The sequence below is a fragment of the Cornus florida genome, unplaced genomic scaffold (assembly GCF_030987335.1).
Source record: "Cornus florida cultivar Cherokee Brave unplaced genomic scaffold, ASM3098733v1 CherokeeBrave_3.0.0_Hap2_Chr05, whole genome shotgun sequence".
Lineage (NCBI taxonomy): Eukaryota > Viridiplantae > Streptophyta > Magnoliopsida > Cornales > Cornaceae > Cornus > Cornus florida.
Window position 1 is genome coordinate 89,988,962 of NW_026775575.1, and position 288,358 is coordinate 90,277,319.

General features: G+C 35.4%; 25 protein-coding genes and 2 long non-coding RNA genes across 31 annotated transcripts; 13 read left to right on the forward strand and 14 right to left on the reverse strand.

Annotated features, from left to right (window-relative positions):
- Positions 1-11,513: 11,513 nt before the first annotated feature.
- On the reverse strand, positions 11,514-11,897 carry LOC132309683 (secreted RxLR effector protein 161-like). Its single transcript, XM_059807969.1, has one exon. It carries the CDS (start codon positions 11,895-11,897, stop codon positions 11,514-11,516), a length of 384 nt encoding a protein of 127 aa, XP_059663952.1.
- A 7,095-nt stretch (positions 11,898-18,992) lies between these two features.
- Positions 18,993-23,154, forward strand: LOC132307528 (ras-related protein RABB1c-like). Of its 2 annotated transcripts, none has more exons than XM_059805325.1 (6): positions 18,993-19,139; positions 20,721-20,860; positions 20,950-21,032; positions 21,928-22,132; positions 22,289-22,357; positions 22,897-23,151. In XM_059805325.1, the coding sequence occupies exons 2-6, from the start codon at positions 20,813-20,815 to the stop codon at positions 22,996-22,998; spliced, it is 507 nt and encodes a 168-aa protein (XP_059661308.1). In that variant the 5' UTR covers positions 18,993-19,139; positions 20,721-20,812; the 3' UTR covers positions 22,999-23,151. The 2 variants fall into 2 exon arrangements, with proteins under 2 accessions (XP_059661308.1, XP_059661307.1); XM_059805324.1 differs by having other exon boundaries at positions 19,003-19,367; positions 22,897-23,154.
- Positions 23,155-26,515: 3,361 nt separating this feature from the next.
- Positions 26,516-32,689, forward strand: LOC132307530 (glucose-1-phosphate adenylyltransferase small subunit, chloroplastic/amyloplastic). Its single transcript, XM_059805326.1, has 9 exons — positions 26,516-26,841; positions 27,938-28,234; positions 29,440-29,709; positions 29,861-30,040; positions 30,723-30,826; positions 30,936-31,047; positions 31,181-31,279; positions 31,860-31,979; positions 32,353-32,689. Exons 1-9 carry the CDS (start codon positions 26,590-26,592, stop codon positions 32,467-32,469), a joined length of 1,551 nt encoding a protein of 516 aa, XP_059661309.1. The 5' UTR covers positions 26,516-26,589; the 3' UTR covers positions 32,470-32,689.
- An 11,030-nt stretch (positions 32,690-43,719) lies between these two features.
- Positions 43,720-61,240, forward strand: LOC132307531 (flowering time control protein FPA). The gene is made up of 4 exons (XM_059805327.1): positions 43,720-44,144; positions 44,767-45,078; positions 57,135-58,381; positions 59,750-61,240. Exons 1-4 carry the CDS (start codon positions 44,142-44,144, stop codon positions 60,951-60,953), a joined length of 2,766 nt encoding a protein of 921 aa, XP_059661310.1. The 5' UTR covers positions 43,720-44,141; the 3' UTR covers positions 60,954-61,240.
- A 634-nt stretch (positions 61,241-61,874) lies between these two features.
- On the reverse strand, positions 61,875-74,683 carry LOC132307532 (uncharacterized). Its single transcript, XM_059805328.1, has 22 exons — positions 74,091-74,683; positions 73,335-73,895; positions 72,963-73,225; positions 72,784-72,858; positions 72,194-72,328; positions 71,955-72,076; positions 71,367-71,531; positions 69,602-69,707; positions 69,319-69,424; positions 69,104-69,214; positions 67,741-67,904; positions 67,507-67,624; positions 66,399-66,623; positions 65,510-65,700; positions 65,079-65,246; positions 64,794-64,899; positions 64,228-64,365; positions 63,886-64,044; positions 63,195-63,401; positions 62,507-62,701; positions 62,356-62,427; positions 61,875-62,265 (listed from the first exon to the last, which is right to left on the reverse strand). Exons 1-22 carry the CDS (start codon positions 74,136-74,138, stop codon positions 62,107-62,109), a joined length of 3,594 nt encoding a protein of 1,197 aa, XP_059661311.1. The 5' UTR covers positions 74,139-74,683; the 3' UTR covers positions 61,875-62,106.
- An 858-nt stretch (positions 74,684-75,541) lies between these two features.
- On the reverse strand, positions 75,542-78,831 carry LOC132307533 (transmembrane 9 superfamily member 12). Its single transcript, XM_059805330.1, has 2 exons — positions 78,635-78,831; positions 75,542-77,945 (listed from the first exon to the last, which is right to left on the reverse strand). Exon 2 carries the CDS (start codon positions 77,891-77,893, stop codon positions 75,923-75,925), a length of 1,971 nt encoding a protein of 656 aa, XP_059661313.1. The 5' UTR covers positions 77,894-77,945; positions 78,635-78,831; the 3' UTR covers positions 75,542-75,922.
- Positions 78,832-90,333: 11,502 nt separating this feature from the next.
- LOC132309684 (uncharacterized) lies at positions 90,334-91,158 on the forward strand. The gene has a single exon (XM_059807971.1). The coding sequence runs from the start codon at positions 90,334-90,336 to the stop codon at positions 91,156-91,158; it is 825 nt and encodes a 274-aa protein (XP_059663954.1).
- Positions 91,159-97,360: 6,202 nt separating this feature from the next.
- Positions 97,361-98,697, forward strand: LOC132309685 (uncharacterized). Its single transcript, XM_059807972.1, has 3 exons — positions 97,361-97,606; positions 97,730-98,211; positions 98,286-98,697. Exons 1-3 carry the CDS (start codon positions 97,361-97,363, stop codon positions 98,695-98,697), a joined length of 1,140 nt encoding a protein of 379 aa, XP_059663955.1.
- A 7,673-nt stretch (positions 98,698-106,370) lies between these two features.
- Positions 106,371-106,928, reverse strand: LOC132309686 (uncharacterized mitochondrial protein AtMg00310-like). The gene is made up of 2 exons (XM_059807973.1): positions 106,914-106,928; positions 106,371-106,826 (listed from the first exon to the last, which is right to left on the reverse strand). Exons 1-2 carry the CDS (start codon positions 106,926-106,928, stop codon positions 106,371-106,373), a joined length of 471 nt encoding a protein of 156 aa, XP_059663956.1.
- Positions 106,929-107,723: 795 nt separating this feature from the next.
- LOC132309687 (uncharacterized) lies at positions 107,724-108,853 on the forward strand. The gene is made up of 2 exons (XM_059807974.1): positions 107,724-107,935; positions 108,058-108,853. The coding sequence occupies exons 1-2, from the start codon at positions 107,724-107,726 to the stop codon at positions 108,851-108,853; spliced, it is 1,008 nt and encodes a 335-aa protein (XP_059663957.1).
- Positions 108,854-115,603: 6,750 nt separating this feature from the next.
- Positions 115,604-119,669, forward strand: LOC132307534 (ultraviolet-B receptor UVR8). Its single transcript, XM_059805331.1, has 4 exons — positions 115,604-115,975; positions 118,259-118,475; positions 118,651-118,960; positions 119,043-119,669. Exons 1-4 carry the CDS (start codon positions 115,677-115,679, stop codon positions 119,528-119,530), a joined length of 1,314 nt encoding a protein of 437 aa, XP_059661314.1. The 5' UTR covers positions 115,604-115,676; the 3' UTR covers positions 119,531-119,669.
- Positions 119,670-120,229: 560 nt separating this feature from the next.
- LOC132307535 (uncharacterized) lies at positions 120,230-122,429 on the reverse strand. 2 transcript variants are annotated; one of them, XM_059805332.1, is made up of 5 exons: positions 122,087-122,420; positions 121,640-121,679; positions 121,433-121,554; positions 121,257-121,320; positions 120,230-120,576 (listed from the first exon to the last, which is right to left on the reverse strand). In XM_059805332.1, exons 1-4 carry the CDS (start codon positions 122,360-122,362, stop codon positions 121,258-121,260), a joined length of 501 nt encoding a protein of 166 aa, XP_059661315.1. In that variant the 5' UTR covers positions 122,363-122,420; the 3' UTR covers positions 120,230-120,576; position 121,257. The 2 variants fall into 2 exon arrangements, with proteins under 2 accessions (XP_059661315.1, XP_059661316.1); XM_059805333.1 differs by lacking the exon at positions 121,257-121,320 and having other exon boundaries at positions 122,087-122,429.
- Positions 122,430-125,068: 2,639 nt separating this feature from the next.
- LOC132307536 (CASP-like protein 2A1) lies at positions 125,069-127,368 on the forward strand. The gene is made up of 3 exons (XM_059805334.1): positions 125,069-125,437; positions 126,628-126,745; positions 126,835-127,368. The coding sequence occupies exons 1-3, from the start codon at positions 125,205-125,207 to the stop codon at positions 127,105-127,107; spliced, it is 624 nt and encodes a 207-aa protein (XP_059661317.1). The 5' UTR covers positions 125,069-125,204; the 3' UTR covers positions 127,108-127,368.
- A 3,287-nt stretch (positions 127,369-130,655) lies between these two features.
- LOC132307537 (DNA-directed RNA polymerases II, IV and V subunit 12) lies at positions 130,656-135,423 on the reverse strand. Its single transcript, XM_059805335.1, has 4 exons — positions 135,295-135,423; positions 134,820-134,871; positions 134,543-134,635; positions 130,656-131,091 (listed from the first exon to the last, which is right to left on the reverse strand). Exons 2-4 carry the CDS (start codon positions 134,857-134,859, stop codon positions 131,069-131,071), a joined length of 156 nt encoding a protein of 51 aa, XP_059661318.1. The 5' UTR covers positions 134,860-134,871; positions 135,295-135,423; the 3' UTR covers positions 130,656-131,068.
- A 2,644-nt stretch (positions 135,424-138,067) lies between these two features.
- On the reverse strand, positions 138,068-149,709 carry LOC132307538 (uncharacterized). Of its 3 annotated transcripts, none has more exons than XM_059805336.1 (8): positions 149,537-149,708; positions 147,398-147,656; positions 145,661-145,784; positions 142,752-143,098; positions 140,940-142,647; positions 139,881-140,137; positions 139,299-139,402; positions 138,068-138,409 (listed from the first exon to the last, which is right to left on the reverse strand). In XM_059805336.1, exons 1-7 carry the CDS (start codon positions 149,611-149,613, stop codon positions 139,331-139,333), a joined length of 2,844 nt encoding a protein of 947 aa, XP_059661319.1. In that variant the 5' UTR covers positions 149,614-149,708; the 3' UTR covers positions 138,068-138,409; positions 139,299-139,330. The 3 variants fall into 3 exon arrangements, with proteins under 3 accessions (XP_059661319.1, XP_059661320.1, XP_059661321.1); XM_059805337.1 differs by having other exon boundaries at positions 138,068-138,416; XM_059805338.1 differs by lacking the exon at positions 139,299-139,402 and having other exon boundaries at positions 149,537-149,709.
- Positions 149,710-214,616: 64,907 nt separating this feature from the next.
- On the forward strand, positions 214,617-226,009 carry LOC132307539 (translation initiation factor IF-2, chloroplastic-like). Its single transcript, XM_059805339.1, has 12 exons — positions 214,617-216,616; positions 216,774-216,806; positions 217,023-217,136; positions 217,410-217,559; positions 217,653-217,751; positions 217,850-217,912; positions 218,591-218,746; positions 218,902-218,967; positions 219,930-220,166; positions 223,414-223,689; positions 224,395-224,583; positions 225,334-226,009. Exons 1-12 carry the CDS (start codon positions 215,129-215,131, stop codon positions 225,487-225,489), a joined length of 3,027 nt encoding a protein of 1,008 aa, XP_059661322.1. The 5' UTR covers positions 214,617-215,128; the 3' UTR covers positions 225,490-226,009.
- A 6,551-nt stretch (positions 226,010-232,560) lies between these two features.
- LOC132307540 (kinesin-like protein KIN-14Q) lies at positions 232,561-239,202 on the forward strand. Its single transcript, XM_059805340.1, has 18 exons — positions 232,561-232,752; positions 232,847-232,924; positions 233,230-233,307; positions 233,572-234,158; positions 234,271-234,439; positions 234,576-234,643; positions 234,746-234,956; positions 235,037-235,113; positions 235,211-235,310; positions 235,398-235,496; positions 235,579-235,755; positions 235,862-236,147; positions 236,790-236,951; positions 237,047-237,262; positions 237,366-237,403; positions 237,510-237,673; positions 237,801-237,926; positions 238,097-239,202. The coding sequence occupies exons 1-18, from the start codon at positions 232,671-232,673 to the stop codon at positions 238,922-238,924; spliced, it is 3,546 nt and encodes a 1,181-aa protein (XP_059661323.1). The 5' UTR covers positions 232,561-232,670; the 3' UTR covers positions 238,925-239,202.
- Positions 239,203-244,375: 5,173 nt separating this feature from the next.
- Positions 244,376-246,007, forward strand: LOC132307542 (serine/threonine-protein kinase WAG1). The gene has a single exon (XM_059805342.1). It carries the CDS (start codon positions 244,400-244,402, stop codon positions 245,822-245,824), a length of 1,425 nt encoding a protein of 474 aa, XP_059661325.1. The 5' UTR covers positions 244,376-244,399; the 3' UTR covers positions 245,825-246,007.
- A 3,508-nt stretch (positions 246,008-249,515) lies between these two features.
- LOC132307541 (leucine-rich repeat receptor-like serine/threonine-protein kinase At1g17230) lies at positions 249,516-254,873 on the reverse strand. The gene is made up of 3 exons (XM_059805341.1): positions 251,299-254,873; positions 250,615-250,998; positions 249,516-249,793 (listed from the first exon to the last, which is right to left on the reverse strand). The coding sequence occupies exons 1-3, from the start codon at positions 254,231-254,233 to the stop codon at positions 249,777-249,779; spliced, it is 3,336 nt and encodes a 1,111-aa protein (XP_059661324.1). The 5' UTR covers positions 254,234-254,873; the 3' UTR covers positions 249,516-249,776.
- Positions 254,874-258,224: 3,351 nt separating this feature from the next.
- Positions 258,225-259,613, reverse strand: LOC132310340 (uncharacterized). Its single transcript, XR_009482591.1, has 2 exons — positions 259,364-259,613; positions 258,225-258,433 (listed from the first exon to the last, which is right to left on the reverse strand). It is a non-coding gene; the product is annotated as an uncharacterized LOC132310340 (long non-coding RNA).
- Positions 259,614-262,700: 3,087 nt separating this feature from the next.
- Positions 262,701-263,642, forward strand: LOC132309688 (uncharacterized). Its single transcript, XM_059807975.1, has one exon. It carries the CDS (start codon positions 262,701-262,703, stop codon positions 263,640-263,642), a length of 942 nt encoding a protein of 313 aa, XP_059663958.1.
- A 700-nt stretch (positions 263,643-264,342) lies between these two features.
- LOC132307544 (probable glutathione S-transferase) lies at positions 264,343-265,977 on the reverse strand. Its single transcript, XM_059805344.1, has 2 exons — positions 265,473-265,977; positions 264,343-264,894 (listed from the first exon to the last, which is right to left on the reverse strand). Exons 1-2 carry the CDS (start codon positions 265,785-265,787, stop codon positions 264,550-264,552), a joined length of 660 nt encoding a protein of 219 aa, XP_059661327.1. The 5' UTR covers positions 265,788-265,977; the 3' UTR covers positions 264,343-264,549.
- Positions 265,978-269,781: 3,804 nt separating this feature from the next.
- Positions 269,782-271,410, reverse strand: LOC132307545 (probable glutathione S-transferase). The gene is made up of 2 exons (XM_059805345.1): positions 270,988-271,410; positions 269,782-270,377 (listed from the first exon to the last, which is right to left on the reverse strand). Exons 1-2 carry the CDS (start codon positions 271,300-271,302, stop codon positions 270,033-270,035), a joined length of 660 nt encoding a protein of 219 aa, XP_059661328.1. The 5' UTR covers positions 271,303-271,410; the 3' UTR covers positions 269,782-270,032.
- A 3,175-nt stretch (positions 271,411-274,585) lies between these two features.
- Positions 274,586-276,006, reverse strand: LOC132307543 (probable glutathione S-transferase). The gene is made up of 2 exons (XM_059805343.1): positions 275,576-276,006; positions 274,586-275,324 (listed from the first exon to the last, which is right to left on the reverse strand). The coding sequence occupies exons 1-2, from the start codon at positions 275,894-275,896 to the stop codon at positions 274,980-274,982; spliced, it is 666 nt and encodes a 221-aa protein (XP_059661326.1). The 5' UTR covers positions 275,897-276,006; the 3' UTR covers positions 274,586-274,979.
- A 1,791-nt stretch (positions 276,007-277,797) lies between these two features.
- LOC132307547 (probable glutathione S-transferase) lies at positions 277,798-278,854 on the reverse strand. Its single transcript, XM_059805347.1, has 2 exons — positions 278,413-278,854; positions 277,798-278,306 (listed from the first exon to the last, which is right to left on the reverse strand). Exons 1-2 carry the CDS (start codon positions 278,725-278,727, stop codon positions 277,965-277,967), a joined length of 657 nt encoding a protein of 218 aa, XP_059661330.1. The 5' UTR covers positions 278,728-278,854; the 3' UTR covers positions 277,798-277,964.
- A 5,264-nt stretch (positions 278,855-284,118) lies between these two features.
- On the forward strand, positions 284,119-286,408 carry LOC132307548 (uncharacterized). The gene is made up of 2 exons (XR_009482256.1): positions 284,119-284,732; positions 284,968-286,408. It is a non-coding gene; the product is annotated as an uncharacterized LOC132307548 (long non-coding RNA).
- On the reverse strand, positions 286,300-287,330 carry LOC132307546 (probable glutathione S-transferase). The gene is made up of 2 exons (XM_059805346.1): positions 286,914-287,330; positions 286,300-286,811 (listed from the first exon to the last, which is right to left on the reverse strand). The coding sequence occupies exons 1-2, from the start codon at positions 287,226-287,228 to the stop codon at positions 286,470-286,472; spliced, it is 657 nt and encodes a 218-aa protein (XP_059661329.1). The 5' UTR covers positions 287,229-287,330; the 3' UTR covers positions 286,300-286,469.
- Between the last annotated feature and the right edge of the window lie 1,028 nt (positions 287,331-288,358).

A 288,358-nucleotide genomic window follows, 5' to 3' on the forward strand; every position in this document is an offset into this window, starting at 1 on the left:
TTTTCAGGTCATAGAAAGGAGGTGGCCGATGATAATCCTTCACAAGTTTGAGGAGGACTTGGAGTTCATTTCTTTTGCTATCTTTTGTAATTTGGTCATTTTTTTGTAAAAGCCTTATTGTGGAAGTGCAATTAAGTTAGCTGCCTTGGCCTTGTAATTTACCTATGAACTTGACTCTAATTTGTCAGATATTTGAACAAGAATGTAAAAACAATGTATTATATATATCTATATATTTGAATGGTTGATGGAGTTGCCTTGTATATAAAATGTTGAGGATCATGACCATGATATGTAGTTTACCACTTGGGATATTTTTAGAACAAATTTGAAACAAATTTGCGAAGTTTTCCATAAAACATTTTTCATCTTCAGGATTTTCAGCATTTCCAGTAGCTGGGGTAGCACGCAGAGCCATTTCGGTCGACCGAAATGCCTGCTTCGGTCAACCGGTTCGTCCAGAGACTTCAGTGGCTGTTAAGGTTTCATTTTGGTTGACCGAAATGCCTGTTTCGGTCGACCGGTTCAAGGGAGTTGCTTCGGCCGACCGAAGTGCACCTATTTTGCTCATTTTGTCCTTCTTTTTAATGTAATTAATCCTAAGCGTTGGAAATTTGTTTTTGATGAACCAAGAGGGGGGCTGAATTGGTTATTCTCTTCCCAACAGAATCAATAAGATAATTCAGCAAGCAAACAATAAGTACTTAAAACAGGATTTACAAGGAAACCCTTTCAACTAGGGAAAACCTTGGTTCTTGGCCATGGCCAATGAAGATCACTACTAGCTATATGTACGTTGTTACACACTCAGCTGTCTTACCCTCTGCACACACCCAAGCACAAGAATGGACACTAGTTTTCACAACCAATACACACACTAGCTGATTTCAGTGCACACACACACTCCCGCTGTCCTAAGCACCCTTGCTTGGACCAACAAAGCTCATATAGCTCACCATATACATCATTACAAATGATAAACAAGATAATCAAATTCCTTCTACAATTGAAATAGCTTGAACAACACAAAATACCAAGTTACTGCCTCAAAATCACTAAACTGCTGCAGCTAGAATATGAGGGGTAAAATTGGAATTTATCATCGAGAATAGTTCATCAGTAGCTTCCACAGTCTTAATTCACTGCAGTACTTATGTTAACGTCCTTAAGCAATTCAGTATAGCATGAGTATATATCAATGTACTACCACAGTTCTTAAATAAGCTCAAAAACACAATTTGAGAGGTTTTGCAAGGTCACTATCACAATCTGTCAATGTTTTGCACCACAGCCAATTTCTACAGCTTTGATTCATCAAAATAGACTTGCTCGCACATAGATAATCCATAGAATAGCTAGACTTAATCATTTTGCACTTGAATCACAATATATGTAAAAAAACAAGCTTATCTACTGATCTAAGAGCTCAAAATCCATTTCAGCGTGTTTCAGTTCAAAGAAAACTACTGAGCAAGTGTAAATAGCATAGTTATACCTATGACAACCCTCAGAAATAACCACAGCAGCTTGGAACTCAGATTTACTACTCAATCCAGCCCTTTCTTCATCAATTTGGACAGCAGCAGCATCTTTGCACAGTGATCACACATAAGGCTTGAGTGAGTGGGTTTTTCTAGCATAAATCATCATTACAAATCATAGAAAGACTTTGGTCAATGAAAAAGAGCTCGAGAGTTATCTTCTGCAACTTGTTTTTAGTCTCTATGAAAGGCCATTAACCCTAGAAGATACTTATAACAGCATATATATATTTCAGTGTAAATGCTTGACTGCACCTCTCTTCATTCAATGCTATCACCTTTCAACCAATGATTGCATAAGAACAATTCTGACATTCCCTTAATGAAAAAACAATGTTACCCTTGATATCTCACCAAATAGTGACACCTCATACATCAGTAAGAACAGTTCATACAAGTGAGGACACATTGATATTTGTTTTTGCTTAGCCACTAAGATCTGCAACACCATTGGAGGACAATATATATACTTGGACCACAGCCACGTGTCACACTCCTGAAAATACTTGAAAAGTTGTACAAACAAGCCTTATACTATCTGTAAATTACATTCAGCAAAATCCTATTGCTGAGGCTGTATTAAACACAATGTAGGCTCACCACAGCAGTTCAGTGCAATGTAGCTATCCAGCCATACGAGCATCCATAGAATACATCAGGGAAAATACAAAAGTACCCCTGAAAGCACCTGTGACAAGTTCCTTATATACTGATCCTGACTGAAACCATTCAATTTAACTGAATCAAGTGTACCAGCTGTGATGAATTAAATCATGCCAATGTAAAAAGACTGTCAATGCAATATAAATGTCAATGCTGCCCAAGTGATATATGTTAAACCACAATACAGATAGAATATGCACTGAAGCACATAAAACCAAAGCTTTGACATGAAACAGGCAAATAGGACTTAGAGAATCTTAGGACCAACAGTTTTAAGCCGCTGTGAAGTCCAATGATGACCTTAAAAGTAATGTTTTGACATTAGAAATGACGGGAACGACTTAGGTGACCTCGGGTTCGGGCAAGGACCTGGTTAACGGTTCGGACCAACGGGTTCAGGTTGTTACAGATTTGGTATCAGAGCGTCGGTTCGAAAATCATTAGGACGACGGGTAGAGGCCTATATAGAGTTGCATGGGAAGTTGTTTACATTGCATATGTGATTATTTGCTACATGTTTTATTATTTGAAGAAACATGTTTAACTGTTTATTTGTTTATGTGCTTACATGTTTATGTTAAGGTGTTTCTTGCATAGTTTTGCATGCTAAGTGTTGGTATGGCATCATTTCATGTTGAGTCGTCCACGGTGGACCTCAGTGTCATGTCATTGAACCGTTTTCTCGTTTTATAGCACGATGCCACTGCGTAAGGAACCGAGGGAAGTTGGCCCTAAGCCGACAAGGGGTGATGTTGGTGAGAGCTCTAGCTCAAATCCAACGGAGTATGTTGAGGAGGATACACATCTTAGGGACTTGGTTCTCCCTAGAGGTGACTCCACTAGGAGGGGTAATGTTGAAGCACCCATTGAGGAGGGTGAAGGTTCGGCGGAACTAACATCGAACCGCTTGTTGCAGAGTGCCTTGAAGGCTACAATTGTTATTTTTCTACAACCGGTACCACAACCGGTAGTTCAGGTAGAGGAGATGCCAGCACAGAAACATCTCAAGTTGATTTCAGGATTTTTTTAATTGATGCCAGTGATGTTTGAGGGTGGTGCAAATCCAATACTAACGGATGACTACATGGATCAAGTGGAAACTCATTTGACTTCTATGGATGTGACGGATGATTATGTGAAAATCATCCTAGTCACTTACAAGTTTTCTAAAAATGCCAAGCTTTGGTGGAAGTCAGTCACCAACCAGCATAAAGTGGAAGAGATGAGTTGGGAGAAGTTTAAAAAGTTGTTTTATGAAAAGTCTTTTCCAGTTACCAAGAGATGGGAGCTAAGGGAGCAGTTTAATGGCCTTATTCAAAGAAATATGTCAGTGACAGAGTACGAGAACAAGTTCACCTCACTCTTTCGTTTTGCCTCAGAGATGGTGAGCAATGAAGTTAACAAGACTCGAAAGTTTGTTTCCGGTCTCGATTACAAAATGAGGCCGTTGATAACGGCACAGTACATCAAGGTTTATGCAGAGGTAGTGGAAAGGGCATTGATGTTAGAGGCTGAAGCAAAAGATAGGAATGTAGGAAAATAACAGTAGAGACAGAAGAGAAATGCAGGACCATCTTCAGAGGGACAGTCATAGAAGAGGAACATGGGTGGTTCGTCTCAGTTTTAAGGGCAACAGTCTGCACGATCCGCTCCTACCACTCCTATGCCAATTGGGTCTGATAAGAGTGAAGTTGTTTGTTTTCAATGTCAGCAGCCTGGACATTACAAGTCCAATTGTCCTATGAGATCGTCTTCAGTTTCTTCAGCTCCGAGAGCTTGTTATGGGTGTGGCCAGCAAGGCTAATTGATTCGAGACTATCCGAATAGGGAAGCAAGCACCGATAGTGGCAGAGGGTCACAGCAGAGGCCGTCACAGTTGGCTACAGCTCAGTCAGGTTTCAGACCCTCGCCACCACCACAACCTGCCATGTCTTCACAGGGATTACAACCAATTAAGAGGGATACTCCTGCTACGTCAATGCAGCAGTCAGGTGTTCAGGTTGGCAGTTCTCAGGCACAGGCACTGCAGAGACGTGTCTTTGCACTTGCACTAACAGATGCATCTTCTAGTCCATCAGTTCTCCGAGGTATCTTCTTGTGTTTGGTTCTTGGGCTTATGTTCTCTTTGACTCTAGTGCGTCTCACTTCTTCATTGCATCATCATTTGCATTTGCATCGGGGTTAGATATCAGTTTCATGGATCGGGCGTTGAGTATTGATACGCCAGTTGGGGTTTCAGTGTCCTTGAGCCGAATTGTGAGAGATTGTTCCATCGTGATAGCCGGGTAAACTTTCGTGTTTGATCTCATCCTCCTTGAGATGACCGGCTTTGATGTCATTCTCGGGATGGATTGGTTAGTTTCGTTTCGTGCTATGATCGATTGCTTTAGAGGAAGAGTCACGGTTTGCACTCCCGAAGGGGATTGTTTCTTTTTCGTGGGAGATCGAAGTGATTTTGCACTTCATCGTTTTATGGAATTTGTGGAAGAAGTCGTAGTGATTACTTCTTTACTAGTATTTTAGCTGAAGAAGATGATGTTGCAGGAGCGGTTTACCCAGCAGTTGTTTGTGATTTCTTGGATGTTTTTCCGGAAGACTTACCAGAGTTGCCTCCGCACTGAGAAGTGGAGTTCATTATTGATTTTACGCTCGGTACTGCACCTATTTCTATGGCACCGTATCGTATGGCACCATTTGAATTGGAAGAATTGAAGAAGCAGCTTGATGATTTGAGGATGAAAGGTTTCATCCGACCGAGCGTGTCACCGTGGGGCGTATCGGTCTTATATGCTAAGAAGAAAGATGGATCTTTAAGGGTGTGCATTGATTACCGGAAGTTGAATCATGCCACCATCAAGAACAAATATCCTTTACCAAGGATAGACGATTTATTTGATCAGTTGAGAGGAGCCAGCTGTTTCTCGAAGATTGACTTGAGGTCGGGCTACTATCAATTACGGGTCAGGGATGAGGATATCTCGAAGACAGTGTTCCGTACACGGTATGGACAGAGTTCCTGGTTATGCCTTTTTGGCTTGACGAATGCGCCACCGGCATTCATAGACTTGATGAATCACGTCTTTCACGATTACTTAGACCAATTTATGGTAATTTTCGTGGATGACATTTTTGTGTATTCACAGACTCATGAGGAGTACGAGATCCATTTGAGCATTGTATTGCAGATTTTGCCGGAACACCGATTGTATGCCAAATATAAAAAGTGTGAGTTTTAGCTACAAGAGGTAAAATTTTTGGGGCATGTTGTCTCGGAAGGTGAAGTGACAGTGGATCCATCGAAGATAGAAATGGTTTTGACTTGGGAGCAACCCAAGAATGTTTTTGAGATTTAGAGTTTTCTTGGCCTAGCGGGTTACTAACGGAGATTTATGAAAGATTTTTCCGTTTTGCAATGCCTATGACTCGCTTAACCCGGAAGGGGATCAAGTTTACATAGAATGAAGCATGTGAGTCATCCTTTCAAGAGTTGAAGATAAGGTTGACTACGGCTCCAGTGCTGGTGATACCTGAGAGTGGCTTGGGTTACATAATTTATTGTGATGCTTCGCGTGACGGTTTGGGTTGTGTCCTGATGCAGGGTAGTAAAGTAATCGTTTATAGGTCTCGGCAGCTGAAGACTCATGAGTGCAACTACCCTACCATGATTTGGAGTTGGCAGTCGTTATTTTTGCCATGAAGAGTTGAAGACACTATTTGTATGGCGAAAGATTCGAGGTGTTCTCGGATCACAAGAGTCTCAAGTACCTTTTCTCCCAAAAGGACTTGAACAACAGACAGAGGCGATGAGTTGAGTTCTTGGAAGATTATAATTTTGATTTGCAGTATCATCCGGGCAAGGCAAATGTGGTAGCTGATGCCTTAAGCCGAAAATCTCGTGGAACTTTGGCCCATTTGGCTATTCGAAAATGGAAGATGCTAGAGGATCTGACAGAGATGGGATTGCAGTGTTTTGATGATGATATTTGCAGTGAATCGGCATTCTTGTTCAGTCTTGTGGCTCAGCCTATTCTTTGTATACGAGTGATTCAGTCATAGAGACAGGATCCCGATTTGGATGCCATTCACACTTTGATCTTGAGTGGTGAGACCGTGAAGGATTGGACCTTGCATGCAAATAGAGGTCTATGGTTCAGGGGTTTGTTGGTTGTTCCCACAGTTTATCGTGAGGACGTTCTACGGGAGTTTCACACTTCCCGTTTTGCGGTTCATCCAGGTGGTACCTAAATGTATCACAATTTGAGACGCCAGTATTAGTGGAATGGAATGAAGAAGGACGTTACACAGTTTATAGCTAGATGCCTTACCTATCAATAAGTGAAGGCCGAGCATCAGAGACTAATAAGTTTATTGCAACTATTGTCTGTAGCGCAATGGAAATGGGAGCAGATTGCTATGGATTTTGTGACAGGTCATCCTAAGTCCCGGAGGGGTAATGAAGTCGTATGGGTCATTATTGATAAACTGATCAAGACGGCTCACTTTTTGCCTATTAAGGCAACAGATGACGCAGAGGCACTTGGTGTGCTATATGTGAAGGAAATTATAAGGTTGCATAGAGTTTTAGTAACCATTGTTTCAAATAGGGATGCCAAGTTCACTTCGAAGTTCTGGGAAGGACTTCAAGCAGCGTTTAGTTCATCATTGCACCTTAGTACGGCATTCCATTCATAGACGAATGGCTAGTCGGAGCGAATGGGAAGATCATCTACCGCTTATTGAGTTTGCCTACAACAACAGTTATCAGGCGAGCATTGAGATGGCTCCATTTGAGGCTTTGCATGGCAGACCGCGTAGGTCTCCAGTTTGAGATTTTGGACCGCATTGGAGAAGTTGCCTACAGACTTGTATTGCCACCCCAGTTGGACAAAGTCCATAATATTTTTCATGTGTCGATGCTACGGAAATATAAGCCGGACCCATCTTACATTTTGAATTGGGTTGATGTGGACATTATTGAAGATGTTTCTTATGAAGAGAGACCAGTTCAGATCCTTGACACACGACAGAAGGTGTTAAGGGATAAGACGATACCGCTAGTGAAAGTTCTTTGGAGGCACCACGGAGTTTTAGAGGCACCACGGAGTTGAGGAGGCTACTTGAGAGCTTGAGCAAGAGGTTCGCTCCAAGTATCCAACGTTGTTTTCTTCCCCAGGTATGACTTGATTTCGAGGACGAAATCCTTTAAGTTGGGGAGATTGTAATGTTTCCAATTTTCTCCATTTTTCTTTTTTCCTGGGAATTTTGTTGATGCAAGGGCATTTTCGTCCTTTCACGTTTTGCGTACCGGACACCGTGGGGCGTACCGGGTGTGTCGGTGAGTTGTTTGGAGCATTCTATTGAGTTCAAGGCTCTTGAAAATGTAAGGTTGGTTATTTTTGCATTTTTCCAAATTTTGGACCGGACGGACCCGTGTGAAACCCGCTACCAGTATTGTTGTGTATGGGGATTTTAGTTAGGTTCAATTGCATCTCATGTATTTTATCTTATGTGTTTTATGTGGTATTTTATATGGTTGTGTACATATTTATTTGTGTGGTGCAAAATAAGAATTTAAAATAAAGTTAAAAAGGAAAAGAATTTGGAAAGTGGTGGGACCCACCACTAGCCTATTTGGGTGCCCAAGAGACCACAATATGATCTCATTCTCTCTCCTTTCCCGCAGGTTCTCTCCCTCTCTCATTTTCACTTCATTTTCTTTTTCTTTTTGCATCAAAACTTCAAGTTTTGATTTCTTCCTCAATACTTGGAATTTTTGGAAGCCGTTTGCAGCAATTCGAGGAGCACGGCGAGATCTTCACTTCCATATAAGCAATTTTAGTTTTAGTGCACTTTAGGGATTCCGGTTTTGAGACCCATTTTGAGGGTTTTTCATCCTCCTTGAGGTAGGAGTCTCTAATTCATATTTTTCTTGTGCCTTTGTGAATTAATTTATTGCTAATTGTTGTTAACATGTTAATTGGTGTTACTTTCCCCTATAATGATTTAATTGTGGTGTACAAAGTTCATGATTATATGTATTACTTGATTTGTATGAAAAACATGCATAAGTGTTGATTTTCTATGCCTATTGTGTTGTTAACTTGTTAGAAATGATGTATGGGAACATGTGTAATTTTCTTAGAATTTCTTATAAAGCATGCTTAATTGTGTTGTATTAAAATCCCTTATTATCATAGCATTGAAAGTATGAGACATGTATGCATTTCATTGGGTTTGAATGAAGGGAAATGATTTGAAATAAAAGAAAAATGATTTTTGGGAAGAATTTTGATGAAATGGTTTTGAGAAAACTCGGTCGCCGCGGAGTTGCCAAAGGGCCGTGGTGTTAATATAACCTAGAGGGAAGTAGGGAAATTACCCTAGCGTGGTTGAGCTAGCTGGGCCCCAAATGACGCCGCGTGGGTACTAAGGGTCAGGGACAGTAGCCAATCATTCTCTCGTGTCGCTGCGGAATCACCAAAAGACGAGTTATATTAACAGTTTGAAAAGTGATGGATTTGGATTTTGAAAATAAGGAACGACATACATGGCATTGCATTTCATGGCACGACATTATTTACTTTGAATTTAGAATTGATGTTATATTCCTTCCCGGCATAGCATGACCCTTATCCTCTATTCCTATTCATTATTTGGATTCACGGAGTTACAAGAAGTGTGTCTTAGGCACCACCTACTGAGCAAATTGCTCACCCCTTTATATTTAACATTTTTCAGTTCATGGAAAGGAGGTGGCCGATGATAATCCTTCACAAGTTTGAGGAGGACTTGGAGTTCATTTCTTTTGCTATCTTTTGTAATTAGGTCATTCTTTTGTAAATGCCTTATTGTGGAAGTGCAATTAAGTTAACTGCCTTGGCCTTGTAATTTACCTATGAACTTGACTCTATTTTGTTGGATATTTGAACAAGAATGTAAAAACAATGTATTATATATATATATATATATATATATATTTGAATGGTTGATGGAGTTGCCTTGTATATAAGATGTTGAGGATCATGACCATGATATGTAGTTTACCACTTGGGAAGTTTGTAGAACAAGTTTGAAACAAATTTGCGAAGTTTTCCATAGACCATTTTTCATTTTCAGGATTTTCAGCATTTCCAGTAGCTGGGGTAGCACGCAGAGCCATTTTGGTCGACCGAAATGCCTGTTTCGGTCGACCGGTTCGTCCAAAGACTTCAGTGGCTATTAAGGTTTCATTTCGGTCGACCGGTTCATGGGAGTTGCTTCGGCCGACCGAAGTGCACCTGCTTTTCTTATTTTGTCCTTCTCTTCAATGTAATTAATCCTAAGCGTTGGAAATTTGTTTTAAGCCGCTGTGAAGTCCAATGATGACCTTAAAAGTGATCTTATGACATTAGAAATGACGGGAACGACTTAGGTGACCTCGTGTTCGGGTAAGGACCCAGTTAACGGTTTGGACCCATGAGTTCGAGTCGTTACAAAACAGTTGATTTTTACCCAATTAAAAATTTATTAAATGGCCTTCTGAGTTTGTGTTATTTCCTTCTTTTTTATTTTCTTTAATGGTATTGCTTTTTATATGGATTAACAATAATGTCAGAGAAAATCTGAAAGGAATAATGATTTTTTGCAAACCATTCAACCCTTGTTTCATTTGTTCACTGTGTATAAGCAGTGACAAAAGTAGTGACAAACCTAAAGAATTGTATAAGAAGGGCGACGTAGAGAATTGTATGAGAGGGGCGGCCTGAACAACAATAATATAGTCAGATATTATCAAAAAAAATTGGATGGGAGCATTTTAAAGATTTTTACAAAAAATATAGATAATTTTGTAAATAAAAAAATCTGTGCCTATATATAAAGTCCCCGTAGATGGATTAACATATTCAGATTATGGAAACTAGCCAATAAAATAAATTAAGACCATACTCCTTTATATTTTCATGTAAAACATTGTAATATATATACACACTAGTAAAGGTGAGATGAATATACAACATTGAGAATAACACCAACCAGAAATATTTTTAACACACTGTGATCTATTGTCATGATAAGAGTAGTTGTCATTAATTCAAATTTCAAATCTTATCTTGCATTACCAATTTCATGACAATAATGTAATTTATCATCCCTATTCCCTTATGCTTGTCCTTGTTAAGGATTTGGTAGGGCATTCATCATTGAGTTCAATTTGAGTTCCGAAAGTTTTCTTACAAAGTAATAATACAAAAATTGATAAATTAATAATACAAAAATTGATGAATCCCATATATGATTATTTAAAAACCCTAATTAATTTTGTGTTAGACTTTAATCACAAATTATCATAAAACCCTAGATCTTAGAATTTCAATTAATTTCACATCCTTATAACGCATAAATAAATATAGTTAGATATACATACCTCTATTCATGATATCAAACCTTGTTGCAATTAAATCCAATGTCCAGATCCTTTAACCACGAATCAATCTGCAACTCTGATCAACAGACAAAGGTGGAAACTGGTTTCTCTCTCTTGGCCTTTTGCACACAATAACCTTTTATGTGTTGTATCAATAATCGTACATAATTGATGGAGCATATGCACTTTTATAAAGGCAGAGAGAGGACCAGTTTTCCTTTTAGTATTACAATTTTACTTTCCATCAAAGTAAGGAATTAAAAGGAAAACACTTCTCCATAAATAATTACCAAAAAAGTAATTATAAATTGACCAAGAATAATTAATTGATATCTATTTACTTAGCCACCAACTAATATGTCACATGTCCAAATCATGTGGGCCACAATTAAATAAATAATCTTACATTCTCCCACTTGGCACATATGATAACTTTTGTAGTGGTTTAGTAAAATAGTCATTAGTGTGCACCATAAATTAAATTAAGATATTAATATGGTCATCATAAATACTATGGTAAACAAACTACCAATTTAACATAGTCCCTTCTATGTACCACAACACTAGTAACCCATTTAACATAGTCTATAAGTGAGAAGCATCAATAAAGGTCTTACAATAATGTCTTTTCTAAGACTATTCATGTTTTCATCATTTAAAGTAATACATACATGTACATACACAAATTAACAGGAAATATCAGAAACATATTTTAATGAGCTCAAAATGTCAAATATATATAAGCATTGTTAAGCAATCCACAACAAAAATAATAATTAACTTTGATTACATTCAAGACCCATTCTTTCAATATGCCCTATGAATGTCTTGAGTGGTAATCTTTTTGTCAATGGATCTGCAACCATAAGTTGTGTGCTTATATTTTCAAAAGACACTCATTGTTTCTAAACTTCTTCTTTAACGGTAAGATATTTCAGCTCCATATGCTTAACGCTATTGGAATACTTATCGTTTTTAGTAAAGAGGACAGCTGCAGTGTTATCACAATAAATTTTCAGTGGTCTAGAAATTGAATCCATAACACCAAATCCCAAAATAAAGTTCCGCAACCACAAACCATGATTTGTAGCCTCAAAGCATACTACAAATTCAGCCTTCATAGTTGATGAAGCAATAATAGACTGTTTTGCGCTTTTCCATGATATTGCCCCTCCAGCTAAAAGGAACAAATAACCAAAAGTGGATCTTCTACTATCCACACATCCAGCAAAACCTGAGTCTGAGTAACCAATAACCTCTAACTCACCAGTCTTTCTAAATGTGAGCATATAATTCTTTGTTCCTTATAAGTATCTCATAACTTTCTTTGCAGCTTTCAAGTGATGCATTCCTGGATTGCTTTGGTATCTGCTTAGCATTCCAACTGCAAAACCAATATCTGGACGAGTGCAAACATGTGCATATATCAAACTTCCCACAATAGATGCATAAGGAATATTTTGCATTTCTTTATGTTTTAATTCATTCTTTAGGCATTGCATCAAACTAAATTTATCCCCTTTCTGTATTGGAACAATACTAGCTGAACAATGTTCCATACCAAATCTCTCTAGAATTCTCTCAATATATGTTTTCTGAGACAATCCTAACAATCCACGTGACCTATCACAGAATATTTCTATTCCTATCACGTAGGATGCCTCACCCATATCTTTCATCTCAAAATTCTTAGAGAGATAATTTTTAGTTTCATGCAATAAACCAAGATCACTACTAGCAAGCAAAATATCATCAACATATAGAATCAGAAATATAAACTTGCTCCCACTAATCTTCTGGTATATACACCGATCAACAGTATTTTCTTTAAAACCAATAGAAGTAATAGTATCATTAAACTTAATATACCATTGTCGGGAAGCTTGTTTAAGTCCATATATTGACTTCTTAAGTTTACAGACCATGCGTTCTTTACCCTCTAATCTGAAGCCTTCAGGTTGATCCATATAGACTTCTTCCTCTAAATTCCCATTTAGAAAAGCTGTTTTCGCATCCATTTGATGTAACTCTAAATCATAGTGAGATACAAACGCCATGATAATTCTTAAGGAATCCTTCTTAGATACAGGAGAGAATGTTTCTTTATAATCAATGCCTCCAATCTGAGTGAAGCCCTTGGCTACAAGTCTGGCTTTATATCGTTCAATATTGCAATTAGAGTCGCGTTTGGTCTTAAAGACCCATTTACACCCGACTTGTTTAAATCTTTCAGGCAATTCAACGAGTTCCCAAACTTTATTTTGTTCCATTGACTTCAACTCCTCATTCATGGCATTAATCCAATTAATAGAATTATTACTATTAATGGCTTATGAATATGTAACCGGATCCTTACATATCCTTATATCAAAATCAGATTCATGTAGATATACCACATAATCATCTGGAATAGCAAGTCTCTTTTCTCTTTAAGACCGTCTTAATGTTATTCCTTGTGGTTCTTCTATAACTTCATTGGTGATAGTTTCATTATGGAATTGTTGATCATTTAATTGTTCTTCGTTGTTATGCAGTTCAACAACTGGAGAAACAATTATTTCTTTAGAAGTTGTGGGTAAAGGGATTTGTACCCTAACTTCTTGAATGATCACATTCTCATTTTTATTACTCCCACTGATTTCACCATCCTCAATGAATTTGGCATTACCGGTTTCAACAATTCTTGTACTATGTGTAGAACAGTAAAACCTATACCCTTTGGATTTTTCTGGGTAACCAATAAAGTACCCACTAACTGTTCTAAAATTCAATTTCTTTTCATGTGGATTATAAATCCTAGCTTCCACTGGGCAACCCCAAACATGTAGGTGCCTTAAACTAGGTTTCCTTCCTGTCCACAGTTCAAATGGAGTTTTTGGAACTACCTTACTAGGAACCCTGTTTAATACATACATAGCAATTCTAAGAGCATACATCCACAATGATATGGGTAACGAGGAATTACTTAACATACTCCTAACCATTTCCATAAGAGTACGATTACGCCTTTCAGTTACACCATTCTGCTGTGGCGTGCCTGGCATAGTATATTGAGCACAAATGCCATGCTTTTCAAGGAGTTTAGCAAACGGTCTAGGGCATTGACCCATTTCATCATACTTGCCATAATATTCACTACCTCTATCCGACCTTACTATTTTTACTTTTTTATCTAGTTGCCTTTCAACCTCATTTAAGTATACTTCAAGAGCATTCACTGCTTGAGATTTATCATGCAACAAATAGATATATCCATAACGTGAAAAATCATCTATAAAGGTGATAAAATATTTTTCTCCATCAAAAGATGGAACATTAAAAGGTCCACAAATGTCTGTATGAATAATTTCAAGAAACTCTATACTCCTTGTGGCTCCTTTCTTTGTGCGTTTGGTTTGTTTACCTTTAATACAATCCACAGACACAATAAAATGAGTAAAATCTAGATTCCAAAGAATTCCATCTTTTTCTAATCTTTTTAACCTTTCACTGGATATATGACCCAATCTTTTATGCCACAAGAAAGATGAATTTTCATTAATTGAGCTACATTTGGTTCCAACATTATGATGCAAGGTCAAAAGGGTTTCAGAAAATAAATTATCAAGCTTTATCTTGTATAAACCATCAACAAGAATACCAGAACCTACAAATTGGGATTTTTTGAACAAACTGAAACATCCATTACCAAATTTAAATGAAAAACCATCAACATCAAGTTTGGACAAAGAAATCAAATTACGGAAAATTGAAGGAACATAAAGAGTTTTAAACAAATCTAAATGAAATCCACTATCTAAAACTAAACGAAATGTCCCAATGGCTTCAACTGGAATTTTCTCCCAATTCCCTATGAACAAGAAATCATCATTTGGATTTGTGGTTTGGGTTGAAAGGAATCCCTGCATCGTATTGGAAATATGAACATTAGAGCCTGAATCAACCCACCAAGTATTAGAAGGAACTTCAATTAAGTTTGATTCAAAACATACAAAAGTCAAAGGCTTACCCTTCTTTTCGAACCATTCTTTACGTTTCATGCAATCTTTCTGAAAGTGTCCAGATTTGTTACAAAAATGACACTTATCATTCTTGCGTTCCTTCTTTTGAGTAGCTTGATCAGAATCCTTTATTTGGGGTGTTGCTCGCTTAATGCCTTTTCCAGGCCTTTTCCCAAATTTCTTTCTAGCTTTTTGAGTCATGAGACGAACATTATGATTATCTTGTTGCTTAAGCCTTCCTTCCTCCTGAACTAACATACTGGCTAATTCATTCACATTCCACTTATCCTTAATAGTGTTATAGTGAATTTGAAATGGCCCATACTGAGTAGGTAAGGAATTGATAATAAATTGAACGAGAAAAGTCTCATCCACATTCATCCCTAAAGTTTTCAATTTCGCAACAAGATTAGTCATGTCAAGAACATGCTCATGCATACTACGAGTACCATCAAAACGCATAGTAGTGAGGTCAGCCATTAATTTCCCTACAAGAGACTTATCTGCAGTACGGAAACATTCTTCAATATTTTTCAAATATTCCTTAGCATTGTCAGTTTGGGGAAGAGTTGTTTTGATATTATTTGCAATAGTCATTCGCATAAACATAATACTCAATCTGTTTGATTTCTCCCAAACTTTATTGAGAGACTTTTCTTCCTCATTGCTTTCACCAGTAATAGCAATAGGTTTCTCAATTTGAAATGTTAAATCAAGATCTAATACTCCTAAATTGAACTGAACTTGCTCATTCCACTCTGAGAAGTTAGCCCCATTGAGAATTGGAACAGATGAAGCATGCGAATTCACAGAAACAGGAAAAGATACTGCAATAAAATAATCATAATAAGGTAATTGCTCATAACATTAATATTTTGAGATAACAACACATATAAAAATAAATAAATACATTGTACAACTATGGTACCCCTTTGGGTAGTAACCATAAAATACAAAAAAAAAATGATGCTTAGATGTATTTATTGATATATATATTTTCATTGGTGATGCACTAATTAATTAAATAGACAAGTTACATTTGGATATCCTATAGCTACCCAATTAAAAATTACATACAACCCCTTAATATTTATTTAATCACTTGAAAATTAATTCCCTTTGAGGAATTATTTCTAATAATTGAATAAACCCAATATTCATGAATATTATAAAAAATTATAAGCATCATTATTCATGAAATATTGTAATTATGTCTACCACTAAAATTAATATCCATTAACCTTTATGGTTAGGCCACTTTGGTAGCTACCAACCTTTCTATAATATGAATATTAAATTACCTAGTGATAAATTTAATATTAAATTACCCACCATATTATGCACACATAATTTATCAAAATAATTAATTAAACTGCTAGTGAGTGTCTTAAAATTTCATGGATAAATGTACTGTAATGTATATTAATAAACATATATTTAATTATGTACAAAACAAAAACGACATCATTATTTTTGAGAATCTCGATTTGCGCAGCGGAATAACAATCAAAATTTTCATCCTGTAAAGAGATTGTGCACGAAATAAGAATACAACCTAAAAAACAATCTCTTTTTGACTTGTTTTTTGTCTCGTTATGCTTATATATATTTAAGTTATATATTTATATAAATATATAGCCATCAACATCAACAAACACCAAGTTTCGTTTTTTTTTTTTTTTTTTAAAAAAAAAAACTTTAACTCCACCCAGATTCCTTTGTCAAACTTTAAGTTGTTTTTGTCTCTTTTCAAACTTTCAACAAATACATATAATATATATATCAAATATACAACTTTAACTTCTGTCATCATATGCACGAAATCATAGCAGCTTTGTCACACCATTCTCATTATATTCATATAACCATCAACAAAACAATAAGGTTCAGAAATCGAGGCATATTATAATAAGTCAACAAATCTAAGTAAGAGATATTGATTACTTTATGAAACAATAGTCAAGAGACAAACTGCATTAAACAGATTAGTCTATAATAAATTAAAATTTTAATTTAAACTTAAACATATTATTTATGCAAGTATAATGGAAAAATAATGAGTTCCAAAACTACGGGCTCTGATACCATATGTAAAAACCCTAATTAATTTTGTGTTAGACTTTAATCACAAATTATCATAAAACCTAGATCTTAGAACTTCAATTAATTTCATATCGTTATAACGCATAAATAAATATAGTTAGATATACATACCTCTATTCATGATATCAAATCTTGTTGAAATTAAATCCAATGTCCAGATCCTTTAACCACGAATCAATCTGCAACTCTGATCAACAGACAAATGTGGAAACTGGTTTATCTCTCTTGGCCTTTTACACACAATAACCTTTTTATGTGTTGTATCAATAATCGTACATAATTGATGGAGCATATGCACTTTTATAAAGGCAGAGAGAGGACCAATTTTCCTTTTAGTATTACAATTTTACTTTCTATTAAAGTAAGGAATTAGAAGGAAAACACTTCTCCATAAGTAATTACCAAAAAAGTAATTATAAATTGACCAAGAATAATTAATTGATATCTATTTACTTAGCCACCAAGTAATATGTCACATGTCCAAATCATGTGGGCCGTAATTAAATAAATAATCTTACAATGATAACCAACCATGAGACATGGTTGATATGAATATTCATCACAACAAATTTCCAGTGGATTGTTACATTTTGGTGATTTTAAAGAGTTTAAAATGATCAATATTTTTTTTTTATTTAAGTGTATTCAATGAATACATTGAATAGATTCCAACAAAAACTCTTTCTCAATAATGAATAAAATGCTCTCACTTCTTAAAAGTATTATAATCAATGTGCAACAAAAATTGACCGTGTCAACACTAAATATCTATATAATTTTTTAAATTCTTTTTGAGCCCTACATGTAAAATGGCAAATACATATATATATATATATATATATATATATATATATATATATATATATATTAGTAAATATGTACGTGCGTTGCACGTGTGTAAAATCTAATTTAAAATTAAAATTTAATAAAGTAATTAAATAACTATAAATTCTAAAATATCCATGAATATAAAATTGACACAAAATAAAGAGATATAATTTTTTTTTATTAAAATTTATAATAGGAATTCAATTATTGATAGGTGTATTTTTAAACTCCTAAAATAATATCAAAATCAAAACTATTTTTTATTACAATCTTTTAATATTTTATTTAATTTATATATTAGAAAATTATTTATATATTATTTATAAAATTAGAAAAGAGGTGGAGACTAAATAGACTAAATTATTTATATTTTTATATATATTTCCTTGTCTAATTAGAAAGACTAAATTATTTATATTCTTTATATATTTCCTTATCTAAATTAGATTTCCTTTTATTAAAAAAATTCATAATAAATAGGTAATTTCAGTTTTATATAAACTCTTCTAAATAGGTAATTTGAGTTTTATATAAATTCTTCTAACACCTTATATTAATTTTAAAATCAAAACTCATAATAAATATGTAATTTGTGTTATTCTAATAGGAAACATACATACTGAACATATAAATTTATTATTAAAAAATAATGTACTATTGCTCGTGATTAAAATATGATTTAAAATCAATATTTAACAAAATAGTTAAATAATTCTAAATTCTAAAATATCCATTAACATAAATTGACACAAGGTAAAAGAGATAAAAATATAATTTTTAGTTGAACTTTACAATAGGAATTCAATTATTGATAAGTGTATTTTCAAACTCCTAAAACAATATCAAAATCAAGCCCTATTTTTTATACAATTTACTGATATTTTATTTATTTATATATTAAAATATTATTTATAAAATTAGAAAATATGTGGAGACTAAATAGACTAAATTATTTATATTTTTTTTATATATTTCATTGTCTAATTAGAAAGACTAAATTATTTATTTTCTTTATATATTTCTTTATTTAATTAGATTTTTTTATTAAAAAAACTCATAATAAATAAGAAATTTGAGTTTTATTGAAACTATTCTAATCACTATATAATAATTTTAAAATAAAAATGAAAAATAAATAGGTAATTTGTGTTACTCTAAAAGAAAATATACGTATGGAGCATATAAATTAAAAATAATGTACTGAAATACTTTAATGTACTAAAACACATTTTGTACTTTTAATAATAGTAATAAATATAGATATAGATATAGTATTTCTCAAACCGAAAAATAATTATTTTATTTTACATTTATCATTGTTGAAAGAGAGTAGTTTCTTGAGCTTGTGATTGGGCTCGGACCACTGGACTGATAGGCTGGCATGACGATGCCTTCAACGACACGAAACGCGGTTTTAGATAACGCAATGGACTGTACCGTCGAAGTTGGGTAAGGCACTGGACTGATAGGCTGGCATGACGTTGTTTCTGAAAATTCTTTCTTTCGGCGGCTCTCTATAAAAGAAGGAAGAGAGGCGGTTAACTCCGCTTGAAATTCCAAAGCTTTCCTGAAACCTCTCTACCTTCTCCTTTTCCTTCTGTAAGTCTCATAATATAGAGAATCCTTATTCTCTCATAGTTTCTTATATATTCCTTTAATTTTGTTCAAATTCATTCATCGCTGTCTAATCAGATCTCGTTCAAAAGCACAATTGTATAGTTTGATCAGTGAATTTCTCAATTTCGGAGTTATTTCGAAGCAAATCAAAGATCTGAGCGACCATGTCCTACGCTTACCTCTTCAAGTACATTATCATAGGAGATACCTGTAATCATTATCTCAATTCCTTTACTTTCGATTTTATTGTGTAATACCGATTTTAGAGTTTATATATTCGTATTCACACTGTATATGTGTGTTTCTCTGGATCTTAAGGAGTTTTGTGGCAACTTTGATTTACCTAAACTGTGATGATTCAGGAGACATACTCGCACAAGATAGATAATGCGTGTATTGATCTTTTCATACATTGAACAAGTGAAATTTAATGTTATGGTGTACTTCGTTATCCCAATATATTAGTGTGTTGTATTGTGTGCAAGTTTTGTTATATTGAGTCAAGTTGGTAACCTTTTTTCATTGCTTTTCTTGCAATGATAACTATATATTATATATTATGTTTCTGCATAGTGTGTGCAAAGAACAAAATTGTGCCATTATTGCATAGGAAAGAAGGTTGGTAAAAGGATAAGATAAGTTTCCCAAAGGAAGCATTTAAGATACTAAGTTTTGCTTATCTTTTAGCTATGTTCATAAAGTTGTTACCTAAAGATGTCGTGTACACACTAGGATCCTCTCCCGTGTACATTGCGATAACTTTAAATTGTGATTGCGACAACTTTGAATTGAAAATCAAACAACTGCATAAATGTGTTGAATTCTCGATTTAATGGTATTATAACATTGCAACATGATGTAATATGTTGCACAGGTGTTATATATTTAATATAAATGTGTTTCATAACTTTATTTAAAGTTGATGCATGGGTGTTGCATTTTGTGATATAACTTTGTTGCATTGTAAGAGATGAATCTTACATATGTATCGCCCATATCCCAATCAGGACTTGACCCTTTAGGGTGGTCGGAGATACCACTCAAGCTACTAAATGGGTTAGCTACACTCCTCTTCTATTGTCTTTCCAAGATTTAACTTCACAAGGTATAGGAAAAGGTTTGTAAAGAGTAGGAAGTAACTTTACTTTGTAAGATAACTTCATGGTATTACTTAGTTTGGACTATATACAATCAAAAGATTCAATTTTTTTTCTAACTTTCGCCCCTGGCCAAGGAAATTCATTACTCTCTTAATCGGGAGGGTTCCAGTGGACATGTGTTGTACATAAATAATTTTAGAAGGCAATAGGTAAAGGTGAAACATTTTGTTTTTCCCAATATTAGGTGAAGTTTCACTTCTTAAATGTCCTCCAGTGGTATAAATTTCGCTTTATAAGGAATAATGATCATGATGGTAGTGGACTAGTGGCCATTATCTCATATTAGATCTTTACAAATTATGACTCCCACTTATATTAAACTACGAGATGAATATTTTTGTTGAAGTAATGAATGATGGAAGAATTTTTGAAACTCATGTGAGTTTGATCCTTTGTTACACAGCGGTAGGAAAATCATGTATTCTTCTGCAGTTCACTGACAAACGGTTTCAGTCCGTGCACGACTTAACCATCGGTGTTGAATATGGGGCCAGAATGATCACAATTGATAACAAACCAATAAAGCTGCAAATAGGGGACACGGTTGGTTTATTCTATTCTTTTTTTGTTTCCTTACTTGACTTATATTACATTCATGCCATTTATATTTCATTATTTCATTGCTATGTCAGGCGGGTCAAGAATCATTCAGGTCTATTACGAGGTCCTACTACAGAGGGGCTGCTGGTGCACTGTTAGTTTATGATATCACTAGGTATTATTCTTATTTGAATCTTTAACAGTTAATGAAGCCATTTTCTTTTATAAACTAAAGAAGTCATTCTTTTTTCTCATTTAATGCATGTAAACTAGGAAAAAGTCTTGCATATATAGTTGTGAGTATGTTCTTCTGCATCTTTAGTTGTCATTAGTCATGCTACTGAAAGAAGGAAATTGATCATTTGCTGTTCACAATATTCTAAAATATTTCTTGGATTATTTGTTTTCAGTGAGTTCTATGCTATATTTTTATATTTGTCCGACCTAACTGCCTTCCACAAAAGAGGTTGTATCAGTACATTGTCTTATGATGCGTCTCTTTCTTAGTAACATTATCATCATTATATCTTTAAAACGTTTTGAAGAATATGCATTATGAGGAGACTCAATTGCCAATGTGTTTACAGGGAATGAGCATTTTTAAACAATAATGAATGAGCTGGGAGTTATGTTGAGCCATATAGTTGATATATTCTTCATGGAAAGTACAGCCAAAACAAGATAATAATTTCATAAGAAAAACTCACACAATGATACAAGTCAGAACAAATAATAGGCACTTCATTATGCTGAGTTTTTTTAACTGAAATGACAAACTGATTTACAAATTTACAGAAGCCATTCTGGTCGTCAACTATTTACTTGTCTAGAGAGAGGATGAATTAGCATACCACTGTGCAGAATTATCTAATATATTCTGGCTGTGTGTGTGTGTTTTCATTTATTATTGCATGGCCAATTTTTAATTATATACACACTTCAATTGAAGATATAGATAACTATGGATTGGGTTGACTGTTTGGGCTGGTCTCACTGGCTTGGTGTAGTTGGGATTTGGCTCTGCCTCTCTGGTTGTAATAAAGTACATTTTTAATGGTTCCAATTCTTAGGAGGGAAAGTTTTAATCACCTTTTTAGCTGGTTGGAGGATGTAAGGCAACAAGCAAATGCCAACATGACTATTATGCTTATTGGCAACAAGTGCGATCTTGCTCACAGAAGGGCCGTAAGCACAGAGGAAGGAGAGCAGTTTGCCAAGGAACACGGTTTAATATTCATGGAGGCATCTGCAAAAACTGCTCAGAATGTTGAGGAGGTGATGAATTTGCTAACAGATGTTTTAAAATGTTATCAACTGAAGCTTCTTTACTATTATATTTCTTTGTTTTCCACTTATCAAAAAGAAAAATTATATTTCTTTTTTTCTTTCTGACACTCTTCCCCCTCTCTCCTTTTTCTTTTGCTTTTGCAGGCATTTATAAACACAGCTTCAACAATCTATAAGAAAATTCAGGATGGAGTTTTAGACGTATCAAACGAGGTATGCCTTGGATTTATTTTCTCTCTTTTTCTGCTGGTATTTGGATAGTTCAATGTGAGGTGGGCCAAAAAAGGTTTAATTGATTAAGGTGTTTCAGTGGTAATTCAATCTTGAAGTCTTGAACATATATATTCATGAGGCCTTGGAATGTATGATCATAGCATAAATTAGCAACTGCCTAAGATGAATCACATTGAGGTTCACCTATTAAAACCATAACTTCTGGTTACCCTTTTCTCCTTATCTAGTTTTAGTGAGACAAATATTTCAGTTGTTAAGTGGCATCCACTGTAATGCTAAGAGAGGACATGGGTGAAACCATTGTCTCATAAACTGTCCTGTTTTTGAACACGAAAAGTTCAGTTTCGGATTACTAGTCTAGTTGCATGGGAGATGTGAGTAATTTTGGCAACATAAAGTGAAACTTTTGTCCTGTTAGTTACTTAGTGAAAAGCTATTTTGATTGGTTGTGATAGGTAGGATTTGCAGTGCTTGTGCTTAAAAATTATGCCTTTTTTTTTTTTTTTTTTTTGTTTTAGATTTTGCAGTCTGACGGGATAAAAGTTGGATATGGGGGCATCCCAGGGCCAGCAGGAGGTAGATATGGGTCTGCTTCTCAAGCAGGGGGTTGTTGCAGTTGAAAGTGGAACTCATTTTCTAAATCAATCACCTTTTTAAGCTTTCTTTACTTGTGCTACTTCAGGCTTTTATGATATTCTCTGTCCTTTGAAGCGAATCATCAGTTTATTTTTTGATTGTTGAAATTTATCAAATATGTGGGAAAAAAAAAAAAAAAAAAAACCATATTAATTAATAGAAATTACTAATTGTTCAATCTGTGTGTTTCTTCCACGGGGATTCTTGATGACTTATTGTATAATTCAATGGTTAAATGTTGCATTTGTGTGGGAAGTTTTTTAAGTTGGAATCTGTAGTCCTACCCACCCACCCTTGCGGCCTTTCAGATGTCTCCCACTGGCTGGCACTGAGGTTTAAATGTATTTTAATTTTATGATATGAAAGGATGGGTAGAAAGGCAAGCTAGAAAGTATGGGAATAGGAGTATCGCGAGAGAAAGGTGTACTTGCCTTCTTTTTGAAATGGAGGATTTTTCGTTGCTTTATTTCTCGTAGGAAGTACCATACCCCGATGGATCATCCGTTAGATGGATTTTTTCGCTACTTTATTTCCCTCCACAAATCAAATCTCAACCCCTTGGACTCCGCTAACCTTATTCAGTGAGTGAGTGAATCAATGCACTTGCAAATTAGGGATGGACTTTTTTTCGGCTTTCTTTTCGACAGTGTTGAACTTTTTAAAAAACTATTCCACCAGCAAACATATGCAAACTCTCTATTGCATTAATTTTATATTAGATTAAGTGTAAAAAAAAAAAAAAAAAAAGAGGAGGAGCTTGAACTTTTTTTTATTGTATTGGGTGTGGGGGTAGGGGTGGTGGTCGCGGCGGCTATGGTGGTGGAGCCGTCACCAACAGTTGTTGTGGCACTGATGTGGCGACCGGGAGCCCTCAGAAAAAGGGCATAATAGGAAGGAATTGTAAATTAGGATTTTAAAATTTATTTTATTTTAATTTTGACTAAAAAGTGGTCAAAGAATTTTTGAATTTTATAAACTAAAATGTACATTTTAAAAAAAGAAGAATTATTTGTGCACAAAAGCTATATTTTAGAAGAAAAAAAATTTGTACTTAACCTTTTTATATTTTATTGCATTCAAATTAAATCCTGTACATAGGATTTATATTCAACCCATATAATTTTTAAAAGATAAAATATACTCCTATATGAATGAATCAGGGTTGAATTTTGGATATCTTTCAAAGAATATCCATCCAATTCTTTATTTTGATTTTGAATTCAAAATTAAAATCCAAACTTTTTTTAAAAGTGAATTACAAATTAAATTTAGTGTTGAGTTAAACCTGCTCTATCTTATAGCGATATTATTTAGAGTGATTTTAAAGATATTTAAACTCTCATCCCGCAAGATGTGAAAGTACAAAATTACTATAACATTATTTCAATAAGTGTTTTTTTTTTTTTTTTTTTGTGTAAAATTGGACAAAATTGTTGTTAATTTCCATGATAATGAGTCTACACACTTAACACACTCCAAGTCCAAGCTAATGAATGGATATAAAAATTAAGAATTGAAATTTTACAAAAATAAGGGAATATTTAATTGTATTTCTTTCCAACGTCAATAAAATAAATAAAAGTTAGAGCCATAGGCCTCCAAAATATTGCAGAAGCACGACAAATTAGGACTATGACCCAAAATATATAAAAAAATTGTAACATATATTATTATATAGACCTATAGATAATAAGAGCATTAAGAAGTAATGATTATATATAAATCGTTAATAAATGATCTACCAAATTGTGATTTCTCACTCATTACTAATAATAATAATTTAATGTTGGAACCCCTCTCTATGATTATTCCTTTTTGGGATATTCTTTAGCAGTGATTTCAAATATATTCAAGCTCCCATCCCGATTACAAATTTACTACAATGTTATTTTAATAAAAATAAAAAAAGATTTGTAAAATTGTTATTAATTTCCATGATTATGAGTCTACTAACACTTGACACTCCAAGCTAATGAATGGATATAAAAATTAAGAATTGAAATTTTACAAAAATAAGTGAGTATTCAATTGTATTTCTTTCCAACGTCAATAAATAAATAAAAGTTACAGCCATAGGCCTCCAAACTTTTGTGAAACCACAATGCCCCTCAAGGTCTGTGGACCGTCCAAAGTCCAAACCAATGGTGGACCTACTTGGACCAATGGTCCTCCAAAATTTTGCAGAACCACGACAAATTAGGCCTCTGACCGAAAATATATATGAAAAAAAAAAAAAAACTGTAACATATATTATACTATATAATAGACCTATAGCTTAATCAGAGCATTAAGAAGTAATGATAGCATGACATTGTGCTCACTTTTTCCACACATTATTTAAGTGATTTATTGACATTTATTGTTTAATAGTCTAGGTTGTACTATAATTTATATTTAAGCGGTTATCAATGGTCTATGAGATTGTGATTACTCATTACTAGTAATAATAATTTAATGTTGGACCCCACCTCTCTATGATTACTCCTTCTTGGGATACTGTTAATTATTATGCATTTCTCTTTCATTCTTTATACTATTTTTTTAATCAATATTAAATTGAAATCTGATAGGTCTTCTCAGACACCCATATCACATCATTTCACCTCTTCTTCACTTATTTGTCACTTAATGGCCTCTTCACAATTATTGTTGTTGTTAATTCTTCAGAGAAATGTTACTCTGTGTGTGGATCTCACAGCAATTATCATAAGCTCTCCTTTAAATTAATAATACCAGTATATTTTACATAACAATAATATTTCGTAATAATAATGGACAATATTAAAGTGATTTTCCTATTATTTTCAAATATCATAAAATAAACTTATAAAACAATCAAGATAGTAGTTTAGTTTGAATAAATGAATAAGAATGTAAAAACTTCCTTAGTTTGTAATTAAGAGAGAATATAATTTTATGATTTTTAGTTCTTTGAAAATAATTTATTTTTATAATAATAACAAACCAAGCAAACCTTAAAAGCTTGACAAATTTTTTTAATTTAATATAATTGATTTTTAGTACTAAATTTTTTCAGTATAATCCTCATGAAATTTTCTATTAAATAGTTACACGATGGTCTTAGTATTTTTTCATGATTATTATGAAAAAACAAAGCTCATGACAACTATTATAATGTCTACCTCACAATAGTATTACTCTTTTAATTTATATACTTATATTTATAAAAAGTAAAAAAAATACAAATAAAATACGGAGTAACGGTCTCAAAGTTGTCTGTCACAAAAGATTTCACGAGTAGCATGTGAGTATAGTACTATGACCGCGAAATGAGATCCACTAATTAACGTCCAAGTGGACCCCAATTTTCAAGTAAACAAATCTATTCACGGTCCTACCCCCAAAATACCCCATCCTCACATGAACTGTTTCAGTCAGGTTCGTCCCGTAATTTTCTCGGAAGCTCGGGGTCGATCAATTGCCTCACGTGAATAGTATCTGGATCTCTGCACATTCACGTACTTTATAAAGTCACAAAATAAATAAACTTGGTCAGTCACTCTGTCTCTCTCCCCCGAAAGAGAAGATCTCTCTGAAGAGTGAAGGCGGCAACAATGGCAGCGATCGGAGCTTTGAAGGTCACTCACAATTCTGTCACTCTCTCCGGCGAGACTACCGGCCGTCATGCGACTCCGTTTCGGAGCCTCTCCTTTGCGTCATCCCATCTATCCGGCGACAAGATCTCGTCGAATGAGGCGTTCGTGGTACGACCTCGTTCCGGAGGTAGAACTCCGGCGATCGTTTCTCCGAAGGCCGTTTCTGATTCAAGGAATTCGCAGACGTGTCTAGATCCCGACGCCAGCCGAGTAAGCTTCTTCTTCTTTTAGTGGCATATATATACACAAAAACAGAAATGATTATTGCAGGCTCGTCCGTATATACATATATATGGAAACATAATCTTATAGTAGTTTTTAGTTTACATTCAGAGCGAAATTGAAATCAGAATTTGATTCTAATTGATCTGAGTAGACTAAACAGGATTGTAACAGAGTTTAAAACTGTTACTTCAATTGAAATTGAATTGATTGTGCAGTTCCAGATCCAGGATTTTCTCTTTCACTCTGATGAAGCGATTTACATTGCCTTTGGGTTGGGCATTTCCACTGTTTTCTTTATAGTTTATGGATTTTAAGAACCAAACCAGCCGAGAAAAAAATAAGATTTTGCGATTAAAATTTGTTGTTAGTACATGGGAATAAGTGTGCCATTGGTTGATTATGGAGCAGTATATTATGTGTTTTGAATATAAACTTCGTTAGCCCATCTCGGTGATTAAACCTTTTGTATGTGCATTGTAGTCATGCTCCATATGATTGCCAAGAAGACATGGGAAAAGATAAGATGTTAAAATGGAACCCTTTTTAGTAAGATTCTAACATTTGTGTTTGTTTTCCTTTGAATTTGAATTTTGGACATAAAACTTGATGCTCTGTTTGATTTTGCACAGAAGTCATAAGAGAAGTCATAGACCACTTGGTATCTTATTGGAAATAGCTTTCCATAAAAAAATCCCATCTTATTTTGGTAATTGTTAATCTAAGAGCCAATGGGTATGGTTTAGTTTTCACTAAAATAATAATAGTAAAAATTTAAAAAGATAATCTGTGGCTAAATCTTCTTGTAGGGGGTCCTGCTCTCCATGGTTTTAATAATTATCAATAACTAATTATTATGTCATAATTTAATAGGCTTTTTAGATGCTTACATTTAATTAAAATCAAATATGTCGGCTAGAGGATCCATGACTTTATATTTTCTCAAGTTTTATTAGGAAAGCTCAGAAAATATACACATACGCACATGCATGGACACAGATCACTTTCTTTGAAGTGTAATATGCTCGCATTTTACTCTTGTTGGATTTCAAGAACTTGACTAGATATTTGTGTAATTTTTTAGAGTGTTTTGGGAATTATACTTGGAGGTGGAGCTGGGACCCGCCTTTACCCTCTTACCAAGAAAAGGGCAAAACCAGCTGTCCCTTTAGGAGCAAATTATCGACTGATTGATATTCCTGTTAGCAATTGCTTGAATAGCAACATATCAAAGATCTATGTTCTTACTCAGTTCAATTCTGCATCTCTTAATCGCCACCTTTCTCGGGCATATGCAAGTAACATGGGTGGTTACAAGAATGAAGGGTTTGTTGAAGTTCTAGCTGCTCAGCAAAGTCCAGAGAACCCCAATTGGTTCCAGGTAGTTACATAATTAAACCTTGCATTCTTATTCTGTCAATTATTTATTTTTATTTTTTAATTCTTTCTAGCCCATATAAAGTTGACAATCATTGCTATATTATTAATGATGTGATGATGACATTTCTATGAGAAATTCCTTCTTTTGTGTGTTAAGATTGACATAATGCATTTTGTTTATCTTTGTTACATTTTAAACACCTGTCATTTATTTGGATTTGGCAACATCAATCATGCTTCGCCATTTAACTTTTTGAAAGAAAACATTTTAGGAATTAGATTTGAGATCCTTTTTACTTCTTAATCTTTTTCAACTCCTTGGACTTATTTTACCCCTTTCATTATTATAGTGCTTACTATATATGTAACACATGTAATAAATAGCTCTTTATTGCTTTTGTTTGTGGAAGATTTCCCAAAATTAGACCTAAATTATTTTAACCTAAAACCAAATTGTTGGTTATATAGATCCCCACTAAACTGAACTAATTTAAATCACAATGCATCAACACCTATTTAATGGGTATATCAATGGGTATATCGAAGATATTGCATGAAAAAAAAATGACAGTACATCTCCAGGGTAGCCATCAGCTCTTGGCTATGAGCAACATCTGCCCCCAATTTCTTTTCATTAATAGGTGATTTTGTTAGGTTACCTTAAATGGGCACTAAAAAGTGAATAGTGGTCATAACTCCAGCCATTATTCTGTCTTAATTGATGATTCAATAAAAAATTACATCTTCATAAATATTTTTCTGGTCAAAACCTTTCACAGCCTGTGGTCCTGATGTATTCATCTTAGTTTTGGTTTCAGATTCACCCTTCCATTTAATGTCAATCATAGTTTTGGTTTTAAATTCACTCTTGTTTTGTTGCCAATTATTTCAACAAAGCGTTAGATTTCAACTACACGGCCCTGTTCCCTATTTGGAGAATGTTATAGGTTATTACTGAAACCAGAAGCTTCATGTGTAAAGATATATATTTGAGATGACATTCTTTGTATTTCCAGCTGTTAAGATTTAGATGAGCGAGAATTATATCAATTCAATTACAACAAATTTTCACTTCTGAAATGGGAATAGTTTGATAGAAGCAGGATCTCTCTCACTAGCACAAAAAACTTTGTTTAATACCTTACTGATCGTATTTATCTGGCTTGCTTGGAGTCTGTTATGAAGTTCAGTTTAATTGGTTTTTAGGGTACCGCGGATGCTGTGCGGCAGTATTTGTGGTTGTTTGAGGAGCACAACATTCTAGAATTCTTAGTTCTTGCTGGGGATCATTTGTACCGTATGGATTATGAAAGATTCATTCAGGCCCATAGAGAAACTGATGCTGATATCACTGTAGCTGCACTGCCAATGGATGAGAAACGTGCCACTGCATTTGGTCTGATGAAGATTGATGACGAAGGGCGCATAATTGAATTTGCAGAGAAACCAAAAGGAGAGCAATTGAAAGCTATGAAGGTAAATATAAAATATTGGGTGACTTTTTTGTCTTTGTTCTATAAGTTTTGTGAAGCTGTTTTTTTCGTGGCAAGTTTGAGATGCTATGATTTCTATTTCGAAAATTTTGAGATTAGATTATGGCTTGATTTCTTGCTTTGTCATATTCTAGGTTGATACTACGGTTTTAGGTCTTGATGATGAGAGAGCAAAGGAGATGCCATATATCGCAAGTATGGGTATATACGTTGTCAGCAAAGATGTGATGTTAAATCTGCTTCGAGATAAGTTTCCTGGAGCCAACGATTTTGGAAGTGAAGTTATTCCAGGGGCAACTTCCATTGGAATGAGAGTATGTATTTCTCTAATTTGTTTTTCTCCATAAATACTTGTGAAGCATTTGCATTATGTATGACCTGTATGAAGGGGCAGTGACATGAATTCCTGGGCTTATGCAACACACATTTAGAGGACGTATCATCGGTGGTGTAGTCCTATAGTATTGTGTAACTGCAAACCTGTAAGGTTGCATTGGATTGATGGGTTTGGAAGGGTCAGTTTTGGATTTGATTACTCGAGTTCAAAATATATTACAGAAGGCTTTTATAGGTGCTTTGGATTTCAATGAGATCCATTTGCAGATTTAGAGCCTTATATCAATGAATTTTGAAATTACAATATGAAGATTTTCTTTTGTAACCTCTCCCACAAAGGATTTCAATTGGATTTATCTCTCTAACTACTCTATTTTCTCTCAAAGTTCTTTCAATCTAATTCTAGCATTTATTTTTCCAGATTTCAGAATTACTTCTGGAGTTAGGTTGGATATTTTAATATCTTGAAATTTGTGACTTTAGCTAATCATAGTTTTATAGCTCCAAGATGCCAAACTCTGGTGACATAAATAGATCTATTGGACTGAAGTCTATAAGTCTAATAAAGTGGTAGTTTCTGGAAGTCATGAAAATAGTTCGTCTGCATACTTCTCCAGAACCTCAATTCCCAAAAGTTTAATTGATCTCACATTTCTATAGGTGCAAGCTTACTTGTATGATGGCTACTGGGAAGACATTGGTACGATTGAGGCTTTCTATAATGCAAATTTGGGAATCACAAAAAAGCCAGTGCCAGATTTCAGGTAGTTATCCATGTCCTTTTTCATCCTTTATAACTCTATTGTGTTATAATATTCGTGCCAGCAGCTTTTTTAGTATTAAATTGTTCACATTTTTATACTTCTGTTGTAGCTTCTATGATCGTTCATCCCCAATTTACACCCAGCCTCGATATTTGCCCCCTTCCAAGATGCTTGATGCTGACGTAACAGATAGTGTTATCGGTGAGGGTTGTGTAATTAAGGTAAGTAACTTCTGGTTGTGAATACGGTTAACTTGGTTAGGTTCTCTAGTTATTTGTTACGTGCTCAAGCTGAATAATATGTACTAGTCTTTTTGCCATTCGTCAAGATCCTTCACTCTTTTTTATTGTACAGAACTGTAAAATTCACCATTCCGTGGTTGGGTTACGATCTTGCATATCAGAGGGTGCAATTATAGAAGATTCGTTGTTGATGGGAGCAGATTATTACGAGGTAATATTCACACTGATAATTACGTAGTTCTTTCTATTGAAGTTCGAATGAATTGTTATACTTGGCATATTTGCATAGACTCTTCTAAATTTGGTGAGTATTTAAGTCGAATACGTATCACATGTTTGGCATGGGTTGTATGATACGCACGTATAAATATGTAAACTTATTTGATTAGATATGCAACCAACATGTCTACTAATTCAAATTTACTATATGGTTGTGCATAAAACTTTCTTGTTTTCTTTGTTGCACATTTGCCTCAAAATGAGTGAAGTACTCTGGCAGAACATTGCATGTTACATGAAAACACATTTTCACCAAGTAAATAACAGAAGAATGTTAAATGTTTTGAATATTTAGCCTTTTTACCATAATATTGGAATTGGGTCAGATAAGTCTGATGTGTAGAGACATATACATGCCCAACATATGCATCAACTATCAAGTCATTGAAACATATTTGGCCTGAAAATGGTGTGCTATAAATGTTTTGGATTGAGTCTGCTGAATTGATGAATTTTTTTTTTTGTCTGTTTGTAATTCTCATAATTTCTATATGCCATTTTCTTTGTCCCAGACGGATGCTGACAGGAGGTTTTTAGCTGCAAAGGGTAGCGTTCCCATTGGTATTGGCATGAACTCTCACATCAAGAGAGCAATAATTGACAAGAATGCTCGCATAGGGGAAAATGTGAAGGTTGTGTATCACAATTTCTCTTCTCCTCTTCATGGATTTCATTTTCTGGGATTACAAAGTAGTTATGATTGCCAATTATTATTTTGGATGAAATCCTTTAAGGTCAAGTTTATCATTTTGATCATGAAATTTGGAGTTGTCATTTCTTGAATTTCCTAAATAGATCTGTACGTGCAAAGATGCCTTGAAGAATGAAAAAACAAATGGAAAGAGGAAAAAAAGACCTATTTCTATTCCTATGTTTCTTTACATGCATATAGGCTCATAGCATGCAATTTCATGTTACTGACTGATGTCGAATTGATTTCTTGATCCCTGAAACGCCATACATTTTGAAAGATTGAGCCTTTAACGTGTGATTTTGTCATTTCAGATCATTAATGGTGACAATGTTCAAGAAGCAGCAAGAGAAACAGATGGATACTTCATAAAGAGTGGGATTGTCACAGTGATCAAGGACGCCTTGATTCCCAGTGGAACTGTCATCTAGAACTTCCTTACGTTAGCTTATGCCATATCATGGTATTCCACGGCTTCTTTGCTCGGTAGGTGATCGAACAAAAGCCTACCTTCTGTCTGCCAATCAATATATATGGTCGATCATGTATATTTTCAGGTAATAAATTGCACTTAGTTGAAGATAGGGGACTTTTAGCATTTTACGTTGTAGAGACCTGTTTCTGAGCAAATAAAAAGTTCAACTATATGGATGTCCCCGTGTTTCTCCCATCAATTTTAGCATATTTCAAGCTTTGTTAAAAGCAAATCTGATGTTTGTTGGTTGGGCTTTGTGATGATAAGCAGATTAAAGACCCGACACTGAATTGAATGAGAGCAATTTTTTTTTTTTTTTGTCCCTAAGAATGAGAGCAACTGCTTAGCTACTCACTTAAATCTTTGCCTCATAAATTAAAGGATTCTTTCTTGAAAAATTTGGAAGGTTCGATGACCTAATTGACTCATCCATCCAAGGTCAACGGGACCGAACAAAACACATAGATACAACAATAAACAATTACACAAATAAAAAAATTTACGTACTCGGGTTAACGGAAGCTAACAAAACACGTATATCCAACAATAAACAATCACACAAATACAAAGATTTAAGTACTTCGTCTAAAATTTGGGCTATATTCCTAAAATTTGGGCTATATCAACGAAAGAGAATATCAAATACCCTACAAACTCCGGTTTTACTGCTCTCTCTATCAAATTCGTGAACTCTTTATATCCATCAATTCTTTAAATTCCACAATGCGAAATAGTGTTGGGCACAGTGGAAGCAAAATAAGAAATAAAATAATCACACAACAAACGCAAGATATACATTGTTTGACCAAAACCGGTTTACGTAGGGATATTACAACGATAGAGAATATAAGAAGATATTCATTATATATGTAGAAGTATTACAACGATAGAGAATATAAGAAGATATTCATTATATATGTAGAGGTATTCATTATAGAGAATTTCTAACACTAAACCATGCACACAAATTCTTGACCGAGTTCTCTGTATACTCCCACGAGACTCTCTCTCGCCATCAGTGGTCACTCTACCCTGTGGTAATTCACCTCTACTTATCAACTCCATCCCTTACGAGGTTACATGTCTCTTATTCTCACAAGTCTCAACTCATAACCTAAATATTTATTTATAGAGTTCCAAACTCAATTCCTTGTTAGACAATGATTACTTGCTTAACAAGAAATTTCCTTACAAAATAATATAACTCTAAAATATAAATCTAATTAGAATAAAAATTTGACACAAAATTTCCAACAATCCTCACCTTTACTCAAATTCCATCCAGCCAATTATCGTTTTCCATGGCATTGATCAGGACAATTCTATTGTGCCTTCAATCTCGACGATACTCCTGCAAAACTCTCATTGTTCCCATAATACGTTGCTCGATCATTCAAACCTTCAAGGCTCCACCTTGACCATTCGAGCTCCATGCTATGTAAGCAAGCCGATTGACACCACCCGTAACTAAAACCCGTTGCAGCAACTGTTGAAACTCCTTGTGTTTTTTTGGATCTTCTGAAATCTGGCTCCATAATGTTTGGTTGGTGTATTTGGAAAGAATAAATGGAAGGTAATAAGATGATCATAAATTTATGAATAAAAAAATGATCTTAAAGCACACTAACCTTTCAGTTCCAGCTTAAAGAAGATTTTTCGATCGAGTCCATTCTGCTTTTGTGGAGAACACCTTATTTGTCTGTAGCTACTTTTCTTTTTGGAGATTCTATAGTCTTGTTCAACCTCACAGTTTCTGACCCTGCCTGACTATTTTTGAAAAAATAAAGGACTAGAAAATTTAACAAAGGAAAAAGTCAGCTTTTATTGTTACAGACTTCTTCATTTTCCTAATTATTTTTTTTTTTCTTTCCATATTTTAAAATATTCACAAACTAAATATCATATGGAGGAACTTTCTCTTCCTTCATAAGGAATTCTTCTAATAATTTCGGCGTCTGATCTTTTCAAAAGAACATGTACAGTACTTTTGTGTTTACGATCTAAAGTTCTAGCACAAGAAAGCTGAATATATACTTCATTCAATACAATCCCTTATTTATGATAATGAGAAATATTTATACATTTACACCAAATCAGGAAATAGTATAAATTTGGGAATTAAATACATAGTTTATTGTATTAAATAAAAATGGGAAACTAAATATATATTTAACAATAGGCATATATGTAGGTTACAAAACCCTCTCTCGCCACTGCCCCAAGTACCACCTCATCAACCACTGGTGCCACCATCTCCTTCCACCACCCTCTCCTCTCTCTCTTTCCATGGTCACCGCGGTCACCACAGCCATTGCTGCCTTAGCAAAATCCCCAATAATCTCTCTCGTTCTACCACCATGGCCACTATCTCAATGTATAACTAAATAAAAACTTTTGGATGCTTAGAATATCATAAATAACAACCTCCCCGAATCCAATGTTGAATGACAAGTCTAATTCAACCCTTTGAACTCCCCTTACTATAATAACCTTAATCCATCATTGAAATCATGAGGATAATGCCCAAAGAAATTAAAACAAATTCTAAACCATAGAATACCCCCTAACCAAGTCTTGAACTTAAGACCCCTTGTGAAATGGGTTACGTATTGGACCATCTCCTACAATGCGTTCGATACTCTTCTTCCGCTATAAATAATTCTCATCATTTCTACAGCTTGCTTCTTTCTTTTCATTCTGGAATTTATATCTATTAAACATAATAACTGTTGAAAAATAAACTTGATTTTAGCATTTAGTATTTTCAAGTATTTTTATATCCATGATGCATATGTGAATTTAGCACATATGTTAGTGGGTAGTAAATTGTCATAGTGGGAGTTAAAGTTATGTAAAATCAAAAGTCATGAGAGTTACAACTAGTAATGGTCATTTTAGTGGATTAGTGGAAGTTATGCCTATTGAAGAATATGTTAGTGGGAGAAATGCGAGTTATGAACATTTAAATGTAATGGTTATACATACATATGTAAGGCCTATATAATCACGTATTCTAGTCATTTTAGAATAAGAATAAGTTAGATATAAGTGAAATAATATATTTCTTCTTCTATTTCTCTTTCAAATTATATAGATCGTTGCATTTGTTTGTATAACCCACTATTTTCAATAAAGTGGTATCAGAGCAAAGTCAGAAAGTGATATTAGAGAAAAAGCCAACAAATAACTATATTTAATCATACTTAAATAATATAAAATCGAATTTTGAAATTTTTGTTTGGTGAATTACATGCTTTATGTGCCTATGAAGTATTGGATTGCATGCTTATATGGACTATGTGATGGTTACCCCTTTTTACATAATCTTCATGTTTAAAATGCCATGATTGATAAGTTTGTTGCATGAGAATTGTTGTGTTAATTTATTTCCTAAAGCATGCAATTATGGTTATGGTTTGATATTGGAAATTTCATATTGACATGTATTGTAATGCATGTATCATTCATGCATTGACATTGGGTAAGAAAAGGGAAATTGATTTTTGAAAAGAAAAGAAATTGCTTTGGGAAAAAGCTTTGGAAAGATGTTTGCGAAAACCGGACGATAAGGAATTGCCTTGTATCTGTGGCGTTAATAGGACTTAGAGGGAACTAAGGAGACTGCTCTAACGTGGTTGAGCTACCTAGGCCCCCAAATGACGCTAAGGAAATGCCTTAGGTTAGGAATAGTTAGTCAATCCTCCTTAGGTCAGGGATAGTTAGTCAACCCTTCTTTCGTACGGTTTGATAGTTGTTGTGATTGAAAACGGTTTTGGAAATGGGAAACGACATTAATATCGCATTGGCATTGTATTTTGAATATTGTTGGATTTGTATGATTATGTCACCTTTCCCAAATAAGCATGATCCCCTTCACTATTTTCTATTATTTGTTTAGATTCACGGGATCATTAAGGAGTGCGTTTTGGGCACTTCCTACTGAGTCGTTCTACACCCCTTTATTATCATTTTCAGATCATGGCAAAAAAGTAATTGATGATGGACCCCTACAAGCCTAGTTAGGGTTAATTAGTGCATTTTGTAAACTTTTGTAATTCAATACTTAAGCTCTAGTATTTTTTTGTAAAGCATTATAATTGTGGCATTATGAGCCCTAACTTATAACCATATTCTTTTGTAAAGCATTGTAATTGTGGCATTATGAGCCCTAACTTGTAACCATATTCTTTTGGTATTATTTTGATGTAAATTTAAGTGTTATAATGGCCATTAAAGCAAACATGAACCATGTTACTACTTTGGAATGAATTAAATGGAAATGAACCATTTTAATGCTTATGTTGATGTTTATGGCTATGGGGATGGTTATTCTATAATTGTTGTGAGTTGGGACAGATTTGGCATTGTAACGACCCTAAAATGATACATGTTATAAAATTTTAAAAAAAAATCGACATGACCTCTGCTAAAAAGGGTTCTACAACAACCTGCTTAAATACATACAAATACAATGGCCTCTCTTGGACCTTCAAAACTTATCTAACATGTCCCAACACACTGCAAATAATACATTTCAACATTCCTTTCATCCATTCATTATGCATCAACATAGTTCATCTCATGGTGAAACGACCACATACCATTTAATCCAAATATTATAATTACAGTCCAATATATATATATATATATATATATGGTTAAAATCAAAAGTCCATATCTTACAACGTTTAGATAACTTTTATTAAAGTTACAGCCTATGAATATAATTACAATAACAAGAGTCCATAAGTCTCAGTACATAATACAATATGCTAAGGTTTTTTTTTTTTTTAAAGACTTAGGTACAAAAACAACAAAATGATTTTCTAATCCGTACTAGGCCTGTGGTGGAAAGTCATCTGCCACTTCTTTTCCGTGACCTGAAAAATGTTAAATATAAGGGGTGAGCATATTGCTCAGTAGATGGTGTCTAAGACACACATTTTGTGATCCCGTGAATCCAAATAATGAATAGAAATATAGAAAACGGGATCGTGCTATGCCGGGAGAAAATACAACAAATTATAAGGCCAAAATGGACAATGTGATGCTATGTAATGCTATGCTATGCTATGTCGCTTCACATTTTCAAAATCACTTCCTGTAATGACCCTAAAATGATATCAAATAAAAAAAAAAAAAAAAAAAAAAAGGCATTACCTCTGCTAAAAAGGGTCCTACGACAACCTGCTTTAAATGTATAAAAATACAATGGCCTTTCTTGGACCTTCAAAATTTATCTAACATGTCCCAACACACAATGCAAATAATATAAAACATTCCCACAATAACCACATCAACAACATCCTCAAAATAGCCCATCATTATCATCCCATTCATTCAGAACAAAGGAGTTCATGTCTGATACATAGTCCCATGCTCACATACTAGAATTTTACTCCAATTACATCAACTTACAGTCCATGAAGCAAAATTACAATAACAAGAGTTCATAAGTCTCTATACCAAATATAACAACTAAGGTTTTACAAAACATTACGGGACTTAGATACAAAAATAACAAAATAATCTTCTAATCCAAATTAGGCCTGTGGTGGAACGTCATCCACCATTTCTTTCCGGTGTCCTGAAAAAATATTAATATAAGGGATGAGCAAATTACTCAGTAGGTAGTGCTTAAGGCACACCTCTTGAAACCCTATGAATCCATACTATGAATAGCAAAAAAAGAATCGGAATCATGCAATGCAGGGAAAAAAACCACACAATCACACCAATAACCCAAGTTATGAAAGAATATGCCATGAAATGAAATGTCATGTCGCGTTATGTCTCTCCCCATTTTCCAAAAACCATATCCGTCATCATTTCCAAACCGTTAGCGAAACTCTTCCCACGGTGACCCCCTGGCGACACGAGAGGAGGATTGGCTACTGTCCCTGACCCATAGTAATCCTGTGGCGTCATTTGGGGCCCAGATAGCTCAACCACACTAAGGAGAATTTTCCTAGTCCCCTCTAGGCTTCACTAATACCACGGCCCTTCGGTAACCCCTAGGCACCGGGTTTTTCATAAAACCGTATTCGAAAACTTTTTCCCGAAAACCCCGTTTCTTTTTTTTCTTTTCTCAAAACATCATTCCCCATTTCTTCCCAGTGAAGTGCATGAATGCATCATGCCAACATTCATCATTATACAAGTTCAAAATTTAACCACATAGCATGCTTTACAAAAAATTCCAATAAAATATAACATGCCTTCATTCAACCATAATTTAACATGGTAAGCATATACAACATAGAATTCATTTCATGAAAGCATACATCAGCATAATTTATCAATTAATACATACCTATCCAACCTCACATATAACATTTAAACAACTTTACAAGATTTTATACAAGATAGGTATGCCAAATAACAATTCATACAAGGAAAATTCACAAAAATGCAAGATTGTGTAAATTAAGAACCCCTATCTCAAAGGAGGAGAAAACCCCCCAATTCCCAAGCCCTATATTAGAAAATTCAATGAGGCACTAAAGCTAAAATTGCTTATATCTATGTGAAGATCTCGCTACGCTCTTTGTTTTGCCGCAAACGACACCCAAAATTTCCTACAAATGAGAGAGTAATTGTAGTTTGAAGTATAAGAAAGAAAAAAGAAAAAAGAGAGAAAGAGAGAAATATGTGTACTGCCAGGGAGAGAAGAAAGTTTTGAAGTCAAACTAATGGCCTCTTGGTCTTTAGAAGAGTGAGTGGGGAGTGGGCCCCACCACTAAGCATTAAATCCATTATATATATATATATATATATATATATATAAATTCATAAACATTACACTTCCATTCTCCACTTTTCAAACTGTTAACATAACCCGTTCCTTGGTGACTCCTCGGCGACACGAAAAAATGATTGGCTACTGTCGCTAACCCTTGGTAACCTCATGGTGTCATATGAGCCCAGATAGCTCAACCACCCTAGGGTGATTTCCCTACTTCCTCTAAATTACATTAGCGCCACGGACCCTCGTACCTCCTCGACTTCCGGGTTTTCTCAAAACCCCTTATCAAAAATCTTTCCCAAAATCCCTTTCTTTCATTTTAAAACAATTTTTTACCATTTTTTTTTTCTCTTTGCCCAATGTTATGCATGAATGTCTCATATATCTCAATGTTATGTAAATAAAGAAATTCATGCCCATCAAGTTAGTATTCAACAATATACATACTTTGCAACAAAAAAAATTCTAAAATTTATATTTCATGTTTTCTAATAACAAACTTAGCGCTAAAGGCACAAAGGGCTTGAATAAATTAATAATTAAACATGTTTCATCATCATGTATATCAAGCAACACATAGTCACAACTTTGGCACAACATATACTTATAACATAGCATGAAATTTCTACAAATCAAGCATGCTAATCACCAATTAAGAAGAGTAATTCACAAAAAAGCTTAAGAACATGTGAATTAGAACCCCTACCTTACTTATATGCAAAAATCCCCAAAGTGAGTCAAAAATTCGAAATCCCTAGAGTGCACAAAAATTGAAATTGCTTACGCCCACTTGAAGATCTCGCCAAGCTCTTCGATTTGCCGTAAACAGCACTCAAAAATTTCAAATGGTGTGGCTTTAATCTAAGCTTTTATGAAAGAAAAATAAAAAGAAAATGGAGGCTGAAAGAGAGAGAGAGAGAGACGTAGCGGAGAGTGTTCTGTAATGACCCATTGGTCATTTGTGATGGCAAAAAGGTGGTGGTGGGTGCCAGGCCAATTAAAATTATTATAACATTTAACATTAATATATGTGTGTGTGTATATATATATATATATATATATATATATATATAAAATATAATATAATATAAACCAAACCAATTTCTCTCCACTTTGGCATGGCAACCCACCACTCATTCTTTCCATCATATATATATATATATTACATTATATAGTTCCAACCAAACAATTCAATCCATGGGACTCGCCAAAGTTATATAACAATCACATTTCCATTTCTCTTTTTTTCCTTCAAATTCGGCACCACCTGCTCACTTCCATTTCTTTCTTATCTTTTCATCATCAGCATTACATATATATATATATATATATACACACACTTATTATATGTAACAAACCAATTTAACTCCACCAAATATCTTCTTAAGGAACTCGTACTATCACAACAATTTCTTTCCATCTCATCACCTAATAATATACACAAAATACATTTATATAATATCAAACCTAAATATCTCCTTGTGGGTAAATCACCAAGTCACCAATCACAATTAAATATTTAATTATGATGACTAAAAATCTTGAAATGGATATTCAAAATCTTAAAAATCCGGGTTGTCACAGGCATGGCCTAAATGGCCAATTCATGATTTAAGATGGATGACAAACAATAAGAGGCCAAATTAACCATTTTCTGGGTCACTTGATTAATCAATGCCTTCCACACTAAATTTTTTTTGAGAAAATCTCAAATTTCATGCTCTCACCCCCACCGTTTGAGCTTAGACTCAATCGATCGAGCACTCTTACTTGCCTATTGGTTGTTAACCCAACTTTCGAACGACCATAACTATCTCATTTCAGACCCAAATTAGGTCATTCTTGAACCTAAATTGACCGGCTTGAAGTCAGCTTTCCAATGATATTAGTTCCATCCTCAAATTCCAACTACACTGAGAGTAATAATAGTTTTAGTGAAATAGTGTCGAGAAATCCTTTAAACCGACAATGGGTAAAAATGGGAAACTATACCTGTGGCCATAAAAAACTTGCGGAATTGAGCTTATTTGGTTAATGTGAGGTTAGAGGGACCCATATGACTACTCATACTCAACTCATCCCCTTCATATCTGCCTTGAAATGACTCTTTTCCCCCTGTGTGTCCTCCGATTCGGGTAATGACCCGTTTAGCATTTTAGACCTCGAGTTTGGGTTGTTACATCAACAACCTTGATTCATCAAATAAATTTGTTAGCAGGTAAATAGAAAATAATATAGCAAGATATAACCAATCTCTACATGAATCACAAGACTAAGCCAGAAAATAGGTCTGGCCTATTTTGTCATTATGATTATTTATGCATTAAATTAAAAGGGATTGCCATTTTACATTTATACACAAGAAGAAAAGAACACATTCCTTTGGACAATAAAAGATTTAAAAATATTTTAGGAAATAATTTTTTTCCGGACACCTTGAACTAAAGATTAAGACTTCAAGAATTATTAAGGACAAACTTTCATCAAACATGATACCAAGCCCCCAACCTTACCTCACTTTTGAAGTAACAAATAGATTCCAAATTAAAACAAATTTCAAGGTTGTTTCAACGGTCCTATTGGCGTGGGTAAAGTTTATCAAAATAGCAATGACAAATTTCATTAATATAATGATGTAAAATGTAATTTATTTGAATTTTGTTACTATTTGTATCTATGTGAAATTTATACCATTATATTAACTAAATTCACCATTACCAGTGATGAACTTCACCCACGAAAAAAAAAAAAAACAGGCCTAAGAAAAAAAACTGTTTACACATGAATTTGAGGGGTGGCAATTTATGTTCGCGGGTCGTAATCGTGTTGTGTCGATTTAATGGTATTTTACTAAACAGCTTAACCTAAACATGACCCGTTTAATAATTGTGTCAGGAATCCTTAACACTAACTCGACTTGTCTATTAAACGAGTTACATGTGTAACCCATTTAATGACTTATTTAATAAAATTAAATATTTTATTATTTAAATTATTAATAATAATCGATTAAACATTAAATACTAGAAAAATATAAATTCCAATTCAACCAAATTACTAAATAATCTCCAATTTACAAAAGAATAAATTATAATATACAAGTTTAGATACTTATTTTGGAACTTAAATAAAAATTTGTTTATGACGCATATAGTTAAACGGGTATAAACGGATTACACGGGTTGAACCCCTCAATCCAAACACAACACGATTAACTAAACGGGTTAACCGTGTCAATCCGTTTACGACCCGAATCAGTTTAAGGTTAACACAAACCCGTTTAACTCATGTCATGTTCGAGTTGTGTAGACGGGTCGTGTCAAACTTTGCCACTCCTATAATTTAATACCATTGTTTATTTATTTTTAGAGACTGAACATTATGAGATAACAAAATGTTCAACAAAAAAAAAAATAATAATAATAATACTCCATTTTAAAAAAAAAAATATTTGAAAAAGCAACTCAAGAAAGCCAACTATTACCAGCCCATCCATAATTGATAGTTTTTAGATTATGCTTCTCATGGAATTAATGTTGATCATGACATTATCTTCTCCCTCATAATTTATGTTCCACCACCTTCACCAGAATGAAATTTTCTGTACCTCTTTCTCTTTTCACATTTCATGTGTGTTTACTTTTCTCCTTAAAAAAAAAAAAAAAATGAGGAGAAGAAATTGTGATATTCTATTAGGTCGAAGTTTTACTTTTGGATGTTGTTGAAGATATCATATTCTGTTATATACATCACTGGTTGATGTTGTTGATGATATCATATTCTATTATATACATCACTGTTGATGGAACCTCAATTTTTAATGAGATTTTTTTTGGTTAAAAGATATTAAAATTCAGACACACATAACAGTGTAGATCATCAATTGTATTGCATGTTTTCCCATGCCCAACCCAATAATTACGGGGTACACTGAGTTGAAATTATAAACTCTTTATTATTATTATTATTATTATTTTTTTATATAAAACACGAGATATTATTAAAGTTCTAAATATGATCCCTCAATGATGAAGACTAGAGTTTTGAACTGAGGTTACCCATGGAGATTTGCAGAGAGAGAGAGAGAGAGAAGAGATCGTGATTCTTTTGGAAAGAAAAAAGAAAAAAAGATAGAACATTATGAGTTTCGATTTAATTCGTAAAAAAATAAATAATGCCTATCTTTTTCTATATTTAATTTTAGACACGTATCAAAATTGCATTGGACCGCGTCAACAAAGGAGATGAACTTAATCTCGTAAGAAAATCCAAGTATTGCCCTTGAAATAAAAATATTTGATGAAATTTATTTAAAAAATTTAAAATTCAAAATGGACGCATATGATTAGTGACGTGGAGGAAATTCCTCCTCACTGCATGAACACAAATATTGTTGTGTCTATAATTTTTCTGCTCGTATATCTTTTTTAAATTTAAAATATACACACACACACACCATGACACACTCTCACGACAAATTCATCTATTTACTCAAGAAAAACATAAAATAATCAGTCTTTTAATCCAACAAAACCATAGTTGGAAATAAAGAAAAATTTGAGAGTTGCTCACTTGAAAAGCCTATATAAAGTTGCCACGTCACCGTACACATCCATCAGCCATCTTCGGATGCTTGTTCTGTTCTGATAGCCGGTAAGTTGAGCACAGCTCAAGCCCAAACCCTAATTTCGCAAGCTTCTCGCCTCTCTCTCTCTAACCCTAAACAATTTATCTGTTTCATACTGTTTCTGTCTGCAATGCTATAAATACGGTACTATATATATATATATATATATATATATATATATATATATAGCATCTCGTGATATTGATTCTCTTAGCCAAGTTCGAGTCTTTGATCGGCTGAATTCCACACACAAACGATGGTTAGTTCTCTTCCACTTCAATCGCCCTCAATTTCTTACAGTATAGCAATTTACTTGTACGTTTTCTTTGATGTTCTTACTTCAATTTTCTTTTGTCTGTTGGGGTTTTGATTTCAAGGGCTAATTGCGAGACTTTGGTAGTTCTTTACCATTTTACAGAGGAATCTTTTGATGGTATTTAGGTGGTTGTGGTTGTGATTTGTTGTATCTATTTAGTTGGTTTTGTGGGTAAGCACATACTGGACTAATTTTGATCCAATTTACAATACATACGTATGCTTAAACGTGTAACAGGACTCTCTACTATTCAAATCCCAATTCACTATTCTTCATTGTTTTGAATTTTAAAATGAGGGCTCTATTTGCTTCAATCCCAACCCCAAAGACACGCACAGACACCTTTTAAGCACCAAAGTCCAAACCCGCCAGTTGGAAGAAGTGACAATGAGTGCCCCCATGGGCTTCAAGTCCCTCCCTTCCTGCCCGGCTTGCCTTAGCATGGTTGTGTACACGTGTGTGTGTGTGTGTGTGTGTGAATTTTTTTTTTTTTGATAAGTCGCGTGTGTGAAATTTGAGATTGTTTTTTGTTTGATTGTGACTGCTATCGTTGCTATTTCTATAGGCTGGCAGAGGCGGAAGGGACAGATTTCGCAGGGACTACCCTCTGCGATCTGAAGAAAAGGGCCATAGTGGGCGTAACAATGCGCCCCCATCAAGGCACCTCTGGGTTGGAAATCTGTCTCACAGCTTATCCGAGAATACTGTAACCAATTGCTTTTTACAGTTCGGTGAACTTGATAGCATCGCATTTCAACCAGGACGTAGCTATGCTTTCGTTAATTTTAAAAATGAAGAAGACGCTTTTTCTGCAATTAGAGCACTTCAAGGTGCTACTCTTGCGGGCAATCCACTTAAACTTGAGTTTGCAAAGGCGGTTAGTTTTGTACACCTTTGTCTGTTTTTCTTACAGTGCAATGTTGATATCATTTTGTATATGTAGATTTCATATCAATTATCAGTTCATTATATGAAAGCAATAACAGCTTAAATTAACACACACCGAGAAAGAACAGCAGAAAGAGAAACATCACATAGGTTAACCACCAAGCAGCTATGGTGAATATTCTTTGCCAATGTGGCAGTGGAATATTCAAACTTTTACTTATAATAAAAAAAAATATAAATCTTTGCCAATGTATTAGGTTCACCCTGTCATGCTCACATTATTGGCTTGTGGTGAAGGGAACTGTTCATCTTACAAATAAAATTAATTGTCAGATATAAAGGGTAGATATTGTAGTGTAAGAAATAGGCATCCTTCCATTTCCATTTCTATTTCGTGCTCCGCATTCTAATCTTCTCAGCAACCTAGTTACAATCGTTTCTTGGTCAAAATTTTGGAATGTAACTGAACCAATGGTCCTACAAAATGAGTAGTCTCCACTGCAGTAGTCTCCCCTGCAATCCATCTCTTATGCCTACCAAAACTGCTAAAGAAGGGGATTGATGAGTTATCATAACATATAAGGGATGACAATGTACTATGATGGCATTCCTTCTCCCATTTTCCATTGATTACTCTATATTCTATAAAATTGGTAAAAAGGATGACAAACCTCTTAAACAGAAAGTTGCAATTTAATCGATTTAAGGTCCAACACTTGAGCTTCATCACTCATCCCTGCCACTTTTGAATGGGCTGATTTGTTGTGTTTACAATCGTGATTAGCAAAAGGGAATGATAATTTACCACATATAAGGGTATGTTTGTACTTTAAGGAATAGAAAGATTCTCTTCGTTTCCCACAAAAAGATTCTTGATACTGTCCTCTCTTGCAATTATCTATGAACGGGCCCATTTATAATGCTTATCGCCCCCAATAAAAGACGGGAACAATGTAATTTAAGCAATAGGTCATTTCATATTCCATTTGACGCTTCACATGATATTCAGTCAACAAAATGATTACTCCCTTTTCTTGGAGAAAAACAGGCAACTCCATTCCATTGCATTTCCTTGGGTGCATGAAACCAGCATGCTTACGCCACAACTAGAAGAAGGGGTAAGTCACCATGTTTAGGACTGAATTGTTGGACACAGGTGTAAAATGCTGGAAATAGAGTGAACTGTAGATGTGTTTGGTTGTTTGTTGATGGAACAGGATGATATTTCTTTTCAGTTTTAAATATTTTACATTTCAATGTCAGAATTAGCATGCTGTTTAGCAAGACTTCACATCTTGCAGACATGCCGTCTCAAAAGGGCTTACTTATTTATTTTTGAATTTGATATTGATTTATCAATTACCAAGTTCAAACTGTGGCAAAAATCATTAATATGGTCAATGTTAATATGGTCAATGTGTTGTTGAGAGATATCACTGTGTTGTTGACTGCTCTGCCATAGTTGAGACCTCAGCAACATCATTGAAAAGGGAAAGAGAGAGAGAGAGGGAGAAGGTTTCCATCTTTGTCATCATCTCCTTCTTCCCCTTATGTTCATTTGCCTTGTAGTATTCTCTACTGAGCCTTTCCCTTTTACCTTTTCCTTTTTCTCTTTTTCTCTTTTTCTTTAATAGTCACTAATGTAGAAAAACTTAGAAGATTCCAATAAGACCTTTTTTTTTTTTGGTCTTTTCTATAGATTTATCTTTCTCCGCTAACTTAACATTCTAACTTCATGATTTCACATATTTATTTGGTAAACAATCATTTTTCATGTTTTTTTTTTTTAAAAGTAAATGATTTCACTTGTAGCATATTAAAAATTCAAATTTCATTCAAAAGAATAAAGACACATGGAAACATAGGTTCTAACTCTTAGTTGATTTTTTTGTTCCATTTCTTGATTTTTTTTAACAATTCACACTGACATCCATCATTGAATGAAATTGGCATCTTTATGAATCATCAGAATAAAGGTATTGTTTTCAAAGGTAACCAATATACAATTTAACAGACTTTTTAGCTTAGTCAATAATTTATTATTTATTGTTTTTATAGCTAATATAATACTGCCTTCATCGCACAAAAAGTGTCCACCTTTCCATTTTTGGCTGTCCCAATTCAAAATTCAATGCACTCTCTTTTTAATATTCCTAATTTACCCTCCTTGCCTTGAAGTTTTAAAAGCAATTGAAGTTTGCAATAAACCTCATGTGGACCCATCATAAAAGGGTATATTTGGAAACATATAAAACGATAAATAAAATAAAGCAGAGACACAATGTTTTTTACATGGAAAATTGTAAAAAGTCATGTGACCCAGTCCAGGCAGATCAAAATTTTCTGCGTGAGAAAGAGGTTAGAGACTAAGTTGATGAAATTATAGCCCAAGAATCAACTAGTCCCTCCGAACTCATACTTATGCAAGATCTACTAGAGCCTCCTGCCGCTAATCTATCAACAGACTCACTCCTCACGCAATGCGCTCCGACTCTCTGTGACTAGTGAAGTTCGATCAATTTGTTTTTTGTGAGCCATTTAGTTGATGCTCTGATGGATAGTTTCAATTATGCTCCTTGTTTGGATTCTCTCAATCACATGTAGTATGATAATCTATGAAGAACCCTAGATTGATTGTCTCTCTAAAAACATATAAATTCTTTTAATAATATGTAAAGAATTGAAAGCTCCTCTAAAAAAAGCTACCTTAGACTGGCTATAACCCTAAACTTATAGCCAATATAGGTGACTCATGTAGTATGGTAAAGTAAAATTCTTTTCGGGATTCTGATTTGAGAGAGTTTTCATACAAGTATGTTCAGAGGGTTCGATTGATTGACACTCTCAGGAATTGTTTCAATCAATTGACCATTCAATTGACGATCTAAGTAATTCAACCATGCAATTTAGATTCTATACAAGTATGTCTGCATGGTTCGATCAATCAGCCATGCAATTGACACCTTCAGGAGTTGCTTCGATCGATATTCGATCAATGATCTCAGTAATTCAACCCTGTAATTCAAACAGTCCCTCGATTGATTGAACATTCGGTTGATGTTTGATCGATACAATTATAGATCAATGCATTTTGCCGTGAGTTCAAAATATGGTTTTGAAAAATTTCTAGCTTGAAGTTGAACCTCAAGAGAATTATTGTTATTTTCATGATATACACAAATCAAAACTTTTTTTCCTAAAATTTATTACACATCAATAGTAATCAAATTTTTGCATTTGTTTATATCAAATTTGTGGTAATTTCAGATGATAAAATTCACATTTAAATTTTAAAAGAATACCAGTACTCTTTCTTATGATAAGTTTTAAAATAATTAGTGCCAACTACCAAGTGGAATTATATATCAGATTTCCATGAACTTTGGTATATCATATACATGGAAATTTTACGTATTCTCTCTCAACAATCTTTCATTGTTCTCAAAAATATCGTAGCATAAAACACAACCTTTCAACGTTTGCAATGCTCACAATTTACTAAAAGAGATCAAGAAAACTTATTGTGAACTTAATGTAAATAAAATTCTAGAACCATCTCAGTTAAGCATGTTACAATCCCCAAACAACTTGATAACAGTCAAATTTCAATCAAGTATGTTGTGCAGGAATATTTAGAAATGAGATTAAGCCTTAAAACTTTAACAAAATATAACAGTTCATTACATTCAAAAAGAGCTTGTGTAATCAACCAAGCTCTCCAAGCAATCACTTCAATCAAACGGCTTCCATGCATTACAATAGCACGGGTATGTGGTTTAAAGAGATTGGCTTATAAGGATCTCCATGGGTATTGATGGTATTGATTTGCAATTCAATTGATGCTTCCATGTTGTTCATGATGTAGAACTTGAATTGCAATCCAAGTGATGTATTATTACATTGTTGAGGTTCCATAACTTCCATTCATCATTGGTTGGCATAATAATCTCACAGTCATCACCGTTTCATATCATATTCTATTATTCTTCCTCTTCGGTTTCCAAGTGATCTTTAATTGGCTACCCCTATGCATCCAATGCAGAATAATATAAGCAGTGGAGCTCGCAAAATATCATAAGGCTGTTGACCACAATAAATCATTTATATTGTCGTAACATCATTGGTATCATACTGAATTATCTGGGTTGTATCCCATGTCCAATGGACGTTATTGCTTGCCATAAATGCAAAATTGCAGCTGCAGCCACCAGTACATGCCAAGAAAAGTAAGATTGATCAAAACAGCCTCCATATATCTTCATTACATGTTCCAATCAGCTTGTAGAAATTCCATCATATTATTTCACTTTGCCAATGGGGACAAGGATAGTGTTACCATATAAAACCAGCATACTGGGAGTACTGTTGAAACATATCAGTGAACATGATCTATCGAATTTACCAACTTTGTAAGAGTTAATATTCACTAAAATGCATATGTTTGAATGATTTAGTCATGTGATGAATTTTATTGTTAAAGTAATGATAAATGTCTAAGTGAGTGCATTCTTATTATATGTGCTCAACTTTGAACAGAAAAAGAGATAAATACCATACTATCGGTTGATATATGATGTCATTTAATTCTCACCTAATATAGAAGGTCCTTGTGCAACACATGTAAATAATTACTAGTCATAAGCATACATTGCAATGTGTGTTGATTATAGGAAATGGTGTGATAATTTAGTTCTTCTTCCTACCTGAATGCTGCACAAGTTGAGAAATATTTATCTTCTCTGGTGTAAGGTAACTTACTTTTGTTGTTATCTGAAAAAGCCAGTGATACAATGCATCTATTTTGTTTCCCAATACAGGCTGCTGTTGGTTTATACAGAGCACTTGCATTATCCCATGGAAATATAATAATGAATCTTGAGTAGACATTGTAGTTACCATGGTTTTATGTGATAAAACATAAATTAGGTACTTTTTGGAACTTCTGATGAATTCAAGCGATAAACTGAAAATTTGTAAATTCAGAATAAATTCAAAAAATCATCGTTTCACTTGACACATTCGATATTTAGTGATAAGTTAGGTCTTTCTAGTATAAAATTCAGATCCTTTTTTAAAGTGAATGACAGATGTTGCATTTTCTTGTTAAGTAGCAGTGCTCCACAAGATACATATTGTGAAACCTTCACTGTAACTGTTATCCGAAATAATAAAAAAAGTGAACAACAAAAATAGTTCCTAGTAACCCCAAAAATGTGCATCAGTGGCAACATAGTAGTTCCTAGTAACCCCAAGAATGTGCATCAGTGGAACACTGTACTCATGATAAAAATAGTGTTCTTTGGTTTTTAAAGCCATGACCAAGCAATCATCCTTGTTATGTGGTATCCATATGAAAAGTATTTCCTGCACTGAAATGTCAAGATGATAATGAAGCTGATTCAATCTCCTATGATTATTTTTATTTTTATTTTCCCTTTGTCAAGGGTGAGTTGGTCAAATGTGAATTAAACAGGAATGTTATTGCCCCCCTTTTGAGTGTAGGCTCAAACATATTCTTTGTACCGGCTGGTGGCGCAAATGCTTTATCTGGACATAGCGTTTTAGGAGGAGATTTTTCCCTTTTCCCTTTCATGGATGAATAATCCGCCAAGAGCATCCGCTTTCACAATTTAAGTACATCAACTTATGCACTGAGCATTTGGGGAGAGCAGAACTTTTATATTTTCATCTCTCCTGAAATGCTTCCTGAAAGGGATAAAATATAGGGGGAGCTAATGGAAAATCTTTTTCATGACTTCATAAGTAAACTGCTTTTCCAATCTTTCATAAGTACATTGAATCTGCTCCTTCGAAATACTCCACCAAAGGCTCAACTGTGCTGCATCAAACAAGTTTGGCGTTTTTCAATTATTGGAAAGTTGAAACCACACCCCCCCCCCCCCCCCCCCCCCCCCACCACCCCTATTTCCCAGATCCAGGACAAAACCTTGGTACCACCCAATCAATCCCGAATAATGGGGAAAAGAGCGGACCAGAGTCCCCTGGCATCAAATGCTGTATCACCAACTGATTACTGTTCTGTGGCTCTTACATGGACTTGGCTATGTGCGTTGGTGTGCTTGTGTATCCAATAATAAGGACACATGGACACCATTTAGTGTTCATGTTATGTAATATTCTTCTTTTATTTTCTGGAATAAAATGGTGGTTTATATAACAGAAGTGTTCAACATGTGCATATATTTGTTCCGAAACTATAGTGTAACAAAATAAACATAATAATAGATTTTAGGTGCAATTATATTTTGAACTTAAATTGGCTCTTATGTTTGCTAGGTGCATGTTTGATCAGAATGTTGGGCACATATCTGTACCTGTAGTTAAGCGTTGTGTGTTCCACACAGGTCCTTCGTTCATTTACGAGTGTTCATGTCATATAGCCATATGTTTCCACATGGTGGTCATTCCTGAGAAAGCCAACTTTGAATCTAGTTCACCTTATTGTCTCTCAGGGAAAGCTAGAGGGGACTAGAGGTCTCAACTCTCTGTAGAGGAATTGATACCAAAGCTCCCATTATTTGAGGCAATTCGCTTCCAAGGATCCTCGCCATTCCTTGCAGAATAGCCATGTCCTGCTCCAAAGAAATTCCAACCTCGAAGTTCCCTACCAACATGGAAATCACAAACTATACTTCTCTGACAATCCAACATTCCGTCAAAGAATAAAGCCTCCTTATCAACCTCTCTCCGGGGTACGGGGACTGAACCATTTGCTCCTAATTTCACAGTCCACCCTATTGATATGTAAAGCAAAAAATTCTGTTCACATGATCATAAACCTTTTCAATATCATTTTCAAATAGCACAGGGCATCAGAGATTTCACACTCTCATTACTTGGAGTGGTTAGAATTCAGATGTATAACATGGGACACAATTCTCTCTACCGTTACAATCTAGGTATATATAGAATATCAAGCTACCAGCTTCAGGAGACAATTTTGCACATTGTTCACATTGCCACATATAGCTCAAAAACATATATGATGAAGGTGTTTGGATCATCCTTTTTGAGCAGATGTTACAACTAGCACAAAGATAGAAACATATGATTAACATTAGAAAATAGTAAAAAAAATCAGTTGAAGTATGGAGTCTTTCTGCATGATCACTTTAATGATGCCTGATTGAACTTGTCCAGAAAAACTGGAAAATTCTATCTGCTACGAAGGATCCTTTATTCTATTAGCAGCTCATTAAATTACATCACTACTAACTAGGGAAAAAAAAATTACATCACTACTATTTTCTTCCATGTTGATATGAGAATAATTGTGAGAGTCGCACTTCTTGTGATCCTCTAAGGCATCTCAGCATGTTTAATACTTGTCCTCGGTTACTTTGCTGAGAAGGCATACCTGTTTACCATCATAATCTCTGCTATACTCGGAGATCTAGAGGTGGAGGGAATTTTGATCTGTTCCAAATTGCCAAATAGGATATATTTTCAATTTATTTATTTATTGCATTATTTCTAGACCCAAGTTTGGGGGTCATCTTGAGCAATGTAAAACGAACTTTATTATCCAAAAGGTTATTTAGATTTTTAGTAGTGTGACTTTCTTTGTCACCATGTTGCCAAGAGTATGGTAATTGAATTTGTGAGATGCCAATTGGGGATCTTCCCCTTGCTCTTTCTTTCCCTCAGCTTTATAGGATTGCTTCTGACAGGCAGGCCTTGGTGGTTGACTGTTATCACCTTGATAACGGAAGACTAACTTGGGACGTTCAGTTTAGGAGGCATTTTCAGGATTGGGAAATTGAGGAGGTCACTCGTTTTTCGGAGTTACTGTATCTTCAGGTGATCTCTCATGAGGAGGCTGATTGTTGGCTTTGGAGTCCACATTCTCAGGGTCGTTTTGAGGTGAGATCCTTTTTCAGGTGCCTTTCTGATGGGGAGGGTGGCACTTTCCCTTGGAAGGCTATTTGGCATTCCAAGGCTCCCCTTAAGGTGGCCTTTTTTGCTTGGACGTCTGTCTTGGGTAGGATTTTAACCCAGGATAATTTGAGGAGAAGAATGCAAGTGGTCATCAATCGCTGTTTCTTGTGTCGTTGCGATGAGGAGACAGTGGATCACCTTCTGTTGCATTGCAGTATGGCCAGAGATTGTTGGGATTTGATGATTGGGTTGTTTGGGATTCCCTGGGTTATGCCCTGTTCCTCTAGAGGGTTGATTGAGGCTTAAAGAGGTGTCTCTGTTGGGGCGCTCATCCGGGATGCTTGGAGGGCTACCCCTCTCTGTGTTTGGTGGTGCATTTGGCTCGAGAGGAATCGAAGATACTTTGATGGCAAGGAGAAACCCATTTCTATGCTTAAGTTTTCTATTATTTCTACTCTCTTTTGTTGGGTCTCAGGGAGAGATTATCGTTCTGTTGAAGAGATTGTTATGTTTTTGGCCTCTTTGAAGGCTTGAGGCTCTTTTTGGTTTTTTCTTCTTGTTTCCTTGGGTTTCGCTCCCCTTTGAGCGCTTTTTTATAAAATTCTTACTTATCAAAAAAAAAAAAAAAAGAGAGAATCACAATTGATTATGGAAAGCCATTGATTGTGTATATTCTAGGTTTACTATCTTGTTAGATTCAATGCTAGAGATGAAAACGGAATAGGTTCACAAAAGGCTTACTATTGGGAGATATCTTTGATAAAGCTGTTTCCCTTACCTTTTCAGTTTATATATATTTATATATTATTTTTTCTTTGAGGAGTCTTGCAGAGGAACCAAGCTTTACAATGCGAACGGTTTGTGGAGGTTACATGAAGTGTTGCTTTGGCATCATGTTGTCAAGAATATAGTTATTAGGTCATGTAGGATACCAATTGGGAAAATTGTTGTTGCTTGCAGTAACCTTTGATGTAGGGTATTCTAGGGTTTTGTCATGTTAGATTGAATGATAGAGATGGATATAGAATTTGTTCTAGGAGGACTATGTGGTTGGAAGACAGCCTTTACAAAAAGGTTTCCTTTGTCTACTCTGACTTTCTAGATTTAAAGGGTCTTCCAAGTCTCTCCTGTCTCTCTTACTTAGGATTGCCTTTGGGAGTTTCTTCTACACGAGTTGGGAATTGGGATCCAATGATTAGTAGATATGAGAAAAGATTAGCAGGATGGAAAAAGTGGTATCTATCTGGGGGGGGAGTCACACTTATTAAGAGTACTCTCTCATCCCTTCCTACCTACTTTTTATCTTTGTTTCAAATTCCATGCTCTGTTGCTGAAAGGATTGAAAAAATTCAGAGGGATTTTCTTTGGGGTGGAAGGGGTGAGGAGTTTAAGTATCATTTTGTTAATTGGGATCATGTCTGCCAACCGTTGAGGTTAGGCGGGTTAGGCATTCGAAAAATCGTTCCTTTTAATCGTGCTCTCTTGGGAAAGTGGTTATGGAGATTTGGAAAGGAACGCCATCGTCAGTGGAGAAGAGTTGTCTCGTGTCGTTTTGGTGAGGAGAGTGGGGGCTGGTCATCTCTTCCAGTTACTATAACGGGAGGCGTTGGTGTGTGGAAATTCATTCGGAAGGGCTGGGATGTTTTCTCCACACACATTAGATTTAAAGTTCGTGATGGCAGACATGTTCGTTTTTGGGAGGACCTTTGGTGCGGAGATCAGTTGTTGTCTCACTCCTTTCCTATACTTTACAGTGTTGCAGCCAATAAGCATGTCTACGTGATTGATTGTTATCAACTTGATAATAATGGAGTTACGTGGGATGTGCGGTTTAGGGGCCCCTTTCACGATTGGGAAATGGAGGAAGCTTGTGTTTTTTTGGATACGTTGTATAGGCAGAAGGATATTGGCAGAGGGTGTGATGATATTTTATGGGTTCCTTTAGCTCATGGTAGGTATGGTGTCCGATCCATGTTCTTGTGTTTGTCCAATTTCGTTGGTCACGAGTTTCTTTGGAAGTCTGTTTGGCGTTCTAAAGCTCCTCTTCGAATTGCATTCTTCGTTTGGACTGCCACATTGGGAAAGATTTTGACATTGGACAATTTGAGAAAGAGAGGCAACATCATTGTTAATTGGTGCTGTTTATGTAAAGCTGATAGTGAATCCGTGGATCATATTCTTATGCATTGTCCTGTGGCGTATGATTGTTGGAGCTTTATTTTTTGCATGTTTGGCGTTTTTTGGGTAATGCCTAAGCACTCCTCACAATTGATTAACGCTTGGAGAAGGTGTCCTATTAAAGAACAAGCTCGTGATTATTGGAGGATTGTTCCACATTGTGTCTGGTGGTGTTTGTGGCGTGAGAGAAATAACAGATCCTTTGAAGGAAAAGAATCGTCTTTAGCTAATTTAAAAATTCATATTCTTCGTTCTTTGTTCTGTTATGTAAGAGGAAATGTATGCTCCTCGATTGATGATTTCTTTGGTCTCTTGGATTCTATTGGTCCTTGGATCTTTTTTCTTCTTGTATTAGGGACGCGTTCCCCTTTTGAACGTTTTTCTAATATATTTTTACTTATCAAAAAAAAAAATAAGTCTCTCCTGTCTTTCCTAAATTTCATGTCACTTCAGGGTTTTAAAGATTTGCTTGTTAATGTCAAAGTTGTTGGGTTTGCATCTTTGCATGTGTTATTAAATTACGTATATCATCTCATTTTGTCTATATGAGAGATGTTGGTACCTTGGGAACATTAGTAGCTTTGAACAATTTCAGTTCTTTATTCTATTCCTTTTTAGAGTGTGATGACGTTGCTGCTTTCAAATTATCAAAAATTTTTGACTGATGTTGTGGCCCGGAATTTGTTTTACCCGAGAAGTGAGCTTTTTGATCCATGTTTTCACTTGTAGGTTGTGGACTTTAGTACTCCCTTGTAGCCCGGATATAAGGGCACTTAGGGTTTGGAGTGGGATAACGAGAACACTGAAAATCACAGGAAAGAGAGTGAGAGCTAGGGTTTGGGGGGGGCTAGATCTTGCATTCTCCTGTTTTTCACATAGTGAAATGTTTCGTTGGATTTTCACCGTGGACGCATGCACAACTTGTGTCGAACCACGTAAATCCATGTTCTTTTTTTCATTATTAAATGTGTTCTTTGTGTGTGGTGTGTTTACTTTTCTGTCATGATTTGTGATTTGTTCTTGGTTCGCTGCGTTTGTCATAACAGTTTGGAAGACCAAGCTTCCCCTAAAGGTGAAGGCTTTGGCATGAACAAGTACCCAAGTAGAGTGCAAACTGATGAGAAATTTTAAGCTTGATTTTCAATAGTTGTGAGATTGTTGACTCTTCGATCATTCATTGCATTTTTCATATGCTTTTGGCAAAGACTTTTTGCTTTGGTAGCTCCAATAGATAGTTCGCTTAATGCTAAAGTTAACTTTAGAATTTGGCATGTATTTTGATGTTGCAGTTCTGTTGGCTGCATGCCTTCTGCAGACCCACATGTAAGATAGTGGTTGCATTTTGGGAATCTAGGGTAGCTTGGTGTTGGGGCCATATTTCAAAGATCATATTGGTAACATTTTTCTTTCCGGGGCAAATGAGATAAGTTATTAGCAGAGATTGTTGCAACTTTATAATGTTTAAGGAAATAGTTGGGTCATATATCTTGGTGGAAGGTTATTTAGTAGCGATTAGTTGGTTTAGGTCGACAAGCTTAGGTACCTTTTTGTGGTTGCAAGTTTACTGTGGAATTTCATTTTCATGTTTTTTTTGGTTTTTTACCTTTACTAATATTCTTTATACTTCAATGTTATCTCTAATTATTCTAAAAATGTTTGGAAAATGTCTGAACATAAATTGATAAACACACACACATTGTTTTTGTGATGAAACTATGACAGGGATGTATTACGCTTCAGTTGTGTCTTTATTCTGCATGTTACTGTGACTTAGTACCTTTTGTATTTTGCAATAACTAGATCATGCACAAGTATGATTTGCTGCTTTGACTCGATTCATCTCTTCCTTGATCGTGTATCAATTATTGAATAAAAAGTCATATCACCTCTTTAAAAGAAATTTTGTTTTTTTCATCTGTCAAAATTGACAAGAACTAGTTTTACACTTGATATGGTTTTATATCACAGGATAAGTCTTCAACAGCATCACATGATGAAGACTACTTGCCACGCCGAGATGAACAACGCTCCACAGTAAGAGGGTCTACATTCTCGCAGAGGGACTCCAGAACACGCCGTTCTAGTCCTGATCCATCTTATCCTGACAAATCCAAAATGACTGATAGAAATGCAGAACCCAGTGAGGTATTATGGATTGGGTTTCCAGCGTTATTGAAGGTGGATGAAGTGATTTTAAGGAAGGCCTTTTCACCATTTGGTGAAATTGAGAAGATTACCGCATTTCCAGGTCGCAGTTATGCTTTCGTTCAGTTCAGAAATGTAATGGCAGCCTGCAGGGCTAAAGAAACTCTTCAGGGAAAATTATTTGGCAATCCCCGTGTACATATTTGTTTTGCAAAGAGTGAATCTGGCGCATCCAACAGCGGAAGGAACTCAATGAATGCCCCTCCCTCCCCACATTTCCAGTCATATGGACGCTCAGAACCTTCTGAGGACTTTCGACAGGATAGGAATTTTGGGAAACTATCTGGAGATCCTACCATGAGATCTCCTCATTTTATCTCCAATTTGGAGTCTGGGGATCCTGATGCCATGAGTTTTGGCAGAAAGGGTAATTTATGGATGGATGGGAATGGTACATTTGAACAGAGGAGGTTCCATGAACCGGGGCCTGAACTAGGACTAGCAGAAAATATGTATGATCGTCGTAGTAGTCCTTCAAGAGACCGAGGTGCTCACTTCCGTGATTTTTCTCCTCAGCCATTCCCTCGGAAAGGTGCATTCTATGATGATCCTTGGGACTTGCCAGATGATGCCTTGCTTTTTCATGGAAATAAGAAACTAAAGACTGGCGCCTTTCCTCCTGAGAACGAGCTTCCAGAGTATCCTTTCTCTGATTTAGACCAAGCAAAACATGTTCTTCCTAGGGTATTCCCTGATTTTTCCCAGCCTGAGGCCCTAGATAAAAATTCAGAATCTGGACCGTATGGTTATAAACATGTCCCAGATCACTCAATGAATCTAACACAACCTTATGGGGAAAGGTCCAATCACTGGAATGCATCTTATGATAGTTTCCAGATAGGTTCTGCTGCGATGCCTTCAAACCCTGTTGAGTGGAAAAGACCTACTCCTGAATTGAATCAGTCTTCTTCGACTGAAGAGTGGAAATGGGAAGGAACCATAGCAAAGGGAGGAACTCCCATCTGTCGTGCTCGCTGCTTTCCTGTGGGAAAAGTACTGGACATGATCTTGTAAGTCGTGATTTTTTTAGTTGCCGATGGTTTCAAACAGGTTCAAATGTCTAAAAGGCTTCCCATTGTGTGTGTGTGTGTGTGTGTGTGTCTGTTTGTTCCAGCTTTAATATATGCTAACTATTTGATTCTCTCTTGCCCACTTTTATCTTTGTCCTTGGAAAGTAAGACACCATTTCTAGGCATGCAAGGCTGGCCAACCTCATTTGTAGTTGGCCTGTGAAGCATTTGTTAAGATTGGATTGGGACTGGGCTGGAAAATCCAACCAAATTCCCCAAATTAAATACGGGTTGGGCTTAGGTTGAGGTATCGGGCAACCCGAACTCATTCCTTATTAATATATATACACTTATATATTAGCATGCAAATTTATTAGGGTAAGAAGCTATGCTACATGGACTTCGAAACTATGTGAATTACCCGTGTCAGACACACAATACTCAGGATCTGTGCCCAGCAATTTTTGGTTGGAGATGCACCTAAAAAAGATATCCAGTAATTCAATGCTATTATATTATTGCTTCAAAAGGAGTAAAATGCCTATAGAATAAAATAAAACTATTAAATAATATGAATTTGTAGCTTTGTCCTGTTTGGGAATTTTACACATTCGACTGGCAGATACATACCTGCACTGACCCATGTACTTGGGTCCATGTAACATAGGTAGTTCATGATAATTTTTGTCTGTTTTTATGGTAGAGTTATTACTTTAAAAGACATTTATATTTTTTTTGGCCTTTGAGATGGAATAGTCCTTGGGTTGCTGTTAACCCGACCTCAGCCCCCGGACTTCCGAACCAGTGCTCAAGCGGAGTTTAAAGTTTGAATGCTGGTTAGAGGCTCAAGTTGGGAGCTCAGGTGAGCATCAAGTTGTATGGAGCTTGGGTCAAAGGTCTCTAACTTTGGACGGAAAGGTGGCCAAGCCTCAATTAACCTAGCCTGTCCGAGTTGTAACCTTAATTTAATCTTTGAATAGTATTCTCATCACTGCATTCTTTTTGTTGTTAAATTACTCTTCCAGTTGTGATTAATTATTTTCCATTTCTGAAGTGAGTACTTGCTATCCATTTTAGTCATCTAAATAAACGGAACCCATTTATAATAATAGTGCCATGGTGTATGAGGACACAATTCTATCCTTCTGGATGAATGTCATAACAATTCACTTTATGCCATTAAAATGGATTAATTTTCAAATTGTATGAGAAAGACTGGATTCGTTTCAGGTGTTCTGTAGAATAAAAGGTCAGTTCCACCGGACATCCAAATGCTCTCCAACATTAAAAACTTGTACAATTTTTTCTTGTTTACCTGTTGAACTTGCATAATGGAAGTGCTCTTATAAAACCATTTCAATTCTGCAGGCCTGAATTCTTGGATTGCACCGCAAGAACTGGTCTAGACATGCTTGCAAAACATTACTATCAAGCAGCTAGTGCTTGGGTGGTGTTCTTTGTTCCTGAAAGTGATTCAGATATTGGATTTTATAATGAATTCATGCATTATTTGGGGGAGAAACAACGAGCTGCAGTTGCTAAATTGGATGAAAAGACTACTTTATTTCTTGTACCCCCTTCAGAATTCTCGGAGAAAGTACTGAAAGTACCAGGGAAATTGAGCATATCTGGAGTCATATTAAGGTTAGAGAACCCAGGTTCCAATTTTGGGTCTCTTCATCATCCTCATGAGAGAAAAGATACATTGCCTTCAGAACCTGTTCCCTCAGTGCCTTCTTTCCCAAATAATCTAGGGAAATCTGGAGTTAATGATATACCTTTTTCGGGGAATTTGTCTATGGCAGTTCCTCCCACAACATTTGCAGGTTCCCCCCATCTTATTGGAGGTTTATCTGAATCCATTAATGAGAACCGGCATGAATATATGCTCCATCATCGGAACCCTACATTGGGACCAAACTGGTCTACTCATCATCCACAAAACTTCAATTCTAGTACTAAAATTATAGCATCAAATGCATCCAACAGTGTTGTTGATCCCATCATTAAGGGATATAACCCGGCCATGCCTAGGGCTCTGCAGGAATCAAGTTTGAGTAGTTATACAACTGGAACTTCAGGTATCCCATTAGCTGGAAGTAGCAAGTTGTCCTTTCAGGAAACCAAACCTCCAGTTTCTTCATCTATGGGTTATTCAAACCTTCAACCAGACCAACTTGCACAGTTGGCATCATCTCTTCTTGGGCAACAAAGGCAACCAGGGGGTGGTCCATCTTTACCTATCGGGGAAGATATTAGGCAGCCAAGCACCATGTATCAGTCTGAAAATTTATATGGAACTTCCCAGAGATATGCTTTACAAAATAATCAGGAATCCTCTGAGCGATTATTATCTCAGTTTGGCCAAGTGCGACAATTGCAGCAGCAGCAGACATCAAGCATGCCTGCAGCGCCTCAAATAGAGCTTCAGGTAGGCAGTCAGGGGAACGAACAGCTGCATAGTACTGGTACACAAGAGGAAGTGGAGACAGATCCACAGAAACGTCTGCAAGCGACATTACAATTAGCAGCAGCTCTTCTTCAGCAGATCCAACAAGGAAAAGGGACCTAACTGGCGAAAAGTATGAAAGATGGCAAAAATGAAATTCTATAGTGTTTCTCAGAAGCACCATGGTTACTTGGTTCTTACATCTTTGCTTTGTGGAAGGCAGTGGACCAATCAGTTTAGATGGCTACTTTAATGTTATAAAATAGTCGAACCTTTTCTTAGTCCTTTTGTTGTTATGTTGCATGGACTTCATGATGTTGGATAATAGACCTTGTCTTTGTCTGTCAGTGATGAAAGGTCTCAATTTGTTTTATATTTGTTATGCAGATACCGTGTCAATCATTTGCTTATAGGCATAGTATCTTATTTCATCCAACCTCTTTCTTACAGCTTTTTGGCGATATGATGTACAAAGGCAGCATGCATTTTCAGTTTTTTAGGTGGCTGGCCATAAGATGTCAGTAGCAAAAGAAATACTTAAACAACTAGCATTTTCAGCCTAGTTGAAATCTGGAGAGTATGCATTGATTTAATCCTGTTCTTGTTAATCTTTAGCCCATATAAAAGTGTGAAAATAGCATAAAAACAGGACATGTTCTCATTCATGAAGGGGATAGAGGAAGTGCTTTTATGGATGCAGAAAATAATCTTGGGATTTAAAAAAGGTGGAAGTGCTAGGGGAAAAGTGCCATAGTCCACATTGACGGTAGTACTGGAGGAAGAGGAAGACCAAAATTAACATAGGTAGAGTTAGTAAACAAAGATATGGTAGCCTGTGGATTGACCGAGTCTATAGCCTTAAATAGGACGGAATGGAAAAATGAGATTCATATAACCAACCCCAAGTAATTGGGAAAAGGCTTGGTTGTTGTTGTGGAAGTGCAAGGTAGGACAGCAGTGTACCTGTGTTTTTTTGCGGAAAATCTAGGTTTTGGTTAGGTTGTTTCGCCTTATTTATTGTGTTCCAACTTCAGATATAGTACCACTTTTAATCAAGTGTTCAGCTTCAGTGCAGTTTTAGGATAAAAAAAACCTTTCTCCTGGGAACTCTTAGAGATTTTATTGAGGGTGAGGGAAAAAAATGTTACCATACAAAAGAATTGGCACTACGTACATATATTTACTAGAGATCAAAAAAAAAAAACTCCCAACTGAAACTATTTAATAGATTCCTATGCTCACGTGCTTGATTCTCGACAATGATGTAGATGCATCCCTAGAAATACAAATAAGTTGATGTATCTGTGGCATTTGTTGTGTCTCTGCAAAGAATAGACCGTGCTTCAATTATTGAACGAGGGGGCTCAATATCTTTCTCCTGCAGTGCATTTCCTAACAATCGCTGCATCTGGGAAGCAAAAGTGTCATCCAGAATCTACAAGGCAAAGGAGAAACAATTCAGCCATAGGTAAACACAAGTGTCTAAACAAAATTTGACGTAGATTTGGGTTTCTAACACACTTACCCCAAGAGCATAATATGATCCATTGTACCATACACGATTTTCCTTTCTGCCCTCTAGAAATTTCAGTACAATCTAGTAAAATAATATGAGTAAAACACATCAGAATCAAACATCATTGGAAATGAAAAGGAGGGTATATTTCTCTCTTTACCTGTCCCATTCTGTCCCAGAATCCACGACAGATTGCAACAAATATTCGACTTGTAAACACTTCATGCAAGTTGGATATGGAATCAACGAGTTGTGAACTCAGCATTTGCATCCTTTCGCGGACTTCCGTTTCTCTGTCTGCTTCCTTTGTTTCCTCCAGGATCCTTTTTAGCCGTGTGCTCCGACTTGCTTGCATCTGGAACGTCATTTGTAAAGTATAACTGAAATAGACAATAATAGAGGACCAAAAAATGTACAAATACACAAAGACATGCACTATGCTGTCTTGAAGAACATATTTCCTATTCTATCTTTTGTCCAGCTATAAATTTATGCTGTTCCAGTTCTCCCCACTAGTTTAATGAATTTAGACGTGCTTTGTTGAGCTTGATTATTATTGCTCCCTTGAGTTAATTCGACTTGTTTTTAACTAGTAGATTTTCATCATTAGTATGTATATTAGATAATATATACTTGTAAATTCCTATCAATAGGTATATTATTTCACTAGTAAAATGGCAAAAAATAAAAATATTACAATAGGTATATTACTCTTCACTAGTAATAGGAATTAGACTTGTAATAGGAATTTTTAAACATGGCAATTTCTAATTTATAATGGACCTCAGGGACGTGCTGCTAAAAGAATGATCCATATAAAGTAAAATCAGATTGTGGGCAGAGCATACATTGTTAACAAGCTTCACCACTGTTGCCTGCATGTAGTTTTTGTATTTAGTTCTCAACAGAACAGTAATTCCATTCATCTGCTCCCCGAAAAGTGACTTCTTGTCTCCAACTACGGGAAGATAGGATGCCCAAGCCTTTAAGATGTCCTCAACTCTACAGTGTAGAACATCGAGGATTCTCTTGATGGTGTTCAAGAAAGTTCCCAACTGCCAAAGAGAAGCAAAAAGGAAAAGTAAGAGAATAACTTCTTCTTTTTTCATGTGACTAAAGGAGAATGCTTTGATCATGATTTCGTTGAAACTACCTAACTCTGGCAAGCCCAAAATTTGACCTTTCTGATCAATTGGTCAAATCTACTCGAAGTTTCAGAATTTTTAGTCTAGATTTCAAGCTAGATTAGTAATAAATAAAATTCACCAATTTTTTTGCTCCCTGGTCAACAACATCCACATTTTGCTGACTATGGTGATGTGTATTTCACCAAATATATGTGTTCAGGAATCTGTTTTTGCATCCTAATTCAAGTAACTAAAATTTCCAGAATGTTACAACCATACTCTGAATTTTGATCTAGTATCCATGTATATTGGGGAATCTTATAACCTCTCAGCATCTCATTTTGGCCGACTCAGATAACTATTTGCAGAATCTATACAATGATCCTAAACAGTATGCATGTGTAGCACTCACTTGATTAGGAAAGGTATGAATTGCATTTGATTGCCTTCTTGTCAGCTTCTGAACTTGCATACCAAGCCTTTTTGGAATGCTAGCTTTCAAGGGAGTCAAGTTATCACTGTACTGCCTTTCCAGAGCTTTTATGATTGCTCTTTCCACATTTGCAACAGCCTTCCAAATTATCAATGATGCATAAGGAAAAGCATTAGCAACTGAAAGAATTACATGGCAACAATACAATAATTGAATCATGTATACAAAAGCATGCATGTAGACATATAAACATGAAATATATACATATATGCATGTACATACAGTTTTCATGAAAAATCAGGTCTTTTTTCAGGAACTTACATTTTCCAAAATCAACGAGTATTGAGGCCAACGGTTGATCACAACATCATAATTAGTTAGCATTTCTTTGATTTTCTCATACATTTCCTCTGCAAATGGTGAGGTAGAATGATTTGTGATTACTCCAGACCATGGCACCTGCAAAAAGTAGTTCCTTATTAGAATACATTTCATTGCCGATTTGGACCAAGTTGTTTCTAGCCCTTGAATTAAACAACGGCGTCTAATTGAACCTTGTGGGAAAGAGAATTGTTAAATGTTAACAACCGTCTACTCTAAAAGCTTTTAGAGTAGATGGTAGTTAACATGGTATTAGAGCAGGCAAGGTCCTGTGTTCAAACCTCACTGTCACCTGATAATTAAATTGAAACACGTGTAGGACCAAAAGAAGGCTACATGTGAGGGGCGTGTTGAAGGATTTAAACATTAAAGTTACACCCTCTCTAGCAGCATAAGCTTTTAGAGTATATGGTAGTTAACATTATATGTATATACATCCGTAGTATTTCAACGAGTGGAGAAGACTAAAATGGCATCAGTGCATCATAATGCTTGAAAGAGAATACCTTCTCTCCCTTGCAAAGTTCAAGTAAGTTAAGTTGCATATCCTGTACCCACACCATTATGTAATTGTGGTACAAGTTCCTCGAGTCCACGCCACCTTGCACTGGACTGCAGCATAGAAAAACATCATAATGTCAAAAAGAAAGCTTCAACTTTTTCATAGCCAACAGTATTTCTAGCATATTCTGGCCAAGATGAATTGCCAACATATTCTTTCCCTCCAAATATATGGAAGTTTGAACAACTGTGTAATAAGGAGGATTTGAGTGAAGTTCTTTTTCATAAACCTGATACTCCATGACTCGAGCTTCCTTTCAAAATCAGCAGTTGCTATCAGAAGTTCATTCACATGTGGCAGGGGGCTAGATGGTGGCCATGCAGTGAGAAAACCTCTAAGCCTCTTGCACAACTGACTGCTATAAACCGTTGCAGTGATACTTGACAGGTCAATTGAACTGAAATAAGGGGAACACATCAAAAGATTTAGCATCATCATCTTAAAATGTTCATAGCACAGTTAATCAACTTTTATTGGTGCTTATTTATAATAGAAAAGTCTGGTAAGCATTTCAGAATTTAACACAGTTTCCATGATGATCACCCAATTTGCCAGTGTGATATCTCATGAATTCAACTAGGAAGAATTGATTATTTAAAAGTCAAATGTGAGAGTTTGAGCCTGTATAGTTGATAAATATGTTAATAGAGACTCCAGTACCTGGGGAGTATGTGCTGATTATGGATCTTAATATCTGCTTGAATTTCATTGCTTATGTTTATACACAGGTTCTTCATCTTCAAATATGCTGTGGATATCGTTATGGAGTCCATAAGAAAACCATCAGAGTTGCTTGAAACAAACTCATCAGTCTCTACCAGGAGCTGCCGGCACCTCTTTGTTGCTGCTGTCTACGCATGTGAACGAAAACAGAGACAACCAATATTAAAATCATATATCAAGAAAGTAAATGATGGACCTTCTGTCTTCACGTCTGGATCCTTCCCCTTCCATCTCCTATATAAAATTGTTCACACTTCACACTGTTCTATTTGTTGAACAACATGTTAGGTGTGCACAAATCCATTCTACAAACCACTAACTACCTTTGCAGCAATGTCGTTATGCACACAGTTTGTTCACACAATCACACTACTGTATTTGTTAGGAACTTAGAATGCTGCTAAGCTCAAAAAACAAAAAAAAAAAAAAAAAAAAGATACAGCAATTATACTGACATGGGATTTCTGTCCACCTGGCATTTCTCTTTCTTTGATCCATTAAGATTATCTTTTCAGCGATTTAAATCTCAATAGAGTTTGTGCGGATCCAGGGGCTGAATAGCGCATGGTGTAAAATATTATGAATTGGATGGCTGGATGAGGGATAGCGGTCCTTATGATAATCATATATGTCCATATAATTTGCATGCAAAATATTTAAGATTATCTTTTCAGCGATTTAAATCTCAATAGCGCATAGTGTAAAATACTATGAATTGGATGGCTGGATGAGGGATAGCGGTCCTTATGATAATCATATATGTCCATATAATTTGCATGCAAAATATTTATGCACTTAAAACTGGTAACCGGTAAATATCGTTTACCTGTAAATAGTTTTTCAACATTGTCTGTGCATCTTGAGCAAGTATATCATGAAGAAGCGTGTATACTTGCACGGCAGCAGCCAGAGCTGGTGCAGCAGCCTCTGGTATTGGACCAAAGATGTTCGCTAAACCTGTAGGAGAGTTCTCGTCTAGTGACTTGTAGTTCTCAAAAACACTTGCTAAGATTCTCTCAACCAGTGTTTCGCAATCTAATAATATACTTTTCTGCAAGAGAACAAGTACAAAAAAATGTAAGGAGCAGCAGAAAACATGAAGCAACACATTATTTGTGAGGGGAACCTTATGCTAGAATTAGAACTCAGGGTTGACAAATTTAGTAACAAAAGCCAGACTCTAACTTTTGTCTTAATTTCGTAATAAGCTCTACCTTTTTCCTAATCAATATGGACGCTTCTATAGAGAAGTCCTGTCCTTGTTGGATGACAACACTAGTGGAGCACTCAGAATTGCAAGAAGCAACACCATGTCATCACATATCCAATCCACCTTGAACGTGTGTCACTTCCATATTTGAGTTGCTCAGAATTGCATCAATAATTTCTCTCCCTAGAGAAAAAGTAACTAACAAGACAGTTTGGAGACTAACCAACACATATACAAAGACTTCAAATATGGATATCTATATAAATCCCAAAAATAGAAGGCCTAACTCGTCTCCTTTTCATGACTTGGTGATGGTCCCTTCTACACTAGATACAGCATAAAACCAAAGGAGCAACCAACCAAATTTTCAAAGATTAACTGCTTTATTATATTAAGAAAACAAAATTCACACTATGTTAGTTTAATTTTGGCTATCAAGTTCGTATATGGTGTGCCTACTTATTTGCGGATGCGTGATTTCCTACATCATTTTACCATGTTTAGTGAATTTTAACTACCTTATAACCTTCTGGAAAAAAAATAACTATCTAATATGCACAGAAGTCATATTTAGGTGATTTAGAAGATAATAAATAAATAAAAGGGCTCACTTTATGGGGCTTGACTCATCTTTATAAAATTTTCTCAATCCTGGGCTACTGTTGTTTAATAGGCAGAGGGAAGCTTGAAAGTGATTACAAAGATCGTGGATGTAACAGCATACCTCTTGTCGTGTTAAACTTTTCTCAATCCTGGCCTTTATGATGGGTACAAGCAACTCGTGCACAAGCTCTAAGCAGTCTTTTGTGGGAGTGGCCACATTCATCACACATGAAAGATATCTATACAAAATAATAATAATAAAAAAAGGCAAATAAAAATTTTGTCGGGGGAACAAAAGGGAAGAGTATACTAACGAAAATTAGATCGACTTAAAAAAAAAATGATCTTCAAGTACCTCAGCTTAGTATATGAATCTGAAACTCCATAATAGTCAGCAAATTCGGTCAACAGCCATTTCCAAGGTCCATTTAGCCGTAAATTGCGTGAATGAAATTGTTGTGCACGCATAGCAGCCTCCAACAGTAGATCATATGCAAGTGTCTCCACAACAGGTCCACTCTGTCATATGTTAGAAGAAAAATCAGTATGACTCTGAATCTGATTTGCAGTACAACTAAGCAGGGACCTATCTTATTTGGGTGTAGGTACAGGTCTGAGCATCAGATGTATCAAATCCTCAGATATCGACATTGCTAAATATTCATATAATTTGTTTATTTATTTGGAATAACATAACATTTGTATGTGACATAGGGTTCAAAAAAGGCGTTTGACTCGTTTTGAAGCAATAATATAATATAATAGAACAATTGGATATCTTTTTTAGGTACATATCCAACCAAATGTGAAGGACGCGTGTCTTGTACCCTTGTCCAACTGTCGTATGTCCAACATGGGTATTTCATGTACTTTTGAAGAGTCCATGTAACATAGACATGGAGTATTTCACACCGTGCTAATGAAGAATTAAGGATTATAACTCCGGATCCAATTCATCCATACATAAGCCAACATATAGATCACTATATGAAATGTCCCTGAATCCCCTTACCACAAGTACAGGTATAGCCATTTGGAATGATATATACTCACATATATAATAATATATAGAAATTGTCAAGGACGGAGGTCTCACCTTTTGATGCTGACTCACTACCAGAGAAGGAATTTTAGTTGTCGATGATTTCTTTATATAATTAAATATAAACATAGATTTATTCAAAGAGGGTTCACGCCATGTAGATACCAGACTTTCATATATATAAGGGTAACCAATTAACTTGAGAGGTTACCAGAAATCTACCCCATTGGCTTTAAAAATACTATAGGAGGGCAAGCATGAAGCTTCAAGGTGTTCTCTACAATTACATATCGGTATTAACTTGAATATTACTCACCTATATGATTGAGCTAGACATCAAAAGGTAATATTCTTACACTCTAATCTTTTTATTTTTTCTTGAACCATAGTACAATCATGTGAAACAGTGATAGTAGATTTTTCAAATTAATCAATTAGAAAAATAACAAGATAAATTTTATATAAAAAAAAATAGTAGATCTTAAAAATTAATCCATTAGAAAATTAACAAAATAAATTTGATAAAACATGAGCATATGCATATATTTTCAAATCAACTAAGTTATATATGCCCACCTTATCTGATTAAGTTAGATCTTCAGCAGAAGAAAAGAATTCACACACCAAGTATTTGGGATATAATAATGCTTTCTTGAGTTAGGTGGTGGAATTAAACCTTTATGTGGGTAGTTTCATTGCACGTAATTGTACTACCAATGGAAAGCTGGACCTTCCCGACGCATTCTTGGTCATCATGATATATAGGCCACCACCGAATTCTGTCATTCTGCATAGTTTGGATAATTGCATCATATAACATGTCATTAGTAACGAGAAATAACAAAATTATTAGTGATCTATCATTAAAATATATAGGATGCTACTACGTACAGGATTTTCCATCAAGGATGAGATTAAAATTGTAGCTCGTCCTTGGACAGTTTTCTTAATATCCTGGACTTCTAGTAAAAGAGCATCTCCATGGTTCTCTGGAAAACTGATATTACACACATGATATTGTAAGATCTTCCTTAATATTAACAGTCTAGACTTATAGATTAGATAACAGAATACCAAGTATCATTTATAAATATAGAGTATACAAAGGAATCACAAATTAGTATTTAGTAGGTACACCTTGGACATCATTGGTCAAAGTGAATTAGCAACTTACAAGACATGGTAATCACCAGTTCCAGGTCGCAGGGAAATAGCAGAACCTGGTTCGACTTGAATATCTTCTGTAGCACTCTTTAGGTGAACTAAGCATGATAGTGGTTCTGCAAACATGAAAAGATATTTTCAGTATCCAATGAAGAAATGTAGTGGGATGCCTACAGTTCATATACATGGTCTCAGAAACTGAAGTTTTATTTTGCTTGAAACAGAAGCATTGGAAACGCAATGGAGACGGGAAAAAAATGGAAACATAAAGTCACTATGATGGAATTGAGGAGCATATGTGGATGTGAATAAGTTATCGAACAATATTGATTAATTTGTTATGAACTCGAAACAATTATAAAATATTCTAAAATTAAATTCCTTCTGAAATAAATAATTATAATAACTAAATATACAATCCTGACACAATAAGCTCATTGCTATATTATAAACACAAGGTAGACATTTTGACATTAGATGCACGTAAATAATCTAAGTAAAATGATTACTCCTAGTAAATTAGATCTAAGTAAAATGATTACTCCTAGTAAATTAGCCTATTATAATTAGCAACTAAGTAAGAAACTAAGTAATTTTTTTTGTAAGTATAATTAGCAACTAATGCTGTGTTTGGTAGGAATGAAAGAAGATGTGTGGAGAGAAAATAGGAAGGAATGAATGAACTTCCTTTGTTCGATAGAGATGATACAAGGAAAGAAAGGAGAATGGGAAGGATGACACATCCTTCCTCCTTTACAAATTTTCATCCACCCAAAAATGAATGGAAGAAAGGAGGGAAGACAAGTGGACTATTATAGAAGTTTTAAATTAAATACTATCCTAAATTATACAAGTTTTAAATTGCAGTACTATCCTTTATAAATTACAATAGTATAAAGGTTATTGAATATAATGGTAAAAACAATTAAAACTTTCTCATTCCTTCTCTCTTAGCAAACATAGTAAATTATGAGCTTATTCTCTTCTCTTCTATCCAACCAAACAAAGAGAAAGAAATACACAATCTCTTCTCTAAGGGTGTCTCATCCCTTCTTCTCTTCCTTCCATCTAATTTTTTTCTTTCCTAACGAACAGATAAGTATTACAAACTCTTCTCATACCTCCTCTTTTTTTCTACTTGTTCTTGTCCTTTCAACCATTTCTTCTAAGGAAGAAAAGATAGAGATATCCCCTATATGTTTGATGTTTTAATCCTTCAATTGTTCCCATCTTTCGAAAAGGATGGATTGCTACATTTATCAATCCTTGGAATTGCTGTCAGTATTGAGAAACTTTTTTGACCGTTTCAGTTTGTTTTGACCATTTTTAAACGACTTCAAAGAACCAGGTGAATTTCAGTACTACACCTATATTTCTTTCCTCTTGATTGAAAACAAAAATTTCTCAGCCGTTTTAATGGGGGGAAAAAAAAGGAAAGCAAATTTTGACCTTGCATGGCTCGAACTTTTTGTATTATAAGCAAAAGTAAGTGGACAGGATGCATATGCATGGTTATCAAAGATGAAAGTGCGGATTTGACTATGAGGGCAGCCACTTTATGCAAATAATGTCAGAAGTTAGGTAGGGTGGTCCATCCCTCCCAACACCTTATGTTAACAGAATCAACATTAAATAATGGCCTTTTTCTATACACTAAGTGACCACAGTAATGTACAATTGTTTAAACCTTTTAAGTGGGTGTGATTAATGCTTTAGGTTTACGTGGATGATTGATTAAGAAATGATTCTAAATTTTTATGTCAATGACCACAAACCTTCAGATGTCATTGCAAATGAGGCTACTTTAAGAGAATTGATGCCACTTTTCACAAGTGATGAAACATGCCGGACATATTCTGCTCCCACTTGGATATAGATTGCCCCCCGCTGCGAGAATGTGCTCTTAAGTTTCCGCCTTGGTATTATACGAAGCTTTTTCACTGCCAACAACCAACAATTATATTTCACAATTTATAATCACAGATACAGTTAAACTAACGTCGAAATGAAAATCAGATCAGTTCATTGTGTCGAGCAAGATATAGAATGATATTTTCCACGTTATGATTGTAAAACATTCCCTTGAATGCCACAACACTTTAATTGAACCACATTAAAAACTGAAGTCCTCACTGCTACCAAATAAATATGAATAACTGTAATATAAAAATGCTCCAGTTAAAAGAATTCAAAGAAACATACTTAAAAAAATGGGTAATTGTAATTTAGACAAAATGAAATTCATTAACAGTGCCCATAAATCTTGAATAAAAAAGTAAATTTAAGCTCATACTTACGAATAAGTGTGAAATACAGAATAAGGTAATTTCTAAATGCAGTTAGATTACAAATTAAGACCATACCTTCCACCCGAATTTTTCCAACTACCTTCTCTGGTTTCAGAGGGCATGCTTGTTCTGTACTCCTGGCAGTGCTCCTTTCTGGTAGTTGTGTACCTCGAGGTTGCAACAAAAATTTGTGCAGTCTAAGAATGAAAGAGAAATGGTTTCCAATTAGACTTTAAAACTAGCATTAAATCAGGACTGCTTACAAACCATAAATGAGATATTAAATATACAGGAACAAGAAGAAGGTAGCATACCCAAATGCACTTCGAAGAACCAAGCACTCGTCATGTAAAAACTCAGGCGCCTCTGTGCAGCCTCTCGCCCATGCATTTAAGCATAGGCGAATGCATGCATCATAAGCTATAAGCGTCTGCCATGCATATTGTCCACTGCAAGAAGAGAACTCTTTTCTTATTGATATTTCAGATCAGAAAATTATCGTGTGTATATGACTTAAAAGTGAAGTACAGCATCAAGACAACCATTTTCGAATGGTATTCCCATTTCAATGACCCTGACCATTCAATAAAAGACTGCCATTCAGATAGATAATATCCCTAAACCACATTTAGTGAACTTTTCTGAGGTTCACAAAACTCTAGATCAATAGAGGTTGCCTAACAACTGTTGAGTCTGGTTGATGCATAAAAACTCAACTCACTAAAATGTTAATCTTAACTACAGTCTACGCCATTCGAGCCTATTCATCGAGTCCTTGAGAGTCATATTCTTAAATTCTGATTAAGCATTATTAGGTGGAAAAGAGGACCTCTTGCCTAGTTAACATGAGGTCAACCCCTTGTAAGTTAAGGAGTTATAAAAATGGATTCCACACAGTTCATACCCGGTGCTATAATGGGGTGATTGATCCAGTAAGTTGGCTTGCCAATAAGGTGCTGGTGCTTCCATTTTATTTTCCCTGCACAATAGACGCTGTCAATATATTTTGGAAAAATGAACAAAGAAAAACTCAAGGCACTGCTTTCACACACCAAAATTGAATAAACCTACAAGGTATTCTACCTTTCACCTAGTTCACTTTTTGGAGATTGAGCTCTGCAATCTGAAAAGTCATCTTTACTAATATGAAAACCCTCTACTGATTCTTTTGACATGCGAAATCCATTGCCAGTTTGCTCAATTTCGGCCCAACTGCCAGAATCCTTTCCTGCCACTCTTTCGACTTCAGACTTATTTCCTTCTCCTTCAACATCCATAATGGGAGGTGCGCTTGGAGTTCCCATGTCTGCTACATCATTGGGCATAAAGTTACTAGTAGGAGTTCCCTGCAGTCATCATTCAAAACAAATCATATACAATCAAGAAACAAACTGACAGATATTCCTAATCTCTCTAAATTTCATTATTTTAATATATAATGCAGTCAATTCTTACATATGCATTGTGTAGTAGAACCTTTTCACGCACACGACAGCTGCCACCTGGAACTGCATTTCTCTGTGCACATCCCCTAAAACCCGATTCACCATCCGTAAATCTTCTTACATTTTCCGGTACTTCAATCCGAAGACTCTCCTTTGAATCCCCTCTATTCAACACATATCGGCCCTCTGATCTAGCAACTTTACTTTGATTCAATTTTGTATTCGATCTTGCCCCAAATATTTCTTCTTCATAGTACTGTTCAACAGGCTTTTCCAAAAAATCAGTATCACTATCCCTCAATCCTTCTTCCTCAGAGTAATTCTCGTCTAGATCATCCGGACCCGAAGCCACACTCTCATCATCCTTGTCATCTTCATCACTATCCACACCAAGAGTGGCTGTGTTATGGGGACCCAGAAGGCTAGAATGGAATTTCAGGGGAGGCAAAACATGGGTAGACATGTAAGAATTACTACTATGGTACGCAAGAGGAGATTTTGGAAGTGGGTATTCATGATCGAACTTCTCGGTTAACGGAGATCGAGCATGGTGTTGCTCTACATCCGATCCCTGCAAGAAAAAAATTCGAATCGCATTCAAGATTGAAACCCTTAAAAAAGAAAACAGAAATATATGTATATGCCCGTATATGTGTGTGTATATATGTGGGTATATCGAGATATATCAGGAACAACAAGAAATTGAATCTGGAGAAAGAAATCCTTTACAAGTAAAACAGAGCTTGATAGAATATTCAGGAGTTACCTGTTTGATCCAGTTGATTGCACTTTCATCCAATCCTTCAGTGAACATTTTAAAGTTTATACTTCAGAGAGAGAGAAAGATTGAAAAGAGAAGATCGGAAAAGCGAATGTGTTTGAGAATGGAAAGGGTTCTTGAAGACGACACAAGAAAGTGTGCGGAGCTGGTTGGGGTCACCGACTGATAACGGCTAGTTTGACATTTGATTGTTACGTATTTTAGACAGCCCGAATTCGAATAGAACAAGACACGTGGAGTGTCCGCAAAAATGGTTTTTCTATGGGAGTCGCTTTTTACTGTATATTATAGAGAGAACTTCAATACTCTCTCTTTATTTATTTAATTTTTTTTTTTTTAGAATTATAGTTTAATCCTAATTTTCAATCATAAGAACCATTAAGTCCGATAAAAATTCTATTAAGACAACAAAGTCGTATTTTTTATAAAATATTTCCAAGTGTTTTTAACTCCACTAGAACAATTTTTTTCCATTTTTGTCCTTTTTTTATTGAATACATTTTAATGTCTTTTCTTATTAAAACAAATTAGGCATATTCTCCATCAAACTTATATAAATTTACCTTTAATTTTATAAATTGTTGTTTAAGAAAAAATCTTAAAGTAGAAAATTTTAAAACAATTTAAATAATTTTTAAATATATATATATATATATATATATATATATATATATATTTATGATTAACCACCCAATATAATGTACGTACACTTAGATATATATATATATATATTTATGATTAACCACCCAATATAATGTACGTACACTTAGACGACAACTATGATGACTTACACGTATCGATGACACTCAAATGTTGAGTAATTAGCGATAGCAGTCGACACGATGACATGTATTTGAGTAGTTAGCAATAGCAGTCGACACGATGACATGTAAACATCAATGCATTGCGGGTACAGCACCATATGTTATTACTGCACTAGATCCCAACTCCATTAGAGTATAAGAAAATTTATCCGTTCATTCTTCTTATAAACCAGAGCCTGCTGTTCTTGTAAATGCTAATGGGCGTTTTCAACAACACACATTGTTTAGACGATCATGTTATGTTGATGAACCTCGTGACTTGATACTTTTCACTGCTGTTATCCCAGGCCAGTGCAATGATTTGAATCAAGGTAAGCAGTATTTTGCTCTGCAGAAATCAACAACTAGGTTCTCAAATGAATAAGATTGATTTACACCATTTCTAATCATGCGGGGTTAATGTGGTATCAGAGCAGGCAGTTGAACTTCATCGTACCCTCCGGCCAGAGTCCGGGTAATACAGTTTGATAACTGGCTGGACCAGTGGGAGTCATACCTTTTGAATCTTGAGTCGATGCCATACCAAGTCTATGCCAATAATTTTGAAGTGTATTAACATTTTCAAAGCAAATACAAGGACAGCACAAACAGTCAAGAATAAAAACCCCAATGGACATTTAATCTACCTTTCTTTTCAATTATAAATGGAAAGAAATACAAAGATAGAAAGTTCAATCAGTTACAACTATTTTTCAGGTCCATGAACAGGCAGGACAGGAAAAAGGACAAGGAAAATGCAGAACACAATGAGAATGAGGTAGCTAAATCACAACTTCAATACTATCAAAATCTCTAATCTCAGCAGGAACCAGAAAATATAATGGGGCTTCAATGCAATTAGCAAATAACCTCGAGGCATCTCAGTGCCGATGCAACACGATCGTGTACAGAATGAAATTTAGCCATAGAAAAAAGTTGGGACTCAGATAACTTTTGCTCAACATACACATCATTAGTCTGCAATCCACCAATGATATTCGCCTAAGGTATATTTCAATCAATCTTCACTGATGAGAAAAGGTAGTGTACGAAGTAGAAGGATGTAAGGAAGCCAATGGTGCCAGTGGACAACATGATCGCGACTGCCATGATCAATGAATAACCAAGATAAAGTATGGCAGACACAGGCCCACTCAAACTCTGAAGGTCAAAAACCAAGTAATTGATGGAGTATAGGAACACATAAAGAGCAACGGAACCTGAGGCAAAGAATGCTTTCCACCACCACTGCCAGTCCTCCACACACAGATGCATGTAGGTGAGGACCACAGACACTTCGGCACAAACAGTAACCAACAATATAAGAACAACAAGCAGGAACCCAAACACATAATAGAACCTTCCGAGCCAGATGCTAGAGAGAATGAAAAAGAGTTCAATGAATAGGGTCCCAAATGGAAGTGTTCCAGCACCAAGAACAAGAAACCATGATGGATATTTGCGTGCAGGGATCTCCCTAGGGATTTGGTTAGTTCGCACGGGGTATTGAATAGGCTCAGCTCTTGTCCCTAGGTATCCTCCCAAAAGGGTCAGAGGCACGGAGACACAAAACCAGAGTGATAAGAGTATGAAATACAAGGAAATGGGAATGGCACCAGTACTCTTGCTGCCCCAAAGAATGAAATTCAATACAGTAAGAACAACGAAAACGATTCCAGGGAAGAAGCATGCAACTGACCAAGAAACTGATCTCCATCCTTCTGAACTCCCCTTAATAGTTGCCCATAGACGAACACCAGCATAACCAGCAGCTGTCCCCAGGAAAAGGTAAAGAATAATCATACCAGTCAACAGCATTCCTCGTGAAGCTGGTGACATAAAACCAAAGGCAGCAAATACAATAGTAACAACTGCCATCCCTGTAATCTGAACACCATCTCCAACCATCACACAAAGTAGCTTTGTGCAATTTGGTTCCCTAAACACGTCACCCACAACAAGCTTCCACCCCGAAAGCTCTTCATTCATCTGTGCTTGAGTTTCTTTGTCCAAATCCTCATACCTCGTCAGATCCCTTCTCACCGTCCTTAAAAATATAACAAAAACAATACCAGCTAAGAAAAAGATCACCATCAACGAGTTCATGATTGAAAACCAGTGGACACGGGCACCTTCCATCTTCAGATAAGCATCCCATCGGGACGGCCATCTAATATTGCTTTTCACAAATTCAACCTCATAAGTGAATGATACTCGCTCTTGCTCCCTTATGATTTGAGACTTATCAAGCTCCACTGGACAGCTTACAGCTGTAAAATTGTCATAGATATGGAGCTTCTTCATTACTTCAGGGTCATATTTCACACTGCAAGGGAAAACCTCAAAACCAACAATCTCATACCCATTTGCCTTTTTCTTATCAGCTTCTGAAATTACACCCATACCTTCTTCCCCAGTACCAATTATCTCCACGCCAGTCCCTTCATACTCATGCACCAAAACCTTGAATTTGAGGTGATTGAAAATGTAATCTTTGTCACTATTGGGCAGTGCATACCCAACAGGAAACCCTGTCCAGTGAATGTTAATCCCGTTTTGCTTGGCATACCTCATTGCAGGCAAATTATCCAGAATCATATTTACTTGATAGAGATCGCGAGTTCTCTGCTTCAACAGCTTTACCTCATGCTCACTTAACGAATTCGTAGTGCAGAGGAAGACAGTCTCATTCTTGTTCATGCGAAAACGGTAGGGAGAATTGTCAATCTGATCTCCCATAAGGAGTTCACCTAGATTCTCAGCGCTTTTCTTCACTCCCCCAAGGGGTTTGCAGTAAGGTAGACTGTAATAGCTAAAGGGAAGCTCAGTTTCAATAGATGTCAATGAATTAACTTTGGCAAGTATTTCTTCACCCGTTGAGTAAGTGTGCATATAGCTTCCTGGCAGATAAAACCCATTACAAGCATGCAAAAAAAGAGCCATATATATGAAAGCCACCCAGTATGTCCCCTTTCGGATCGCCATTGGTTAACAAAAAAAACACAGAACAGATCCCAGAGACTGTGTTTGATCTATGCTGCAATAAAGACACACTCAATGTTAAATCCAAATAAGATAAATATTAAGTGTCAAATCCATAATTGATCACTCCCAACTTCAATTAATATTTATGAGAAAGAAACCCGATCCCTTCCCCAATAAACACACACACACACAATGGGAGAGTGAAAAAATTTATTGAAAAGGAAACTGTTTCTAGTCACAAAGTATAGATCTATGGTCAATGATCTATTGATTGACCATTAGATATAAGACTGATAAAGAAATAGTCTGATCTCTTAATTCAATTCTTCATTCCTGAAATTAATAAAAATCAGGTAGTAGCCTACCCCTAAAATGTGTACATCTATACATATCTATGCACATATATTTATACATCATATACCCAAAAAATGAGAAACTTAAGTACCGGTAACAGAAAAAAGACACTTAAATTGGAGATCTATTGATTAATGAAGAAATTCAACTGCCAAGAATCTAAATCCAGAGAACAGAAAAACAAAAGGCAGATCAGAGTAATCACACACAATAGCAAACAGATGAGTAGGAAACAACGAATCTTGTACAAGTCCATAAGTTGAAAAGAAAAGAATCAATGAAATTCCATTCCAACAGTAACGGATTGGTGATCGTGTTGTCGATACAGATCTACGAATATAGATACATGTATAGATACAGAAATAGAGTGAAATACTGAAGACGTACCTACGGCAGATCTCCAAACTGAGCACAAGTGTTGGTTGATTGTGGTTTGTCGTTTGATCGGTCAATTAGGGTTAACGGTGGTGAGGACGATGGTGAGCGTTTGGAGAGAGGACTGGTTTGGGTTTGATATTTGTGAGATCGAATATGGAGTAACCCTAGTTAGATTTAGATCCTCTGGTTTATTGATTTCTAGTTAGCATTAAAGTATAGTAATAATAGTGTATAAAATTATAGTGCGTTATGAGCCCATCGGAGCCCAATTACCTTTTTTTACTACCCAGTCCTTGGGCCCAATCCATTTGATTTACCTCCTTAGTTTGAGTCGAGCCCTAAATTTTTGTTTTAGTTTGCTGTCCCACTAATATTCCATTTTTTTTTTTTTTTTTTCTTCATATATAGTTATATTACATCTATAATTAGTGATATTGTAATTTGTAAGTAGTCTTATAATTATTATATAATTTCTATAAAAACTGTATACTTTTCGCAAAAGAAAAAAATAAAAATAAAAATAAAAATAAAAAACTGTAATACTATAAGTAATATAGAAGTATTGTACTAGTGTTCAATTACTTGTACTAATATTGGGCTTTTGAGGTACATAATTACATAGTTAAAGGATATATTTATAACAATATAATTAATTAAATAGGTATAATTGGGCTTTGAAGCTAATGAGAGCCGACAAAATCGTAAAAAATAAAAATAAACAGCCTAGCCCACCCTCAAGGTCCGCGAAAAGATATGTGGTGATGAGAAAAGATATGTGGTGATGAAAAAAGGACTAAAGTAAAAAAAAAAAAAAAAAAGAAGGAGAAGAAGAAGAAGAAGAAGACTAGGAAGTAGAGACACACTTATTTTTTTCTATATATAGGGCTAATATGAGATAGTATAAGATACAGAGTTTTTTTTTTTTTTTTTTTTTTTTTTTTTTTTTTTTTTGGGGGGGGGTGTGTTACCAACTCATGAACGTAGTTTGTATATTTACTATATAATGAACCAAAAGTGAAGACTTTTTATTTGAACCCCTTTTATAAGCTAAAATTATATATTCGTTCCTAAAGTTTATTTTATGCACAATTTAACCAAAGAAGAATTTATATAAATTCTAGAATTCTTGCAAACAGCACTTAGAAACTGTTACACTTCATTAGAATCCGGTAATATAACACCCAGCCTTCAACGAAGAATAGAAGAACTGAGATCTAGAATTATTCTAATACAGAATATTCTAGAAGTTAGACGACAAAGATTTTAATAAAGCTTATGAGTAGAATATAATTTAATAATTTAGATAACTCTATAAAACGACTAGGAGAAAATCTAGATTATATTAAAACCCAAATAGACCAGAATTCTAGTCCAAATAATCTAGACAACAAAATAATATTAGTCGCTACTAAAGACATAAACAGTGACATTAAAAATATTATAGAAAATCAAAAAATAACTATAGAATATTTAAAATCTTTGAAAACAGATATTCAAATACTATTACAATAGTTTTATGAGCACTAGTAATCCTTATTATCTAGCAGTTCTAGCCGAACTTTATAAAATTTGACAAAGACCATGTAGGATTTACAAGTTTTAAGACAAACGTACAATCAACTGATATAAATATTAGACAAAATAACTTTTTAATCCAGTTATTTAAAAAAGTTAATAAACTTGAAGAAAAATTAGAAGTAATACAAGAAAGTATTCCTAGAGAATCTTCTAAAGAATTATCTGAACTATCTGATAAAATAAAATATTTAAAGTTATCAACTAATCCCTTCTCGACTAAAATCACCAAGTGTGTAAATCTTTTACAACCACATAGAGAATGGTCATTATCCTTAGAAAAGCCAAAGAAATAATGAGGGTAGAAGATCTATATGATAATGAGCACGATGCTCAAAATTATATAGAAAAATTAATGAAGAAAGTATCTAATAAAGTTAATCTTTATTCTAATAATTTATTAAATTTCTAGAGCAAGATATACAATCATCTTAGCCAACGAAAGATAAGTGTAGTAAATAACCAGGAAATTTTAAATCTCATAACACCAGAGGCATGTCAATAGCTGGAAAAAAGTAAATTAGAACTTGCATTTAGGCGTAATAATGATTGGAATAGTAGGATTAAATAGATCAGAAGTAGGAACTAGAGCACTCACATATATTTATGATAATCGATAGAATAATCTTCAACAAGCACAAATAGCTAGCGTTGAAATAGATCTAGCAGCCAATGCAGCCATTATAGGATGTATTCCTAATTTCACAATGACCGCTAGAGAATTTAGTAAACATATAAAAATAGCCATATCCACAACAGGATATAATATAACCGGAAAATATGAAAACTTATTAATTAATATTTTATTCATGGGAAAAACAGTTAATCAATATAATTTAAAGCTCAAAGCTCAATTCAGTGAAATAGTTAAACCTTTTAGTAGTAAATACGTCCATATGATAGAGGCTAAAAAAGTAAACAGTATAACACATGAAGGAACAGAATGGGAATTACCAAATCTCAAGCAACCAAAAAGATTCTCAAAAACAATATGATATATTTAAAACATAGTGGAGAAGCAAGTATAAGGTTTAGTAATTATAAAAGACAAGATAATTTAACAGATGATATCGAAGAAGAATTTTTAACTACTTTAGTAGAAATAGAATCTCCCGAAGAAATAAATGTCCTTTATGATAGATTAGAAGATGAAATACTAGATAAAATAATGTGCGATTTTGACAATTTAGAAGTCGAAGACTTACAAAATAAGTATCCAAAACCTAGATACAAACGTATAGAAAGTATTTACCTAGGATAAAGAAATAACGATGATATTAAAAGAAATATTCTAAGCGTAGGATTTGAATCATTTTATACAACATATGAGTTAAATGCATTAAAAGAAGAATTAAATGTAGTTGAACATAAAGAAGGAAAAGAACCAGAAGGATTAGCCTCCCAGTCAGTTGACCAAGAAATACCTAATGTCACAAGTAGTACTAATACCATAAACGATGACTATATCACTGGACAACGGTTAAATCCAACACAAGAAACCTATGTAGAAAATATAAATGTACCAAACATGTATACATGGATACAAAATCGTAGACGTTACGATAATATACTAGCACAGCAAGCAGGAACAATATTAGACATATCACGACACGATCCCAAAGATTGGGCAAAAGTAATCGAAAATTGGGAGCAAGATTGTATTAGGCAATCTATTCTAACCAATTTTGATAATAAAACACAAGCCCTAACTTATTGTGAAAATTTATTAAGGGGAACAATCCATAATTGGTGGCAATCGTATAAAGTGACTTCTCTCAATGATTATACCCTTTTACGTGATAATTTTACATTTCAGAGTTTTGCTAGCCTAATAAAAAAGGTTTTAGTTGGCGAAGATAGATTATTAGACGAAACCCAAATAAAGCAAACAGAAGCTCTACGTAATTTAGAATTATTACAGATTTGTGATTTTAGATATATAAGAGATTACACTAATAAGTTTTTCGAATATTACGCAGCTACAGGTAAAACAAATGATATGACATTAATCGATAGGTATCTTCAGAAATTACCAAGAAGTGTAGGAACTAAGATATGGGGAAAATGGTTAGAAAATCCCAGAAGAGATAGGTTAACCATAGGAGACAGAGTAAATCATGTTTATAATATGTTAAAAGTAGGATGTAGACAACGTAAGGAATCTAAACAAATCAAAAAATAATTTTATTGTACGTGTAAACAAATAGACCTTCCACCACAGGATGATTGTATGCCTCAGAAAATTTTTAATTACAAGCGTAATAAACCTAAAAAGTATAATCTATGCAAAAGCAAAACCTACGAGAATTATCATAATAAAAAATCTTATTTCAAAAATAACCCCGGCCAATTTAGAAAGCGGCCTTGGTATAAAAGACAAAAAATAAATAAAGATAATAATAAAAAGGATAGTAAATATAACAAGGATAATAAAGTAAATACATTACCCACTAAAGAACGAAATTGCAAATGCTTTATTTATGGAGATCCAGGACACATAAGACCAAATTGTCTTTATAGATACATACAGAATCCTATCAAAAAGATACAAGAAAAGATCAATATACTTAAAGATATTGAAGAACAGATAGAAGAATTATATGAACTAGAAAGTATTTATGATTCCGAAGATGACAATGAAACTATATATAGTATCGAAAACATAGATAGCGATTTCGATAATGAGGAAAACTTTGAGCAAGGTCTTCATTCAATAGAAGATTTCGTCTACACTATAAGCAATCCATCATGTCAATATAATTTAGTTAATTTTTATTTTTCATCTTATAATTGTAAACAATGTAATACATCTATTAAAGAAGGTTATTACTGTGAAGACCATTGTAAAACTTTATTATGCCAAGACTGTTATATAAAATATAAAGATAAGCAAGAAGATATTATAGTCGAATCTATAAATTCAATATATAAACTATCTAGTCTAATCCAATTTCCGGTAACATTAAAATTTAAAGAAAAATTAGTTCAAACCTCAGTTATGTTAGATACTGGAGTATCTAAAAGCATAATTCAAAAACACTCGGTATTAGAAGAATCATTAATAAAATTAAACTATAATGTTAATATGAGTCAATATAATAATCAAAAACTCCCAATAACTCATTGCATTCAAAATATTCCTATATTAATTAACAACAAAAAGTTTATTTTACCACAGACTTGTGTAGTTAATAATATTTCTAGTACTTATGATTTTATTTTAGGATTAAATTTTATAAATTCACTCACTGGAGGATTCATGTATACCCACACGGGTTTACAGTTTTTTAAAAAAGAAACATTTATTCCATCCAACCCTCCTTATATTCCTCAGAAAGAAAAAGGAGCTATTACATATGTCAATACTTTACTTATGACAGAAGAAAATACAGAAAACTTATTCGATGTAACCGAATTTTTAGAAGATGTTTCTGAAGTCTTAATGTTTCTGAGTTATCTAGATGAACCAAAGATTTTTCTTAATAATAAAGCTATATTAAAAAAACCCCAAATTAAACATAAATAGTCTTTTAAGATTAGCTGAAACCACTGAGATTTTAGAAGAAGATCCCCAGAAACACTAATACGAAAATAAAATCGAAGCAAAATTAAATATAATAAATCATTTCATAACTGTAAAAACACAAGATAATTTTCATACCCTATATGATCAAGAAGAGTTCCAAAAATAAATTAAAGAACTTTTATTACTAAAGGTAATAAGAAAAAGTAATAGTAGACATAAAAGTCCGACTTTTATGGTTAGAAATCATGCCGAAATAAAAAGAGAAAAAGGTATAAAAGATTAAACGATAATACTTATGATGACAGTTATAAAATTCCTAATAAAGATGTCTCAATAAATCGAATACAATATAGAAAATGGTTTTCTAAATTTGACTGCAAATCAGGATTTTGGCAAATCCATATATCTGACGAATCCATCGAATGGGCTGCATTCACATGTCCTGAAGGACATTATGAATGGTTTGTTATGCCTTTTGGATTAAAAAATGCGCCACATGAGTTCCAACGAAAAATGGATACCATATTCAATAAACATTCAAAATTCTGTTGTGTTTACGTAGACGATATTCTAGTTTTCAGTTAAACTAAGGAGGAATATAGAAAACATCTTGAAATTATATTAAACGAATTTATAACACAAGGACTCATTAGAAGTAGTAAAAAGATGATATTAGAAAAATATGACATTGAATTCTTAGGATTATACATAAAAGACGGAAAAGTAGAATTACAACCACATATTGTTTAAAAGATTTTAAATTTTCCTGATAAATTAGAATAAACCAAGTTACTATAAGTATTTTTAGGATTATTAAATTATGGTCGCAATTTTATTCCAAAACTAGGACAATTAGTAGGACCATTGTACTCTAAATTAGGAAAAAATGGTCAAAAATATTTTAATATTCAAGACGTAGAATTAGTTAAGAAAATTAAATCTTTAGTTACTCAGTTAGAACCCTTACAACTCCCACTTGAAAATAGTTACAAAATAATTCAAACAGATGCATCAGCTCAAAAATGGGCAGGTTTACTTCTTCAAAAACCGACAAAAGAATCATCTCGAGAAGAAGAACAAATTTGTCGCTATGCTAGTGAAACCTTTAATAAATTACAATCTACTTTACCATCAACAAATTTAGAAATTTTAAGAGTGTAAACACTAAAAATTTAATGGAATTTTGTTTTGACAAATTAACCCATTAAATATGGGCCTAATGTTTAATTAAGTTATTTAATTGGCTCAAGTTTGGTCCACTTAAATTGTTTAACTAGCCCAGCCCAGATGATTAAATAAAAAGATAATTATTCCTAATAAAATATATTTGGAATAATTATTTTTAAGGATAATTATCATGATATAACTGGCCCGGTTCAGTTATGATTTTTTCCTTATCAGGAGAGGACATGTGTCCCAATCTTGATATATTCTCGTCAGATACGAGCAAATGGCTCACATACCCCCTACAACTCCACCATGCAGTTTGTGGTGAGTGGAAGAAGCTTGGTGTTTACTTCAATGGACTATTATACATGTTTTCTTGTGCGAGCTACCTCGTATTGTTCAACATCGAAACGGCGGGTAATGTGGGTGTTCATGCTATTGGGCTCCCACAGAAGGATAGATTTGATTATAAAGGAGGTTGCATTGGGGTCTGCAATGGTTGTTTTTACTACTCTAATCAAGATGAATCCGAATTGTGTATTTGGTCACTTCATGATGATGGTAAAAAAAAAATTGGATTTTGAGGCATAAAATCAGCTTCAACCTTTTTGTTGTTCCGTTCACCAAACCTTATGGTTTTCATCCAACTTGTGAAATGATTTTTCTCGGCGATCGCGAGATGGTATTCAGCTATCATCTCAAAACTAGACGATTGGAATTGCTTATTGACACAAGGGATGCCAAAAATATATTTTTGCATAGTGATCTTATCTTTACTTACTCTCATTGCCTGGTTGTTCTGAATAAATTTTGAATTCATAAGTAGCTTGTTTTCCCACATTATCTGAAACATATTTTTCTCCTTTGTTTTTCACTTGGAAAATGATTTTTATTGACCTACTACAACTAGGTTATTGTTGGAATATGTTTCAAAATATTCTTATAATATTTTGAAAATAAATAAATATATAATTTAATTTTAATTATTTTGATTCATAACCTTTGGGTAATTAATTTTATCAATGTGTTTTTGCATTTGTGTCTTTTTAATTTATTTCTATTATTATTAGTTTCTACTTTAGAGTTATTTAATTATGGTAATTTCTTGTAGAGACATGTCTTAAGTTCTAAGAAATTATAATCTTTGTCCATTAAAGAATTGGGTATGAGACTATATAAATAGACACTAGGTTATGGTAATTTCTTGTAGAGACATGTCTTGAGTTCTAAGAAATTATAATCTTTGTCTATCAAAGAATTGGGTATGAGACTATATAAATAGACACCGAGGTTATTATTGAGATATATAAGTTGAGAGAGACCATGAGGGTTGAGTTGATGGGTAGAAATGAGTGGTTGTGAGGTGTGAGGTAGAATGAACATGGATGGTGAAGTACACAAAGAACTCGATCAAGAGTTTGTGTAACATGATTTGGTGTTGGAAATTCTCTACTGTCGGACATAACCTTGATTTTGTGTGAACTACATGAATATTGTGTTTGTTGTGTGATTGCTTTATTTCTTCCATATTGTAGTGTGTTGGTAGATATACTTGATGAAAAGTTTCCTCAATAGCTAAATCTTCTAAGATTGCACTAAAGTGAATTTTGAATTCAATAATTAAATTGTATTTTTATCCTAAAAAAAAAAAAGTAATGATTTAAGTACTATTGAATATAATTTATGTGAGATGAATAATGTGTCCTATCACATGATGTCATGATGACATCATGTGATGGGGCCACCACCACACTCACATAAAACAAATTTATTTATTTATTTATTTATTTATTTATTTTTTTATCACATAAAACAAATTCAATAACTATAGAATTCGATCCTTACATCATTATTATAATAAAAAAAAGTGGAGTTATTGTGCGGAATAACTAGGGTCTAAGCTAATTATTGGATTGAATTATAAAAAATTTAATAACTGTAAAACCGAACTGAGTCGTTCTCTCACGATTCGGTTTGGTTTGATTCGGTTGGTTACACAATTCGGTTTGATTCTAATTTTTGTGAAATCACTAGAACTAGTTTGATTTCAAAACATCCCTAAATCAGTCAAATCGATTTATATTGTTCATGATGGAATATATATTATAATAAATATATCAATATATATATATATATATATATATATATATATATTATATTGTTCACAATGGAATAAAAATATCAAAATATATTATGATAAATATATCAAAATCAAAGTTTGAAATTTGATTTCCAAAATGATTTTAGATAGAGGGTGGGACATAGAGGGGTTAGGATGGCCAATTAAGGGGATAGACCACGCCAAACTCAACTCAAAGTTTTAATATTTTTAACTTGCGCCAAATTCAAGTTTTGATAAACTCAAAAGGAGTTTAAATCCATAACCAAAGTACCTCCTCGAGTGTCAATCTATAAACCAAATTGGCTAATTGCTTTTTGGACTAAGGGTTAAAAAAAATTTAGGGTGTAAAACTTTCTGTCTTACAAAAATTATCTAATAAAATACAACTCTCAAATATAAACATAATTAAAATAGAATTTGGAGAAACAATTCAACTCTCAGATATAAACATAATTAAAATATAATTTAGAGAGACAATTCACAAAACAAAATTCACAGTACAACTTATAAAAAGTATAACATAATTAGAAAAGAATTTGGAGAGACAGTTCGCAGTGGGATTGGTTTCTCTTAATAAAATACAACTCTCAAATATAAACATAATTAGAATAGAATTTGGAGGTACAATTCACAAAACAAAATTCACAATGGTATTGGTTTCTTGGAGGGAAATATTTTTGATTTATTCAATCAACTTCCTCAAGGACCACAATTTGGGTAACTGATTCGTTCTCTCACAATTTGGTTTGATTTGATTGGTTACACAGTCCGATTTGATTCCAATTTTTGTGAAACCCAATAGAACTAGTTTAGTTTCAAAATATCCCTAAATTGATCAAATCCAGCTTATGAGCACTCTACATAATTTATATATATATATATATATATATCAATCAGAAAGGCTCTCACGCGGTCCAAAATAACGGACTTTTCAACTGACCAAAACTCAATTAGTCAATTACACTTTATTACTTTATCAAACTTAACCATAGTTAAAACTCTATCAGATTTAACCATAATTAATAATGTTAACTTTAGTAGTCAATTTAACATAATTAGCCAATGCCTTTATTCAATCTCTCTCCTCCTTAATTTCTTCCATCTTCCTTGTAATCTCAATCATTACTGTCATATCCACACCATCACAGCCACCATCTTCACCACTACAGCCACAACACAACTACCATATTCATTCTCCAAAATCATATTCCAAGGCTACCAGGTCACTCTCTCTTTTTTAATTAGCACTTTGATTTATTTATTTATTTATTTTTATTTTTTTGCTCTCTTAATTTTTTTCACTTGATGGCTTGACTGTTGCTCTCTTATTGATTAGATTCAAGTGCGTATCTAAAGCTTGGCGCATTCTGATTTCTAACGTTTGTGTTCTAAAAATCTCTACGTCCATGCCTCTATCTGCCTTTCTTTTCGGAGGAACCAACGTTCTCGGTTCCAATTCCGATTGTTTTATGTATTATTCTCCATACAAACCATACCCTCCTCGTCACAACAATGATGTTGTTGGATTTGTGGAGTCGCATTCAACTCTATTGCCGTTCTAACATTCTCCGTTTGTGGAGTAGTATTCAGCTTTATTGCCCACTCATGAAAAATATACCTTACATAATTCAAAAGTCAATCTTTTACCAACAGGCCGGTGCCTTAACGGTATCAAGCTCCTACTATTCAAAGGAATGTCAGAGGTTCAAGTTTCAATGGAGACATGTGTGTATGAGCTATATCACATAAAGTGGGAGCGAGAGAGGCAAAATTATGCCATAAATAGTGAATTTGAGTGAGAATGTGCGCGGAGCGTAAGAGCGACACCAATTGAAAAGAATTGTGTGACTTAGTGTATGAGTACCAACTACGAAAAAAAAATAAAAAAAATTCAACCTTCTTCTTCTTTTTCATTATTCAAAATTCAGCCTATGATATCATTAATACAATTTATTATTATTATTATTATTGAGTTTAGAAAATAATTTGAAAAATATTACTTGCCAGCAAGCATAGTTTTTATTGTCTTTCTACAAGACTTCTAGACCAAAGGCGAATTAGATTTCTCCATTGGGTAAAAGAAATTTTATTCCAAATGGAAAGAGTTGCCGGCATGAAGAAATATGTTATTACTTGAAGAAAACTAAAACTGGGAGAGAAGAAGAGAAGATTGAGAAAACTCTTGGGAAGATATTTCTCTCTTTTTGTTTAGCTTAATAGAAAAGATTATTAGGGTGCGTTTGGATACATAGGAGAGAAAAAAAATGAAATGATAATATTAGTTAGAAGATATAATAGAGGGAAGACAAAGAATAATAATTAAATTACTATCATGTCCTTTAAAATAGATAGGATATGATTGAAATAATAATTTTCTTTTTTTAATTGTTAAGAGCAATTTCAAAATTATGAAAATACCATTAAACACTATTCTCTCTCTTCCTATCCTTTCAAAAGAGAGAATAAGATAATATTTTATTTTATTTATTAGAAAAGAAGAGAATACAAGTACTAATTATAAGGAGAGTTTTGTAATTTAAAATATTTTACAATTTTATTTGTTTCTCTTTCCCCATATTTAGAGGGATAAAAATTTGTGAAAAATAACTTTTTCATTCTCTTTTTACTTCACTTCTTGCCTCCCAGAAAGTTTATGCATTATAAATCTATAGGATATTGCATTTTATCCATCATTTTTATTGATGAAAGAAACATATCTAAATATAGTATAATTTTTTTTTGGGTTGTATTTCAAAAAAAAAAAAAAAAAAAAAAAATTCCAAAAATGTCAAAATTACCTTGACACCCAAAATCGAATTCCTGAAAGAATTAAATTTCCAGAAACAAAAAATGTCTACTAGTTTGGTTTTCTTTTTCCAGGTGGCTAGCCGGTCCTGTCCCTTTCTCAGTTTCTCTCAACTCAGTGCCTGTGAGAGATACAATTCATTCCGCTTCCGGTAATAATTATGTATGTGCATATGGCAGATCAATATTTATGTGAAGGCTCTCAGATCTATCTATGTCTAATAGTGGTAGCCGTTGTGATGAAGAAAAAGTAGAAGAAGAGGCAGAGAGAGCCTGTTCGTTCAATACTGCCCCAATCTACCCAACGATGTTATAGTGGAGATCCTTGGTCGATTGCCGGAGAAACTTCTAATCAGATTCAAGGGCGTCTCTAAGGATTGGTACTTTTTGATTTCTAAAGTTTGTATTCCTAAAATCTCTCCGTAGATGCCTCTCTCTGGCTTAATCTTCAAAGGATCCGACGTTTTGGAATCCGATTCCGATTTTATGCAATCTTTTGATTAGAAATGTTTTATGCATTATTCTGATTGGAATCGTTTTACGCCTCCATACCCTCATACTCATGATGGTGTTGGGTTTGTGGAGTCATATTCAGCTCTATTGCCGCTCAAGCCTACTCCGTTAGATCTTCACGATTGCTGTAACGGGCTGTTACTATTTGGCCCGAGTCCCTCTGTTCGTCCTGCAGAGTACTACGTCTGTAATCCGGCGACGAAACAGTGTGTGGCGATTCCGACAAACCCGACCCACCTAGAACCCATGTTTGCTGCTCTGGCTTTTAATCCAACGGAGTCCTTGAACTATAAGATCGTTCGGTTTGCTCAAACGGCTCTCTCTGCATCCATCTCTAACCCCCTAAAGCTGGATATTTTCTCGTCGGATACAGGCAAATGGGTCACCCACGTCGTGCCACTTGACCCTGCAGTTTATGGTTTAAAGTGGATTAAGCATTGTGTTTATTTCAATGGAGTGTTATACATGTTGTCTTGGGCGAGCTATCTTATAGCTTTCGACATCAACATCAAAACAGGAGGGAATATAAGTGGGCGGGCTATTGAGCTACCAGAGAAGGGTAGGTTTGATTATAGAGGTTCCATTGGGATATCCAAGGATTGTTTTTACTACTCTAACCATGATGGATCCGAATGGTGTATTTGGTCACTTGATCATGGTGAAAAATGGAATTTGAGGCATAAAATTCCCTTCCAACACTTTGCTGTTGCTCGGCATCCAGTTGGTAAATTACTGTACCAGAATCGTCTAGGTACCAGACCCTGTGGTTTTCATCCCACTTCTGAAATCATTTTTATTGCCACACCCAAATTTGGTGCTTTTTGATCCCCAGTTGCTATGGGGAACAAAGGACGAAATACAATCGATTCCTCTATTTAAGTGGTTCTCGCTTCTCCTTGAACTTGATATTCGGCTATCATCTCAAAACCAAACAATTGGATTTGCTTGTAGCCACACCCAAAATAGTTTTGACTCGAGTTGCTATCCTTACTTGCTCTCGTTGCCGGGTTGTTCTGAATGATTTTCTTCTGGAGACGACATCAATCAATCAAATTTGTAAGTAGCTTATTATATGTTCACATGTATTCTTTTCTAGAGACTTCCTACCTTATCCTTGTCAATGTGGTCTAGCCACAAGGGCCAAGTCAAACAGTTAACACTTTGACAAAGTCCACCTCAGCAAGGCATGTGATAGTCGATCATTGGGCCTCAATCTTAGTCTACATTCGGCCGATGGGCCTTGAATCTGATAGTCACAAATCACATCATAACCTCGATCCAAGTTGTTGTCAATCGACAGGGCCTTGAACCTCAATCTGACCTTTTGACAATCTGTCGGTCGATGGTCCTTGAACCTCGATCTGTTAATCACAAATCATCGATCAACGGGCCTTGAACCTTGATCCGTCACAAATTGTCGATCGACGGGCCTTGAACCTCGATTTGACCCTTGACGATCTGTCGATCGACGGGCCTTGAACCTCAATTCGACCTTCATAATTTGTCGATCCACGGGTCTTGAACCTCGATCTGACCTTCACAATCTGTCGATCGACGGGCCTCGAACCTCGATCTGACCTTCACAATCTGTCGATCGACGGGCCTCGAACCTCGATCCGACTTTCACAATTTGTCAATCGACGGGCCTTGAACCTCGATTTGACACTGCCATGAATCATCGATCGGTGGGCGTCGAACCTCGATCCAAGCAATGAAGAGTTATGGTAGGGCTCTTCAAGCAACATTGGGACGCAGAAGGGATTTTGGAATGGAAGATGGAAAATTAGTAATGTCTTGTCTACTAAGGCAAGACCCAGTCTAAAAATAAAAGCAAAAGACAGCTGGAATAGTACAATTGCCTTTACAGCCTGCCATTTCTTGGATTATTCACCAGGAAAGTTACACTTGGCAGTGGATCCAAAAATGTAGGGATTAGGGCAACATGACCCAAAAAGAGAATGACCCTGACCCATTCCCAACATGGAGGCCTAACGATGTACCACCTGGTTGACCTAAGGCTATAAAAAGAAGGCAATGACGAAAAAAGGAGGTAGGAACTGACGGCAGCTTCTTCCCTACCATTGCTCCAATTCTCTGACTGGACTGGTTTTCTCTCCCTTCTTCCACCTTTCTGCATTCCTCATATTGCTTTGTGATATATTCCCAGACCTCTTTTCTTTGACTATTCAACCGACGAGAACCAGGTATCTACAATCCTTTTCATAGAAGGGGAGAGAGAGTCTTCTAAGCATGGAACTTTCGCCATTTGGTTTATGTATAGAGCAATTTAATTTGTAGATGGTAAGGGGCTTTTTTTTTCATGTTACGCTGATTGGGTATCCCTCCTGACCATTCAGAACTTGCAGAGCAGCAATGGAGCTCTCTAATCAATACAGGGAGTATTTAGACTGTATTAGGGAAATGAAGTAGTTTTAACTTTTAACAATACAAAGATGACTTTTTTCCCTTGTTAATTTTGGGCCACACTTCAATGGAGTATTATACATCTTTGTTCTGAATAAATTTTCAATTCATAAAGGTTATTTCCCTATATTGTCTGAAACATTTTTCCCCTTTTGTTTTTCACTTTTTCTCCATTCTGAAAATTTTGAATGTAGATGTAGAGAAGTTTGTGATACTTGGACAATAGGTGTTATAGTTTGACAACTCACTCAAATTTAGCAATGTTTTATATGTATGTCCATGTCAATTTACTTCCATGTTGTATATGTCATAATTTTTTGGTCTCTATGAAAATAGTTTTTATTGTCTTGGGTTGCATAAGGTTTTGCAACTGGATACATGAAATAGAGAAGCGTTTTTGGAGTATTTTCTCCCTAACTGTAAATTACTTTGATTTCTCCTGAGTTTCTCTAGCTTATCACCCTCAAAAGAAACTTTTACTAAATAACTATCATACCAGAGTTAGTAACCTTAATCCTCTAAAACATCAATTGGCTTTTAACTACTTTACTCTAAATGTTATATGCTTAGATTGAATTAATAAAGCAAATATCGATTGCCTTCTTTTCCTCTCCTCCTCCTCACTTTTACCCCCAAAAACCTGAACTAGGTTTTAGTTCACAATATATGGACCATCACTTTGGATAACAGTGAGAATTTAAATCATCTCAAACCTGATAGCCGGAGGACAATGTCATCGCCATTCTGTCCCAGTTGATTGATACTTAAGGAAGCAACAAGTGCTGGTGTCATGTCATGCAGTTGGCGATATACAATTGGTAGTCTCAATTTTTATTCAAGATATTATGAGCTCTTGTCGATGGTAATGTATCACTTAAATTTGAAGAGTATACCTGTGTAAATTACGTGAATGAATCCTTGAAATTGCATTAGGGGTCCTCTATGGACAAATTTAGAACATGTTTTCATATACTTAAGCATTATCCTCGTGATATTGATGACTGAATTAAGTTTACTACGGGGAAGGGGAGTTCAAAGGGTTGAATTAGACTTGTCATTCGCCGTTGGATTGGGGGAGATTGTAATTTTTGATCTTTCAAGCATGGAAAAGTTCTCATTGAGTTATACATCGAGAGAGAGGTTATGGTGGAAAAGTTGATATCGAGTTAGAAGCTGAAGCATTTGTCAAGCTTATTGGATCTCTGGTTGTTAACTGATTCCTTCCAAGTATCTTTAGGTTTTCTGTACAGTTTTGGGGGGATAATTATTTATATTCTTGATTTGTTGGCTCACTCTTGTATACTTTGCTCTGAGATGTTTCAGCTCTCCTTTGATACCATTCTAGAAATTTATAGTGGAAAATGAACAATTTGACTTGTGGACTCTCTCTCACTCATTCCCTACAACAAAAAGAAATTCAGAAGAATATCACTGAAGCGATGGATCAACTTAAAGCAAAAATTTTGTGTTCTTTAATCCATACTTTATAATATATTAAGAAATCCTCCATTTAATATTTAGTTTGTGTAAATATGGAAAACATAATTAGGAAATGAAGAGGTACGTTCTAAGAATATAAAGCTGACTTTTTCCTTTGTTAAATTTTTTGTGAGGTATACACTGGTCTATTAAGCCAGAACACAAGGAACAAGGCTGAAACATTTGTCAATTGAAAAGCCTTCTTTTAGCTGGAACTCAAAGGTTAGTGGTTTAAGAAGATCCTTTTGTTATCTTCTATTCATTCTTTCCACGTAGTGGATTGTTTAGCATGGTTAGCATATTGCTCTCGCCCAATTCAATTCTAGTATGGGCAAGACTTGAAGAGATGAATGCTTGTGGAATTGCAGTGTCTTGGTGGTCATTTGGGTTGGTTGGACAAAGAAAAAGTTTGGAACCAGTGTTAGACTGAAGTTATGGGGCTTGGTTTGTTTGTAGGAGCTTGATTCTTGGCATTGATTTGGGTGTCAATGTTAACATTGAAAGGAAATGCCCTCGTTTTTTATTTATAGATTATGCCACCTCAACCTTTGGAACACCCCTAAATAAAACTCAATCATTTACTACTTAAAATCCTCTGCAGAATTTTGTGAAGTTATATGTTAATAGTTGCTCGCTTGGTAACCTGAGAGGCATATTTTGGGGATCTTGGCGATTAGAATATTCTTTGTTTTTTGAAGCCTGTTGAGCAGGGCAACATGGTGAAAATAGAGGTTTGAGAAAGCTTATTATTATCTTGGGTGTAGGCATATTTTAGTGTAGAGTGATGCCAAATATATTATTCTTTGGGCTAGGATTAAGAAAAAGTGTCAAAATCTGATTGTCTTTTGACTAAAATTTGTGAATTGTAGCTTATAACAAAAAAGAAAATGGTAACTATATTTTATTTCTTCTGAAATCATACATCGGGGAGAGAGAGCTGATATTTTGACTATGATCAACTATGAGGATCATTTTTTAAAAATGAGATGAGGTTTTTCTTCTTCTAATATATCTTCTAATGTTGCTTCCTCTAAGAAAATAACAAAAAGTAAAATCATATGAAAGGCCAATACAAGTATTTTATGTTGGCAATGCTTGCTGGGAATATGTAATTTACATGAACAAGGTCCTGTGTTTCGTCCTTCTACAGAGTTAGAGAAGGTAGTATTTTTCGGTTGTTACCCTTGATGTATAGGTGAGAGGTAGTTTGAAGAATCCTCAGACAGAAAAGTGTATGTGCATTTTGTGGAGAAATAAAATGATCGACTAGGACAAGGTAAGTACGATTAGCAAACTCTCATGGCAGAAGTTTTTTGCTCTTCAAATGACGTAAAGAGTCTGGTTTTATTTTTATTTTTATTTTTTTATTTTTTTATTTTTATTTTTTTACTCTCAATGGGGAAGAGAAAGTGGTCTTATTGGTTACTTCCAAAATTTTGGTGATTTAGAGAAGAAGAGTGGGTCTCATTGCTGTTACCAAGACTAATGATGTGGTGGAGGATTTAGTTATTGCTAAAATTAGTGCAAAAGCAATTTGCTTTAGGAGAATTAGCCAAGGAATGCGCATGAAGCAGTAAGGGATGCAGGAGAGAAAGCTGCCTCACAGTGGATATTTGTGGGTGTAACCAAAGAATATATATATATATATATATATTTGTTGCAAAACTCAATAGCTACAAATACATCAAATGGGATGCAAACAACCAAGCTACAATACAGGATTTTGTCCGCTGTTCAGTGAGTTTTCTCACTCTCTGTTCAAGCTCCATCTTCTTTTCATGCTTGGATTTTTATGAGCTCTGTATTTATTATCCACCAAATTGATAACGTTACTCATGTACTAATACAAAGAAAATGCTATTTCTTTTACCCAAAAAAAATGAAGAACATGCAATTTCAATTAACATATCTCTATCACTTTGATTATCCCATCATAATTTTACATATTCAAACTCTATTTCGTCCAAATGCCATCTTAAATATATACGTTTTGTTTCACTAATCCATTAAATTATACAGTAAAAGAATTTCCGTTTTGACATCCAGAAAACCGATTGCATAATACTTGTTCTCACACATATAAGGGCTAAAAAAAAAAAAAAAAAAACATCTTTCAATTCTTTTTACCCAATAAAACTTTTTAAAATATTATAGGAAATCAACTATTATTCATTTTGCCTCTCCACTAGAGTACTAGAACAAAAGGACTTAGATTTCAAAGTTCACTATTTATTATTCTTGGCCAAGCAAAGTTCACTATTCAAAGAGTTGAAAAAGTATGAAGAGATTCCAGACCTAAACAAACTTAAAGGTTCACTATGTTTTGCACTACGTGGACCGGACTTCATTCACTTTTCATACAGAGTAGCTTCAGTCCCCGGACTCCCACTTGACGTTTGTAGTAGTGCAGGCCGTTATCATTCCTTGATTTTGGGTTAGGAACAGATCTATGGAAATGTGTTGATAACATAAGGAATATGGTTCCGTCAAAATCTACGAGATTCCCTCAATGTCGACAGGGGTAAGATCAGCACGAGGCACCCATTTTCCAAAGTCATTCCATCAATGAAAATCTTTTTCCGAACTCAATTCAGGGTGGCCGATATATATATATAAGAAAAGCAAATTCAATCTTGAATAAATTTAAGATAAATTTTGTAAATTTTTTGTGGTATAGTCAAATTATTTGAGGGGACTTTGAGAGTTTTAAACCAAACTGATTGAGATGATCCCCAACCTGTCGCAATTAAAATATATAAAACGTATTTTTAATCAATTTCTTATCATATTAAGAATCTAAATACCATCATTTTGTTATACAACACATCAAAAAACAATCTCTTATTATCACTCAATAAATTTGGAAATTTCTTTTAATAATTATATTATGTTATTTTTGTTGAAAAAGTTACCATGTTAATGTTAATATAATTTTTGGTAATATAACTTCCAAATATAAATCTACTATAATTATATTTCTCAAATTGAAACCCTAGGATAGAAATTTGAGACACAACTCTAAACCCCCAAAAGAAAATTTCGGAGTGCGATTGGTTTCTTCTCCTGCGGCTAGGCTCTCTCCTGTCTTCCCAGTTTCAGTAATAGTATTTGTTAGTGTTTGCACATGGGAAATCAATTGTCAGAGTGTCGTCGAGACCTCTCAGAGATATTTAGATCATTATTAAGCAGCGTTAATGGTGGTAGCAGTTGCTCTTGTGACAGAGAAGAAGAGACAGAGAGTCCCTGTTCCTTCAAACCTTGGCCCTATCTACCCAGAGATCTGATAATAGAGATCCTTTGTCGATTGCCGGAGAAACCTCTAATTAGATTCAAGTGCGTGTCTAAAGATTGGAATTTTTTTATTTCTAATGTTTGTGTTCCCAAAATCTCCCAGTCGATGCCTCTTTCCGGCATTTTCTTCCACAAAGCAACGTCGTTTACTATTTTGGATACGATTATGCTCCATATCCTCCTAATTTGAGGTCTTGTTCAGCTCAATTTCACTTCCATCGCACTCTGTATGATCTTTCAACTCTATTTCACTTTTGATCACACTCTGTATGATCTCGAGGATATCTGTAATGGGCTGTCACTGTTACTCCTGAGGTCCTCTCTTCCTTTTGAAGAGTACTACGTGTGTAATCCGGTGACGAAACAGCGTGTGGCGATTCCGAAGAACCCGACCCACCTGAAACTGGACCCCTGGTCTATTTCGCTGGCTTTTAACCCAAGTGAGTCCTTCAACTATAACATCGTTGGGGTTGCTCAATCGGCTCTCTATGCATCCATCTCCGAACCTCCAAAGCTGGATGTTTTCTTGTCGGACACGGGCGAATGGGTCACCCACGCCGTGCCACTCGACCCTGCGGTTTATGGTTTCAAGTGGATCAAGCGTGGTGTTTACTTCAATGGAGTGTTACACGTTTTGTCTTCTGCGGGTACCTTGTATTCTTCGACATCAAAATGGGGAATAATGTGAGTGGTCGGGTTATTGAGCTCCCTGACAAGGATAGATTTAGTGATTATAATGGTTGCATTGGCGAATCCAGAGGTTGTTTTTACTACTCTAATCATGATGGAACAGAATTGTGTATTTGGTCACTCGGTGGTGGTGGTGGTGGTGGTGGTGGTGGGGAATGGATTTTGAGGCATAAGATCAGCCTCGATAATATACTGTACGAGGAGCGTCGTCTAGTGCCGCATGCCAAACTCTCTGGTTTTCACCCTACTTGTGAAATGGTTTTTTTTATGGAGCCCAAGATGATATTTAGCTATCATCTCCAAACCAAACGAATGGAATTGCTATTGGACATGAGGAATGCTGAAGATGTATTTTTGACTCTGGGTGTTATCTTTACTTACTCTCATTGCTTGGTGGGTCTGAATAAGTTTTCAAATCGTAGGTACCGTACTTCGCCACTGAAACATGTTTTAGAAAATTCCTTCTTTAGATTTCAATGACAATCAAGTCCGATAAATAAGTCCAATTTTTACCAATTTTTTCCATCAAAATTATTTTCAAATGCCTTATTTGCCCTTTCATTACCCTTCATCTTCAACCACGCCCATACACCACCATTCACCCTAACCCAGTTAAAAAAACCATCATTGAAGATTGTGGTGAAGAAATGAGAACTGCGGTAAATCATCATTGAAGATTGCGGTGAAGAAATGAGCAAGGGGAACTGCGGTAAATGGGTTTGGATTTTTTTTCAAAAAAACTGGGTTTGGGTGAATGGTGGAGTTTGAGTATGGTTGAAGATGAAGGGAAATAAAAAGGGCAAATAAGGTATTCTATTTTGTAAAGAACTTTGATGGAAATAATTTGAAACAGTTGTCATTGAAACCTAAAAGTAGGACTATCAAAGAATTTTCTAACATTTTTCTCTTTTGTTTTCCACTTTTTCTCCTTATGAACATTTTTATGATCCTTGGACAACATGCGCTACAAATTGATAAATCACTCAAATCTAGCAATGTTTTATAACTATGTCAATTGCCCATGTCAATTTACTTCCATGGTATTATATATGTATTAATTTTTAGGGTAAATAGCAATAAACACCCCTATACTACTCTCTCTATATCAAGAAACCCCCCTGAACTAATTAGTACCCCCTAAACTATTTAAAAAATACAATTTAAGGACAAAATTCAAATTCATGGGCACCGGAGCTCGTCGGAAATATTAGATTACAAAATTGCCCTTATTATTTCAGGGCCAAACACCACCTTACGGTCCACATTTTATTTTAGTGCCAAATACCAACCAGACCACTACCCAATTAACTAAAAATCTATCCAAGAAACCACAGCTCCTTCAGCCATTGAGTTCATCCATATTGATGATAAGAAAAACCAAAATTAAAACATATTTATTATCTTATTTTTCAACTTACCACATCTTAATCATATTTTATCTCACCATTATTGGACACTTTTGCAATATTGCAATATTTGCAATATTTTATCTCATATTTTATCTCACATGTGATCAAGAGAGAGATGCGTTGATAAATTTATTTGTCTGCTTAATTGGAATCGGAATCTTCGGTATCTATCTATTATCTTTGTAAATATATATATAAATATAGTGCTTATCTTCATTTTATTAAAAGGAACAAATGTATGTGTTTGGATGAAATTAGAAAAACAGAGTTCTTGGCACACTAACATTTGAAGTCATTTTTTTTGGCAACGGCTGTTAGCCCAAATCAATCACCAAAAATGGTTGGGTGTTATTTATTCCGTCTGATCTTAATATCTTAGAGGACTTGGACTGAAAATGAAAGGCGCAGGATACAAGGACACTCCTGCACTTGCCTTTTTGCATTGGCTGAACATCTATTATCTGCCAAATTGTCACCAATGTTTTTTACAAAGGTTACTATATTGTTAATCACCAACATCCCCATCTTCATCCTTATCAATAACATTCATGCAAGCCTATCCACATACGTATACCGACCCACCAACACCCACCATCCGACGACCACCACCACCCACCGATAACCAGCTGCAAACCCATCTCCTATGGTGATCCATACACAGACAACCACAGCAGGCGGTGGCGTCGCCACCACCCCCATCACCGCCGACCACCAACCAGCACTGTATGGATTATTTACCTTGGTCCCTAAGAACCCAAAACCAAATCAAATACAAATGTAATTGAAATTCATGTATTTTGCATACTGTATGTAATCTCTTCTAGATATATTCATAGCTTACCTGGGTTTCGGGATTACTTACTCTATCTAAAAATCAGTAGCAGAAACAGAGATTCAAATACTTATTTGGCTTTGATATTTTGATGTTTGGCTTATGAGGTACTATTTGGAAATTAAGTTGATTAAATATAAGGAAAGTGAGTAGAGAGAGAGAGAGAGAGTGGTGAGTTTCGTCTGTGATTGTTGAAAAGTTGCAGAGCATAGAAAGAGATTGCAATTTGAAGAGCATGGAGAGAGAGTGGAGTTGGGGGTTGATGGTTCGATTTGGGCCAATTAGAAAGGGTAGGTTTGTCATTTTCAATTTATAGCATAGGTCAGGTGACTACTTTACGGTAAAAAACTAACGGAATAGTGTCATCTGGTTTTTTTTGGAAAAATTTGGATAGTATAGGGAGTTTTCTGTTAAAAAAATAGTTTGAGGGGATTTTTTGGAAGAGAGAGTAAAGTATAAGGGGGTTTATTGCACTTTACCCTAATTTTTATAAACATGAAATAGAGGTGTGTTTTTGCCTTTTTGGAGTTTTTTTTCTCTACCGTAAATTAGTTTGACTTCTCGCGAGTTTTTAGCTTATAACCATCAAAAGAAACTTTTGCTAATTAAACTATCACACCAGAGTTAGTATAAACCTAATTTTCCTGGAATTGATTATCATTATAAAGAGAATATCATTCATATTTTAGATTTCATAATAAATAAATAGATGGTTAGAATGGAAATTCTTTTAATAAAGTATAATTAGGAATGTGTCTATCTATCATTACTATGAGAGAATAATGACTCTACGTTAATGGACACTGCATGATTGGACTTGCACAAAAAAAAAATTTAGATTACAACATGAGTGAGTAGGTGGCTCAACTGGAGCTATAAAATTCTTAACCATAATCTAAACCAATCCAATCCAACTTGACAATTAACTCGAGGTAATAGAACCGAGCCTAATTATTCTTAAGTTTTTAAGTCCCTGATGAATTTTGGACATTCAATTGAGGCTGACATTTCGAGTTTCGAGTTGACGCACTTGATCCGAACCGGACCTGAAAAGAAACCAGCTTGTTAATTTTCAATCTAGGCTAGATCAAATTGCAATGTAAACCGCTCAAGTCCGAAATTTATTTGATTGGCATCGGGTTGAGTCTGGAAATGGAGCCCTTAAAAAAAAAAAAAATGTGTGTCAATTATACTAATTATACTCTTTTTTTTTTTTTCTTTATTTCTTTTTTTTTTTCTTTATGGCAAACAAAGAGCAAGAAACACAACTAACAATCTTTCGCTGCTGGTTCCAAGATATCAGCTGGGATATGAATGAGATCAATATGACTTGAAATATGAGGCCGAGAAAGCTTAGCAAGCGCATGGGTGACTCCATTGCTATGCCGACGGACATGACTAAGACAAGAACAAGAGAACCGCTCCGAAAGCACTTACACATCAAAAGAAACTGAATGAATCTCCACTGGACCGGCATTCATGCCATGAATTGTCTGAACCACCACCAGCGAGTCACAGTCAAACCATACCTGGTCATAACACAGAGACATGGCCCAAAGAGTAGCGTTGCGAAGAGTCATAGCTTCAGCTTGACGAGCAATAGATGAAATGAAAGGGGAAAAAACCACTTCCTTCCCCCCCCCCCCCCCAGTCGATAAAGAAAACAATGTATCCACGTTACATTTGACCATATCCATAGTCGGGGGGACCACTTGACAGGGGAAGGAGAAACAGAGAAGGAAGGCACATCTCCTTTGGACAGAGGCAGCGAAGAATGACCCTTAAAAGCATCGGAATCCTTGAACTCCCAAAACTGAGTCGAAACCCATGAAACAATACTCAACGGAGTTATCATTTCTTTTTCAAAAATCAACCTATTCTGTGCTTTCTAAATTCCCCAACAACAAAAAGCGATCCATGAAATACCCCGATATTTTAAAGGAATTATTAATGAAAATTAATTACTTTTATTTTATTTTAAATGATTTATTTGATTTAATTTGAATTAATTGTATTTATTTTATTTTTATTTTTTTTATTTGTTTTAATTGAGTGCTTAGATTAATTGATTTAGTTTAATTAGATTATATTTTGTGATTTCAGTTATTGAATTTATATGGTGTTTTGTTTTGTGAAATGATGTGATTGAATTATTTGTTTGAATTGTGTGTATTTATGCTTGTGTGAATTGTTTGTTAATTATTTGTAATTATTAGATTTAATTTAATTAAGTTAATTATTTTATTTTAATTGAATTGGGTTTAAGGGAAGTTGGACTAAAGGATGTGGTCTTGGGCTTGAAGAAAATCTTATTGGGTTAAATAATAAAGGCCCATAGTTATTTGATTACTAGAATGATCATTTTTGTATCCTTATAAATATATGTATTTAATTATATATAAATATACTTAATTAATAAATGTTATGGAAGGATGTATATATAGATATATATTTATGGATATATATATATAATATATGATTTAATTAACCATTGTTAATTATGGAAGATATATATATATATATATATAGATATATATATATATATATAATATAATATATGTTTATATATATTATACTATTTAAAGATAATAATTATTATTTTATTTGGTAATCCTAGTAAGAATAGGATTAAAGGAATTAATGTGTATAAATATACACATAAGGTTTAGGGTTAAAAAGTTTACACGTTAGAAAATAAGGGAGGCAGAGAGAGAAAGAGAAGAAGGGCTGACAAGGAGGAGACCGGATCTGAGAAGGAAGACGTTTGGATTGGAAGACTTAAAGCGTCGGTTTCGTTTCGAAACCTTCAGGCAAGTTTTTCTAACTCTCCTCTTAGAACTCATAAGTTTATCACCTTGAGTATGAATGTTAAGATTAAATTTATTTATTTAAAAATCATTGTTGGATTGGATTAATTAAAAGTATAAAATATTATATTTGCTTTTTTGGATTATTAGATTTTAATTAATAAATATAGGTGTTGTATATATATTTTAAAATCAATCTATAGGTGAATTTATGATCCAAGAGGGTTTATTAGGGTTTCTTTATTTTCTGGGATTTATCTGGAATATTCTGGAATTTTTCTAGATTTTTAGAATTATTTTAGAATGTGTTTTGTATTTTTCCGGAATATTCTGGAATTTATTTTAATTTTTTTATATATATTTTTTTTATGCATTGTTACGTAACTGCTAATGGCGCATCAACTGGGGTGTTATCCGGTGTCCTCACGTACATAGAAAGTTAGAACAACCGCAGATCTAGGCCATACAATTAGTTTGATATAATTGAAATAATCCAGTGTGGTAGAGATACATGGAGATTCAATGCACCATTAATCTAGGCCCTTGGATCGATCTCATCAACAAAGAAGAGTTCCGGTGCATCGCGGCGCATGGAGCTCTATGTGTGTGTGAATCTGGACCGTTGACTTGGTCCAGTCAACATACAAATAATCCAGTGTGACGCAGCTCACTAAAGCCCAGAGTTCTAGCCAACCAAAAGCAGCCACGTCATCCAGAATGAAGAACAGGCGCGTGTACCGCGCGTGGAAGCGCGTGAAGATACCTGCCAGCTTGTGGTGGCGCGTGGATGCACGTGTAATGTGTTTAGGCGCGTGTGGTGGCGCGTGGGGGCGGGTGGAGAGGCGTGTGGGGTCTTGGAAAGTTCCAATGGGGTCCAGTGATGCCTAAGAATTGACTTTAAACTCATTAGGGTCGAAAGCGAACACTATAAGAGAGATTACTAGGGCTTTGAGAGTTGGGGAGTGTTACTACTATATTTAGTAGCATATATTGGAGTAATATAATTAATTAATAATTTATTACGGAAGGAAGTATATATATATATATTGATATATGTGTGTGTGTATATATATATATATATATTTATTGATATATATGTATGTATGTGATTTAAATAATCAAATATTGTTGTGGATGGTGTTACATATGTATATTATACAATATATATATATATGTATATGTATCATGTAAGATTATTATTCTTATTTGGTATAATGTTACAGTTGATTAAATCATATTAGGTTGGTTATTAAATTAATATTATGCGTATGATATGCGTGGGATGTCTATCATCGTTAAGTTTAAAATCGGTACATGATTAAATTGTAGGCATGGATAAGTTGCCATAGGCGTAAATATTTTGCCTAAGTATTTGTATGAATGAAATACATACACAAAAGGCATGGTTGAATTGTTAATTTAAAAGTATAAATATATATACTTAAAGGAGGCATGGTTGAGTTGCCAAGGTATAAATAAATATATTTATAATGGCATGGTTGATTTGCCAAATGTGTAAATAAATATACTTATGGAGGCATGGTTGATTTGCCAATATATAAATAAACATACTTAAGGAGGCATGGATGAATTGCCAATATATAAACAAATATATTTATAATGGCATGGTTGATTTGTCAAAGTTTAATTATATTGTTGTGTGTTAGATGATTAAAATATATCATCTATAATTACTGTTTGTGTAAGTTGGATTAGGATTAGATATTCTTAAAGTAGAATAATCTAATACTTACAGGTTAGTGTATTATTTTATACAAATTAAAAAAATAATACTGGTAGTGACATGGATGATTTGTCAAAGTCTAGATATTGACCATGTGATTTAAATACTTATGATCATTATTGGTTTTGGAATTGGATATAATGTTCTTTTAATTATACTTTATGGTTTAAATTATTAAATTGCTGTCTAGGATGGAGTTAAGGTTAGAGGAGTTTCTTTAAAAGAAATTGTGGATGGGACCAGGTATGATTATTAATTAATCATTGATAATGGTTTTGGAATTAATGAACTTGGTAATAGTTGTGATAGTTATATTGTATATAATTATGTACATTGAAGATAAAGACTGTATTAGGTTTGTTTTGATCAGAGATGATCTATTTATTGGTTTTCAGAGGTCTGGTAGAAAGAACTTGCTCGTAGGGTTTAACCCGCGATTTATTTTTCAGGTTATTAGAAGTTCAAGTCTCAAGGTTGAGGATCCGCAGCTGGAGGACTTATCTATTCTTTCTATTTTATTTCAAAGTAGGATAGTATTACTTTAGTAATTATGAATGAATTTATGGATAGTGGATTTTGGTTAAGGGGTCCTTGAGTTACGGATTCCCGAGTTGTAACCATTGACAAGTTATTAATGGAAGTTTTATTTATTAGTTTTCTTCAGTGTATTATTTATTCTTTTTATTTCTTTTTGTACTCTGTGCTTGTTTAAATACTTTAATTGTTTTGATATCCACTGATTTTGTGCGCGGACTTGATCAACCCGTGTTCCGAAATTAGGGGGTATCACAATCCACCCCAAAGAATCCTGATTAACATGCCCTGGTCCTCCAACCATCAACAATGTGAACCACCATTCCTTAAAGGAGCGTGGAGGATTAGACATAAAATCCAACCTCAGGGGCGAACTCTTCCACACAAAAGCCGATTGAGGATACTGAAAAAACAAGTGCTCAATGGTTTCCTCCCTTAGACCACACCGAGGACACCTAATTTCCACCTCCATACCATGCATTTTAAGGAGAGCACGCACTGGCAGGGCCGATTGACAACATTTCCACAGAAAATGCTAAATTTTAGTAGGGACGTGCACTTTCCATAAACGAGTCCAACCATTCAGATGGGGAAGATCAACATGCCCAGATTACATAGAACAAGGATCTTGCATGCTGGATAGGCGGTTAGCCAGACGATATGCAGAGTTAACAGAAAACCTACCCGAAGCTTCCTCCCCCCAAACCAATAAATCATCCTTAGAGCAAAAAATGAAACTACAAGCCCGAATTTGTGCTACAACAACCGGTGGGAATAAACCATGAAGCAAATCAACGTTCCAACCAGTCCCTGAGGAATTAAGAAGTTCATGCACCATAGTGGGAAAGTCCCCCAACCTCTGGACGAGGCAGAAGGCCAGAAATACCCGGTACCCACCGGTCCTGCCAAATATTAATAGAACGACCATTACCCACCACCCACCGGGCTCCAGAGCCCAAGAGAGACCGTGAAGACCAAATACCTCTCCAAGCCCATGATGGATTTGATCCCAAAGGCACATCCAAAAAGGAACAATTTCTAAAGTATTTGGCTTTGAGAGTCTTAAAAGCTAACCTCTGTTGAGTAGTTTGAAACTGCCATCCCTGCTTAGCCACTAAAGCCATATTAAATGTATCAAAATTCCGAAACCCTAAATCCCCTTCCTGCTTTGCCTTGCTCAAAACATCCCATTTAACCCAACTAATTTTTGCAGATTCCCCATCTGATCCCCACCTAAACTTCCTAATAAATTTTTGCATAGACTCACAAAGCTTCCGGGGAAGCTGAAAACAGGACATTACATATGTGGGAAGGGCATTTAAAATAGCTTTAATTAATGTTGCCTTACCCACAGGAGATAAAAGTAATACCTTCCAGTTTGCCATACGATCAGCCACACGTTCTGTGATATAGTGGAAAACATCTCATTTTGATATACCAATAAGAGCTGGCATTCCCAGATATTTAGCACCCAATCCTTCTTCTTGAATTCCTAACATCTGAGAAATACTAAGGCGATCCTCAGCAGTGGTGTTTGTGGAAAAGAAAATCGAGGACTTAAAGAAATTAATCTGTTGACCCGAGGCTGTTTCATACTGCTGCAGTAACTTTATCAGAAATGCAATCTCAGACCTAGATGCCTGGGTGAAAACGATATAATTATCTGTAAAAAATAAATGTGAAACAGTCGGTGCCTGGGGACAAATACGGATCCCTGACAGAACACGATGCTGTAAAGCAATCTGTAAAGACATAGATAAAGCCTCAGTACACAAAATGAATAAATACGGCGATAAAGGATCCCTTTATCTGAGCCCCCTTGACGGCCGAAACATACCAACCGGTTTACTATTAATCGTAATCAAATACGATACCGTCGAGATGCACGCATGAATAAGTTGAATCCAGTGCGGATGAAAACCCAATTTCACGAGCATTGCCAACAAAAAGGGCCATTCAATTCTATCATAAGCCTTACTCATGTCCAGTTTCAAGGCCATAAAAACCTTTTTCCCTTTAGGTTTATTTTTAAGATAACGCAAAATTTCATATGTGATAAGAATACTAATTATACTAATGTATAAATATAGAGAGGAAGTTTGGTTTTCTCCTGCGGCGGCTAGGCTCTCTTTCCGCTTCTCAGTTTCTCTTAGTTCAGTCATCGGTATTAGTCTGTGCATATGGAAGACCAAAGCTTAGATTGTCGTCAAGACCTCTCAGATCGATCTATGTCATTATTAAGCAGTAATGGTGGTAACAGTTCTTGTCCTTGTGCCGAAGTTGAAGCAGAGGCAGAGAGAACCTGTGCCTTCAATTCTATCCCCGATCTACCCAAAGAATTGATAGTGGAGATCCTTTGTCGATTGCCGAAGAATTATCTAATTAGATCCAAGTGCGTCTCTAAAACTTGGTACTTCTTGATCTCTAACGTCTGTGTTCCGAAACTCTTGATTTCTAATGTTTGTGTACCGAAAATCTCTCCGTCGATGCCTCCTCCGGCTTTCTCTTACACAGATCCATTATTTGCGGTTCCGATTCTGACAAATTTACGGGATATGCTCCATACCCTCTTCCTGCTGATGGTGTTGGATGTGTGGAGTCGTATTTGGCACTATTGTCGTTCGATCACATTGGGTATGATCTTCAGGAATGCTGCAACGGGCTGTTACTATTCGCCCGAAGGTCACGCTCTATTCCTGGTCCTGTAGAGTACTACGTCTGTAATCCGGCGACGAAACAGTGTGTGGCGATTCCGATAAACCCGACCCACCTGGAACCCAAGTTTGCTGTGTTGGCTTTTGATCCAAGCGAGTCCTTGCACTATAAGATCGTTTACGTTTCTCAATCGGATCTTTTTACATGCACCTATAACCTCGCTGACCTGGATATGTTCTCGTCCGATACGGGCAAATGGGTCACCCATGCCGTGCCACTGGACCCTGCAGATGGAGGTTTCATGCGGATCAAACGTGGTGTTTACTTCAGTGGAGTGTTATACTTGTTGGCTTGGGCGGCCTACCTTGTGTCTTTCGACATCAAAATGGGGATGGAGATGGAGATGGGTAATGTGAGTAATCGGGCTATTGACCTACGTGGGAACATTAGACTTGGTCATAGAGCTTCCATTGGCGTATCTGAGGGTTGTTTTTACTACTCTAATCATGACTATAATCATGGAAAAACTTTGTGTATTTGGTCACTCAATGGTGGTGAATGGACTTTGAGGCATAGTATTGGCTTCCCACACTTTTCACCGCATGCTTTTCACCCTACGAATTCTGAAATGATTTTCCTTGGGACACCCTTTTAGATATTCAGCTGTCATCTCAAAACCAGACGATTGGAGGGATTGATTCTTACACTGAAGGATGACAAAATAATGCATTGGGATCGAAAGTGTATTACCTATTCTCGTTGCCTTGTTATTCTGAATGATTTTTTTCCGGCGATGAAATCAATCAATCCAATTTGTAAGTAGCTTATTTCGTTGTTAGAACATTTTTAACCCCACCATTATTATTATTATTATTTTGAACTTTTTCTCCATTCTGAACATTTTTAGTTTAATGGGTGGAGTAGTTTTATGATACTTGTAGAATGGACTTTTATAGTTTGAGGACTCACTTAAATTTAGCAATGTTTTATGGGTATGTCATTGTCAATTTACTTCAATAATTGCATATATGTCATAGTTTTTTGGTCTCTGTTTACCCAGATTGATAGTTTTAATGCCTTGGATTGAGCATAAGGTTTTGCTAGTGGATGCATCAAATAGAGAAGTTCTTTGGGGTGTTTTTTTTCTTTACTGTAAATTACTGACTTCTGAGTTTACAACTTATAACCCTCAAGAGGAACTTTGCTAAATAACCATCACACCAGAGTTAATGACACTAACTAATTCTCTAAAATGTCAATTTCTTACTACTTTGCCATTAAATTTATTATAATTAGGGTAAATTGCTTCCTTGTTCTCTCCTCTCTTTTCACTTTTACCCCGTAAAACCTGAACTGGGTTTTTGCTCACAATATTCGTCGGTGATGGTGACAATTAAGCCTTCTGAAACCTGATTGCTGGAGGTCCCTGTTGATACTTAAGGAAGCAACAAGTACTACTGTTGTGTCATGCAGTTGGAGATATATAATTGGTAGTCTGAATTTTTATTCATGATATTATGAGCTCTTGTCAATGGTAGTGCATCATATAAAATTTAGAATTTGTTTTCGTTTCCTTGGGCATTATCTCCATGAAATCGATGACTGGATCGATTACCTTTACTATGGAAAGGGAGTTCAAAGGGTTGTATTAGACTTTTCATTTGACATCGGATTGGAGGAGATGGTAATTTATGATTTTCCCAGCATGGAAAATTTCTTATTGGGTTATACACCGAGAAATAGCTCATGGTCGTATGAGCGTGAGAGATTATTGGGGATTTGGCAAAGCTGGCAATGATTTTGGTGACGGTGGGGTTGTATAGGAGGTGCATGGTTGTCATAGGTTAAATGGCTATTTCATAAGGATGGCCAACGGTATGGTGTGGACTTAACAATTTCGGAGAGCTTTTTCAGGAGTTGAGAAATAGACAATGTTATGGGGGAAGTTTTTTTCTTTTTCTTTTTCTTTTCTTTTTTATTTTTTATTTTTTTATTGCATTTTACACCCCTAAATTTGAACTTTTTTGTATTTATGCCCATAAAATTTTGAAATTACCTCTCCGCGAAAATTATAAATTCTATATAAATCCCCCCCCCCCATATGAATTTCTAGATCCGTCCCTGGTTGAAAATCAAAACCAACTTATTATTCATGGAGTTCTTAGTGTTTGAAAGTAAAAACACCTAAGCAAGAAAAGTAACATATGGCACATATACATTGACACGTGAAAAAGTAGGACATGAGTACGACTTAGACACGGCTAAATATAAATATAAAATTTTATTTATATACATGCATGGATTAATAGTATGCAGACAATTGCAGAATTCTTGTTTATGATAGGAATATACCAAATATTAACTCTGAAGCCAAAACTTTTTGCATTGGTGCTGAACTTATTACTTACAAGAATTGTGTCATTGACTACTAACTACTTAACTGGTATAATTTTAGCAAGCTAAGGTAAGGGATTCGTTTTTGCCTTGTGTTCTACTGTACAATTTATAAAATCGTCACAAAAATTTTAGCCAACAGGTTAAGTCCTTTGCTAAATGACTTGATAGGGCCAGAGAATAATGCGTAATTTCACCAAAGGAAGGTGCATTCAGGACACATATAATTACAGTATAGGAGCTTATTAGAGGCTTCAAGTCTAGCAGAATTCATCCATCTATGGCATTAAAATTGATCTGAAAAAAGCATGACTCAGTGTCTTGGCCTTTCTTGTTCAAAATGTTGCAGTCCTATGGCTTTGGAAAAAGAAAAAAAAAAGGGGTTAAATTTGATGACTATTCATCTATTTATTATTTTTGAATGAAAGTATGTAAAATTTAACAAAATTATTTAGGTCATTTGTTAGCAATTAAGTTTTAAATTTGATGACTATTCATCTATTGTGAATTTTGAGATTATTTTAAAATAATTTTGTTAAAATTTAATCACTAAAATCTAATTTTCTCTTTTATTTATCAAAAAAAAAAAAAATCTAATTTTCTCTTTTAATTTCCTCCTGTTCAGTTAAGATATAAATTGAAATAGTAGAATTAATTAAAGAAACATAAAAAATTAATTAGACATTTATCAACATTTTTTTTTTTTTTTTTTTTTTTTTTAAAGTTCATCTATCAACATCTTGATGTTGCCACTAATATGTCCAAAATTTAATCTACTGATAAATATAAAAATTATTTTTAACGTATATCAAATTATTAAGAATATATCATCAATGTCCACTCCACTTTCACAAACTAAAGATGCAATAAGCCCACCTAATATATATTAAGCTCCTAATTACACATGGATATAACTTTTAAAAAATTTGCACTCACCTAGTCTATCAAGTTCATTTGGTAAAACGAAATTTTGTGATGAGAAGTGAAAATAAAACAAAGTGGAGTAAAGGAAACGAAAATCTATCGTGCATTTGGTTAGCATTAAATTTTTTGAAGAAAGTTGTGAGAAAATATTATTTTGTTAATTTGGATAAGTTGACAAGAAAAAAATAAAAATAAAAAATAATTCTACTTACCAAAATATCCTTATAATTTTAAATACTAAATAAATAAATAAATTGTGTTAGACGAATATTCTTTATACTCAATTGTTTATTTTAACAATAAAATAGTAAAATATGAATTATTAAAAATAATTTGTTTTCTTGGCAAAGATTATTAAAAATAATAATATAATTATTTAATTTATATTAAATTATTTATATCTAAGACTATATGATCTACATCCAGTTTGTGAAAAGAAGAGAGATGATAGAGAAACCCGTCTTTGAGTTTCCTTTCCAAATTAAATCTCCTAAAATCTTAAGCTTCCATGCCGCATTCATATATTCTTTGGGAGCATATTTAGAGCGTATTGAGTGCATTTTAGCAATTTCCTGAAGAGTTTTGGTTTATTTCATATTCATTGTTCAGATACAGCCAAATGGGTCACCCACGTGGAGCCATTTGACTCTGCAGTTTATGGTCTCAAGTTGATCATGCGTCCGTAATATTTAATAATTGTAGAGACAGTTTTTATTAATTGAATCAACGAACTCGACGATACGGTTTTTATGTGAGAAAATTAACCTTTTAATTTGTTGTGATAAATTTATATAATTGGTTTATTTTTTATAATTTTATTGAATCATCTTCAAAAATTTGAAATATAAAAATATTAAAAATAAATAAATGAATTGTAATTTTAATGAGATATTTTCATAAATTTTTAAAAAATTAAATTACAAAATGCAAATATAAAAAATCGGATTGAAGCACCCAATCCCAATGTTGGTCCGTGTGTCTTACCCGAGTACCGAACTCTTACACATTCGAGCTGGTAGCTTGTTTTCTACTGAGACAGCCTCCCCTATTTATAGCCTTCCTATCTAATCTCTATAATTTTTACATTTTTACATAAATATCGCAGATATTTCCTAATCTTTTAACGATCTCTATACTTTATAAATATTTACTAGTTATGTGTGGAATACTCTATTCCTCTCTACACAAATATGAAATAGTCTAGAATTAATTATAATAAACTCAGTATATAGAGAGTATATTACTTATGTTGCGCAATCTCCTTGCAAATAAATAAATAGTAATAAACTCTTTATTTATAATCAACTAAATTGATGACATTAGTTACAAAGAAGATGCGATTTCAACTAACATATCACAATATTTTAGTTTTTTCAAATTGCTATCGTAGATATATTTTCATATTTTATTTATACATCTGTAACACGTTTGTATAATACATTTTCTCACACATCTAAGAAAAAAAATAAGTAACATCTTTCAATTCTTTTGGCTAATAAATTTTTTAAACTGAAGTATATATTTGTTACGATGAATATAAAATGAATCTTATGAATAGTCAAAATAAAATTGACGTTAATTATAGAAACAATGTAAGATGGGTTAAATGAACACATCTAAATATATTGTGTAATAAGCTTTATACTCTTTAGATTGAGAGGGACGTTCAATAAAATAGTTCTATAAAATAGTTATTAGGCCAGTCACACTATATCGTTCCGAATGTTAGATAGATAGGAAACATTTGCATAAAGTGTAGCATAAGTAAATGTTAAGATGGATGTGTAGTTGGACTAGAAATGATAGAATTAGAATTGATTACATTCGAGAGATGGTTGGAATAGCACCAATTAGAGATAAAATGAGATAAATATGTTAAAATAGTTTAGACATCCTCAAAGAAAACTTTTAATTGCGTCAATTAAAAAAATTGACATAGTTCACATTCACAGTACTAGTAAAAGAAAAGAGGAAGACCAAAATTTATGAGTGATTACCTTCAAAGAATTGAAAATGACTTGGTTATTGTTGTTATATTTAAGTTGCATTCTACACAAGACAGCTTGAACAAAGGACTTAGACTTCAAGGTTTAATACCAAGCCTCAAAGTCTGCCCAAAAGAATTGAAGCATGGGTTAACTTCAAACTTCAAGGTTGACTATGTTCTGCACTATTTACTTTCATCGTGAAGGATAATACTTAAATCCTCACTAATAAAAATTTACAACATACTGATTATTGATTTGAATCAATAATAAATGGATATGTCATCTTAATTACCAAATAAAGATGATGGGTAGATACTTACTTACCAAATCAGAGATCGTGATTTGATTACCATTTATGATTTGGTAATTAAAATAGGATGTGTCAATTTATTATTAGTCAATGGTCATCATGTTGTAGATCCTCATTAGTGAGGACCTAAGTATTGTCGCATTATGAATACAAAGTAGCTTCAACCAATATCTATAAAGTTATTCCGCATTTATGCAACACCTTCTAAATGTTCACCATGAATCCGATTACCAAGGGCTGCATTTGGTTTTTGTTTTAATCCGAAATAAAATAAATATTTTGTTGTATAATAAATTGAATAGTAATCAAAAGTGTGCTTATTGATGTCTATTTGTTGTAAAAAAATTTAAAGCAAAAACATAAAAATATCTTTGGTAACAAAATGTTACAAGTTTAAAAAATATAATAGTTAATTTAAAAATATCATACTAGAGTTTTTCATTTTTTTTTGGTGTTGTTCATTGTTACAGTACCGTTGTTACAATGCAAAAATATGTAAAAATACTAAATTGGGATTTCAACTTTTAATCACAATTTACTAAACATGTTGGCAATGTATAAAACAAAACATTTCTTTTTATTAAACGTGTTTTTTAATACGTTGAAACTCATGTGTAGTTACAATCAGAATTAAAACTTCCAAAATTAAGAGGGAGGTGTTACCCATAAATTACATTTTTATCAAATAGTAGTGTTCCTCTTGACTACACAGTTAAAATATCTACATCAAAAGTAATATATTATGGTGTTACACTATTGATTAAACACTTATAACGTGAACTTGTACTGGAGCATTCTAATCATATACTTGCTCTAAATATCCTACTTGTCATGATAAAAATTGCAAATAAATATCTCTATCACTAGGAGCATGCAAATTCTACAAACTTCTATTATTTATTGTGAGTTCTTCCACCGCGATCGAAATCATATCTTGTCATGCTTTCTTGCAATTCCATCATATGCCTGAAGTCATCACTATTCATGTTGATTGCAAAATTTACTTGTTTGAATTTGTTATTATTTGTTTAGTGGTAAATTTCATACCATTATATTAACCAAATTTGAGGCTTGCAAAAAAGTAAAAGAGGTTTAGAAAGGACCAAATCAAATATAATAAAATAGTTCCCATTTAAAAATAAAAGAAGAAGAAAGGTAGAGAAGAACAAATCAAAGTATAATTTTTAACAAAATCAAATCAAAGAAGGATATAAAAATAAAAATAAAAAGGAAAATAAAGGGTTTGAAATCCAATAAAGATTAAAAAATAAAATTGTGCTTTGTTTGGAACCAAATACTTTTGGGATTTGAAATTAGAATTGAAAAATGAATTAGATTGTAATTAATATAGAATTATATTTTATGTTTGAAATAAAACAGAATTTGTAAAAAAAAAATAATAATAAAATAAAAAATAAAAATTGTATAATTTTAAGATGAGACACGTGAAAATAGTTTATAAGATGAGAGACGTAAAAACGGCTTGTAAAAAGGATAAATACTAGTTAGTTATCAAATTCTAAAAATTTGCAATTTTTTTAAAATCTCACACATTTCAAACACCTGAAATTTTATTTTAAATTCAATTTCCATGAAATCTTCCCATTCCAAATAGTGTAGTGTGAAATTCTATTTTAAATTCAATTTGATGAAATCCTACCATTCCAAACAGTGTCGGGCAGATTTATTTTGTTTGGCCAACATATCTTGTATTTGCGTAATTTTTTATTTTATTTATATATATATATATATAAAGAATCAATTATTAACCTAGAAAAATGTTGTTAAATTGATTGAACAAATTATTAGACGTTTTGCCACATTCATGTGAGTTAAGTTGATTGACCAAATTGATTTAGGTAATGCTGCGATTGCTGGAGAGAGCTGTGTATGGTGCCCTCACCGGAATCAACCGCCGATGGCTGAGCACCACCGTCATGAGCTTCGGGGACGGAATCCATGGCGCGCTGGGCCTACCTACCTCCCTCACGGGCGTCGGCGGCGACGCCTACGAGCCCACACCGATCTCCGGACTCCCACCTGAGGTCTGCAGTGTCAGTGCAGGCCATTATCATTCCCTCGCCGTCACTTCTCAAGGAGAGGTCTGGGCTTGGGGCCGAAACAATGAAGCTCAGCTCGGCCGTGGTCTTCTCGCTCCAAGGTTCTTCCTCCCTCTCTCTCTCCAACATATATATATATATGTGTGCGCGCGCGCGCGTATGGTTGATAATTGATGAACTTGGAGCTAAATTCTGGTTTTGATTGTGCACTTGCGTATTTTTTTTCCTGTATTAATTTAAATTATGGGGTTCAAATTTAATAATGTTGGTAAAATGGTAAGAAAAATTGTTTGTGTAGGATAATCCATCTGGTGATTTCACTATAACTAAGCAAAAGTCCTCCGATTTGATACAAGGAATTTTGGGTTGATATTTTTTTTGCGAGTATTGCATAAAAATGAAAAATATAAACAATTAAGCCTATTTATGCCCAATAAAAGCCAATTTGTTACATATAAGGTTCATTAGTTTTCGTAGGATGACAAAATTTAGTCTATTTTAACAGTATTTTCTGATCATATAGTTTTTAGTATATTTTGTAATTACAATAAATTTGATCAGCAGACATCTCTTATAGATTTATTTGTTCTGTTTCTTACTATCATGAAACTTAGTTCATTTTACATTGAAACTGCCAAATTTTCTAGTTTAGGCAAATCTTTAGAATTGCACGCAACTTGAAGAAAAACATATTGATGAGTTTGGAGGTGATTCAAAAGCCTGTGTATTTTGAGAGACGTCGATTTGTGTTTGAGATGTTCCATTCAAGAATCAAAACTGAGTTATTGAACCATTTTAGCTTTGACCTGTCATGTCAAAACCGAATAACCATTTTAGCTTTGACCTGACATGTCAAAACTGAATTTTCTAGTTGTTCCGGTGGAAATGTTCAAAAACTTCAAACTACCAAAAGGTAGATGTTTCTTTTTCCTAAATTTGTTTCAGAACTTCAACCATCCTTGTTCTCATCTCTTCCATAGTTTCATAGCATGGCTTTGGAGCTTGATGTATAACGGAAAATGTTACTTTGATAAGAAAAGCTTTCATTATGTACGGGCACTCCAGTACTTCCTCTTCAGTTATCCAGCATTTACTTAGTCTTGATGTTCTTGCTGAATAGCTCCGTAATCTAGTGTAATCCATCAAAGTTTGGATACTTCAAACTTGGGAAACCATTCAATCCGAAAGCATTTTTCATCCATAATTTCATGATCTTAAATATTTGGAAGTATGTGTGATATTTGATTCCCTAAACGCTTGTGTTCTCTTTGTCAAAGTCTATAAGTTGAACCAATCATTAATGGCTTAAATTGAAGACTTATCCGTAAAAGTTGATACCTCCCTGATAAAATATAATACAGTGCTTGGCCCATCAATTAGGGGGATTCTTGCTAGAGTTGAGGGGTGTTGAAATAAGTAAGTTACACCATTCTCTAATGGCTTAGCTTTTAGAGTAAGCAGTTGTTAATAATCTTCATAAATAGTTACTTAACAATCCTTCTAACTTTTGATGAGTTCTCCTCCACCGGTTAGGCAATCTGGTTGTCATTATTGATGTGTTGAACTTTATCCAGGTCTTATTATTTCCTTTTTTCTTATTCTAGCCACTTCATTTACTTCTCTTACCATTTCTGCACCTTACATACAATCAAAGTCACTGAATGTATTATATTCAACCTATTGCTATCTCAGTGTCCCTTCCGGCCAATTGACCTTCGAAAATTTGTTTGTTCCAAATCTTCAATTGATCTTTCTAACCAAATCTGTTAATGATAATGATTGAGCTCCATGATCTAACCACCCAGTTTCAAACCTTTATATGCATAAGGACCTTTTTTTTTTGTTTTTTTTTTAGTCAGTCCTAAAGGGATGTAACTTTTTACTTGCCCATAAAAGTACTTACGAGACTATAAACCTTATAATGCCTTCTTGTAAAAAAATGACCCCTTGTTTTCCTAATCAACCCAATTAAAAATCCAATCTAAGTTATACATAACATCGCAGTTTAAAAAATTTATATGCTTTACTGACAAACTTAAATTGTCATAATGAACTAATACCAAATCCAAAAATAATTCTTCTCTTGACCCCATGTGTTGTAACTTATAGAATTAATATACTCCATTATGTTGAGAATTCACTGGTTGATTAAGTGTTATTTGCAACAAAAATAAAGAAAAATGTTGTTTCCGTTCTCACTCTTGAGTGGAGAGTTGAAATTTGTTCCATCTGTATGGATGTAGTGATGGGTACCAGAATGCTCTAAAATATAAAAATAATAAGTATAGATGCTCTGGAGTTCTCATTGAAATATAGCGGATCTATTTTTTACGTGAAAACTAAATTATTATTTTTTATTTTTTCCTTTGTGATGGTTTATTCAGAGAATCGTGGAATGAACCGAAGAGAGTAGAAGGATTGAATCAAGTAAAAGTTCGAGCTGCATTTGCATCTGGTGTCATCTCTACGGCCATTGGAGATGATGGCTCTTTGTGGGTCTGGGGAAAATCGAAGCGTGGACAGCTTGGTCTTGGAAATGGAATTATTGAATCAATATTTCCTTCCAAAGTTGAAGCTCTTTCTGGGGAAGAGATAGTTAAGGTGGTCTTCATGTCATGCTTAAGGTAGAAAAATATAATACATACCACTCACTGATGTTGCAGTTCACCCATGATTAGCCGAGTTGAAGAAAAACTGAGTGGGCTCTTTCTAATATGTCCAAAGTCATATTTTCTGATATGATGGGTGATTTCTTATATTCATCTTTGTTTGGCAGGTCTCACTTGGTTGGGGCCATGCTCTGGCTCAAACGAAGGATGGAAAATTGTTTGGATGGGGTTATTCAGCAGATGGTAGATTGGGACAGATTGGAAAAGAGATCTCTCCGCTTGACTCAAGCGCTGATATTTTAGAAACAACAGAACTTTCAAGTTCAATGCTGGAAGCTGCTGAAAAGTTGGTCCTGGAAGGAATGGAGAAGGAGAAAGACATGCCAATTACCTGGGAGCCTTGTTTAATCGAGGAACTACAGGGTGTTGAAGTTGTAGATGTTGCATGTGGGCTCGATCATTCCTTAGTTCTTTGCCGTAAGTATTAATTATCAACATGCAAGTGCAAATATGAAGAGGGTGACTATGTATTCATGTTAGTTCTATTGTTATATTTCAGGTGATGGCACCCTATTAAGTAGTGGGAGCAATATCTACGGCCAATTGGGCAGAGTAATACAAGACCTGGGAATGCTACCGGTTGACATAAGCTTCCAACCTCTGTCTATAGCATCAGGCTTGGGCCATTGTTTAGCAATATGCCAGATTGCATCACCAGAGGTCACAGGAGATGCCACAAGCATCATTTCATGGGGATGGAACCATAGTTCGCAGCTCGGGAGAGAAGGCCCAGAGAACCTCCCATCATTGGTGATTACGGGGCTCGCAGAGGAAACGCCTATTTCAGTGTCAGGAGGGCGTGCACATTCAATTGCTCTTACATCTAAGAGAGAGGTGTGGGTTTGGGGCTGTGGTAAAAATGGCAGGCTAGGGTTAGGCAGCTCATTTGATATACCTGAACCAACGTTGATTGAATGTTTGGAAGGTTCTGAGGTTCTGCAAGCCGTGACAGGCTTCGATCATAATCTTGTTCTGATTGCTGAATGATGTAGCTTGAAACAATCTCTAGATCTGGTTGCTAAATGATGTAACAGAATTATCTGTAGCTTTACAATTTCTAGAAATAATAGAAGTCAGTCGGTTACAATTTATAGATCTAAATGAAACTGGGGTTCTATTTTGTTTTCCTGGTTTGCATTCCATGGCGCACTCAATCTTCATTGCAATATGGATGAATGTAATTGTATTTGAAGCAATCTGGTGATGCTGCTTTTGATTATGGATCAACTGGCATGAAAATCAGGTTTTCTTAGGTTGATGAGTCACTTTAAAGGGCAGCTACTTTTCAGGATAGCACAGTATATACACCTGGCTGATTGTTCAAACGGGAGACCAGGAGCCGGGATCATCCCGGCGACTTCAGATTGAGATAAATTTGATATAATTTGAGTTTTATATTCCACCATTTCACATCAGTGAGGCTTAGTTTCGATTCTTCATTGCTTGATTAATTGACAGAGTTCTTTTCTGGTTTTCGTGGGTAAATTGTTGGTGGGACAGAATGTCCAGATGTTGTCAATGAGCAGAGCTTGTGAACTCATCTAAAAACTAGATTGTCTACCAAACTGAAGTGAAGAAATTGTCCAATTTGTATCAGCATGGACAAAAAGAAGCTCAATTTCTTGCAAGGACTGAATGCATCACATGAAGTGCTTCATCAACATCAAATATAGCTGCAAGATCTAATGCTTTGCAAGGTTATTTAGATATGATTCAAATGAGCCAAGTTCAGACAGTGTGAGTCCTATCGCCTACCTATTACATTTCAAAGAGGTGCAACAAACATCGAACAGAAGAACCAATTACATTTCAAAGAGGTGGAACAAACATCGAACAGAAGAACCAGACATTCACTTTGGAAACACAATCCCCCGACCAAGCTCTCCTCCTTACTGCGTCGTCACTGTCACAAAACCACCAATCTGGTGCTGGCCCAGATCATGGACTATCAAAATTGGTCCATGCTAATATGAAACTGTCAAATTGATTATGGTGAGAGCCAGACACTTTTGATCAGCCCCTCAAAAGATTAACTGCAGTAGAGCAAGATTTAGAAAATAGTGAGTGTATGAATTCCGGGCTAGCAAAGTAGTATACTTAGGTGTATGGAAGCCTTTTTATGACTATCTTGAGAACATGAACCTCCAAAAGTGGTGCAACAAAGACCATAAAAAACAAGACTTGGTTCTGTAAAACCATGTCAAAGGATAAAAACACAACTAAGAAGCTTGATTTGGAACTCAAAAAACCTTGTGGAAACCATTAAATTCCAGCCAAATTTACAGCCAGGCTTTCAAGGAATGACATTATGCTGTGCCCATGTGGAAAAAAAAGGGTCCAAACTACATCATTTTTTATTGTTTTACAATGGGAAATATAGAAAACTAAGAATGAAGATCAAAGAGTCTCCTATCTTCGGAACAGACCCTTTGCAATGTAACTATATAGAACCTGAAGCAGTGCCTCACAACAAAAATTATGTACTTGGGGTCTAAAAATGCATATAACCGATATATCAACTATATCTATTCCAACAGTCACACAATGCATGTACCCTGTTCAAACATTCTTTAGGTGTTCTCTTTTATATATTGTTTATCATATAGATTGACACCTAAATTAATATTGCATATATTTAATGAAACGGTAAAATAATCAACCACCCAAAACAACACGGCCTTAAATCCCAACTTCCATTAAACATTTTTAGTACCTCAGAAGTTTTCTGGGCTATCATCCAATTGTTTCTCATCTTCGATATCTACCTCCAAGATTTCCTACATAAAAGGTACAACATTTCGACCAAGAAAGCAAGAAACAGTGAATTAAAGCTACCATTTTTCATCATGATGTAGAGATATATACATAGAAGTTTAAAAACTGACTTACAGGAATCCTTTGCTTCAAGTAATTGGCAAGCCTAGCTAAAACAGTGGAACGTTCGTGCCAAAACCGACCTTTAAGACTAATCTTCACAAAGGGTCCATCCAATTCAGCAAGTTTTGCTTCTCCTATAATTTTTTCATCACCTTCATAACTCATTGAGCATATAAAAACAGAAAGAGTACTAGAGTCATATGTACCTTGGAGAATCACCTGTTATGCCAACGTCTGAGCTGTCAAAGATTTGTGGAAACTGCAAAAACACACAATGAATTCATGCATTCATGTTGGCTATTAAGGTATATAGCTTTAATATTTAAATCCTCTAACACGTCTGTGACCTTTTTTTTTGTCCAACATATGTTTCAATTTTAATTATCATGGCATCTTGAGGGTGAGGTTTAAACTCAGATTTTGCCATGTTACTTTAAAAACTAAAGCTATTATAAATTGTACATAACTTTAATAAATCCTCTAACACAATTAGGTCTAGCTGCAGAAGATCTAAACTGGTGCTTTGCATTTATTTATTTTTCACAAATTTAACATACACATTATACAAAACACGAATTGGGTGTTCCTAGTATAAAACACACATATACATGTGTGTGTGTGTGTGTATATATATAATTAAAATATAGAAAATATGATGGAACTTACTTTAAGTCTAGCATCCTCTAAGACCTGTTTAACATTGTCCTCTGTCAAATCTAGTGGTTGAAGTGAGGCTGAAATTAGCCGTTTGGAGACAGCTGTAGATGATGACCTCCTTTTTGTGAATCTGAGCAGAATTGTATGGTGTTGCAAATTTCCATGCTTTATGCCCACCATCTTCATGCTAGTGATCAGAGTGGAATTGATATAAGGGGAAGAGAGGACTGGTGGTGGTATTGATAGATGATGGTGGTGACCACCATAGACAAGCTTTACTGGCATTTTTTTTTTTTTTCCCTCTCTCAGCTTGTGTGAATGCCACTGGAGTCCTGGTATTCTTATCCTCTATCTCTGGGAGAGAGAGAGAGAGAGCACTGGTCCACTGTATTGCCAAGTTTGAGTCAGACTGGTTAAACTAGCCCAACATGGGTTGGGCTTTTGATTGGGTTGGCACTGGAATGCTGAGTCCAATACTGTCGTCTTAAACCCATAGCGAAGCCAAATCCATTTAGACACTGAATGACCCAGTATGGGTAAAGAGTGGGGTAGTCCCAGCAAGAGTTTTTGGCGTAGGAGAAATTTTTAGGATCAGAGATATTAGGTGCACCGTGAGTATGCCCGATGAATGAAAATGACCATAGCAATTAGTTGAAAGTAATTTTTAAAAATAAGTGAGGTTAATTTCATAAAATGAAATATTTACATTGATCGGACAAATTAATGACTTGGTATGCCCGGCACATTGAATATCTTTTCAATTTTTAAATTATTTCAGCCAATTACCATTGAACAAGTTAAAAAATCTTATGTATGTTGGTCACAAGACGATATAATAACTTCTCCTCCTATTTTGATTTTTTTTTTTTTTTTTTTTTTTGTGTGTGAAAAACTGTTCACGGAATAGAGAAAATAGTATATAATAATAATTTTTTGAAAATTTTTTATAATTTAAAAAATAATCGACAACTGTTTCCTAAAAATTCTGTCAAAATGTACCCTTATTTATGGTGCCTTTTTTTTTTTTTTTTTTCTTTTCCTCCTACTATGTTAGACTTCCCTCTCTCTCATCAGAAATTTGTATTTCAAACGAGGGAGCACGAGATATTAAATTAGTGATACACGAAAATTGATTTATTGGATGGATTTGGTCCTTTACTCATCATTAATTTAGTGGAAATTTTTTTTAATATTAATATTGTATTTTACTTTTTATTTATTTATTGGTTTTCACTTGTTGATGAAAAAAATTTCAATCAAGTGGATAGCTAGTATGTACCATGTGTATTAGTAATGCAAGCATGACATTTTTATATTTGTTTAGTATTGAAGGTTGTAACTTGATGATATCTCTTTTATTTTTTATTTTTCACTTTTTAAAAGAGACAATAAGAGTTTGAGTATTAGTAAAGACAAATAGATGCATAAGTTTTTTTTGCCAATAAAATAAAATATAATATGAGCTGGAGAATAGTGGAACAAAAAAGAGAAAAAAGCTAGTGAGCTGACAAGAACGGCTAGGGGAAAAAAGAAAAATAAAAGGGAAATAGGAAAAAGAAGAAAGAGGGAAAGCTTACTTTTATTTGTTATATTCTTGTCCTATTTACTTGTTCATGTATAATTATTATCTATTTTTTGTTTTATGTTAATATTGAGTTATTATATTATATAAATTTATATTGTACTTGATATTGTTAACCAATTTGAATGCATGATTATGAAAATTATTATCTTATTGAAATTATTGCGGGTTCTATATGTTATTGATGTAAATTAATCTATAATTGTAATGAAATATTGATTTGTATATTATTGGGTTAACTGAAAATGAAATTGAGAAGAGTATTTTAAGTTGTGGTATTGGAAATTGGTATTGATTATTATACGAGGGGCACAATCTTCATGTTAACTAAAAAGGTTCCTAAAAGAAAATGAAGACTTATACGAGGAGTGTGGTCGTTCTAAATATGTTGATTATGGAATTTTAAAATTTCTTATAGGTTCTTCTTGCTTGTGGAAGTTCAAAATTATGTAGGCATATTGCGAAAATTTGCAACTAATATATCTTTGCAAGGAAAATATGTTTTTATATAATATAAATACGAATTCATTGAAACAGTTTGATTATTTTAACAAATAAAATAATCTTAGTGTGTGGTGCAATGAATTTGTAGCGTCATTACATCCACATCGGCTCCATAAATGTGGTTCACGCGGTCCAACCAGTCTCACAACTTCCATTACATTCAATCACATTATCTTCAGACTCGTCGTACGCGGATTCATTCGAGAGACACCCCCCACACAAACAATTACATATACCTTACCCTTATATATATATATATATATATATATATATATATATATAAGAAATTAATATATATATATATATATAACAAATTAATGTTTTAAAAAAAAGAAACGAAACTGAATGAAAAAAATAAAAAAGGGGGACCAGCAAACATTTATGGGGCGAGATTAAACAAAATTCACACTAATTAATGTTGATCTTTCAAATTACTAGTAAATTGCAATTTTTTTTTCAAAGAAAAGAGGAAATTATATACCATTAATTAGCAAAATCACTGGCAATGAGATGGTGAACCCAAAAACTTCCCATTCAACACCAAAAACTTTACATTTGATGGTCCATTGCCCTAATTCAGGTGCTTACAAGTTTTAGACAAGAAGTTGAAATATTACTCAGTAAACAATGAAACTATGAGTGCTTGAATCTTATTTAGAGACAATGGCATAATTCATATGCCACCACCCTATTATAACTCATGAACGGGATGTCGAGTGTTCAAATCTTGATAAAAACAATATTGTACAAAAATATAAAAAGGGAGGATGGTATATATATATATATGATAATATAATCGTATTTAAAGCCTCTTACAAGTTACAATAAACTGGATAGAAAGAGAGAGTGTTATCCATGCACTTAGGAAAGCGTGGCCTGCCTTGACGGGCCTTGAATGCTTCACCACCTACCTCACCAAAATCCCATTATTAAGTACTGAAAGGAGCGCTGCTCCACCAGTACATCACACATTTTTCCTCTACCGAAGCAACACCCAAAAGAGAGAAAGTTTAGAGAGAGAGAGTGTGTGTGTCAAACAAGATGGAGAAAGTTGGAGCAGTAGCTGCAGCAGGAAGCTCACCAATGGATACGTTTCCGGCAAGGGATGGAGAGGTTGCTGGTGAAGGAGGAAACACCTGCTTGCGCACCGCCGAGACGTTGCTGCGTCTTTTGCCAATGGCTCTTTGCGTTGGAGCACTTGTGGTCATGCTCAAGAATTCCCAGACTACTACTGACTTTGGTTCTATCTCCTACTCCAACCTTGGAGCTTTCAGGTAATATATATATATATACATATATATGTATGTATGTATATATAATTATCATGTCACTCTCTCTCTCTCTCTCTCTCTCTCTCTCTCTCTCTCTGTATGTAATATATGTACACACACAAACATACACAAGTGCCAAATCCAAATCATTTTTTTGTCTTCATATAGAACATTCATGCCCAGAAACAATTATGACCTATATATGTATATGAGGTCACACAAAACATTTCTTTCAAGTGTGTCAAAAATCATCGTAACGTCACTGTATTTGGCCTGCTATTTTGAAACAAATATTTGGATAGTAATAGTCTATAATTAGTGAAGGCTTGGGATCATGACGACCGCGTCGTAAAATTTCTGTTGAGTGCTAAAAAACACAGTTTAATGCCCTTTTTATTAAGATTCATAAAACAGTGAAAATGTTCTAAAATGTTTCAAGACAGAACTGACTTGGACTAATTAATTGATGCTTCTTAGCCAGTAATTTATACTCACTTAATAATCCATCCATATCCAATGAATCTAAATAAATAATTGATCAAAATAATTTTTGATACACTTGTTCCATCCAATGGATCATCCACCTAACATAATAACTAAAGTAGTAGCTAGACTTCATTTTCACACACTCAAATGAATACTCACACTCCTTTTCATTTTGAGCATTTATTTTTATTTTTATTTTTAAATTTTTTTTCTCAAAAAGTTAATATTAATCACTTTAAACTATAAGATGATTTGCAAACTTCGGATGAACGGGCACGTAACAGCCCGAAAATCACTTTGATTCAAACCAGATACCTAAAGAAGGTACTAGCAAAGGCCTTATTAGTCCAAGCGCCGTCCAGACTCGAGCTTTGAGTAGTTTGTTTATTAATTATGCATAATTCAAGTGCAGTGTGGTCCTACCCCCATGGACCTACACAAAGTACATAAATAGATAAATAAATAAAGTAATGGTTAGAAGCTCCAACAACACGAGAGGAGAAAAGTCCTATTAGTGGACTCCACTGCAGGTGGGGACACTAAATACTATCCACTCGTATGATGCTCATAAATGGGATGTGGAATACATGAAAGAGTACTAAATTAAATTAACCCCATTATTATTTTTTATTATTATTATTTTCATATCAGTTTAAGCTTTTAGAACATGCAACAACTATGATCAAGTCTGATTTCTCATTACTCAGGTATTTGGTACATGCCAATGGCATTTGTGCTGGATATTCTCTTCTTTCGGCCATCGTTGTAGCCATGCCTCGCCCCTCCACCATGTCCCGAGCCTGGACTTTCTTCCTCCTCGACCAGGTTAGCTGATTTGCATCCCATGTTCTGTTTTTACATTATATATACATATATGCAGTTGTAAACATATCGTAATACTCGTGTATATGCAGTTGTTAACATACGTAATACTCGCGGCTGGTGCTGTGTCGACCGAGGTAGTGTTCTTGGCCTACAAGGGAGACCAAGCCACCACATGGAGTGAAGCCTGCGACACCTTTGGTGGTTTCTGTCGGAAGGCAACGGCATCCGTAGCCATCACATTTGTAGTAATACTTTGCTATGCAGTGCTTTCGCTCATCTCTTCCTACAGACTTTTCAGCAAATATGATGCACCCGTTGGCCACAACAGCAAGGGCATTGAGATCGCTGTCTTCCATGGCTGATCATCTTCTACCCTTCAAATCAACAATTAAGTTTCTAGTAGTTTTTATGTAACAATATAGAAAAAATATATAAATAACGTGTAAGCATAAGATGTGTGTGTTTTACGGTATGTTTTTCTGGTCATGAAGGTGCTTGTTTGAGCCTGTTTTGTAGCCTGATCTCATGACCACTTGATGTCTGGAGAAGAAGATAACATCATATATTATGTAAACATAAGTCGTTTGCTTCTCGTAATGCCTAACTTGAACTTGTTCTTCAAATGATTTTAGACTTGCATGATCAACGCAATCATTTTAAGATGGAGATTTAACCATGCTTGGTCATGGATCAGAATCCATATTTAACAAATGAAATGATTAAACAATGAATAATGCATGATAAATAGTTCCACAATTTTTCTACGTCATTTATATAAGAAATATATGCAAACAATCATGTGTTTGTTGCTCTCCCGGGAAAGTTATGTAAAGGGCAATAAGACGTCTGTTCCAAACACATCCCATTTACCACAATGCCATCATATTATATATGCAAACGCATGTCGTACCAGACACGGCGCATGAGACACAAAAACTTGAATTATATTACTTGATCCTATCAATGGAAGACGAGTAGTACGTAGCTGTGACCATTCATGTAATCCAATGATACAGAAAATCGATCACCTATATATACTAGTCTACTATATATATATATATATATGTTTAATAGCTAATCCGTGTCAACTTGTATGGAGACCTAGCTAATCCGTATTGACTTGTATGGAACGAGGAGACTTGCCCTCTTATCTTCAGCGTGCTTCTTCATACAAAACAACTGCAGCAAACAAAAGCAATTAGTGTTAAAATGGCACAACTGCTACAAAGAAAAGCAATTAATGTTAAATGGCAATGCTTAAGGGATATAAATTAAAAATATTACTAATCCTCCAGCCTACCAAAACAAAAACAACCACAAGGACCCACCAATTAAATTCAATGATACGGGAGACTTCCAATACTGTTGAACTTTTTCTACGGAATTCACATATAATATTATTGATGTGAATAATGGAGAGGAAAAATGATTTGAAGGCCAATTAGTTGCACCTATTTGTCAAATTGATAAATTAAGGCTATTAATGACCTAAAATGGGGGAAGAAGAGGTCGGGTTCTCACTTTAAGTCATCAATGATCTTAATTAATTCACTTTGACAAATAGACCATACAGCCTGCCTAAATATATGGAGATAGATGAACCAATACTATATACTTAACATAATCATGTTTGCAAGGTCCCGATCCTTTATTCAAGTTGCCAAATCAATCAAACACACTAATAAAAAATTAAAACCTTTTTGGGTAAGGATTATGATAGGATGGGAAGGATCACCTTTAGGATCATAAATGCATGTTTCTCATCATTATAATAAATGTTAGAAGTTAGATTAGTAGATGAAGAGAATCGAAACCTGACACTCCAAAATTCACGGGAGGCATTAACCCATTAGGCATATCTTCTAAGTGCATGTTTCTTATGTTTGAAATAATTATGTATACTTTTGTGTTTCAGGCTTATTCTTCAAGGGATTTTTTCTCTTGAAAATTAGTTTTAGTTCTTTTTCTACGCATAACCATGATCCTAAAAACCTTGAACATAACTATAAAAAATTAGAATAATATATAACTAAAGAATATTTTAAAAAAGAGCAGCATAATGTCAAGATGCACGAACAAGTACAGGAGGACGAAGAGAAAAGGAGGCCAAATATAGTAAGGATGAAATATTATGAGTAGAGGAGGCGGAAATTTAGTATATCACTGATATACTTAATTTGCAAGGTTTCTGCAAGATACTAAAGCCATCTAGTGCAAGTGGGAGGAACTTGTTGCTTCAACTGGAGGAGGCACTAAAAAGAGGGAAACATGAGGATGCAAAATTATCTCGAAAAAAAAAAAAAAAAAAAAAAAAAAAAAAAAAAAAACCCATGAGGATACAAGCTCCTCCAGGCTGCAAGGATAATCCAAGGAAGAGTCACTAGCAGATGAGAAAGAAATTTTATGAAAGAATAATGATATAATGTCCGACTAAAATGTCCGAATTTACTTCCGACCTTGATGTGCGTCAACAACATTATTTCCTTTCCGCCCTAAAATACAAAAAACGTTTCTCTCTCTTCTATTGGATCCGATTTGATTCTTGCCTTCAAAGAATTTCCATGATGCATCAAAACAATCATTTATATAGGATTTATGATATTTCAAGAAGAAATGGAAAACATGCGCAAGATCGAATAGTTAACCCAGTCCATAGGGTCAGTTTAATGGCAGCCACTTTGTTCAAATAGTGTGAAAAGTAATATATATATATGTATACAAGAACAAGAAATTATCTTTTAACAAAAAAAAAAAAAAAAAAAAATTATACAACTGTTCAAGATTGTATGAGAAATCAATCAATCATCAACTAATGGAGCTAAAAACGAAAATCATGAATATATATACAAGTTCTAAAATCAAAGAATAAGCGAACAATCACTTGGAAAGAAAAATAACTACTTCTAGACAATTTCAGAAGCTTGGAACTAGGGTTTTAGGAAACCATTTATGGCATATACATTGAATGAAACAAAATGACTGACAGTATGAATCAAATAGTTAATTCCCAAAAACTGAACTTCAATGTGAAGCTTGGCATACTTACAGACTCCTCACCGCATTTGTCATGGAACCATTCGAAAACCAATTTGTTCTTTTTCCTTTTCTTTTTTTAGTGTTTTCGTTGTCATTTTGAAATGAAGCTCAGTTAATGGGTCGGACATAAATATTGAGGCAATGCGATAACTTTTTAAAGTGTAGGAGATTTTTTTAAACAAATTAAAAGTTTGTGATCAAAATTTGAAAGTAACAAGAGTTTTATAAAAATAGCCCTAATTCAGATACTCACTCTGTTTGCAATGAAAATTAAACAATCACTTTTTTACTCTAAAAAAACAGAGGAGATCTACTAAATTACAGCTCTTTTGTTGATAGTATATCAGGACGAGTAAAATCCAACAATAATATATATATTCTCAAATTCGGTCCATGATGAGTCTAAAGAGGAGGTAAGATTTTGAAAACCTTAACTTGTAAATTTATAATGGTGCAATCTCATCTTTAGTGAAGTACATGACCCTATGCAAGAAAGAATTCTTACTCTAGAAAAACACACATATATAGGGAACAAGGATACCAATTAAAAATTCTTGATACGGTAGCATTTACATATTATTTATTTCTATATTTTTATTATTATTATATTTTGTTTTTTTTTAATCATATCCCAATATTGAAATAAATTAATGGTTTTAAAAACATTAAATACACTAATTTTTAGGCTTTAACTGCATAACTGGTGAACAAATCATCTGTTGTATGCTATTATGTTTAGGAACACAAAAACAACAGTAGAACAAACAATCTAAGGTATTTCAAGTACAAATGACATTTGGATAAATAAAAAAATTAAAAAAAATAAAAAAAAGGTAACACGATGAGTATAAGACCTAAAATAGTCATACAAATATAATCAAAACAAGATAGTTTCTTTTAAGTCCCTTGGAAGTTAACAATATGAATCAGCTTTCCTGTGAGTATTAACACGTTTCCAAACCATGAATGTAGTGAAGAAAGGTCGAGAACAATAAGTCCATACCAAACACACATCCCATTTACCACAATAGAGAAGACATCATCATATTATCTGCAAACACGACTAGTACCAGACTGGTTTTTTTAGAGGTTCTTTTGGTGTCCTAGCATAACTCGTAACGCAACCACACCCGAGATACTCGTAACACAAAGTCATATTACTTGATCGATTAGCAATTGTGACCATACATGTAATCCAACGGAAAATTAATCACCACACACTGGTAGTAATAGACATGTTTAATAGCTAATCCATATCAACTTCTATGGAGACCTTCCCTCCTTTCTTCAGCGTGCTTCATACTGAACAACTGCAGCAAACAAAGCAATTAATGTTAAAATGGCACATGTATGGTCACAATTAATGTTAAAATGGCGATGCTTAAGGAATAGATATTAAAATAGAACTAATCCTGGAGCCTACCAAAACAAAAACAAGCACAAGGGGCCAACAAGTTTCAATTCACGAAGTTGGTTATTGGGCAAGAAAATCAATGATACTGGAGACTTCCAATACTGTTGGAACTTTTTCCATGGAAATCACATTCGATATTATTGAGGCCAAAATAATGGAGATAGATGGACTAATACTGAATCTTTAACATAATCATGCCCTTTGATCCAAGTTGCCAAATCAATCCAATTCACTATAAAATAAAAAATAAAAAAACCTTTCTGGGTCAGGATTGTTATAGGATAGGTAGACCACCGGTAAAATCATAAGATCCTACCGATCAGATTTAAATGGACACTTCATTTATTTCAATTGATCATTTGGATTCTTTGGGCTAGCAACCTGTTTTGTATTAAAAGACCCAAGTTCGTTCTAAGATTTTAAGCATAAAAGCAAACTAGGAGGGGCAAAAAAGAAAAGAAAAGAAAAATAGAAAGGCTTACGACTCGTAGGGGTGCACAAAAAACCAGTTAAACCGATATACCGAACTGGACCAAACAGGGCAGGTAGGTTTGGTCTAGTTTTTTCACGGTTTAGTTTGGTTTGGTTCGGTTCGGTTCGGTTCGGTTAAAAAAATGGAACTGTTTACAAACGGTTTGGTTACGATTTTAGATTCTACAAGACCGAGCCGAACCTTATTATAAATTGCATATATATTTATATATTATGATTAAAATAATAAGATTAACATTTTAACCACTCAACTATAAATCATAATATATAATAAAAAATTATATTATATATAATATATATTTTTAATTATATATATATTGGATTGAATTATAAAAAAGCCTAGAACCGTGGAACTGAGCCAAACCAATCCATTTTATCACGGTTTGGTTTGGCTCGGTTTCATTGATTTCACGGTTCGGTTCCAATTTTTATGGAACCGTTAAAAACAGTTTGGTTCCAAAATATTCCCATACCAGTCCACAATCCAAATTGTGTGCACCCCTAACGGCTCGTTAATAGTCCCATTTTCAACTTCTTGCTATCACAAGACGGCAACAGAGTTGTGGTAGAGTTAGGGACTTGGTTGCCTGATCTCCGATGAACTTCACGACCTTCGATATTTGAGGTTTTACTCCACAGCAAAGTTCTAATCTAATCCTCCTTCAAGCTTTAACTCAAATCCTCCAAGGTAGGCCTCAAAACTTTAGCTTCTTCACTTTTCCTTCTTGCTTTCGTCGTCTTCATTTATAAGGCTTAAAAGTTCCAATTTATTCGACTTTTTACTCTGAATATCTGCTTTGTTTTGCTCTTAATCCTTCTTCCTTTTTTTGCTTCAAAACTTTGGTTTTTTTTATTTTGCTCTGTTCTTCACTCTTCTTCATTTGGTTCGTTTTCTTTCTTTCCGGAAATAAGAAAACGAACTCTGTTCTTTTTTTCTCTCCCTCTAATTTTATTTTTAAAGAACATATGCAAAGTTGCAAATAGAGCATGTTGAAGAATTTAAATATTTAAGTTACACCCACTCTAACAGCTTAAGCTTTTGGAGTAGATGGTTGTCAACATGGTATCAGAGCTCTGATACCATGTTGAGAGAAAGAACTACAGAGAGACACAGACATAATATTTGGGGAGTATACTCTCGATACAGAGAATCCTAAAGAATTTTGTTTATATATGTATGTATATATATATATATATATATATATATATATATATATTTAAAAGTATTTGAGTATTTACAAGTAGACCCCAAACTCTATGGCTAATTATACTATTACCCAACAGAGCAGATTGCAGCTCTGTTTCTTCTCCTTTTGTTTTCTGAGTTTCTTTTTACAAGCTAAAATGTTCACAAAAAAATGGAATTGGTGCTCTGTTGGTTTGAGGGATCTAACTTTTATGGTATATTCTTAAGGGGTAAACTCGTCCCTAAATGCATGTTTGTTATATTTGGAATATATTTCTGTATGCTTTTGTGTTTAAAGCTTATTCTCTTTATATTTTCAAGGTTTTTTTTAATCTTAAAATTTAGTTTTATTTCTTTTTCTACGTAGGATCCTGATCCGTAGAACCTTGAATATAACTATAAAAATTAGAATAATATAATTATAGAAAGTTAAAAAGAAAGCAACATAGTGTCAAGATGCATGAACAAGTATAGGAGGACAAAGAAAAAACAAGGTGACATATAATAAGGATGAAATATTATGAGTAGAGGAGCGAAAACGGTATTTCACTTCAACAATATTGGCTATACTCCGTAATCACTGATATACTTTACAAGGTTTCTGCAAGATACTAAAGCATCATTGCAAGTGGGACTGCAAGTGGGACTGCAAGTGGGAGAACTCATAGCTGCAACTGGAGGAGGCGCTAAAAAGAGGGGAAATGAGGATACAAGGTCTCTCCAGACTGCAAGGATAATCCTAAGGAAGAGTCTCTAGCAGATGAGGAAGAAATTCTATGAAAAGTTCACACTAATTATCCTAATATGGCGATAATATTGGGATTTCCAATGTCACAACCTTTTCAAGTGTAAGTAATTTTTCCAATAATAATAAGGTAAAAGAAAAGAAAGAAACAAAGAAAGAAAAAAAGTGGAGAAAGGAAACCATTTACTAATACCCAACCCCATAACTAAAACAAAATAAAGTACCAGAACAACAACCAGCCTCAATTCCCGGGCCCCCCAAAAAATATATAATATAAAAGGTAGTACCAGAAACTTAACCCGTGTTACACCCAACTGTTTATGGGCCTAACTTCATGGACCATATTATGATTCATCATGATTTGATATTATTCTAAACCAGCTTTCAGCCTGACATCCGTCCTCCATTATTTGATACCAAAATCCATATATCAAAAAATACCAGTTGGTGGGAGGGGAGGGCTTTAAAATGCTAACATTAGGTGACATAAGAATAAATTAACCACCTATTAATTAAGCAGTTTAAAATTATGTAACCTAGAAGTTGACCATAAGGCACTTTAAAATGGAAGCAAAATATCATACAAGGTGCAATTTAGAAAGGATAAAAATTAAAAGTTTAACCATTGATGATGACATACCATTATGATAAAGAAAGACGCTAATTCTACTTAACTACCTACCAACACATTTACCCTATCATTAAGATGGACACTTTAAAATAAAAAGAAGTGATTGCCAGTGATAGATGAATAATGATCAAAAAAATTCGTAGCATAGAGGTCATTTCCCAGCCAATGATTTCAGCAATAAGTCAAAACCATTGCAGACTAAATGTAGCACAGATAAAAGACAAGAATGGCAAAAATGAGACTCTTAACAAGAGAATAAAGAATGGACGAGAAGTTATTGGGATATAGCTTACTTCTACGGGTTCGCTTCTTGTACAAGATGCGATAACCGCACTCTCGGCATTGAATCACATCACCAGGCTTCAGCGTGTTTTCCTGTCCACAATCTACATAATGAAATTTATCTTGAGGATTTCAGGCTATACTTAGCAGTGGCAAAATACGAACATGTTGATACGCATGTATCACACGTGTGTGTGAAGTAGATACTACATACAAATATAAAAAATAAAAACATATGTATATAGATGCATATATAGAGAAAAATTAGGGAGATAGTTAAATGCACACCTCCACAGATGTAGCTAACTGGTTCTGGTGGAGGATCCATTGACGATGGAATCTTCAAATTCGGACAATAACCAAAAAAAAAAAAATTAACCTTACATCAAATTTTGAAATTCAGGTGGACAACTATCAAGCATTATTCAGTATATATATTATGATAAAAGTGTTGTCTTCCCACATGGACCTATAACTTCATAATTTTACAGCATATTTACCCATAACAGTGTTTTCTTCCCACATGAACCTCTCTCATATTTTTAGAGCATAATTACACATACCTTCAAAGGAAATAAAAAACCCATACCAATATTTTCGAAGGAGAAATTTCCATAACAAATCTTGTACCAATCCATAAGTTGAAATAATTAAATATCCATTCAAACAGCAACGGATTGGTGATCGGGTTGTCGATATAGATCTATAAATATATATACACAATGTATAGATACAGAGAGAGAGTGAGATACAGAAGACGTACCTGCGACAGATTTCCGAATTGAGCAGGAGCGTAGTTTGATATGTCAATGAGGGTGGTTAGGGTTTGATATTTATATAGTGAATATGGAGGAACTATTCTTACAATGCTTACTGAGCGGTCAGCCCAATTATCTTCTTTACCGCTTCCACAACTTGAAACATGTTTTTTTGGTAAGTGAACTGTAACTGGGCCTAAGAAGCCAGGAGGAACAAAAGCCCACGATAGGCAAAAGAAATTAAAAGACCACGCCTGGCCCACTTCCTCAAGGCCCACAGTCCGGGTTTGGATTTTTGGCTCGATCCATTGAACAGTCGAAACCCACAACTTAGGCATTGTTGTAATATGTGTAGTCATGAACTGAGTAAATTTTAGTAGTCCAAATTTAGTTCAATTTTTCATTACCATAAGTTTCACTCGCATTTTATTTTGTTTGCCATGAAATTCAACAATCAACAGAGAAGATGTACTAAATTACAGCTCTTGGTCGTATATCAGGACCAGTAAAATCCAACAATAGTATAAAAAATATGTTAACACATGTTCAAACTCGGTCTCTGATGAGTTTAAATATATATTAACATATGTTCAAATTCGATGAGTCTAAGGAGGGGTGCAAGATTTTGAAAATCATTACTGGCATCTAGGGCTGCAACTCGGGCCGGCCCAACCCGAAATAACTCGAGCCCAGTTTAAAATTTTGTGGGCTTGGGCAATGTGTTTTTAGTTTTGGTTTGGGCCTGGGTTATATATTTTGAGCCTGAATTCAATTCGGTATGGGCTTATGTTGATATTGATGAAGCCCGAAACCCAACCCGAGCCCGAAAATATTATATATATTTATTACTATAGTTAGATCACAAGATTTTGGTAGCCAAGTTAGTAGTGTTCTTAAGATTTATATTAAAATTTTCATGTTCGTGGGTGTAGCATAAATTGATTTATTTTTTACACATAAATTCTTCCGAGGCGGGCTTGGTGCGGGCTCGAGCTGAACTAATTAAGTATGGCTTGGGCTTGGGCATCTCAGCTCAGGCTTAAGGCGGGCTGGGCTTGGACAGAAGATTTTTTATATGCGCCAAGTCCGTCCAACTCGCCCGAGTTGCAACTCTACTGCCGTCCAATACTCCACTTGGCCAACGATGACTTTAGATTTCTCCTAAAGAAACTTAATGGAAAAGTTGCCAATTGCAGGATGTTAAAAAAAATGAGTAACAATCCTTTCCCCCGTGCTGGAGAGAGTCATGTATTATATTAAGAATGGAGAATGAACTGCAAAACCACCTATAATGGTTCATCTTTATCACATTCTGGTGGTACAATCTCCATCTTTGGTGGAATACCACTTCCCTAAGTTAAAAATACACATGAGAATACCAATAAAAAATTCTTGATATTGTGGCATTTACATTTGATTTGTTTATATATTATAATTATTATTAAACTAATTTTTCATTATTCTTTTAATAATATCTCATTATTATAATTTTTTTTTTCATTAACAAAAGATACACTCACACGCCCTTATTCTTGAATTTAGTGAATTTAGTGACTCCCACCTGCTCCTATCTATTCTATTTACGGATAGAGAATCATATGGATATATTCTATTTTATTTTTATAATATTTTATGTGCTCCTGTCTCTTCTCTCCGTATCAATGTTTTTTTTTTCTCTTTACACAACAGCTATACCCTTTGCCTACACAATTCTCTCTATCTCATTTTTCAATTTTTCGGTGATTTGTTTTCATTCCTCAACAACTATTTTATCTCAATAATGGGCACTCATAAAAACTCTTAATTTGTGTTTTTTTGGTCAAAAAAAAAAAATGGAAATTTTACTGACCACGGTTGGACTTGAGAAAATGACCCAATATGACCATCAACACAAAGGAACAGAACAGAAACAGAGCACCCAACCGCAGACAGGAACCGCAGACAGGGCAACACAAACATTCAAGACTGAAGAGCCACCTCTTAATGCACAAATCTAGCCCAATCCTGGGTTTTAATTCTGTAGAGCCTTGGTGCTAATATTGAAACAAATTAAATTAGTGAAGAAATAATTTCATGGATTTAAAAGCATTAAATATTTGTAAATTTTTCGGCAAATTTCACGGTAAATAATGTACTCTTTACACTTTTTTTTTTGGGAGTAAATTTATGGTAAATATATATTTTTTAAAATTTATGTAGAGCAAACATCGCATCCCTGTAAAATGGTTCTAGCACATTTTGAAAAAAAGGTCGGAAAGGTAAATAACAAATATTCTACAAAAATAAATAAATAAATTTAAAATTAATGCTTCCCTCTGTTAAATACAATATATATATATATAGTTACACAATTTGGGCATCAATAAATTGCATGCCAGTAATCGTAAAAATGCCTAGCAAACATAAAAAGAGACAAGCTACAGAAAGAAGAGCTCTCCAAAGGAAATGATGACGAGCTCGGTAAGAGCATATTCACTATAAACTTGATAATTCAAAAATGCCTTGGATGATCAAGAACAAAACGGAAAGGCAAACTTTATTTAGTGAGCGGTTTCAATAAACATACAATGAAAAGTTTAACCAAAAAAATGGAAATAGTAAGTGAATATCATGGCATCCGGGGATTGATTCACCAAACTGTCAAAGGTTACCCGATGGCACTTTACAGAGCTCATGCCCAATCGACAAAGGCACAAGCTCAGTATCTCCCTCTACACACACATAGATGTATATATATCACACAAATTTCAACTGTAAACTGTAAGATAACAAGCACAATAGCTACAAAAGAGATGAGGAATTTAGCATAAAATCATGAAAACCAAGAACCGATCATATATTTCAGTTTCACGATGTCTAAAAACATAAGTAACCTATACGATAAAACATTAGCATCTGTCCAACAGCTGAACTAATGTCATGACCAAATCAACCTCATTGAGTGCCAAATCGCATTTCTATTACTCTTTAAAAAGAAAAAAGAAAAAAGAAAAAACCCAAGTAAAAAAAAGGAAACTTTCTAGCTCCATTCTAGATCATATCTTAGAATTTCTCAAATCCCAAATGTGGCAGCCACAATGACCAGTTGGCTTCTCATTGATTGCTTCACCGCTGCATAACCTGCAAACTACTGATATTAAGCATGGCAAAATGCAAACACGACTGCAAGAAAATTTTGAGCACATAATAAGAAAGAGGACCATTCATTAGTAATGATGATGCACAGTAACAGAATGCAGAATTTTTATACCACTGTTTGCCTAGCATCTCTAAAGTCGTACTACTGCTCGAGTGATAGTTCAAGGTTCTGCCTCAAAAGCAACAAAAGTACTAGAACATACTAACCAAGAGTCTGTGAGATGCAGGTTTAATATACATACACAATACGAACTCGGGAAAAAAAGAAGGGAAAAAATATGTTAATGACAAAGATTACATCCTCACCTAGCAAGGTTGGTAACCATCATATTATACACTCATATTTTAAGTTGTAACTGCATAATTGGTGAACAAACCATCTGTTGTATGCTATTATGTTTAGGAACATATAACATCACACAACAGCAGTAGAACAACAATCTAAGGTACTTCAAGCACAAATGACGCAATGAGTATACGACCAAGAAACTTATAGTCATCCAAATATAATCAAAACCACATTGTTTTTTTTAAGTCTATTAATCACCTTTCCTTCGAGTATTAACACCTTATTTGGGCAAGTTGTAATTTTATTACTGAACTAAATGTGGAAAAATAATGCGAGCAAGTAGTTTTGACATCCCACAAAATGGAAGTCGGTCAGTGTATTCCAAATAGCTTCTATCACGACTCCACTTCCTAAATATGGCATCAATTATAAGATTATTGAAAAATATTCCGATTTATACAATCACAGAATCGTCAGAAAATAGTTTGTTAGGATGGTAATATTATTATATAGACAGTAAGAAAAAATTATGGTCACAAAAGACTTGTCACAGGAAGTTCAATTACAGATGAAAGCAGATACCATTTCATAATACTCTGAATTGAGCTTCAAATTCAGTTTTGTCCACGGCTTTTGCTAAAAGAGTGGCGGGACAAGAGCTTGCGACTGGGAGTTAGATGATCATCCTGCCAGAAGTCGTGTCAGGTGATGTCACCCAGAATTTTCAAACATCAGAGTGCGTGGTTAGTGAGTGAGAAAGACAGGAAGATATATAAGGCACATTACATGATCAGAAATATGTGAATGGGCTGCATGAGATCATTTATGTTCAACAAAAGGATGTACGTTTAAGAACAGCAGTATCAGTTATGCATGGTTGAGTGGACAATTCAAAATATCATTTTGGACACCCACTTAATTCTTCCTTTTTAACTGAGAAAGGGTCCATGCTATCCATGTAAAGAAAATTAACTTCGAATGAGAGAAAAATAAATAAAATTTGCCTGTATCCTCCAAATGCATGAAACTAGAAAAATTGCAAGTCAAAAAAAAAAAAAAAACACACACACACACAAAAGATGTGAGATGCTAATTAGAGGATAATGCAAGACACTGCTCAGAAGAAACCCTTAAAGAGATACAACTGGGTAGAAGCCAAGAAACCTTGTACAGAGATGCAGCTGAGTCAGATTCCAGAGTCTGGATTGGAACATGTCCAAGGGACTGGAAGGCATCCAAGGCATCTAATGTCAGCTGCCAACCGCAAAGAGCTATTGCACTAGCACCAGTATCAGAGCCACTGCTACCACTACAGCCTGCTGCAGCAACATTCCCATTCACCCAAGGACAGAAATAATTGTGATGCTTGATTGGATCAAACTCAACGGCTTCTTCATAGTTGCTTTCTCCGTTTGGAGGATCTGAAAATTTTTCATGTCCAACAACAGCCATAACATGGTAAGAAAATAAAAGCAAAAAGGCTTGACCTTAAGCATGCACCCTTTCCCTAATATGTGTCTAAACAAGAATATTGATATTATTTTTTTTTCAGTGATGATACTCCATATGCAGATACACATCAGAATAGCAAAATGCCCTTAAAATTCAAAATAATAAGTGATGATATCAGTGGTAGATTTCACAGATTTTTTTAAAGTTATTTTAAAAATAAATGATCCACTCAAGAGTCAAGAAAAGGTGTCAGAACACAAATAACATACAATTTAGATAAGAACCACACCTATAACTCAATTATACAACTCCAAAGTATCCACAACTCTAGTTGGTCAAGTATTTGTTGCTTCTTTAATACAAGGAACTTGAAAAACATTTTTGGTAGTTCTGAGTTCATCTTAACCAGGTATTTTCAATGAATGATTTAGAGAAGAGCATGATGCCCACTGATGGTTATGAAATGGTACAGCCAGCTTCAAATCGTCTAAGTAAACAAAATACCATTCAAGAGCATCCCGAAATATCTAGATTTTACATCCCTAATTGATGATAGATATCACATTCGACTTTCTCTGAGAATGTCATTTCATCAACATGGGGAGATATCCAATTCTGTATAAAACTGGCATCTTTTACTAACTATTACGTTATATTCAAGCCTTTAATGTTCTTTGTACATACATATTATTGAATGAGAGAGAGAGAGAGAGAGAGAGAGAGAAACCTTGACACCATAGAAAAAGAAAGAAGAAGATGCAATATAATTACCTATCCGAGTCATATATTCCTTGGATGCTACATAACCAGAACAGACAATAGCATTGCAAGAGAGGGAAGGATGGACACTGTTCTCATGGGGTGATATGCGCATATTACTGGTCTTCTCACCGCTTTCAACAGATTCAGCCTTGGCTGAACCAACAATTTTCGAGCCACTATCTGCCTTACCTACAGACTGAGACATAAGATCTTGAGTATCACCGCGACGATCCACTCTATCCATTTCTTCGGGGACAAAGTCACCCATTTGCCCAGGATCTGGAGCATATTCACCAGTTTGACCTTGATTTTCAGTGACTTCAGCAATTGGTTCCACATCGCCAACAATGCTATCCGCTCTATGGACGGAAACATCAGTCCCATGGATCTCAGCTTCGTGACTAGCACCCATTCCGATGCTCCCTCCACTAATGCCAAAGCTAGGCCCGTCCCTCACATGGGCACTTCCAGTATCTGTATTCAATACCTCGTCACAATCATTTGTGCTGCTAACACCCATCTCACCAGCAATTCTTATTGCACCTGGACAAGTACTTTGCTCTGCTTGGTTACTGTAGTTCAACTCTGATGCGTCATTCACATCTGAATTTTTAAACAGCAATACAGAAGGGAATTGGACATCATCAAGACCTCCGGGATAATTTTCAACACTTTCCATTGAATCATTGTCTTCACTGTGACCAACTGTATCCATTGCAATAACAGAAGATACACGTGTTAGACCTCTAGTTGATGGAACACCAAAAGCTTGTTCATTTCGCAGGGAGTAAGGGTCAGTTATGTGAGCATCTGTTTCTATCTCGAAACCAAAAGAATGACTTGGACCAGCACCAGATGAATCTCTCCCATATGATGAATGGTAGGCTTCAAAAACATTAGAGTCACAGGCACGTTTTGAAGGGCCAGCTGAGTATAGTTTATAATCATCTACTTCATCACCATCCCGGTCAATGACAGTCCCTTCAATGCTATCTGCCGGTTGCATCACCAAATGTGGCCTGTCAACTGTGCTTCCAGCTTCATCTAAATTTCGCTTACGACTACTGGGACCTCTTGATTCATATGAAGCTGCACGGTCACCGATCCCACTGCTTGAAGGCTGACCAATAAATAGATCCCTTCCCATATTAGTGCCTTGGTATTGTTCAGTCATCGCTGTCATATGCAACTGCGTAGAGGATAATCCAACAGCCATCGTTAGATTTAAATCCACCCCAACATTTGACCTCTTCCCCTTATCTGTTGTTGCAGCTTCATCATTGTACTCAGTCTGTTCTTTTTCCATACCATCAGTAGCAACCCATCCGCCGATTCCACTTGCTGCGCTCACTCCACGTGTCAATGCCATTTTCTTGCTTGTTTCAGGAATATCAATGTTATTGGGAGCAAAACGAGCAGGACGAGCAACAGTCAGGAAGTCCCAGATTCTGACTGTGGCTCCACATAAGCTACAATCTAACAAAGGTGACCTAGATTTGGATTTAGACTCTGGACCTAGTACATTCTTCGCAGAACCCTTTTTTGTTGACGCGGAGAATGCCTTTTTGCTGGGGCCAGGATCTTGCAGATGACCAGAGTCCTTGGTAGGACCAATTGAGCATCCATCTCTAGCTGATTGAGCAGAATGTTCCTCGTAGTCCTGGACATTTGGAAGCCATCTTGGCTCCCATCCACACAGGCTTATCAGCTTCTGAGCCTAAAATGGAGAAAACAAAATGTGACGAAATCAGAATACTAATACAACATATTAATTAAAGCAATTCCTGCTTACAAGCATAAATGAGTACTCTAATATCTTACACAAGAGTATATATAGAAGGCTCCTTCTCTGGAATTTTCCGTTCCAGAGATATTCTCGGCCTTAAAGCCAGACTCCCCAATTGTGAATGAATGTGACTGAACCAGAAAGCGATCAATTTCGGGGCCTCTTGAAACCCGCATCTGCTCAATTGCAGACGTAGCCACAACCGGGAGAAAGAGAAACTGCAAGAGTCCATCACAGCGATCCTTATAACCCCCAATCAGGGCCGATGGTGGAGTAGGAGGAAACTGCACCAAGCTTTCAGCACAGCTGTTTCCTCGCCAAGGACAAGTGACTCTGTGCCCTCCATCTAGCTGTTTGGCAAAGTCTTTCCCAGCACTATCAGCTTCACCAAAGATAATTGAGAGATGGAAATATCAGCCATCAGTAAGCATGCAGTTCAATCTTAATGCTGCGGACAAGGCAAAGGGAAATACCAGTGTGATTGTTGCTACAGAATTGGTATTGCTAATGGTAATGTTTAAGTGCCAGAAACAATCATGCAAAGAATTATTCAAGCATGTCTTTCATTTAAGCTTGTTTTGGTGTGACAACTGACAAGTCATATCATGTCATTAGCCTATAGAAGCAAGTGACCTCACAAGAATTAAATCTTTCAAATAGCAAGATGTGGTAATTCAGAAAAAATATTATTGTTTTTGTTTTTTTTTTACAAGTATGATTGCTTTGAGCGAAGTGGCTATGAGTGCCACCATGAAGGTGCACATCTAGGGGTTGGATTCATCCGTCCCTCAAATTATAAAATATGGACTCAGCTAAAAATGAATCCAAAATTGGGTACAGGTACTTGCAGACAGTACACAAAACATTGCAACAATGCACTCTCCAACTTAATCAACAATTTAAGCAAAAAAATACTAATTACTCTAAATGAATACTCAAACTTATAGTAGCAATTGATGAAGAATTGAATTACATATTATAGTTATGAGGTTCTAATTGAAACAAGAGTTCTATATTACCTTTTTTTTTTTCTTTTTGTTAGGCATTATATTACTTCCCTACATGTATAGATACATGATATCCCATTTAAGATACTGCCACTCCTTAATTTCTTATTTACATAAATGTTTCCTTCAACATATGACCATTATTGATTTTATTAAATATGTGTGTGTTTGTGGTTTATTAAATATGGAGAAATAACTATATTCAGGTTTAAAATTACAACATAGGACTAGTAAGCCTGCTGACGGACTACTGCAGACTTTTGAAGCTTTATGCCATGGTGGCATCTAGTTGTATACTGTCCTCTGCTGGCATATAGATATATCTGTCATTTAAGGGTCTCTTCGGGTCAAAACGGTGAAGCCCTAAAGTGACAGATGAGTATTATATATTTTCATATGGAGGACGCTTCCAACTATCCTATAATGGAAGATTTTACAAAATTTAAGGAAGATGCTTTGGCAAGTCTTACAGTTGTAAGCCTTGTAGTTTTCTACCTTAAATACCAATGAAATTTCAACATCTGGGGATCTCTCATAATAGTTGTTCAATCAGATTTTTAAGGTAAGCTTACAAACTCATCAACAAATGATCAAGTAACCCCCCATTATATAAGTACACAAACCACCAGACATCTTTATTCTATAGTAAAATGGATGGAGACTTTCAAGTTCATGTGTGTAGGTGATACACATCCATCCTCCAACTGTATCCGTTCTCTCCCACCTAAAAGTCAGACATATCCAAGAAATCTCGTTGTGTCAGAACAAATCGCATATCAGTGTCGACACAGGAACTTTAGGCGCCATTGCTAAGCCCATATACGTAACATATCAGACGACCAGATTCACCGTTTTTGTAGCAGGAACGAAGTACCAAGATGGCAAGATCAAACAGTTAAACTGTCAAGTTATGAGAGCAATGAAAAAAATTCAAAAGAGTTATGAGGACTAGTTTCGAAAGGTTGGCCGGATATCCAAGGAAATATCGATGGCTCTGAAGAGATAACCAAGTTCCTATTTATCATTGAATTATTCAATAAAGATAGAGATATTGAATATGGGTGACATTTGACATGGTGGAGTAAAGCATATTTTCTGAATTTTTTTCTAATGAACAAATAGTCTAATAGTAATTCTATGTCAAAATAGTAAATTATGCATACTGAAACTAGAGTTAATATCATACCTAGTATTCAACTCGTATATAATTCAAGCAATGGCATTTTCTCTTGTAAGTAGTATCCAGTTCACATAATACAAATAGGCTATAATTAATGCAAGTACATGGTAATTGATGATGTTACACAGAACTATGTTCTTATTCCTTGGTATTCCAACCCAGTTTGGGTGGAACCGGTGGTCACTAATCCCATGCACAAAATGGCAAATCACGTTTATCAAGTAATTTGGGGGAGAGTCAAAGTGTCAAACCTATTTAAATTGATGTTGAGGCATTGCGAAATATACTAAAAAATTTATGTGCTATATATACTCATTATCACATACATTTTGCTCCCAAAAAACCATTATAAGGATTGACGTTTCTCATATACTCATCGTAGCATAAGTTTTGCTCCTTATAAACCGCATGGCTGTCATGCATGCATTTTGCTTGCAAAATTTCAATATAGATAGCTCTGAATACTATCCCATAGTTCCATTGAAAATTGCATCTACAATTACCTATATCTTTATTGATATCCCCATGCTAAGGTAGCCTCAAAGTACTATGCCAAGATGGCAATTGATTTTAAATGCCCTGAAATTTCCATAACATAAATTGTAACCCTGCAAATAACATTTCAGGATTGCATGATTATTAAACATGAAACCTCAATAACCAGAACAAAAAAGTGCTAAAAGGGTATTTCTTGATCTCCAATTATCCATGCATGGTTAGAAATCACTTAATAGACTGGATTAACAGCAAATTTCACCTTTCTCAGACAACCAGGAAGCTGATGAAATAAAATTCAGGTTTGCACCACATGACTCGCATTCAATTTTATCAACACCAACATTTATCCAGCCTCTTCTGGCACAAGCCAGTGAACTGGCAACCTGTGAGTAACATCACAGCAAATGAATTGAGGTTTAAATGCACAAATAGTTAGCTGATGAAATGATAAATACCTAAATATAGAATGTAGGAAAATATTTGGAGCAATAATAAATAAAAAGAAACAAAAGAACATATGGTGAAATCAAGCACTTATGATAAATGGCACCGGAATCCATTATGGGCTCTATAAACTGATTTTTAATTGAACATCTTAACTAACCAGAAAACGAGTAGTGTAACCATGTAGAACTCATGATTCAAAAGAGCATGGAATTTTCTCTCTCACGATTTCCATCAGACTCGGCAAATTACACAAATTTCATGGCCAAAAAATGAAGCCCAGTTTCTTCTCCTGTCGCTCTTGTATGATTGCTATTGATGTAAGCTACGTTTTCCCCAGGGGTATTTGGACTTCGTCTTGTTATTATAAGAGTTAAAGCTTTTTACCTCTATCTTCTTCGGACATTATTTTCATTTGTGTAATGAACCAACAAGAGTTTGAAAACCGGTAGATTGATATCTATAATCACTTAATCAGAAGACATGCATGTCATGGACATAAAATGCAAACAATTAACCAAAAACAAAGATTGCTTTCGAAGCTGAAGCACAAGAGCTTAAATGAGCAGTTCAATCCCATATGCAAAACACGAGGTGACAAAAATGATTCAACAGTCAACATATACCATTTAGCAAGTGTGTGAATGAGAAAAATTTTGGTGTGAGTGAACATGCTCAAGTAAACATGGTTGTGCTATTTTCATCCAAAAAATCATGAACCAGCAAGAGTCTATAAGCTGGTAGATTAACCAAATACAAAGATTGCTTCCGAAACTGAAGCACAAGGGCTTAAATGAGCAGTTCAATTCCATGTGCAAAACATGCGGTGACAAAAATGACTCAATAGTCGACATGTACCATTTAGCAAGTGTGTGGATAACTAAAATTTTGGTGTGAGTGAACATGCTCAGTAAACATGGTAGTGCTATTTTCATCCAAAAAATCATAAACTTCAAAAGATCAAGAATTCAGAGCCAAAGTCCCTGGTAGAGCACATTGAAGGAAACCGATAAAAGATGTTTTGGGAAAATAAAATTTCGATTGAACATCCATATGGACCATACAGGGAGAACCATGTAAGAACTGCAACATTAACTGGGTCATTCTCCCAGTGTACAGAGGTGGGATTCTTGGGGGATATGAACCCATATTTCGTGAAACTACGTGAATTTGCTGGGGGACGTGAAGCAAAACAGGCTGGGCAGATTTTCTGGCTACCAAAATGCAGTATGCAAATCAGTTGTCTTGGAATCTGGTAGACCCCTGGAGTAAAGACAGCTAGCCTAATTTGTGGCTCCACAAACAACAGGAGTTGGATCTAATTGTCCAACTGTGCAATATCCAACTGTATCAACCCGCCCGTTTGCCTTTTGGCGATCCAAACGGGTCATATAGGCTTCAGCAATCAGTTCTACATCAGAAAGACTGAAAAATAACTACATACATAGGTTTCAGTCCATTTATTTGTGCAAATACAAGTTATGGATTAAAGTTCAGCAATTAAATCCCATGCATGATCCGTCCATTAATGGAAATTAATTCAGGTGCAAACCTTGGGCTTTCCAACCCAATTTGCAGGCTTAAATGTAGAAAGACGCCTCAGTAAATCCCCCCTTTCCCATGGTCTACAAGAAGGACCAGAAGGTTGTGAGGAACCAAGAGCAGAACCACCAGCACTTGTGCTCAATGAAGTCCAGAGGTGCTGTGAACCAATGTGGGATAGAGAACCTGCTTTGGAACCCTGTCCATGACCCAACCAGTCTATACTGCCAACATTTGCCGGACCAGCAGGAGATGATGCCCCTGCGGAACTGATAGAAAGAAAGGTTATCAAGAAATAGTTAACACATGCAAAATTATTTGTACAACTTAAAAATGAAGAAATTTTCACAACTATGCTCCATCTTGCTCACGTGATAGCTAGAGCTCTTCCTTTCAACATAAATAGTCAAATTAAAAATTTGAACCTCCAATCTCCATTACGCTCGCAGTTTATGATGTTTCTACATGTTAACTACCATCTACTCCAAAAGCTTAAGCTGTTAGAGAATGTGTAACTTATATATATAAATCTGTCAGCATGCAACAGGGCAACACGTCCACAAACTCACAGAGAGATGTCCACCTTTAAACAAATATAGAGAAGCTACATGTGTAAACCTCATTTCTGCTGACAATTCAGCATGCCCGTAAACCTATTTCCCTGCTCTCAACAACTGTATTTTACTTATTTTTTATTTGACAAGTACAATAATTTTCTAGCATTTGACTCCATACCATTGACGGGAGATTCTAAATCCTGAGATGGGAATTCCTAGACATTCTTCCAAAATACTTCACCACATACGTGTAGAAAAGCTGGTTGGAAGATATCTAATGAAACCGTGGCTGGAATTGAGATCTTATTCAAAGAGAAAGATATAAAATATCTGAAGCTTTGTCCAATGCACATAACTATGACATAATCTTCATTCTTGCATATCTTTTTTAAGATTTGTACTTCTAATTTATTCCACAAGGAAAGAAATGGAACAGTATCATATAATATTGTCTTTGTATTAATTGAAAGATAATGTCAAAAGTTTATTAGAGTTGACCACAAGTCCATTAAACTTGTGCACAAGGTGAAATAAGTAATTATACAAAGAAAAATAGCTTCCATGAGGAAGTAGAAAACCTAGAACACTTTATCATCCTATAACCTCAACTTAAGTAAGACCCAATAACCTCACAACTTAACTACCTTTCAAATAAAAAATAACCTCAACTTAAGAAAGTTCTCATTCAAGAACCATAATTTTAGCACACACAGAAAGGAAAAAGCACATAGTAAACTGCATCTCTATATCATTGATTGATTAATCGAGCTGCTCTTTCTGTTGATAAGCGCAACAGAAAGGAACTATCTTTGACCCAATTCCGACTCGAAAGCTCAGACACCCTGAACAGATGCCACTCAGGCTACTGCTCAGTGATGATTTTCATTCCTTCCCTTTAATTTCCAAAACAAACAAACAAACAAAAAAATTGAAAGAAAAAAACGCAGTTTTGTATGCGAACTGGAGATACCCCACAGCCTCTTTTACCCTCTAATTAATAGAACAACTAAGATAATGGAAAAGTTCAAACTTCAGTCTTGTGTAAGTTTGGACCATTTTGATAAGAATCCTAAACTCCTCGGTTTTAAACCATAAACCCCAATTCTTTCTCTTAGGTTTCCTGGGCAACCAAACGGAGCACAATATTCACTGTTCAGCTATAGAAATCAAGCCACGTGGACAACCGTTTGAAAAGCAAGCAAAAACCCAATTCAATGTCACTCATCACTATTTGATATGCATATGGTGTTGCCCTGGGGCGGATTGAATAGAAACAAGCATTTGAAAAGCAAGCAAAAGCCCAATTCAATGTCATTAATCACTGTATCTCTTTAAAATATGTATATGTAGGCTTGCCCTAGGGCGGATTGAATAGAAACAATCGTTTGAAAAGCAAGCAAAACCCCAATTCAATGTCACTATATATCTTAAATATATATATATATATAAGCTTGCCCTGGGACGGATTGAATAGAAACAACCGTTTGAAAAGCAAGCAAACCCCCAAATCAATGTCACTATATATATATATAGGTTTGCCCTAGGGCGGATTGAATAGAAACAACCGGAGGAGAAAGGAGAGCAGATGGTACCTAGCAGCAGGGGTCGGAGTAGATGATTTTGGGGCCAATAACGGATCTCCCAGAGAGCTTACAACCTCCTCCCTCATGTTTCTCTCACTAGTCTCTCTATCTCTCTCTTGTCGTCGGGCTCACTGATCTCCCTGTTCTGTTGTGTTAGGCAACAGGCACCCTTTCTTTTTTTATTTTTCTGATAGATTTATAAAGGGAAAATTTAAAAATTCACCAATTAATTAATTTTATATATTTTAAAAAATACTAAGTTATTCAAACTAACAGATTTACTGATTTAACTCCTAACTTTTTGAAACTAACTATAAAATTATACTAAAACACTATTTATATTTTTTATGATCCAAAATAACCTTCAGTTTTATCTTTCTCATTCTAGCCTTTACACCGATCTTGTTATTTTAGGGCATGATTTTTTCTCTTCTCTCTTGATACTCTCTTTGCTGATTTAAAGGCGATGCGTTAATTTCACCATAACCGATTCATTCAAGTTCTAGATTTGTTGGTTTTGATAAAACACAACACCTATCAAAAGGTATTGTGTTACTTTTTTTCGACCCAAAGACATTTTGCTTTGATGTGGTCACTGTAAGTAATGGTTTAATTTAGTAATGATGCATGTGAAATTGGTTGTGCTTTGATTCTTTAACGAATGTGTAAGTGAACGCCTGATTTGGGGGGGGGGGGGGGGGGGGGGGGAGTGCAGCCTTAAAAGTTCAGATCTTTTGGACCATGTGAGTGCGCCTTAAAAGTTCAGATTTTTCATGCTTATGATAGGAACTGGAGATGACTGATGAGATTCCAAAACATTATTTGCTCAATGTAGTTGTCGGGTAGAGAATGGTGCTGAAAGATAAGGGAGATGAAACAAAAAATTGAAAAAAAGAATAATAATTGGGTTTTCTCCGGTTAAACACTAGTTTTCTTTTTTATTATTTTTTTTCATTACCTCGGGATTGGATGAAGGCAACCATTTTATGATCAAATTTTAGTTTTTTTTTTTTTTTTTTATCCAGTTCGTCGATCCATACCTCTTTAACAATACTTCTTTAAATGTCAAATATTTAATGAAAATCTCATTTTATTAATTTCCATCTTAAATTCATGTTCTTTTATTGTTCACAAAAATTGTGTTTCCTTCTAATAGGAAAAAATATAAACCTATCCTACCCTCGATACGATTGATTAGATTTCATTATCAAGGATAATGAAATCAAATCTGACGTGATTCAACAAGTAAGAATAATCCTACTATAATCAGAGGAGGTCAAAAGGATTAAATCATATCCTAACAAATCTGGTAATAAATCTCATATGATTTCGCACAAGCGGAAGATAAGGTCAACCATCGATATCAGCGAAATGATTTTGATTCCAATCGACAGCCATAAATAGGGATCGTGATTCCCACAGACGGCGCCAACTGTTGAGGCTGATGAAATCATGTGCCGAGCTTTCCCCACTACACTTAAGGGATCAGCGAGAGTTTGGTTCAACAAGTTGAAGCCAGGAACCATCAACACCTTCGAAAAATTGAGTAAGCAGTTTGTGAGCCACTTCATTGCAGGTCAGAGGCATAGAGACCGGCTACCTACCTGTTTACCGTGGAGCAACAAAAGGAAGAGTCAATTCGGGAATACATCACCCGATTCAACGCAGAGATGTTGCAGGTAGAAGAAGCGGACGACAAGGTAGCTTTGACCGCTTTCATATGAGGACTCCAAACCTCCAGATTCTTGTTCTCCTTATCAAAAGAACCTGTCACCAGCATGATAGAGGTGCTAGTCAGAGCGCAAAAACACATCAACGCTAAAGACATCATGAGTACACGGAAAGAAGGAGAGGACAAGAAAAGGCCAGCCCCTCTCGCCAGGGATGAAAAAAATACCAAATATAAGAAATCGTTCTTCAGTCAGAGTGACAGCACATATCATGAGAATGACTCAGATAAGTATACCGACTAGAAATTGTCTCGCGGCTGGAATTAGCCTTATCAAGTCATTCACAATAAAGACTGGGGGCATCTTAGTTAATCATTTTAAATAGAGGGTAGCTCCATCACGTGTTATTTTGTTTTTAATAATGATGGTCTTTAATAAAATTCCTTTTAGTTTATACGTGCAGTATCCCCGTACTATAAGGGATAGTAAATGAGTGTCCTGTATTACAAGGATCCGGGCTGAATGAATCCCGTAATTCGTATCCCCGTACTATAAGGGGATAGTAAATGAGTGTCCTGTATTACAAGGACCCGGGCTGAATGAATCCCGTAATCCGTATCCCCGTATTAAAAGGGGATAATAAATGAGTGTCCTGTATTACAAAGACCCGAGCTGAATGAATCCCGTAATCCGTATCCCCGTACTATAAGGGAATAGTAAATGAGTGTCCTGTATTACAAGGACCCGGGTTGAATGAATCCTGTCATCTATATCCCTGGACTATAGGGGATAAGTATCTTGTATTATCAGGACCCGGGTTGAATGAATCCCGTAATCCATATCCTGTAATATAAGGATAATAAATGAATGTCCTGTACTACAAGGACCTGGGTTGGATGAATCCCATAATTAATATCCCCTTACAATAAGGGATAGTAAATAAAAATCATTTATTAAAGAGGTGAGCTGAGTAAAACTCGTAAAGTTCAATTCCCTTACTAAAGGGACGAAACTCGTATAATTTATTCCCTTATAAAAGGAAGAGTACTATTCCCTCGGGTGCAAAAATAAATAAATAAATAAACTATTCAGGAACAGTACCCGCGGGTGAAAAAAAAAAAACCATGAGTTACTATTCACATGAATAGTGCCCGCAGGGGTACTGTTCACCGGGGTTGAAAAAAAAAATTATTATTATTACTATTCATGAACAGTACCCGAGGGTACTGTTCCCTCGGGTGCCAAAAAAAAAAAACTATTCAGGAACAGTACCCCGTGCAACAAAAAAAAAAAAAAAAAACACCCTTAGTTACTATTCACATGAATAGTGCCCGCGGGAATAGTACCTGCGGGTACTGTTCACAGGGGTATTAAAAAAATAAAAAAAAATTTCCCTAAGTTACTATTTACGTGAATAGTACCCACGGGAATAGTACCTGCGGGTACTATTCACCGGGGTTGGAAAAAAAAGAAAAAGAAAAAGAAAAAGTGTTATTATTATTTATTACATTCCCAAAGCTAGGCGTGCAAGCTTGGGAATAGGGGGCAACTGATAGGGAAAAATATAAACCTACCCTACCCTCGATAAGATTGATTAGATTTCATTATCAAGGATAATGAAATCAAATCTGACGTGGTTCAACAAATAAGAATAATCCTACTATAACTAGAGGAGGTCAAAAGGATTAAATCATATCCCTACAAATCTGGTAATAAATCTCCTATGATTTCGCACAAGTGGAAGATAAGGTCAACCATCGATACCAGTGGAACGATTTTGATTCCAATCAACAGCCATAAATAGGGCATCAAGCCATTAAAGAAGGTACGACGTGAAAACTATTATTAATACCTACCTTCTTTTTAGACCTCCGTCACTAATTTGATCGTCGGAGAGCTCTTGGCAGGCACCACACCGGTGCCGTCAAGGTTCATCGATCTTCTCCTCTCTTCCTTGCAGGAAAACGGTATCGTATCGGACTGCGCGAATTTCAGCCTCAACACCTTCAAACCTCACTCAATCAAGAAGCAATTCTTTCGCTGCATTGGCATGTATGTTACCCTTCATTCACTAGGAGGGTATTTTAAATCATAAATAATGTAAATAGTATTTTAGTATAGTTTTGTAATTAGTTTTAAAAAGTTAGTAGTCAAACATATTAGTTTGAAAAAGTTAGTATTTTTTTAAATATACAAAATTAAATGGTGAAGTTTTAAATTTTTCCATTTATAAATGAGCATTTAAGCATATTCTCAATAACTCTTGTACATGTGTAATTAATACATTCGGTAGCCAAAAAAACACGATGAAACCTAAAATTTAGCATATGTGCGTGTTAAATTATTTGAAATATTTGTACATGTATTAAAAAGCTAACAGTCATATTAGACAAAGATCTCGTTTTTGAATTGAACTCCTGACTTGAATGGTGAATGGTGCGTATGTTATGAGATCGATACACTTGCTTTAAGAAAATAATAATAATTTATTATTTGATATAATAAAAATAATTTAATGCATCAATTCTTTTATGTCATTGTCAATATATATATTATGTTATAATATACATAATATTTGATAACAATAATAAAAAATTAAAATGCAAAAAGTCATACTTTATGTTTTATTTTTCAATGAATACAAGTACGAATGGTAATTTGCCCCTGCGGGACGAGTACTCGGTCTGTCTCGTTTATAGCAATTTCGGGAATCGGTTAACTTAATTGGATGGGAATGATTTTTATTAAAAAGTAAATGGTGGAAGTTTGGAAGTAAACAAGATGGGGACAGGGTAGTAGGGTATCCCGTTTAGTCAGCAGAGTCAGGACAGGGTAACTTAAATGGGGAGGGGAAGAGTACACTCGCCTAAAACCACACCCGTTGCCATCTATAAATATAAGTCGAAAAATTTATATATTTTTATTTTAAATTCTTAAAGATATATTGCTTAAAATTTTATACCTAAAATGAGTATTTTAAGAAATTAATATTAGGTTTTAACTAAATAAATTAAAACTAAGGAGGGGATTGTACACACAAATTTTGTAAGTCTGCAATAGAGACAAAATATGGAGCAAATAATATAATTTTATTAATTTGAAATATTAAGGTACAATCCTCTGTAATATTCTTTATAAAAGAAGGAATTGGTCATCTGATTAAATCTCCTTTTTTTGTTGGTTGGTTGGATCCAAGGGTTGTACGAGCTTGATCTTGAATCACCGTAGAATTTGGATGACGAACGGCACGACTTTGGATGTGCTTATTGTTGATTACCGTGGAATTTGATGAAGACCAGCACGATTTGATATGCTTGGTGTTCTTCGCCTTTGGGTTTGGTTGTTGGGGATGAGAGTTTTTGTATTTCTCTCTGGAATTCTGGATTTCTGAATTCTGAATTTGTGTACCATGTCTTCTTCCTCCAGGCCTCTATTTATAGGCTTCTTGGATTAATGGGATGATGACACGTGTCATCTCTTGATAAGGATAAAATCATACCCTGTTATATTATGATAATTATCCTTAAAATAATTATTCCAAATATATTTTATTAGGAATAATTATCTTTTCATTTAATCATTTGGGCCGGGCTAATTAAATAATTTAAGTGGACCAAGCTTGGGCCAATTAAATAACTTAATTAAACATTAGGTCCATATTTAATGAGTCCATTCATCAACACCAAAGTCCATTAAATTTTTAGTGTCTACAAATTGCCCCCACTTCGAGTTCTATGTTTAACAGGATTTGTTTCCTTTATCAAGTGGGACTTGAAGTATTCAACTTAGGGATGGCAATGGGGCTGTTTGGGGCGGGTTTTCCATTCCTCATCCCTGCCCCCGTTTATTTTTGGTACCCTCATAACCGCCCCATAACCGTTTAAGTTTTTGCTTGTAATCCCCATAACCGCTCCCGCCCTAGCCCCATAACCGGTTAAATTTAAAAATTCCAAATTTTTTGATTCTACACAAGTTCTGTAGCTGTAGCAAAACCACATAAATCTGAAATTCTGTAACAGAATCTTATAAATCCAAACATTCATGCAACATCATCTAACATTAACCAAAAATAACATTATTAGCATGACCACAAAAATCTGAAATCTGAACTTTTGTAACAAAACCTTAAAATTCTGAACATTCATGCAAGATCATCCAACATTAACCAAAAATAACATTCTTCTAAGTTCCAACATAAAGTAATCAAATTAAAGCAACATCCTTCCACCAAACAAAGAAAAAAAAAATTCCAAAATTCCAACAAACAAACATAAGAGTTTCCAACAACAACCTTAATTAAGAGGAATAAAAGTATTCAAAACACTAGCCAGAATCTGAAACCATTCTTTATAGTCTCTTCAAAACCACCAATTGTCACCAACCTAATCTGAAATAGAATAAACACAATGAATTTTTTTAAAACAATGTTAAGTCAAAAAAAAAAAAAAATGTATAATACTAAAAAAAATAATGCAATTACCAACAACTATATTGGGTGGGGACTAAGTAAAGTAATAATGTATAGTTAGCCCATTTATTTCATTCACAACAACTAAGTAAAGTAATAATATTTATTTATTTTTTCTTCACTAGTAAGTAAAGTAGTCACAATTTTTAAGGCAATTACCAGTTACTTATTCCGGCAGTTTATATCTCCAAGCAAATAAAATTATATTAAAATAAAAATTAGCATATATATATATATTTCTTGGGGAAGAATAAATTACAAGATAGATCTGATAGATATGTGCCCTTTCAACGACGATGTGGGGTTGCGTGGTTTGTCCAAAAAAAACCAAAGATTAAAAAGCCCATCAATAGTGAGTTCACGTGAAGAAGAAGAAGATATTTAGTAATTGTCTTTTTCTTATTGGAAAGGAGTTGGTTAATTGCATGATGCTTTTTCTTCAATCCAAAGCTCAATCTGTTAAAAAGTAGCCTATCGTCTCATCTAATCCACATTCATCAAGTGTTCGGCAAGATTGGGTTTTTGATAATTACTTTTTTCTTCTTCTTTCATATCAATCCACCATAATTTGTTCATTACTATTGGATCTCTGTGTATAGAGAGAGAAAGATATACGCTACAACTAGATGAAGACATATAGACCAAAAAAGGAGAGACACAAAAATTCTATGTATAAAAATTACCAATCCATGAAGCCAAGATCTAAAAAGAGTACCAAATCTGAGGGAAATCTTAGAGGAATACCTTTTGGGATAAGCTTCGACCACTAAGAAACCACAGATATTGGGATTTTATGAAGAATCGATGGTTAGATGACTCAGATCTATCAGTGCCGAATGCTACCTCACTATCAGAGATTCAGAATATAACGTTTGAAAGTAAAGTCTGAAAGTGAAAGTGAATCTAGGGTTTCAATATATATATATATATAGTGAGGTTAATTTTATAAATATATTAACATGGAAGGGTATACTAGTAATTTAATATATTAATCGGGGCCGGTTTCGAGGCGGATGCGGGGCGGGGATCTGAGTCACCTACAACCGCCCCGCAACCGGCCGTTTTTTTTTTTTTTTTTACCCCCCATTCCCACCCCATTTAAGTAAACGGTTCTCCAAACCCGCTTTAAATGGGGCGGGGGCGGGGAGGTTCCCCACCAGGTTAGGGATTTTTGCCACCCCTAATTCAACTTTGAATTTGGAAAAAAAAAAAATTCCACTTTTCTATTCTACCTTGGAATTTTTTTTTTTCCCACTTTTCTATTCAATTTCAAACAGGTTTTGAAGTATCAAATCGTTGAATTTGTAAAGTTTCTTTTTTCACTTTTCTATCCAACTTTGGATTAGAATTTTACTTTCCCAATTTGAACAACAAGTCCAAAAATCCTATTATGGAGAGGATTATTTTTTCTTTATAAATATGTTTCCATGCCATAGGTTAAACAATATCACTTCAAAGCTTCGAAAGTATGCATTAGACCCAAATATATCTTGCGGTACTGAGTCACGTGGATCAACTTCGCGCACACAACCAGACATTCTGATAGTCAACTTTGCTATTCAATCTTCTTTGTTTCGTGAAGGTATTGTATCATGAGAATTCTCAATAAAACAAAAAAAACTTCTTTCTTTCTTTACACTGAAGGTATGTCTTTAATATATACACACACACACACATTCAAGATACTTTCCACTATTTTGTCTCTTTCCTCCATCACTTTATTCACACAATTTTTCCGTCAGTTAAATGCACAAACTGATGGATCTCTTCTATTTTTAACAAAAACTAAATCACATGACAACTTTCGTCTTTTTCCTCACATGATTTATAACATCACAGATTCACAATATTTCCACTTTACAATCAGCACTTAGACCCATATGCATAGAACCACATATATCACTATAAACATATCCAGATTCACGGAACAATTAAGCATATATAGTAAATTATATATATATATATTTTCACGCTTGTTTTTTTCATGATTTTTTTTTTTCCTTTCTCTTTTTTTTTTACACACCTTTTTTTTCTTCTCTTTTTTTTTTTCTCTCTTTTTTTATTTTATTTTATTTTTAACACACCCCTTTTTTCCTTTTTTTTTTTTGTTTTTGTTTTTTTTTTTTTTTTTTGCATACCCTTTTTTTCCTTCTCTTTTTTTTTTTTTTTTTTCTAACCCCTCCTCTATTTTTTTTTAGGGCTTGATTGGCTATAGCAACTTGATTTTGCCAACCGTAGCAGAAATTGAAATCCTCCTTCTAGACAACACTGATCAAGCTTCAAATTTGTTTATTGGTCCATCATGGTGATATTCAAGTGTTTTATGAAGCAAAAGGTGACTATTTTAGAGAGCGAAAATTGTCGAAGAAGCCAAGGAACCACATTAAGCGTATTCGATTCACTTCTTGGTCGCAATGCCATTCATATGCCTGATCCCGAGAATAAACATTGTTCTTCTCATTGGACACGCATTCAAATGCCTGATCCCGACAATGAACAATGTTCTTCTCATTGGACACGCAAGGCTATAAATGACCTTACCAACTTTGGTCTTGATCAGATTAATGAAGAATCCCTTGTCTTGAAGGCCTTGATGTTAAATTCTCCACTTCATGAGAGAATAGTTGAGGAGAACCAGTTCTCACTATTGGGTCACAATGTTCAAGCGAAGAAATTGTCATGGAGTATTCCTTGTACACCTTCTGCTGAATTGCCACACACCGAACTATATTGGGAATGGTTAGAAGATGTCTTGGCGCGCTTCCATGACTTCTTATTAAAACAAAATCTATATGGTGCTCTATTCGCCGCCCTATTTTCATATGATTAGCATGAAGAGGTATTCAAAGCATTCCTCGAATGTTGGTGCCTAGCCACTAATACTCTTCATTGTTCTATTGGCGAGCTGTCTATTTCCCTTCGAGATTTATATGCGCTAGGCGGTCTCCCCCATCAAGGAAGAATTTATGATGAAGTCATTTCGTGTGCAGATGAACTCTCAAAAGCTGGCAACAACAAACGTTCTCTCCCCTTGAGTTGTCAACATCTATTTTTGGCTTTCCACAGACTCCGCAAAAAGTACAAAGGAGAACATAATGTGAAGATATCTGACTGGATTAGTTTATGGTTTCAAGGTGCATCAAGGCATGCCAATCCCTCAAAGAGAATGAAAAAAAAAAAGTTTATCGTCCAAAGGAGACTCAGAACCCTTCTGGTGCAATCCCTCCTGTTCGGCCAATGTCCACCAAAGAGAAGGAAGTATTTATTAACCTTGGTGTAGATGAAGCATTGAGAGACACAACTTATCTAGCCGTTTTTTTAGCATGTTGGCTCTGTAAATTCGCCTTGCCTGCATACCTTGGTAACGTGATTCGTCCTGGAACCTTCAAGGTTGCCAGCATGTTAGCAGATGGCTGCAACATTTGTCTTTCCATCCCAATTTTGGCCAATATTTACAGAGATTTGAATGAGATTGTTTCCTCACCAGATCCTAGACGTTGCTCTACGATATTTCCTGTACACTATGTATTCGGATGGTTGAGTGATTATTTCAAAACTAATTTCACCGTTCCCCATACCAAATACTGGCCTCGAATGACATTATATGCAGGAAAAGGAAGAGCAAAACATTTTGACATTTTTGAAGCACAAAATTTATTCAGATCATGTGAAGGAGATATTTTAACTCATCTATCTAAAAGATCTTTAAAATAGCGACTCATTGTGGATAATGGCCAAATGATAAAGCCTGACTCTGACTACCTAATCAGTCTTCGATCATGTTATTTGATATTGCGCCAAGATAACCGTCTTATCATTGAGCCATATAGTCCACACAGATTCAGTCGACAATTTGGATACCACCAAGATGTTCTTGGAAAATTGAAGAATGATATTCGTAATTGTACCTTAGAAGAACTTTTAAAGTGTTGGACTTCCTCCGTTCATTACTCTTCTGGTTGCGACGCGTTGCTTCCTTCAACATCTAGTCACCAGAAGTCCTCAATTACCAAATCATATGCTAAATGGTGGTCCAACGTATATGTTGATCCATTTAAAAGATTGGTTTCATTGTCGACTAAGCGTACAATTTCTCCAAAGGAATCACCAGCCAAAGTTAGAAAAGTCAATATTAGTGGACTCAAGTCGAACTCTCGTTGCAGACAATAAGCCATTGAAACTCAAAAGATCAACAATATCAATGCAGACCCGCCAACGGAGTAATTTCTATCACCAGTAGAATCTCGACAACATTCTCAATTGTTAGTCCATTCAGATAAAGAAACTGACAATGAAGACCGTAACTGGAAACATGTAGGTGTAAATAACTTCCCATATGATCGGGTTGTTATTCCTCATAATTTAGACCGTTTGTTTGAAGGAGTTAATAGCAGTTCGGAACCCATCCAAGTAAAGATTTTTTTTATTATTTTTTTATTTTTATTTGTTTTTCTTTTTCATTATCTTAAAAAAAAAATTCAGATAAAAGGCAATGAAGGCTTTCTTGGAGAGGATGTTGTTATGGTTACTAATCCTGTATGTAGTGGGGAATCTACTTATGGACCCTATGCATTTGATTTAGCAGCAAAAAGAAACCGTACAATTACTCAAGATGAGAACAACCCTCTCTTACAAGAGGTGGAGTCCCTTGAGAGGCATTCACAATCCCAAGCCTCTTTGATTGAAAAGGACGTCCAAAGCCAACAAATGATTATGAATGTTGAAATGATTCTTGCAACTGCTACTGCATTATCGACTAAGAGTCATCACCTTAGTGATGCCCAGACATCTCACCGAATCACACTGAGGATATCAAAGATGGATTGGACCAGACCCGACCCGCGAGTAAAGCATCAGGTTGAATGGTAGGTCTGAGCCCAAGCAAAAAGGGTAGCGTAATGAGCCCAACACCCACGAAAGAAAGATCTGACCGAACAGTTGAACTCAGCCCATAACGCAACACTGAGAGTTAGGCCCAACGTCTGAGGCTTACATAATAAAGTCAGGCCCAAAAGGAAGAAGGCCCTAGAATAAGAGCCCTATGTAATAAGTTGGTTAGAATATTTGTAATGGTCTATAAATAGACCATACGAGTAGAGAGAAGGGGAGGCTTTTTGAGTTTTCATTCTGTTGAAGTGTAAGAATTCTAGAGAAAGAAAGGTGAATGAATTTATTGCATCTTCAATTGGCGCCGTCTGTGGGAAGCGTTGAAGGTTGATTCTTGTTTGATCAACGTCATGTTGATTCCGGTTGATTGATGACGACGAAGCTTAATTTGTAGCAGTTTAGTCTAGATCTAAGAAATTGCGGTTGGCTTTTGAGAGATTCTGGATTCTTGATTGATTCTGAAAGATTGGCGTTAGGTTTACGCAGCCGTGATCCACCCCATTGTGGCTCGATCTGGCAAGCTCAGACGCCGAAAAAACTTTGATCTATCGAAGGGGAACCAAAACTCGTAAAATTTGAGTTCAGACCTACCGTGATTCGCGTCAACGAGACTCCGATCTAAATTAGAATTTACGATTCATGCCTTTGCTCCATTCTGGAATGATGACTGGGGGTGAGAACTCCAATACGGTAGAGAATGTCCAGCAAATGAAGCTTGATAAGTTGAAGAGCATGATCGAAGCTCTCAAAAGAGAGAATGCAGATTTAAGGACTGAAATGCAGCGTCAAGAAGTTCTGGTGATTCCGCGACCGCTTCCGCCAGGAGAACAAGTTGCACATACCGATGCGGCACATCACGGCGAGGAGGTAGGGAATAATCAGACAGATCTTCACCGCGAGGAAATTCGGTCAAATGATTTGCCGCCAAATCCTCGTCGTATTGATGATCCTGAAGGATCAACTCACGTGGATCCATGGCGTGAACAGATCAGGCGAAACGAAGCCATGACTTTTGATCCACATCAAGAAACGCTCAGCCGAGGTGAAATAATGGAGTTTGATCGTCACAAAGCTATACCTCCATGGCGTAGAGAGTTTGTTAAGGACAGATCATTCGATCCGACTTATCGGCCTTCCATAGCGACGTTCAACTATCGCGGCTCAGAAAGGAGATCTGTAGATCAGAGAGCAACCGTGGGGTTCCAGAGGAAAAATGAAGCACTCCGTTTAACAGCTCGAACAGTTAACTCACCATTCACTGATGAAATTCTGAATGCTCCGAGTTCGAGGAAATTTTTCATGCCCGTTTTCATTCTATTCGACGGAACGACCGATCCGATTGATCATGTGTATCACATCCAGTTGAAAATGGCTCTGAACACTGAGAATGATTCCTTGATGTGCAAGTGCTTCCCTACAAGTCTAGCTGGACCAGCGCTCAATTGGTTTAAGAACCTGCCGAGGGGCTCAGTGGATAGTTTCCGAAGCTTGTGTGATCGGTTCATAAGCCAATATTATGGAAATAAGCATCCAGCAAAGGACATTTTAAGCCTATTCACAATGAAGAAACACGAGGATGAGTGTCTCCAAGCTTTCCTAACCAGGTTTAACCTTACCAAGAGTATGGTGATTGAATGTCACCCTTCTACAGCGGTTCAAGCATTTATACTGGCCATGACTCGTGGCACTCCATTCCACACAAGCTTGGTAGTGAACACGCCGAAGACTATGGATGAACTTAATGAAATAGCTGATGGATTTGTGCGCTTGGAAGAAGAAGAGGCAGCAAACGCTCGGAAGACATCCGTCATATCAACAAAGGACAAAACCAAAGCAAAGATCAGACAAAAGCAGGTTCAACCACAGCGTTCCTCGTGGAAATCTGAGAAGAGGCCCAGAGAGGAAAAACTGGTTACTCCATTGAAAGTTACCTTAGCAAGGCTGTACCAAGAAAATAAAAATAAGTTCCGACCACCTTTACCAATCAGACAACCCTTCGAACAGAGGGATCAGTCTAAGCATTGTGCATTTCATTCTGACTTTGGCCATCAGACTAACGAATGCAGGAACTTAAGGAGACAGGTAGAGATGCTGATAACCAGAGGGGAGTTCGCAAGTTATATTCAAGGCCCGGCGGTGGAACAAAACCGACCAATGGAGCACGTGAAGAGGAATCAAAAGTCGAACTCTCATAATACGCAACCAGTCCAAATAATCAATGCAATTTGCGGTCGGCCTAAGCCTACTGAGGAGTCAGATGAACTGCTTCGAACACGCCTTCGCCAGGCACGGATGAAGAGAAGGGTAGGCAGTGTAAACACTCTGCACCAACAAAGCGCATCAACACAGATAAAGTTTGACAGAATAGATCTATTGCGTGTTCAGATCCCTCATGAGGACCCGTTGGTCGTCAGTTTGACAGTGGCCGAATGTTTGGTACGTAGAGTTTTGATTGATCCTGGAAGTAGTGCGAACCTCATGCCGAGGGATACATTTGATAGGCTCGAGATCAAGCCAGACCGGCTCAAATCTACCGGGAATCCTCTGCTAGGGTTTGATGGAAAACGATTGGAGCCCATCGGTACGGTAGAGGTAACGGTACATGCTGCAGAGAGGGTTCTGATGCAGACCTTTGTGGTTGTCATAATTCATCCCTTTTACAACCTTCTGATGGGCATAGGGTGGATCCACAGAGTTCAGGGTGTTCCTTCCACTTTGCATCAAGTAATAAGATACCTGGGGCCAGACGGAGCTAAGGTGATCGACATTTTTGGGGACCAAGTTACAGCTAAGGAATGTTATTCAGTAACGCTGAAGTATGCTGGAAAAGGGAAAGCACCCATCCGTTTGGCAAGCCCGAGATAGTAATTACAAGAACCTCCCCCCAAGCAGAATGGGGAGGAGGAGCCAGTGGACTTGACCGAAGAACCCCTGGTTGATGTACAGAAGGATCAGTTCTGAGCAGAACGAATGACCAATAGCCTTTACAAGGGTCGCGATACCAAGTCGAGCTTGAAGAGTTGTGAATTTAGGAGGTGGCCAAGTTTTACATTTATAGAAAGCCACTACTACCTTTCTCTATATAAAATATAGATAGGGTGAGTAGGGATCGTCCCAAGGGATTATACGTGTTGGAATTTCAACTTCGACTCTGGCGTACCAAATGATTGCAAAAGAGAATTGGGTTGGTTGATTACTTCTACATGAGCTAAGCTATAATAAAGCAATGCAATAAGATAAAGAGTAAGTAAGAAGGAAAGGTCTTGAGGTGTAGAGATCACCACCAAACAATACTATTCCAAACCATAATCAAGTGACTAATGAGGGAAATGAATGTGTTGCAACAATGTTGTGTGTGTAAAAGACATTCAATTGGTAAGGGTGACTCAACAAGTGCAGATTGTCTTAATCAACATGTGTGTGGCCACAATACATCTATTGGTAGAGGAATATATTGTCTAAACATCATGTGAAGATAACAAAATAACAATTCAAGTCATTAAACCTTTCATTAAGCTCATAGTCCAAGCAATCCATAAGGATGATTTAGTTAAACATGCATTATCTAAACAGCCTGTGAGAGGTACAAAATATCTATTGGGAGAGGAATAAATTGTCTAAACACATGTGAAAGATACAACATATCATAACTAGTCATTAATCCTTCATTAAGCTCACAATCCACATACAACACAATATTAGAGGAATATGCCATTTGGACTCACAAGCATGGAACATCAAACATCAAGAATAGATTGTCCTCCCATCTAACATTACACTACCACTACACTAAATCTACACTACTAGCATGAAAATAAAGCTATCTAGACTGGGGGAGAGGCACAAACCATCAAGAATAGGCATAAACCATCAAATGAACCAAAATAGCATTCATTAAGCATATCATCTTGATAATCTCTAGATCTATAGCATCAATACACATAGACATACATCAAAAACACTAAATCTAGGGATAAACACATGAATATCCTACTCTAGCATACATAGACATATGGATATAATAGAATAGTCAATTCGAAGCATTAAACCATACAAACCATGAAATAATTAAGATTTATATATACATGAATATCAAGATGTGTCATACAACACTAATCCCTCAATAATACACAAGATTAGAGTATAGAAAGCATGTTCGGGGCTAACTCTAGCCCCAAGAGGATGTCTAGCCACTCATGGTAGTGATGATCCAACCCTCAAGGGCTAACTCAATGGCTGCTCCTTGTTGGTGAAGATCTGCTCCAATGGTTGCTCTAGCTTCCTCCCTTCTTCCTCTCCAAGAATAGCCTCCAAGATGATTTTCAATGTGTGACAAGAGACTTACTCAAAAAGTGTATCATATTCCTTATATAGGTAGGTCAAATACACCCCATAATGAGCTGTGGTAGTGCAAGGCATATTCTCCAATGATTGGATGAAGGACGGAATAAATGAGCTGGACTTTAACTTTTTCTCGTTGGAGGAAGTTCGATCGATCGAACCTTAACTTGGATCGATCGAAAATGGGTTCGATCGATCGAACTGCATCTTGGATCGATCGAAGTGGTCTGACTCCTCCGGATAATGACAAGGCTGGGATATTTTCAAGATATTTATGGGGAAAAAAAGACAAAAGTGGTTGGTAGGCGTACAGCTGTAGATAAGATCAATCATTTGAATAGGACAAAATAGGGTTCGATCGATCGAAGGTGATGTTCGATCGATCGAACTTGGAATTTCAGCAAAGGCCAAGGTTGGATCTATCGAGAAGTGCTGTGATCGATCATAGATGTTCGATCGATCGAACTTTTCAGCTGCAAAACTTGATTCCTTTTTGCTCATTTCTTTCTCCACTTTGCTCCCTCCTTTTGTTTATCTCAGGATTGCTTCAATTAAGCTCTTATTTGGCTGAGTTAGCTAAATTTTGGGATTAGTGCCTGAAAATATAAATAACACGTAATAAGTCTAAAACGGCAAAGTAAGATAGGTAAAGGTACTAGAATGCTTAAGCTTAACGGGTTTAAATGCGCACTTTTCCGTTCTCATCACACCCCCAAACTTAAATATTGCTAGTCCCTAGCAATGAACTAAGAAGTAAAGGAATAAAATAAACAACTATACAAGTATAAACTGGAAAGCAAGTAAAATGATAACACCATTTTCGTAGAGAACACGATTGCATTTAGCATATGCAACAAACCTTTTAAACCCCTAGGTTACCCCTAGTGGACGAGTAAAGTCTCGTGAGGGTTTCCAGAAATGGTACCCACAAACATTAAGCTCATTCTTTCAAAAGAGGCACCAATATTGCAAACAAGCATTGGGAGAAAACTACCTCAAGTATGCAATTTTTCAACCGTTTCTAAGCAATCTCCCAAAATTTTAATATCAATCAAGCAAGTATGGTCCTCCACATATCAAGAAAATGATCATGAAAATCGAAACAAGTCTAGAATCCATGTGAGAGATCCGGCATCAAGTGTGTTGCTATCTTAGCCAACTAGAGAAGTAATCACATCCTTACCCTCAAACTAGCACACAAATCTAGTACCGATCATCAAGATAAGAGAGTGGACCTTTTATTAAAGCTTTATTATTCTAGGTGCGCTTATTCTTTTCACTCATTTTTTTAATTTTTTTTTATTTTTTAATTTTTTTTATTGAGGATCAAAGATGGAAATATTGTGAAATGTGTTGATCTCTTAAGCTTTCTAGAAGATTCATGTAGCGAGCGTTAGGTCAATGACTCCCAAACCAGATGGCTTTAGGGCATTAGGTGTTAAGACACCCCAACGGACTTACAAACTCAAATCAACTAGGTTACAAATCAAGACAACAACCATCTAATCATTTCCCACTTCTCGCCTTTTGGGAGAAGTCCTCACTTTTATTGCTTTTGCAACTTTTTTTCTTTTTTTTTTTTCTTTTTTTTTTTCAATTATTAACCTAGAGTTTGGGCCCTCCACCTTTCGGCGCGAGAAGTTCACTACTTAATGAGGCAAGAATCCCGGCTACTCAATGAAAAGGGATTGTTATCCACCTTTATCAAGAATGAAAGTTTTCAATGCACTACTAGCCCAATTGGGATATAACCAATTCAATAATCAACAAAGCATGTACCCCACAATTAAATGCTAGCGTGCGCCGGTGCTAGTGTAGAATCCTAGAATGAATCTTAAAACAATCACAAATTCAAGATGATGTGGACCACAAATGTAAGCAAGATATCAATCTTTTGAAAAATTTACTCCTAAATGGCATCCTCAAGGCATACAAGGAGTATTGGACTCTCAAGTCAAGTAATTTTTAAATTTTAAGCAATATAGTCCTCAAAAGATCAAAATCATAGCTAACATCAATCTCAAATCTCAATCATGCATTTAAAGCTCAAATCTTAAGTAGAATGCAACAAGACACCTTACCCCCAAACTTAAACCGCACATTGTCCTCAATGTGCAATGAGAACAATGGAAAAAAAAAAAGTGGAAAGAGTATACCGTGGTGGTGTAGACATGAAGCCCGGTCATGATCCAATTCGAAAGACGTCTCCCCCAAACTTGGAATCAACAACCTACTTGAATAACCACGCTAGCAAACTCACATCAAATATCAAATGGGATAAAAATAATCAAATCAAGCATTCTAAAGCAATGTAACACATGATGCAAGAGAGATATAAGATCAAGCCCTAACTAAAGCATAAAGTATGCATGACTACACATAAGGGCACAATGATGAATCTTTTTATATTTTTCATTTAATAAAAGCAAGTATATATAAAATGTAAGAAAAACAAAGAATAAAATGCATGAACAAAATATAAAAAGAAAATTAAATAAGGCAAAATGTAATGAAATAATATGTTTAATGTAAGAAATGAAAAACAATATGTGCAATGCAAGAAATGAAAAGGAACATGTACAATGCAAAAAAAATGGAAAGAATATGTACAATGCAAGTATATACAAAATTTTCTTACTTTTTGTTTCTCATTTTATTTATTTATTTTTTAATATATATGTGAAAACATGCAAAGAAAAATGAAAAATGTAAGAAATATGCAAAATGGGTGCTAAGTTTAACGTCTCTAGCAAGACGGAATACTTATTTGAAAAATCGTCTCATTTTTTTATTTTTTATTTTTTTAGACAAAACAAATATGTACACAAATAAAAATAAAAAGGCAAGTAAATAAAAATGTAAGAAAATAAGGAATGCAAATATATATATATTTTTTTTTGATAAGTTAGGAGAATTAAAAATTAAAGTTAAACAAAATATTTTTGGATTTTTGGAAATAAGATAAAAGGAAATAAAATAAAATAAAAGAAAAATGTTTTTGGGATTTGAATTTTTTTTTTAATTTTAAATATTTGAAATAAAAATAAAAATAAAGCTTGGAAATAAAAGTAAAAATGAAAATAAAATAAAAATCTTTTTGGAATTTTTGAAAATAATATAAAATTAACAAAAATATTTTTGTGTTTTTAACAAATTTCCAAAAACTTTTTTTTTTTAGTCAAAAGAGAGAGGTAACTAAATGAAAATAAATAAAATAAAATAAAATAAAAAAAATAAAATAAAAATAGAAATAGGAAAAAGTCAAAAAGTGAAAGGGTCAAAGGGACAAAGTTGTGATTCGATCGATCGAACATAGCTGTGATCGATCCGAGATGAAATTCGATCGATCGAACATATAAAATTTTGGAGATCCCGAGAGCATGCATTTTCAGAATTGAAACATGTCCAAAATTTTTCTAAGTGTTGAAGCTCGAGATCGATCGAATTATAAAGTTGGATCGATCGAATGTTCTTTGATCGATCGAAATTGTAGTTGGATCGATCGAACAGTGAAAATCCTGGAGATCCCGAGAGCATGCACTTTCAAAATTGATGAAAGCTCAAAATTTTTTCTAAGTGTTGGGACTCAAGTGGAGTTCGATCGATCAAATCCATAGTTGCATCGATCGAAGAACAATTCGATCGATCGAAGGTGCTCTTGTGATCGATCGAACTGGCACCAAATGCCTAATTTTGTACTGAAAGTGCAGAAAATCCTATGCTAAGCCCCAATGATGGTAACAAGAATAAAAATTTGAAAAATAGATGGAAGAATGTACACAAGAATGAAAAATAAAAAGAAATGAGGGAGGAATAGAGTTGTGAAACTCTACGAATACTAGTGTTTAACGTCTCTAGCAAGACGTTAGGTCAACTCACTAATCAAATGAATCAAAAACTGGATATGAAACATCCTTATTGACCCTCTTTTCACTTTTCTCATTTAATGTCCTACTTATGACAATAAAATCATCCTCCAAAAGAATGACTTGAAAAGAAATAAAAGAGATGATATTGTTCCTTTCATCCACGGTCTTGAAAACAAAATCAATCATGGTTAAGCTTGCCTCTTTGTTGTGTTCTTGAAACACATTCAAATGATCATCCATATTGATAATTGGTGAGGCATTGTCTTTCAAAGACTCATTTGGATTAATAAGAAACACCCTCTCTTCATCCCTCTTCTCCTCCTCATAAATTACCATTTCCTCACCTTCTAAGTAAGCTAAGGAGTCCATTAGAGAGTTTATTTCATTTTTAGAGCTTTTAAGTCAAAACCACAATTTTTATACATTTCCAAAAGACACTCCTCAAGAGGGTCATTAGAGATAATAGAAGGAAGGCCCTCTTCAACAAGTTCCTCCTTCTTCTCTCCTACCTCAAGTGTGGTCAACATCTCCTCACTCTCTAGAGTAGCCATCTCTGAGATAAAATCATAATCAAAACAAGGAAAGTCCTCATTAATCATGTTATGTTCTATTGGATTAGCCACTAACTCACTTGCCACTTCCTCCTCTATACAAGATAGAGTGCTAGACATTAGCTCACTTGTTTCATTCTCCTCACTCTCATCATCCTCATCTATATACATTGAAGTTCTTGCCATTTTTTCATTTGCCTCTTCCTCCTCCTCTTGATGAGAAAGAGTATTTGTAATTTACTCAACTTGAGCTTCTAAGTTGGCTAAAGTTTGAGAATGAGAATTAATAAGTGAAGTGTGTGAAATATGCACATCAAGTAAAGCTAACACTTTTTCTTCAAATTCGGGTGAGTACTTAGAAGGTGGTGGAATTGATTCATTATAAAATGGTGGTGGAGGGCAATAGTCATAAGAAGGATTAAATGAGTGATCAAGTCCATAATAAGATGATGCACGAAATGAATTGGACTCAATCTCATAATGATTAAAATGTGATGGAGGAGCATAAGGTGAAGGGATGTAATTCCCCCCCAAACTTGGATCAAACAATTCCTCCATTCACAATTAAAACCCAAATGCAAGAAAAAATTGGCCTCAACAAGGGCCTATGCTTGGACAAAAATTTAGCAATAAAATGAGCCTCAACAAGGGCTATCACACGCATACAAAGAAGTGAAACAATTAAAATACAAGAGTGCCAAGAATTGCTCACAATGGTCCTTTAGCACTTCAACTCCAAATTTAGCTTTTAAGTTCCAATGATTGCTTTAAGTTCCAAAGTTCGCCTTCCTTGTAGTCAAGTACCTAATTGAACAAATAATAATGAGAATCAAGAGAAAAGAATATACAATGGAAAATAAAATAAAAATAGAAGCAATCTAATGAACACTATTTTCTAGTTTAATTCCAACAAAACCGTTAATCCTCGGCAACGGCGCCAAAAACTGACCGATAGCCTTTACAAGGGTCGCGATACGAAGTCAAGCTTGAAGAGTTGTGAATTTAGGAGGTGGCCAAGTTTTACATTTATAGAAAGCCACTACTACATTTCTCTATATAAAATATAGATAGGGTGAGTAGGGATCGTCCCAAGGGATTTTACGTGTTAGAATTTCAACTTCGACTCTAGCGTACCAAATGATTGCAAAAGAGAATTGGGTTGGTTGATTACTTCTAAATGAGCTAAACTATAATAAAGCAATGCAATAAGATAAAGAGTAAGTAAGAAGGAAAGGTTTTGGGGTGTAGGGATCACCACCAAACAATACTATTCCAAACCATAATCAAGTGACTAATGAGGGAAATGAATGTGTTGCAACAATGTTGTGTGTGTAAAAGACATTCAATTGGTAAGGGTGACTCAACAAGTGCAGATTGTCTCAATCAACATGTGTGAGGCCACAATACATCTATTGGTAGAGGAATATATTGTCTAAACATCATGTGAAGATAACAAAATAACAATTCAAGTCATTAAACCTTTCATTAAGCTCATAGTCCAAGCAATCCATAAGGATGATTTAGTTAAACATGCATTATCTAAACATCATGTGAGAGGTACAAAATATCTATTGGGAGAGGAATAAATTGTCTAAACACATGTGAAAGATACAACATATCATAACTAGTCATTAATCCTTCATTAAGCTCACAATCCACATACAACACAATATTAGAGGAATATGCCATTTGGACTCACAAGCATGGAACATCAAACATCAAGAGTAGATTGTCCTCCCATCTAACATTACACTACCACTACACTAAATCTACACTACTAGCATGAAAATAAAGCTATCTAGACTGGGGGAGAGGCACAAACCATCAAGAATAGGCATAAACCATCAAATGAACCAAAATAACATTCATTAAGCATATCATCTTGATAATCTCTAGATCTATAGCATCAATACACATAGACATGCATCAAAAACACTAAATCTAGGGATAAGCACATGAATATCCTACTCTAGCATACATAGACATATGGATAGAATAGAATAGTCAATTGGAAGCATTAAACCATACAAACCATGAAATAATCAAGATTTATATATACATGAATATCAAGATGTATCATACAACACTAATCCCTCAATAATACACAAGATTAGAGTATAGAAAGCATGCTTGGGGCTAACTCTAGCCCCAAGAGGATATCTAGCCACTCATGGTAGTGATGATCCAACCCTCAAGGGCTAACTCCATGGCTGCTCCTTGTTGGTGAAGATCTCCTCCAATGGTTGCTCTATCTTCCTCCCTTCTTCCTCTCCAAGAATAGCCTCCAAGATGATTTTTAATGTGTGACAAGAGACTTACTCAAAAAGTGTATCATATTCCTTATATAGGTAGGTCAAATACACCCTATAATGAGCTGTGGTCGTGCAAGGCATATTCTTCAATGATTGGATAAAGGACGGAATAAATGAGCTGGACTTTAACTTTTTCTCGCTGGAGGAAGTTCGATCGATCGAACCTTAACTTGGATCGATCGAAAATGGGTTCGATCGATCGAACTGTATCTTGGATCGATCGAAGTGGTCTGACTCCTCCGGATAATGACAAGGCTGGGATATTTTCAAGATATTTATGGGGAAAAAAGACAAAAGTGGTTGGTAGGCGTACAGCTGTGGATAAGATCAATCATTTGAATAGGACAAAATAGGGTTCGATCGATCAAAGGTGATATTCGATCGATCGAACTTGGAATTTCAGCAAAGGCTAAGGTTGGATCTATCGAGAAGTACTGTGATCGATCATAGATGTTCGATCGATCGAACTCTAAGTTGGATCGATCGAACTTTTCAGCTGCAAAACTTGATTCCTTTTTGCTCCTTTCTTTCTCCACTTTGCTCCCTCATTTGGTTTATATCAGGATTGCTTCAATTAAGCTCTTATTTGGCTGAGTTAGCTAAATTTTGGGATTAGTGCCTAAAAATATAAATAACACGTAATAAGTCTAAAATGGCAAAGTAAGATAGATAAAGGTACTAGAATGCTTAAGCTTAACGGGTTTAAATGCGCACTTTTCAGTACTCATCAATGAACAACCAGAGTGGGGGAACGACTTGCTATGGCAGAGAAACAGGAGTTAGTTGATTTCTTATCTTAGAACGCCGATGTATTTGTGTGGAGCCACCTAGACATGCCTGGAATCGATCCTTCCGTATCCTGTCATTCTTTGAACGTAAATTCCAATGCAAGACCTATAACGCAGAAGCAGCGAAGGTTTGCTCCAGAGCGTAACCAGATCATAGCCGAGGAGGTTGACAGGCTACTTGATGCGGGATTTATAAGAGAAGTGTATTATCCTGACTGGCTATCAAATGTTGTTGTTGTGCAGAAGAAGAATGGGAAATGGCGGGTGTGCATTGATTTCACCAATTTGAACAAAGCCTGTCCCAAGGATAGCTTTCCGCTGTCGAAAATTGATCAAATGGTGGATGCTACTACTGGATATAAGCGTTTAACCTTTTTAGATGCTTATTCAGGTTATAATCAGATCCCCATGGACCCTGCTGATGAAGAGAAAACTTCTTTCGTTACCGAGCGCGGGACCTATTGCTACAAAGTCATGCCATTCGGACTGAAAAACGCCAGAGCAACTTACCAAAGACTTATTAGCAAAATTTTCAAGGGTCAAAAAGGGAAGACCATGGAAGCTTACATTGATGACATGGTAGTAAAAAGTAAGAAGAAAGTTGACCATCTGAAACATCTACAAGACGCATTTGATGTGTTGAGGCACTACGGAATGAAACTCAATCCAACCAAATGCTTATTCAGCGTGAGTTCTGGTCAATTCCTGGGACACGTGGTTAATCATATAGGCATAAAAGCTAGCTCAACCCAAGCAGAAGCTCTGACTAAGAATGCCGAGTCGACAACAGTCAAAGAAGTGCAAACACTGACGGGACGGATCGCAGCATTAAGCCGATTCATTTCCAAATTGTCAGATCGTTGCAAACCATTTTTTGACACAATACGAAGCCATGGCAGACAAGTTTGGGGGGATGAACAACGCCTAGCATTAACTGGTCTGAAGGAATATATGCAGAACCTTTCGGTCCTGTCAGCTCCAGAACCAGGAGAAAAACTATTTTTATACCTTGGGGTGTCTAGCAGCGCAACAAGTGACGTTCTAATCCGTTGTCCAGAAGGAAAGCAATATCCAGTGTTCTATGTTAGCAAAATGATGACTGAGGCCGAACGACGTTATTTAAAGGCCGAGCGAGTGCTACTCTCGCTAGTGCATGTGAAAAGAAAGCTCAGGCATTACTTTGAATCCCATCCTATCATCGTTCTAACCACCTTCCCTATTAGAATAATCCTGCACAAGCTAGACCTCTAAGGAAGAATGACGAAGTGGGCAATAGAGTTAAGCTCATTTAACATAACATATGAACCCAGAACGGCAGTCAAAGGGCAAGCAGTGGTAGATTTTTTACTAGAATGTGATTTAGAAGACATGGAGGAAGACCTTCGTGGTTACTTGTGGAGACTCTTCGTCGATGAATCCTCAAATCAGATGGGGGCAGGCATTGGGATCAAACTGCAGACACCAGAAGGTACATCCTTGAGTCAAGCGCTCCGGCTTGAATTCAGAGCCACCAACAATAAAGCGGAGTATGAAGCACTGCTAGCTGGACTTAAGCTTGCCAAGGAGTTGAAGGTCAGGAATTTGATTGTCTTTAGTGACTCGCAGTTAGTTGTTCGGCAGGTGAATGGAAAGTATGAAACCAAAGATGAAACAATAGAGGCCTATCATTCTGCTGTTATGCGGGAGGCCAAAAACTTTGAAAAAATTATATTCATCCAAATACCGAGAGGGCATAACGAAGATGCCGACCGGCTAGCATGTAGTGCCTCGGGTTTTGGAGAAACATTGGCAAGGGTGATCTAGTAGGAATATTAAACTAGCCATCCATTTTTGCAGAACCTTCGGGCCCAGATCCTTGGCAAGTGAATGTTATTCCATATGAGCCAAGTTGGATTGATCCGATCATAACTTACATCAGGGATGGTACTTTGCCTGAGCAAAGAGATGAGGCTAGGAAAATCAAATCGAATGCTGCAAAGTACGCCATAGTGCATGACCAGTTATACAGAAGGTCTTTTTCTGGGTCGTACTTAGAGTGCATCACCCCTACAGAGGCTCGGCAGGTACTGCGAGCTATTCATGAAGTTGTATGTGGAAACCATTCAGGGGAAAGGTCTTTAGTGCACAAAGCAATGACGTAAGGGTACTTCTGGCCGAACATGTCGCGAGATGCGGAAGAATTGTCCAGAAGGTGCGATAAGTGCCAAAGGTTCAGACCACTGATTCACCAACCACCTGAGGGCTTGCACGTAATGGCCACACTATGGCCTTTCGCATAATGGGGGATGGATGTGGTTGGTCCTCTGCCAACTGCAAGAGCTCAGAACAAGTATGTGCTGCTGGCTATAGATTACTTTACTAAGTGGGTGGAAGCAGAGCCGTACCCGAGCGTAACTCAAACTCATGTGAGACGGTTCATTTGGAGTAATATTATTTGCCGGTTTGGTGTTCCGAGGTCAATCGTCATGGATAATGGGACCAACCTTGACAGCAAGCAAGTAAGAGAGTTGTTGAAGGAATATGGAATTAATCAAAAGCTGGCGGCAGTAAGTCACCCCCAGGCCAATGGACAAACGAAAATCACGAATAGAACAATCTTTACTTGTATCAAGAAGAAGCTTGAAGAGAAGAAAGGAAAATAGTTAGATGAACTGTCGAACGTCCTATGGGCTTATAGAACGACCCCAAGGCGACCGATCGGAGAAAGCCCATTTGCCATGGCGTATGGTACCGAAGCAGTTATACCGGTCGAACACTTGGTTCCGACTGTTCGGAGCTTGGCATGGAGCCGAGAGCATAACGACAGTATGTTGAGTTTTAACCTCGATATGCTGCAGGAAAAGAGAGATGCAGCGACAGTAAGGCTCGCATCTTACCAGTAGACGCTTGCAAATAGCCATAACAAAAAGGTAAAGCATAGAGACTTTACACCAGGTGATCTGGTTTTGAAAAAGAAGGTGGGGATAGTAAAAAAGATGATGCGACCATGGGAAGGTCCATACAGAATTGCAGAAGTCATAGGAAAGGGGGCATATACCTTAGAGACCATGGCCGGAAGGCTGGTTAACAAGCCTTGGAATGCTACGTCTCTGAAAAGGTATTATCAATAAAAAGTTAGAGTTTCAATGTTGAATTTTGTTCATTTTCAATTGAATACAGGCGAATGTACAAGTTTCTGAGATTTATAAAAGTAATATTCCTCTTTAAAAGACTGATCAAGTAAAAATAGCAAAGCAAGTGGCAGCAGGCACTATGAGCCGAACGCCAAACACTAGCTAAGAAACAAAAGTCAAGTGACAAGTGGCATTCTAGCTAAGCGCCAGGCATTTAAACAAAGTAAGTGGCAGCTGGCACTATGAACCGAATGCCAAACACTTGCTAAGAGATAATTAGCTTGCTAAGAGATAAAGAGCCAAGTGGCAAGTGGCATTCTAGCTGAGCGCCAGGCACTTAAGCAAAGTAAGTGGCAGTTGGCACTATGAGCCGAACGCCAAACACTTGCTAAGAGATAAAAAGCTTACTAAGAAATAAAAAGCCAAGTGGCAAGTGGCAAGTGGCATTCTAGCCGAGCGCCAGGCACTTAAGCAAAGTAAGTGGCAGCTGGCACTATGAGCCGAACGCCAAACACTTACTAAGAGATAAAAAGCTTGCTAAGAAATAAAAAACCAAGTGGCAAGTGGCATTCTAGCCGAGCGCCAGGCACTTAAGCAAAGTAAGTGGCAATTGATACTATGAGCCGAACGCCAAGCACTTGCTCAAAAATAAAAAGTAAGTGGCAGCTGGCATTATGAGCCGAGCACCAGACACTTCAGCAAAGTAGATAAATGTAAAGCTGGTTGTTACCACCCATGCACAGATAAAGTCAATATTTTTGTCATCTCATTCATAATATGTTCTGAGATTACAAAAGATAAAGTATACAGATGACATAACTACAAAGAAGCAGGAAATTAAAATATCAGAAAAGTCCTAGCTCGCTGCCTCTGCTCTGTCAACCTCCTGATTGTGTTGACTCGCCTCTTCATTTTCATTGGTCGTCCCATTTTCATGAGGTGGGGAGTCGAGATGAATAACTGAATCATTCTATTGGGGCCCAATCTCAGTAGCAGTTGAAGAGGGGACCATAGTAGACAGAGGAAGAACGTTCAGAGGCTGAACGACATAGGGAGCTGTAGTGACCCTGGAGGAAGCAATCTCCTGACACTTATCAAAAATATGTTCAGCAGGAGTGGAGTCTGGATCAATATAGACTCCTGGAGGATCAATTTCTACATCCTTATCAACTTCGTTCGGAGTGGAACCGGTCTGTCCGTCGGTAGCAGCACGGTCGGAGAAACCCTCTCGGTACCCCTGAACATACTTGAGAGCCCCAACCTTTGAAAACCGAGCGTGAAGAGCCAGCATGCCACCATTCACCTTGCTGATGGTGTTGAGCAGAGCATCACGCTCCTCCAGGGCTCTCTTCTCGAAGGCCATCCGAGCGGACTGCTCGTCAGCCAGAAGGCGCTAGAGTTCTACTTTTTCATCCTTGAGCGAATTACGCTCGGTCTACCAAACGCTCTTCTCAAGTTGAAGGGCATCCCTTTCATCCTGAAGAGAATTGGTTTTCCTTTTCAGAGCGTCTCTCTCTTTTTCAACTTTGCCAAGCTGGACAAACAATTCCGTGTTTTTGGTGGCGAGGATGTTATTTTCTTGATGGGCCACTTCAAGTCTGTCAGAGAACTTTCGAGCCTTAGCGTTCCCTATTTCCACCTGCTTCTGTATGGCCATCATACCGAACAGGGTCTGCAGAGATATGCATGAACACTAGTTAAACTGATCGCATGGTCAGAAGAGGTTAAGCATAAAGATTATGTGAAGATTTTCTGATTGGGAGATAAAAATTACCTCCATGGCAGATAAGGGAAAGCGGCTGAACACCTCCTTCTGGGATAGACCTTTGGCTGTTTTAATGTCCTTAGGAGTCCACATGCTCCTGTAATATGCCATAGCGGTCTGACCATCCTTGAACATGGTCTCGTTCGGCTTCACGAATGTCCCATCCGTTCGGGCGAATCGAGGAGTCCATGGTGCTGTTGCAGAGCCAGAAGCAGAAACAGAAGCTGAAGCAGAAGCAGCAACTGTAACAGGCCCAGAGGGGGCAGAAGAACTGACTGGGCGATGCAAGAGTGTACCTGGCCCAGAGATTCAGATCCTCCTTGTAAGAGATGCATCATCAAGGTTGGTTGCACTGTCGGGATGAGGCTTTTTGCCTCGCTCTTTATCCTGAGCACCCGCAGTAACAGCAGAAGTAGTATTGACCTGAGGAGATGCATTCGGATTGGTAAAAGGAACGCTAACGGCAAGATTAGCAGCCACTACGTTCGGAATGGTGTTAGAAATAGTGGTCGAAGAAGAGGCCGAGGCAGGAGAAGAGGTTGCCGCAACAGCAGCAATAGTGACTTAGGGAGGGTTCTTCCTCCTGCCAAATGAAGGAATCTGGAATTGGCTCATTGCGTTGCCGAGGGCTGAAATTACGAGAAGGTTGTCTGAGGTAAGGAGGTCTGAGCAAGAAAGAACGTCGTTCAGAACGTACTTCTTCAAGTAATTATCCCTATCCCTGCAAACACTGTAGCTCAAGTCATCACAAGGAATGTCTAAGGAACGGCACAAGAAAATACAAAAGCGAGGAACACAAATTTCACAGGGACAATCGTTCTTATGTGTTTTGAATTTCTTATACGAAGATACAGAACACACGCCAAAGGTGCTCAGGATTGGATAATCCTCTGCAGCTGGAGAAGACCAGGCCCCCCTAACACCTATTATGTTGTTTCTCCAAACCTTTTCAGACTTGATTGTGTCTTTACATATGGACATCTTTTCAATCGGGTAGAGGTGGTAAAATGGTTTCTCAAGTCGGATCTTACTAACCTTGTAACAGAGAAGAAGATCTATGATATCAAGATCCAAACCTTTGTCATGAGTCAATAGTAGCAGAACGGATAGGATCCAAAAAAAATTTGGATTTACTTGCAGAGGGGAGATCCCTAGTTTGTTGAAAACATAGTTAAAGAAAGGATGCAAAGGGAACCTAATGATATTCAACTGAAGATGGGTAAACAAGACTTCGCCGGGAAGAAGGCTAGCACCAGTCCTGATATCCACATCTTTAGGGCAGTTTCTAATTTCTATATTGACAGGGAGATGGAGTTTCATGCGAAGAACATCTAGATCTACAGGCATGGTGAAAATGAATGAGGATTTTAAGGGAGAAAAAGTGATCTTCCAAAAGAAAAAGGCAAACGAAACTAACCTCAGAAGGAGAACACGTAGATTACTTCAAGATCGCTGGAAAAAGGAGCTTCGCAGAGGTTTGCCGGAGGAGATTTGATTTGATTTGATTTGACTAAAAAGAAAGAGAGGCAAGCGAAGATTTGGCTAACAGCGATGTAAGATAGAGACAATAAAAAAGGTTTGAGGGAACGTCTCTGATACTTATAAGGACAGAGTGGGCCTGAAAGTCGAAGCGTTTGAAAAACGAGGAGTTTCTTTGGAATCTCAAAGCATCGGTTTTAGATCCGACCGTCTATTTTCCCACGAAGTCTTCTTGAGCCGTCAACGTCATGATTGGCCGCCGATAATAAGTACCCCCTTATTTATTAAGGGGTAATTATGGGGGCAATTAAGGATATCAAAGATGGATTGGACCAGACCCGACCCGCGAGTAAAGCATCAGGTTGAATGGTAGGTCCGAGCCTAAGCAAAAAGGGTAGCGTAATGAGCCCAACACCTACGAAAGAAGGATCTAACCGAACAGTTGAACTCAGCCCATAACGCAACACTGAGAGTTAGGCCCAACGTCTGAGGCTTACATAATGAAGTCAGGCCCAAAAGGAAGAAGGCCCTAGAATAAGAGCCCTATGTAATAAGTTGGTTAGAATATTTGTCATGGTCTATAAATTGACCATACGAGTAGAGAGAAGGGGAGGCTTTTTGACTTTTCATTCTGTTGAAGTGTAAGAATTCTAGAGAGAGAAAGGTGAATGAATTTTTTGCATCTTCACACACCCTCTGTAACTACTTTTGACCCGAGGAGTGCCATTTCTAAGATTAAGCACACGGCGGCCAAAACATTTGGGAATATCATTAAGAGTAAAGTGAGGTGTACACCGCTTTCGAAGATTCCATATCTTAAACCAAAGTTTAACGAGATCTTTCTTGAAATTTCAAAATAATGTGTGGATTTTCCAGAGTTCCGTCATAGAATTGATGCATACATTCAGAATGGTAAAGAATATAACAAAGTTCGATTCAAGCATGATCATGCCTTATCTGAAGAAGTACGCTCTCGACGTTTAGCCGATGTTGGTTCTCATGTTAAAAAAGCTCTTGCTTTAGATTGTGCAGACATGAAACAAGTTCAATCAGCTCAAGAAGCTCTGCATAATTGTGAGAGAGAATCAAACTTTTGCATGCTTGTATGGAAAGACATAAAGCCACTATTGAAGAAGCTAATAACCGAATTCTCCAAAGAAAAACTAACATTGCAAAATTCAAGGAGGAACAAAATTCAATCGAAGAGACCTCCGTTGTCACTGATGATGATATAAAAGCCTTGAATTTCATGGAGAAACTGTTACAAAATGCTCAAACTGAAATTGAGGATCTCCCTTTGTTGCCTTAATGAGAAGTTTTTTTTTTTTTTTACCCCACATACCTTGTAATAAAATATCATTTTATTATGACAAAGTAATGAAATTTGATTTGTTTATTTTGCCATTCACAGTTTATACTCTTGTGGGTCAGGAGTGAATTTTTTTTTTTATATATCATACTGAACTTAGAATGAAACTCTAAGCTGCCTACGTACCCCCAAACGAGGGATCAAGTCATCATGTAGTTTAAAATGGATATGAAATTTTTTTTTTTTTGGGCCGTACACAGTTTTAGCTCATGCGGGCCAGGAGCATAGTGTAGTTTAAGCTCATACGATCAGAAGCATTGCCTTCATGGGTAATAGCGCTTTAGGAACTTGCCAGGGGCCCCACTCTTACTCCGTCTTCGTCAATAATGAGATATGCGCCGTTAGTATAAACTTCACGAACAACATATGGTCCATCCCATTTGGATACAAATTTATTTCCCTTGCGATTCATGATAATTGATCTACGAACAGTTAATACTAAGTCTCTAACTTGAAATGACCGAGGTCGAACTTTTTAATTGAAGGCTTTAGAAAGTCGAGCTTGATAACACTCTAGCTGTTGTTGGGCTTCTAATCTCTTCTCATCCAATGCTTCCAGTTCTTGAAGACGTAAAATGGCATTTTCTTCACTTGTAAGACCTTCTTGTATGGCAATCCTTAACGAAGGGATCTGTTGTTCCAACGGAAGAACCGCTTCTACGCCATAGACCAGAGAATACGGAGTTGCTTGAGTAGGTGTACGATGCGTAATGCGGTATGCCCACAGTGCTTCTTCCATTCGTTCATGCCAATTTCTCTTTGTCTGGTTGACTACTTTCTTCAATAACTCACAAAGAGTTTTATTGAATGCTTCCGCGAGACCATTGGCAGGGGACATTGTACATGGAGGACTTACATTGTTTGAAACCAAACTTCTCACAAAGGTCAGTTACCCAACTATTTTTGAAATTCATCCCATTATTAGTGATAATGTATCGAGGGACACTATAGCGATAGATAATGTTCTATTTGATGAAATCAACCACTGTTTCCTTTTTTACATGTTTATAGGGTGCAGCTTCCGCCCATTTGGAAAAATAATCAGTGGCAGTCAAGATATACAAGTGGCCCTTTGAAGACTTGTCTAAAGGACCAACTACATCTAATCCCCATGCATCAAATGGCCATGACGTCACAGTAGGGTGCAATGGTTCCAGTGGTTGGTGTATGAAGTTAGCATAGAATTGACAGGCTTGACACCTTTTTGCATACTCCATGCAGTCCTTGACCATGGTGGGCCAATAATAACCCATTCTTTTGACACGAAAGTGAAGTTTTGGTCTAGACTGATGGGCTCCATAAATCCCAGAATGTGCTTCCTTCATTGCATGGGTGGCTTCATCATTTGCAAGGCAGCGAAGGAAAAGGCCCTCATATGAACGCCTATACAACGTACCATTGTAATAGATGAATTGAGGTGCTCGTCTTCGTATTTCAGTCTTGTGGCGTTGATCTTCGGGAAGCTTTCCATGTTCCAGATAATCAATGATAGGGAGTCTCCTGAGATACCCCTCGGATCCGAGACACGGGTTGATCAAGCCCAGGCCCAAACCCGAGAGAATATCAAACAATTAATATTTTATAATGAACACGGCATACAAAATAAATTAAGAAATGAAATTAAAGCTGGAAGGAACTAAAAATAGAATCTGCAAAATATTATAATTATTAAAATCTAGCAAACACAAACTCCAAAACTCCATCAGTTTACAACTTGGGAATCCATCTCTAGTGGACCCCTATTAAACATCCAAACGGAAGATAGAACAAATGTAATAAACGTCCAGAAATAAAACTATAGAGAGAGCCCTACATCGTCGGAAGAGTGAATAGAGACCTCTGCTCAGCACGAACACGTCTAAGCCTAGAACTGTCGTGTACCTGAAAAAATAGAAGTGGGTCAGGCCCACGCGCAAGTTCTATACTACTACAATCCAAACAGAGGCCCGATACGCATGTACATCCTAAACAATTCAACAATAGCTAATAGTCCGTAAATATATATATAGTCACACTAAAGGACTCTCACTGGACTACAGGCCGGTCTCAACCTGAATAGAGGTAACATGCTAAAACGCACACGAAGTGGACATATATACCTATACCTAAATAGGGTACACCTCCAACCATCATAGCCAGCTACACATCTCGATGCATATACGCTCCCTAGCCATCGGTCCTGAGACTCAAGCTCATACCGAGGCACCATAACAGTACATATATAAAATCCATCCAAAATCCCTGGTATTGCCGCTCAATAAGTAGTTGCCATGACAATACAAATCCACGGGACTTAACTTTTAGTTAATCCCATTCTTATTCCAAGTAGGTGGGTAATGGTATTGATTTAAAAACTAAACCCATCCTTAGTATGCCACCGTCCCATATCGGTGCCTACTTCCAATCCTCCAGTAGTCAATAATACCAATAAATCAAGTATATATCAACTAAATTCCAACATCCAACATTCAATGTTAGCAGTGATAAAATAAGCATTGATAAACAGGGTCACAACAACAACATATACATGCCCAATTTAAGTTGTTCCCTTTAGTCTGATATAAAGACATAATTAATTAAAACTTCCATTTAACACCTTACAAATGACATACAGATATGTAGGGTATGTATCACAAAATCCTAACCTCCACAGTTGATACTAACTGTGATAATGTAAGCATCAAAACAATATTCACAGTATGTATGTAGACATGCTCAAATTATAGTGTTCCACAAAACCGATCTAGTGTTAAACTCAAATCCTCCTAGTATTTAAGTTCCAACAGTTGCTATTACAGAAGTTAAGATAGCTATCATCTAGACCCATCTTTCCAATAATTTATACTAGCAGTGGTAAGGAAAAACGTGAACCACAGAACCACAATGCATCCACAAACATGCTTAGTCTAGGTTGAACAAGCATACAACACTACTGTAACTACCAGTTTCATAGCAAAATAGATATCATTTTAGTTTGATTTAATCTTCATTAATCCTGGAATCATTTAAGAGTGCAAAGAGTATGAAGCCTAAGGGAAAGAGTAAGGATAGAATCTTGCCTCAGAAACTTTTGTTCAAAGTTTCAACGTCGTCTTCTTAAAAAATCCCGGCGAGTTCCAAAACCCAGTTACTGTTCACGGGTACGAAACATTATTCCCGAACTCAAAATCTGATCTCCACCGTTCAGATTGTGCAACACTAAGTCATGAACCTATCCTCCAAATTTTAGCTCGATCGGACCACGGACGAAGCAGGATCGGATGTTTGATGAAATCTGGGCAGAATGGAAAAAAAACCTGTGCGACCCAGTTACTGTTCATGAGTACGAATCACTGTTCCCGAGGTCAAACTATGATCTCCACCGTTCAGATTGTGCGTCACTGAGTCATGAACCTCTTCTCCAAAATTCAGCTCGATCGGACCACGGACGAAGTGGGATCGGACGTTTGATAAAATTTGGGTAGAATGGAAAAAACCTGTGCGACCCAGTTACTGTTCACGAGAACGAATCATTGTTCCCGAGGTCAAACTCTGACCTCCACCGTTCAGATTGTGCGTCACTGAGTCGTGAACCTCTCCTCCAAAATTCAGCTCGATCGGACTACGGACGAAGCAGGATCGGAGCTTTGATCAAACCTTGGTAGAATGTGAAAAACTGCGTTTTTCCTTCTCCACTTCCACAAAACGTGTGCTTTGTTTAAAAAAACCCTACACAGACGTCTACCTTATACTTATAGAGTTTTCCTAAACCCTAGGTTCATTTAAGTCTAACTCACAATCCTAACCGGCCCATCCAATTAACGTAGAAACCTACGACGGCTATAATATAAAACCCTAATTTATACTGTAATTAAAACCCTAGTTAGATGTATTTACCTAATTACCCTATTCACCATTAAATACTTAACAAATAATCTAATTGAACAAAATAATAATTAGTAAACCCAATTAAACCAAATAAGACACACATAAAATAAGACACACATAGAATAATTAAACCAATTAAACTTAAACCATTAACACCAATTAAATAATTAAAACACTAACAAGTAATTCCAATCAAATAACTAAACCAATTACACTTAAACCATTAATGCCAATTAAATAATTAAAATACTAACAAGTAATTCCAATCAAATAACTAAAAATAAATATCATTTAAATAAATTAAATCACCACAAAAGAAAACAATTAAGCGCCTAATAAAAAAAAATAATGACACATAATCAAATAAAATGCACTTAAATAATAAATTAAATACCATTAAATAGCAGGAATATTCTTTTTAAAATTAGGGGTATTACATCTCCAGTCTTCTTCCTCTTGTGTCCAACAAGAAACCAAATTACTTTCTTCAAATTTATCTTCCAAGACTTGTGGCAAGACACATTGTTGACATACAGGAACATCAACCAAGTCCTCAGTAGTTAATGCCAATGTTGTAGCTAAATTTGCCAAAGCATCGGTTATCCGATTTTCTTTCCTCGGAATGTGTTCTAGCATGACACTATCAAACCGTTTCAATAAATGAGAGGTATAATGATAGTACAACACTAGATCATCTTTCTTAACCTCATATTCTTGAAGAAGTTGGTTAATCACCAACTTAGAGTTTCCATATATTTCGAGATCCGTGATCTTCATCTCATTTTCCATTTGAAGGCCGATGATTAAGGCTTAATATTCAGCTACATTATTTGAGCAGTTTTCAGCGAGTGCAAAAGAGTATGGAATAACATGTCTTTTTGGAGAGGTAAACACTACTTCTGCTCCGGCCCCGTCTGCTCGTGCTCCCCTATCGAAAAACATCATCCATGGAGGGAGGATGTCCACAAGGAAAACTTCTTCATCAGGAAAATCTTCAGAAATTTCCCAATCGGCTGGAATAAGATGGTCAGCCAAGAAATCTGCCGAGACTTGTCATTTTACTGCTTTTCATAGCACAAAAACAATTTCAAATTCATTGAACAAAATTGACCACCTCGCCAAGTGTTCGGAAAGGACCGGTTTAGACATGACATATTTGAGAGGATCAGCCCTTGCAACAAGATGTATCGTATGAGCCAAGAAATAATGCCTCAATTTCTTAGAGGCGAAGACAAGTGCGAGGCATGTTTTTTCAATTGGAGGATAATTTCGCTTTATTGGGGTGAGTCTGTGACTTAAGTAATACAATGCCTTTTCTTTATGTTCTTCATTATTCTAAGCAAGTAAGGCACCCAACGATTCTTCTTGCGCAGCAATGTAAAGTATGCGCGGCTTTCCAGGTACAGGTGTTCCCAATACCGGAGAATTGAGAAGGTACTTTTTGATGCTATCAAAAACATTTTGGCAAGATTGGTCCCAGATGAATGGGGCGTCTTTCTTTATGAGTAGGTTAAAAGGCTGACAACGGCCAGCCAAATTTGAGATGAACCTACGAATGAACGCAAGTTGACCTTGTAAACTTCGAAGCTCGTGTAAATTCTTTGGTGGCAGCATCTTTTGAATGGCCTTCACTTTATTATGATTAATCTTAATACCACGATGATGTACAACGTATCCCAGGAATTTCCCTGAAGTCACACCAAATGCACATTTAAGAGGATTCATCTTGAGTTAAAATTTTCAGAGGCGATTAAAAACTGTACGTAGATCCTGTAAATGATTCCTTCGTTCTCTCGTCTTAACTACCAAATCATCAACATAACATTCAACAATCTTGTGGAGTATGTCATCAAAGATTCTTTACATGGCGCGCTGGTATATTGCTCCCGCATTTTTGAGTCCGTAGGGCATAACTTTGTAGCAATATATGCCTTTAGGAGTGCGAAAGGCAGTTAGTTCCTCATCTTTCGGAGTCATTCTTATCTGATTGTACTCGGAGTAACAATCCATGAACGAGAAAGCTTCATGCCTTGTGGTTACATCTACAGTGAGTTCGGGGATGGGAAGAGGAAAATCATCTTTTGGGTATGCTTCATTTAAATCACGAAAATCCACACAAATTCGAATCTGTCCATTTTTCTTCTTCACTGGAATAATGCTCGAAATCCATGTTGGATATTTGACCTCACGAATGAACCCTACTTCAATCAATTTGTTGAGTTCTTCCTCTATCCTCGGAACTAACTCTGGACGGAAGAAACGTCGAGATTGCTTAATCAAACGTGTCCCATGTTTGATAGCAAGATTGTGTACTGCAATTTTAGGATCAAGATCGGGCATTTCTTTGTATGTCCAAGCGAAGACATCCTTGTACTCAGACAACAATTGAAAGTAATCATCTTCTTCTGAGGGGCTTAGGAATGCATTAATGAAAATTGGTCTGGGTTGATCATCAATTCCTAAGTTGATTTCTTTGAGTTGATCAACGGTAGCCTGCCCCCCGTTTTCTAGTGTTGGTGGAGCTTTCTCGATGTCATCTGGTTGTTCAGAGTCAGGTTCCTATTCAACAGTGATGTGGTATGAAGTAACATAAGATGATTCGCCAATGTCTTCCACTTCTTTTGTTTGATTAGTGAATACAATGGTTCGCCTTCTAGCTTTTAATGTAATATCATTGGTGACATCTATCTCTGTCTTACGTTTCATTCGCGAGGGTACTAGGCTCTGAACTTCACTATTGTTCACTACGTCAATTCTTGTTTCCTCTGACTTCCCACTCTTGCTACTTTTTAGTGGTGCATCATTGATAGTACCAATTCGAGAAAATACTGACTTTCGAGGTTGAGGTTGTGGAGATTTTCTTCCTTGGTCATGAAAGCTTATTCTGTTAAAAATAGAGGCACTAGGCAAACTGCTGACATGAGAACTTGAAACATTTGATTCTTGGCTTGACAACCTGTTAAAAACAGATATTCGATCACATAGAGCTCCAATATGGTCGAAGACCGATTTTTGATTTATAGTCTGTTGATCTTGTTCATCCGCAACTTCTTCAAACCCAATGTAAAAAGTGTTTGACTTCTTATCCTTTTTTGTGATGTGAATTCGAAGTGGCTCAGAAGGTACGAAACCGATGCCAGACTTGGGTGGAATGATTTTATGCCCTTGATATTTCGATTTCTTCTGTGTCTCATTGAGGCCATGCATTTTCTCACCGGTGACCTCTGAATTCAGTTTTCTAAGGTTTACAGGATTTGTAAAATCATACCCTGACTTAGCCATGAGTTGGTATGCTTTAGGATCGAATCCTTCATCAGTCCTTTGTTTTGGAAGTGATCCATGATTGACCAGAGATTGAGAAGGCCGCATGAACCCTTTTAACGGAGGCTTGGAAGGCAAAGACTTTTGAATCTTGGTGAGAAGAAGAGTTAACTCTCCTTTCAGCTTTTGCATATCTTCTTTCGCTTTGGTTTGTGACATTTTTAATTTAAATTCCTTGGTTTCAAGTATCTCAATGAGAAATGACTACCCTTCATATTGTTGAGATTTTGGAACATACTTTAAAATAGGTTTCATCCGATGTGCTTTTATCGAGACCCCTCTTGTTTTAGGTACCTTTACAATGTCTATCACTGAAACATCTAATGGATCACTTAACGCTTCTTTTATTTTTGTAGATTGAACCTCTTGTGTAAATGGATTGGTTGGGATTGGCACTTCCGAAGGTGTATCAGGATCGATATAGAACTTGGCATCAGCAAAATGAGATTCTGCTTCTGTAAATGGTTTATGGTCCGCCACAACTGTTTGTACGCCATTCTTGTAAAATTTGAAGCACTGATGAAGAGTCGATGGAATGACACCATTACTATGTATCCAAGGCCTTCCTAATAATAAATTGTAGGATGTAGTTGCATCAATAACATGGAATAAGGTTTCAGCTTGGAGCTCGCCAATAATTAGTTTTGTTCGAATCACGCCAATAGCTCTCTGTCCTCCTTAGTTAAAACCTTGAATAATAAGACGGCTACGAGATAACTCGTCGACTATGATACCGAGATTTTTCATTGTAAATTTTGGCATGAGATTCACCGCTGATCCACCATCAACAAGAATTCGAGTAACTCTTTGTTCCTTTATGTAACCGGAAACGAAAAGAGGACAATTGTGCGGCTTCAAACCCAACTGAAGATCTTCGTCAGTGAAAATAATTGGTGCATAACATGAATCCAGCATACCTCCAACTACTTCATCATCATCAGACTTTTCAATGATGGCAGCGTCCTTTACATGATTCTCCACAGTCTGGGCTTCATCTTGATCCTTGCTATTCTCACCATCAGGGCTTGTTTTAGTTAAAACCATGTAAGTTGTCACAACTTCGGCATCTAGATATCCTTCTGGAAAGAACTCTTGCAAAATAATGGGTTTTTGGATCCTTATGCTTATAGAGGCGTGTTTGGTTGAGTGCGTCTTCTTGACCCATTTTCTGTTATGGCCAGACTGCTTATAGTGATATTGAGGTTTCTTCTTCCTTTGCCCCCTGTCAGAATAACTAGTCTAAAAAATGTCAGCTCGTTGCTTCCGTGGGTTCTTTCTTGTCACCAGAGTCCATCCTTCTTCATCATCCTAAAGAAAGACCCTTCCAAAGGTTGAAACGTCAAGTGCACTCCCTTTGCCAAGAGAGATGAGGATTGGTTCTAATGAGCCAAACTAGATGGTTGTGCAATATACCTTAGAAATTGAAGGTTGAGAACGAGCATTCCCCACAACAGGGGTTGTCACAGTAGCAGTAGTATGATTTGAAGTTACAACTTTGTCCGTGTCCAACAAGATTTTTCCTTGTTTTGCCAGATTCATCACTATCCCCTTGAAGATAAAACATTTCTCAATTGGATGACTGACAATACGATGGTATTTGCAGTATTTTGGATCGTTGACACGTCCCATCTCTTGAGAGCGTTTGCATTCTGGGAGTTCTATAACTTTACTTTCGAGTAAACATTCTAAAATGCCAGGGACATCGGAATTGGGGAAGGGGTATTCCTTCTTTTTTAACTCCTTTAGCGTAGGACGCTGTCTTTCCCTCTCTTGAAACTGGAAAGGCTTTTTATCATCCTTCTTATCATCTTTAACAGATATCTTGATTGGGGTGGTTGAGATAGCTATGGAATCTTTAGCAGCAGTCTTTGACGACTTATTGCCCTTCTTCCAATCTTTCTTATCCTTGCGTGGTTCTATGGCCACGGGACTTTTGCCTTCATTGGATTTCATACTGATCTCTATGTCATGGGCACGTGTTGCCAATTCTTCAAATGTGCGAGGTTTTATACCTTGCAGAATGTAAAGGAGGCCCTAATGCATTCCCTGCATACACATCTCCACAACAGAGATTTCTGACAATCGGTCCTTGTAGTCAAGACTGAGTGCTTTCCATCGATTAATGTAGTCGATTACAGGCTCATCCTTCCATTGCTTCGTGTTAGTCAACTCTATCATACTAACAGTGGACGAGTGCTATAGAACCTGTTCAAGAATTCTCGTTCCATTTGGTCCCAACTATCAATTGACTCTGACTTTAGGTTGGTGTACCACTCGAACGCGTTTCCTTTAAGGGAGCAGAAAAACTGTTTAACTAGTAAGTCCCCCTCTGTTCCGGCATTGTTGCAAGTCTCGACAAAATGGGCAATGTGTTGCTTGGGATTACCTTTTTCGTTAAATTGCTGAATCTTCGGAGGTTGGTATCCTACATGCATCCTTATACTGTCGATTCTCCTTGTATAGGGCTTTGAGTACATGAGAGTGCTTTGTGAGACACCTCCATATTGGGCTCGGATTATATTCGTTATCATATCTTGCAATTGTGCGATAGATAATGAAGAGACTGAAGAAGCATGATTGGTTTGACTAGCTGCCTGTTCTGTCACCGACGTCTGGTTTTGATTAGCCACTTGCTCTATGACCGGCGTCTGTTTGGGGTCCTCCATGCGAGTACCTTGCGCGGTAGAATTAAGATTCTCCGTCGGTATTGCTGTGGAAGATGTAGGATTCCCAGACGGTGGTGGTGTGAAAGTTGCACGATTCCCAGTTGGCAGTGGTATGGAAGATGCAGGATGCCCAAATTGTATTGGTGATTCATCGAAGTTCTGAACTTCCAATTTGTTCATCAACGTAGCGATTTGTAAGTTCTTCTCTTCAACAGTCTTTGTAAGGTTCTCAATGGCACAAGACATAGTTGCTAGTTGTTCCTCCACCGTGGCAGCTCCAGTTATCATAGCAGCGACCACATCTGAGTATGATAGGCCTTGAGAGTCAACATTTCTTGAAGTGATTGAATACTCCAAAGTCTGACGTGGTGACTCTGGGGGTGAACCGACACTAGAACGAGCATCATGGATGGAATGAGGTGAATCTGGTGGCGGAATCTCCTCTGGAATAACGTCAGGGTTCTTGACATGTTGGGTTTTTACGTTTGCTGGCTTTGCAGGATTGGTTTTCACTAAGTCTTGTTGATGTTTGGATGAAGCCATCGCCTTGGACTTGCTACGTGCCACAGGGCCCGCCAAAGTACTTCCATCACTTGATTTAGCCTTCGTGCCACTTTTCATTATGGCTTTGGCGTCGACCTTTGTGGTAGTGATGTTCTTTTGGGCTTTCTTGTCTGTCTGAGTCTTAGGGGCAGGCATAGAGTTGGATAGAGAAGAAACTTGTAGGTAGGAGAAAGAGATGAGAGGCAAAGAATGTCCCACCGGGCGTGCCAGAAATTTGTACACACAAATTTTGTAAGTCTGTAATAGAAACAAAATATAGAGCAAATAATATAATTTTATTAATTTGAGAAATTGAGATACAATTCTCTGTAATATTCTTTACAAAAGAAAGAATTGGTCCTCTGATTAAATCTCCTGTATTTGAAAAAACAGAAGAGAGGTAAAAAAATAAATAAATAAGAAGGAAGGAATAAATTTTCTTCATTCGGTTAAGATGATATAAGGAAAGAAATGATAATAGAAAGGATGAGTCATTTTTCCTCCTTCACAAATTTTCATCCGCCCAAATATGGACGGAAGATAGGAAAGAAATAAGTGAGCCTTATAGAAGTTTTAAATTACCACATCACCCTTTATAAATATTTAATAAATCTCATAAATAAAGTAAATGATGGATATAATGGTAAAAATAACTTAAAAATTTATCTTTCCTTTTATCCAACATACCAAATTAAATTGTCAAGTTTTTCCATTCTCATCCATCCCATGAACAAAAAGAGGGAAACCTTAATATTTTCCCTAAAGCTTTCATTTCAGTCATTGATGATCATTCGATCTATAAAGGATGTTTCAATCATCATTTCTTCTCTCCCTTCCATTCAATTTTTTTCCTTCCTACCGAACGGAGCATAAAGGGTTTGTTCAGCTATATGGAATTGAAGACTTGAAATAGAAATTTGAAAAAAATTTAGTTCAAATTTTTTTGTTATTTTTCTTAAATTCCATTAATCCCAATTCTAGTTCCAAACTTCCGCATTTCATACAATCGACCACATCCTAAATTAAATTAATAATCGACAAATTTGATAAAGAATTAAGTTCACAAAATGCCAATTCAAATACATTTCTTTATTACCAAAATTTTCACTTCACGGTAATGAGAGCCAAAGTAGTGTTAGGCTTTAGAGCCTTTGTTAAAAATTCTTTTGAATTTTTACTATGATAATGATGTGGTAGACAAATAAATTTGTGGAATATGCATGGCGTTAGCATTTCCATGTCTTTAAATATAAAAGAAACGGGTAATATTAGGTACGGAGTATAATGGATGTTACATAAAATTTACCATAAAAAATGTTTTTTTAACTATAAATATTACCTATACCCCTAATTTTAAAAAGGATATCCCGGGGATTTTAATTTAGTAGTTAATTGCATTTTATTTGATTATGTGTGATTAGTTGAATTAATTTGATTATTTAATTGTTTAAGTGTTTTAATTAGTAAATTGATTTAATTGTTTTAATTTAATTGAGTTAATTGTTTTGATTTAATTTATTTAATTATAGTTAATTATTTAAGTGGTAAATTTATTTGTATTGTTTAATTTGGTTTTCACGGGACTGTATGGGACACATATAGTTATATTAGGGTTTCAGTTTATAGCCAGCAATGTATATATCATAGGTCGGTTTATGGGCCAAGGAGGGCTCTGTCTCTATTAAATAAGGATTAGGGTTTGGGATTTGTATGCCTATATATATATACATGCTTCGTGGTATTAAGGATTGGAAAAAAAAAAGACTTCACTCGCGTAACATAAAAACAGAGAGATACAGAGTGAGGTTTTGAGAGAACAGATTTTGTTTGGTGTGGGATTCGACGGGGATTTCAGGGTTGGACCTAGGAGAAGGGAAGGGCAGAGATATTAGGAGGCTAGATAGTGTTGCAATGGTTACCGGACGTTGGGAAGACGACGACAAGTTTTGAGTCCAAAACTTCAGGCAAGTTCTTTTCTTCCTCCTTCCTGTTGGCCTGTGTTCTGTGCACCTAGACATACTCTAGGGTTTTAATGGATCAATAATTGAATTAAGCATGTTTTTATATGTCAATTTAACCTTATCTTTGCCTTGAATAAATTCGGTGATGGGTTTTGAAAGTTCATTACAGTAGTTGTTTTTCCTAAGCATGATTTGTCTGTGGAACTTGTAGTTTTTGTTTTTGATTTTAACTGTTGTAAACACTCCATGGGGATTATACTGGACATAGTTAGGACCCTTGGGAATGGTCTAAAACTAAATAGAATGGGTGGGAAGCGGCCGGCGTTGAAGAAGAAGGTTGTAGAAGTCATAGACGGATAGACGGCTCTCAGAGAGGGAGAGAGCCGGCTCCATGGAGGAGGGAGCCGGCTCCCCCCTAGTGTAGAGCCGGCTCTAGGAAGTGTAGAGCCGCTCTACCCAAGTAGAGTAGGCTCCAATAAAAATTGGAGCCGGCTCCACCTTTGTTCATAACCTGTTCTCGCTCGGTTTGCTTCCGGAAGGTGTTTAATGCACTGTTTGAAGCTGTTGTGTGTTTGAACTGTTAAAAAAAAAAATATTGGGACTTGCCATAGTGATTAAGAAGTTAACTTTGGGTATTAATAGAACTTTTAATTGATTAAAGTTTACCTCTAAATTAACGGAACATACTGTATAAAATTTATGCACATGGTACACGATTAAGGGATGGAAGAAGACTTAATTGCTCAAGCTTATTTTTGAGCATTCCAGTGGGATCTAATATGTTTATATATTGTTCTAAATACATTATAGGGTCATTGATGTATTGAAGTTGACCTATGCATGCTTTGGAGGCTAATTGTTGAAATAGTAAATACTTTATGCAATGATATGAATTATCGTTTGGATTTTTAATTGCTAGAACATCAAATATCTTCTTGCAATTATTTGGATAATGTTTTGGAATGTAAATTACTAAATTATGATTTCTATATTGTAATTGGCATTGATATGGAGGATTATATGCACCGGTATGGGACGGTGGCATACTAGGGATGGTTTAGCTTCAAAACGCTAAGACCTAACCTAATGGATTAATGGAATGGATTGTAAGATATCGAATCCTAATTGTGACTAAGTCAGGTCAGCTGTAACCAAGTTGGATGACTTCCTGAATTAACGGATGGTAGTTAAGCCATATCAACTGAATAAGTTGAGTGATTAACTAGTTGGTTTATTGTAAGTCAGTTTAATAAATAGTTGAACTGCTTACCCTGGATTTGGACGGACTTTATATATGTGTTTATGGTACCACGAGTTGAGCTTGAGTCTCAGACTCGTTGGTTAGGGTGCGTATATGCAATGGATGCGTAGCTGGTTATAATAGGTTGAGGTGTACCCTGTTAGGTCTAGGTACTCATGCCCACCTTTGGGTGCGTATTCGCATGTTGCCTTCTATTTAGGTTGAGACCCCTATTATAGACTAGTGAATGTCCGTTAGTGTGGATATATTTATACGTATGGACTAGATAGATATTGTGAGGTGTCTACGGTGTATCTGCGTATCGGGTCACTGTATGGATTGCAGTTAGATTAGAACTTGCTCGTGGGTTTGACCCACTCCTTTATTATTCTTTTCAGGTACAGGACGGTTCCAGCCTTAGAGCTTGATCGTGCTTGTCGAGGACAGTCTCACTTTCATCGGATTACGTAGGACTTTCCCCGATGTTTCTAGTATTATCTATTTTCAGTTTCAGTTTCAGTTGAATTTTTAGTTAGGGGTCCATCAGTGGATTCCTAAGTTGTAACTTTGAAGTTTTGGAGGATTGGAGTTTTAAATTTTCAGTTACACATGGAGAATTTTACTATTATTATTTCTTTCAGTTTTATTCTATCTTTATTGGTTTTGTCATCTGTGTTCGTTTTAAAATACTTTAATTGTTTAATATTCCTTCGGGTTTGGGCCTGGGCCTGATCAACCCGTGTCTCAGATCCGAGGGGTATCACAGTTGGTATCAGAGCACTCCAGGTTCAAGTGTCTCTAGGACGTTTCGTATTAAGACTTCCGCGTAGCATTTTTTTTTTATAGAGCTCATGTTTAGGATTCGTTGAATTCTTTTACGGTTCGTTTAAACTCGTACTGATGTCTGTCTTTCTATGTTAACAACATGGTTAACACTAGAAGAGGACAGAACATGAACAGTTGACAGAGGATAGCGGCACGTAGACAGCAGGAACATCTACAACGTCGACAAATGGAAAAAGAGCAGCAAATGCCAGGGTTTTAGGAGGAGCGGGAGGAAGTTCAACAGACTCAGGGTCGGGACAGAGATCCAGAGATTCCTCCACACCTCAATGACCTTGTTGCTCGGGCTATAGAGGCTGGGGTAACAGCTGCACTCCGGAACCAACCACAGGTTCAGCAGGCACCTGTACTAGCACCAGTGGTTCAGACGGATTCTTGGGGAAAGGCAAGGAGCTCTTTCACAAATGGGAGTCCATCTGTGTTCTCAGGCTCCACCGATGCGAGAGCAGCTCACCAGTGGAAACAAGACATTGAGCGTCATCTTCGTTTGGTTCAGTGCACGGAGGTTCAAAAGCAGATGCTTGCTACTTTCAAACTAGTTGGGGATGCACTACAGTGGTGGGAGTCAGTTACCACCCCAGAGGAGAGGATGACATTGACTTATGAGGAGTTCAGTGCTCGCTTTGAGGAGAAATATTTTCCCTATGCAGTCAGGGCAGCTATGAAGACCGAGTTTCTAAGTCTGCAACAGGGAAACATGACATTGGCAGAGTATGAGCAGCAGTTCACACGCTTGTTTCTCTTTACACCGGAGGAGGTGGATACAGAGGAGAAGAAGGGTAACAGTTTCGTCAAGGGACTGATGTGGTCTATCAGGAGAGCTATTACAGGTAGTCCAGCCTATACTACCTATGCTCAGGTGGTAAACGCCGCTCTACAACAGTATCAGTTGACTGTGGACATCAGACAGGCTCGTGGTGAGAAGCGGGGTGATAAAGACTTTACTAATCAGTCAGCTGAAAAAAGGAATGGCAATGGTCACCGGCAGAATGACAAAGGCAAGTTCCAAGGACAACAGCCTTGGAAGAAGCACAATGGTGGTTCAGATGCTCACCGGAATGGGGCACCTATTCAGAGGCAACAGAATGGAGGACCACAGGCAGGACAGGGTCAGCCACAGGCTAACCGGCAGATGAGGCCATTTGGTACTTTCCAGGGTAGTTGTTACACTTGTGGAGAGTATGGTCATACCACTAGGCAGTGTCCTAAAGCAGGACAGGGACAGAGACAGTATGTGCAGCAGGGACAGAGGGCACCAGTGCCTCTACCAGCTCCACAGGTTCCACGAATTCAGGGACAGACACATCTGGCTGTACCGGCACCGCCGCAAACACAGGGACAGGCACTACAGCAGTTGTATTATGGCAGGGTGTATAACCCCAAGCCACAGGATGTTCAGGCACCTCAGACTATTGATGGTACCTATTCATGGTTTACATGGACGTGTTTTATTTGATACGGGTGCTACACACTCATTTGTAGCTAGGACTTTTGTTGCTTTATCTGGGATGAGGACGAGGGTATGCACTAGACCTCAGGGTATTTCTACACCATTGGGTGATACAGCTATTATACATGAGAGTGATGGGCCTGTGACACTAGATATTGGCAGACTCAGATTTCTAGCCAATCTACTGGTCCTGGACATGCACACTTATGATGTGATACTTGGGATGGATTGGTTGTCTCACTACCATGCCCAAGTTAATTGTTTTGATAGATCTATTATTTTTACCATACCTGGTCAGGATATGTGTATAGTAGCTATTCTACGTTCTAAAGGAGGCGGTAGCACCTATTTGTTCCATGTGGAGGAGGAAAAGGATGAGGGGATTACTGTGTTATTGGATAACATACCAATTGTACAGGATTTCCCGGATGTATTTCAGGAGATTCCAGGGTTGCCACCTAGTCGCGAGATTGATTTTGTGATAGACTTAGCTCCAGGCACTGCGCCTATTGCTAGGGCACCCTATAGGATGGCACCGGTAGAGATGAGAGAGCTGAGGGATCAGATTCAGCAGTTACTCAGCCAGGGTTTTATTCATAGGAGTACATTACCTTGGGGAGCACCGGTTCTGTTTGTGAAGAAGAAGGATGGTTCGCTTCGTCTGTGTATAGATTACAGGGAATTGAACAAGGTTACGATTCGTAACAAGTATCCTTTGCCCAGGATTGATGACTTGTTTGATCAGTTAAGGGGAGCCACATACTTCTCCAAGATTGATCTGCATTCTGGGTATCATCAGCTGAGGGTTAGGGAGCAGGATGTTCCTAAGACATCGTTTCTCACGAGATATGGTTCTTATGAGTTTCGTGTTATGCCGTTTGGGATGACTAGTGTTCACGGACTTAATGAATAGAGTCTTCCGGGCTTATTTGGATCAGTTTGTTATTGTCTTTATTGATGACATCTTGATCTATTCTCGGTCGGAGGACGATCATGCTAGACATCTTTGCATAGTCTTGCAGACGCTTCGTGAACACCAGTTATATGCCAAGTTCGAGAAGTGTGAATTTTGGCAGCGGGAGGTGAAATTTCTGGGTCACGTGGTGTCAGAAAAGGGGATCGCAGTGGATCCGGCCAGGGTTTCGGCGGTGGTTGAGTGGGGACAACCTACATCACCTACAAAGATTCGGAGTTTTCTTGGTCTGGCAGGATATTACAGGCGATTCATCCAGGGGTTCTCTAAGATAGCAGGACCACTCACTCATCTGACCAAGAAGGGTGTACAGTTCGTGTGGGATGAACACTGTCAGCGAGCTTTTGGTGAGCTGAAAAGGAAGCTGACTTCTGCACTAATTCTGGCTACTCCGCAGAGCGGGATAGAGTATCTTGTTTACACGGATGCTTCGTTGCAGGGTCTTGGATGTGTATTGATGCAGGAGGAGCGACCGATTTCTTATGGATCTCGGAAACTTAAGCCTCATGAGCTTAATTATCCAACACATGATTTGGAATTGGCAGAAGTGGTCTTTACCTTGCGTATTTGGAGGCATTATCTGTTGGGTGAGTCCTTCAGATTATTCAGTGATCACAAGAGTCTGCAGTACTTGTTCACTCAGCGGGAGCTGAATATGAGACAGCGCAGATGGTTGGAGTTTGTGAAAGACTATCATTTTTCTATACAGTACCATCCAGGGAAAGCGAATGTGGTGGCGGATGCACTCAGTCGCCGACCTGTTGGTAGTCTTTCTGTTCTATTCGCTATTGAGTGGAATGCTTTGAAGAATGTAGATGAGTTGTCAGACGCTTTTATGGCTTGCATGGTGGTTACACCTTCCATCATTCGCAAGGTTTTACAAGCACAACTCACCGATCAGCAGTGTGTCGACAAGGTCGCAGAGATAGTTTCCGGAGAGGTTCCATTTTACTATGTTGGGGCTGATGGGGGTTTAAGGTACAAAGGACGGTTAGTGGTACCTTCTGCTGATAATTTGAGGAAGGATGTGATGACTGAGACTCACCACTCTGAGTTCTCTGTTCATCCAGGAGGCGATAAGATGTATCAGGATATGAAATGGCAGTTTTGGTGGGCAGGTATGAAGAGGGACATTGCTCTTTTTGTTTCTCAGTGTAGTACTTGTCAGATGGTTAAGATTGATCATCAGAGGCCGCCAGGAGCTCTACAGTCACTACCAATTCCGGAGTGGAAATGGGAGAGCATATCTATGGATTTTGTGGAAGGGTTGCCAAATTCTTTCAAGGGGCATAATTCCATATGGGTCATTGTGGATAGGTTGACCAAGTCAGCTCATTTCTTGCCTATTTGCACTGACTACACTTCGGAGCAGTTGGTGAGGCTTTACATTTCAGAGATTGTGAAGCTACATGGCATTCCATTATCTATTATATCGGACAGGGATTCGAGCTTTGTATCTGGATTTTGGAAGAGTTTTCAGCAGGCTTTAGGTACGGAGTTACACCTTAGTACTGCTTATCATCCTCAGACTGACGGACAGACTGAGAGGGTGAATCAGATTATAGAAGATATGCTTCGGTCGTGTGTTCTGGATTTCAAGGGCCACTGGGAGGAATATTTGCCACTTGTGGAGTTTGCTTATAACAATAGTTTCCAGAAGACTATTGGGATGGCATCTTTTGAGGCATTATACGGTCGACCGTGTCGATCACCTGTTTGTTGGATGGAGGTTGGAGAGAATCGATTCTTAGGTCCTGAGTTCATCAAGGATACCTCTGAAAAGATTGCTCTTATTCGAGATCGCATGCGTACTGCCCAAAGTAGGCAGAAGAGCTATGCTGATCGTCGCACTCGTGCTTTGGAGTTTCAGGTTGGGGATCAGGTTCTTCTTAAAGTATCTCCTATGAAGGGTGTTATGCGCTTTGGGAAGAAAGGGAAGTTGTCTCCGCGGTTTGTCGGTCCATTCATGATTACGGATCGAGTTGGAGCTGTTGCTTATCGGTTGGCACTGCCGGATAATTTGGACCGCGTACACAACGTATTCCATGTGTCTATGTTGTGGAAATTTCTGCACGATGAGGATCGGTATCAGCATATTAATGTTGGGGAGATTGAGTTGCAGCCGGATGCAACTTATTTGGAGCCACCGTGTCGTATTGTCGACCGTCGGGATCAAATCCTTCGTAATAAGGTTATCCCATTAGTTCGTGTGCAGTGGAGTCATCACAATGAGGCTGAGTCTACTTGGGAACGGGAGGACGTCATTCGCTCGCAGTTTCCTGAAATACTGGAAGAAGGTAAGAGCGAATTCCGAGGACGGAATTCCTTTTGTTAGGGGGGAAGAATGTAATACCCCTAATTTTAAAAAGGATATCCCGGGGATTTTAATTTAGTAGTTAATTGCATTTTATTTGATTATGTGTGATTAGTTGAATTAATTTGATTATTTAATTGTTTAAGTGTTTTAATTAGTAAATTGATTTAATTGTTTTAATTTAATTGAGTTAATTGTTTTGATTTAATTTATTTAATTATAGTTAATTATTTAAGTGGTAAATTTATTTGTTTTGTTTAATTTGGTTTTCACGGGACTGTATGGGACACATATAGTTATATTAGGGTTTCAGTTTATAGCCGGCAATGTATATATCATAGGTCGGTTTATGGGCCAAGGAGGGCTCTGTCTCTATTAAACAAGGATTAGGGTTTGGGATTTGTATGCTTATATATATATACATGCTTCTTGGTATTAAGGATTGGAAAAAAAAAGACTCTACTCGCGTAACATAAAAACAGAGAGATACAGAGTGAGGTTTTGAGAGAACAGATTTTGTTTCGTGTGGGATTCGACGGGGATTTCAGGGTTGGACCTAGGAGAAGGGAAGGGCAGAGGTATTAGGAGGCTAGATAGTGTTGCAGTGGTTACCGGACGTTGGGAAGACGGCGACAAGTTTTGAGTCCAAAACTTCAGGCAAGTTCTTTTCTTCCTCCTTCCCGTTGGCCTGTGTTCTGTGCACCTAGACATACTCTAGGGTTTTAATGGATCAATAATTAAATTAAGCATGTTTTTATATGTCAATTTAACCTTATCTTTGCCTTGAATAAATTCGGTGATGGGTTTTGAAAGTTCATTACAGTAGTTGTTTTTCCTAAGCATGATTTGTCTGTGGAACTTGTAGTTTTTGTTTTTGATTTCAACTGTTGTAAACACTCCATGGGGATTATACTGGACATAGTTAGGACCCTTGGGAACGGTCTAAAGCTAAATAGAATGGGTGGGAAGCGGCCGGCGTTGAAGAAGAAGGTCGCAAAAGTCACAGACGGACAGACGGCTCTCAGAGAGGGAGAGAGCCGGCTCCATGGAGGAGGGAGCCGGCTCCCCCCTAGTGTAGTGCCGGCTCTAGGAGGTGTAGAGCCGGCTCTACCCAAGTAGAGCAGGCTCCAATAAAAAATGGAGCCGGCTCCACCTTTGTTCATAACCTGTTCTCGCTCGGTTTGCTTCCAGAAGGTGTTTAATGCACTGTTTGAAACTGTTGTGTGTTTGAACTGTTAAAAAAAAAATATTGGGACTTGCCATAGTGATTAAGAAGTTAACTTTGGGTATTAATAGAACTTTTAATTGATTAAAGTTTACCTCTAAATTAACGGAACAAACTGTATAAAATTTATGCACATGGTACACGATTAAGGGATGGAAGAAGACTTAATTGCTCAAGCTTATTTTTGAGCATTCCAGTGGGATCTAATATGTTTATATATTGTTCTAAATACATTATAGGGTCATTGATGTATTGAAGTTGACCTATGCATGCTTTGGAGGCTAATTGTTGAAATAGTAAATACTTTCTGCAATGATATGAATTATCGTTTGGATTTTTAATTGCTAGAACATCAAATATCTTCTTGCAATTATTTGGATAATGTTTTGGAATGTAAATTACTAAATTATGATTTCTATATTGTAATTGGCATTGATATGGAGGATTATATGCACCGGTATGGGACGGTGGCATACTAGGGATGGTTTAGCTTCAAAACGCTAAAACCTAACCTAATGGATTAATGGAATGGATTGTAAGATATCGAATCCTAATTGTGACTAAGTCAGGTCAGCTGTAACCAAGTTGGATGACTTCCTGGATTAACGGATGGTAGTTAAGCCATATCAACTGAATAAGTTGAGTGACTAACTAGTTGGTTTATTGTAAGTCAATTTAATAAATAGTTGAACTGCTTACCCTGGATTTGGACGGACTTTATATATGTGTTTATGGTACCACGAGTTGAGCTTGAGTCTCAGACTCGTTAGTTAAGGTGCGTATATGCAATGGATGCGTAGCTGGTTATAATAGGTTGAGGTGTACCCTGTTAGGTCTAGGTACTCATGCCCACATTTGGGTGCGTATTCGCATGTTATCTTCTATTTAGGTTGAGACCCCTATTATAGACTAGTGAATGTCCCTTAGTGTGGATATATTTATACGTATGGACTAGATAGATATTGTGAGGTGTCTATGGTGTATCTGCGTATCGGGTCACTGTATGGATTGTAGTTAGATTAGAACTTGCTCGTGGGTCTGACCCACTTCTTTATTATTCTTTTCAGGTACATGACGGTTCCAGCCTTAGAGCTTGATCGTGCTTGTCGAGGACAGTCTCACTTTCATCGGATTACGTAGGACTTTCCCCGATGTTTCTAGTATTATCTATTTTCAGTTTCAGTTTCAGTTGAATTTTTAGTTAGGGGTCCATCAGTGGATTCCCAAGTTGTAACTTTGAAGTTTTGGAGGATTGGAGTTTTAAATTTTCAGTTACACATAGAGAATTTTACTATTATTATTTCTTTCAGTTTTATTCTATCTTTATTGGTTTTGTCATCTGTTTTCGTTTTAAAATACTTTAATTGTTTGATATTCCTTCGGGTTTGGGCCTGGGCCTGATCAACCCGTGTCTCGGATCTGAGGGGTATCACACCTTTACAAGTGAATTTTCTATATTTTACTAGACTAAAATTTGTTATCTTTACATAACCAATCCAAGTCTAATTTATGCTTTGTTGCAAAGTTATTTGAACTAATTGGGATCCATTTGATAGGTTTTATAGTGTTCATTGAATTTGTTTGTGTCGAGATTTTACCATTTTCTGTAATTAGTTATTAACATGATCTAAAATTACATCACATGGTCATGTAAAAAAGACAAGACTAACCAGTTTACTAATATTTCAAGTTAATAAGGGTGAACAAATTTCATATCTCTTCTTCCATACTCCTTAAGATCAGATTTTTTTTGGTGGTGCTCAACAATGTTAAACATTCTTTTAGACAACAAAGTAAAATTTCAGTAGATGCAAAAGGAAATTATGTAGGGAGAGCACATTTGGATTAAGAAAATTAAGGTAGATAAATAAAAGAAAAATGAGGGATGGACTATCTCAAGAGTTTGGCCTTTAAAATGAGCGTGAGAGAGAGGGTAAAGAAGCAATAAGAAGGAGAATGGAGAGTTTTTTCACAAGTAAGAGAAGTTTTAAAAGGAAATGATGACAAAAATAGTAACTATTTAGTTAATTATTTATTTTCTATTTCTATAACCATTGAGTTCTCCTTTTGTTGATTTTTTACTCAAATAACAAATGATCTATTTAATTTAATTCATTTTTATTTTTTAAGTGGGATGAAAGTTAATGTCACATTTCTATTACTTCCTTTTCTTTTCTAGGTTGTTTTTCTTTGGGATTTTTACATATAAATGGACTTACTGGCCCATATTTACAGATTCATTGAGTCAAAGCACCATAGTTTAAAAAAAAATGTGTTTGACTAAATTGCTGAGGTGGCACATGAATTTTTACTGTTTAAAGTTTCTGTTGACTAAAATGCCCTTCTCCCTATTTTCTATATTCCCTAAAATACCCTTTCTCCATATTTTAATATATTGACCTAATTGGAGCCCTAATGCTCTTTCATATTCCTATTCGTGCAGACCTCTCTCTCTCCTATTCTCGAACGAGACCTAGCCCTCACTCTATTGAATCCATCAACGAAACCCTAATCCTCTCTAAGCACAAACATAACTTTGCGTCAATCACAGAGGATGATTGTTTGGAGCTTTGTCTTTCACAAGTTTCACCTTTAGAGGAAAATTGCCCCTTGTTCTCCTTTCTTCCTTTTCTAAACTTTCATCGATCTTTATTATTCTGCTTTCTTCCTTCTCTGAACTCTTATCAATTTTCTAATTTTTTCTTCAATCGCAGAAGTTATTTATACAAGCATAAGGATAAGCCATAACCCTCTTTAACCTGGGTACTATTTTCCAATTTCCTCTTTCATCTCTGCCTTCCCCTAGAAAGTTGTAGAGTCTCTCTGTAAATGTTACTATGTGGTGATAATTTCAAACAATTAAGTTTTATTTTCTGGTGACATGATTTCAATTCATGTGTTGTTTACATATTCACTAGATTTGAGGACTCATATGCCGTAAGCTGTGCTTTTCTGTCTTATGAAGTTGCTAGTTTTTTTATTTTTTTTATTTTAATTTTTTTTATAGAAGAATGTTTCAGTTTTATCCTTTTTTGTTTTGGTTATGCTACAGTAATGTGCTGTAATGTTTTTTATGGGTGGCTTGGGTACTACTCCAATTAGGTGCATACTAATTTGCAATAAAAAGTGGAACTAAACTTTCTTGTTTCTCCAAAGATAAGATTAGAGGATTTTTCAAAATAACTGTATACCAATAATACTAGTAATTTCTTTGTAGTCTCATTGTAAATATGACTATGATTACTATTGATAACTCCTCTATTCATGGTAGGTCTGTTCATGGTAGGTATGATGGCAATACAATTATTGGTTATATATTATGCAAGGAAGTAAATAAGTCGAATCCAAAGTTAAGGGAAAAAGAACTGTGATGGTAATCAGTTCTCATTGGGAAACACTTGCAACTAATCTTGCAGAATTTCATAAAGTTGTGGTAAATCTCAAATTTCTATTGTTTCGAGACAGGAAACCTTCACTGACTTCAATTTTTTGTAAATAATGACAGGATAAGTTCTCATACAGTGAAGTTAAAGTGGAAGTTGTTATTAAGATTTTTTAAACTGATGTCATTCCTGTTCTTGTGAACTATAGAAGGTTAATTTCTATAATCCTCTTAAGAATGTATAATCCTCTTAAAAATACCCTGCACACTGTCATACTTTTTAGGATATATAATCGAAATCACTATAAATTATATTAACCCAAAAAGACAATCAGAGCTACTTCACCAAAAACCCATAAGCCTGAACTCTCTCCAAGGACTACACAATTGTGACTAGTACCATGTGATGAGAGGTTATATATAAATTTATAAACTCAATCTACCATAGGGCACAAATCCATGTATAAAGGGTAAGGCAGTCAAGTAGTTCCTAATATACTAATAGTTATGTAAGGAAGAAGCTTTTCAATATTGGTATGTATAGAAGAGACTACGTACCTATGCTATGTCTGACTGTGTAGTTAAAAGTGCTATTTTATAGCCAGAAGTTAGACACATACGTGATAACTAAGTGGTTGCCATAGGGAATATCGGAAAGAAGTAGTACCTTAATCTGCTACAAAATAAGGAATTACTGCTACAAAATAAGGACTACAAGATATGGAATATATATGTATTGGCTACTAACTACCTCCTGGGACATAGTATGCACTACCTTCAATAATCATACTGACATTATATTTCTTCAATTATTTGGTACAATTTCAAGAATCTTGTTTAGTCACTTTTGTTTTTTAGATAATTACTCAAAAAAGAGTATTTTTAAGTTTTCTAGTTAAGTTTAATGGTGGTTAATAGCATGCTTTTTACATATGTGCTTTAATTTTGGTGAGAAGGTGAAGATGATGGTTTTGGAAGTATCAACTAGGTATAATCACTCATATAGGAATAAGTAGTTGATATATTCTACCAACAATTGCAGTTATCTTATAGAATAAATATGTTAATTATTTCATCTTTATCTTAGTTTTGCATCTTTGATCTTATGACTTTACTTCTCAATTATTAAGGATTAGATTCCTTATTATGCCTATTTGATTACTCAAATGTCATAATTTTCTCCCCTTACCAGAAACATATGTATACTAAAGATTTCTTTCTAGTAAAATGTTGAATTCCAAGCGAATAATGTACTTCTTTTGTAGACTTTATACCTCAAGTTGCTAAAATTTTGTTCCAAACATTCCATCAAGCTAAAGTACAATTATTTCTAATAACGTAACAGTAAAAGTGCTTGTTATTCCCAGCCATGAAAATGGTATTTTCTCTCTATTTTTTTTTCCTTGGCAAACTAGAAGGAGAAATGACTCGAACACAGGAAGCTGGCCGCTCTATCAATTAGGCCACTGGGTGATACTCTTTTCTTTATAGAATGAACAAGTTGACTGAAAAAATAATTTAGAATAAGTAGATTATTGTTCATTAATTAATCTCATTTTGTTGGATTTGTCTTACCAAGAATGGTATATATGTAAAATTTTATTTTGTAGCATATGTGGATGATGTTTCTTTGTGTATGTTGAGAATTAACAATGTAGGACAAAGGGCTAGCTATGTCATTAAATTTGTTTGCTACAAGGCATGGACTTTGGTATTGATCATCCCAATCTTTTATAAAAGTTTAAGTCATTGCTTGGACTTTTTAAGTTAAGATGTAGCTTAAATTAGGCTAAAACACAACAATTTTGACCTGTCCATTGTTTGGTAGCAGAGAAAATAAGGAAAGAAGAGAAACTTTAAGGTTGTTGTTTCTATAAAGGAGTAGAATTGTTACAAGATTCCATGTTTCCTAATTTCTTCTTGTTTTCCCAATTTCTTGGCAACCAAACATAGGATAAAGTATAAGGACTTAGGAAAAGATTGGTTTAATGGACCTGTATCCAAATTTTCAGATTTTCCAACAGCTATTAGGAAGCCTTTTTATGCATAATGTACAGTTTATTACAAATTTCAATCACTTGTGAAAGTAGTACCAGCAATTATTGAATCTTTTTTACTATTTCGTTGTTATTATTGTATATATGTTTGAATCTTGTTGATGTAGCAAGTCTCATGACTATTTTTTCCTTCATACCTTATGTGGATACATAATTTGAAACTTTGAACTAGCATTTAGAGATATCGTAGAGCATTCCTTGGCAGATTATCTTGTTAATTTAAGTTTTTCATGCGTTTCACCTATCTTTTAGATTTGATATTCATTTATTTACAGAAAAAGAAGTCAATGGTCCAAATTAATCAACAATTAAAACTAAGAATCTACAGTCACACAGGCACACTTTCTCTATCTTTTGCTCCACCAGTGAGAAGTTGCAAAGCATGACGTGTGTATTTTATTTTGACCAACAATTATGATAACAAGGCTCAAAATTTCCCATCCTTCAGAACTTCTTAAGAACTCAGTTGATTTATGCGAGCCGAGCTGAGTAATTGGTTTATTTGAGCGAGTCAAGTCTAATCACAACTGTTCAAAAATTAACCAAGCTCAAACTCAGCTCAGACACTGCTTCTAACCAACCAAGCTGAGCATAAGCTCTATAAAGTTGGCTTAACTTAGCTTGTTTACAGACTACGAAATGGTGTGCCATTCGTCCAGAAGCAAAGATGGTCCTCTCATATGCCATGGATGAAAGCAAAAATGATGAGTGAGAAATTATATAAATAATTATTTATTTGCTATATTTACTTACTTTCTATGCTCAAACACTTAATGTGTTATTGTTTAATTATAGTGAAATCCTGGTGGACATAAATGATATTTACCTCATAAGAAAAGAGATGAGAATAATCTCTTACAATAATTGGATATCAAATGTGGTATGTTCACTTAAAGTTCATTGATTTTTCAAACCAATCACACGCATGCATTAATGGTTTAAATGTGATATTTACCTCACAAGAAAAGAGATATTTACCTCACAAGAAAAGAGATATTGTTTAATTATAGTGAAATCCTGGTGGACATACATGATATTTACCTGACAAGAAAAGAGATGAGAACAATCTCTTACAATAATTGGATATCAAATGTGGTATGTTCACTTAAAGTTCATTGATTTTTCAAACCAATCACACGCATGCATTAATGGTTTAAATGTGATCATTATAGGTGGTTGACGTCTATTGCCAAATGCTCCAACTAAAACAAAGGCGTAGAGGATCCAAAATTTTCTTTCCGCCTTGGATTAGGATAACAAATTCTTTTATCTATAATGAGTGTTTGTTTCACACATATTATGTTATCAATTGTGTGCATTTTCATATTTAACTTTCCAAGATAGCTTCAAAAGTTAAAAATAGGAAGGGTAAAATACAAGCGGTATGGAACAAGTATAAAAGGATAAGGAATGTCAATGACAATAAAGTTCGCCAATTCAATATAGTAATATTTATCGCTTGGAAACATAATCAATTATTATCTTTTTATCAAAAAAGATATTATTCTAAAAGTAATTAAATTTTTACATTTTTAAATATGCAGTTTTTCTTTCCAATACTTGTAAATGAGAAACATTGGTGCTTGTATGTCTTCAACATTTGCGATAGTCGTATAGATATGTTGGATTCAATGAAGCGATGTTCGCATGATAAGTCTACTCCAGACAATATTTCTAAAGATTTGATAAATGCTTATTACATATGAGCTCATTTTTATGATTATGTATTCATTTACTGTTAAATTAGGACGGTAAAGTATACAGGTTAAAGACTTTTTACTAAATTTTTTACTCTAATCATTTATATATTGTGCATTTGTAGGTAATGTTGATTGAGATATTCACCAGAAGAGATCTACAAAACTTCATATACAATGCCTTAATACCTTAATTTTTATTACATGTGACAGTCATAGAGACAAAATAATTCTTTTGTTCTAACTACACACAGAAACAGAGAGAATGCATGCCCATCAAATACATAAACAAGAAGACTCTCACTAGGACCACACAAAGGAAAAAGGGTCATAAATTGGTTTACCACAGAACAAGGAAATACATATCTGTATTTGCCCAATTGGGAGCTAGAGGAAATAGGATAGGAGGATCTCAGAATCCAAAATGTACTTGAAACGATGTAGGATATGAGACATTTGTAATGTTGAACAGTGTCATTTTTTTTTTTTTTGCTGGTATTTTGCAATCTGTTGGTGCTAGCTATTTTTTAACTTTTAAAGAAGAATAGCTTTGCAACTTTTGATTGTGGATTAGGTTGGTATGTTTTTGCAACCATTGTATTGCTTATTATACTGGCTTCTACCTTAGATGGAATGAAATGAAGTTGCTCTTTTGCATTGGGTTTTCATGAATTAGTATTGTATGACTTCTTATACTAGGGCCTCATTGAATTTTCTTCAACTATTACTACTATAAAAAAAAAATTCATTCTAAACTTGAAGCAGTTGAATGAATGAAAAATTGGCCTGTTGTTTCTTTGGTTCCATGGTGTCGAACAAAAGGATAATTTAATCTCAATAGTTGTCAAAGAGATACCACACTCTCTCAATAAATATAGTTGTCCAAGAGATACCACACTCTCTCAATAAACACTTCATTCCAATTAAGTTTTGTAACTCTGCAATTGTCAATAAAGTTAAAAATGTCATTTTAGCCATTATAAAGGGCCAAATTGACCTTCTACCCATTTATCCATCCTAACATCAGCACTAAACATCTGTTACTTAACGACAGGGGGTAAGTTGATATGGTCAAAGGTTAGGGGGTGTGCGTGAAAATTGAAACCTAGAGGGGGTGTAGGTGCGATATGGTTAAAGGTCAGGGGTGTAGGTGGAATTAACCCAATTATATACATGTATAATGTGATTAAGTTGCACATTACATCTATAAATAGCTCCATTAGCGCCATAAATAACACAAAATATTCTCCAAGCTAGCTAAGCAAGTGTTTAGAAAACATAGTACCTGGATGCCAAAAAGTAGTACCTTCAGTTCAAAAACATGGTATCTTTGGAAAAAAAATGGTACTTTCGCAAAAGGGACTTATTTTTGCAATTGAAAATGGTATTACACCCCATATCGCTAATTAAGTTGCACATTACATCCAGAAACAGCTCTATTAGCGCTATGAATAATACAAAATATACTCTAAGCTAGCTAAGCGAGCTAGTGTTTAGAAAATATGGTACCTGGACGCCAAAAAGTAATACTTTCAGTTCAAAAACGTGGTACCTTTAGAAAAAAAGTGATACCTTCGCAAAAGAGACTTATTTTTGCAATTGAAAATTGTATTACACTCCACACTGCTAATTAAGTTGCACATTACATCCATAAACAGCTCCATTAGCGCCATGAATAATTCAAAATATTCTCCAAGCTAGCTAAGCGAGTGTTTAGAAAGCATGGTACTTGGATGCCAAAAAGTGGTACATTCAGTTCAAAAACGTGGTACCTTTGGAAAAAAAAGTGGTACCTTTGCAAAAGGGACTTATTTTTGCAATTGAAAATGGTATTACGCCCCAACACCGCTAATTAAGTTGCATATTACATTCATAAACAGCTCCATTAGCGCCATGAATAACACAAAATATACTCCATGCTAGCTAAGCGAGTGTTTAGAAAACATGGTACCTGGATGCTAAAAAGTGGTACTTTCAGTTCAAAAACGTGGTACCTTTGGAAAAAAAGTGGTACCTTCGCAAAATGGACTTATTTTTGCAATTGAAAATGGTATTACACCCCCACACTGCTAATTAAGTAGCACATTATATCCATAAATAGCTCAATTAGCGCCATGAATAACACAAAATATACTCCGAGCTAGCTAAGCGAGTGTTTAGAAAACATGATACCTGGACGCCAAAAAGTAGTACATTCAGTTAAAAAATGTGGTACCTTTGGAAAAAAAAAGTGGTACCTTCGCAAAAGGGACTTATTTTTGCAATTGAAAATGGTATTATACCCCATACCGCTAATTAAGTTACATATTACATCCATAAACAACTCCATTAGGGCCATAAATAACACAAAATATACTCCAAGCTAGCTAAGCGAGTGTTTAGAAAACATAGTACCTAAATGCCAAAAAGTGGTACCTTCAGTCAAAAACATGGTACCTTTGGAAAAAAAGTGGTACCTCCACAAAAGGGACTTATTTTTGCAATTTAAAGTGGTACCTTCACTTGGAACATTGTTTCTTTGCTAATTTTTTTTTTATTTTTTATTCTACAATATATCCTAAACACAATTATTCTCTACTTGATAGGTAAAGAAGCTGCTTTTAAGCCAGTTCCATAATTCTACTTTACTTGATATCTAGCTGATTGGCAATGTTGAATAAATAACCAAAAACATTCTTAATAATGCATTTGTACATCTAAATGGAACATTGTTAATCAGCTAAATATTAACCAAAGGTAAGGAAGATACAAGTATTTTTCATATATAGAAGCCCTTTTACTTTCTAATGGAACTAACAATTGATGTTTTGTGCCTGTGTTCAATACATAAATGATGCATGTCTTCAATATGAAAAATAATAATAATAATGCACACATCATATCATATCACCACATACAACATAAGACGTATTAATGAGAATAACAAAAATCCATTACTTTTCATTAAGCAAAAAAATTAAGTCTAGTACCTGTTTACAAAATATTTAAAGGCACCGTAAATATTATAAAAGTTCCTATCCATCTAATATGATAATGTTAATAAAGAATAAAAACTAAACCACTAAATTCAAAAAGAAACAACCATCTTTTTCAAAATAAGAACATAACCATCAATTTTGAACATATTTTAGATTCCCTCGTTCGTACAAAATCTTGACGGCAACAATCAATCCTTCAATCACATTCTGTAATAAATAAAAAAAAAAATTCAAGTTTATTACATTTAATGAAATCAGCACATGGCTCTATTAAAAATTTACTAACACACGATGCAAAAAAATAATATTTGAACGAATTTAAAACTTACTTGAACATGAAAAGTCATAGTGATTGGGAAGGTTTTGTGCAAAAATTAAATAAATAAAGGAAGGTTAATACAAATTGTCATAAGGGAATTCACTTTTAAGATGATTGGTGAAGCTTCTTAGCTTTCTAAAATATATACAAAAATAAAATAATAATAATCTCAAAAGAGTGGCAAAACAAACCAAAAACCCTAGAATTTAAGCCAATAGCTAAAAGAACAAGAGAGTTCAGATCCAAGCCGTCTATAAATAAGTACAATAGATAAGGTACTTTTGCTAAAAATACCTAAAATGTTGTCTTTAGAAGCAACAAAACGCAATTCCAGTTTTCAGTGCCCCAAACATGGTTCAACATTTTTTGGAAAACATTTTGCATCCAAACAAATCGTGCCCTATGTTGGTCAGATTTGGGAATTCTATCCGTTAATATTTTGCCCAGACTAAATAGCAGAGTTCCTTCAAGTCTCCAATATGTACACAAAAGATAGGTATACTGGGAAGCTTGTCACCATTAGAGTAGCATTTGATGACTTCGAGTAAAGGCTAGCTACATACTTTGTTTCCATTTAATATTTACATATATTATAAATACAAATTAATTTTTACAGTATGTTCTAAGGGAACGACATCCAAATTAATTTTCATCATGCCTCTCGAAAGACAACTTGCTGACATAAATAATTATCTTATTAATTTTCATTATCTGCCATTATTTGGAATTCACAATTGATGTACATTTTTGCTGTCTGGCTACCCATAATTGGAATTGGCAGGAAAATCAAGATAATTTCTGAGATTGAAAGAGGGTATATGTTGAAATTAATCCATTCAAGTTTGGATTAATTTCAACATATAAGGGGAGAACAACAAATCAGTAACAACCCATTCTCTTTTAAGCATACCTAATGCCAATCTCCACCGAACTATCCAAGCCAAATCACACCCACAAAGAGATCACAAGACAGCAAAACTAAAAGAAATTAGAAACTATATATAATGGTTGAATCTGGTTTTTGGGGCTGCTTCGCTGCACTCCTTTATTGCACATATATATATATATACTCCTTTATATATATACACCCTCAATCTCACAATTAAATTCATATTCTCGTAATCTATCTCACAAGATCAAAACTAAAAGAAAGTAGAAAGTATAATAAAACTCACAATTAGGGATGAAATTGAAAAACTGTTGAAGTATCGGTAAAGAGTACAAGATTGAAGCAAAAATGGAAGTCATAGCCAAGCTTACTCCTCCTTGAATCTAGATTGACCAGTTGTAGAGTTTTCCCTTGGAACGGAAAAGGATTAGGCAGGATTCTTGTTCTATTGTTTGGAAGGGATCAACCATGAGGCTGAAAGTTAGGGCTTATTGGGCGATATTTTTTTCCATAAGTAAATAGCGAGGGAATGGTATTAATTTAAAGTAATTTTGGGTCCAATATGAACGATGTAACAAACATGTCGTTATAATAAAAAATTAATTAAAAAAAAAGAAAAGAAAAAGAAAGATAGGCCTTTAAAAGAAAATAAAACGGGCAATTAAATATAAGCCGTGAATATAACATTTAACGACTTGTCCAAAACATAAAGGCTTAAATTGTACTTAATAAGGCTTGTTTTTTTATGCATGTCGTTAATCACAGGTCGTAAAAGAGCATTTTTCTTGTAGTGGAGTGTCCAATCATCCCCAAAGTATCATCACAAAGAACACAATCTTCATGTAACATACAAAAATACAGCTAAATTAATGTAGGATCCAAAACTATAAACAGAAACATTTCAGATAGTTCAATTCTTTTCAGCAACATTATATTCTAACATGTCCTTGCTAAACATGCATGTGATTCCCACCACCCCCCATTAGAGTTTGTGCATGAGAGGGAACTCATTTAACTAGGCAATTTCCAACTTAACATATCACATGAGGCTTCAATTGAAATGTGCATTAGTAACAAAGTGAGCTCCTTTACCGCAAATAAGTGTCCACAATAATTGCAAGAAAAATTCACAAGATTTGACAATGAAAAAAAAAAATGGAAGAAAAGGGCTAACATTAATTCAAAACAACCAGGTAAATTGTTATAACCTATAAAAATTGCAGCTTTTCAGTTCACATTTTTTTTTTTAGTTTAATCCAAATACCCAGTTGTGGTCAAAGGATCTGTCTCATCTAAGGTGTGGGGATTTATCTTATTTTTTATTCTTTTGGAAGGTTAAGCAATCACACACACACCCATGCCTCCACTGAGGCTCAAACCCTAACCTCTCCCTTTGGGAAGGAGGGGCTTGTACCAGCTGGCCTATTGCCCATTTGATGTGCTGGCTTACAATCTCACACACACACACACCTTTGGGAAGGAGGGGCTTGTACCAGCTGGCCTATTGCCCATTTGATGTGTTGGCTTACAATCTCACACACACACACATATAAGAGAAAAATATGTATTTTTGTAGGAGATGTAATTTTCCAGACACCTAAAGTTAGCCACTCAATCATTACAGAAACCTCATCTTATTCTATTAAGACTTCGGGATAACCATACTAGGATACTCCATATATACATGTAATTTTTGTTTTTATTTTTTTCAGAAAATAAGTATGCAAAAAAAAAAAGTCTGTACGATATAAATGTAATTTTTCACATCCAAATAGATAAATACATTTAAGAACATGCCAGTTTTATAAATATGTGCCAATCTTGTAGCATTCACAGTCAAGAAAGTGATAATGGTTGTACTTTTGGTGCTCAAATATATGAAGAGAGACGTAAAAAATGGAGAGAAAAATATATAAAACTAATGGCACCAAATAAAAATAAAAAATAAAAAACGAGGCAGGATTCATAAGGTATGCGACCAAAAACCCTAACACTCAAAAATTCCAAAAATCAACCATGATCAATAGAGACCAACCCACTTTCATTCACATTTAACAACAAAAATTGAATCTGTAACTAGAAACAAACACCAAATACACAAAATCATGCACAAATCTTGTGTTCCCTAATCTCATTGCACATGGCAGAAAACATAACAGAGAAACCCAAATTTATTATCTATTCGACCCTTAAAATGGGATTGTTGAAGGATTGTGCTGTTTCAAGTTCCATTCTCCATGACTGGACCTTCCGCCATCTTACTGTTGTCCACCAGATTGAAGATTGAGAACTTCGGTGCTCTAACTCGTCGTCAATGTCTGTTTTCTCGAAAAGCCCCAAATAGTCAGAGGGGGCGCACGAATAAGAATTCTTAATGATTTAGGGCTCCAATGGCTTAAATTAGATAAGGAAATAACAAGGGTAATAAGGTAAATGCATTGGAATAGGGAGAAGGGCATTTTAGGCAACAAAAATTTTAAACAGTAAAACTTGATGTGCCCTGTCATTATTTAGGTCAAACTCATTTTTGTGAAAATATAAGACTTTGACTCTGTCAATGTGTGAATATGAGGCCCTAATTTCATTTAAATGTAAAAATCTGTTGTTTTTTTTTTTTTTTTGAAGTGGATAAATAAAAAATCTAACTTTATTATTTATTTATTTAGTAACCCAACCAAAGCCTTATCACACACAAAATTTGACAGGTAGAAAAATAGCCACACACGCACACAAAACCCCAACCGAAGGCATTTCCAAATTTGTCATCACCATCCTTCTTGCCCATCCCCACAGACGCTTTTATAGCCACAAGGTGCTTAACTTCACCCTCTCTCTCTCTCTCTCTCCATCTCTTTCTCTCTCTAAACACAACACCAACATCACCTCTACAGCAAACCCATTTGCAGTAGTAGCTCATACAGCCCAATGAGTCAATGACTGATCAACTGATACAAAATCACCAATTCTGAGAGGTAAGGTTTTTCAATTTTTTGAATTTTGGGTCTCGTATGCATAGTTAAATGCAAAACAGTGTTCTAATTTGGATTCCCAGAATTTCCGAGTTTGTTCGATACTCGAGAATTCCGCCTTTCAGAATTTGTTTGCCACGCTTTGTCTAACTCTAACTGTTTGAGTTTCATGGTTCATACGAAATTGTAGAGAAGAATTTGATCTTATTTGTTGTATTACTACATTATACTATAGGGGTTGTGTTTACTGTTTTCTGAAGTCCATGTTTGTATTGAAAAGTATATAAATTGAACCATGGCTTCGCTGGCTTCCTTGGTGAGTCTGGGAAGCGCGAGTACGAGTTCGTCTGGGCATTTTGAAGGAACCCTTTCCCCTGCTCGGATAGTTTCTCTCACTAGAAATGTTTGTGGTTCGCGCAAAATTTGGGGTGGAGAGAGATGGAGGAGAGTGGGGGTGTGTGTATATTCTGTAAAAACTGAATACATTGCTGAGCAAGGGACTTCGAGTTCCCTTGATTCAACGTATAGGGGAAGCAAAGACAATGATGCTGACCTTGTTATTAGGGCGGCACCAAAGCCTGTACTAAAATCAGGACCAAATATCAACTCGACGAATCCAGTGACTTGGGATAAATCAGATCTTAGTGGTGATTCTGCTGATGGCAAGTTGAATGGTAATGAGGAAGAAAGGAATAAAGTGATTGAGTCGTTGGGAGAGGTATTGGAGAAGGCAGAGAAATTAGAAACTGGTAAAAAAGTGAGTGTATCAGTTAATAAACCACCACCCAATACAAGTACTGAACAGAGCAATGGTAATCCAGTCAATTCGATGGCTGTTAAAAAGAATAAGACTTTCAAGAGTGTGTGGAAGAAAGGGAACCCAGTGGCTAGTGTACAGAAAGTTGTTCAGGAATCACCTAAGATTGAGAAGGTTGATAAAAAGGAACAGAAGATAGAGGGATCAGCCAAGGTTGTGTCGGAGTCTGTTGCTAGTCTAAGACCCCCTCAGCCACCTATGAGGGTTCAACCGAAATTACAAGCAAAACCCTCTGTAGCTCCTCCACCTCCTGTGGTCAAGAAACCAGTTATCTTGAAGGATGTGGGGGCGGGGCCAAAGACTCCAGCTACTGTTGAAACAAACTCAGCTGCAAAAACTAAGGAACGGAAGCCCATATTGGTCGATAAATTTGCGTCTAAGAAGCCTGTGGTTGATCCTCTGATTGCTCAAGCAGTATTAGCACCTCCTAGACCTGGAAAGGGCCCCATGCCCGGGAAGTTCAAAGATGTTCGTAGGAAAAGCGGTCCATCCGGGGGACGGAGGCGTATGTTTAATGATGTGGAACATGATGAGGAAGCTTCAGAACTTAATGTTTCTATTCCAGGTGCCGCTACAGCAAGGAAAGGAAGGAAATGGAGCAAGGCAAGTCGTAAAGCAGCTAGACTTCAGGCAGCTAAAGAGGCTGCTCCAGTTAAAGTAGACATTTTGGAGGTTGGTGAAGAAGGTATGTCGACAGAGGAGTTGGCCGACAATTTAGCGATCAGTGAAGGTGAAATTCTTGGGTATCTCTATGCGAAGGGTATTAAGCCTGATGGCGTGCAAGCAATCAACAAAGACATGGTGAAGATGATTTGCAGAGAGTATGATGTGGAAGTCATAGATGCTGCCCATGTTAGAGTGGAGGAAATGGCTAGAAAGAAGGAAATTCTTGATGAAGACGACCTGGAAAGCTTAGAAGATAGGCCTCCCGTCCTCACTATAATGGGCCATGTAGATCATGGAAAGGTAAAGAATGACATATCTCCACTTCCTTTATCTGCCCATTTGATATTGTGCATCCTTTTGTAAAATAATGATCCATTTTTTAACATAAAATGATATTTATTTTAATTTCTGATGTTACGCTCATGCTGATTTCTGTTTGGTGTTGTCAACTTGGCAGACAACGCTTTTGGATTATATTCGGAAAAGCAAGGTATTGCCGAAGCTTAATCTACTTGATTACCATTTCATTTATATTGCAACCGATGCTCATATTTCGCGTTGATTTCATAGTTCATTGCATCTTTAAGGTAGAATATCTATGAAGTATGCCATATTCTGGCTACCTGCATCTTGATTTATTCAACTTATGCAGTATTCGTCTGGCCATCCCAGTATGAAATTGTACCCTGACTACTAGACATTACAGGTAGCTGCATCTGAAGCAGGTGGTATTACACAAGGTATTGGAGCATACAAGGTGCTAGTACCTATTGATGGCAAGTCGCGTCCATGTGTTTTTCTTGATACTCCTGGACACGAGGTAGACTCAATTCTTATTCATGGTTCTAACTACAGGTTTCTTTGCCAGTAATGTATCTCTCCCTCCCTCTCTCTCTCTCTCTCTCTATATATATATATATATATATGTTGAAAAACAATATATATCTTGAATCTCGAGCTAGGTCTTTTTTGAGTCTTCACAATCCCTGTATTATTACTTTTTGGTTGATGGGGGTTGAACTTAATCACGAACAATAACTTGCTCACAATTTATCTCCTGTAGATGATATCTATATTTTATTCACTCATGTAGGCATTTGGGGCAATGAGAGCTCGTGGAACAAGGGTAACAGACATTGCTATCATTGTTGTGGCGGCTGACGATGGGATTCGTCCTCAAACAAATGAGGCCATAGCTCATGCCAAAGCAGCTGGGGTACCAATTGTGATTGCCATTAGTAAGGTATCTATGTACTTGCACTTGGAAATGCTTTCACATCACTCACTATTAGTTTCAAGAATTGTAGACTTAACTTTATTTCTTTCATCATTCTAGATAGATAAAGAGGGAGCTAGTCCAGAGCGAGTCATGCAAGAGCTATCTTCAATCGGTCTAATGCCGGAAGATTGGGGTGGTGACATCCCAATGGTTCAGGTGTTTGTACTACAAGCATTGAAATTGTGTTTGCATTCTGCGCTGATACTTTATGCTCTTTGGTGTTGCTTACTATTTTACCATTCTCCTCTAAACAGATCAGTGCTCTTAAAGGGGATAATGTAGATGAGTTGTTGGAAACTGTCATGCTTGTTGCAGAGGTAAGTTAAATTTTTTCAGGGAGTGCTTGTTGGCTTTTATGTATTCATGAAATATGTAATATGTAACCCTACTGTCAGCCATGCTAGCTTTTAGATATAATTTAATTTCTTACTTGTTTTAATTATTATGAATGTATCCACTTCTTCCTTTTTCTCTCCGCAATATCAGCTGCTGAATTAGATATTTATGCTGGAAATCCAACTTTATTCTCTTTGATTGAGGTATCTTGTAATGTATTGAATTGTATATGGGCAGATTTTTATCAGTTTATGATGGTTTCATAATATGCTACATTACATGGCCTCTGGTACGAGTATTGGTGTGATGTCAATTCATCTGATTCTCAAAGATATGGCTTTGTCTTCATGCATATTGTGCATGCCCATACCCACGTCATGTTCTGTTGGCATGGATACCTCAGCATAATGAGCCTGTGAACATAGATAACTTTTACCATAGATGAGTGAATTAGTCTGGATAGACATCTGCACATGCCAACACACGTCCTTACCCTTTTGGCATATCTAGAAATTCTCACAACAAATTTCCTGTTATTCATGTTGCTGGAAAATTGCTATGAATAAACAAATTTAACATGCTTTAAAATTTGTGCATGCTTGTCTTTCTCATTATTTTCTTTTATGCATTTTAACCTCTTATGTGCTTTTTCATTGAAGTTGCAAGAGTTGAGGGCTAATCCTCATAGAAGTGCGAAGGGCACAGTCATTGAGGCAGGTCTGCATAAATCCAAAGGACCGGTAGCTACATTCATTGTGCAGAATGGCACTCTCAAAAGAGGGGATATAGTAGTCTGTGGTGAAGCCTTTGGAAAGGTTAGCGTATAAGAGCAAATTTTGCATTAACTTTCTTTAAGATAAAATCCCTTCTTAACCTATATGTTACACCTCGAAAAATTAGCATATGATCTGGTTGGTTTCATTTTGGTATCCATCTTTGAAGGACTTCTCCCTACATTTCCTATTGTCAGGTTCGGGCTTTATTTGATGATGGCGGAAATCGTGTGGATGAAGCAGGACCCTCTATACCCGTACAGGTTTTGTAGTTTGCTACATTTTGCTTGTCTATTCTTATTATGATATTTATTTTTCTACATTATATCTGATTATAAAGCAAGGGCTTGGTGGGACATTACAACAATTGTGGCATTCATTCTAGGATAGTAGTTAAAAATGTAAGTTTCCAGTTTGATTCACAGGGGTCCTTCCTATTGGAAAAAAAAAAAAAAAAAAGTGGCTATATTATGGTACCAGAAGATTGCATATACCGAGCACTTAATTTCCTGTGACACAATAAAATGTTTACAAATAAAATATCTCAATTTCCTTCTATTTGGGGTCATGACACTAAGTGTTTATTATCATATAAGCTATTGTTTATTCTTTCTATCTATGAGGGTATTTGCTGAAAATACTTTGACATAATTGCTTTAATATTTTCATCACAATGACAAAAGTAATTCCAAGAAACACAATGTGCTATGTTCCATAACTAGTTTAAGACGTTATAGTAAGAGATATATGTGTGAGGTAAACTCTTTAAAGCCGGTCTATTGGCAATTTGGGGTAATTGTTGTTGAAGTTGCTCTCTCACACCATAGAGTTGCTGAATGAATTGATGTAATAGTAGGAAGGGGACAGCCAATCGTAAGCAACTAGATTGTTGTTTCCTATGCATGGGTGGGATATCTTAGTTACTCTAGGAGTTTGTAAGGTGTTATCGTAAGCAATTTGAGGTAGGAAATCTTTATTTTCAGAAGTTTCTATATTTTAATGTTCCTACTATGATTGGAGTTTCTACATGTTAGGAATCCTATTTTTAGTTGAGTTAGGAAACCGCTCTTAAGTTTCAGTTCAGTGCATTAGTAGCTTAGAAACTATATTTTGATGTAGTTTGTGCTCTATTTGGTTATACTATCGAGTGGGTCAAGTTTTAAAAGTTCTACTACATGGCTCTTGGTCAATAATCTGCTAATGCATCTCTCCTATACTTGTACAGGTCATTGGATTGAATAATGTTCCAATTGCTGGTGATGAATTTGAGGTTGTTGGTTCCCTCGATGTTGCACGCGAGAAGGCAGAGTTACGTGCAGAGTCATTAAGAAATGAACGTATATCTGCCAAGGCTGGAGACGGGAAGGTTACACTTTCTTCCTTAGCTTCTGCAGTTTCAGCAGGAAAGCAGTCTGGATTAGACTTGCACCAGCTGAATATCATTATGAAGGTTGACCTTCAGGTATGTATATCCACTATCGTATAAAACAAACATCATCTTGATCTTCGTAATGTGAGTTATGGATGTAATATAGTAGATTAATAAGAGATAAAGCTGAGTAACCTCTGTCTTGACTAAGTTATTGCCAACTTGTCTCTGACTGAGATCATCCAATGGATGAAACTGTAGTGTTACTGTACAGCTACAAGAATGGTTATACCAATGAAGGAAAGAATATGTCCAGAGACTTTATAAGAGAGCACCTATGTATCTCATTTACGTTTACAAATTTGTTTCACAAAGCGCATGATGCTTGAACACCTGATATTGCCTGTGCAGCAGCTCTCGTTCTACCCTAAATATTGCATGAAAACAAATCTAAACTGTTTGCAGATATAGCTAAAACTAAAAAAAGGCCAAAGTACAAGAATAAACAACATTGTAGTATCAAAGTGAACTTTTGATGGTCAAACTCATTTAAATACAAATAGCAATAGTATTTATAAGGGGGATTAAAAAAAGGACATACCATTGGAACTCGACTCAATATAAGTGAAGTTCCCATAGACTCGAAGATGTATAATATTTTGAAATTGTGACATATGCATCAAATTGATTTTTAATGTGAGAATGATTTGAATTTTATTGAAATTAATATTAGCTAATTATTTATGATTTCCTAAGTAATATGTTGAAACAATATGTGTTTTTTAATTTAAATACAGTTAAGCATATCTAAACACGTCAGTAGGGTTATCTATAAATCTTGGTTGATAATTTCTTAGTAATACATTAATAATAACTGTTCCAAGTTCAGTATTGGGAGAGGGAGGTTTTTTTATTTGAGATTGACAGAAAATAAAAATCAATGTTTAAAAACTTGCTCAATCCCATGGGTTTAATGGCTTGATGATAGCCTTTATTGATATCAGGTTCTATAATAATGAGGAATCACTATAATAAAGACGAGAGTACCAAGAAGAGGATGCCTAAGTGGAGCACTAAGCTGTCACACAGGGTCCTAGCTTGTAGGAGTGAGGAAGAGGTCGTGGGGATAAGCTTTGGTGATCTCTCTTGAGCCAGTATACCTGTTATTCATTTCGCTCTTCCCTTTTTCAGTACCATTGTTCAGGCTATTCACTCCTTTTATACTCCTCCATCTCTTGACAAGGACCATTGGTCTGAAGGATTATTTGGCAGTTGCTTGCCTAATTGGCTGCAAATCCCAGTGATTAGCTAGCCTGATGGAGTAGGGGAGTAATGCATTAAATTCTGACCCCGGCTTAAAGTTTCTCCTCGTTAAATGTAAGGACTCCTAATCTATTCTGCTCATCCGCCTCTTTAGAGATCACCTCCTCTTTCTTCCTTTCCTCGAGTTCTTAGTCATCAGGACAATAACCTTAGTATCCCATTGGAGGACAATATCCTTAGTATCCCTGTGGTGAAAGTCTTTCAACTTTCCTCGAGTTCTTAGTCATCAGGACAATATCCTTAGTATCCCATTGGAGGAATAATGCTGCCAGCCTTACACGTATTGCGGGCTGCATTCCATGACAGGCTTGCCCGCAGAAGGGCTCTGTATAGCTTTGATCTTCCTCGAGGTTTATCTGTAGAGGAGCCCCTCGAGGTTTTTTGTCGACCGGTCGAGGTTTATTTGTAGAGGAACTCCACGAGAGCCTTCAATCCTCTCTCGGGGTTTATTAGTATAGAGGAGCTCCCCAAGGGTTTTCAATTCTTTCTTGGGGTTTATTTGTAGAGAGGAGCTCTCCGAGGACCTTGATTGTTTCCTCGAGGTGTAGAGAGGAACTTTTCATAATTATTAGTTGGCTCTGAGGCTTATCGGTAGAGAGGAAGTCCTTAGTTATTTTAATGAGCCATCTCTAGAGGGCTCATTAAGATAATTAAGGACTTCCTCCCTGGAGGGCTGAAGGGGTCCCCATGGGGATTTCTCTCTTGCCACGACCACACATGTAATTTCATTTACAAAAAAAAAAAAAAAAAAGAAAAAAGAAAAAAGAAAAAGAAGAAGAAGAGATCATTAGCTTCTAGATATGGAGTAAATGCCCTTTTGCTGCAGGGGCATGAAAAGTTGCTAGCAAAGTGGGACCTCATATAGCATATATATGTACACATATACATACACATGCATATATAACTATATAAGTAAAGGAATTATAGATGTTTATCAGCAAGTCATTGGACACGTGGCGGGGTTCAAGCCATGTGGCAATGACTTGGCATGCGGTCAAAGTACTAGTACCCACGGTCCTATGTTTGTGATAGTTGTTTAGTTTAGCTGCTTGTATAAATTTCTTCTGGCTCAATAGAATGGCTTAAAATCCTTGAATATGATCAAAGTAATCTGGTTTTCTCAGATCATCTGATAATAATTTTCACAATGATTCTCTTTTAAATTATATATTCTTACTTATATTTGAGTTAAAATGGGTAAATATATAATATACATTAGATATGTCAGTTCTTATAAAGGGCTAGCCTAGTGCAGGAGGCTATCGCCACTGCGAGGTCTGGGCAGAGTCACATATACGTAGCCCTACCTTCACATATGGAGAGGCTGTTTCCATTTCAAACCTGTCACCTACAGGTCACAATGGAGCAACCTTACCGTTGCACTAAAGTCCGCCCTCTAGATATGTCAATTCTATCTACTTGTTAATTCAAGATATGTATACAAAACTTACAAATGTTTGTCCCAGATGTGTCGTGATTTCGATTAAGGGGTTTGATCCTAATGGCCTCTTCACCGGGTAGATTGACCTATTCTGTCTCAATTTATTGGTTTGACCACGTATATTACGTTGAATCTGATTTTTTTCTAAGTGGATACTCATTCCCACCTATCTAATAAACCTATATTGTCTTGTATTTTTGCATATGAGAGATGAATTTTATGAAACGTCAATATATTTATGCCATTTGACAATTTTCTGTGATTAGAAATGACTTTTTGAAGAACTTGAACAATATTAATCTGGTAAACATTCAACTGTTTGGGAGCCTCTCTTTGCCTGGTAGGTTTATGTTCTTCCACAGCTAACGTGTCTTTAGTGTCAAATGCAAAGTAGGGCGAATTGCATATTAAATCAAATTTAGTGTAATATATACATCCACAAAAATAGTCGCACATGCATGCATACTGGTAGACATTCCTTATGATAGAATATTTCCATTTAATTTAATTCATGAGTCATCGATGAGCTCTCTATATGTAATTGCAATTAAGTTGGAATCTCTTAATTATTACTAGGGATCCATTGAGGCTGTCAGACAAGCCCTACAGGTGCTTCCTCAAGATAATGTCACTCTGAAGTTCCTCTTGCAAGCAACTGGAGATATCAGCACCAGTGATGTTGACCTTGCAGTTGCCAGTAAAGCCGTTATTCTGGGATTTAACATCAAGGCACCCGGGTCTGTTAAAAGCTATGCAGACAATAAAGGTGTTGAGATTCGACTGTACAGAGTTATCTATGAACTTATTGATGATGTGCGAAATGCAATGGAGGGACTCCTGGAGCCTGTTGAGGTAAACTATAATTAAATTTTATTGGATTTGAAAATTTCATTTTTAAACTTCCATTTATCTTGAAAAGGCATTACCTATCTGCCCCAGGGTAGGCACTGGGGTGTGGGCTTGTTTTTAGATGTGGGTCCAATTCTATCATTTCTTTCCACAAAGGGACACATAACTTTTTTTATTTTTGGGGTTGGGGGGGGGGGGGGGGGGGGGGGGGGGGGTTGTGTTTGGGGGGTTTGTGGGTGTGGGTGTGGGATGAGATTTACAATGGCAATTCATTTACAGTTTTCATGTAAAAAGCATATTAATAAAATATCTCAAGGGCTTACCTTAAAAAAAAAGAAAAGGAAAAAAGTAAAAAAATAAAAAATAAAAAAAGAAATTGAAGACTTCCCAAGGAAGTTAGGATAAGAATTAGGTTCCTCTCTTCCTTTTGTTTGAAGTGCCGTTTTGGTTATAGATAGAGACCGACATAGCATCTCATTCCCAGTATCCCACATTTAAGTTTTATAAATGAAGAGATCAACATAAAAATGATTGCTTCCATTCTTTGGCTTTAAAATTAAACCCGTTTCTCCTTGCCTCTGTAAAAGTCTTAAGAAGATGCCTACTCATGCTTGAAACTTTATGCCCATGCTTGCTTTTGCTTCTCAATTCTTGTGATTATTTATTTATTGAGAATTTACTGTTGAGCCACTATTTGTATCTTGATAGGAACAATTAAAAATTGGCACAGCAGAAGTTAGAGCCGTATTTAGTAGTGGCAGTGGTCGCGTTGCAGGATGCATGGTAACAGAGGGGAAAATAGTGAAAGACTGTGGCATTCGGGTCTTGAGAAATGGCAAGACAGTATATGTTGGTGTTCTTGATTCATTGAGACGGGTTAAGGAGATGGTGAAAGAGGTATGTCTTTATAGTTATATATTTTTTTACCACTTCTTTCTTTTTGCTTCCTCCTCCTCTTCTCTTCTCTGCGTGTGTGTGCATATCAGGACAATCCCACGGGACCACAAATATCAGTGCTTTCAAACTAATATGAGTGGCTTGGTATTAGGGCATGACAAGTGCAATAGGCCCAACCATTTCTGGTTTGAATGGATAATGGAGCTTTTCATGCTTTTAGTGGAAGAAGTATACATTGTTTATTTTCTTTCTGGTATACATTGTTTATTTTCTTTCTGGTTTTATTTTTTTATTTTATTTTATTTTATTTTTATCTTTGAGAATTTTTGCAATAATTTGTGAAGCAGTAATAGGGTGATCTATATAAGACATTGTACAGTTTTGAGGTAGTTATTGAAAGTCAAAGAAAAGCTTTATTTAATAACTATTTTTTTTTTCGTTGGATATATGTATAGACATCATATAGTAATATATAATGTTGAAAGGACTTCTTCAGACGAAACCTTGTGTAGAATACTCATTGACACCTTTGTTAACTATACAAGTATTTGCTTGGCAAGGTTTTGTTCTATTTTTTGCTGTAGAGCAACTATGCAGGATCTCTGATCAGAGTATCTCGTAATGGAGATCATAGGCTATCATATATACACAATCTTTTTGGTGGAATCAGGCTCATGTTTGCATGCCATTGGCTAGTTTAGCATTTATATTTTATTAGTTTCCTGCATAATTTTGTGCACTTTTGGATAGGTAAACGCTGGACTCGAATGTGGAATTGGGATGGAGGATTTTAGTGATTGGGAGGAGGGTGATATTCTTGAGGCTTTCAATACAGTGCAAAAGAAGCGGACGCTTGAAGAGGCATCAGCCAGCATGGCAGCTGCAGTTGAAGGAGTGGGAATGTAAGTATAAATGAGGCACTAGCGCACGAGTTTTAGTTGGCTTCCGTGCTTCTGATTTAGTCAAGAGGTATTCTACCTCACACACAGGTTCAATGCATTCAAGGGATTTGGCAGAACTCAGCCGATGTGATGCTAATGAGATCCCATCAATTGCCGTGTCCCTAATACTTTGTTCAGAAGATATGAGCTTGCAGAGATTTGGTCCATTGTTGTATGCTATTACACTGTAAATAGTATAATATATCAGTAATTGAGCTCCTTTTTGTAAAGAGGGACAGATTGACCATTTCTTCGAATTGCTCAAGTTTCAATGATGTAAACACTTTTGCTGACTGCGAGGAGGAGAATTTGATTTTTTTTTTCTTTTTCTTTTTTAGGATGCTCTAAATTGGAGGCATCATCTCTTACCCCTGAACAACTGTTCTCCTTGTGTATTTATATCAGTTATAAACAGCGATTGCCACGGCTGCTTATATTTCAAACTGAACACTGAAATTTACAGAAGTTCCATTTTTTTTTTATCCCATTATTCTTATAGATTTTCTATTGTGGCTTTTAATATTATGATCAGGGATTTGATTCAAGGTCAAACTTTTTGCAAACTCTGCTATTTCACTTTTAGATGGAACTTGGTCGGAAACTTTTTGAAGTCCAATTTGAACTAAAAAATTCTCCAGAGCAGTGGGGACGGTGGGGATCACTCCAGCGTCACACTGCTGGTGGTGTGATTTCCACCATCCCAGTGCACCAGAGAGGTTATATCCACAGCATGTTATAACCAACTAATATTCTAACGGAGAATTGGTTCTCCCACTTAAGGTCTCCATTTTTGAAACTAATCCTGTTGATAAGGTACAGGAGTTCCATTTTTCACTCAGCCAGTCTCCGACCTAATTTCTTGATCGTCCTCGATGTTCTACCACTTTCAGTGCTCGAGAGTATAAAGAAGTCTATAACTTATCCATGGACTCCAAGGATGATTGAGTAATCTAATGCCTGTCTGCAGGGGAAATCCTATGTTGCTCTTCATCAAGTGTTATCGAGGTTAGACTGGATATGAACCAGTGATGCGTGGCAGAATTTGAAGCCGTGGCATGTCATACTCTGAGATCAAGGAACTCTTCCCATACTTGGTTTTGTGGTGGGAAGCCCTATTTAGTCGGTTAGACTGTCACTTCAGGCTTGAAGTATTGGATTTGGAAGTGAATTTGGCTCTAGAGAAGGTATGGTTTTCTGATTCTAAACCTGAGCTACTCTTTATATAAAATCATGTTTAGTTCTACATTATTAATGCACTAATTCTCCATAAATGAATTTTTTAATTGTTCTAGAGCGTTTGTGTTGTATTGAATTTCTTTGTTGGTAGCTTTGAGATGTTACTCTGCGCATTTCAAGTTGATTCTCTTTCAAATGAACTTTGATGAAGAATATGGAGTTCTGAGGGATTATTCTGTTCCTTTTGTGTGGAATTGTTTTTCAAATGCTATCAAGAACTGTTACAAATGTTCTGTTTGCTGAATTGCTATTGTGGCAAGTTTGATGCTCTATATATATTATAATATATATATATATATATTAAATGACAAGAAACTCACGCACCCATTTAATGCTATACTTGGTTGAAAAACTTTTACGTTTTCATTTCACTTCTGACATAACAAAAACATAACTACTCCTCAAAACATGAAATTCTACTAGACACTCATTCACCCCTCTGAAAATTGTGGTGAAGATGGGAGTCATGAAGCCTTTTTTCTCAATAGTTCTAATCATCACCACCTATAAAATGCAGGCCGTGAAGATTCACCTTGACACCGTAAATGAAAAAAACTAACATGCTATTGCATTTATTCGCGTGATTGAGTTGCTGAGACTGAAGTAGCAAGTTGCAACTGCAAGATGCTCCTCTTTATTCCTCTGAAGTGCACAAATGCTGCTGCACTAGCAGGCACAAGGCCAATGCATATGCAGCAGGAGAAGCTTCGTGGTATCTGTCTCTATCCAAAGACGGAGACAGACTTCCATTGACACGAAAGTCTCTCTCTTCCTCATTGATGGTGTCCAACATCTTTGTCAATGGACGCCTAATTATAGAGATAAATCGTGGTGGAGCAACTTCCATCACAAATCTCGCTTTGGGCATCTTGTCCATTGTTCCTTTTCTGAGTTTCCGGCAACTTGAATGATTAAAATTTGCCTGAAACTAAGATTGATACGAGAGATGAAAATGCAGAAGAAATTTTAAGAAAAGGGTTGCAGAGAACGGTATGCATGGATGCGCCAATTTATAGGGAAATGCAGCCATAGTTGCCTTACCTACACGGCGTTGCCTAGAAATTAGACATAGAACTGTACTGCCGACCCTTACCTTTTAATCTTCAACATTAATTGCATGAGATTGTCGTCTCACTGAAGACAGGGACCAGACTCTGTAAACCATGACGACATAGCTCAAACATGGCTTTTCGTATGAGGGGACCAATAATCTTGATAAGATTTTCCAACGACATCGTTCCATTTCTTTCACAATCCTCATGAGGTGGTTCAATCTCAACCAAACCTTCACACTTTATAGCCTAACGATGTTTCAATTCACAGGAAAGTTCATGGAAATTGTAGGTATCCCTCGTGGTCAAATGTTCTTACGACGACAAGAGTTATTGTCAGAGCTGATTTGTTTACTTTCACAGTGATGACGGTGCTTATCTTTTGATACAGGATAATGTAACTGATACGCTATTGATCACAAGAACTTCATTTCTTACTTGACTACTTATATATAGATATGTTATTGATCACAAGAACTTATATTTCTTACTTGGCTACTTATATATAGAGTGAGCACGGTTGAATTCAGTAAAAAGGACTTATTAAGTACTGTATATGCAGCAGGACCACTTTCAGAATCGATCACCATTTTGAACCACTTCAGTACTTGTCTAAGAGGAGCTAGGGGACCAAAGCCTACTTCCATTCAGTAGTAACTTTCCATACATATATATATATATATATATATATATATATATCTTGATTTCGTGTCACGAATATATAATCTCCTTTGTGGTATGTTTTGAAAACATTATTATCTGTAATTTGTTCGGGCATGGACACGTAGGCGTGACACCTTGGTGATTTCTCGTGGTCTTCCAAAATATGATCTTCCAAATTAAGGTGTGAATCGTTGGATGTTCCTGGCTTGTGTCACAATTTTGTGATTTATAATTAGGGATAACTGCAGAAAATACATTCTGTGTAGCATTTTTATTCCCTATTTGAAAAAGTGTAAAAAAACACTTCTAATCCTTTCACATTGTACAAAAATACCCCATCTAACATAAATTAGTGCTATAATACCTGTTTTATTCTTTTACTATTCCGAAAATGCCAAGAGAGTATATATGCTACTAATCTCATAGTATAGAAGTGTTATGTGCACATTACTTTCTTTTTTTTTTTTAAACTTTTTTACTCTTTATATATCTCTAAACATTTTTTTTTTATTTAAAACTTTGAGAATTTGTAGAAGGAGGATTTGAATTTTTTGAGATTCTAGTTATTCTTTTCTACTATTTTTTTTTCGTACTAACACCGTTAAACAAAAAAAAAAAAAATCCCAATATTAGTGTGCACTGATTTTTGGATTTTGAAATTTTTTTGTTTTCTTTAGTTTGCACTTTATTTTTGTTTTTTATTTTTTATTTTTATCTTTACTTTTATTTTATACTTTTATTTTTATTTTATATTTTTATGTTTACTTGTACATTGCCCGCGTCCTCAAATAGTGTCATTTTCGATCATTTTACAAAATATTTTTTTGTATGTATTTTATAAAATGGTTCAGTAAGGGTAATTTAGTAACTTAGGGTTTAAATTTGTCAGAGAGACTTATTTACACCAGATTAAAACTTTAGGGGTATTTTTTGCACGAGAGTAGCATCCTCTAATAGTGTTATTTTCGGTCATTTTACAAAATTATTTATTTTTATATATTTTATAAAATGGTTTAGTAAGAGTAATTTAGTCAACTTAGGGTTTAAATTTGTGAGATGGACCTATTTACACCAAATTGAAACTTTATGGGTATTTTTTTTGCACGGATATGATATGCAATGTAAGCATACTTTAGGTATTTTCTGCACTTAACCCTTTATAATTATGATAGATCTGTGAAAATAAAAGAAAACCCCGAAATAAAATAAAACCAAGACACTCGAAATGAGAAAGATCATACTGATCCATAAGGTCACTATGCATAGCAGAGGCCAGAGAGTACAACAACATTTGACATGAAAAATCTGCTTCAATTGCAGGACCATCATGTGTGGATAAAACTCAACCTTGTATCACCACCTCAACCAAAAGCCAATTTGCAGTTGTAATTTTCCGAAAAAAGTGTGTTGTTTTTACTAATTTCTTTTCGAAAACACCAAAAGGTTATATTGTCATGTATATGAATGTGGAAGGGAGGGTTTGAAGATTAGTGAGGAAGACAATGGCCCTTCACAACTGGGCATGTGCATAGCATACAACTTCCTGAAATAGAAGCATGTGCCAGAATATGCCAATTCCACCTAATTTTTTTACTCATATTTCTTTTATGACCCAACTCATCCAATCCTAGTAAAGCATGAAGAAGACATTAAATGATGATGGCTATACCTTCAATTTTTTTGTCATTCTATTAGTCACTATAGCTCAAAATTAACAGCTCCAGTTTGCATTGAAAATCTCTCTCTACATTATCACATTTTGCTGCTACTCATTTAATGTGGTTGGATTAGGGTTACTTTAACAGTGAAGTAATAGGAACAAAATCCTATCATGTTTCGTGTTTCGTCTAATTTGGGATTGCACTTTACAAAAAGATTGAAATGTGTAAGGTACATCTCAATCTGGACGGAACATAATACATCGTTCCATTAAAGTGGATTCGAATCTTATATAATATACTCTTTTTGTTTTGACTTTTCACATAAAGTATTAATTTAAAATTTTATTTTATTTTTATTTTTGGGGTTAGTGGTTGAGTATCACTTACAGAAAGCATAAACATTTTTACAAGCAAAATTATATAAAGAAGATGGAAATTCAAAAAGTGATGACATCCGAGAGACGGTGTTGTCAATTGATTCTTCGAAGTAGTAAATATAGAGGCATACATATAATCATGCAATAAACTTTTAGGAGAAATTGTAAAGTCATAATATATGTATACAACATAATAAATTATTATTATTTTACTTTTATATACATTATTGCATACTTTGTGGTGGGGGTTAAATTATTTGTGAGACATGCCAGGTGTCATCAATTATATCATTGCTCAAAGAAGAAATTGTGGAGTATACAATTTTTTACAAGAGATTATAAAATTATTCAGAATATATTATTATTATTATAAAAATTTTAAAAAAAATACGTAGATGTAGATTTAGGAGTACTAAATAACAAAATGGTTTATTTTAAAATTTCTTTATTCAATTTGATTGAATAAAATAAAATAATTACAAATACATCAAAAATTATTATTAAGGTTCAAAATATCTTCCAACCTCTTATTTCAAAATACTAAAATATCCTTATTAAATTCATATAATTCCCCCCTCCCCCCCCCAAAAAAAAAAAAAGAAGTTAAGAACCAATTTTAACTAGTAAATACGAAAAGTGGGACTATCTCCTGTGTATATATATAATAATATCAATCTTATCTCAATATATTTTTTAATTTATATATACAACATATATAGATGATTAGAGAGTAATATCAATTTGTCTCGATTAATGTTGATATGAATTCAATAGATAGAATCACATGGATAATTTTTATTTTTTTTCAGTAAATTAGTCACATGTTGATAAGAATTTGATTAACATTTTTTATTCTTTTTCAATAACTATGATCAGGCGGCTCACATATGCTGGAACTGCTAATTGGACAACACATTATTATTGCAATTCTACCACTGTCGATCGGGTGTCTCATGAAACATTATGTCTCAAGATTGATTCTTATTAAGTGTAAACAATTCTTTGGAGGGGATGTGCAAGTATCAACTAAGAAAAAAAAAATTCTAACACTGCCATTGAATTGAGCCAAAACATCTTCAAACACCTCCACCAAATTGATGAAGATTAAGACTGATAAAAAAAAGTGATGGCTATAAGAATTATTTTCAGCCAAGTTCAAAGATGATGCTTACTTTTCATTCGACGGCTTCTCTTATTTTATGGCGGTAAGTGGCGGTCTAAAGGAGTCAAGTAGTGGTGGGAGAGGCTGAGGATGAAGAGCTGACTGCGTAGGGTTTAAGAATGATATCTGATATTTTAAAATAAGAGCGTGAAATGTATTTTAGTCATTAACAATAATTTTTGACCTATTTGTAATTATTTTGTTTAATTTAATCAATTTGAAAACTAAACTTTAAAAAATGATAATCTTGTTATTTAAGACTCCTAACTCTACCCATTTGTAATTTTTTCTTAATTTTATTTATATAATTTGTGGTATGGTTACATTACTTGTGAGACATGCTAGTTGAGTGTCATTAATTATATCATTGCTCAAAGAAGAAATTGTATAAGTTTATACAGAGATTGTAAAGTAATTCAGATAATACTTAAGTACTCAACGAGTCATCGGTGATGATGTATTCCATCCTGAATATTGATATAGACCAAAACATATGAACATGTCATCTTTAATTATCAAATAAAAAATGATGGAGTACATACTCACTTACCAAATTAGAAATAATAATTTAATTATTATATTTAATTTGATAATTAAAATAAATTATGTTTATTCGTAAATAATATACATTATCATTTAATTGTAGAAGGGGCATAATTTATTTAGCAAAGAATCAAACAAAACCCATATAGCATTAGTGAGCTATTTTGTCATATATCAGTGTTTTGAATATTTTTCATAGTTTGCCACGAGGGATTAATCTATTTGGTTCAAAAAAACCTTTTTGTTTGGCCCGGTTAAGAAATTTCAAAATTCAAAAAACCAACGGGCTTCTTCAAACATAACGGCAAAATGAATGTTTCACCCAAACGAAATCAACGGAGTGCTAAAGGAAACTTTCCCTTCTCTCTCTGTCTCTCTCTCTCTCTCTGGCTTGTTCTCTTTTTGGTACCACTTACAATTCAAACAGTTTCCCTCCCTGTCTCTCTTTATCAATGGAAGACGATCAATGGTATGACCCACTTCTTACCACAGATGTTTCCAGGCAATTACAAGAACACAACACTCTCTATCACTGTAAGATCATCAATAGTCAATCTTTGTCCTCTACCCAATAATTTACAAGATCTTCTTATGTTCTTATTAATGTAATCCACTTTTTACTTGGCAGACCAGTCTGTTACATCGCCGAGCTCTCCAACGTCAACAATGGCAGATCCTGACGGTGTTCATCCTTTCAAGAATGATGGTACCCCATCTTCAAATCTTTACAAAAGATTCTTTTTTTTTTTTTTTTTTTTTTTTTTTTTTTTTTTTTTTTTTTGATTCCTTCCAATTTATTTCCATTTTGATTGATTTTCATTATGTTGCAATAAAATTGGGAGCTTTTTATTGGTGTTGATGTTTGTTGGCAACATTGAAGCTTAGGAGCTACCAGGACTAAAGAACCCATTAGGAATTTCAATAAAGTTTAGATTTTTCCATCTGGGTTTTGCCCATATTTTGATTTGCACATGGGCCTTTTATTCATGTAATCCACTTTCTACTTGGCAGATCATTCTGTTACATCACCGAGCTCTCCAACATTGACAATGGCAGATCCTGACGATGTTAATCCTCTCAAGAATGACGGTACCCATCTTCAAATCTTTATATTAAAGATTCTTTATTTTTTTCCTTCCAATTTATTTCCATTTTGATTGATTTTCATAATGTTGCAATAAAATTGTGAGCTTTTTTTATTGGTTTTGATGTTTGTTGGAAACATTGAAGCTTAGGAGCTACCAGGAGTAAATAACCCATTAGGAATTTCAATAAAGTTTAGATTTTTCCACCTGGGTTTTACCCATTGATTTGATCAAGGCTGTTCCTTCATTTTTTTTTTTTTTTTTTTAGGTCGATCTATGTTAGGATTTTCGTTAACATCTCCCGATTTGGTTATATGTGCCGAATCACCGGATATCCCCAGAAGAAGTTATGTGGAATCCCCTGAGTTCTCAAATCGTGCTTCCATCGAGTTGTCCTTAGAAAATGGCATCAATGGGTCTGAAATGGAAAATGCCCATGAAACCCCAGCTACTACCAAGTTTTCAACTTCTTGGCCAACCGCGGTAGAAGATGCTTCTCCGGTAGCTTCTTTCGAGCTTCTTCCACCGCCAATTGTTGAAGAGAAGCTGTTGAAAGACCCCCTTCCTATTATAAGCATTAATGCAGGGTCATTGGACGGCATTTCAGCTTTGGATGGGATTGATTTTCTAGAGGATAGTTGCTTCAGTGGTGGTGACACTACAAGGACTGACACAACAATTGGGGATGGAAACGGACACAGCATTTACCAAACAGCACGATTTGGTAACTTTTCGTACCACTTCAAGGCCTTAAAGTCTGGAAATTACAGTGTTGATCTGCACCTGGCCGAGATTATGTTCACGGATGGCCCTCCCGGGATGAGAGTGTTTGATGTTTTTATACAAGAACAGAAGGTAAAAGAAAACCCATGAGGCATTACTTACTTTAGGCCTATAATTGTTCACAATTAATACATAGTATGATAATGGTAATTGTTTTATTATTCATGTTGATTATATTTTGTAGGCTGTTTCTGACATAGACATTTATGCGCGCGTTGGTGCAAATAAACCTCTGGTTATATCTGATCTGAAAGCTTTTGTTAGTGGTGATGAGGGATTAACCATTAGATTTGAAGGAGTAACTGGAAGCCCTATAGTATGTGGTATTTCTATAAGGGGACATTCTTCTGCAAGTAAGTTAAATATTTCTCTGGCAAACTTCTATATGTGAACCTTTAAGAGAACATTTAATCACATCTCTAATAGGAATAGAACACTTCCGCTAAGTACTTTCAAGTTCTGATAAACACATCCTTTGACTTGTGTCAGGTTTTGGGGAAGTTGAATTGCTTAAAGTTATGGGAATGTCTCAAATGCCAGAATACCAGTCACCAAAAGTAGTACTTTTTTGTTTTAAAAACCTATCAAGTATTAGATTGAATTATAAAAATCAACTCAATATATTTCTTAGTTTTTTCTTTTCTAAATGATACTTTTAGGATATAGGTGATTATAATGTTGATGGAGATTCTCAAAAGCTTCGTATAGAATATGAGTGTCAGAAAAAGGAACTGACACAGACAAGGAGGGCTTTGGAAGAGCTTAAGAAGGAGAATGAACGCAAGAGCAGAGAATGCCAAGAAGCATGGAAGTTTTTAAAAGATCTTCAGAATGAGCTCATGCGCAAGTCAATGCATGTTGGATCACTGGGTATGGAGATTCTAATTTGTGGATTGTCGACAATATAAGTATCTGCAAATTTATATGTTGATTTTTTTCCTTTTCCACAGCTTTTGCTATTGAGGGACAAGTGAAAGAGAAGAGCAGATGGTTCTTATCTTTGAGAGACCTGACAAGAAAATTGAAGGCAATGAAAAATTTACTCATAGCATATATGCTAACTTGTCATGGTTAAAGGCATAAAAGGAAACATAAATGTTAATTTTTTGTGGGAATTTTAACAGATACTGAAAATGGAGCATGTCAAGTTATCTGAGGAGGCATTGTCATACAAAAAGTGCATGTTAGATATGAATGACATGAGCTCAACCATTCAGTCCAAAAGTAAATTTACATGTTCACCTGATTTTTACTTCTAACTTTCTACCTAGTTAGTCTCTGTTTTAATTTTTTTTTATCCTTTGCTGATAGTAAATCAACAAGTAGAATTACATGAAGATCTTAAAATCAAATACATTAAAGGGGCCAAGGAACGGAAAGAACTCTACAACAAGATTTTGGAGTTGAAAGGTTAGCAGTTTTTCCTTGTACAATGTACTTCACGAAATTGATAATCAATTGCGCGGTGAATGATGCTTTCCTTCTCTTGCAGGAAATATCAGAGTATTTTGCCGATGTAGGCCTTTGAACAATGAAGAGGTTGATGCAGGAGCTTCAATGGCAATTGATTTTGAAGGTGCCAAGGATGGCGAGCTTACAGTAAAATCTAATGGCGCACTGAAGAAAACCTTCAAGTTCGATTCTGTTTTTGCCCCCCAAGCAAACCAAGGTAACTGAAAATGGATGCAGAGGAAATTTCATTTGCTTTCAAATAAAATGTCCCTTATCACCTTTTGCAGCTGATGTATATTTCCCATTTTTTGCTTTTTGAGCAGTTGATGTTTTCGAGGATACAGCACCATTTGCAACCTCAGTTCTAGATGGGTACAATGTCTGCATATTTGCTTATGGACAGACAGGTACTGGGAAAACTTTTACCATGGAGGGCACAGATGAAGCCCGTGGAGTTAATTTCAGGACTCTTGAGGAATTGTTCCGGATCGTCAAGGAGAGAAAGGGGCAAATTCGATACGAAATATCTGTTAGTGTTTTAGAAGTTTATAATGAGCAGATACGAGATTTGTTAGTCCCAGGACAGCAGCCAGGAGTAACTGCAAAAAGGTAACAATTAAGAAAGTTAATTATTAAAATTTCTCTTGTTTTTACCTTTCTTTTTTCCAGTGAAGGTGTGGAGAACTTATGACAGAAAATCCTACTATATTACCTTCCATTTTATGCTGTTTACATTAACATAATAAATTTCCAGAACTACAAGTATTAGATTTAACATGTAGCACAGAATTGCTTTCCTTTGGTCACATTGTCTATTGGTATCTTGGAACTATGCTCTTGCTTTTGAGAGCAACAATGAATTAGTATTTGGTCCTCAAACAAGTAATGCACATAATGTTAACCAACCTATAACATAATTTATTGCAAAAGTTTCAGCTGGTGGTTACTTATTAGCTGCTTGTTATGAAATTTCTAGCTTCTATTGCGTTTCAAAGACTATTTTACTCTCGTTTTTTACTTTGCCTAAGATTTTTATCATCATGAAAGTAAAAATGTTATAAGAAATTTGAGCAAACTACTGAAAAAAATGTATATTGGAAGCTCTTGCACCAGTTGTGGCAATTATTGATCTATTTGTATGGCACTATATGCGCAATAACATTGCAGCTAACTTAAGGATGTTATGACTTGGGGACTTTTGGACTAATTTCTGTAAAATTTAGTCTAATCATACAATATGGTTGCCTGTAGGCTTGAAATAAGGCAAGTAGGTGAAGGAATACATCATGTCCCAGGACTAGTTGAAGCTCAGGTAAATAACACGAGTGAGGTCTGGGAAGTTCTAAAGACTGGCAGTAACGCCAGGGCAGTTGGTTCAACTAATGCTAATGAGCACAGTAGCCGCTCCCACTGGTTTGTTTCATCCTTCACAATTCTCCTATTTTATTGAATTTGTCACATAACAAAAGGGACACCACTGAGCGCAAGCGGGCTGTTTGCCATTGCAGCATTCACTGTGTGATGGTGAAGGGGGAAAATTTGCTGAACGGGGAATGCACTAGAAGCAAGCTGTGGCTGATTGACTTGGCAGGTAGCGAGCGAGTTGCCAAGACAGAAGTGCAAGGCGAAAGACTAAAGGAGACCCAAAATATTAATAGATCACTCTCTGCACTTGGTGATGTCATATCTGCTCTTGCAACTAAGAGCCCTCATATCCCTTTTAGGTACTGAAATTAATTAATTAGTCTTTGATCCATCATGTTTTTGTGTGCGAGTGTGCCCTATGTGTTTTTCAATTCTAAACTTTTCCTTTTGGTGATTGTGTAGGAACTCCAAGCTCACTCATTTGCTTCAGGACTCTCTAGGTACTTCATTGGGGTTTCATGAAGTTGGGAGAAAGAGCAAACAATTTTCCATTTCAATTATATGTGAAATGAAAACAACTGATTTGTTAAGTTTTGTTATCTATAGGAGGAGACTCAAAGACACTGATGTTTGTACAGATTAGCCCCAATGAAACTGACCTAAGTGAGACTCTATGCTCACTCAACTTTGCAAGTAGAGTGAGAGGGATAGAATTGGGTCCTGCAAAGAAGCAATTAGACAACACTGACCTGTTGAAATACAAACAAATGGTATCAGTAGTCAGTAACATATAATAATTTTATAGTTTTCTACTGAAGCTCTATCTCGTTTTACTATCCTCATTAAAGTCAAACATGTTTAACTGCATTTCAAACAAGCTGTTATTCTACTTGTTAGGTTGAGAAGACCAAGCTAGACATGAGGAGTAAAGATGTGCAAATTAAGAAGTTGGAGGACACTGTTCATGGTTTGGACGTGAAGATGAAGGAAAAAGAGTTGAAAAACAAGAATATGCAAGACAAGGTTTGCTATATACATGATTACATTCCTCATCCTAAGTTTGGCAAAGAAAAAAAGTTTTTCTCTCTGTATTCCGAGGGCTAAAATACCCATCTTTTTTAACAAAGAGATGTAAGTTAAAGTTATAAAGCCTGTATTATGTCCACCAGTTTAACATTTGGTTTATTTTACAGATTAAGGAATTGGAATCTCAACTTCTGATAGAGAGAAAGCTAGCACGGCAGCATGTGGACTCGAAACTAGCAGAACAGCAGCAGCAACAACAACAACAACAAATGAGACAACGGCAAGAAGAGCAAAATTCTGCACTTATGAGGCAGCCACTTACGACTAGACCAATTGGAGTTCACAAGAATTATAATGAAGGCAAGGATCAAGTCACTCTCACTCGACCACTTACTGAGAACAACAGCTACAAACTTTCATTACCCCCTACAGTGGATGGATTTGTTAAGCACAATGATCCCACTGAAAAGGAAAATAATCCTGATATGGCCGAATATCTTCCACTGCCAAAACGGACTGGCAGAGCTTCTATCTGCACCACAGCACAAAGGATTCCAGCAGCCACAGCTCCACGACGCAACTCTCTAATCCCTTTACCCACTGTACCAGGTTCAGCCAAGTTCCCACCACCATTATTCCCATTGCCACCAATTCAAGCAGATGAGAAAGAAACAGATGGGGATGAAGCTAAGTCGTTGACTGAACCGGCATCTTGGGATAGTCCCAAAGAACACAAGAGTGGTGGTAAAAAGGTGAGTAGCATTTTGAGACGAAGCCTTCAAAAGAAAATTCAAATGAAGTCCCCAATGCAGCAGCACATCAGAAGAGGTGGTGTAAATGTGGGCATGGAAAAGGTTAGAGTCTCCATTGGAAGCCGAGGAAGGATGGGCCAAAGAGTATTGCTTGGCAGTGCTAGAAGAGTAACAAAGGATGTTCAGCAGAAGCGAAACCATATGGAAAAAGAGAGAGGGTGGAATAGCAGAACTGTTTTTTAAATGCCAACAAATTTTTTTTTTTTGGTTTGTTTATAAACTAACAGTGGAGAAATGCTTCTCTGATTGAAGGCAAGGAAAAACACGAAACAAAATGATTGATTTTCTTTGGATGATGATGCTAATCATCTGTTTGAATTTCTTGTACTTGTTAAAACCTTGATGGATTCATTTATTGTATATAAGTGATCATTTTCAACAGCGGTTTGTTAATGGCACTGTGATTGTAGTTAGTGTTGGTGTTTCATTAATTAAGTTTAATGAGAAATGGTGGTTTATGGTTACCATAGCCTTCAGGAAGGTATTTCTGGCTTAACGGAAAGGCTCACACTGCTCAATTGCTTATGCATTCTTGGATCCTTGACAAACCTAAGTAAAGTTTGCCTAGATGGTCGATCTGTACCTGGTTCTCAATGTCTGATATCAACGAAACTGAAAATAAAGGAAATGGTATGAGATACATGCTTTACAATCTGGAGCTAAGGCCTAAAAATTCTTGCAAGTACATCTCATTTGAACTTGGCAACAGCAATCAACAAAACATTCCTCTTGACACAATAAGCTCTCGGACAACAGTGCGTTAACAAATCTTTAACAAATCTTTTCTAAAATGGTGTACTTGAAATTAAAAAGAATGAAATAACTTCTAGAAACTGATATTTATTCATAGGCATGAATAGCAAAACAGAACTGATGCAGAAGATAGTGCAAATAGTTGTGATATTGATCCAAATGGGCACTGATTCGCCCACTGCCTTTCATTTATTAATGGCTCATGGTGGACATTGTGCCCAACAGCTTCTACAACATAAAAGTCAATACAGAAGAGGTGACAGAAAGTTTAGAAACTCCTTTACAAGTACAATTGAAGACCATTTCTATGAGTAAGTGATAAAATTGGACCTCATATTTTAACATGGCCTCTAATGTCAGATCAAACTATATTTGGATCTCATAACCATCCAAAATTGATACATGAAGGAAATGCTTGATAAATGAAAATTGATTGGTTAAACACTTGAACTTTAAACCTATTTAATTTCATTTAGTCAATAATTCTAAGAACCCTAATTTAGCACTACCTTTATGAAATGTTTCCTTGATTTATTTATTTATTCTGATAAGCACTCATACACACATTGCTCACACCAGGCTCGAACCCCTCTCCTCCTTTTAAGGAGGTTATACCATTTGGGTTAAAGACCCTGGGTGGTTTGTTTATGTTGGACAAACTAAATTCATATAAGTGGTGTCAAGCCTTTTAGAGCACCCCATAATCTACCACCAGACACATACAATCCCCTGTCCCACATGCCGGGCAATTATCAGAAAAATTCCCTGGGGTGGCCCCAAGGGGATCATATTAATTTGGTAACCAGTTTTGCTTGACAATTTTACAATGAGAGAGTGCTGGAACTTGCAAATGAACATGTCATCTCATTCTTTCACACTATTAATAAATACACACACACAGTTGATGGGATCTCATCAAGATAACCAGCCAATGGGAGGTTTTTTCTAACTGAAATAACCAGGTTGGAGTTTAGGTCTAGAATTGGACTTATCTAACCTCTTCCTAACTCTGACATATTTTGGCATCCTCTCCTTCTAATCATGGACTGTGTTTGACATTAATTTGTTCAACCTATTTCAGTGGGTCACCAGACAAACAGAAGCCTTGGCCAACTGTATAACAGCAACAATGTTTAATCTTTGCTTTTCTTTAATAGATTACAAAGGGCATCTTATTAGTTGAGGTATGATAATTATTGTGGTTAGAGTTGTTGATTCCATTTCTCTCTTTCTCTACCTATCCACACACACACAAACACACACACTGACACACACACACACACTAGGTGGACATTTATTTGTAGGTGGGAATTGGGATCTGAGTTAATGATTAGGAGGGGTTCACTGAACTGATTGATAAATTTGGAAGTTGATGCATGTGACAATGTGTGGAGTAGAGAAGGATTTGAAAAGAGAAAGCATTAATCTTCTGATTATTGTCATTAATTATTAGTTTTCAAGTGCCAACATAAGAATAGATACATTGCACCTGAGAAGGAGGAGAGGAGAGGAAGGGGACGATGTCGGCCTTGTATTGTTTCCTTCTCATCATCATATTCTTGTGCATGTACGTGCTGTAAAATGTCATTCCGAATGATTAGACATCTCAAATCAATATATATATATAAACACACACACACTAAATGTCTAAAACATAACATGAATCTTTTTAATTAAAAATTATTAATCATTAATGTGTCTTCAAAATGTGACTTTCACTAAGTTATTTTGTGCCAAATAATATTACCATTGTTCTTGCGTCATCTTATATAGTTGGGTTGATAATGGTTTTTTTTTTTTAAAGGAGTTATTGAGAAGTGTGAGAATGTGTGTTTTGCTCAAATAGTATTAGAAGTTAGGTTTTTGTTAGTCTCGCAACATCCTTAATTAATGAGAACTTACTCTGAGTAAAGGATGTCATTAGTGTTAGAAGTTAAGTGTGTTGCAATCCACAACACTCCCAATTAATTGGTAGTTGGAACTAATTTTGAGAACTACTCCCTAAAATATTATGAATTTCCAATATTATTGATTTATTCAATATTAATATTAAAAATAACAAAGCAAGTTAAACAATCCTTCTAAACCCAGGCCCATCTTTCAAATCAAATGGGCCCAAAAAAATTTCAATTTGTGGTTGAGAGCCCAAATGGACAACACAACATCAGTTACATCACATGTCTTTCTCATGCGTATCCTATGGACATATAGTGTGCCATGTTTTAACAAATGGGGATTAAAAACAAATTAATAAATAAATAAACATACATATTGAGGGGACATGCATTTGCCATCTGGACCTACTTCTAATATAAAATAAAATATATATATATCTGCGGGCCCATTAAATTTTGTATTTTTTAAAATATAAAAAATCTATTGATCTCTGAATTATTTTGCTGTAAAATAAGATGATTTAAACCGTCTCATATATAACACAGAGTATTATAACAATACCGTATTATATAACATTATATTATAACAACATCGTATTGTATAACACCATCGGTCCTTTGTACTCAAAAATAAATGGGGAGAGGTGGTGTTTGACAATTCCAATTATAAGTCACGTTAATATCTACTTGACTTTTTCATCCAATTAAATGGGAAGGAAAGAGAAATTGGCTATAGTCGTAAAACAAATGGCATGGCCATTATATGTCGTTGAATGAAATGGATCTTAATGTAAAAGCGCACTTCTAGAGCTTCATGGTGGAACACATGTATTACTAGTGGTACACCTATTAAACTTTTTTTTTTCCTTCTTTAAATTAAATTATATTTATATTTTTTTTATACTACCTATTAAACAAAATTGAAAATCTCAGATATTGACTCAAACCACACTTATTGCCAGCTTGGCCCGCTGTCACGTGACAATGGCAGGTTGGTGTGTTATATTAACATATAATATAGGGTGGGTCGGAATCGCATTATTAAGCATTAACTCGATAGGTAAGGCATTATTATTACTGAATAATGTGTAGTAGGAAAATATTTTATGGTAGCATTTGATGCTTTGTTATAATTTTATTAATGTGAGAATTAAGAGTGACATTGTAGGAGGGGCCATGTTGACCACGTGGCAGACAGCATCGTCTAACGTTCCTCCACGTGGGTCCCAGCCCGTAAGTGAGAAGGAGGTTATATTGGCCGCATCACATGGCTCCATCACCCATCACTATTTTCTATGTTTATTGATTCCGTTTATATATATATATATATATATATATATATATATATATATTTTGAAGGCATATAATTATCGTAATTAAGATAAGAAATGGATAATTTTGTTGGATGAATTAAATTACAAGTTACCAGTTATTTATATTTCAACAACTAAAACAACATAAATAAAGGCAGGAGTCGGCTACATGTTGGCATCAGCGGCGGCTCCGGTAACTTTCGGTATCTTTCCTATTAAAATGGTGCCGTTAGGGGTATACGAGCGCGCGCGCGCGCAAATATATATATATATTAACCAATTAGTTGGTTCAGGCAGATGGAAGTTTCTTTTTCTAAAAATAAAAAAAGAAAAGGGAAGTAAACTATTTTTCTCTGAGTTGTATTATAAGAATTGAAATTAAAGAAGAAAGAAAAGGGGAGTAAAACCCCCTTTTTTTATACTTAAATTATGAAAATTGGAATTAATTGTGGATTGAACTCTTCAAACTAATTGGTTGGTCAAGCAACAAGCAAGTGGAGTCGAATTACTCCATTTTAAATGTAATTAGTGGTTCTGAATAGTTTCAACTAGTTGACTAATGCACAGAAACTATTCAGAACCACTAATTTGCACATATATATATATATATATATATATATATTTTATATTGACAAATTTTAAAAATCATGATACATTTTTTTGCTTAATGTTTGGAAATATTGAGTTGAATTTGAAATTGAAGTCAATTTATTTCATACTTTTAACTAAATTACTTCTAATTTTAAATTTAAAGTACAAATTCAAATTTGGAAATATTGAGTTGAGTTTGAAATTGAAGTCAATTTATTTCATACTTTTAACTAAATTACTTCTAATTTTAAATTTAAAGTACAAATTCAAATTTGAAAGATTCTAAACGAAAGTGATGTGAGTGAGTATATTTTTGGAATTTGAAAAATTCTAAATAAAAGTGATGAAGAGTGTAAACCCAATTATATAACATTACTGTAACATGATGTAATGGCCGTTCACATATTCACTCACGTAAATTCATTCGGTATTTTTCAAATTGGGAAGAGAGTCGAAAAATCGTTCAAATTGTGGCCACGAGAGCAGGCCCTTTAAAATCTAGAGTCAATAGTATCATATAAAACCTAAGCTTTGTTGGTATTGGCAAAAGCAGCTGTGTTACTGTGTCTATATAATTAATATAGTATTGTAACATTATTATTATATTAAGAATGTATCTACCAAAGTCAACAAAAACAACGTATTCCATAAATCACATTTATGTATTCAGAGTCGACAGTATGCACATAATAATATTATAATGAATTAAGTGCGATAGTAACAATACCCTACTGCCGACTAGCCGTTGCAGTTACGTACCAATGCAGACGCGGCCTCTCTCTTCAACAACTTTCTTCTTCAATTCTCTGAACCTTCCTTTTAATAACAATAATTACCATAACCATTATTAATTATTACAGAGTATCAATTAAGTTTTTCTTTTTAAAAATATATTATCTTCATTAGTTGGGTCAACCAATTAAACATGCACCCAATTACCTCTCTCCTTCCCCCACCCCCCCTCTCTCTCTCTCTACAATTTGGTCAACCAGACATGTTAATTTAATTAAATGTCCCCTTCATTTCTCTCTCTAAAATGGATCTTTATAAGCAAACTACACCCTCCAAAACACCTCAACATCATCCTAATTCTCATTTCATCAACCATGGACGAGGATACCCATTTTCCAGACTCCGACCTTGATCTCAGCTTCACTAGCTGCGCTTCCACCGCTGCCACTGACCGCACCTTTGCTTCCTCTAGTGCCCGAAGCAGTCTAGCCCGCAGCAGCCTCACTCTCAGCTTCAACGAGTCCCGCCTCTCCACCAACACCTCCACCTCCGCTGCCGCCCCCAACCTCCACCTCCGCCCACACCGCAAATCTGACCCACATTGGTCTGCCATTAAAACTGCCACCACGCTCTCGTCTGATGGTGCCCTCCACCTCAGCCATCTCAAGCTCCTCCGCCATCTTGGCACCGGCAACCTCGGCCGCGTCTTCCTCTGCCGCCTCCGCGACAATGACCACGCCAACTTCGCCCTCAAGGTTGTCGACAGAGAGAATCTAACTAACAAAAAACTCTCTCACGTCCAAATGGAAGCTGAGATCCTCTCTGCCCTCGACCACCCTTACCTCCCTACACTCTATGCCCACCTTGAGGTCTCGCACTACACGTGCCTTCTCATTGACTATTGCCCCAATGGTGACCTCCATTCTCTGCTCCGCAAGCAACCCGGTAACCGCCTACCGGTTGAAGCGGTCAGATTCTTCGCGGCAGAGGTGTTAGTGGCGCTTGAATATCTACATGCACTTGGTGTGGTTTACCGTGATCTCAAACCGGAGAACGTTTTGTTACGTGAAAACGGTCACATTATGTTGTCTGATTTTGACTTGTGCTTCAAGGCTGACATTGCGCCGAAATTAGAACGCCGGATCCACCGGAACAAGGTGGAGTCCGGCCGGAAATGGCCGCGCAGCTGTTTTGGGTACCGGGAATTGGAGGAGGAAGTGGTGACGGAGTTCGTGGCAGAGCCCACGACAGCGTTTTCGAGGTCGTGCGTTGGGACACATGAGTACTTGGCGCCGGAGTTAATTACAGGTAGTGGTCACGGCAACGGAGTTGACTGGTGGGCATTTGGGGTGTTTGTATATGAACTGTTGTATGGTACGACACCGTTTAAGGGAGCGAGTAAAGAGGCCACCCTGCGCAATATAGCATCGAGCAGAGGGGTGAGGTTCACAGAAGCAGAAGGAATGGACGAGGCTAGAGACTTGATAGAGAAGCTATTAGTAAAGGACCCGAGGAGGAGGCTAGGGGGTGCCAGGGGTGCAACGGATATTAAACGGCACCCATTTTTTAACGGAATAAAGTGGCCGTTGATTCGTACTTACCGGCCACCGGAGGTACGCGGTTTGGTGGTGAGGAAGAGCAGGACGCACGTGAGTCACGTGGCATCCCCCAAGAGAAGGCGTTGGTTGTGGAAGAGACTGGCTTGTTTAATGATGAAAAATAAGGGCACTCATAGTTTAAATTCCAATCGTAACTACTATAGTTACAGTGACAGTAACAAAGTTAGGAAACACGCATGAGTTCAACATTTTTCTTTTGTTTTGATTTTTTTTTTTTTTTTTTTTTCCCTTACAACTTTGTAAAAATAGGAGGTGAGAGAAAATATCAGTTTTGGTGGAGTCCTTAAGTTGACATCTGTTGTACATGAAAAGAAAAAAATAAATAAAAGATTCAGATATTGAGTTTCCAATCCAGATATACCAGTCTTGGTGAAGTATGTACAGTTGTACGCATAGTGACTCAAAAAACTACTCGTAGTATTTAGCATGAAAAGAAACAACAGTAGAAGTGGTGATTGGATTTGAAAAAAAGAAGAAGATGGATTCCGCGCTCGGAGCTCCTGTCATTTTTTATGGTGATTTTGGAGGATGGGCTTTGCTACAATGTGGATTTACAATCGCTTGTCTTATTAGTATAGGAATCAGATTTCATTTATAATTTGTCTAGAAATTAGTTATCATTTATAACTTATCTAAGTGTAAAAACCTATCACCACTTTAACTTATTTTACTTTATCCTACTGGCAAGTCGCGTGATTTATCGGCCACACGTTTGTTTATTTTTGGATCATATATTTTACTGTTAAATAAAGTCTATACCATTTAAATTTACACTTCAATTTTTATCAATCCTAAAATTTTTGTTCCAATTACAAACTTTACATAAATATAATAACACCACCAATACAACAAATTTGATTATTTACTCTATTTTTTTTTTCTTAAATGTGAAAATTTTTATATTTATTTAAAGTGAAAAATATTATATAAAAAAATGAACATAATAGTACAAGAGAAATAATAAGGGGTATACTTAGGAGAAACCAAGAAGAACAAAGAGCCCATAAGAGGGCAAAACAAAACTGCAGCAACTAATATCAAATGAACCGGAAGCTAACTCAAATGGTATTTACAGTTGCAAAGCCCAAAATTGTAGTTCACTTTGTAGTTGCATACCAAAAAATAAAATGGTATTTGATTTTTAATGATTTGATTTTCAGGTTTGATGGGTGGCTTTATTTCTCACGAGGAAAAGGCATACGTGGTTTATGAAGAACTTTATTTTTTTGGCCATGATCTTTTGGGATATGATTAGATTACATTTAATTATATATATATTAACATAACAAACTTTTGATCATGTGGTAATCTTTTGGGTTATGATGGGATTACATTCAATTAGATATATTAACATAGTTACTTTTGAACACACAGTATTCTGTGTGGGATATAATTGGATGTAATTGACTTTTGATTATGGATGTAGATAAATTTTACTCTTTTCTTAGTGAAAGTACTCTATTGTATTTTGGTTTATAAAAAAGTTCCACATTCCAATGTTGCTGCTATAATGTCGCAGTCCATTCTATTGCTATTGAGTTGGCTTTCGTTCATTTGTTATTAGTTTCTGCAGTTTTGTTTTGCCCTCTTATGGGCTCTTTGTTCTTCTTGGTTTCTCATAAGTATACCCCTTATTATTTCACTTATACTATTATGTTTATTTTTTTATATAATATTTTTCACTTTAAATAAATGTAAAAATTTTCACATTTAAGAAAAAAAAAATAAAGTAAATAATTAAATTTATTGTATTGGTGGTGTTATTATATTTATGTAAAGTTTGTTATTGGAACAAAAATTTTAGGATTGATAAAAATTGAAGTGTAATTTTAAATGGTATAGATTTTATTTAACGGTAAAATATATGACCCAAAAATAAACAAACGTGTGGCCTATAAATCACGTGACTTGCCAGTAGGATAAAGCAAAAGAAGTTACAGTTATGATAGGTCTAGACAAGATATAAATGGTAACTAATTCCTAGACAAATCATAAATGGAATCAGATTCCTATACTAATAGGACAAGCGCCGTATATCCATAGTCGCGCAAGGGCGACTGTGGTTAGCAAAGTCCTTGGAGGATTGTTTAGGTTATTTTGATGGGAATGATTTTTATTAATAAAAACTCGTGCGGGTTTGGGACGGGACAAGGGGAAGTTGCCCTACTCCATTTGTTTAGGTAAGTAAATTACTAAATTACCCTTATTTTATTACTCGTCCCTATGTCTCATTCTCATTCAATATTTGAAATGTTGAATTTTATGTGAAAGTATTGATGGCCATTTTTTTAATGAATTTTTAATACTTATATAATTGTATTTGAGGGGTAGAAAAATTAAAAATGAGAAAAAATTGTGGGACTAAACGGGACGGGGCGGGTGCCCGAGGGGTGAAAAAGTTAAATGGGGTGGGGATGGGGAGAGACGTTTTGGGTGGGGACGGGGCGGAGGTTTCTAAACAGGGATGGGAGCGGGGGAGGGTAAACCTGCCCAAAACCACCCCCATTGCCATCCCTATCTGGAAAGGTCAGTTATATCTCCATGCCACAATGGAACAACCTTACCGTTGTGCCAAGGCTCGCCTGATTGGATTGAATAAACAAAAAGAGGGGAGATAGAAAACAATTCAACTGTATTGTCCAGCTGAATTAGCTGACTTGAGTAGATGCAAATGTGACACTACCACACCATTCTCATTTTAGGTTTCAAAAGTATAGATTGAACAATTGATATGCTTTGAGCAAGAAAAAGAGAGAAATTACTGCCAGAGTAGTCATTTTCCAAAAATTGAAATTCAGATAAATGTAAGCATTGTGGGAGCAACTTTGATGGAACCAAAGATTGGAGAATATAGTTATTTTGGGAATAAGAGAGTTTTGGTTATCGTAGAAGACTTTAAACACCAAAGGACTTGCATTATCTACAAATTCAAGCATTCAATAGATGGTAAAAGTCATTTATGGCTGCCTGCAATAAAATATGTAGCATATGCATTCTATTGAGGAAGTAAACCATAAACAACTCAACTTTAAACAAAGAAAAACATAGAGAAAGCTTGGGAACTAGGGGTTATGTTAATTTGAGGACAAGGAGATCTTATTTTGATCAATAAAAAAAAGGTTTTGGAAATAGCACAGAAATCTTTGCAGCAACTGAACAAATACCAAAACATATCCATTGAATTCTGATCAGTGGCATGATAAATAGATCATGTGACACAGGGTACTGCATTAAATTGATCAATTGAATGTACGGGATGAAGATAAGGAGTGGCTTCAAGAAGAACACCAGAGTAATGAAAAGATACCAACCAAACCGAAGATCTAGGTGATGAAAAAAAATTATAGCTGTGCTGCACTTGATTGCTGGGAAGACCCAAAAAAAAAAAAAAACGAAGCTTGGGATTTTAGTGAAACAATTCCAATCCCCATATAATTGTAAAATTTCAAGTTTATATTCCTTCTGCTGACTTCAAAGGAATCAGATAGAGTGTTTGGCTTTGGAGATACACTTGCTCATCGGAAGAAGACATTAATCTAGATTTGATATAATAAGATTCTATGGAGTTCTTTAATGCTCCATGTTGTTGCTGATGGAGTCAATTGGAAAAATAAATTTGAGATTCTAAAATAATGTCTCTTGGAGATATATAACAGAACATTGCACAAAGGTAGTTTTCTTAGATTTTGTTCAAAATCAACAATGTAAAATGAAAACCTTCATGCACTTTATACATATGATATTAAAACTAAATATTTCAACTTCATTTATGCACATCAAGTAGGAAAAGCTGACGAGTCATATTTAAGGTTGCTTATGCTTTCACAAGGACAGAATTATCGTTTTCATGCATAGATCAGACAAATGGATGTAAATATAAAGAGAGATGCTCATTATGATTGGTGGATTAAGCTAGAGCAATGTTTTCCTTTTATACAGTTAGAATAAACTGCTTCTTATCTAACCTTAATTGAAGTCAGGCAGAGCAGGATACACAATAAATAATTTAAGACAGCAGATGGGACGTGATGTCTTTATTGTATTTTGCTACCAAAATGAGACTTATGACCTGAATGAAGAGGTTAGAATCACCATGAACATCGCAAGCTCCTCCTTTCAGATAGAGTGGAGCCTATGGCTCCATATAACCTGCAAATTTCATAGTCATGCCTGCTATGTTAGTTTTCTAGAATATTACTGTGTCAACAACTATCTCCAAAGAACAATGTAAAAAATGACGAAATCATTGGCATTAACACATTCATGCCTATCCACTAACATACAAGGATTTTTTAGACACGTATAAAGTGGAATCTGGAGATATTTAGAGTGGAAAATTTATATGAAAAGAAAAAATTGAATCTGGTATTTCAGTCAGTGGAAATTTTTTTTTCTTATTTATCAAAACTAGCTTATTCACCAAAGCAATCTGATAATCTTTAACCATCTAACTACTGTATTCAATTTTTCTTCTAAACAAATTTTCAACGGCTCAGATAATCATCGAATTAAACTGATTTTTTTTCCATAGTTGATTAAATGACCACGGACCATCAGATAGCATGCTTTGATCCTTTTGTAAAGATGATGGTGTAACACAATTTTAAGGGATGAGAATAATCAATAGAGCTAAATTCCATGGAGGGAGCTGAACCTGTCATGGTAAATAACAAACTATTGTCAAAGGGTAACATCTAACTAATCAACACAGATGAAAATATTAGATTAATTCATCTCCAACTAATAATTTTCAACAAAACCTTAGAAAGACAACTATAATCAAGATCGATCAATTGTCAAAAACTTGAACTCATTTTGACCAAATTATGAATTTTCATTTACGCAGCCTGACTTGATTATAAGGACCAGCTAGTCAATCATTTCATACTCATTTAGTCATTTATTATAGATGATAATCAACTATAATGCTAGGTCTCTGAATGAGAGAGAGAGAGACCAGGTTTTCTAACCTTTATGTGAATCATCTTCATCTAAAGGGGTTTCTGATGTTGGAGATGATGGTGAAATGCTTACAGCCTCCCTAGCATCTATCAACATTGCAATTACCTCTCTCATTGTTGGCCTATTAAGTGGGGATGTGCTGGTGCAGAACACTGCAATCTTGAGAACTAGGAACATCTCTTCAATTGTCCTTTTTGAACTCAGATCCAGCCGCTTGTCATATATCTTTGATGTGGGGACAACATCATGAATCGATCTTCTGACCCAAGTGACAAGGTCCCCTCCCTGATCGAGGGGTTGAACTGGAGACCTCCCAGTAATCAGTTCCAGTAAGACAACGCCGAAACTGTAGATGTCACATTTCTCTGTTACTTTCATTGTGTAAGCATATTCTGCAATGAAAACCAAGTCATTCTTATGTCAAAAAAACTCCATAAAGTTGTGAGGCAGTGATACTAGTCCTCATCCTACCACCTACAGCAGATTACAATTTCTAAGGATGAATTCACATAAACAGGAAATGTAGAAGCATGTGACTGCTGATTTATTAAAAAATGTACAGAATAGTTTGCATCAAAAAAAAGATTTTTCAGGGTACATAATCCTAATAGCATGATGTATGGGAGTGAAGAATGCATGCTTAATGTGAATAAAGAGAAAGGTACTGAAAATTTGCGTGGTCATATTGTTACCAGGGGCAATGTAGCCATATGAACCAGCAACAGCAGACATGGATTTTGAGTATGGGAAGTCAACCAACTTTGCCAAGCCAAAATCACCAACATGCGCCTGAAGCATTTCATCCAGTAAAATGTTGTTGGATTTTATATCACGATGAATGATTTGGGGCTTACAATCGTAATGCAGATAGCACAAACCCTCTGCTGCACCAAGAGCAATTCTATATCGAGCATTCCAGTCTAGTGGACATGTTTGCCCAGTCCCATGAAGTTGTTCTCCTAGGCTCCCCTTTGACATGAACTCATACAAGAGAAGATTAGAGTCCTGGTGGTAGCAGAAGCCATAGAGCTTCACAATATTACGGTGCCTAATCTTTCCAAGAGTTGATATCTCAGCTTGGAAGCTGCTGTCAACACTGCCTCCTTCTCCACGGGACTTCAACTTTTTAACAGCAATCACCATACCATCACCCATCATAGCCTTGTAGACAGTCCCACATGCTCCCTTTCCTATGACTGCACATTCCGAAAAATTTCCAGTAGCTTCCATAAGGTCCTGATATGTAAATCCTTCTTTGGGAGAGTAATAGCTATCTAACATGTCAGGCTTCAATTGATCTTCAAGTGAAACAAAAGCAGGCCTTCGGCGCTTTATAGCCCAACAAACGCTGACAATAAAAGTCAAAGAGATCAGTCCGACAATCACAGAGACAACACTCACTATTTTTTCTTTTGAAGAACCGTCTTTTAACCAGCTTGACTTTGGAGTAAATGATGGGGTTGTAGATGGATGACAATGGTAGGAACCCGGCCAGCACAACCCATTGTTTCCATCAAAATTGCTAGAATCCATCCTTCGAAAAACGGGGGTGTTTGGCACTGTTCCCACGAGATTATTGTTAGAAAGGTTGCATACCAGGAGGCTCATCAACTCACCAATTGAAGCAGGAATTTCACCAACAAGTTGATTGTCATTCAGGTAGAGAGATTCCAGCATCTGCAAGTTCCTCAGGTTGTCTGGAATTGATCCAGAAAGAATGTTATGACTAATGTTGAGGGCAATCTGGAGAGTAGTAAGTTGACCCAGCTCAACAGGAATACTGCCAGAAAAAATGTTACCCCCCATTTGCAACTCGGTAAGTCGTGCCAGAGCCCCTAAGGTACTAGGTATTGGCCCAGACAATCTATTATCAGACAGCTTAAGCAATTCTAGATTCACTAACTTGCCAAGTTGATTTGGAAGATACCCAGTGAACCAGTTCCTGCTAACATCAAGCCGCTGTAGCTTAATACAATTCCCCAACTCATGAGGAATACTCCCAGAGAGCCGATTAGATGAGATATTGAAAGTAACAAGGTGCACCAATTTTCCAATCTCAGGAGGGATATGCCCAACAAAATAGTTATCTGATAAGAGCAGCCTCTCTAAAATTCCTAGCTGTCCTATTTCTGGGGGTATAAGCCCTGAGAATCGGTTCTGATAGAGTTCAAGGGCAGAAAGGTTGTGAAGTTTTGATAGTTCAACAGAGAGGCTTCCTGTAAAGAGGTTATCTCCTAACATTAGCTGCACTAGGGAATTGCAAGTTTTTATACCATGGGGAATGTTTCCAGCTAATCTATTTGACCCGAGGCTCAAAAACATCAACTTCTGGAACTTACAAAGGTAGGCAGGTATGCTACCTATGAGATTATTGGCAGACAAGTCAAGAATAGAGAGGTTACTTTTAGCTCCAATGAGAGGAGGAATATTACCCTCAAGATGATTGTCAAAAAGTTGTAAATCTCCCAAATATGTGAGATTCTGAATTTCAAATGGGATTGTACCTGTCAAATTGTTTATGGACAGATCTAACTTCTGCAGCTGTTTCAATTGTCCAAGCTCCTTGGGTATACTTCCCTGCAGTAGGTTCTCGAAAAGATGAAGCAAGCGGAGATTAGGAATCTGACCCAACTCTTTTGGAATAAACCCACTTAACAGATTTTCAGAAAGATCTATCTCAATTGCACTTCTACAACCCCCTAGTTCCCACGGAATTGTTCCATTTAACTGGTTGGTATAAATGTACAATCTTCTCAACCGGGTTAGCTTTCCAAGCTCTTTGGGGAGGCTTCCACTGAAGGAATTGTCATGCAAAGCAAGCAGCTGCAAGCTACTAAAATTCCCAATCTCAGGAGGGATCTCACCAGACAAAAGGTTCTGCCAAAGGATCAAGTTGGTTAGATTTTTAAGCCTCTGAAGCTCTACAGGAAATGCACCCTCTAGTTTGTTCTGTGCCAACCCGAGTACCTCCAAGCTCTCACATTCACTAATTGCTGCAGGAATTGGACCTGATAACAAGTTTAGACCTGCCCTGATAATCCTAAGACTTTTCAGCTTACGAATTGACAAGGGGATCATCCCAGTGAGATTGTTACTGTAAATGACAAGCTCTTCGAGCAATTTTAAATTTCCAACCTCCTCTGGAATTTTTCCATACATATAATTCTCACACAAATAAAGCTCTCGGAGGGAGGTGATTTCTAAGAGTTGGGTTGGAAACTCTCCATGAAACCTATTGGTGCAAAGGTCGAGAATCTCAAGATTATGGCAAGAAGAAAGATCGGGAATGGGACCGGAAATGAAGTTCTTTGACACATTCAACTCAGTTAAGTAAGGGAGCTTACAAATGGTCGATGGCAAATTATTTGACAAATTAAGGCAACTTAGGTGTATAGAAGCTACCTTAAAATCATTGTTACACCCTATACCACTCCAATTGCAAGGATTCAAATCTGATGAATTCCAGCTTTGGAGATTATTATTGGGGTCACCAAGGGATCGTTCAAACTCCAAAAGAATAGTCCCCTCTTCGTTTAACGACTCGACGGAGACAACAATCATCGTTAAACAAATCATCAGTAGCAAGTGCAATAGCTTTCGGATTTGAGAACTCCACTGCCTTGCCATTTCTAGGAGACAAAAGAAAAATATGTGGGGGCAACAGAAAGAAAAGGGGAATCAAAGACCACCGGGACAAAAGATTAAAGTATAGTACTTAATTACCCCCCAAATCACAATAAAGCCTCCTAGTATTCATTATGACAAAGCCTGAGATTGAAACATCCCTTTTGACGCACTAAAAACATGACCACTGTATAGCAAAAACACAACACAGACAAGTATGACAATACAATATTACGATCGAAAGGCTAATCAATCATCTATGAACTTCTAAGAGTTGCAAAAACAAAAATAAATCACCAAAATTGAAAAACCCAATTCGAAATGAAAAGAAAAGAAAATCACAAGCAAGAACTGGGTGATGAAATCAAATCAAATCAAATGGCAGAGGAATTAATATAGCATGTAAATCACGAAAAATAGGGATTTGAATGAGCACATGATTAAGCCAAACTAATTTAGAAATAACCCAGTCACACACATGCAGAGAAACCTATTATTAAAAGAAAGAAAGCAGTAAAAGGGGATTGATTGATGAAGAAGGGAGCATAAAATCCTTTAGGAAAGTGCGGAAATAAATAAGGGAGATGATGAGCAATAAGAGGGCAGGAAGAGATAAGGTAAGTCTAGAGAGAGAAAGACATGTGCCAACCTTGAAGATGAGAGAGAAAGTGCAGGACTGATTGATGAAGGCAAGCAGATGGAGATGGACCGTGAGAGTCACGATGAAAAGGCAAAGCCCATTTGGGAGTCAACCCAACAACACTTTTTATACTTTACAGCAGCGAGTGAGTGAGTGAATGTGAATGCTGCAACTTCACACACCCACCACTTCTCTTTTCTCATTCTTTCTTCTATCTTCTTCGTCGATCTCATGATTATCATTTTGTAATGGTTGGACTCACAAACCATTGATGGGTCAAATTGGGTTGGTCTGTATCATATATAGATATATGTATAGATAGAGACGAGACGTGTAAGTTACTCGAGATTACAATCTTTCTCCGCCATTTTTGCTGGGCCTAACAATATGGGGGGTTTTGGGAATTTTAGTGTTGCTTTGCCTACTTTTGTTTGTTTTGTGTGTGTGTGTTGTGTGTGTAGAAATAGTGGTCAGGAATGTGATGATTTGGGTGTTGAATTTGAGAAGTGCCATTACTGGTTAGTGGGAGGACTGGAACTTGTTTGCTGTTTGTGCCTGCCTCATCTACAGCACACACTACACAGAAAGCATACTAAAAGGTGACCATGACGACACATGGACTAAACTAATATGAGTAGCAATTCTTTTTACGGGATTTACACATAAAGCAAAGCTATTTTATGTTTTTATTAATGAAGCCAAATTTGATTTTGGTTTGTGAAATGACTACATAAAACTTTTATTGTTTAAATAATCAGCCGCTTTTGCTTTTAATAAAAAGGGTGCAAGTATTTTTATTAAAAAGTAAATTCAGTTCTTGTAGCTCCTTTTCATTTTCATTTTCATTTTGTCGAGTGAAGAAATCTTAGAGAAGATGTATTGACAGGTACAATTATATTATATCTATATCTAATACTTATTATTAAAAGTTCAAGGTATCAAGAATTTCAAACCATTATTAAAAATAAATAAATAATAAAATAGATTATCAATTAAAATAAATTATATTATAGTCGGAGTTTTTTAAGGCCAAAACAAGTTATCAAATAATAAAACAAGTTATCAATTAAAATAAAATAGGTAAAATAAATAAATAAATAAATAAAATAAGTTACCAATTAAAATAAATCATATTATACTCTACTTTTAAAAATACAAGGTGTTTCAATAAAATAAGTTACAAATTAAAATAAATCCTATTATACTCATAATTCTTCAAGGCTATTATATATAAAAATGATAATACATGTATTATATAGATTAGAAAATAATACATGTTTGATAAGAATTCTTCTACTAATTTTAATTTTAGTATGAAGAAATAGAATTAGAAATCAATACATGTTTGATAAGAGTTAAGGAAAGTTATGTCTCTATGTATGTATTGAAATAAATAATACAATAGTAAATATTTTATTTATTTTTTATTCGGTAATCTCTTTGTAATCGGTGTTCAAATTTTTTTTCTGAAAAGGCATCAATGGTTGCTTCATCTGTTAAGTTCATTAGGATTTTGTTTTTCTTCTTTAGTTTTTATTTTTATTTTCTCATAAACTCCATGAAAGTATTTTATTTTTTATTCTTTGTTTAATGTTTGATTGGTGACAACAATGGTTGATCTTGTAAATTTAGTTTGTATTGTAAATTATTTTTTATTTTTTCAGAAGTATCATGAAAGTATTTTATATTTTTATGTAACTTGAATTTTTTAATTTTTTATTTCTCTTATTTTCAATTCATTTTCTTTGCTTTGCTTCTAGGGTTTCCAGCTGAAGAAGAATCAAAAGAAAGAAGAATCTTGAGAGAGAAGATTCAAAAATTGTAAATGCAAAGTTAGGATTTTTAATTAGGATTATTGTTTAGTTTAGTTTTGGATCATATTTAATTTTTTACACATCTAGAAGCTATATTATTCCTGCTTTGATTATTGTTTTGTTTAGTTTTAGATCACATCTAATTTTTTACATATAGAAACTACATTATTTCCATTGGTGATTGTTTATTTTAGTTTTGGATCACAATTATTTTATTATTAACTCTTATAAATATATATTTATAATGACTTTATAAAATTAAATATCAACTATTTAAAACAAGTTGTTAATTATTTATTTATAAAATAATTTTTTTTATTATAAATTATCTTTTATGTTTTGACTGCACTAGTCTTTTATATAAATAAGTGTTAATGAAGTATTTATACAAAGAGAGTGAGAGAGAGAGAGAGAGAGGTGGAGATTGATATTTTTGGAATTACATATTTACCTCATCCCAAAAATAATGATCATTAGATGGAACCCTAAAATCCCGAAACCTAAAATATAATGAAACAATTAAGAAAAATGATACTGACACCAAATATTGAGGCCCAAAACTCAAGCCGATGGTGATGTGTCACTATAGATATACTACACTTAGAAAGATAAAATTTTAAAGACAAAACTATCTTTACAGAATCCCAATTAGCAAAAAATGTCAATTACCAGGAATATCTCCTAATCATCCATCTCTATCTCATAGTCAAATTGTTCATTATTTTATTCTCTTACCCTTTTTTCCATTACCATCATGGATTCTCAATCATAACTAGGAGACGTACTTGGTGAAAAGGGTTTTCTTCCCAAGATGATCTCAGTTAAGTGATCGGAAAAAATGAAGATGAAAACAAGAAGGCAATATAAGGGTAATTTTGTTTTTGAAAATTTATGTTGTTTTAATAGATATGCTAGTGAGACCATTTGATTGTCATATTAATTTATCTTTTTGTAGCATGTAGATTCTGCCTAACAAATCGGTCAAATATCACATACTCAACAATTAATTAATATTTTTTTTAAGGAAACATATATGGTAAGGATGGGAGAAAATTGTACACCTTTCCAAAAATATACACACATATTATAGGGAATTTATTATTATTATTGTTATTATTATTTTTAAGGAAATATATATAGCATATACACACACCCCTGAATTTTACACCTTTCCAAGAATATATACATATATTATATAAGAGATGGAAAAAATTTAGGGGTACGTGCGTCTTAAGGACAAGAAAATTAATCCACACCTTTTATATAAATCGTTAAATTAAATGTAACGACCCAAATGGGGTACCAAAATAATAATAAAAATCTATAAAAAATTTCGGCATGACCTCCGCAGAAAATATCTCTAAACAACCTGTTGAAATACAAAAAAATAATTACAATGGCCTCACTGGACCTTAAATCTAACATATCCTGTCCCAACGCAATATACATATATTATATCATATCTCCAAAGTGACTACATACATACAAAATCCCATTCCTCCATCTCATCCAACAAGGAACATACGTTGGTTACATCAAGTTACAGTCCAAAAAGCGTAGTTAGAATTTAAAAGTTCATGGCTTACAACATTATACTAATTAAACTAAAGTTTTACGAGTTAGTTAATATTACATTTACAAAATATTAGAGAGTTTTAATACAAAAGATAGCAAAAAATAAAATAAAATAGGTCTCCGTGCTCGTCTAAAATTGTGGTGGATCGTCGTCCGCCACCTCTTTTCCATGTCCTGAAAAATGTTAGAAATAATGGGGTGAGCATAAGCTCAGTAGGAAGTGTCTAAGACACACTTCTTATATCCCCGTGAATCCATACAAGGAATAGATAAAAAGTGAAAGGGATCATGATATAAGGAAACACACACTCTTAAATACAATAACAAGTATGTAACAAATACCACCCAATCACAAGTTTACCACAATGTCATGAAGTGCAATATGCAAACGTTACTCCCCATTTTCCGAAACATTTCCGTTTCAACTTCCAAAACCGTTAGTGTAATCCGACCCAAGGCACCTCCAAGGCGTCACGAATGGAGGGTTGACTAACTATCCACGACCACAAGGCACCTCCAAGGCGTCGCATTCGGCCTAGTTAGCTCAACCATTATCCCTTCTAGACTACACTAACACCACGGACCACTAGGCGCCTCCTAGGGGTCCGGTTTTCGCAAACTCCTTTAAAAAAATATTTTCCCCAAAATAATTTCGTTTGTTCAAAGAAAAAATATATATATATATATATATATATTCCTTTCTCTTTCCCAATGAATGCATGAATGTGCATGTTTCGATTTATCAATTCAACCATAGGCTCTCACACATTTTATTTACATCATTATCACAATTTAATAGAAATTTCTAAGCAATCATTTCTTTTATTTATTTATTGACCATAGCATCATTTTCTTTCAAAGCAATAAATAAATAAATAAATACATAATCTTAGGACATACAATATGTCAACACCAAACATGTTCAATCACCGTAATAAATCTAGTCATATATATGAATTCAAATAACACATGGAACACATTTAGCATTTTAATTAAACATACTTCAACCACAAACTAGATAATCAAAATTAGCATGCATATGATCAAATTTAAGGGGAAAAATTCACAAAAAAACTAAGAAATTGTAGATTAGAACACCCCTACCTCAATGGAAGTGAAAACTCCCAAAATCCCCAAATCCAAGCCCAAGAACCCTAGAATTTTGAACTCCCTAGAGTGCACCAAATGATGATTGGCTCCTATCAAATTAAAGGCCTTGACGAACTCTCCAACTTTGCTTCACAATGCTCTACCAAAATCCAAAAGTTTAAAGCTAGATCAAGCTTTGAGATTGTAAAAAGAAAAAGAAGCAGTGAGATGCCGAGAGGGGAAAGATGCAGCAGAGAAAGAGAGAGAAAACAGTTGGGTCGTGGATCATGTAATGCCTTATACACTTTTTGTGTGTTTTAAAACATGGGTGGGGCCCACTTGCTTTATTTCTTTTTCTTTTAGCATTAAATATATATATATATATATATATATATATATATATATATATATATATATCACAACATTACATTAAATTTGACGGTCATCTTCCAAACCAATCCATATCATTTCCTTTTAACACAAAACCACTCTCACCCTATTTTTAGCACTCTATTTTTAGTTTTCATATTTAATTTTACGATTACCACCTATGTAGCAATAAAAGGTAATTACCAACATAAAAATAGAAATCTTTGAAAGAAAGATAATACCTGTGTATATATTACTAAAATTTGTTTTTCAAAAATAATATCTATTTATTAGCCGTATCTTTTAATTTTGCAATCAAACTTAAGCATAATGCGGTAGCACGATATTAGAGCGTTTTCTAATAAACATCTTGTTGTCATGCTTACTGTATATCACAGTGTTCAATAGTATGTGATCTTTTTTGCATATGCACATACTAAAATTCAAATATACTTGTCCAGTATAAGTAAATTTACGAATAAATATACTTTAATGTTGCATTTTGGAATATTGAATTGATACATTGGGGTTGAAATTGGAGAAATTTTCATTTAAAGTTTGAACAAAATTTTTTTCTATTTCAATTTTAAGAAGTCTCAGTGTTCTCAAACTAACTCAACTAGATTTTGAGGAGTTGTGTTTGGCACAAATTTTCTTGTTGAATTTGCCGGCACTAGTGTTTTGATAATGCAGTAGCAAAGATTTTTCTATTTTTATTTTGGTAATTACCTTTTATTGGTCAGTAGGTGGTAATAATAAAATTAAATATGAAAACTAAAAATAATGTTTTTATGTTAAAAGGAAATGATATAGGTTGGTTTGGAAAATGACTGTAAATTTAATCTAATTGTCCGTATAAAAAATGTGAATTGATTTTCTTACTCCACGAAAAACAAGAGATCAAGACTCATGTGTTCATACTACTCTATTGATATTAATCAAATGAAAAGCTAAAACTTGATATATATAATTATTCTACGTATTATGGTGTATGGTAAGTTAAATTTTTTACCAATAAAAAATCAATATTTGGGTTATATAATATTATCGAAATTGTTATCAACATTTTAGGAAATGAACGAGTGATTTCATGATAGAACCGAACCAACAATACAATTTTGTTCCATGGTACGATTTTTTGTGCACCATTAAATTGGCTCAGCCCCCGAATGAGCAATTTGCCCAATATGATGGCTGATTGTACCCAAAATCAAGGCCCAATTTGATCGGGTCGTGGACCCAAAGCCCTACAGGTTAGTGGGTCTATTGATATAAACAAATAAGCCCTACATGTTAGTGGCTCTATTATACACAAATGAATATAAAAATTACACACAGGACCAGAAACCATTGTTAGAGGGCTAAGCTAGTTCCAGGTACTTAAAATTTTAAAAATTTTACAAATTGATTGTAAAGTGTTTTTCTTTGCTATTGAAATATGCAAATATGATATATAGAATATATGTGGTGTGATGATTTTAAATTTTCATTTATATTTATGTTTGAGAGTATCGAATCGATACTTTGAATTTGGAATTGGGTGAAATTTAATTGAAAATTTGCAAATTTTTTTTTTTCTTTTGTTTGTCATTGGTAAAAAATACACACACCATACTCACACACACACTTTAGAATTTTGGGGACCGAGTCATCACTATTCACTTTAAGAAGTAGAGGTGATACAACTAGACTACAAAGTTCTTAATTCCAATTACAAATTCAAAGTGTTGATTCGGTGCCATATTAAAAAGACCCCGTTTGAAGTATTTTACAGGCTAGGGTTTGGGGCAATTAAAATACACTATGGACTTGGGATGGTGGGCCAGTCGATAATTTTTCTCAAACTCAGTACCAAAAAATTTATCACACAAAATAAATTTACGCAGATGAATATACAAATTTATATCAGGGATATATATATATATATACAATACACAAATGAATATTCAAATTCAACAGTGTTTTATGGTTCTTTCAATCTAATGCTGGCTGTGCAGGTCTGACTTGTTTACTTTGAACTGATTTTGTCGTGGAGGGAAAAGGTTGTAATTGTTTGGTTCCCAAGAAATCAAAGGAAACCAAAAAGATTGTTTTCATCTTTATTAAGCTGACAAAATTGGGTTAAGGTTGGCATGGTTCATGTAACTCTCTATTCACTTCAAAGGAATCAAAACATAAGACCATTTTTATACCTTCTAATTTTGAAGACAACTAACACAGGAAGGTTCTTATATTATTTAAAAATAAATAAATAAATAAATAAATCTTACTTCTAATTGGGAATCAATCTAAACCCTTTGATTTCCTAAAATTTTGAGGGTAGTTTTAAGAATTTGATAAGACAAAACAGAACAGCCTTAAAACCCAAAAAACGGTTTGATCTAGAAGAGGCATGCATATACACTTTATATACCAATACCATATAGTTAAAGTTGGAACCTGTGGGAGCTTTTTCTTATTTTAAGCCCTCCTTTCTCGGGCACCTCTTGCCCTCAGCCTCTGCCCTCTCTGGAGACTTTTTCCTCCACAAACAAAATTCTTATGTCACAGGAAAATAAACGAAAACAAGAAAACCTAAAACCAATTTCTGGTAAACTTTAACATCACAAAGCACATTGTTCCTCCGGCAAACAAACGCGTCAAACGGTTGGATCAATCTCTGTTATCATATAGTTTTGACCCATTCTTTCAAGGCATATTTCATCATTTTCAATCGTGGGGGTGTGGCTTCAAATGGCTCAGTTTTTACTGCATTTTCGAAAAGCTTTGTTTTCAAGGTAATCTGCAGCTATTGTTCCATCTAATGATCAAAGAAGAATATATGTATTTAGGCCTCAATAGGGCCATCTATTGTTTTGTGGTGCAATATTTAAATCTATAGAGTGGAAAAAAAACACAGAATTTGTAATCACATTGGTTTTGGCCTTAAAATTATAGGATCAAACCTGTTGTTGTGCTGAAGGAAACAAAATTAATTCGATCAATGTCTTATCATATTTCTTCTTCGAAAGCTCAATCAACATCCAACCAGCAACCCCCTCCGGAGCAGAAATCATCTACAAATGAGCCGGTGACGATTAAGACGGCTCAGAGTACTGTCACCTGCGTCTATCAGGCTCACCTTGCCGGTTTTTGGCGCAATGTCACAGTCCTGTGGTGCAAGAACCTCATGAACCATACTCTCAGCATTTCTGTTGATAGCGTCGAAAGTGACCATCATCAGTCCTGCAAAATTGACCTCAAGCCATGGCACTTTTGGAGCAAAAAAGGGTACAAAACCTTTGAAGTTGACCATAACCAAGTGGATGTCTACTGGGACCTGCGCTCGGCTAAGTTTGCTGGTCCTGAGCCATGTACAGATTTCTACGTCGCCCTAGTCTCTGATGAAGAGGTGGTGTTGCTGATAGGGGATTACAAGAAAAAGGCTTATAAGAGAACCAAATCAAGGCCTGCACTAGTCGAAGCAGTGTTGTTTTACAAAAAGGAACATGTATTTGGCAAGAAGAGTTTCTCTACAAGGGCCAAGTTTGATTACAAGAGAAAAGACCATGACATTGTTGTGGAGAGCTCAACGACAGGTCCTAGAGAGCCCGAAATGTGGATTAGCATTGATGGGATCGTGTTGATTCACATTAGGAACTTGCAGTGGAAATTCAGGGGTAACCAAACCGTTTTCGTTGACAAACTACCGGTGCAAATTTTCTGGGATGTCCATTCTTGGCTGTTCTGTAACCCTGGCACAGGCCATGGTTTGTTCATCTTCAAGCCAGGTGCGCCCGAATCAGACAGTGACAAAGAGGAAAGCAATTGTAATGGTGAAGGCAGCGAGTGTAGCAGCAGCAGCAATAGCAAGTATTATTCGGCTCAGAGCCACTCAGTAGCATCACACTTTTGCCTTTTTCTCTGTGCGTGGAAGATTGAATGAAATGGCTTAAAATTTGCACGGGCATTTTCTTCCGTAGTGTAGAGATGGAATGGTATCACCAACAAGATTAGTAAGTCCATTTCATCGCCGGTTCAAACTCTCAGACACTGTTGTATATTATGCCGAATTATGTTCTGAAATTCATTAGAGCAATATGATAGATTCAGGGTACCTTTGCAGTGGTACTTGGCATCAATGTTTAGAAATTGAGCACCACAGTGAGGATTGGTACTGTTCAATAATGTATATTGTACATTCTTCATCATCTCACGTTGACTGCTTACCATCTATGCTCTCCAACATACCCATCTATGCTCTCCAACATACCAGGTAAATCAATCATGCAGAGACACTGATAATGCACAATGAAATGGTCATATTTGTGAATAACGTGGCTTACTATGTGTAATTTCCTTTTGAATTCAAACTTGACCCTTGGAGATAAAAATCATTGAAAAGAAAACAAAACGCCTATACTATGTTCAGCTTCATTGGTGCCTTGGAAAAAAATTACTTAAAATTTTGAATTAATTATTTTATGCAAGTAGGGACATATATAATCATGATGCCAACAATATTAAAGACAGTGTGAGGATATCACCCAACTCACATAAATTAGTTGGAGTTATCCGACTTTCATGCTCTAAATCATTTTCCACGACAAAATTGATGAATATGCTTTGCAATAACACTAATAAAGTAAAACTTTAACCAAGAAAACAGCATTTCATCCTTTATTATATTAACAACCAAAGCCACACAAGGCTGGAGCTTCTCTATGGGTTGAGCTCTCTCAACCCATTCAAAGCCACAAACTTTCTCAGGAAAAAGAACCACAAAGACTCCAAAACAAACACAAACACAACCATAGAACACACCACACTAAAGAGACCCTAGCTTGATATTCCTAATCTGGCCCAAACCTCTTCTTCAGAGCCAAAACAAAGTCATAGATCTTCTGGGAGTCAGGAAGGGACTTGGACACACTCTCCTTTTCCAAGCACCTCTTAGCCCATGCCACCAGCTTAGGACACTCCGACTCAATGCTGAAGTTGCCACAAGACTCATAGGCATAAAACCAGCTATAGAAAGGTACAAGAGCAACATCAACAAAACCAAAGCTCTCACCACCAAAGTATGGCTTGTCCCCAAGCACTCCCTCCAACACCTTCAGTACCTCTATGAAATCCTTCTTGGCTGCTTCCTGCTCTTCCCCTTTTGTGGACCATATCTTCCTCCCAGCATCATACACCTGAAATATAAAAACAAAAAACAACATTTTAATATATATTTTATACCCACACACTGTATAATAAAAGGATGAAATGCCAAAGTATACCCATCGTTTAAAAATACAAAAAATAAAAAAAATTATACCCATAGTAGTATAGTTTCAATATTTTATTACAAATATACATGGTTAGGCATAAAATCTGGTGATGATTTGATGAAAAAATAAGCATGGTTCGTCATAAAACCACCACCGTGAAGATCCTATGAAAATCCTATACAAATTTCAGCCCAAAACCCTATAATAAGGACATTCAGTGTTCTCCCAACCCACCACAAACCCCATACTTATATACTGGATTACATGAGAGTCTACAACCCGGAAAAAGAAAACGGGTCAAAAAAATTTCATATTCCGGTCGCCTGAAACAAAATTGAGGCCACAACTTCACACAATATATAGAAGAAAATGTAGAGAAAACAAAATTAAAGCAACAAATGTTTAAAATCTCCAATATTGTTATAGCAGAAACAAATTTGAACAGAGACCCAAAAACAAACAATAGACAATATCACAAACCCACAAGAGAAATAGGATACCTTCTTGTCAATATAATCAGCCCAGAACCTAGCTTGAGCTCTGTGGTAAGGATCAGAGGGCAAGAGGGGAGCTTTGTGTGTCCAGACCTCATCAATGTACTGAACCGCTATGAGAGACTCACATATCGGCTTTCCATTGTGGATAAGAACAGGGATTTTCTTGTGAACCGGGTTCATTTTGAGAAGCAGAGGACTCTTGTTGGACAAGTCCTCTTCTTTGTATTCGTACTCAACACCCTTCTCTGCCAGTGCGATCCTGATCCTCATGCCAAACATACTCGGAAGGAAATCCAACAAAACCACCTCTTCAGCCATTGTTGGTCGATGAACGAAGAGAGAGATGAGAGATCCGGAAGTGAAGAAGATAAAAGATGTGAGAATGAAATGGCCAACACGTTTAGCGTGAGTATTTAAAGTGGGTTAGTAGTGGGTTTAGGGTAGGGATTGAAAGTGGCAGACAAATAGTCAAGGAAAATTGTGGGCATTCGTAATCACATTTGTAATTGGCCATTGTTCTGGGAAATATAAATTTTCTATTTCAAGGTGATTTTATTGGCGGGTGCACATGGTAGTTGACCATGACATGCATCTGCAATAACCAAAAAAAATTTAGAGCAGAGATATTTTACACTGCCTATTTTTTTTAACATATTTGTCGAAGACTCGAAGTGAAGGATAAGCTCAGACACATGGGTTTTATTTAATTGCATCGAAGGGATATAAACTACTTTGGACAGGCAAATAGGATTGAGATTTCGGTATGAAAATTAATTTTTTAAAATTTTATTTCACTTTTAATATATTTTATAAATTGTTTCAGTTTAATAATTAAATAAAATTAACTCGTGATTATTTTCTTGTGGGTAAGTATACAATATCCCGGTGTGCTAAGATGGAGTACTTACGGAATGATTAAGATGGAGTACTTATGTCTACACATATAGTAGGAACAACATTATACTGGGATCGTAAAAATAGTAAAATTTAAATTACATAGGGTTAGAGTGGGAGCCAAAATTTAAATTACATAGGGTTAGAGTGGGAGCCAAAGCATGATACTGGAAGCGCGCAAGGCAACTGTTTAGAAGAATTGTGTGAGACCCAATCAATAAATAGTCACAAAACTCTCTAATTGTCCATAAAAAAAATAATGAATTTTCAAAATAATTATTGATTGTCCATTAGCTGCGGTATCAAATATTAAGTACTCATGAGGTAGAAAAAAAATAATTATTAGGAAGGGCATTTGTCAATATTTTAAAAGTTATATGAATAATCCACTTCCTTACATTTTCCCTACTTTTAAATGTATCCATCTATTAATAGGTTACAAATTATATGGTAATTTAATAGGGCCACCAATCACCATGCCCACCCCTAAGGATGGCAACTGGGCGGTTCGGGGTAGGGATCCTCGTCCTCGTTTAGAAAAACTACTCCCATTCTCACCCTAAAATCGTTTAATAAGCGGGGCAGGAGTGTAACAATCCTCACCCTACCCCCAGACAAGGGACCAAAGATTTCTCAGGAAGTCTCCCATCCGGGTACTATTCCAGAGTAAGCACGCTTAACTTTAGAGTTTTGATAGGTTCACGGCTATCATGACTTTAAAATGCATTGTGTGATAAAAGAATATTGAACCTTATATATAACACTTCACCTTCTCCAAGCGATGTGTGATTATGATACCTTGTAGTTTGCCAATGTTGTAGCTCGTCCAGTGTCTCGCACCTACCCACATCACACCCCGCCCACAAAAGTCTTCATTATCATCCCTATGGAGCCAACGTCCTTGTTGGCCATACTTCCGGTTGGATTCTGGCACTGATACCATTTGTAACGATCCAAACTCCACCAGACACGATATTGTTCGTTTTTTGCTCCCCCAACCAGAGATTTTTTAGGAAGTTACACATCCTGGTACTACTCCAGAATAAACATACTTAACTTTGGAGTTTTGATAAGTTCATGGCCATTATGGCTTTTGTGTCATAGAAGAGTGTTGAACCTTACATATAATACTTTTCTTTTCTCAAACAATATGGGATCATGACACCTTATAACCTGCCAATATGGTAAATTGTCCCGTGTATTGCATTCGCCCACAGAGGTCGTCATATGGGGCGGGGTGGGGGTAGGTTTTGTAGAGTATTTTCATAATTGTAATACGAATATAGCAAAAATAAATAATAAAATAAAATTTCAACTATGATCATAATTAATTTTTTCTTATGCGGATAAAAACAAGATTCAACTTCTTAATTGAAACTTAGATTAAAATTATTGTTGGAACATCATAGGAAAAAAGAATAATACAAAAGAATATTTAGTGATTGAAAAAAAATAAACTAAGATTTGCTTAATCGTACCTAATATTATTGAATATAAAATAAAATATAAAGATAAAATTATAATTTATAACTATAAATGAACGGGGTGGGGTAACTTCTCTGTCACCCCAAAATCATGCAAGTTATCAATTATAACCTCCATCTTTGCCCCAAAACCATTTAATCAATTCCATAACCATTCTAAATGAGATAGAGTGGGGCGAGTACCTAATAAGGCAAGATATTTTGCCATCCCTAACCACGCCCACGCCTACCCCTTTTCTCTCTCTCCCCCTCCCTTTAAGGCTTCAACCTTCAAACGAGAAACAAATAAATTTATTGACTTGCTGACAAAATTTGCCTCCATCTCCATTTTCGTGTCATTGTCATCTATTGACTGTTTACTAAAATTAACGCTCTGTTTGCTTTTGATATCCAATTTTGTTTTTCCGTTTTTGGTGAAAGAGAACTTTTCCTTGTTATCGCGTGTGTAAGTATATAAAGAAAGGATTAACTACACCAACGCTCTGAATTTTGTCACAAAATTTCATAAATTGAGAATTTAACCCTAAACTTTTACTTTAAAAGGTAAAAAAATATTACTAAGCGGCAATTTTTTAAATATAAGCTTACATGTAAAAAGTTGGAATGGGAGTGAAGATCTCTGCCTGAATTTGAATTCTTCAAGACCAAATTGTCTAAATGTTTGATGGTGCAACTCTTAATGATCTGATTCAACCCACCTCTTCACCAATGGCATCGTCCAAGTTGAAGCCGTGGCCAACATGGTTAATTTGGTCCAATTAGTATCACTCGTATGATGTTCAAATGGGGGTAGTGGCATAGGATATTTATTAAAAGGCATTGAAAAAAATTGAGGGCATAGATGACATTTCAAGCTGCTGCTGCTTCTTCTTCCTCTTCCTTTTATTTAATTATTTTTTTTGGTTTTTTGTTGTTTTCTTTTTCCCTGTGACGGAAAGCTGAAATAGGGTATCAGTGTTGGCTAAAATCAATTTATGCATCCATGGGAACTTTTGGCAAACTTAAGAGGTGTCGCCTATAAATAAACCTGAAAGAAAATCTACTTACTGAGAAAAAAGAAAAAAATAAAATTTTAACCATTATAGTAGCGTAAATATAATTTGTTACACAGGATGATGAAAAATTATCATATGATTTGGGATTACATATCCAAATTTACAACTTCTATACTTTATTCATTTATATAACTATATAAAAAGAATTATGTGTACATGATGTGCAGTGTATGTATTCACATACATACACACACATTTCTAATATGAATAATGTTACACTTCAAAAATTTCAAGCAATGCATGTAAAAAATTATTACATAGTTTAGGATTAAATGATCCAATCAATCACAACAAAATTTATAAGCAAATGTCCGGATTTTATACATTTTTTTATTTTTATATTACGTTGTGTGGTTGATCATATGTACGCATATTCTAGTTACTGCCTTATTGGTATAATTTAGAATTGTCAATGAATTTAGCCAAGATATTAATGAATCAACTTGAGTAATGTGAATTTTATTTATTAGTGCGATTTACAAGGTCATGGAAATCAAGGTTAACTTGGAAAAACCAAAGTTCATAAACTTTGAAATGCATCCTATTAATTCATGAACTTTGAAAATGACAAAACATTTATAAAGAAGATTCTGTTAGACGTATATAAGAACTATTCATTTAAAGGCACCAACAAAACCCAAGTTTCTTATAAATCCAATGTTTCAAACTTAAGTAGGGGTTGTTGAGTCTAACAGTAAAATTAATTTGTATGATTTACACCTGATGAATCAAGAAAATAATCTCTTCACATGCGAAAGTATTATTCACAACCGAGAGGCTCTGCATTCGAGAAAAAAAAAAAAATTGAAAAAAAAAAAAAAAAAACAAAATTCTGGTGGGATGCATGACATTATACTTAATAAATGTAATCAAGCAAACTTTAACCAAGCACGCTGCATTTCATCCTTTATTATATTAACAAACAAAACCACCCAAGCTTGAGCTTCTCTATGGGTTGAGTTCCCTCAAACCATTCTACAGTTTTTAGTGAAAAAACACACTAAGAAAACCACAAACTCTCAGGAGAAAGAACTACAAAGACTCCCAAAAAAAAAAAAAAAAAAAAAAAAAAAAAAAAAAAATCTATAAAATACAATACTACATTTAGAGATTAACGGAGGTTGATATTTCTAGTCTAGGCCAAACTTCTTCTTCATTCCCAAAACGAAGTCATAGATCTTGTGGGGGTCAGGAAGGGACTTGGACACACTCTCCTTTTCCATGCACCTCTTAGCCCATGCCACCAGCTGTGGACACTCTGACTCAATGCTGAAGTTGCCTAAAGTCTCGTACGCATAAAACCAGCTATAGAACGGCACAAGAGCGACATCAACAAACCCAAACTTCTCACCACCAAAGTATGGATTGTCCCCAAGCACTCCCTCCAACACCTTCAGGCACTCTATGAACTCCTCCTTGGCTGCCTCCTGTTCTTTCCCTTTTGTGGTCCATATCTTCTTCCCAGCATCATAGATCTGAAATATCGAACACCATTTCACTATATTATATACGCATGTATTGTATACCCACACAGTGTATTTTCAATATCGAAGAGATAATATATGATATTTAAAGAGAAAAAGCATTTAAAACGCTTGCCCCAAAAAAAAAAAGCATAGAAAACACAGCATATATACCCACCCTTATAGTATATTTTCAATATTTAAAGAACATATTCCATAATTAAAGAGAAAACGAAAAAGTTAAATATACCCATATCAGAATAGTTTCAATAATTGCAGAGAAAGCAAAATTTTGGTTTTAAATCTATACTGTAAATGCCGTGAATCAAGAACAAATTACAAAATTAACAAAAAATATAATAATATATATATACACACACACTACACACAGTTATAGCCAAACTGTTATTTTCTGTGATTTTGTACCACCCCTTAAACCTAACGACCTTATATATTTAGCAGGGTACTGAAACCGGACCACAATTTCATACTAATATTGTTATAGCAGAAACAAATTTGAATAGAGACCCAATAACAAGCAATACAAAAAAATCACAAACCCGCGAGATTTAACTTTGATGTGATCTAAATAAAATGAAAAATATATATATATATACAATACCTTCTTGTCAATATAATCAGCCCAGAACCTAGCTTGAGCTCTAGGGTAAGGCTCAGAGGGTAAGAGAGGAGCCTTGTGTTTCCAGACCTCATCAATGTACTGAACAATTATGAGAGACTCACAGACCGGTTTTCCATTGTGGATGAGAACAGGGATTTTCTTGTGAACCGGGTTCATTTTGAGAAGCAGAGGACTCTTGTTGGACAAGTCCTCTTCTTTGCGTTCGTACTCGATGCCCTTCTCTGCCAGTGCGATCCTTACCCTCATGCCAAACATACTGGGAAGAGAATCCAACAAAATCACCTCATCCGCCATTGTTGGTTGAGGAGTGAAGAGAGAGAAATATCAGAAGATTGAAATGAAGAGTGTGGTAGTGGAATTGCGTGAAGACAAAGCTGTAAGAGTGAGATACTGGGGTAGGGGTTTTAGTGAGTGTGTATTTAAAGGGAGTTTTGGGTAAGGATCGAAAGTGGTAGAAGAATCTAGTAGTGAAGAGGAAAGTCAAGCATGCGTAATCACATATGTAATTGCTATGTATTCTAGCGTCTTCTCCTATTCTCCCGAACGAACTTAATCTCTCTACTTTGATTTGTTAGAAAGAAGACATTAAAAACATAAATTTTGGACGAAATTTTAAATGAATTTTGCTAAAAATTATTTACGAATTTATAGACGAACTTGTTTTTCTTCATAAAGAGATGAACTTGGTATATTTACTTTCTTAAATTAGTTCTGGGTGAATGAGAAATTAGTCCTCTCCTTACCTCCAGAACTTACTTGATCTCTCCACTTTGATTAAGAGAGAAGGATCTCCATTAATGGCATGGAAATTAGGAGTAATGTTATTAATAAATCATGGGCTATTCTAAATTCTAATCAAGGACTGGGCCAGAAAATTGTATGAGAAAGGAGTAAAAGTATAATTTTTTAATAATTTTAGTGGGATGGATAGTATAATTGTGTAAATATAAATCAATAATATAAATTAATAGAATATATTACTTAAAAAATAATAATAAGTGGGGGCAATTGCTCCCACTGACCATTGAATGGCTCCGTCTCTGTATTGTCCCTTTGTGTTAAAAAATAAAAAATAAAAAATAATAAAAAATAAAAAATAAAAAATAAAAATAAAAAACAAAAAGAATTTGTCCCTTTGATTTGAAAATTTTATTAAATGGTTCATTTTCATTTTTATGTTATGGTTTCAAAGCATTGCGTTGGTGTTTTAAATTTAAAATTAAATAAATTTAATTTAATTATTGAATTAAGTCATTTAAGATACTCAAGGTTACGGAGATGGAGAAGATATTATTCAACCAACTTTGTCGTGCTAAAGACACAATCTTTTCATATAGTATTTTGCTACTTAAAATTAGAAACTAGAAATAAAGAAAAAGGGAATGGCATAAATAAAAGATTCTTTGGTACACTAATTTTTCTTCTTATTTTTCATGATAATGAATCAAAAGATAAATTCCCTCTGAACTATCTTTTCCTTTTTTCTCACCTTCCAATAATTGACATACAAAAAGTGACTGAATTTTAAAACCTTGGAAAAACATTAGGCTCTGATGGAATTAAATAGTAGAAAATGGAAGTAAATAATAATAATACTAATAAATCATCATGTATTTTATTAACGTGATTTTTTTTTTAATTCAAAATAGGACAAATTTTTAGTTTGAATAATATGAAACTTATCATAAAAGAAAAAGTATTATTGTAAGTTCACAAGACTTTATCAAAAAATCAAAATGTTAAGTGTTTTTTTGTAGTAAAATTTTTTAGGAAAGTTAGGACCCGTTTGACTAATGCTTTTGCTTCATATTTTTTGTTTTTCCTAGTGTACTATAACGAAGTAAAAACACGAAACATGTTTGATGATGTTTGTTGTCATTTGAATAGTACCGAAGCACTTTCAAAATTGAGGCCAAAATTAGAAGCATCAAAATGATACTTTTGGTTGTTTCGGCAGCAAAACACTGTTTAAAAAAAAAAAAAAAACCCTTCTAAATTAACATTTTTAACTAGTCCCATTCAAAATTTCAAACTTGCAGCACTTTTTACTAAACATGTTTTCATGTTTTTGCTTCTAAAAATCTTGTAACAAATTTGCGTTATCAAACAAGATTTGAAATAGTGTTGAACACACTCTAAAGCAAAAATATTGCTTCTGCTTTGGGTCAAAGGAAAAACACAAAGCAACTTTCAACTGTAATTGCCGAACGGGCCTTAGGTGGTTATGAAAAGTAATCTTCCTTTACTTTTTCTTTTGTCATTTTAACTAATCAAACTTTTAAAATGTTAAGAAAAATTTTATTTCCTTTATTGTTTTTCTTATCTTCATCTAACTAAAGGAGTCTTATGCTTTGTTTGGTAAGAAAGAAAAAATTAGATGAAGAGAAAAAAGAATAGATGGATGAGATATCGTTAGAAAAGTGATTGTTTCATTCCTTTTTTTGTTTAATTGGATGAAAGAGAAAGGAGGGAGGAAATTCCTAAATTTGTTTGTTATGCGCGAAAGGAGGTATATTGCTAATACCGATTCATGTAATAATTGTGAAGGGTAGTATTGTAATTTAAATTTTTTATAACCGTCTTACTTCTCTTCTTTGCCCTCTTCCGTCTGCGGGGGTGAAAATTTGTGATGCTGGCTCGTTCAGTATCATTTCCCTTCCCTTCTTGTCTCCTTTCAACCAAACGAAGAAAATTTGTATATTTCTTCTTTATCTTTTTTTTACACTTCTTCCATCGTTTCTTCTCACAAGAACTTTAATTTAGTTTAAGTTTATGTTTGACGGTATGTAATTGGAGTCTTGAAATTTGAATTGGTAGAATTGAAAAAAAATTTAGTTCAATTTTTTGAATTACTTTTCTTCAATTCCATTAATTCTAATTTCAAAATTTTTCATACTTTTCTTCAATTTTTTGAATTACTTTTCTTCAATTCCATTAATTCCAATTTCATACTTGCCTTGGATTGCGTAAGTGTTGTCTAGCTGTTCTCCCTTGATTATCGTCGTATTGTTTAGCTTTCCAAATTTCTAATTTCGGAATCAATCCACTCCCTTACTATTTACTCCATCTACCTCCAAATGCAACGACGACTTTTTAGAGCTGACAATAGTTGTGTCTCCATCTCCATTTTCTATCACATTGTTGGACCACATTGTCATCCAACTAGAAAAATGAACTTTTAGAAGCAATTAATTGTTTACTAAATTAAGCTATGTTTGCTTTTTGACATCAATTTTTTTTTAATTCCATTTTCAAAAGACACAATAAAAGATGTATTTAAGTTCATAATTTCAAGTAAAAATAAAAGTTGGTAAGCTCCTCCCAGGTTTTAGACCTATGTTACCCAAATTCTTAAACTCATTCCCGTAGCTTATGGGAGTATAATAAAATCTAAATTACCTAACACAAATGAATATCAAACTGTTGGAACATGCTTATAACTAAAGAAACATTCTTTGAAAAATATATTACCTAACACAAATGAAAATGATACTCAAACTGTTTTCGGATTGTTCCATTTTGCAAGCATAGATGTCACATTGGATAAAATAAATTCATCTATTCACGCTTTAAGCTCTAAACAAGACTTAAAATTTAAATTGATTCCATCACGAACATTTGACATCTTATAGAATTAACACCATCCCTATATATACTCATTACACTTTTTAGACGGACATTCGAAAGCTCGTGTTTCCATGAGCCAATATAAAAACTTGTGTTACTTCTAAACAAAGCCCTTGGTTGTTACGAGTTTTAGCTGACAGACTTTTGGGTTGGTTTGGGCCTATGGTGCCCAGCTTGATCTAAACCCTAGACAAGAAAAAATACAAATCTACTAGTATTTGTTTGTAGCCCAATATCAAATTTAAGCCCAATAATACTCACACACACACACACACACACACACACAGTTCTTGAAAAAGCAATTGGTTTTGTCATATGATCATATCCCATGAGCCAGCCACTCGCTATTGTATTCCTAACACCTCGTTAACCTGCAAAACAAACTCGTAGGCCTTTTGGGGGTCCGGAAGAGACTTGGACACACTTTCTCTCAACATACACCTTTTAGCCCATGCCACCAGCTTTGGGCACTCTGCCTCTATGCTGAAGTTTCCAAAGGTCTCCAATGCGTAAAATCTACTGTAAAATGGCACAAGGGCAACGTCCACAAACCCAAAATCGTTGCCGCCAAAATAAGGCTTGTCTGCAATCTCTCCTTCCAACAACTTAAAGATTTCTATGAGTTCCTTTTTTGCAGTCTCTTGATTCTCTCCTTTGCTCCTCCATATCCTCTTACAAATGTCATAAATCTGCAACACATCCAAAAAAAAAAAAAAAAAATTCAAACACCTAACTATTTTACATTTTTCATTTTTTAACCTTAGGGTTGTCTCCATCCATTCAATTTCCCAAACTCGGATTTTTGTTTTAATGCATACTGATAAAAAATTCACACAATATAATATCAATTTATAGAAGCATTCACATATGACGGATATGATATGATCTCATGATATCATCCCGACTATTATAGGATGCATGTGATAAAACTTGAACTGACCTTTTTGTCGATTAAGTCTGCCCAAAATCTTGCTTTTGCTTTCTGGTAGCTATCGGAAGGGAACAATGGAGATTTACCCTTCCAGACCTCGTCGATGTACTGAACAATGTTTAGTGATTCACATATGGGTTTACCATTGTGAATCAGAACTGGGATTTTTTTATGAACTGGGTTCGAATTCAAGAGCAGAGGGCTTTTGGTACCAAACATGTCCTCTTCTTTGTACTCAAACACAATACCCTTCTCTTCCAATGCAATTCTCACCCTCAAACCAAAAGGGCTTGCCCAAGAACTCAAAAGAACAACTTTTTCATCACCCATTTAGGCCGAGGAGATAAAAGATTAAACTGACAAATAAATTATGAAACTAGCGACAGATTATAGTGCACATCGGCGGAAGGTGATTGGAGTCTTTATATATATATATATATATATATATATATATAAAGAGTATACGTAGTATCAGACTATCAAATAAGCATTAGGGTTTGAAATAAGTGTCACTGCCTACGTAGCATCGTATACTAATTAATCCTTCACGTGCTACACCTCTGGTCCACAATTCTAAGTTGTCTATTTCGTGGAATCCGCCAAAGATATCAAAATTGTTTGAAACATTGAACCTAGGCCGATGCCTTCAATTAAAGACTTGGCCCACCATTTGGTGCCATTGTGGTTCCATCACTATACCTTCGGCCTAGATGCATATATATATATATATATATATATATATATATAAAGAGTATACGTAGTATCAGACTATCAAATAAGCATTGGGGTTTGAAATAAGTGTCACTGCCTACGTAGCATCGTATACTAATTAATCCTTCACGTGCTACACCTCTGGTCCACAATTCTAAGTTGGCTATTTCGTGGAATCCGCCAAAGATATCAAAATTGTTTGAAACATGGAACCTAGGCCGATGCCTTCAATTAAAGACTTGGCCCACCATTTGGTGCCATTGTGGTTCCATCACTATACCTTCGGCCTAGATGCATCCAATGGCGTTGTGGTTAGGTTTGCAATTTCCGCAAGGTGGGAGGTATGTATGAAATATTTAACTCTAATTTAATTTTAAACTAATCTTTAATTTTAATAAATTATTAATCTGATTCCAACTCATTTTAAAATTTTTAAACTCCAATTTGTTATTAAGGTTGAGATTTTGAATTAGAAAAGTCGGGTTAATCTAGATTACATATGACAAGTCTTTACATTATTAAAAATACTCCTGAGCAAAAAAAATTAGAACCTTACTGCAAATTTATTATAAAAAAGATATTACAAACAAATTCTTAAAAAATTAATTCTATAGAATATTAACGTGTAATAAATTAAGATTTAAGTTAAGGAAGTTAAAAAAAAAATATCATAATTTGAATATTATGTACTATAGTAAATAATATTAAAATTTGAGTTCGAGTTGAGTAACTCGTAAATAAACAAGGTGGGCTCGAGTTGAATTTGAGTTAGCCCACAAGCTGCACCCCTAATGGTGCTGCTGACTGTGCCCAAAAATCATTATTGTACAGAATTTATTTCATGTTGGGCACGAGAATTGTGTCCCAAAATTATTTTTCTAGTATTTTATAGTACCAACTCTTGTGGGATTTGCTTTTTTAAATTCGTCAAAATATAAAGAATAATGATGAAAAGATAAAACTTATTTGCTTTGACTTTACAATATTTCCTTTCTCTTTGATACAATAATAATGTCACTGATATGTTTATAAGTGTTAAAACCAATTGTAGGAAGGGACAAGAATTCAAAGGTCACTCCCCCAAAGTAAGGCTGGTCCCCAACCTTTCCTTCCACCAACTACGAGCCGAGCCTAACATTGTTCAGGCTCGGCTCGTTTAGTAAACGAGTCTGAAAATTGAGTTCGGGCTTAACTTATTTACTAGTGAGCCGAGCCCGAACTGTTCATGAACAGTTCGGTTCATTTGTAACCCTACTCTCTTTCCAACAACTATGACCACCTCATTAGTTATCTTTTCTTTTCTTTTCTTAGCTTTTCCCAAAGATTATTGGTCCTTTCTCATTTGATACGATTGGATATTTTGTAACGAAAGTTGGTTGTCGGAAATTGCATTTGGTCGATCACAATTCACAATTGATTTTGCCACCAAAAAATTTGTTTTAAAATCTTGCCTTTGCCCTAATTGTAGAGGAACTGAATTAAAAGATGAGTTCAAGGACTTAAATAGAAAGAAATCTATATCAACAGAACATGAAGTACTTTCTTTATTGTACGTGTAACAAAAACGACACACCCAACAAATAAAAAGCACAAAGACCAAACTTAAATCCAAAAAAGAGAAAAATATTAATACAAGAAGGGAAAGAGAGAATTTCAAATACTAGTAATTAACTCTTCTGGAATTCTACTAAGCACCAAACTTCTTTGCCAGCTCCATGAAGAATTCATAGAGCTTGATCTGGTCTGGAAGAGCCTTGGACACACTCTCCTTCTCCAAGCACCTCTTCCCCCACGCCGCAATTTTAGGGCACTCTTCCTCAAACCTAAATTTGCCACATGTCTCATAGATGTGAATCCAATTGTAAAAGGGTACAAGTGCAATATCCACAAAACCAAAGGTCTCTCCCCCAAAATAAGTCTTCTCTCCAAGCTCCGCTTCCAACACTTTGTAGCACTCTATCAGCTCCTTTTTCCCTGCTTCTTGGACTTCACCTTTGCCGAAAACTAAACTCCTTCCATTGCTATACATCTGCATATAAAGGATTGTAACAGTGTTGCAAATATTATACATACACACACATCCCAATTAGTAGGTGATTAAATTAAATGAAGAGCAAATGGAAGAGTGAACTGACCTTCTTGTCAACGTAGTCAGCCCAGAATCTTGCTTGGGCTCGCTTGTATGGATCACTAGGCAACAATGGAGATTTGTGGTTCCAGAGCTCGTCAATGTATTGAACAATGATGAGGGACTCGCATATCGGTTTCCCATTATGGATCAAAACTGGGATTTGCTTATTAACGGGGTTCATCTCTAGAAGCAGAGGACTCTTATTAAACAAGTTCTCTTCTTTGCACTCATAGCCTAGGCCTTTCTCAGCCAAGGCAATTTTCACCCTCTGTGCAAAAGGGCTAGCCCAGAACTCCAAGAGAATCAATTCACCAGCCATTCTAGTTATGATTCAAAAAGACACGGATTGAAGAAAAAAAAATTGGGTTATTGGAAATGGATTGTTGTGTTATGTGAAAAAGAATGAAGTTGGAGCAAGTATTTATAAAGGGTTCATCGTTTACTTTTCGCAGTCGGCATGGCTTGCCTCACTGTTTGAGAACTACTTCTGTGGTTGATATGAGTTTCCAATTTACGCGTTGACGTCCTTCCACTATTTACCGACCCTTCGATTCTTTAATCAATAAGTCTATTCATCGTAATTAATTTTGGTTCACTTTCTCCTTTTTATATAGGCAACAATGGATTTGTATTTTATTTGTGAACAATTGAAAATAAGCACACACATTGAAGCATGTGGAGGTTGGACTTGTTTGGATGGGAGGCAATACAAGTATTAGGAAGTTGTCCCCTAAAACAATGAATCGAGCAGAAAAGACACTAGCTAGAAGTCTTCTCTATTTCTTGATAAAATAAACTGTGATGTCAGATACTGTTTGGCGGGTAAAACCTTGGAATGTGTCTTTTGATGATAAAGCTGTGGAATTATTTGGAAGTAACAAAGTCTCTAATAGTGCTAAAACAAATGAGTAATGCGATTCGTTCTATCGATTTATTATACGGAATATTTTTAATGAGTTATAAGTGGAGGATTTATTTATTTATTTATGTAATTTGTTGTAATAAATTGTCGGATCAAAGAAGTAGGGTCCTCCACTTACATATATTATGCATAAATAACTAATTAAAAACATTCGGTATAACAAATCGGTGTAAGTATCATTACTCAAAATAAATTGTCTCTGGTATCATTCTACTTTTTGCTATGTAATTATATATTTGTTGCTATATATATAATATATTTGTGAAAATTTATTGTAAATTGTAAAGTTTAAAAAATTATATATATATATATAATGAATAAGTATTTTTAATTTTAATTTTTTTTTTTTTTTATAATTATAAAAAGAATTGAGATTTTCATTCCATGTGATATAAGAACACATATTATTATATATATATATATATATATATATATATATATAGTCCTGATCTCTTGCTCCCCATGGAGCAAGAAAAATAATCCACACTTTTTATATAGACCGTTAGATTAAATCTAACGGTCATTTTACAAACCCACATATGATCTTTCATTTTAACACAAAACCACTTTCACCATTTTTTTAGTTTCTATAATTAATTTTACCATTACTACCTACTGTAACAATAAAAGGTAATTATCAAAATAAAAATAGAAACCTTTGAAAAAAAATTAATTCCCGTAACTTTACTTTTATTTGTCGTGGAAGAGTTTACTTTAAGGTTTTGAGGATTAAATGTTTTTAAATTTTGTTAAGTTTCATCCCTTAATGAAGAGATTAAAATTTTTGTTTTCGTTTTATTTAGTTTAAGCTTTAACAATTTTGAATAAAGTCAATGTCATATGATTCCATTATTCAGTTGTATAATATTGTTATCCACACGTACACGCACATATAACTATAACAATAATATTGTTTTCCATGAGAGCTTTGGTTCTGAAACAACATGAAACACCTCTAAATCCCGGAATCGTGCACACCGCTTAACATTTCAGCTGCATCTTTCCTAATGTATTTTCAAGCCTCTCCTTGAAAACCCATATATACATATTCTCCGTATCATGCTGAACCATGAAAACATCAAGCTTCAAGTCTAATTTATCATACCCACCAACCCCATTACTCTCCCAAGTGATCTTACTCCTTTATTTCTCATTCAAAGTTGGCTTTAAAAAAAAACCTGAAAAAAAACCAGGCACCCCAGACACTATCAAGCCTCTTAGCAAGATGCGGCTATTATTTTTCTTTCAAAGAAATATTTAAATAAAAACAAATTTATTAGTAAAATATACGAGAATTAATTTTTTTCATAGGTTTCTATTTTTATTTTGATAATTACCTTTTATTGTAACAGTAGGTGGTAATGGTAAAATTAATTATAGAAACTAAAAATAGGGTGAGAGTGGTTTTGTATTAAAAGGAAAGGCCATAGGTGGGTTTGTAAAATGACCGTTAGATTTAATCTAACGGTCTATATAGAAAGTGTGGATTATTTTTCTTGCTCCATGGGGAGCAACAGATCAGGACTCTATTTATATATATTTATATTTATTTATTTATTTCTATTGGACTAGTAAAAGTAATATACATATATAATTAGAACTTTCTAATTTATGAATGGAATTAAGTTTTAAGAAATGTATAAGTCTCAACTCATAGATTATTAGCATATTCACTTCTTGGGCATTTTTGGTGAGTAAAAAGATAAAATAGACATTACAATATTATTTTATATCACACTTTTGTTTGATGGACATTTTATGTACAGTGTTAAAAGAATGAGGCGTTATTAACACACTTTTCAAATAGGAATGTTAAAAGAATGAGGCAATATTAACACACTTTTCAAATAGGAATGAAATTACTATGCGGATTCCCGTGATTTCATTCTACGCTTGTCAACTTAATTACTTCATAAGTTTCAGAATTTCTTTATCTCTTTTGTTTTTTCTCTATTCACTTGGGATTCTTTGCATCTTTTAGAATTCTGTTAAACAACTTTCTTTTAGCCATTCAATTCCTTATTTTCCAAAAACACTCAACCAAGTCGTGTACTCATTTGCTTCCTCATTATTAATTTTATTTACCATTCCTGTGTGAGGTTTGTTACTCACAATTTCTTCCCTCACATATTTCCGCATTTGGTAAAGAGTTGGAAGTAGTATTTTCGTATTTCTAATATATTTTTTTCTTTAACTTATATTATTTGATTTATAGGAGTATCTTTGATGCAAAGTACCACCTATATTAGTCATTTTACCCTCTTGTATTTCTAATTTTTCAAAATATTTCTGCATTTGGTAAGAGTTGGAAGTATTATTTTCGTATTTCTAATATATTTATTTCTTTAACTTATATTATTTGATTTATATCTTTGATTCAAAGTACCTATAGTCATTCTCCCTCTCTCTATATTTTTTTGCTAATTTGTGAATAGTCATTTCACCCTCTTTTATTTATAATTTTTCAAATGATTTATTTAATGCATTTTGTTTATAAATTTCATGTTCCGCATGCTTATTTTATTTTATTAATTTTTTCAATGAGAAGAAATTAACACACCTATTTGTTTTTACGGGGACTCGATCCCTCACTATCCTTTAAAAAGTAGATGATATATCACTAAGTTATACCCTTTTTATTTCACATTCACCTTTTCTAATATATTTTTTTATATAGGCAATAATGGATTTGTATTTTATTTGTGTACAATTGAAAATAAACACACGCATTGAAGCATGTGGAGGTTGGACTTGTTTGGATGGGAGACAATACAAATATTAGGAAGTGGTCCCCTAAAACAATGAATCGAGCAGAAAAGACACTAGCTAGAAGTCTTCTCTATTTCTTGATAAGATAAACTGTGATGTCAGATACTGTTTGGTGGGTAAAACCTTGGAATGTGTCTTTTGGTGACAAAGCTGTGGAATTATTTGGAAGTAACAAAGTCTCTAATAGCCCTAAAACAAATGAGTAATGAGACTTGTATCTGACTTATTGTATTGATTTATTATACTGAATATTTTTAATGAATTATTTATGCATAATATATATAAGTAGATGATTCTATTTTTTTATTTATGTAATTTGTTCTAATGAATTGTCGGATCAAAGAAATAAGGTCCTCCACTTACATATACTATGCATAAATAACTAATTAGAAACATTCGGTGCAACAAATCGATATAAGTATCATTACTCAAAATAAATTGTCTCTTGTATCATTCTACTTTTATAATTACATAGCAAAAAGTAGAATGATACAAGAGACAATTTATTTTAAGTAATGATACTTGTACCGATTTGTTGCTACATATATAATATATTTGTGAAAATTTATTGTAAATTGTAAAGTTTAAAAAATTTTATATATATATATATATATATATATATATATATAACTAATAAGTATTTTTAATTTAATTTATTTTTTTTTATAATTATAAAAAGAATTGAGATTTTCATTCCATGTGATATAAGAACAAATATTATTATATATTATATATATATTTATTTATTTCTATTGGACTAGTAAAAATAATATACATATATAATTAGAACTTTCTAATTTATGAGTGGAATTAAGTTTTAAGAAATGTATAAGTCTCAACTCATAGATTATTAGCATATTCACCTCTTGGGCATTTTTGGTGAGTAAAAGGATAAAATAGACATTATAATATTATTTTATGTCACATTTTCGTTTGATGGACATTTTATGTACAATGTTAAAAGAATGAGGCGTTATTAACACACTTTTTAAATAGGGATGTTAAAAGAATGAGGCAATATTAACACACTTTTCAAATAGGAATGAAATTACTAAGCGGATTCCCGTGATTTCATTGTACGCTTGTCAACTTAATTACTTCATAAGTCTCAGAATTTCTTTATCTCTTTTGTTTTTTCTCTATTCACTTGGGATTCTTTGCATCTTTTAGAATTCTGTTAAACAACTTTCTTTTAGCCATTCAATTCCTTATTTTCCAAAAAAACTCAATAAGTCGTGTAATCATTTGCTTTTAAGTGTATCATCCACTTCCTCATTATTAATTTTATTTACCATTCCTGTGTGAGGTTTGTTACTCACAATTTCTTCCCTCACAGATTTCCGCATTTGGTAAACAGTTGGAAGTAGTATTTTCGTATTTCTAATATATTTTTTTCTTTAACTTATATTATTTGATTTATAGGAGTATCTTTGATGCAAAGCACCACCTATATTAGTCATTTTACCCTCTTGTATTTCTAATTTTTCAAAATATTTCTGCATTTGGTAAGAGTTGGAAGTATTATTTTCGTATTTCTAATATATTTATTTCTTTAACTTATATTATTTGATTTATATCTTTGATTCAAAGTACCTATAGTCATTCAAAGTACCTCTTTATTTATAATTTTTCAAATGATTTATTTAATGCATTTTGTTTATAAATTTCATGTTCCGCATGCTTATTTTATTTTATTAATTTTTTCAATGAAAAGAAATTAATACACCTATTTATTTTTACGGGGACTCGATCCCTTACCATCCTTTAAAGAGTAGAGGATATCACTAGGTTATACGGCTTTTATTTCACATTCTCCTTTTCTATAATATATTATTTACAATTTATTAATCTTTATAGGAAATGTTAATTAACTATGATTACCACTCCCTGTAATTTATAATTTATTTTCAAATAAATTAATTTGCAGTTTTTACTAGAATCATTGTTTTCGTGGACCACTTCCTCATACTTATATAGCAATATTTGTTGGGTTGGTTCCCTCCTATGTGGAGAGTCCAATAAGTCTCATGCCGTGTATATATTCTCCTTTAGTGGAGATGTAGGGTTAATGAGATGCCGTGTATATATTCTCCTTTAGTGGAGATGTAGGGTTAATGGGAAGAAAGAGATTGTTGTTCTAAAAATAAGAGGAGGAGGCGTATTACTTATTTTTTTTTCATTGTGAGAGAAGGGGGAGAGATTGTGGAAGACATAGCCCACAACTCTATGCAAATCAGTTGGCCATTAAAGTCCGATCAAGGTGTAATTTTAGGGGGAGGTTGCTGGCATTGAGAAGATCATCCTCTTTGGCCAGGTTCCGTTTATCTCTATTTTACGTCTCTTCTACACCGAGTGAGATTACTTATCTTTGTGGTTGATATCCACTCTTTTTCTGGGTGAAGTTTCATTCTGTTGATGTTAAACTTCTAGTTCAACTTAGAGAAGACCAATTGTAACTCCATTATTATTGATGATAGTGGAATATTATTCGAGTTAGCCCATAGTTTTTTACTCTTCAATCAGGAGGGAAAAGTATATTCTGGTGTTCATTGTGTGATTTGATTTTATTGATTGTTTGTTCTATATTTGTTAATCTTAGATGCTTGCAGAGTGATGAGAAAGTTCCTGTCCAGGTATTTCCCTTTTGACTTAGGTATTGTATTTGTTGCATTGCCATGATATATCTCTGTCTTTTTCCCCAACAATATCCTCTCCAAACATGGCCACCCTCTGCATACTTCAATGTGTTAGTTTGTGTTTTCATCTTTGCCTTTTATTTTCATCCCAAACTACAACCACAACGTACATTCACTTCCTATTTTTCTGGCAACCAAAGAGTTACTCAAAACAAGTACTTTCAATGTGTAGGAAAAAAGCGAACACGATATCCCCAAATTTCTTGGAGGGCAGGATTGAGAGAGAAATGAAGATGGAAAAACACTTTAAAAATAATTAAAAAAAAAATGTCTGATAATGGAGAATTGTTTAAAGCAAGAAATAAGTAAGTATTTCATTTGTATTTTCTTCTCACTGCTGCAGTACATAACATAAAGTCCTTTATTGTACAGTCCTTTATTATAAATGTAACAAAAAGATGCCACCTCTCAACAAAGAAAAAGTAGAAAGACAAAAGATTGCAAGAGCTAGAGTGAGAATTCCAAATACAGTAGTAATCAACACTATCACATAATTTCTATATCTTTTTCTTATAATTAAAGAATTATCACTCAGCACCAAACTTCTTTGCCATCTCCGTGATGAAGTCAGAGAACTTGTACTGGTCTGGAAGAGACTAGGAAACACTCTCCTTCTCCATGCACCTTTTAGCCCATGCCACAATTTTAGGGCACTCTTCCTCCATGCTAAGGTTGCCATAAGTCTAGTAGACGTGAAACCAAACTGTAAAAGGGTATTAGTGCAATATCCACAAAACCAAAGGTCTCTCTCCCAAAACAATAGTGTTTTTATTTTAAATGAACAAATATCATTTAATATTTCACACGTGATTATATGTGTATAATGTCAATTTTTATTAAAGAAAAAAGTTGAACACTTCATGATGTATTCAATATTATTTTCAAAATTACTTGGTAGGCTTGTGTAATAAATGTTTGAGAATATCGGTCTAAGTATCGGCGAAGTGTCCGAAAAGAACAGAAAAATATGCAAGATAATAAAAAATTATTTTTATTAACAGACAGAAACGTGTCAAAAAGGAATGTCTGACGAGTGTTGGTGTTAGACACGGATAAGATACAAATACAATTCTTTGGTAAAAGTGTTTGTACTTGATAGATGTGGTGTGATATGCTTTTTAAAATTCGTCAAACTTTTCGTTTGTATAATACTATAGAGTATTCCCTTCCTCTTTTGGCACAATAATAATAGTGAATGAATAATAGTGTCGTAGATATGTTGATGAACCCCCCCCTCCCCCCCCTAAAAAAAAACACCCACCACAACAACACACAAAGTAACCTCTCCTTCCAAACTTTAGGACCACCCCATTAGCTTTCTTTTCTTTTATTTTTCCAAAGATTATTGGTCCTCTCATTTGCTACAACGGGATATTTTGCAACTATTCACAATTGATTTTGCCACCAAACAATTTGTTTTAAAGTCTTGCCTTTGCCTTAATTGTAGAGGAACTGAATTAAAAGATGGGTTTAAGGACTTGAATCGAAAGAAATCTCAAGAATATCAACAGAACATGAAGTAATTTATTTACTGTACGTGTAACAAAAACAACGCACCCCTCAACAAATAAGAAGCACAGAGACCAAACTTAAATCCAAAAAAATGAAAAATATTAGTACAATAAGGGAAAGAGAGAATTTCAAATACTAGTAATTAACTCTTCTGGAATTTTACTAAGCACCAAACTTCTTTGCCAGCTCCATGAAGAATTCATAGAGCTTGATCTGGTCTGGAAGAGCCTTGGACACACTCTCCTTCTCCAAGCACCTCTTACCCCATGCCACAATTTTAGGGCACTCTTCCTCAAACCTAAGTTTGCCACATGTCTCATAGATGTGAATCCAATTGTAAAAGGGTATAAGTGCAATATCCACAAAACCAAATGTCTCTCCCCCAAAATAAGTCTTCTCTCCAAGCTCTGCTTCCAACACTTTGTAGCACTCTATCAGCTCCTTTTTTGCTGCTTCTTGAGCTTCACCTTTGCCGAAAACTAGACTCCTTCCATTGCTATATATCTGCATATAAAGGATTGTAACAGTGTTGCAAATATTATATATACACACACATCCCAATTACTAGGTGATTAAATGAAGAACAAATGGAAGAGTTGAACTGACCTTCTTGTCAACGTAGTCAGCCCAGAATCTTTCTTGGGCGCGCTTGTATGGATCACTAGACAACAATGGAGATTTATGGTTCCAGAGCTCATCAATGTATTGAACAATGATGAGGGACTCGCATATCGGTTTCCCATTATGGATCAAAACTGGGATTTGCCTATTAACAGGGTTCATCTTTAGAAGTAGAGGACTCTTATCAAACAAGTTCTCTTCTTTGCAGTCATAGCCTACGCCTTTCTCAGCCAAGGCAATTTTCACCCTCTGTGCAAAAGGGCTAGCCCAGAACTCCAAGAGAATCAATTCACCAGCCATTCTAGTAATGATTCAAAAAGACAAAGATTGAAAAACAAAAAGTGGGTTATTGCAAAATGGGTTGTAGTGTCTGAGATTGCTTGTGTTGTGTGAAAAAGAATGAAGTTGGAGCAATTATTTATAAGACACTTATTGATAAGGGGTTCATTGTTTACTTTTTGCTGTCGTCATGGCTTGCCTCACTGTTTGAGAACTACTTCTGTGGTTGATATGATTTTCCAATTTACGCGTTGATGTCCTTCCATTATTTGTTGACCCTTCGATTCTTGAATCAACAAGTCTAATAAACACACACTGAAGAATGTGGTAGTTCGCCTTGTTTGGATTGGAGGCTATACAAATATTAGGAAGTGGTCCGCTGAAACAATGAATCAAGCAGATAAGGCACTTTTGATGGAGGGCTCATTGTCTACATTTTGTGGTAGTCGTGGATTGCCTCACAGGTGGGAACTATTTTTTGTGGTTGTCATGGCTTTTCATTTATGTGTTGATGTTCTTTTACTATCATTTATTGACCCTTCAATTCTTTAATCAACAAGTCTAATGTTAGTAATCTAGGTTGTGTTTGTGTTTTTTTTTTCACAGCCTCCTTTTCTATGTAGACAATTATCTATTACCTACAATTTATTAATGTTTATTGAGAATGTTAATTAATGATGATTACCACTCTCTCCAATTTATAATCTAAGAGCTGCCGGTACCACGGGCACCACTCTCTAGATATTCAATACATGCGGATCACTCATTTTATCATTAATAATATATCATAATTCTCTCTGAATTTTCTAGTACAATTTTGTGGATTCAAATGAAAACATGAATTGGGGTCACCTATACATTGATTAATTACTGGATTAGGGCTGGGCTGTGTTGCCCATCTTTTGGTTTTGGATTTTGGGCTTGTAAACATATTAGTTGGGTCATTTTCATCCTTTTCTTTTTCTATAGGCCTCTTAAGGCCCAAACCCATTGTACAGTTTCCTCTTTATCAACAGGCCTTGGGGCACTAAACTCCCTCTGGTTTCTAAAGTTTGCAAAATACCCTCCTCTCAAAAAAAATTTTTCGGAGAAATAGACACACACAATTAACCAGTAACAGACACCCACAAAGGAAAAAAAAAAAAAAAAAA

Bases quoted from the DNA above. Each gene is read 5' to 3' on its own strand.
- LOC132307536 (XM_059805334.1), top strand. From the start codon at position 125,205: ATGGAGAAAGTTGGAGCAGTAGCTGCAGCAGGAAGCTCACCAATGGAT. The intron at 125,438-126,627 runs GTAATATATATA...CTCATTACTCAG, and splicing joins TCCAACCTTGGAGCTTTCAG to GTATTTGGTACATGCCAATG. The intron at 126,746-126,834 runs GTTAGCTGATTT...GTGTATATGCAG, and splicing joins CTTTCTTCCTCCTCGACCAG to TTGTTAACATACGTAATACT.
- LOC132309688 (XM_059807975.1), top strand. From the start codon at position 262,701: ATGTCTTATCATATTTCTTCTTCGAAAGCTCAATCAACATCCAACCAG.
- LOC132307542 (XM_059805342.1), top strand. From the start codon at position 244,400: ATGGACGAGGATACCCATTTTCCAGACTCCGACCTTGATCTCAGCTTC.
- LOC132307534 (XM_059805331.1), top strand. From the start codon at position 115,677: ATGCTGCGATTGCTGGAGAGAGCTGTGTATGGTGCCCTCACCGGAATC. The intron at 115,976-118,258 runs GTTCTTCCTCCC...TGGTTTATTCAG, and splicing joins CGTGGTCTTCTCGCTCCAAG to AGAATCGTGGAATGAACCGA. The intron at 118,476-118,650 runs GTGGTCTTCATG...TTTGTTTGGCAG, and splicing joins CTGGGGAAGAGATAGTTAAG to GTCTCACTTGGTTGGGGCCA.
- LOC132307543 (XM_059805343.1), bottom strand. From the start codon at position 275,896: ATGGGTGATGAAAAAGTTGTTCTTTTGAGTTCTTGGGCAAGCCCTTTT. The intron at 275,325-275,575 runs GTCAGTTCAAGT...GATGTGTTGCAG, and splicing joins CAGACTTAATCGACAAAAAG to ATTTATGACATTTGTAAGAG.
- LOC132309685 (XM_059807972.1), top strand. From the start codon at position 97,361: ATGGGAAATCAATTGTCAGAGTGTCGTCGAGACCTCTCAGAGATATTT. The intron at 97,607-97,729 runs GTTTGTGTTCCC...GGTCTTGTTCAG, and splicing joins GGAATTTTTTTATTTCTAAT to CTCAATTTCACTTCCATCGC. The intron at 98,212-98,285 runs GTGAGTGGTCGG...TGGCGAATCCAG, and splicing joins ACATCAAAATGGGGAATAAT to AGGTTGTTTTTACTACTCTA.
- LOC132309683 (XM_059807969.1), bottom strand. From the start codon at position 11,897: ATGCTCACATTTAGAAAGACTGGTGAGTTAGAGGTTATTGGTTACTCA.
- LOC132307541 (XM_059805341.1), bottom strand. From the start codon at position 254,233: ATGGCAAGGCAGTGGAGTTCTCAAATCCGAAAGCTATTGCACTTGCTA. The intron at 250,999-251,298 runs GTAACAATATGA...TTTTCATTGCAG, and splicing joins ATATGGCTACATTGCCCCTG to AATATGCTTACACAATGAAA.
- LOC132307540 (XM_059805340.1), top strand. From the start codon at position 232,671: ATGGAAGACGATCAATGGTATGACCCACTTCTTACCACAGATGTTTCC. The intron at 237,674-237,800 runs GTATCAGTAGTC...TCTACTTGTTAG, and splicing joins TGTTGAAATACAAACAAATG to GTTGAGAAGACCAAGCTAGA. The intron at 237,927-238,096 runs GTTTGCTATATA...TTTATTTTACAG, and splicing joins ACAAGAATATGCAAGACAAG to ATTAAGGAATTGGAATCTCA.
- LOC132307535 (XM_059805332.1), bottom strand. From the start codon at position 122,362: ATGCCAGTAAAGCTTGTCTATGGTGGTCACCACCATCATCTATCAATA. The intron at 121,680-122,086 runs GTAAGTTCCATC...GTGTTTTTGCAG, and splicing joins TAGAGGATGCTAGACTTAAA to TTTCCACAAATCTTTGACAG. The intron at 121,555-121,639 runs GTGATTCTCCAA...AAAAAATTATAG, and splicing joins CTCAGACGTTGGCATAACAG to GAGAAGCAAAACTTGCTGAA.
- LOC132307528 (XM_059805324.1), top strand. From the start codon at position 19,322: ATGTCCTACGCTTACCTCTTCAAGTACATTATCATAGGAGATACCT. The intron at 20,861-20,949 runs GTTGGTTTATTC...TTGCTATGTCAG, and splicing joins AGCTGCAAATAGGGGACACG to GCGGGTCAAGAATCATTCAG. The intron at 21,033-21,927 runs GTATTATTCTTA...TCCAATTCTTAG, and splicing joins TTAGTTTATGATATCACTAG to GAGGGAAAGTTTTAATCACC.
- LOC132309687 (XM_059807974.1), top strand. From the start codon at position 107,724: ATGGAAGACCAAAGCTTAGATTGTCGTCAAGACCTCTCAGATCGATCT. The intron at 107,936-108,057 runs GTGCGTCTCTAA...TCTCTTACACAG, and splicing joins AATTATCTAATTAGATCCAA to ATCCATTATTTGCGGTTCCG.
- LOC132307545 (XM_059805345.1), bottom strand. From the start codon at position 271,302: ATGGCGGATGAGGTGATTTTGTTGGATTCTCTTCCCAGTATGTTTGGC. The intron at 270,378-270,987 runs GTATTGTATATA...TCGATATTTCAG, and splicing joins CTGATTATATTGACAAGAAG to ATCTATGATGCTGGGAAGAA.
- LOC132307539 (XM_059805339.1), top strand. From the start codon at position 215,129: ATGGCTTCGCTGGCTTCCTTGGTGAGTCTGGGAAGCGCGAGTACGAGT. The intron at 217,137-217,409 runs GTAGACTCAATT...TCACTCATGTAG, and splicing joins TTGATACTCCTGGACACGAG to GCATTTGGGGCAATGAGAGC. The intron at 217,752-217,849 runs GTGTTTGTACTA...TCCTCTAAACAG, and splicing joins GTGACATCCCAATGGTTCAG to ATCAGTGCTCTTAAAGGGGA.
- LOC132307533 (XM_059805330.1), bottom strand. From the start codon at position 77,893: ATGGCGATCCGAAAGGGGACATACTGGGTGGCTTTCATATATATGGCT.
- LOC132307538 (XM_059805336.1), bottom strand. From the start codon at position 149,613: ATGAGGGAGGAGGTTGTAAGCTCTCTGGGAGATCCGTTATTGGCCCCA. The intron at 147,657-149,536 runs GTACCATCTGCT...TCTTTCTATCAG, and splicing joins ACTCCGACCCCTGCTGCTAG to TTCCGCAGGGGCATCATCTC. The intron at 143,099-145,660 runs GTGAAATTTGCT...TCTTTGGTGAAG, and splicing joins TTCCTGGTTGTCTGAGAAAG to CTGATAGTGCTGGGAAAGAC.
- LOC132307546 (XM_059805346.1), bottom strand. From the start codon at position 287,228: ATGGCTGGTGAATTGATTCTCTTGGAGTTCTGGGCTAGCCCTTTTGCA. The intron at 286,812-286,913 runs GTCAGTTCAACT...CTTTATATGCAG, and splicing joins CTGACTACGTTGACAAGAAG to ATATATAGCAATGGAAGGAG.
- LOC132309684 (XM_059807971.1), top strand. From the start codon at position 90,334: ATGCATTATTCTGATTGGAATCGTTTTACGCCTCCATACCCTCATACT.
- LOC132307530 (XM_059805326.1), top strand. From the start codon at position 26,590: ATGGCAGCGATCGGAGCTTTGAAGGTCACTCACAATTCTGTCACTCTC. The intron at 30,827-30,935 runs GTAGTTATCCAT...CTTCTGTTGTAG, and splicing joins AAGCCAGTGCCAGATTTCAG to CTTCTATGATCGTTCATCCC. The intron at 31,980-32,352 runs GTTGTGTATCAC...TTGTCATTTCAG, and splicing joins GCATAGGGGAAAATGTGAAG to ATCATTAATGGTGACAATGT.
- LOC132307544 (XM_059805344.1), bottom strand. From the start codon at position 265,787: ATGGCTGAAGAGGTGGTTTTGTTGGATTTCCTTCCGAGTATGTTTGGC. The intron at 264,895-265,472 runs GTATCCTATTTC...TTTATATTTCAG, and splicing joins CTGATTATATTGACAAGAAG to GTGTATGATGCTGGGAGGAA.
- LOC132307547 (XM_059805347.1), bottom strand. From the start codon at position 278,727: ATGGCTGGTGAATTGATTCTCTTGGAGTTCTGGGCTAGCCCTTTTGCA. The intron at 278,307-278,412 runs GTCAGTTCACTC...CTTTATATGCAG, and splicing joins CTGACTACGTTGACAAGAAG to ATGTATAGCAATGGAAGGAG.
- LOC132307531 (XM_059805327.1), top strand. The intron at 45,079-57,134 runs GTTAGTTTTGTA...TTTATATCACAG, and splicing joins AACTTGAGTTTGCAAAGGCG to GATAAGTCTTCAACAGCATC. The intron at 58,382-59,749 runs GTAAGTCGTGAT...TCAATTCTGCAG, and splicing joins AAAGTACTGGACATGATCTT to GCCTGAATTCTTGGATTGCA.
- LOC132307537 (XM_059805335.1), bottom strand. From the start codon at position 134,859: ATGGATCCTCCACCAGAACCAGTTAGCTACATCTGTGGAG. The intron at 134,636-134,819 runs GTGTGCATTTAA...TTCATTATGTAG, and splicing joins AGTTAGCTACATCTGTGGAG to ATTGTGGACAGGAAAACACG. The intron at 131,092-134,542 runs GTAAGCTATATC...TGTTTGCTGCAG, and splicing joins CAAGAAGCGAACCCGTAGAA to TTGTTCAGTATGAAGCACGC.
- LOC132307532 (XM_059805328.1), bottom strand. From the start codon at position 74,138: ATGTTCACTGAAGGATTGGATGAAAGTGCAATCAACTGGATCAAACAG. The intron at 73,226-73,334 runs GTAAGAATTGAC...TGATGACTGCAG, and splicing joins TTCTACTACACAATGCATAT to GGAACTCCTACTAGTAACTT. The intron at 65,247-65,509 runs GTACTGGAGTCT...CCCTTATTTCAG, and splicing joins AATCAGCACATACTCCCCAG to TTCAATTGACCTGTCAAGTA.